Here is a 288,358-nt window from a genome sequence, read left to right as displayed (position 1 = left end):
TTTTGCAAATAGCTTTTGTATAATTAACTAAACTGTACCCAGGAAGAACATTATTCTTCCCTATTTGTCAGCACCACTAAGACTATAGAATCTTTAAAAACTGCAACCTTTAAGCTGTGATTACTATTTTAAAATTGTGCATTTTAAAAGGAAACATGGAAACAGTGGCACCGTTACTACCAAGTTGGAGGAGAAAATAATTTCTCTTATAGATTCCACGACTATTTAAACACCTCTTTCAAGTTATCCTTACCTCTAACTGCTTGATCAAACTAGCCTCTTGTGCTTTCAGTCTCTCCTTGTATCTCTTCTTCCGCTCCTTTTTCAGCTGGTAAACAACAGACTTTCTCTTCCGTAACTTTTCCTTCAGAGCCTGAATCCGGCTTTCAATATCGCTTTGATCAGATGCAGTTTCTGATAAGGAAAGTTTTCATACTTTCAGAGACTAATGCGTAGTACTACTTTTTTTTACTGCTTTACTAATTGATTGATCATATGATTTTTGAGTCAGGGCCTTCTCTTGTTTGCTTATGCTATAAAGTTCCACCTAGTTTGATGGTGATGCATGAGTAAGCTAATATTTAATGTAGCAATCTTCACAAACCTGTTCATCTATCAATGAATCTAAGTGCAGTTAGGCACCAAGGTACAGTGGTACATCTGGTTGCAAATGGGATCCATTCTGGAGCCCCGTTCGCAACATGAGGCGCTGCATCTGCGCATGTGCGAGGCGCGATTTGGCACTTCTGCACATGCGCAAAGCGCCGAACCCGGAAGTAACCCATTCCGGTACTTCCGGGTTCGGCACGTTTGTATCCCGTGACGAATGCAACCCACAGCGAACGTAACCAGAGGTATGACTGTCATGTTGATTTCATCAATGGAATTTGGGTAGAATTCCTAGCTTTTCCAAGCTTACGTACCTTCACACCTATTTTTTAAAGATTCAGTCCAAAAAGCCCAAAAGGGAGGTGGGGAGCGTGGAGAAGAAAGACATTGACACTTACTATAGTGAACAAGATTCCTAAATGGAAACAATCAATATGTACTTTTTCCAGCATTATTATATAACAGTTTTAGAAAGAAATATTAATGCCTAAATGTTGAGTGTTTAGAAAATCCAAAGAACCCCTGTGATGCAATCTTCAAGCAGAAACCAAAGACAAGCACCACGACGGCCAATAAAAATGGTGTATATTTTTTATATTGTATATAATAACAGTAAGACAACGGACAGTGATCCGGTATTAACACTGTTTTGTGTACGTCTTCTTCAGCATATGAGTGCAAAATAAATAGACAAACAAATAAACAAAAACCTGCATGGAAATGTATCCCAGTAATCCATGAGATCCATATATCTACTATAAATATGCATGATACAATATACAACATAACAATAATAATGTAACATAATAGCATACCTCAACATATATTGGAAGGAATTTTCTATGGAGCAGTGTTCATAAGAATATGTAACCACTGCTGGTAGTTCTCAGGATTTCAGGAGCTAATAAACCTACTCTTATCACCAGGTGCATTCCATTACAATCATGTATCAGCACAGTTAAAGCAACATGGCTACTTAACCAAAGCTAAATGAAGCAACATAGATCCAGGTCCGAATTCAAACCTTCCGGATAAAGCGTCCTAAACCTAAAAATGAATTGAGATTCTTTTTGTCTTAATCTTTTCACAAAATCACATCTATTATTAGTGGATCTCCTGTTGATCCATAAATCTGTGAAGAGTAAATCAGTGTCATAATAATAATAATAATAATAATAATAATAATAATAATAATAATAATAATTATTATTTATTATTTGTACCCCGCCCATCTGGCTGGGTCTCCCCAGCCACTCTGGGCGGCTTCCATCAAATATTAAAATACATTTAAAATATCACAGTTTAAAAACTTCCCTAAACAGGGCTGCCTTCAGGTATTTTCTAAATGACAGGTAGTTGTTTATCTCTCTGACCCCTGATGGGAGGGCCTTCCACAGGGCGGGCGCCACTACCGATAAGGCCCTCTGCCTGGTTCCCTGTAGTTTTACTTCTCGCAGTGAGGGAACCGCCAGAAGGCCCTCGGCGCTGGATCTCAGTGTCCGGCCTGAATGATGGGGGTGGAGACGCTGCTTCAGGTATACAGGACCGAGGCTGTTTAGGGCTTTAAAGGTCAGCACCAACACTTTGAATTGTGCTCGGAAACGTATCGGGAGCCAATGTAGGTCTTTCAGGACCGGTGTTATGTGGTCCCGGCGGCCACTCCCAGTCACCAGTCTAGCTGCCGCGTTCTGGATTAACTGCAGTTTCTGGGTCACCTTCAAAGGTAGCCCCACATAGAGCGCATTGCAGTAGTCCGTATGGTTTTGTGATAGAAAGTGTTCGACAAGAGGAGCTTCAACCACCGCATTCCGAATACGGGAGCGGCGTTCACTGATACGTGTACCTACTGCTCGTGTAGTCGATCCAATGTATAACAGATTACACGGGCATCTGATCAAATACATCACTTCTTTTGTTTGGCACGTGCTAAAGTGATTAATCGTAAATCTAAAGTTCGTTTTGTCATTGTAAATCACTTTAGTTTGCAATGCTAATGGGCAGGAGGAGCATCTACCACATTTGAATCAACTGATGAATTTCATACATTGCAATTAGGTCTGGGTTTTGTCCCCAGACCATCATACAATGCTTTCCGCATGAGAGTTGATTTGTTCAAATTTATTTGTAATATTAAATTAAGGGACATGTTTGGTAAGAGTGACCGAATGGAGGACCGATTTAAACCTAAATCTAGTTATATTCCAGTCAACACTCACCCTTCTATTGCTTTGTTTCATCAATTGATATTACGGGACCTAGATAAGTTAGAAAAGAAAGGCTTAAGGGTTAGAGACAATCTATCCCGAATGCAGCGAAATAGTCTGAACCCAATATATGTTGAGGTATGCTATTATGTTACATTATTATTGTTATGTTGTATTGTATCATGCATATTTATAGTAAATATATTGATCTCATGGATTACTGGGATACATTTCCATGAAGGTTTTTGTTTATTTGTTTGTCTATTTATTTTGCAGTCATATGCTGAAGAAGACGTACACGAAACAGTGTTAATACCGGATCACTGCCCGTTGTCTTACTGTTATTATATACAATATAAAAAATATACACCATTTTTATTGACCGTCGTGGTGCTTGTTTTTGGTTTCTGCTTCTAAATGTTGAGTGTGACATGCACTTGAAATACAAGATAGTAATCCTGAAGCTCTAATACATACCTGACTGAGTCATGGAAAACGATTCATCGGACCAAGAGACATCTTGGGATTTTGTAGATAAATGTTGCTGCCCCGCAGTTCTGTGGGTTCCTTTGCTCGATTCTTGCTTTGACAGGGATGTGCTACTTTTGGATGGAGACTATTCAAAGAGGGAAGAAAGTAATCTGCTTGTAAAATTCACATGGGAGGTGGGTAGGAAACATGCATCATGATAATCATTTTCAATAGACTAATTACAAGTATGGAAAGGATTCTCTGGTCACAGTTCTTTAGTTACAGCAAACTGCTAGGCATCTGTGAACTTTTAGGAGAAATCCATCTGCAGCCCTTTAACCAGCCCTTTAATTAGATATACTACAAGTTCCAAGAAGAAAATAAACTATATGCAATATTTAGTCGCGGGGCAACATGGTTTTAGTACAGTGATAGACAAGTCAACTAACGTGTTTATAAACCATTTCTTCAGTAGGTTCGTGATCCAGGCTTTCCAACTGCTCTTGGTCCTCAGAGATCTTCGATGGGCAATTCTCAACAGTGACACTGCCCAGTTCTTCAGGGACAGAACTTTCAATATTCTGGTGAGAACCTGGTGGCACTGAAGAGTCATCTTCGCTGGCTGTTTCTGGGAAAAGACAGTGGAGTAGAGTCAGTAGAGCAATAACTACCGCCACCTTCACATACAGAGATGATACAGTGGTACCTCGCAAGACGAATGCCTCACTAGACGAAAGGCATTCGCTAACGAAAGGGTGACTCGCAAGACGAATTTCCCTATGGCCGTGACTCGCAAAACGAAAACATTTTGCGTTTTTTTGTTTCCCCCCCCGCAAAGCCGCGCTTCCTCTGACCATGCTTCGCAAGACGAAATTTTCGCTATGCGACAGCACTCGCAGAACGAATTAATTTCGTCTTGCGAGGCACCACTGTACAAAAGTTCTGACTACATATTTAATTCCCCTTTATTGAGGTGAGGGACACACACAAAATTGATGAATCCTCACACAAAGATCACAGGGACAATTGAACAACAAGCAATTGTAATTAGTAATTTATCATCACCATCATCATCTCTACACCACCCTTCATCTGAGGTTTATGGGGCTTTTTATAATATAAAAGCACAAAATGCATACCATAGTAACAAACCAAAACAATACCCACCCCCCCAGTTTAAATGGCCATAGATTATTAAATTAGCCTAGGAGTCCTAGGAGGAAAGGAATGTTTTTGCCTGTTGTGTTATAAAGGCACCAGGTGAGCCTCCCTGGGGAGAGCATTCCACAAGCGAAGAGCCACCACAGAAATACCCTGTTCTCATGTTGCCGCCCTCCGAAACTTTTGTGGAGGAGGAACACAAAGAAGCACTTCAGATAATGATTGCAGGGTCTGGGTTGGTTCATATGGGGAGGGGTGATGCTTGAGGTACTGCAGTCCAACAAGATGTATCTGACCATGATTCAGTTCAATGTTACAAATATTTTATTCGAAACAAAATAGAAAATTCTTTTAAGTAGCACCTTAGAGACCAACTGTGTTTGTTCTTGGTATGAGCTTTCGTGTGCATGCACACTTCTTCAGATACACTGAAACAGAAGTATCTGAAGAAGTGTATCTGAAGAAGTGTGCATGCACACAAAAGCTCATACCAAGAACAAACACAGTTGGTCTCTAAGGTGCTACTTGAAAGAATTTTCTATTTTGTTTCGACTATGGCAGACCAACACGGCTACCCACCTGGTAACTGGAAATATTTTATTGTTGCTTTTGATAGCCCTAGGGCAGGGGTCCCCCCAAACTAAGGCCCGGGGGCCGGATGTGACCAAATCGCTTTCTAAATGCGGCTGTGGATGGTCTGGGAATCAGCATGTTTTTACATGAGTAGAATGTGTCCTTTTATATAAAATGCATCTCTGGGTTATTTGTGGGGCCTGCCTGGTGTTTTTACACGAGTAGAATGTGTGCTTTTATTTAAAATGCGTCTCTGGGTTATTTGTGGGGCATAGGAATTCGTTCATTATTTTTTTTTCAAAATATAGCCCGGCCCCCCACAAGCTCTGAGGGACAGTGGACTGGCCCCCTGCTAAAAAGTTTGCTGACCCCTGTATTTGATGACCCTAATGAATAGCCTTCCAACTCTGCTATGCCTATTATATGATTCTACGACAGTGGACCAGCCCCCTGCTGAAAAAGTTTGCCGACGCCTGCCCTAGGGTCATCACTATAAAATGATGTTATCTGAAGTATGTTAACAACCACAGTGACAAAAAGCAAAGGCTCCAGATATCCCACTCATGCATATTATTTTCCTGGAGCCAAAGAAGTAAAACTAAGGAACAGTTACGGCAGCCCGGATACTCTTAGTCCAGAGATGGAAGGAAGAGAAGATTCTAACAAGAGAGGAATCGATAACAAAATTGATGGGACTATGCCGAAATGGCTAAAACGACTGGGGGAAATCGGAAACCAGGATGAAAGAAACTTCAATAAAGACTGGGGAAAATTTGTAACTTATTTGAGAGAACATTGTAAACAATTAAAAATATCAGCAGGATTGCAATAACACTTGCAATGTGAAAAAGAACTTTGGATAAAGTTGAGTATTTATGGACAAATAGATGACAATATCATACACAGTGGAAAGTGATTATCTGCGGATTCCATGGAGGGAAGTAAGTCTGAGAATTCTACACTTTATGATTGTATTTTGTGTCTGAATGTTAAACTAAAATGTAAAACCTATATATATGTATATGTATATGTATACACACACACACACACACACACACAGTATAGTTATATAGCTCCTTACTTCAAACACCGAATAAACGAAGTTGCTATACTGCTAATCATGAATTTTCACTATATTTGGGGCCATTTAGACTGATACTAGGGGGTGAGGATGTCACTGTGGGTTAAACCACAGAGCCTAGGGCTTGCTGATCAGAAGGTCGGTGGTTCGAATCCCTGCGATGGGGTGAGCTCCTATTGCTCGGTCCCAGCTCCTGCCCACCTAGCAGTTCGAAAGCACGTCAAAGTGCAAGTAGATAAATAGGTACCACTCCGGCGGGAAGGTAAACGGCGTTTCCGTGTTGTGCTCTGGTTCGCCAGAAGCGGCTTTGTCATGCTGGACACATGACCCAGAAGCTATACGCCGGCTCCCTCGGCCAGTAACACGAGATGAGCGCTGCAACCCCAGAGTCGGACACGACTGGACCTAATGGTCAGGGGTCCCTTACCTAGACTGATACTGGAATTTTAATGTTTCATTTTTCACACAGAGTGCAATTTCTTAATTTCCCCCAATTTATTTTAAAGGAAAAGGTGGTTGAAGGAAAGTCATTGTTACCATCTTTAACCTGCCAGATCAAAGCACTGTCATTAGTTCTTCGCCAAATGCAACGAACTGGAAAAGTTCAAGACAAGATCAACCATTCAAGAAAAGGTAAAAAGGTAAATGGACCCCTGACCGTTAGGTCCAGTCGCAGACGACTCTGGGGTTGTGGTGCTCATCTCACTTTATTGGTAGAGGGAGCCGACGTACAGCTTCCGGGTCATGTCGCCAGCATGACTGAGCCGCTTCTGGCGAACCAGAGCAGCGCACGGAAACACCGTTTTCCTTCCCGCCGGAGCGGTACCTATTTATCTACTTGCACTGCGTGCTTTCAAACTGCTAGGTTGGCAGGAGCAGGGACCAAGCAATGGGAGCTCACCATAGCTGTCAACCCTCCCTGCTGTTTCCCAATGCTGTAAGAAGGGAATTTCCCACAAAAAAGGGAAAGGTTGACAGCTATGTAGCTCACGCTGTCGCGGGGATTCGAACCGCCGACCTTCTGATCGGCAAGCCCTAGGCTCTGTGGTTTAACCCACAGCGCCACCCGCGCAGAAGGCTATATCAAGTGCACCAAGTATTCTCCCCCCCCCCAGAAAAAAACCCACAACTACCAAGAACTGTCACGCAGCAGCTAAACCAATGCTTAACTGATGGTCTCCTCCCTTTGAGTGGTGGCTTCTATAATAATAATAATAATAATAATAATAATAATAATAAGCCTAATAATCATGTGAAATGGGCATAACCCTTTGATCAGACTATCACTGGAAGTTGTGAGAGCTGCTCCACTGTGGGGCAATCCCATGTTGCAGGAAAGGATTATCTTGCTCCTGTGACTTGAGCCAACTGCATGAGTCTTTCCTCCATGATCAGAACCCAACCAAGTTCTTTCTCAAAAGCACCCTCTCCTTTTTGTACCTTTTGCATCAGTTTTCTGGTCTCCTGCCCCCTTTCTGTTTACTTTTGCTTTAAGCAGCTCCATGTCCCAGGCAGCCAGGGCTTGCTTCTCTATTTGACGTATCTCTTCTTCCTCTGCATCTAAGCGGCGTTTCCATTGCAGCAGTTCTTCAGCGTGCTGGCGACGCTTCATCAGTTTTTGCTCTCGCTTTGTCAAGAACCTGGCAAACAAAACAGTGAGAAATTGGTTACAAGTGCCACGAAATGTAGGAGACAAGGTACCTGACCCACCCTTAACAAGTTTCGCTTAAGGTACATTATTTAATAACAATATTTCAATTAGTATCATGGTTGCTAATTCAGTACAAGAATACATGAAAAAGTAAGAGGAGGCAACAGAAGTTAATAAATGTCACTTCACATAATTCTGCACAACCTGCCCTAAAAAATAAGGGGGGGGGAGTTCCCATCCAGGCTGATCTTTCAACAGAACCAAGAGCGAGCAGCACAGAATTTAAGAATGTTACAAATAAATTCTAGATTATTTGAAGTAACAGATAATTGTAAGTCTAGGCTTACAATTTAATATAACTGGATTGCTAGCAATACAGCAATTCACCACCATATCTGGATGCTTTGAAAACAATTATAGAATTCAGGGTTTCTATCTCATCAACAAACTGTGTCAGGAACTGCAACAGACTCTATTGCAGAGAACATCACAATGTAATCCTCCGGAAAGAAGTTGTTGAGATGGAATGCACACATCTCCACCAAGCCATACATTTCCCCACTGCCCCAAGTTACAAGAGACTGAAGAAACAAATAGTTCTTCTGAAATATTATCAACCATGAGAACAGGGCTTTAAGAAGTACAAATAGTGAACACAAAAGTAGCCAAACCCTGGTGGTAGAAAAAAATTGAATAGTGCCTCCCTATGGTGTAATGTATGTATGTATGTATGTATGTATAAATAAATAAATAGTTGCTGTTTAATGGTAGCATAAATGGTGCCCCCTGGAGACAGACCACATCATCCTCTGATAAATGTGGCACAAAATGAAGATTGCAAAAACATTATCCAGAAAGCTTAGAAGTAGATATTTAAAAGCTAATTAGTACTGTGACTTTCCAATGAACCTAGTTGACACAAAGCTGTATCAATTACATTTCCAGAACTTCTTTCCTAGGAGCTCTTGAAATTTCTAAGCAACAAAACCAAAATATCCAACTTTCATATGCTACAAAAGGAAGCAGAAGACTGGGACAAGGGAGGATCTCCTCCTAAGGAGACTATTCAATAATTATCCTTAGCAGAATAAGGAAATTTGACAAAGGAGAACCAAATGCTCAGGTATATGCATGGATGCCAATGTGAATAAAATATTGGGGCATAATCAAGACGTGTCACATGCACACCATTTGAATGGCAATGCCCATCAACTTTGGGGGGGCTCAGCCCCCTCAAATATTTCATTGGGAGGGGGGCAAAGGGACCTCAGCCCCTAGGAATTGGGCTCCTATGGGTAGAAGTCAGATAACCTAAAACCACAGCAGTTTCAATTGCCAGTAACCAGCTTATGGAAGTCACACTTTCCATGGGAGTTAAAAACGCATACCTAAACAATTGCCCTACGCTGTTGTCTAGGTTTGGGTTCTCCTGCGGTTAAAATATAGATGTTCAGGCAAAGCTTTGATTGGAAGCTTATTGCTCCACGTGCCAAAGGCTTAGGTCCGTAAGTCAGAACCCAACAGACAGTGGGGTAATGATTGCTTCTGATCACTTGATTTTTTTCCATTCTGCTACACTGAAAATTTCATGATCCCACTGGTCTCTATTCTCCAAGTTAGAAGCACAAGAAGGATCTTGTGCCAAGGAGCATCCTTTCTCTGTTTTGATGTCTTTCAACCGAGAAAGAAATGAATTTAAAGACTTGTGCTAAGTAAAAACCTAAGACACCTTACTTTAATTTTTAAAAAATAGCAAGTCTGAACCTCATAATTAGAGAGAAAATATTGGAAACAGCAAGGATCCTGTGAAGGTTAAAAGCCCTCTAAGAACAGGAGCTAGGCAAAGCAGTCATCATGTGTCAAGTAAATAGAGTCCAGAACTATATTGTGTCTCTGTTTCCCACATGGCCTTTGCAATTCAACAACCTTTGCTTGCTGTATCTCCCTCTGCTAATCCTAGTATCCATGCCTTTTAAAAATCAGACCACCATGAAAATACCCCAAATTATTTGGAGGAAGATGCAATCACTGGAAACAGAAACACATTTTGTTAGATTGCATCATTATTCCTAACTATGATTTGGGCTCATTTATAAGCAATTTAGTTTGAGCAAGATAAATTTCAACCAATATGGCCATATACAAGGCACCAGAATTTATTTATTTTTCAAATCAGTCTAATCAGCTTAATGAAAGCAAATAATTGACACTCTGCAACTGAAAGATATTTTATTTATATACAGTTAAAAATCTCAAAACTGGTGATCTCAGCTGATAGGTAGGTGCTAAAAGACAAATTAAATATCAGAATCTCTGCCTAAACCAGTGTTCTATAACACTAAATTATGCACTGGGTAACCAAGAGAGGGAGGAGACTGCCAGTCACATCTACAGAATTACCAGGTAAGAGCTGTGAAAAATCCATCCAATTCACGAAGAGCCTCCTAGTCATGTAAAACTGAACAGAGCATGCTCGATCAAAGAGTCTACCACTAAAAAAGGTAGAACGTTACCTGACCAATTGGTTGTAGATATACAGCTGGAATTTGGGGTGGAGGTTGGGAAAACAGACACTGAGAGAAGCCCAGTGGTGAGACGTAAAGACAGAGAAGAAGTAGTGAACAGGAGAGCAGTGTCTACAAAATAAGGAGGAAGAGTTTTAAGCCAAGATAGCAAGAAACAGACAGAAAAAATGAGAGCAGGAGAGCATCTTGCACAAATGGGTCTTAAATGTCAAACATATCGTCTTTCCACAAGTAGAAGACTCCAAAGGCAGCAGAACGTCACCATGCATTACCTACAACCCTTCATTCCCTGTCAAAAGCCTGCCACTTTCTATACTACGAAATATATCTTACCCTTGCTGCATTTTAGGAGGATCCCCCCCCCCAGGGCCGGTGCTAGGGTTTTTTGTGCCCTAGGTGAGATCACCTTCTGGCGCCCCCCCCCCGGCCAATCCCTAGCACTGGCCCTGTGGAGAAGCCCAATTTAGGCCTGCTCCCCCCTTCCCTGCCACTCTGCCGCTGGCGGAGGGGGCGGAGAAGCCCGATTTCGGGCTGCTCCCCCCTCCCCCGCCACTCGGCCGCTGGCAGAGTGGCACTGGGCGGCGGCGGGGGGAGGGCAGGCTGGCCAGCGCCCCCTTCATTTTGGCACCCTAGGCAACTGCCTTGTTCGCCTAAATGGACGCGCCGGCCCTGCCCCCCATTGTTTATAAGAGGAAGGCATTCCACCTATCCATTTCAGTACTGAATTTTAAAAGGCTTGCTATTCCGATCATTTGAACAAAGGTTTCAAGCCATGTTCTTAGTAGACGCATTCCTACTAATGAGAACTCCAATTAACTGCCCTCAGCTAAGCAAATGAACGCCAAAGAAAAAGAAAAAAAGCTGCAACTTCAAGGCACAGAACCTCCTGGCTCAAAACTTCAAAATGATGTGGAAAACTAATGTCAGTTGAAGAGTTCGTATGCTGCCATTTTTCACAAGAAGTTGGTTTTATTCTTGGGATTTCACACTTCACACAAACACTTTCCTTTTCAAATACGGCTCTGCAACGGGACATCATCTCTACTAAATTGTCTACATGGCAAAAATGTTAACGCCAAACAGAGCACCTGGCTGAGAAAGTTGGTAAATGGTAAATGTCATGCTACTCATAGGCACTAATCAGTTATACATGCACAGTAAGAACTCACTAAGGTACAGCAAGATGAAGTATCACTTGTGTTTGGACGGCTCCATGTTAAGGGGCTGAATATGCCAGGGTCACCAGGGGTTAATTCTTTGACAGAGCATGCTCCTGTTCACATGCAAACCACAGACAAAGCCTTTTATTTCTCCTGGAACCAAACATTGATCCTGATAAAATAGAAAATACTTTCCAGTAGCACCTTAGAGACCAACTGAGTTTGTTCTTGGTATGAGCTTTCGTGTGCATGCACACTTCTTCAGATGGTATCTGAAGAAGTGTGCATGCACACGAAAGCTCATACCAAGAACAAACTCAGTTGGTCTCTAAGGTGTTACTGGAAAGAATTTTCTATTTTGTTTCGACTATGGCAGACCAACACGGCTGCCCACCTGTAATTGATCCTGATAGTTCCTTAGAGGAGGAATCCTACAAACTGTCGGATAAAACCTAGTTTTGCGGAAAGCCCAAGAGCACCACTCTCTGATTTGCCGGCATCTTTGGCAATTCCAGACATGAAGCAGGAGGCTAAGCTGCCTGTTGTTGTAAATAAGCTCTAAGCTTCCATGTAATTTAGCAGAATAATTTATTAAAGAACTCTCACATTGAGCACATGTAAAAAATGCAATAGTTTGAAATATGCCAGATATATGTTTCTTTTAAACATAAAAAGAAACACGCTGTGTCTCCATCATCATGGAATCCAGCATCTTTTTTTCATGGACAGCAGACCCTAATAAAGGGAGGCGGGTCCAAAAGGCTGTCAAGAGTGTGTGTCTTAGGCAGAGTTCCAAACTGCCACTTCTTATTGCAGGCTTTGGTGCCAGGCAACATTCTGACATTCAGGGGCATCTTTTTGAAGGGCAGCAATGGGGGCAAACCCTGGTGCATTTATGGAAACCCTGGCACCTGTGTCTCCCGGCCCCACCCACCCAAAGCCCCGCATGGGAATTTAAATCCTGCACAGAATAAAAACCAATTTTACTGTGACTGAAATTGCTGCGAAGGCAGTATTTCAGTTTAAAGTCCTCACCAGTGGGAAGATGCCTAATACTACATATGACAGAAATAAAATAATCCTCTTTTTTTTTAAAAAAATGCAAGTACTCAACCCAACACACAACCTTAAACTGCACCAACTTATGTTATGAATCGTTCTTCTGATGAATTTGAGCCTTTGAGGTTCAAAGATCACATTTGGTTTGGAGGTAGCAAAAGCTGAAGAGAAAGGCCACCTCTTTACAAGCTGCGTTGAGACAGGTATCGCATTATACAGCAAGCATTACGCATTAAAGTAATGTATCTATACAGCTGCAGCCCTGCAGATGATGTGTACGCTCAACAATAGAGGATGCTTTGTATAACTCAGTGGGAGAGCATGCACCTTTGCATGCAAGACGTCCCAAGTTCAATGCGCAACATGTCCAGTCAAAAAGGGATGTCAGAGAGATTTTCCTGCCCAAGACTTTAGACAGTCTCTTGTTACCTGTCAGAATAGACCAGCAATTGCGAACGTGGTGCCCTGCAGACGTTGTTGGACTCCAGATGTTGTCAGAGGAAGCAGATTATCTAGATCCATTCCAGTCTGGTTTCAGGCCGGCACCAAAACAGCCTTAAGTCACCCAGACTGAGAGAGACAGGGGGAATGCAACCTTAGCCTCTCAGTGGCTGGTGACACCATGTGTACTTCTGCAGCAACTCAGGGAGGTGGAAAAACAGTTATGGTGGTTCTGCTCCCACGTGCAGCAGGATGATCAGATAGTAGTACCAGGAGAATGTTGCTTAGCTCCATGGCTTTTGGACTATGGGGTCCCACAAGGCTCCATTTTGTCTCTTTTGCTATTGAACATCACATCAAGTTGCTGAGAGCTGCCATCCAAGGAAATGGAGCATGGTGCCATCAGTACACTGATAACACACATTTTTTTCTCTCTCTCTCCATTCCATCTAAATCAGGAGAGACTGTGAAGGTGTTGGTTGGACAGGTGTGTGGGAAGCAGTGAAGGGGCTGGATGCAGGCTAGTAAACTGGTGCTGAATCCTGATAACAAGATTGAAGTGCTGTGGGCACTTTTGTTTGGGGATTAGGTGTCTAAACTGTCCTGGAATGGGTTGCACTCCCCATGAAGGAACAGGCTCATAGACTGGGAGTACTCCTGGATTCCCATCTTGTCACTGGAATCTCAAGTGGCTAGGAGTGCCTAGGACTCAGTTGTCCACGCTCTGGCAAACTGCTGTCTGGGCAACTGTAATGTGGGGATGCCCCTGAAGATGGTCTAGAGGCTGCAGCTAGTGATGAATCTAGCAGCCAGGCTAGTTAAGTGGGGCAACCCAATGGAACAATGTGTCACCAGGCTGCCAGCGAGCTAACCAGCTCAAATTCATGGTGTCAGTACTAGTCTACAAAGCCATAAATAGCTTGGGGACCAAGTATCCAAAAGAGCCCCTTCCTCAGTATCAACCATCTCAGATCCTACAATTGTCAGGTGAGGACCTGTTGGTTGTGCTGAGACTGGGGAATGCTCAGCTGGTGGTGACCCATGACAGGCCTTCTTCTGTGACAGGTAGGTCTGTCTCTCTCATTACTGACTTTCAGGGGAAATGTAAAAATATTTGTGTTTACCCAGGCATTTAATTCCTGGAAACCCTGAGATCACTCATTGAGAATGTTTTAAACTGTTTTTTTTTTTTAGAATGTTTTAAAACTGTTTGTAGGTTTTTTGTGTGTTTTTTAGTGTCATATTAATGCTGTGTCTGCCACCCCAGGTTCCTGCGGGAAGAAGGGCAGGATATAAATTGAACAAACAAAGTAACAACAACTCCCATCTGCCCCAGCACTGCCAATAGTAAAGGATTATGGGAGCTGGAGTTCAGCAACGTCAGTAGAGCACCATGTTGGCCACCCCTGCAATAGGCGATACTTGACGAGATGGCAAGGCAACTTTGTATATTCACGTTCATTCATATGGTCAATGCACAATGCCAAGCCACCAGTGAGGCTAGCTAAACTGAAATGACACTACAGCTATAGGAAGCAAAAGTAAACCCCACCAAAGAAGTAGCCAACCTTATAACCAGTTACTGATCTCATCAATAAAAAAACAACCAATAGTTACTTTTCATCCATTTGGCTGCGCATTTTCTTTAGTTTCTGCATAATGCTACTGGTCTCAGAGCCGGAAACAGAGGATAGGCTCCATGTTTCTTCTGCATCTGATGGCAGCGGGGTTGAAGAACGTGTTTGTTTTACATCATCCTCACTGCATTGCTCCTATGACCAAAAACAAAAAAACCCAAACAGATAGTCAACATGTAAAAAACTATTTTCTATTATCTATACATATTTCTCTAACTATTATCCCTCTCTTTCTATATCCATGTAGCTTGCATTTTTTACAGAATATTTTCCTATATCAATTTTATATACGCTTTGATCAGCATCTTAATATAACTCCAATATCACTGGATGCAAATATTTTTAACTGTAAATGCTTTTAGATGCAATTGTTTTTAGAACGTTTTAACTGCTTCAGTATGTTTTTGCCTTTTTCATTTTTAAATTTTTAAACTACTATTTTTAAACTACTATTTTTAAACTACTATCATCCTTCTGGCATATTTACCTCTTCCAGATGTTGGTGCTAGAAAACAGCGTCCTTCCTCAATTTGGTGCCCCCAGCCAGACACTGCAGGACTCCAGGTCCCATCAGCGCCAGTTAAACTTGGTCAAGGGTTGAAGATCATGGGAGTTGTAGTCTAGCACCACCTGGAGGGCCAAAGGTGTACTTCCTCTCCTTTCAGGGCCGGCCGCAGCATTTGCCACCCCGAGCTCCTTAGGGAGGAAGGGTGGGACACAAATAATACAGACAAACTCTAGACCAGGGGTCCCCAAACTAAGGCCCAGGGGCCAGATGTGGCCCAATTGCCTTCTACATTCGGCCCGCGGACGGTCCGGGAATCAGCGTGTTTTTACATGAGTAGAAAGTGTGCTTTTATTGAAAATGCATCTCTGGGTTATTTGTGGGGCATAGGAATTCGTTCATATATTTTTTTTTCAAAATATAGTCCGGCCCCTGCCCCCCAAGGTCTGAGGGACAGTGGACCGGCCCCCTGCTGAAAAAGTTTGCTGACCCCTGCTCTGGACTTATGAGCACAATCTGCAGTTCCAGCAACAAAAACAGTTCTTTTTATTTTAGAAGTCCCTGTTGTGTGGTTGGTCTTTTTCAAGCATAAATGTTAGCAATAAAGTTTTCAGGATCAGCTTATTTATTTAAAAAACTTATACCCCTCTTTTTGGTCTCAGTTATTTTTCATTCAATTTGAGAACTGCAGTGCTACAAATAAAAGTAACAGGCTAACTCTCAGGTGCACGTTTCCAGCTCTTGCAGGGAAGCTTACCTGTTTATTTTCCCCTGCGGACTTCAGTTTTTCCTGCAGTTTCATAGTGGTTTGCCGTATTCGCTCTATCTCTTCCTGCTGCTTAAGGATTAGTTGCCTCTCCTTTCTGGCTGCCTTATTGGCTTCCTTAAGACGCTTGATTTCTGCCTTTACGAGTAAGAACAATAAAGCAAAACAAACTTTAATAAAAAAGACATTAAAAAATAAAGCAAAACAAAAAAAGAGTAGTAATGTTTTTGCAGGCTTCTCTCTTACTTATCTTCAGCCTTTCACTTCTGCTCTGCATTATGCTGCTTGGTATGTTTTTGCGTGGCAATGTCCCTCCCTCCCGAATGAATGACACATGAGACATTGTATAGATTTTAATGGGCGTAAAGGCCACAACTTTATTGGTTACGGATGTTGAGCGGTATTGGCTTAGGCATTGGACCCTATCCACTATATCTGACCCCAACCCGGGTGTTGGAGGTCCGTGAAGGGTTAACCACCAAGGGTAGCCCCACTAATGCTTATCAAGTGGAACTGCCCCTGTGATCACCGTTGGGGCATGCCTTAGGCCCTAACCTCCTTAGGCTTCGGACAGGGCCACGCCCCCGGAAACCTTTAATGGAATACCCTTCCAATGAGGGGCAGGTGATGGTGCTACCTCCCCTTTTATCCTTTATTGATGTTATCCAATGCCTAACTGCCAAACCAAAAGTTGTGACGAGTTGCTACGAGGTAGGCGAAAAAACCCGATTTGGCTAGCCCAAATGGGAAAAAGTCCTACCAGACCCCCAGCCAACTGGGGCGACCAACCGAAGTCCATAGCAAGGTCAAGAGCTAACCTAAATGGTGGGTGGGCGGGAGAACCGATGAGGCTGGGGGGCAGAGAAGGAGAGGGGGAAGGATTTCCGCCGCATCCTAGTTAAAGGGATGCCCGGCCACGCCCCTCAGCTGACCGGATTGGTCGGCCTTCGGGGGGGACATCGGGAATCCGGCCAATTGTGTCTCAGCCCCTGCGCGCGTGTTCAGGTCATGGCGCCAACAACGCCACCTCCTGCTCATGGGCAGAAGTGGCTTTATTCACCTGCAGCTTGGGCCACATCTCTCTCCCCTTCTCCCATCCCTATCACTACTTCTTGCTTTCTTCTTGCTTTCATTACAAGTATTACAATACTTCTTGCTTTCATTACAAGCTTTTTATTCTAATAATTAGCTCTCTCAACTTTTCTGCTATACACCAGATCAAAATTCAGTGATTAAGGAGAAACTCCGCACAGGCGGATTTAAAATTAATTTTTACCTTTTCCTGCTGCAACTTCAGAAGTAGACCACGCTGTTTCTTTCGGATAGGTGGCATTTTGTCATCCTCTCCTTTGTCTCGTAAACGTCTGTGAAAATCAAGGCAAGGAAAGTTTCTCTCACTTCTGCACTGCAATTCTGTTTTGGTAGCTATGGATTTTCATTTTCATTTAAATATTGGTAATACAATTTTATTTTGGATAGCAAATGCACAGGTAAAGGTAAGAGACACCTGGACGGTCAAGTCCAGTCAAAGGGGACTATGGGATGCACAAAGAATCTTTCACCCCACAACGATACCACCCCACAAGGATCTCACTGCCCACTGGGGAATTTTTCAACTACACACCTCCCCCAAATCTGCTAGACTTTGGACAGCTTCACCCCAAATGTTTTGGATTACAACACTCATTGTTCCTGAGCATGCTGGCTGGGGGTGATGGGAACTGGAGCACAAAACATCGCAGCCCCATATCCAATATAATCTTGTTCTAATAGACTAATTCAAATCTAGTTAATGTGTTGAAGTAATTTAGATGCTTCTACATCATGTCGGATGGCTTTAGGGTACTATACAGACATGTTCCTCCTGTGCCTAGACTAGCCAACACCTGAAAGGGTGGAACAAAGAGCAACCAAGGCACTCACACTCTCACTTACTAGGTGGGCAATAACCCTATGTAATGCTGGTATCTCATATTTGGCCATTGTGGTTGTTCTTGAAGAGACAGCAGCAGCACTCAAATTTTAGTACTAGCTCATTACTTCAAGTAGGACCATATACCCCAAAACATAGGGCCTATGGGATAAAGAACCTGGGCCTTTCTGGGGCAGAAATAGCTAAACTGTATTTTGGAGGCAATTCTAATCTCCAGATGCTAGGGCCAAGAAATGGAACTATCCAATCCCATCACAGATGATCAGGTTCTGTAATATTAGAACCAGCAAGCAATAAGTGCTTTACGGTTCTAATATTACAGTTATGGAGCACATGTGTGAAAAAGAGTAGGGTGATCAGCTGAAGAATGGATTGCACTGTCTGGAAGATCTCCCTCAAAAGAAAGATGGACAGTAATTCTTTGCTTTTCAAGAATCAACATGATAGAATATATTAAAGTTAATATGAAATATACAGAAAGACTCACTGTTTCCTTACAAGTGAAGCAGAGCTATGCTTAAAAAAAAATCACACTTCATTTAAACTCCATCTGGCTTCTGCAGCACAACTGTGCACCAACCTTGCCCCCAGGGCTTCTATTTGTGTAACTACAAACACCCTTCTTTGTTTAATCATTTCATGGCATTCAGAACATTTGCAAAAGGGGTTTGGAAGCAGAGTTTTGACAAAACTGACAGAAAACCAAAGAAGAAGAAGAAGAAGGAGGAGGAGGAGGAGGAGGAGGAGGAGGAGTTTGGATTTGATATCCCACTTTTCACTACCCGAAGGAGTCTCAAAGCGGCTAACATTCTCCTTTCCCTTCCTCTCCCACAACAAACACTCTGTGAAGTGAGTGGGGCTGAGAGACTTCAAATAAGTGTGACTAGCCCAAGGTCACCCAGCAGCTGCATGTGGAGGAGTGGAGACGCGAACCTGGTTCACCAGATTACGAGTCTACCGCTCATAACCACTACACCACACTGGAAGTCCTAGGATGGAGCACAAAATACTAAATTTGGGGTCATTATGTTTCCTGAACACTCTTACTTTTTCTGGTGTTCCAGCCAGGCTAGCTCAGCCCTTGCCTTCTCTTTCAGTGCTTTTTCACGTAGCCTAAGCAGTGATGACTGGTGAGCTGACCGCATTTCTTCCTCCTTCATGTACTGCCGCACCATTTCCATGGTAAATTTAGAAAAGCTATCTTGCCCTCCTGAGAATGGCAGGCTTAGCTCCTAATTACAAGAAAACAAATTTAAAACATACATTTGCCAAATGTAAATGTTTGTATAACAGGATAAGTACTCTTGCTAAAATAAGAAGCATGTGAGGTATGGAGCACACATACCGTTGCGCAAGAAGAAGAAGAGAAGTGTTTGGATTTGATATCCCGCTTTTCACTATCCGAAGGAGTCTCAAAGCGGCTAACATTCTCCTTTCCCTTCCTCCCCCACAACAAACACTCTGTGAGGTGAGTGGGGCTGAGAGACTTTAGAGAAGTGTGACTAGCCCAAGGTCACCCAGCAGCTGCATGTGGAGGAGCGGAGACGCGAACCCAGTTCCCCAGATTACGAGTCTACCGCTCTTAACCACTACACTACACTGGCAAGAAGAAGTTTGAAGTTTGAACAACTCTGCAAAAGCACTGGAGAAGCAGGAAAACGCAGCAGAAGTGTTGCTGGACACCACTCCAAGTGCTAAACTGGTTTTGAGGTTTTTCCAGTTAAAACAAAAACCCCAACAAAGCATTACTAGAGAGGATGCTACCTCTGTGATCAAGCATCCTTCCAAACAAGTATGGAATGAATAGCTGGTTTAAAAAACTAAGTTCAGGCCATGAATAAGCATGCAAGTGCTTTGAAAATGCACATGCACTGTATTGTGCAGTTTGTTTTCCTGGACCCTTTTTGCCCACAAAAGGAGGTTCCTGTACCCTGCAGAATTTCACACATTATATACCATGCCCACAGTTTTTTCAAGTCTGCAGATACTATACAATTATGGTGCTCATTTATGTACAGGACATCCCTGCTAAAATTTACTGAATGGTTCTGAAAGCAACTAGAGGAGCCTCAACAAACACGCTGCTGCAGAGTATTGAAAACTTACTTTAACAGGTGACATGGTAGTCTTTCCAGGGAAAGCCTCCTCATCAGAATAATCCTGGTGAACTCGTTTCTTCAAATTGATCCGGCGGTGGCTTTCAGAAGGTAGCAAGGACCGGAATGACTTTTCTTCAATCTCATCCTCCGTCATAGACTCATCAAATTTAAGAGAATATTCTGTTGCTACAGAGGCTGAGTCTGAAGAAAACACACACACACACACAAAAAAATTAGTTCAGGGAGTTTGCATTACAGAACGAGTAATGTATGAAGTAATTTCAGGTAGTAGGTGGAACGTATGGCTTAACGAAGTGAGCAATACAAGTAAATGAATACTGACTGAATAATCAGTATCATAGATGACTGCAAATTATACTGAATTATATCCCGTCAGATGGGTGGGGTATATATGTATGTATGTATAAATAAACTAACAAAACACCTGTCCATATGACGGAAAGGGTCCATATATTGCACATAAATAAATATATTTGCACATGCCCTTTCAATGGTATTCAGGACACCCAGGGTTGTGATGATGGAGCAGATATTATCTCCAACCTGCAGCACTTTCCCTGCTTACAATTGTCAAAAAGTATGGGGTCAAAGACTAAAAGGATATCAATAAGTAGCAATGTCAGCCTGGGAGCTAAATATGCTTCCTGGAGGCCCATGTTTCTTGGAACTAGGAAGCTGGCTTTATCCTCCCACAAAAGAACTTCAAATTGCAACAGATTTTTTGCTCCATAACACATGCTGTCAGCCAAGCCCCATCTGACGTTCCATTACTTAAATATATTTGTGTAATAGAAATCAAGCTCAGGAAATTGCTTCTTGCATAACACTCACTTGTAAACAAGTACACACACTGATGTAAAGACTCGTGACTTAAAAAAAAAAAAACCAACCTCAGTGATTCCCAGAACAAAGGAAGGAGGAACACTCAGTCATTGGCTCCCAGAACAATGGAGGCTGGAAGCAACAGCTAGCCAGGATTCAATGTGGCTATCATGGTGTCATTATCAGACTGCAGATTCCCCAGCAGCTCAAGGGGCTGGCTAACCAGAAAATGACACATAAAAGTAATTGTGGATTGCCTGTGATGGGGGAAAGAGTGCTGCATGCAACAGCCTGGTAAATATTTTCACCATTTTATATTTCTTCTATGTGACTCCACCAGCAGAACAATCAACAGAGCAAGGGAAATAACACAAGCAGCAAATAGATTGGAATAGAACTAGGAGTAAAAACTGAAGTGGTTTAAGTACTCATCCAAGGACCAACCTCTCTCATCTGCAATGGATGGAACACTATTATTCATTAAAGAATCATTCACAGCCGTAGGAACCTGCTCTTCAATGGAGCTGCCTGACTTTTCACGGCGGGAAATTTTCTTGGTCCCCTTGGAGGATGAAACAGATGGACTTCCCTGGAAACTGCTGCTGCTACTGTTTTATAAAAAAAGGTATAATAAAAGCACAGAAGTGAATCTTGAATTAGGGTTGTATAACAGGCCTCAGAATAAATAAATGCATCATAATAATACCAACAGTGTGCCGCTGCAGAATAAAAAAACAACAACTCTAGTTTAGTTTTAGATCGTTTCTGAACGAGGCTCTGCATAAGTGCAAAAACCACAGAAACCATGAAGAATTCAGTTCATATTCATGTCATGGGGTATCAGATCAGCATTAAACGCCACTCCAAAATATAGCAACTCAGCTAATGCAATGGTCCTTGGATAGGCCTGCATGACTTGTGATCCAACAGTTAGCTACATACTATGCTCTACCCTATGTTACTGAACCCACGTGAGTTTACAGGCTGAAAAGATGTGCAGGTCTGGACTAGAAGAAGAAACACTAGACGTCAAGTACAGCTCAAAGTCTTCCTCTGCTACCTTTATAATTGACAGTAACTGTATAAGTTCTGCTTCTTACCTCTGATCATGTGCCTTTGATCTTGACGATTCTGAATAACTTTCAAATGAGGAAGAAATAAGTTTCGAGTCATCTTGCTCCTCTTTACTTTGTGAAGGTGCAGATTCTGCTTTCCTATTAAAGAAAATAAGCAAGTTTGAGTTGTCCTGAAAATAAAAAAGGAAGTTCAAGCTGATTGTCATAAGTAGCTGGGGAAAAGCCTTACAAGACAAAATGATTATAGTGAAATAAATGAATGAGAAACATCCAATTAAGTATCTGAAATGACAAATGAGACAGAAAATGTATTTAGTTCTGCATAAAAAGAGCTTTGTGTGTTTCCAAACTAGGCCTAGTTTCTCTTGTGTGCAGAACAAATGGAGAGCAGGCGACGCTTCCTGACACTTGTCACTCTAGAGCACCCAATATAAGTTGGCATGGACTTCTTCCCGCTCAGGATGAGTCACTTGACAGGGAAGGAAGCATCTCCTGCCAAGTGGCATGTGAAATAGGCCTCTGATTTGGCAGGCAGAAAGTAGAAGTCTCAGTCTTCTAACTCCAGGAGTTTTGGGGGGAGTGTGGAGCAGCCAACATCAGAGGCTCTGATCATGGATTTCAATATGGAAGGCAGGAACGTACCATTCTTCCATTCCCCAAAGGGAAGAAATGGACAGGATGTGCAAACTGGTGTTACAGCCCTATGCACAAAGTCTTCCCTGATGCCTACAATAAGTCAATCAAGGGACTATCAAGTAAACCCAACAAGTACAAACGCACATACAGTCAAACCTCGGAAGTCGAACGTAATCCGTTCCGGAAGGATGTCCGACTTCCAAAACGTTCGACTTCCAAGGTGCCGCTTCTGATTGGCTCTTGCAATTGGAAGAGCCGGTTGGAAACCGCTTGTCTGCTGTGACGGACATTCGACCGCCGAAAATCGTTGGAAAGCTGGAAGACTCGCTTCTGGGTTTTCGACGTTAGGGAGTCGAAACATTTGACAACTAAGCCATCCAAGAACCAAGGTTTGACTGTATTCCCTTTCCTTAAGGATTCCCTTCTGCACTCTAATGCCGGAGCCAAATGACCTGCCTTGCTACAGTATTGGCTGCTAGTGTAGAAAATCAAACAATAAAAGGTCACAAGGGCTGAAAGGAAGGGGGGAACGGCTCTTTATTGATGAGACAGGGAAAAGAAAGTAAAGACATCATATTCCCCTCCCTCACCTACACATATCAGTGGTGGTGGGTGTTTTATGGAGTCTGCCTTCATGCCTCTGGTGAAACACCGCTCTTAATCTATTTTAAGAACTAAAATGTCATCTAAAATACCTGCTTGTATTGTGAGATTTTAGCTTCTTTATGAATGCTGAATGCTGCTTCCGCTCTTGGTCAAACAGTGTGGTAATCGGGGTTGCAGGAGCACCAATGGCATCAGAGATCTGGACTCTTGCAAGCTCTGTCATCTGAATAAAGAAGCACAGTCAGATGTACTTTTCGTAAGTTAATATTTGAGAAATTAAGCACATTTCATACACACACACACACCACACACACACACACATTCTCTCTCTCCCATCCTTCAAATAGGCAGTGTGCTTTCCTTTCCCAAAGTAGTCTGCTGAAGAGCTCTTAGTTACAATCAGCAAGCTAGCTTTAGCAACCATTCTGCACAAGGCCAAGCTTGCCAAGGATTTCAGAGCAGACTCTAACCTCACGTATCTGGCGAGCAGCATCTGTGGTGAGCAGAGCAGTCTCCACCTGCTGAGCTGCAATCTTGCAAGTGGTCTCCTGTAAAACACCTGCTGTCTCCTGTTGTGACTGTACCAGATGCTGGATAGATTCTGCATGGCCCTATGTATTAAAAAAAAGAAAAAAAGATCTACTTTAGTTCAGGTGCCAAAGGGGCCAAACTGGAATTTTAGTGTGCCAAACGTATTTCTGTTGGTTTCAATTCTTCTTTATGCACAGAAGCAAAAACTGGATGAGATACTTGGCTCTAACGTTTCTGTCAAAGCAGAAAATTCTGAGGCAGAAAAAAAAATCTGTTCAGGCAATAATAAATGCTTGAAACTCATGGTAAATGATTGGGACATAAAAGAAATAAACAATTTTATTTAAACTTGTGCACACAAAAGTGGCATAGGTAAACTATTTTGGCTTTTTCATTCTCTTCTTCCAACAAGACGTACGTTGTCGCAAAGGTGAGCTTGTTAGAGCAGATGTTATGTGGGGTTGTATCCACCAGAATCATACCAAAATCAGCTCCATTGAAATGGAGATATAAAAATGATGAAAATGTGATGACACACCATAATACAGCATCTGGAACCTGGACTATTTGCTTTCATAGAAAATGTAGACTTGCCTTGGCCAGACTAACCTGATATACCAATATACCTGAAGGAGCATCTCCATCCCCATCATTCAGCCCAGACACTGAGGTCTAGCTCCAAAGGCCTTCTGGCAGTTCCCTCATTGCGATACGTGAGGTTACAGGGAACCAGGCAGAGGGCCTTCTTGGTAGTGGTGCCTGCCTTGTCGAACGCCCTCCCATCAGATGTCAAGGAAATAAACAACTATAGTCATACCTCTGGCTACATCTGCTGCGGGTTGCGTTTTTGTGGGTTACGAACACGGCAAACCCAGAAGTGTTTACTTCCGGGTTTTGCGGTCTGCGCATGCACAGAAGCATTCTGCGCAGTTCACGCATGCGCAGAAGTGCGATATCGCGCTTTTGCGCATGCGCGATATCGCCGCTCGGGATGCAGACTTTTCGGGGTGCGAACGGCACCCTGGAACGGATCGTGTCCGCAACCCGAGGTACCACTGTATCTGACTTTTAGAAGACATCTGAAGGCAACCCTGTTTAGGGAAGTTTTTAATGTTTGATGTCTTATCATGTTTTTAATATTCTATTGTTAGCCACCCAGAGTGGCTGGGGATGGGTGGGGTATAAATTATAAATTATTATGACATGCCCAGCACCTTTGCTATTAGGGCACAATCATCTATTGAGACACACTTTGCAACAATACAGTTTAAATTTTGTTGAGCATAGGGAGAGTGTCAGACAGAAGTGGAGGTGCTGGGCATGAACTGATCAGCATGAACTGATGCTTCTGAGTTCTGAATACAATATGGTTTTATTCTGTACATTTTTTTAAAAAAATGAGACATTCTGTTTGTTGGAGATGTCGAACTAGGTCCAAAGACCTCACTTCCTCTCAATTCCCTGGTTTAGGAAGTGTCAGTATTTGGCATGGTATGCACTGGCCTTGGCTGGATCTCCAAATTAACACATGGCAGCCATTTTGTGATGTCATGGCCCACATGGTAGCTATTTTGTGACTGACGCACATAGGGCTCCCTGCTCCACTAATGTTGGCAACTTCTAAAATCTTGCACCTCTAGAACAAGATTTTATTTTTAAGTACATTGAGATGACCCAATTTCTTGTTGCCTACTATTTGTGAGATTGGGATTAGCATGCATTAGCACCAATTTCTCGACAGGAAAAGAATTCTACTTTTAAGTTTTGCATACTGTTTGAAAGACCTCATTACCTGAGCTGCTTTCTTCATCGCCTCTTCTAGTTGCCTCTGGCTTTCCAGAGCTTCTTGCTCTGCCTTAAGCTTCAGAAGAGCCAAATCGCGCTCGTGTCGTTCCTGCTGTGCCTACGGATTAAATTTAGTTTAGTTTTAGTTTATTAACTTATATCCTGCCTTTTTGCATACAATGCAATTCAAGGTACCTTACACTTAAAATGTATTTCCATAAGGATATTAATGCCCCGTCACTGAATCCTAAATATTGCATTAATGTTTAGCACTTATACTTCTCCATCTTTTAGTGTACCTCATGCCTTTATTGCCTATTTTACAAAGTTTACAACTTCCACCCTATACAATAATACTGCAATAAATAAAACTTGTGGTATGAAGTATTGAAATTGCACATAGCTACTTGTGACAAATGTGGCTATCATTTTCAGGAACCACAGATTTTGTTCCTTCTTTTGAACAAGAACCTACTAGTTTTGTAGCTTTAATGGAAATATGACAATATTCATCTGGTCGCAACCACTCTTATCTTTGACAGATACTTCAGAGGAGTGCATACAGCAAATAAGGCAGAGATAAGAACTCCTACAGTTACCTTTAGAATCTGAGCCAGTGAAACACTTTCCTGCTGGGCAAGTGATATACCCCGGACTCGTTCAACATCAGAGATCTGGCGAACAGACTCCTCAATTGCACTTAAATAATTAAGCTCTGCTGACATACGATGTTGGAGACCAGCAGGTGAGAAGCGCATGGTACCTGTAAGGTAAATATGAAATAATAAACACCTACGTAAATCACACTTTTTAGAAACATAGCAAGAGTAAGCAGCATCATGAGCCATATAGTTTTTGCCAGCTCACCATTCATGTTACCTGCTCCAGTCCTGTTGGTTCCAAGGTTCATATCAGAGAAGACATGGTTTGCCTTGGGTCCAGAAGTTATAGTCCCCGGAGAGTTTGAAAGGGGTCTATTTTTTTCTGCTGTATTTACTGCAGGATCCAATGGTTTCTGTAAGCTTGGAGAATGAGGAGAGCCTGGAGTCCTTGGGGACCTTATCTTATCTGGGAGACTAAAAGAAAAGTTAAACAAGAATTGAAGCAAGTCTTTATTCCTTCAAGAAAGAGTAGTCACACAGCAAAAACCAGTTTGAAAAGCATCATATACAGTATCTCCATCAGTACACAAAGAAAAGAGTAATAACCAGTGCTTTTTTTCTTAAAAAAAAGGTCCAAGTACTGCATACCCTAGAGTACCCAAGAAAAAAAAAGCTCTGGTAATAGTTGGAGATTTACACACACAAAATATAGTCTTCCAACTATCTGAAGAACTTATATGTTACTTCAATGAATGAATGAATGAATAGTCTTTATTACGGTCAGAGACCAGAAAATCAATAAAACAATTCATTTCATAAATAGCATCTATATACTAAAATCACATTTAAATTTTATAATCAGCACATTTAGACTTTAAAAATTGGTGAGATGTCACTTTAAAATCATTCCTAAGGGGATTAAGTGGACTCTTTATCTCTAATATTTGTTGACGTCACGGCATGTCTTAATCTTGACGCGATGTTACTTCAAAAACATTGGAATAGTTCGGATTATCATACCTCGGTTTTAAAACAGAGCTATTAAATTACTAAGGGACCCAGGTGGCGCTGTGGGTTAAACCACAGAGTCTAGGGCTTGCTGATCAGAAGGTCGGCAGTTCGAATCCCTGCCACGGGGTGAGCTCCTGTTGCTCAGTCCCAGCTCCTGTCCACCTAGCAGTTCGAAAGCACGTCAAAGTGCAAGTAGATAAATAGGGACCGCTCCAGCGGGAAGGTAAATGGCGTTTCCGTGCGCTGCTCTGGTTCACCAGAAGCGGCTTTGTCATGCTGGCCACATGACCCGGAAGCTGTCTGCGGACAAACGCCGACTCCCTCGGCCTATAGAGCGAGATGAGCGCCGCAACCCCAGAGTCGGACACGACTGGACCTGATGGTCAGGGGTCCCTTTACCTTTACCTTTATTAAATTACTGTTTTGCCCACACAAGCAGCCACCTTCGCTCTTCCTTTTGTGATATGATCAAATGAGGCAATCTCTAATCAATCATAAACCAGGACATTCTGGTTACCAGCTTCGGAACAGGTTAGGTTATTAGATCAATATCAAACTGTGGTTTAAAAACCTGGTTTGTTCCAAAGCTGCTAAATATTGCTCTTTTCTTCATTGCACAAGCAAAAAGTCTGAATGCATGGAGAAAAGACACATTGACACCACTCAGTTTATTAAGCCAATATAAGATTATCTGAATGTGGCTATGGTTTGGTAATATGCAACTAAATGAAGTGGTTCACTTTACCTCATCAAGGAGTGAGCAGAAAGTTCTTCTAAAGTGCTGTCAGAATCTGGGCTCTGCTCTTCTCTATGAGATAGTCCATTATTAGGTAATGCATTCTTCACCTGTTGTGATCCATACTCTGACCCTGGCAACATTTTGTTTTCCTCCCTCAGAGAAGCACTTGGAACTGTGCTGAAAGATTCTGACTCTGTAATACACATTTTGGCAAAAAGTGATTTAAATATAAAACAAATATACACTTTCCCCAACTTGACAAGTACACTTGGCATTTTCAGATTTTGAAACTTTGCCAAAGGTTTCAACCCAGATTTGGGAGCAACAATATCAGTACTTGATCACTGTCTAGGGGCCAAAGTTGGCCGAAACCACAAGGTTTGGCAAGGTTGTGGAAGGGTTCGTGGGAAACACAGTTGGGCAGACACTCCATTCTAATAATCATAATCATAACCATTTGTATGTTCAACCATAACAACAATGGCAAAAATACAAGCATAGTAAAGGGCACTTACTTTCCTTTTTCACTCTTTTTTTAGATGATGCAGACGAGTTGGAAGAACCTGCAGAAAGTGTTCCTGAGGAATGGTGGGTAAATTCTACAGCTTGCTGCTCATACGACGACTTTCTGCTGGCAAACTCTTCTTTGAGGCTGGGGCTGCTGCCACTGTCAATATAGACATGGAACTAAAATATTGCTGGACTTTCTCAGTTACATTTATACTACTTCTGTAATGAGCATTTTAAATTACTTAATAAAGCCTTACAAGGCACAAAAGCAGGACTTCTATTTACCTTTAAAAGCAGCTGAATTTTAGACAACTTTGCATATAGCTTAAGATAGGCACATGGGCTAGACCTGCAAGCTTTAATGTATAGTTGAAATATGGTTTAGTCCATTAATATTTGGGCTGAAACTTAAAAGCATATTTATTTTTTTAAGTGGATGTTATCGCAATAAGGAATTACACGCAGGACCAAGCCATCTGCCCACAATGCGTTCCTCCTCCCAACATTGTTTCTGCCTAAAATGGCTGTTGCCAGCCAGCAAAAGAGAGACAGAAAAACTGATTTGTCCTGCTCTCTTGATTGGTCTGATCTACCTCCCCCTCTTCCTCTCTCCATGGTTTCTGCCCCAGAATGAATGCCGCTGACAAGCAAAGCACAAAGTGGGCAAGCTCCAGCTGTTTAGATATATGACTCTGCGGAGTGTATAATTCTTTATCTTCGGATAAGTGAACTGCTGGGTATCCAGTGGGTGGATAGTGGGACCTGCATGTAAACTATTACAGACACCTTTCCTTTTAACAATGCAATAATTTTTGTGTTCAAAACTGAGTTCCTATTCTCCAACACCCTTAAGGATATTTAAATATCTATAGTGAAAAATCAACTGAATTAATAAATTAATCTCTTAAATAGATTAAATAGTTGTCAATCCTGATTCGAAACACCAGCAAAGGGAATTCTGTAGTACTTAATTAAGTTTCAGGTTGATAATTCAGGATTTTCAAAAACAGTTGAGCCGAGTGTCATTTGTGCCATAAAAAAGGTACCAGGTTGTGACTGGAAAGCTGTTTTAAATAGACGAAGTATTCATTTACTCTTCTCTATGCCACAACTCAGATTTGCCATACTCTATAACAAGGAAGCATTCCCTTCCCATTGAGGGATGAAAAATAACCCTGTAATAGTTCATTATTTAATGAACATGATTTTTCATTGATTTTCACTGCCATTTATGAATTCATTAAGTACCTGGGCTGAAGAGTAACTCTTTTATCTGCAATGGTTACACTTTCCTGTGAGGAAATGAAATCATCTTCATAGGAAACAATGCTAGCTGGGGGACTCATGACTGGAAGCAAATGTTCCCGAGTTGGTGGTCCTTGCTCTGACCACTGTTCAAATCCTGCAAGAGGTGAAAAAAGCAAAAACAAAGTAATCTGTATTTCAGAAGCACGCCAAATAAGCTTGCTGACAGAGATCCAAAGCCCATTAAGAGAAGCTTTGGGAAAATTTCCTTTATATGCAACAACATTCAATTATAATCTAAAGACAGTTACCGTATATCGCGGCGTATAAGACGACTTTTTAATCCCAAAAAATCTTCTCTGAAGTCGGGGGTCGTCTTGTACGCAGGCAACATCCGCCCTGCCACTGGCTGAGTGTGTGCGTGCACCGTCTCAGCCGCCATGGAGCCTCTCCCCACCGCTCCAGCCGCCGCTGCCTCAGCCGCCATGGAGGCAAGCGCGGAGGGCTCCTGTATGGCGAGGGGGAGGCTCTCCCCGCCGCTCCAGCCGCCTCAGCCGCCATGGAGGCAAGCGCGGAGCGCTCCTGTGCGGCGAGGGGGAGGCTCTCCCTGCCGCTCCAGCCGCCTCAGCCGCCATGGAGGCAAGCGCGGAGCGTTCCTGTGCGGCGAGGGGGAGGGTCTCCCCGCCGCTCCAGCCGCCATGGAGGCAAGCGCGGAGCGCTCCTGTGCGGCGAGGGGGAGGCTCTCCCCGCCGCTCCAGCCGCCATGGAGGCAAGCGCGGAGCGCTCCTGTGCGGCGAGGGGGAGGCTCTCCCCGCCGCTTCAGCTGCCGCCGCCGCCATGGATCCCGGGCTAGGCGTGGGCAGCGAGCGCGGCTCCTCTGCGGCTAGAGGGGAAGCTTTCCCCGCCGCTTCAGCTGCCGCCGCCGCCATGGATCCCGGGCTAGGCGTGGGCAGCGAGCGCGGCTCCTCTGCGGCTAGAGGGGAAGCTTTCCCCGCCGCTCCAGCTGCCGCCGCCACCTCAGCCACCATGGAGCCCGGGCTGGGTGAGTATACCCCAAACTCTGTTTTTCCACATAAAAAGTTGGGGGGTCGTCTTATACGCCGAGTCGCCTTATACGCCGCGATATACGGTAAGTGATTTCATAGTAAAGAAGCAGTTGCCAATTTTTTCAAAAAGGACTGGAAACTTCTTGCTTATCAGCAAATACTGGTATCGGCAAAAAAACAAAAAACAAAATCTGAGCTACAGGTTTATAACGTAACTTAAAAGAGCTCAGGATTTCAACTATCATGGAAGTGCAGTCATTTTGACAATTACACCAACAAAAGACCAGAGGCAGCAATAAGTCTCTCATTGCCTTACCTTTCCCACACAGCTGGTAATATTTTGTAAAGATGTTGATGGCACTATGGGGACTCCCCTTTATCAGGTCTTCCCAAGTACTCCTTATATGTCTAAACATGAGTAAACACTTCTCTGCCTCCTTCTGAACTTCTTTTATGGGCTCAAAGCCAGCTACATCTGCAGCACAGAATTCTTTTTCCTTTAACACTTCCAGAGTCTTCAAAGTTGGATGCTCATGCCTTTCTCCTTCCTCCTCAGATGCAAGACCATCACTGAGTGGCCCCTCACTTATGGACTCTATGCTACAATCACGCAGAGCTACAACTTCACTTTCAGCACCTGGGGAGCATGCTCGATTTTTGGATAGATCTCCTAGCATTCCTTCAGTTCTGTAGTTACCTGGAAGGCTGAGAGCTGAAGGCCGAGGGCTGAGGGTCTCTGGGAGCCTTTTGAACTCACCAAGGTTTCCGACTCCAGGAAGGTTATCATCAAAACTTGTATGTGGGGTGCAAGTACCCAGCATCTTCTGGAGCCTGGCTGAAAAGACATCCTCTTCTTCCACAGGGGGGCTGCTGGCCTTTGCCCAACTGCCATCGCCCTGATCTCCTTGCAACAAGTCACGCTCAGAATTCCACACCTCACCATAGTTAATGCTGGCCCCGGCTAACTTCTTGGCTTCGCTTTCAATTCTGCTCGACAAAGAGGCTGCTGTTGCCTTCAGGGCTTCAATGCGGTTCAATTTACTTTTATACTGGTTAATGGTAGGCTGTACAGCAGATGCCATAACTGGCTGAGATGCCAAAGGTATGGATCCCGCAGCTGCGTTGTGACTCCTTCTGCTTGACAATACAGAGTAAAAGTCATTTTGCAAGACACCTATGTGATCCAGGGCCAAAAGCTGGGAGACAAATCCTCCAGTCAAGACATGGGAAGGTTGTTGGGAAGAAAGCTGGGCTTCTGAAGTCAGCCTATCTGGCTGAATCCATAAAGGGTTCAATAAATTATTCCTAAAAAACAAAAAAGTTGAATTCTCATAAACTTGGAATAATGAAGACTGAACAATGTTTGACTATTAAATCTGCACATATGTTAACGTACTGAAAATCATTTTAAAAACTAGACTTCTTAGCCCAGATTAAATTTTCCCTGATCCCCCCATACACATTGTGGGAGCAACGTAGAGGTGTAAAATTTGAAGCTGTGGGGTAGGGGGCGTTTTTTCCCCCCAGGGCGTGAGATTTGGAAAGAAATGTTTTTTGGGGGAAAGCTGAACAAATGCAATACTTTTTTATATATATTGAAAGCCACTTTGTTACTTTAGGAACATAAAATGTATTGCGCATAAAATGGGTCATCATATATTTATATCTGCTATATTAAAAGTACAGATTATTCAGATAATAATAATTACAAACTGATTAAACTTTTGTTGCAAATGGAATACAAGCTGCTGAACTGTAAGGAACCTAGCGTTCAAGCTTCTCAAATCCTGCACCAAGAGGACTGAAATTTATTAACGTTTTTTTTAAAAAAACCAGAGGCTTTTTTTTTACTAGGAATAACAGAAGAAGTGGTGCCAAAGAATTTAGAGACTACATATGTATGCTACTACAGCGACCAGAATGCTACTTGCCCAGAAGTGGAAGGAAGAAAACATCCCAACGAAGGAAGAATAGATAACTAAGATGATGGACTATGTCGAAATGGCAAAATTGATCATGAAGATCAGGCACCAAGATGAGAAAAAAATTAACCAAGAACGGGAAAAAATTATAGATTACTTTAAAGAACACTGTAAATGCGTTAAAACATTAGCAGGGTTGATGTAACATTTATGAAGTAACAATAGAATTAGGATTGGAAAAAGAAGCTGAAAGTAATTGGAGAAATATGCAAGGAGAAGAAAAGGGGAAAAAAACTGGAAACCAGGGGTGGGTGGGTGGAAGTTAAACAATGCCAATTTGGATCAGATATGTATGTATAATGTTGTCATACTTAAAAACTGAAAAATAATTTTTTAAAAATGCAAGAGAACTGAAATCTACGACACCTTTCAACTCAGCAAATTTCCATAACTCAGTCATGCTCAACTTTGTGTTTTGCAAAATAATTTCTCTTGATTTTCTAGTCACAGAGGAGGAAAAAGATACTAATAGGAACCCCAGCCATTGGAAATCTGTCCAGTCAGGACTTGGGCTTCAGTAGGCATTGCCCATAAGCTTTCAAGAACAGTGAAATAAGGGCATTTTGTATTAAGGAAAGTTCTTTGTCCCAAAATATTTATGTATTTTTTTATGCAGTGTCATAGAATCCCATCACACACAGAGCACTGACTACGCATAAAGAAGTTGATTGCTTTTTCAACCTGTATTTCATGCAGGGACATGTCATTCTTATAATGCAGAATCTTACAGAAACTAAAGTGCTGAATTTTTAAATGTCACTTACGTTTGGAGAAAAAGTCCTCCAATCTTTCTGCTGCTTACACAGGGCATATTGCTAAGTCATCTTAAGACCATTTCCTACTGCACCAAGTTTCTAAGGTCGCAACAGTGACTTTTACAAAAAATAGTGTTAAAAGTTCTACTAAAATACGTACAAGTTGCCTTAAACATACTCCTGCTTTCTTACCTATTAAGAGGATGAGGAGCTTCAGAGAGAGACATATCGCTACTGGAAGATGCACTGGGTGGACGCTCCTGCACTTTGTTTTCTTTATCAGATTCTCCAGACGGTTGATATCCAGGTTTGGACTGGGAAGAAAAATTTAGATATTTTTGAAACATGAAATTGTGTTAGAATTAATCAAGATAAAAAAAAGTTAAACATGTGAGAAGTCTCAAGTGACCAAGCAAACGGCTGACATTTGTTTTCCGCGCTTATAAAAACCAGGCTGGACACAGGTAACAACATATTAGCCATATTAGCCAGTCCTTTGGCAATAACACCTTATATTTAAGTCAGTGTTTTTTCTACTTCTGCAAACGCTGCTAATAAATCCCTGGTGTGTGTGTGTGTGTGTGTGTGTGTGAATGTTGTAATTTTGGCTACATGTGACTGGCACTCAGTGATTCAAGATCATTATTAGAATATATTACGGCTTTAAAAAGGACGGTCTCACAAGGGGACACCAAAACACTCCTTTCCAAAAAGCCTTCCTGGGCAGTTAGGAGCCCCTCCTGAACAAAGTGGGATACAGCAGGACGGGGGGGCTGGTGTGGGAGGAAGGAAAATTGTGCCAAACCAGGCACAACTGGATGCCGAGGTGTCATTTAAAGGTCTACACCCTTCACAGGGGCTGTCACACACACAGGTAATGAATGGCATGATACAATTTGCCCCTTGGTGTGCCCAAGCTTCCTGCCTTCCCCTCATCAATGCTTCTTCAGAATACGAGCTGGGTGGTTATATTGATCAACATGGTTATATCGATCAACAGCCATGCTGCCCGAGGTCTGGATTCTTACTCTATGCCATGACAAATGCTGCGAGCTATAGCTGCAGCCATTTTTAAGTCACTTCCATCTGGCCATATTTCTTGCTCCCGCCAGCGCTCCACACTGCAGGCACAGACGAAACCTCAGTTTGAGAATTATTCGGCATGTGCAAACCTAATGCCTATCTTTTACTGCTGCTAATACTTTACAAATCTTTTCTTTAAAAACCAATATTAATACAAACTTTCAAACTGCAAGAAAAAACCCAAACAAATCTCGCAAAATAGCTATCCCTGTACCTCCTGTCCAGGGACCAGGGGCTCCTCCATTAAGGTTTGTTCCAGAAACAGTTTTGAGTATGTTTCTTGTAATTGTTTGGTGGCTAATTCAGGAGCCAATGTTCCCTTTGTCTTATTAGCAAGAGCTTCTTTCTGTTTCTTGTAAAGTTCTTGAAGTCTTTTGTTCTTTTGTTCTGTTGCCACTTTCTGCGCTTTCTTCTCTTCGTTTTGCCTCTTCTTCCTTTCCTCTTTTTGTCTAACTATATACTGGCGAACTTCATCTGTATCATAATAGCGTTTCTTAGAAGTGACTTGAGGCTCTTCATTGGCAGAAAGCTTATCTGGCTTTCTTTTGGTTGGACTATGGCTCCTAATAAGTGCAAAAGGCGGTGATTTTGGATCCTGTCTTTCTTCATCCCTCATTCGTTCTGCACCCTGAGATACATAGTCTAGCTGTAGGTCATCAAGCATTCCACGGATCTCCACTGGCAAGAAGTCCTTGTTTACATGGTCTTCTCTCCGTTTTGAATCGGGAAAAGTAGATTCTTTTTTCTTCGTGCTATTCTCCCCTCTTGCTTTACTTTGTGATCTTTCAGAATTTCTTGGTCGGGTTTCTATGGTCACATCCAACTTGAAATTAGTGTCTGTCTTTTCACTGTGGAAAGCTGGGGTGGGGATAGGGGGACAAAAGTAGTGTTAGACACACTCCACTTGTTAGGCAAGGTGGATCTATTTATTTGACCTCTCATATGGCAGCTTTTTGTTAAGTGTTAAAAGCCTGTCCACTTAAGCACTTTAGAAAGGCAAAACAAAAAAAAATGAGACATTCTAGCAAGTGCTACAAGAAACGAGCTGCAAAAACCTGAACACATCAAAAACAGAAATAGGCTGCATTTGGTTGATGCTGGACTTCAGCTCGTGCAAGTAGAATTACTCCTTCCTCTCTTTCATCCTGCACCTACCTGTCTGCTCAGTGTAGTGCCTAGAGATGTGAAGGCCCGGAAAAACCCAGAAAAATTCGGGAAAAACTGTGTTTTTTCCATTTTTTTCCCTGAAGCCTTATTTGTTTTTTCCAAAAAATTGGAAAAATAAAAAATAGATTATGGAATGTTTTATTTTAACATGATGAATAAAATATTTTAAGATAAGGGGTTCAAATATTTTATAAATCATTTCTAAAAAAAATATGTATGGTATCAGATTATTCTAATTTCTGTGAGGACAAGCAAGTCCTAGGTTACAAACTGAACTCTCCAATGAATAATTGTTATTTCTGGATTTTTAAAAATTGTTTTGTGGTTCTTTTTGTTCCACATAAACTAGTAAACAGTTCAGGAGATGGTTGCTCCATTTGTTACAAATACAAATAAATATTATTTTAAAAGTACATTATGTTTGTAATAATTGTTTGGATACACTATATTTTTAATATGCTAGTTTTGATAATTTTATGCCCATTAAAATTGTCCATAGTTCTATTTTATGTTTCTAAAGTAACAGAATGACTTTCAATCTGGAAAAGAAAAAAGAAGTGCTAATGTAGCATTTTTTTCAATTTTTCCGAAAAGTTCTGTATTTTTCCGGAAAAAAACCATGTTTTTTTCCAAGCTGCAAAATTTCCAGAAATTTTACATGTCTAGTAGTGCTCAAACCTTCTGGAGCAGTTTTGGAAAGTTCTGCAGCAGAAAAGGGGAATGCCTTGCCAGTGGCATCTGTTCCACTTGTGAATGGACACTGTCAAATTTCATCCTGTACTGAAGCCAAAATGCAATGCATATTTTGCCAAGTGGGCTACTGTCTTTGATGTTCTCACATTTTCATTAGAAATGGCCGTACTGATGGGACACTGTGTGAACATGGTTCCTTATAGAACACATACAAGTAAACACACACACACCAAGTAATAGCAGCTTCTACAAATTAATTCTAATCTGGAAGCTTGGCCCTGTATCTATGCTCGGCATCTCAAGATCCTTTGGGTAAACATGTTGGATCATAGTTCTGATAAGGTTATCAGTTTATTCAATGGTAAAGAATTAGAGTAACTTCTGCAGTGGGGGAAAAAACCCATTTAGGTAATTTAACCTGTCACCAAGCACCGGGGCCAAGATTATAAGAGTTTCCAATATTAGTTTACTTATTTAATAGGCATATATAGTCAACCTGCCAAAATGTAGTCCCAGGGCAGGTAATATGCAGCTCAATACAATTCAACCATGTAACATCTTCCACCCGCAGTGCAAAAAGATGCATCTTGACCCAATGTTGAAATGTGTATAGTGACAAGGCTAGAAACCATTCAAAGGGGAAGGCATTCCACAATCTGGGGTTCACCACAGAAAAGTCCCTCTTATACACCAGCACCCCATGGACCACCATGCATGTGCTGCTTAAAACCACTTCCACATAGATTCCCGGCATTTCTAGAGTAAAATTGGCTGAATCAAGCATTAAAGGGCATTTATGTTATAAAAAACTTCAGCTGTGGCAACTTTTAAAAGGCAAATCTGAAGACTTCTGATAAAGTGTACAGAAGCTGGATCAGCAGTCAGAAATCTCAACCGTTCTGTTGTAAGAATTTTAAGGTATTTTATTTATATATAATAATTGTTATTAATGTACCAAAACAAATAAGGCCACATGTCTGAAAAACAGCACAGGAAGACAGGCCTCACTCCATTTTGACTCCCAACTGACCAAGTATTTCTTTGTCTCAGGAACAAAGGGGGTTGCCCCTCCAGCTACTCAGCAGCCCTCTGCCTGAGTGATAATCTCTGGCATCCTGATACCTGAGTGTCAGACAAAAGGGTGTGATTAACTTGGCTGGGATATAGGGAAATGTAAATATCTTTTGTTTCACTTGATGGGTTTTTGGTGGAGGGCAAGAGGAGACATGGGGGCAGGGTCCAAGATGCTCAGATCACTGCTACCAGACCCTCCCAATTTGTAATGTAATTCTGATGTATGGAGGGGTGGTCTTGAGCTGGAGGGGGGCAATTTCAAAAGTCTATATATATAGCCTTTGTTCGGGGTCTTTTGCTTGCAAGACACCCTGCTGCAGCAGTTTCTAATAAAGGGCTATCGCCTTGCCTTGGGAGATTCTGTATCGTCTCTATTTATTCATAGGTGCTCTTGAGAGGAGGGGAGCCCTACTAAGGCTCTCCCCCGGGTTCGTGGACTCCCTTCTGGGGTTGAACCTAATTTTTATAACAGTTCTTGTGGGAAAAGACATTGACAGTGGAATGCCAAGACGGGATTAATGGCTGAGACTGTATACAACAGCAACTCAATAATAGTGAGGAGCTCAAGTCACAGCCAAGGAAGGTGAAAATAAAACTGATTGGATTTGAGCAATGCAATATCATTTAAGTCCCAAGATCTCATGTAAGAGAGTAGCTATTTTTATCTCTCTGATAGTCCCTTGGGTAGGAGGTAAACAAGGCTATTTAATTCTAGTGGCTCATGGCCATAGGCCATTTCACTTATTGAACATGAAATAAACAACTTGAAACCAGCTGGGTCTCAATTCCATTGTTCTGTTTCAATCACAGTCACACATGACTTGTTGCACCCCAGCTATCTCATCCGATACTGGATGGGGAAGTTACCAAACTGTCACTAGTCTAATGTTCAAGTTGTCAAAGATGCTGGGGTATTATCATCTGCCCTTCTTAATTTTCCTACAATTCTAGCAGAAGAGAACAGAAAAGAAAATAGACAGTGACAACCAAGGTGACAGCTAGGAGAGAAAACAAGATCCTTCAAGGTAGCCAAACCAGAACCAATTTGCAAGGTAATGGTTGAGTGAAGAGCTACACTGGTGTCACCAAAGCCTCAGGAGATCTCAGGTGGAAAGCTCCTCAGACCAGAGATGGGGAATCTGTGGTCCTCCACTTATGTTAGACTATAATCATCCTGACCATTGACCATGATGGTTGAGACTGATGGAGCTGTCATTCAACAACATCTGGAGAGCCACAAGTTCCCCGCCCCTAATGCAGACAACGCAAATGTGCACTATTGCTTCCTTTTCCAGTTGACAGTTCTTCGTCAAACGCATAATGTCCTTTCTACAGCACAGCAAGAGTAAGTCAGATAGGCAGCGGTCTTTGTTGCGCTCGATGACCCAGAACAGGACCCCTGTGCAAGCCTGTATCTGCAAAATGTCAACACCCCATTCCCAAACATGGACTCCTAAGTGCAGCCAATCCCAGCAGTTATTAAGCAGTGATTTGAACCCTGCTTTTGGCAGGGATTGGCTGCACTTGAGAGCTCAAGAGCGGAACCAATTCCAGTGGAGCTTGCGTTTGGCACTAAATTTGAAAGGCCACAAATGTCAAGGAACCACCGACAGCATGATTGCTGCTCCGCAGCCATATTATTATCTGCCCCATACCTGGTACACAAAGCTTAGCTTACCAGATTTAGTGGGCTTATCCTTGCCAGCTCTGTCAATGGATAATGGCTGTTGGTCCTGCTGCTCTACTTTAGCTGCTGGACCCAGAAGCTTCTTTGCAAGTCTCAGTCCCTCCCGCCAGGATGATGTACCTATTACACTGGTACTGCCTAAAACAAAGAACCAAGAAGGACATACAGAGTAATTTTCCAGCGCTTCATTAGCAATATAAACTTCAGGACACAGCAAAGATTGCAAAAAAGGAGGGGTAGCTAGCACCAGTGGTGGAGGGCGGTGTCTGGATCAAAAGAAGAAAAAACTGAACAATGTTCAAAGAGTTCAAGCCAAAGCTTGTGTTTAAAAGCTAACTGGAATTGACCTGGTTTGGAATCAGGACTTGGAAGTTGTGCCACTTTCTGGATTTTGCGCACTGGTCTGGTTGCTTTTTTCCCCTTGGTTTTTTCAGCAGGTGTCTCCTTCACAGTCAAATTGTCTTCTGAAAAACAGTGTGAGAGAATCATTGCCACAACTAAAAGAACACACAAAGACATGTATCAGAACTGTATCAGCTTGCCTTCTTAGCTAGTCTCTAGCCTATCAGAATTTAAATACACGAGATCAGGCTTTCAAGCTAGACGTCATAGTCTTTCATTTTTGTTTTTTCTTTAATCTAAGAAGTCTGGGAAGTAGGGCTATAAGGTTTTGTTAATTTACAGGTTAATTATGTAGGTTGTGTAGTAGTTCTTTGCTTTGCATGTGGCTATTTAGTGTTTTGTGCTTTTATACTGTAAACCACTCGTGTGATCCTTTGAAGGATGGCATAACTATGCAGCAACAACAACAACAACAACAACAACAACAACAACTGTCAGGAAACCGCCCTCGCTGCAGGGGGAAGCGATCCCGGGGCAGTTGCAGTACAGGGAACCCCCATCTCCATTGAGCAGTTCGTCATCCTCCTCCAATGGGGGAAGCGACCGCTCTTCCAGCGGGGAGGGGGAGATGGAGACAGGAAGTCGGAGCAGGGGCTGTGGCAGGGATGGAGAGCCTCTGCACCAAGCGGAAAGAGGGAGAGAAGAACCCTTTCTGTCACCCCATTTTCGCAGGGAGGGTGGACGTAGAGGGGGGAGGAGGGGGTTCAGGATCCCGAACCTTTTATGCTGGACAAAGAACCGGAAACGGACATTCCCGGACTCTGCAGAGGGATGAGCTGGACATCTTTATTTTTGCTCCACTGTATATACTTTTGCACATTAAAGAACTTAGTTTTTAGAAGTTCTGTGTCAGCCTGTTTACTCATGAGCAACCACTGAACTCCTTACAATAATAATAATAATAATGTTTTCAACTTACCTGCCAATTGCAGTTCTAAGTCAGGACAAAACTCTCTACTGAGATTAATAAATTCCTCTTCACGCCACACCTTTCCATCAGGTGTACGGATCTTGGCTTCTGATGGATTGAATCCTAACAAAAGTAGTACACCTATATTTAGCTGACTTTGCCTTAAAACAATTGGTTAACCTAAAGGTGACCAATGCATCATGCGGACAAAATTTTTCTGTTTTAAACATCCAATACATTTGTTACTAGAAATAAAGGAACTCAGATTCCAAATCTATGTGGCATAAAATAAGATTAAATGAGAAATTTCTGTACAGAATTATTACATAACAGAAAAATAAGATACATTCCTGCAAAAATAAAAAAGTTGCAATGAGGGTGCAAGCACACTTCAGAATAGTTTATACACATGACTGACTGATGCCTACAGAATCGCTAAAATGCACACACTATACTGTGTGACTGCTGTGCATGTACAGTCAGTGGTTTCCTATAAGCTGCATTAGAAAAACCTCTTGTGCTGCCGTGACAAGGCGGCAGCTGTGATAGTTAGCACCAATGATACGGAAACTAACTAAATAAAAGCAATTAATCCCTACAGTTAGTCACAATCCAATGTTTGTGAATTTAACTCTAAACATATACAGTGCATCTGAACAAAAACATGAAGGCCATGAAAGCCAGGGAAAGATTTCTGGATGACAAAGAAAAGACCCCTTCATCGTCTTCTTAACTCGTTCTTGTTGTACTTTTCTTTCTGTTTTGTGGGATGAGGGTTTTGCTGGGACAGTATGCAAGGAATTTTAATACTGTTGCGTAGATATTTGTAGATAAAAGCATTGTCCTCAAAATAAACTGATATGAATGAACAGAAACATCTTCATGGATGGAAATGCAGGTAAAGTTTGGGAGGTAATAAATAAGAAGAATTAGAACAATCCTTTGCCTTTAATGTGTTCCTATTTAAGGTAGGGTGCACCTATCCCAGAGTAGCAACAGAAACCACATTCTTGGTTTCACAAACCAAATAAATATATTTCTTCTCACACAGATTCAATTTGCAAGCTATGTACCTTTATATGAAGGAGCAGGAGGTGCAGCTGCAACTTTCCTGACTTTTGGAGTTACAGCTACAGCAGGTATAGGATGGTCATCGTATCCTAGATGATTTCCTCTGCTGCTCAGCTCTTCTGGGCGCTCCAATTGCTTCCTAATCCGTTCCTTCAGTTTTTCCAGTTTAGCCCCATGGTGATGCTGCTTTAAAATATCTAATCTGTGTGCACTGGATGTACTGGTAGAAGAAGCTGAGGATTCTGCCAGCTGCAATTCTTTTAAGTCAACATCCTGGGTTGTGGTACTCTGAGAAGTTTTACTATATTCATCTCTGGATTTCTCAGCCTTTTCCTCCTCTGATACAGATTTGAAGAAAACCTCAGAATTTTGTAAGGCATCAATTGCTGGTCGGTCATTTAAATATCTGACAACAGTTTCATCGGCAAAAGATGGGCTTTGGAAATCTCTGCTGTGCAAATTTGATTCACTTTTTTCATAGGTAAAATGTTTCATTCTTTCAGTCTTATTCCCCACTTCTTTACGCTTTAAACAACTAGCCTCCGGTTGGCAAGATGTTTTATAAGATGGGGACCATGGAGCGCCCCTAAAAGATGTAAACATAAAAAACGGTGAGAATCAGCTCTAAAAACATATAGTAAATACAAAACAAAAGATATAACAAGACTTTTTTGCAAGCAGAATCGCGATTACAGTGCAAGTATCCAATTACCAAATGATTCTTATTTTTGTTGAATTTCTTATAATGCAGTTCTGAAGGTAAAACAACAGAATGTGCAAGAAATTTAGGTTCCTCTTCATAATCTTTTTTACTGCAAGACTGAGCTATCTGGGCTCTAAGCCTCTCCATCAAGCAACAACTGAAACCAGAATGTTTCCCAATGCACAGCAGTACAAGATTGCTGCTCTCTAGGGCTAGAGAAATACTTTCATGCTTATGTAGTGCTGAGCCTCAGCAGTCTACAACTGCACACTGAACATTAACAGCACAGTGGGGGTATATATTTATCTTTTCCTGCCCATAATGCATGGAAGGCTTAGGCAGTGAGGGACTGGAAACAGATTTTTTATAAAATTTTGTCTCACGTTATGCATGTGAAAACCCAAACTTCAGTCCTTTTTCCAGGGTGGTTTAAGTTTTAGAGGTTCTGTTCCTTCATAGCTTAGAATTATTCAAAACTAGAGGCAGTGGTTTTCCTTCAATACTAATTAATCTCCCCTGCACCATGAATTTTCTCTATGAAGTGAGGAAGAGCCCTCAAAATCCTTGTTGCATCCTGGATACAGGGGAGGGAATACAAGCACTCCTAACAGTCTACTCTAACAAACAACGCAGTTAGTAAGCCAATTCCCTTCCCTCCACTCATTTAACTGACATCTTCAACAGTCTGTTCAATGTCCAGTTCACAAAATCCTGCTTTGATCAAAAAGGTGGGATAGGAAGTTAATAAATATTTGTTCATTAAAAACCGGCAGGTTCTGTGCTTATGGTTTGATTCCACGAGTTAGCAAACTTTCCTCTTATTTTATACTGACCTGAAAGAAGCCACAAGGGGTTCATGAAATTCAACATGCCCACTCTTTCCAACATTGCTATCCAAAGTGGTGGCACGAAGGGGGCAGCGAAGGGACCTCTCCTTCTGGCTGGAAGACCTGGAAGCTGAAGCAGAAACCAAGGAATCCTCTATGCATCTTACGGGGACGGGGTGTGTGTGATCAATTAGCACTCAGTAGTACATTAAATAATTCCTCAAGAGCCTCTAGAACATAGGATCAAGTGCTCGGAAATAAATGGTAAGGAACTGGAGTAAAGTAACAAACTTATTTTAAAATTTTGTAAAATATATGAAAAGCCTGTATTTTGGGGGTTGCCTGTATTTCAAAAGAACACTTAAAGGACAACTTGGTGAACTCACTTCCTAGTCAACAGATAAGATTCAACAATAATGTCCACATTTCCCCCCCTCGCTGGAAAGTTTATGAGCAAGAATTTTTACAGATTTTATGCTATTTGTCTAAATGGCAGCAGAACATCCATCATTCCCAGAGGGAATCATATTATATGGATTACATTGTATTAGTTTAAAATTAAGCTAAAATTGAGCTTCCAATCTCAAAGTATTTTCAATGAGGCCTTCCACTGAACATCCATCTTCCCTAGCCTCAATGCTGAGGCAAAGGGAACATTTAAAGCACTAAAAATGAGTTGTGTGGGGAAGCAGCCACAGCCCTGTGAGCCAGTAACTGAAAAGCCTTAACTATTGTGCCAATGAACTGCTTATGAGATCTGGTTGCAAGGAAAAGACCAGCACCTGCTGTTCTTTGTGCATACCTTCTGGCTCTGCCTTTCTCAAAGTCCTATGGTACACTCCCAAAGGCATGATGATGATAATGATAATGGTTTATTAAATTTATATACCACCATTCATCAAAAGCCTACTGGGTGGTTTACAGCATAAAACACAAAATATATAATGTAATAATAGTAAAAAAGAAAAAGAAAAAAGGGCAATACCCCCCCCCCACTTTAAAATGCCATAAATTGATTAACAGCTGAAGGCCAAGTTGAAGAGTAAAGTTTTCACCCGGCACCTAAAGATGCGCAACAATGTTGCCAGATGAGCCTCCCTGGGGACAGCATTCTATGAATGGGGAATCACTGCAGAAAAGGCCTGTTCTGATGTTTCCCCCCTTCAGAACCTGCCTGGAAGAGGCACACAAAGAAGAGCCACAGATGATGATCACAGGATCTAGATCCGTTCATCTGGGGAAAGCTGGTCCTTGAAGCATTGTGATCCTAGGCTACAAAAGGCTTTATAGGTTAAACTAGCACTTTGAATTGGGACTGGAAGTTAATTGGCAGCCAGTGCAGGAGGGCCAGGACTGTCATTGTATGCTCCAGCTGTCTTGCCCAAGTGAGCAACTGACCACTGAATTCTGCATCAGCTGAGGTTTCCAAACCATCCTCAGAGGCAGCCCCATGTGAGGGATCCTATTCCCCCCCCCCTTCAATACTTCCACAACAGAAACACTCCCTAGGTTTCACTGACGACTAGGATGAATCCTTCAGTGTTCATACGGGAGTTATCTTAGGGCTCTACGTTTGAAAACCTCTTGCCACCTGTGGGATCTCCCTACCAGGGTTCCCAACTACTGCAGTTTGCCTTCCCTTTAGGCAAATAAGTGGCACACTTGGCTTCACTGCCCAGCCCTCTGTATGACAGGAGCAGAAGCAAACAGTTTCCTCTTCCACGGGAAAGCTTTGTTCTCTCCTCTTAGTCACACCTCTTAAGGTACTGATACACTGCCAGAGTCAACGAACATTAAGCACATTTAACTTTATTAGGTAACTAGAAAACATGGATGTCTCGGGTTATTCCTGGTACAAATCTTCTTCTCATGTAATTCAGCTTCGTTATAATATTTCCTGCATCCCGTTAGTAACGGTGATGACCTTTCCTCGCATTCCCCAAAGGCTAACCTCTCCTTTTCTCTCTCTATAACCCTCCACCCCCCAACTGCCTTTCAACGGTTGTTCCCCCTCCTTTTAGAATGCCAACTAGCTCCACCTCCCAGGGAACACCTACCTAACATGGGAGTGATAGGTTAACCCATGATGAATCTGAATCATCAGCAGGCATTATTCCGCCACACCGCACATAAAACACATTGCATTCATCTAATCTAAAGATTACCAGAGTGTAGACAACAGAAGTTAAGCTATCCCTATAGGGGGACAGCTGAGCCACCAGCCAAAACTGTTGGAAGGCACGCTGTGCCACCAAGGTCACCTGAGCCTCAAGTGACAGGAATGGATCCAGAAGAACCCCCAAGCTAAGTACCCGCTCCTTCAGATGGAGTGTTAACCCCATCAAGAGCAGGCCACCTCCCATCCATCAGGTCTAGGGAACCACCCACTAACAGAGCTTCAGTCTTATCAGAATTGAGCTTCAGTTTATTGGCTCTCATCCAGTCCATTACCAAGGCAATACTCATCCAGCAGATGAGTAAAGATATGAGACAGACTCCAGCCAAACGACTCCAACCATCTAACACAAATGCACCTTAGTTTTACATAGACTCTGATGTCAGAATGGAAAAGCTGTGACCACCAATCTATTATGACAACGCAGACACTGTTGCCAAGATACTCTACCTTTACCATACTATCACCAAGGCTACATGTGCACTGATAATGTCATAACAGAGGCATATTTCAAGATTTTGGGCTAAAGAATAAGTTGTTATTTTATAGATGTAAGCCATCTTGGACGATTTAACTGGAAAGATGGGATTTTAAAAGCTGTTAGATAAATAAAAAGTCCAATGGACACAGAAACACAAAAAACTGAGTCAAGAGGTGCAGAAAACCATAGTAACATTGCACTACACTTCAATAACCAAGGGGTAGCTACATAGATCGGCAATTCCCAACCTGAGCAAAACAGAAGTTTGTTTAGTGTTAAAGCACGCCAAAATCGTGGCAGAAAATAAAATGCTGTGCTATTACAAGTTTTGAGAAAGAATGCACCTGGTTAATGAGTACTAAAAACTGCCCCAAATGGTATCTTTCTTTTTGTTCTTTATGGTGCTTCTAAGCATCAGTCAACAATGGTAGTGCCAAAACAAAAATTTAAGAGAAAGAACTTCCTAGAAGAGGTATCTTCTTATTGCAGAAGTTGAGAGCACCTACCATTTACCATTCTACATCACAGAAGGTTTGCCTCCTGTGCCAAATCTTTTAAGTCTTCCAATTTGCCAAAGGTCTGTGTTGTGTGAGATGGGCATCCCAATTTAGATTGTGAACCACCTACAAGCTTATTTGTGGAATGACTCTTCTAATCAAATACATACCTTTCCGACTTATTTTCCTGGTAGTACTTGCAGATGGCTTCTTGCTGTCCATGACAGACTCCAAGACAGCTGTGCTGTTAGGAGCTACTTCCAATTTATTCTCAATGTGTTGCAACTAAGATGCTGATATATAAGAAATATGTGTATTAGAAATTAAATATTTAGATCACTTCTCACATCCACAAAAAAGCAGAGAAGCCACAGCTGTACAGATTGGATAGATTTATAAAAGAAGGCTGAAATGCCTACCAGTCAAAGTAGAATGGAGTTCAGTTTGTAACTTTGTACAATCATTAGTCTCCTCTTATGTGGAGCCCATGTTAGATTATGAAGTTGAGTTCAAAGTAGCTTTCATTGAAAACATAAGTGGCATTTTCCAAAGATGAATAAGACAAATATATTTTAATATTTGCTCATGTTGAAATATATGCACTAGGAATGAAACTTGTACAGTAGTTTTAGACTAGTTCCTGTTCATCTGGCTGCTCAACTTGGAGGAGGGGGGAAAGGATAAAAATGATTTCAGGGACTGCAAGAGTGGTTTACACTGCTGCAGCTAATGCAAAGCCCTCTTTCTTTCTTTCTTTCTTTCAATTGTGTTTTTCTTTATTTGCAATATATATTGATGATAAACAGTGATTCATACACAGAACACAAACACACACAATACTTCCACCTCACAGATGAACCATATGTCTTTACTGTATAATTACTTTTAACTTTTAACCCATTTTTGTTTTTAAACAAAGCTGTCATTCCACAAATTGTTGTGTCTTCTTGGAGGCTTATAGCCATGTTCTACTGATGTTGCATAGGTAGTAAAACTATGCCAAGGTGGTGAGTTTCTTGTTTGTTTGACTCTCTCAGCCATGAGTTGTCAGTTTGTCCATTAAGTTGCAAAATTGTGAGATTCAGATCTCAAACAGATCTGCATTTAGAGTCTTTCATTGTAAGCCGTGCAGCAGTTGTCAGGTGAGTAATGAGATCTTTGTGGGAAATTTGTTGTGCAGTTTCTGAATAATGTGGTGAAAGTGCCATTTTAGGATCCAAAAGGATATCCTGTTTTGTGATAAGGCCTGCTTCATGATATACTTTTTTCCAAAAGAAAAAAAACTTTGGCGCATTCCCACCACATGCAGATGAATGAGCCAGTGAAAGAAGGACTAATCAATCAGATGTTTTCCTTGCCAAATAAATACATTTTCTTCACTTTCAAGAAATTCATGGGCTGGTCACACATTGGCTTTCCCCAAAGCTGTTGAGGTACTAGGATTGTATACACTGCCTTTGCCATGAATCTCAAACATGATTACTGTGGCACACTTGCATTGAGTCAGGTATCAATGCAACACCCATTTTCTGCTGCTAGGGTGGTCCCAACTTCAATGCATCCAATTCCAATATGGAAATCTATTTCTGATCCTATTGCATCTGGTGACAGTGTCAAGGCATAAAACTGAGTTGTTAGATAACAAATGGGACAGAAGAGGCTTTCCCCCCCCCTTGCAGGATTTATCAGAGAGTGCTTTATGTGTGTGTGAGTGTGTGCAGGCACAAACACACAATGCAATTTTTCTAGCAAACGAGGTGCTGGAACTCACTATGAATGCCTCCGTTCTCCTATTATAATGGCAATGGCACCCACCTGAGTGGTGCTGGAACTGAGTTCCAGTGAGTTCTGGCTGAAAAAAGTCCTGTGTGTGTGATATTATATTTGGCTTATCATTTCATGGTATATGTTACATGTAACTTACAAAAGTTGGGATTTGAGGCAAATTTTCTATAACACAGTGATCTGGCTCAGATAATCATTACTGCAGACCTTCTGCCTGCACATTTCAAAACGTGGTTTCATATCCTGGTCAACTATGGTTAACTAAAGACCTCGTTGTTTGATGGCTTGCACTGCAAATGGAAGAGAAATGGAACCATACGTGCAGGCAAAAGGCATGCTCACCTCTTTGGCTTCTAGGTATGCGATCATCCAAATGTGGCTTATATTGCTAAAATATTCACTGCTGAAATAATACTTACTGTTGCATTAGTTTGTGAAAAAGCATCCCGTGCTGTGGTTAAGACTGCACAAAGAAATGAAAGCAAGTTTGTTAGTTTCATGATAGTTTCAATGCACTGTTAGAAACTGAAATATGAAAGCTAGGAGCTAAATGGCACCTTAAGCCTAGGTTATGGGTGCAACAATGGAATGTCTAGGCATGCTTTTTTATAACAAGAATACAAAGCTGAAAATGAATGAATTGCAGCTAAAATATTATGTTCATTTTTCACATGGTCTAGTCCTTCCCCTGCCCAACCCCTAATATTCTCAAGAGGGTCTCTTCTCCTGTCTTCATAGAGTAGCTGGAAGTGCGGGGTGGAGGGGGGAATATTCCTTTCCTTCTACTCTGCAGTTTTTTAATCTGAAATCTTAGGTACAGTACTGCGTCCAGAGCTCAGAAACTGCTCACACTAATGAAATTCCCTGTTGCAAAATGCACCTAGAACAATGGGAGTTTTGAACACTGCTTCAATGGCAAATATTTTGCATGCTTCGATAATATTTTAAAATGAGTATAACTCAGTTATAGTAGGAATTTTTTGCTTGCATGCATAATTGCTTGACATTATCATTCTCTCTCTTTGGGAGAGAGAAACATTCAGAAGCTTGTGCTTTACCTTTTAATTTATGTGATTATATTTTTTGTAACTTATTGCAGTGATACCAAGTGCATAGGATAACTGCACAGAAATTAGATAACATGTAAAGAAGCAGTCAAAACTGCAGTAGCACTGGCTTATTAAGAGAGATGCTAAGGAAAAGGACTTAGTTGGGTAGTCAAAATAATTTGCTTCTGCTACCTTTTTATACCTATGATTCCTTTACTTTGAACAGCTTATTTTCAACTAGTTGTAGGACATATGCAAACAGCTTTAAGAGGATTTTTAGTCAGAGAAAATGCAGCTTCCCTTAAAAGCTGTGACAATTGTGGTTTCAACACTCTTTAAAGAAATTTTTATTGCAAAGTTTGAAAGTGGCAACCTGAATGCGTATTAACAGAAGCTGGGAGTAAAGAAAGAAAGCCAACATCATCTGACCACTTTCCCAGAAACAGTATTTCAAAGCAGATCTAGAAGCCATTATGCCTTGCATGGCAAACTGCACAACACAGGCACATGCTGCCAAAATTTAAGAGAGTCTGGCAAAACTGCTTTCAAACGTAGGCATCAAAATAAATCCGAACCTCTGACGGTGATTCTACTCTTGAATGACCTTGGATTTTGTAAAGGCACATCATTCAACTCGCTCTTCCACATCCTGTCAATTCACCTAAAACACAAACAAATATTCACTGAGAAATCAAATAAAACAAAATCACAAGTGCATACAAAGGGTAAAGTGAACACCATGCACAACTAATGGTTCTTCATCATCCTAGAAAAAGTGACAAGTGGGGTGCTGCCTCAGGGTTCTGCCCCAGGTTCAACATCTTTATAAACTTGGATGAAGGAATTGAGGGGATTCTCATCAAATTTGCAGGAGACACCAAACTGGGAGGGTAGTTAATGCTGCAGAAGACAGAACTGGGATTCAATGTGACATTAAGAGATTGTAGAACTGGGCGCAAACTAACTAAATGATTTTTAGTAGGGACAAATGCAAGGTTCTACATTTTGGGCAGAAATAACCAGCTGCACAAATGTAAGATGGGAGACACCTAGCTTGCCAGCAGTACATGCGAAAAGGATCTAGGTGTCCTGTTAGACCACAAGTTTAGCATCAGTCAACTGTGTGATGTAGCAGCAAAAAACAACTAATGCTATCCTAGGCTGTATCAACTGAAATATGATGTCCCAATGAAGGGAAGTAATAGTACCACTCTATTCTGCCTTGGTCAAAACACATCTCAACTACTGTGTCCAGTTCTGGGCACCACAATTTAAGAAGGATATTGGCAAGCTGGAATGTGTGCAGAGAAGGGCAACCAAGATTATCAAGGGCCTGGAAACCAAGCTTCATGAGGAATGGTTGAAGGAGTTGGGTATGTTTAGCCTGAATAAGAGGAGACTGAGAAGACATATGATAGTCATCTTCAAACATCTAAAGGGCTGTCACACGGTAGATGGAGCAAGTTTGTTTTCTCCTGCTCTGCATGGCTAAACATCATGAAGAACTTTCTGATGGTAAGAGTTGGGTTTTTTTCTTTTGTTCTTTTGTTGAAGTAAGATTTAACTGTGGGCTTCTCAGTTCCACTCTTAGAGTGGTATCTGACTCAGGGCCGTCTCGTCCATAGGGGCTGGTGGCGCGCCGCGCCCCCCAGGGACGCCCCCGCGAGCCCGCCGGCATACCGGGCACCCCCGCCCCAACCCGCCCCTACCCCCACAGGGGGTACTTTCAGGCCGAGGGAGCCGGTGTTTGTCCACAGACAGCTTTCCAGGTCATGTAGCCATCATGACTAAACCACTTCTGGCACAATGGAGCACCGTGACAAGTGCCAGAGTGCACGGAAACACCATTTACCTTCCTACTGCTGTGGTACCTATTTATCTACTTGCACTGGTGTGCTTTCGAACTGCTAGGTTGGCAGAAGCTGAGACAGAGCAACGGGAGCTCACTTCACCACGTGGATTCGAACAGCTGACCTTCCAATCAGCAAGCCCAAGAGGCTCAGTGGTTTAGACCACAGCGCTACCCATTCCCATAGTATTCATAAATACTATGAATATACCCACAATAATATTGGGATAGAAGGCAGAAGAGAACACACTGAATCAGGCATACGCTTCACTTCTGTGCCTTTAGGATGCCATTGCCATGCAGGGCATAGAATCAGAGCCCTATTTGGTGCCTTCTTTTAGTTTGGCACAGAGTAACTCTGTCAGCTGAAAAGCGTAGCTGTGAAGCTTTGTGTCCATTTGTAAGGCAAGAGGAAGCAAAATGAGATACAATTGAAGGCATACGGCTAAAGTTTTATACAGTAACAGGAATATTGTTTGAAAAAAATAGTTATGACTCCTTCCAAAATGGATAAGCCATCCTGCAATATTTGCTGATGAAAAGCAGCATATAAATACTTTAAAACCAACAGAGTCCAGATTAATATTTGTTATACCAGTTTAACTGTAGGGAAGACACTAAGCTATTTCCTAAAAAACAGAGCCATAGGTATTTGTTCATTTGCACTGCTGACAACCAGTATAGGGTTGTCACATGAATAAGAATGTGAGCTGCGAGCCAGGATCTCACCCCAGTTGAACTCTCACTTTGTCCATGGCAAGCAACTATTCTTTCAAACTCATGTCACCTGTCTATGAAACGTAAGGATAACTCCATGTTCACTTTCTGTAGTTCAGAATATGTGTTTTCTTCCTAAACTTAAAGTGAGATTTTTGTTGCATCTGTAGTATTTTACTGAATTTTTAAAAATAACTTAGTAGAAGTTATTTCTAAGTAAACAAGACTATGCTGCTCAACTGCAATTCTATGCAAGGGATAAGCTTCAAGACAGCAGGAATTATCTTGAATAAACATGAACAGGATAGCACTAAGTTCCACTGATTTCAATGAAGCCAATGAAGGAAGTTAAAGCAAAGACCAATTATGAAAGTGAAGCAGCAAAATCCATAGAAATTGTCAGGGGGGGCACCTTACTGAATGGGTTCCTAAGCCATCCTTCAATATTTTTTTTCCAATGCAGCTTAGAACAAAAATAGAAAATAAAATAACATAATAAAAACAATAAAGCCACAACAATGCCTAGAACAGCAGACAAGAATAACAGTATCAATTCCAATAACAATTCCTGGATAAAGGTATTCATGTGTCAGCAAAAGGACATCAATGTAGATTATTGGGCATGCCTCCTGGGAAACAATTTTTAATTGACGCTAACTTTTAACAAGTGACGGAGTTTGAGGGGAATACACCTTTAGAGATCATAAAGAATTCAGATAAGAAACTCCTGATCGACTGGGGAAAGGCAACTTGTTACTAAAATCCAAACCTCTCATAAGGGGGACAAAACAGCCAACATGACATCCATTTTATAGAGATGTGGGGAGATTCAAGAATTTACAGGTCAGCATCAGTTCCTGGTAGATTATGGAATCATAAATAAAGATAAAATGATTACGCATACATAATCATTAAACCAGGAGTTGCCTATGTGCAGCCCATGGGCACAGTGGTACTCTTGAGTATTGTCCCTTCTGCTTGTGAAGCCTCTGAAACACACACAAACACCCTGCCATTCATTGCCCCCTTTGTCATGAAGTGGTGAGGATGGTTATCTTCCCACTCTTCCTTTAAAATAAACATATATACTTGATGGAGGAAGTTTCAAGAGTGACACTCTGTTCCTCTTTTAGCATCATGCACTTCCCAGGGCTCAGATGGCACCTGAGCAGCTGAACAGAAAACAGAGCAATAGTGAGGGGCCAGAAGGAAAGCGGGGGGGGGGGGGGGGTTTCATCTGAAAGATTGGGAGGAAGAAATTGGAATGACCATAGGTGAGAAATTAGAGTTGTCATAGGAGTCAGTAAAATGGAGTTTAAAAGACAGACAAAGTCAATTCCAGTTAAACCTGCATAAATTACATATTTTTTCAAACTACCTCCCTGCAACCCCATCACACCACATATCACCTGTCTCCATTGATGGAACCAAAAATATCATGGTTCTGGTGCTTTCCAGTGTTGCTACACTACAGAAACATGTATCTGTTTTTTGATATAGTATTAACTAACTTTTTTTCATAAATGATCTGGGGTCAGGGATGAGAAGCGAGGAAGCCAGCTGTATAAATGACACCAAGTTATTCAGATGGTGAAATCCCAAGTATCAAAAGAATTTCTCCAAACTGGGTGAACAGACACTAAAAACCACTAAAAAGATCAACAATGAAAAAGTAATGCAAAATGGGTCAAAGAAATCCAAACTTCACATGCATCAGGGGTGCCAAACCTGCCTATGAGCTAGAGGAGATCCACAGGGCCTCCCCATCTGGTATATTCGCCCACTTTCTAGGCTGCCTTCTCTCCTCTTCAGCTTAGCTGTGGCTGCTGAGTAGCTGCTGTGGTTGTGGGAGATTTGGGGTTGGGGTGGAGGAGAGGTTTGGCAGCTGAGAAGCAGGGAAGGGGTGTGTGGCTGTAGAATCCTGCTGCTTATGGAAAAAGATGGCTCTCTTCCTCCACTGGCAGCTGACTCTGTTTCTGTGCTGCACGCTGAAAAAGCGAAGCCTGCTTCTCAGCACCCATCACAGAAATGCAGCGAACAGCCAATGGAGAAAGAGCACAATCTCTTTCCGCATCAGCAACTCAGTGTGTCCCTGTGCTGAGCACTGAGAAAGGGAATCTTCTTCTCTATATAAATTTGTCCAAATCAGGGTGTGTGTGTATGTGTACAGATGTGTGTGAATGGGATATGGGTGGATAGATGTGGCTTTGGTCTTGCCCACTTTGGGCTCTGGCCCTATCCACTGCCCTGAAGGTTACTCACCAGTCCTCAGGCTGAAAAAGCTTCCCCACCGCTGACATTCATGATGGGGTCAGAACCAAAAGTGACTAACTAGGAAAGCAATATTGAGGCAAAGCTCAAAAAGTCAGTGTGCAGCATAAAATAAAACCATGAATTCAATGCTAGCAGTCACATTCAATCAATTTCTTAAGTCTGGCAGTGCAATAGTGTGGATGAATTCAAGACACAGCCACATCTGGAATATTATGTGCAGTCCTGGATGCTCAACCTCGAAAAAGACGCTTAAGAGGCATGATAGAGGCTTATAAAATTATGAATGGAGACATAACTTTTTCTCCACTTCCTAGAATACCAAAACTCAAGTTACCTAATGAAACTGACAGCTGAGGACAGATAAGAGAAACCTTTACTTTGCACAATACATGATCTGGAATTCACTGCCACAGTATACAGTGATGGCCACTGGCCTACGCAGCTTTAAAAGATTAGACGGATGCATAAAGTATATAGGTCTTTTGGCATGCCAGCTAAATGGAACCTCCGCATTCAGAAAGCAGTATGCTACTGCTGACTACCATTTGCTAGACAGCAAGAAAAAGTTTGTTGCCTTCAAACTCTGTTGGGTTCTTGGGGCATCTGGTTGACAAGGTGAGAAACCGGGTGCTGGACTGGATGTATTTTTGATCTGATGCAGCAGAACACTTCTTATATGAGAGATGAACGGACACCCAAACGGATCCAAATCCATGATTACTCAGAAGTATTTTAGACTAATGGGCCTGATGTGTACATGCAAAGTGCAGCCTTAGAAGTGCATGGCTTATATCGAGCCCTTAGACTTTACATTTCTTGGCGGAAGAGACCTGACTTTTCTTTCTCTCTCATCTTACTTTTTAAAAGTGCACAGGCAAACATGCGTGCCCGGGGTACCTGCCAGTGCACAAACACAGCCTTATGCATCCTCCCTGTGGCTTAAATGGCAATTTGCAACCCGAATCCCAAAGTTAGAAATGGCATCGCTTCTGCACAAACTTCTGAGCCCACATGTATTTCTTCTCCTTCCCAGTCGCAACATTTCATGTTCGTCAGCTGGCACTTTGAATAATAAATAAATAATAATAATAATAATAATATAAACCCATCTGGCTGGGTTTCCCCACAACTGAATTCCACACAACGGCCGGGACGCGTAACTAACAAACAAAAAGCAACAACAACAGTAGTAGTAACAACAACAACAATCTATGACAGGGCGGGCTCCCTGAAATTAAAAGGCAGCGCTTTTGAAAACAGGGCCAGCATACGGCCAACAGGAAACCCGAAGGGAGAACTTGTCCCTTTAAACCAGGAAGCAGCAGTGACAGCCCGGGCCGAACCTCAGAGAGAGAGATAAGGGGCGGCGAGAGGGAAAGCGAGGGGGAAGCGGGGCACGAGAGGTTAACCCGCGGAACCCCCCGCTATTAGAAAACACCGACCGACACCACAGTCGGGCCGCCACACCCGGCCGAGGAAGGGAAGCGACCCGGCACCCCCGGCTCCGCTCGCCCTCCCTTCATAAAGCCCACCACCACCCCGCTTCGGGCTTCGGCCTCCGGGCCAGTCCCAGGGTCGAGGCCGGTGGGCCGGCCAGCCAGCCGGGAGGCCTCACCTCACCTGCTCTACCGCCGTCTCCGTTCTTCCCTCCCCCTTCCCGGCGGGGCGGGTGAGGTAGCCGGTTCATCTCGTAATCCTCCGGGAACAGGGCGCTGAGGGGACGCGGCGGCGGCGGGCCCAGAAGCGGCTTCAGCGGCAACGCCGCCGCCAGCCCGGCGCCATTACCGGCCAGCAACTGACACACAGGGACGCGCGGGGAGGGAGGGGGGAGGAGAGGCGGCGGCGGCGGTGGCGGCGGTGGCGCGCTGCAGGGCGGGAGCCACCTCGGCAAGCCTCGCGAGATGTCAGAAAGCCGGGGCGGGGGTGGGGGTGTGAAGCGGCAGAGACCTTCTAAACATGGCGGGGGTTCCGGCCCGTCACGCCCCGCCCTTCTCCGGACGTTGAGCGCCTGGCTCCGCCCCCTTCGCCGGCTTCGCGAGGCGGTTGGGAAGGGCTGCTGGTGTGGGAATGGTAGTCTATAGCAGGCATGTCCAACCGGTCGAAAGCTGAACAACTCTGGTCATTCCTCCCCCCCAAAAAACTCAACTCCTCCGTGCAATCTTCCCCTTCCTTCTTTCCACCCACCCTCGCTGCTCCTCCCTACAATGACAATGAGTAGATCACTGCCATTTTTTTATATATACTAGTAGATCGCAGTCTCTCCGGAGTTGGACGTGCCTGCTCTAAGGCACCTAGTCCATAGCTGTCAACTTTTCCCTTTTTAAAAGGGAAATTCCCTTATTCCGAATAGGATTCCTCGCAAGAAAAGGAAAAAGTTGACAGCTATGACCTAGTCCCAGTGCTGCTAAAAGGTATCTGGCTGAAATAACTAAAAATTTCTGCACTTCTCAGCAACACCTTGAGATTACTAAAGTTCCAGTGACATTTGTCAGACTTCCATACATGTAAGCATGGTTGTAACTGGTCTTATTCAGGGTAGGAACTTTTTTTAAAGAGTTCAAAGAGTCATTATTTTAGACCTAATTCAAACATTAGGGTATCAGTCAGTGGTGGCAGCTGCCTTCCTGTGGTAGTAAAATGTATGCATCAGAATCTCACGTTAAGAACACTGACTTGGTTCCTTGAGGGGAAGAAATTACTGTTTGTCTTCTCCATGTTAACTGACATACCGGTATTTATAAAGGTAGCAAATAACTAAACAGGGTAGGACATGCGGTGCTGTAAGCTGGCTTTTAAAAGCAGTAAATTTGCAAAAGACAACCTCTCACATAAACACATATAAAGGTGCGCAGTATACAAAGCCAAGTCATTTTTTCAGCCAAGGCAGAAATTGCGGAAGGCACTTCTCCCCTTCCTTGGTAGTAAAAATGCAACAAATTAGAAAATAGAAAGAAGAATTTGCTACGCTGCCTGAAATCAAATGCCTAAAGCTGCCGCTTCACTCTGCCTAGTAATGGCAGAGCCAGCCCATACTTGCTTTGATCGGACCATTCTTTGACTACCCCAACTATGCCTCTTCCCCTTGCATGTTCCAACTTCCTCACTTTGGAGCAAACCATAGTTTGCTATGAAAGAAAGTACACAGGCTACAGTAAGCATAAACCATACCTTCCCTCCCGGTTCAGGACTGGAAATGCACTTCAAACTGCAGTTAGAATTCTAAATGACCGTTAGCTGTATGCCGTTATATCCCTGATTCAAACATAATCACAAACTCATTTCCCAAACAAATAAATGGGGGAGACAATCCAACAAGACAGAGGCACGTTTAGTCATTATCTACTAGTAATTTTGTAGGGACGCGGGTGGCGCTGTGGGTTAAACCACAGAGCCTAGGGCTTGCTGATCAGTTCGGTGGTTCGAATCCCTGCAAAAGGGTGAGCTCCCGTTGCTTGGTCCCAGCTCCTGCCCACCTAGCAGTTCGAAAGCATGTCAAAGTGCAAGTAGATAAATAGGTACCACTCCAGCGGGAAGGTAAACGGTGTTTCTGTGCGCTGCTCTGGTTCGCCAGGAACGGCTTAGTCATGCTGGCCACATGACCCGGAAGCTGTACACCGGCTCCCTCGGCCAGTAACGCAAGATGAGCGCCGCAACCCCAGAGTCGGACACGACTGGACCTAATGGTCAGGGGTCCCTTTACCTTAACTAGTAATATTGATCTACACAAGCATAAATCTATCCCATTGATTTCCGCAGAAGTTGACAAAAACAGCCAAGGGTATAATTGCAGTCAAAGTAAATAAGATTTCCCCTGCAGGATCTACATCCTATATCCTAGTACAGAATGGATTCTTTTTTAAAATGAGAAAAAAAGTGGTGCACACATGCGAAAAGGGCACTTGTAAGCTTACACCCCAATACAAAATCACTGGCAAAGACTGATCGCTCCCATTCTAATTCCTGCAAAGGGCTATTTTAAATATGATTAATAGGGCACCATTACAGTTTTGAACATTTCATGGCTTGTTTAATTTATTAGTTATGCTGATAAACTAGAAGCCAGTTTCTAGAGGTAATTTTCAGAAATGTACCTTTTGGGGGGGGGGTCAGCATAATTCCCTACTCACAGTGACTTCCACTTCCTCCCTCTAAATAGTTTTAAAAACCCACTCAACATTTGCTTTAGTTTACTAGTAAAAACGAAAAGAAACAGGCACTCATTTTGCTTCGTTCAATGTTTCCCCGTTAAAACCTACAGGCCTGCAGCAGGGGAAGACACAAGACAACCCTGCTCATTTGTGGGAAAGTCATATTCCCTTTTTAAAATGACGCTTTTAAAGAAAATAATTAGCATTTTAAGAAACGCAACAAAGCTTTTACCTGCTGGAAACAAGCACAGATGGCAAGTAAGGGAAGAACTAAGTGAACTTGCATTTTAAAGTTGTTTCAGTGATCTCCTACCAAGTTCAAAAAGCAAGTAAATCATAGCTGGGCAATCTAAATGCTGGCAGGGAAAAAGAGGAGGGCTGTATGTAAAGAAGCCTGCTATTATTTTACATCAGTCAGATTATTGTGACTGCAAAATATAAGCAACACTTTGAGATTACTGTACTAAAGAATCAGTGACATTCGTCAGACTTGCATACATGTAAGCATGGTTGTAACTGGACCAAGTACAGTACTGCAAAGGGAACAGACTGACAGTCATTTTTGCAGCTTAGGCAGAAATTGCAAGAGGCGCTTCTCCCCTTCCTTGGTAGTAAAAATGCAACAAATTAGAAAATATGAAGAAGAATTTGCTACCCTTCCTTAAATCAAATGCCTAAAGCTGCTGCTTCACTCTGCCTAGTAATGGCAGAGCCAGCCCATACCTGCTTTGATCGGACCATTCTGACTACCCCAACTATGCCTCTCCCCCTTGCATGTTCCAACTTCCTCACTTTGGAGGTTAAGCAAACCATAGTTTGCTATGAAAGTCAAAGTACACAGGCTACAGTAAGCATAAACCATAACTTCCCTCCCGATTCAGGACTGGAAATGCACACTTCAAACTGTAGTTAGAATTCTAAATGACCGTTAGCAGTATGCCGTTATATCCCTGATTCAAACATAATCACAAACTCATTTCCCAAACAAATAAATGGAGGAGAGAATCCAACAAGAAGACAGATGCACTATCATGAAAACTAAACCATGGTTCAATCAGTATGCTATCTACTAGTAATATTGATCTACACAAGCATAAATGCATCCCATTGATTTCCATAGAAGTTGTCAAAAGCAGCCAAGGGTATAATTGCAGCCAAAGTACACAAGATTTCCCCTGCAGTCTACATCCTACATCCTTTGTACATAATGGATTCTTTTTTTAAAATGAGGAAAAAAGTGGTGCACACATGCAAAAAGTGCACTTGTAAGCATACACCCCAATACAAAATCACTGGCAAAGACTGATCACTCCCATTCTAATTCCTGCAAAAGGCTACTTAATCCTTCCAACTTTAAATAAGATTAATAGGGCATCATTACAGTTTTGAACATTTCATGGCTTGTTTAATTTATTAGTTATGCTGATAAACTAGAAGCCAGTTTCTAGAAGTAATTTTCAGAAATGTAACTTTTGGTGGGAAATCACCATAATTCCCTACTCACAGTGACTTCCACTTCCCCCTCTGAATTTTTTTTAATCCACTTAAAATTTGCTTTTGCTTTACTAGTGAAACCAAAAGAAACAGACACTCCCACTTCCCAGAGATTTTGCTTCATTCATTGTTTCCCCGTTAAAACCTACAGGCCTGCAGCAGGGGAAGACACAAGACAACCCTGCTCATTTGTGGGAAAGTCATATTCCATTTTTAAAGTGACCCTTTTTGAGAAAATAATTAGAATTTTAAGAAACACAACAAAGCTTTTACCTGCTGGAAACAAGCACAGATGGCAAGTAAGGGAAGAACCAAGAGAACTTGCATTTTAATGCTGTTTCGGGTGAACTCATACAAAGTTCACAAAGCAAGTAATTTGTAGCTGGGCAATCTAAATGCTGGCAGGGAAAGAGAGGAGGGCTGTATGTAAAGAAGCCTGCTATCATTTTACATCAGTCAGATTATTGTGACTGCAAAACAGGGGTGATGGAAAGTTTTCCACTCCACAGTGCTCTTGCACACTTCTCCTAAAAATAGAAAGTGGCAGCTGGGTGTTGCAACTGAAACCAAAGATGATCCCATGAACGGCGTTAAAGGAAGCCTGCTGGTATTTTGGGAAGGGCTGCCTCCACCTGTTGATGCCAGGATGAGAATTGGCCACTCTCAGAAAAATCCATATTCTACTATCGTGGTTTGAAATTGGATAGAACTGGGGGGAAGCTGCGAAATGAAAACTGGTGCCAAAAATAATGTGTGCACATTCTTCCTTTTACAAGGCAAACTTTCTATTCCTCTTAGCTGTCTCCAGCTCTATAGTTTTAACACTACTTCTTTGAGCTGTGGTGCTGTAAATGAATCTTAATAAAGCAGAGCATTAATATAACTCCATCCCAGATTTGGAATCACTACTTTTATTAAGATACTGCCCTTCTATAACACAGCCAAAAGCTATCAAATTAATGTCTGTTTCTATGTGTTAATCGTGTACAATTAATTCTTAAAGACACAACAGAGAAACAATCTTTTGTCAAAGGGATGTTGAAAATAAATACTATAGTATTGAAAAGCTGATCAGCAATATATGGCAATAAGTTTATACTATATTTATCTGTCCTTTTGGTTGATCTCCAGGAATTAAAAGCTATTGTATTTCAGAAGCATCCAATGCACATTGAGTTGATTTGCTGATTGTTAGGAAGCTCAGTTCATGAACAGTGCAAAGTAGCCTTGACGCTCCAGGAGCCACTACCAAAAAGTCCTACACAAAATGTTCAGCATACACTTAATAGAGAAAACAACTGTTATAGCCACTCCTCAAAGATTTTCTGTCCACTCATTCATTTAATAATTGTGCTGGCAGGATGTATGAAATCTCTTACATAATTATAGTAGCACTAAGAAACAGCCGAGTAGTCAACAAATAGGAATTTTCATGTTTTAAAATTATTTAAACATAACTATATACAGTGCAACTAGATTCCAGGTTAACAAGTAAATGGAAGGGAGATTTCCCCTTTGTGAAAGCTTTTCTGGAGCACTGGGCCTTCTGAGTAATATGGGATGGGGAGGGGGGTAAGACACTGTTGAGGGAATGGTACAAAGGTGAACCTCTACCGAATTTTGAGCAAATCCCTCTTCCTGTAGCAGCTTCCCAACACCATTGCTCAGAAGGGCGTACCTCCCACACCAAATAGCATTTTGGGAGGTGCAGGTGACCTGAGCTCTGAGAGTTACGAGTTCCTGGACTAGAAAATGTCAGGACACTAATGCCTACACTTTATAAACCACTTTTACAGGAATATATTTTCCTAAGACCTTCATGTATACATAAACATTTCCATGTGCTCTGGCTGCTGCTTAAGTTCCACACTCAAAAAAGGTGTATTCATTGTTAGGCCCCAGGAATCTTCACTTCCAAGGTATGACAGCCAGTTTTAATATACCGGTAAGCCACTAAAGCATTTCTGACCGTGAGTCAGGAAGGAATGTGTAGCTGCATCATGTGCAAAAGCTCCCAAATAAAGAATGTTCTACAGAACATGGCAAGGGGCTTTTCTAGCACTTTCAGAGGCGGCCATAGTTTCCGCGCTTAAAATCCACTTACTGTAGATACACTTGGGGACAAAGAATGGCACTCTAGTGAATCTTCAAAAAGCAAGGAGGACAATTGTGCTGAGAACGTATTTCGAAATGCAGGTTTTGCAAGCGTCTCAAAGTCCAAGTAAAATCCAAGTGGCTCAATTACATAAGAATCAGTAAGTATCAAAGTCCTGAGGTTTGCCCATTACCATTTACATTCAAGTACATACATTCATATACAATTAAGATGTATAGCCTGACATAAGCTGTAAGGCTGTCTGGAATGAAGCATTCAAAATATGTGGGCTGCCACACTTTACCAGTTGTCAGATTCAAATTTTACATGGAAAATTCCATCTTCCTGCGGGGCAGGAATCCAAACAAGAAGCGGGGGGGGGGCGCTTTAGTCTTCATTTCTGCAATAAATAAGTTCTGCCCAGCACAAAGGCACCATTAAAACCCGTGCTTATCTAAAATAATATTTCAAATTTAATATTCATAAGTTTCAGAACAGTGAATTATTTTGAGAAAGGACATTGAAGCACACCAGTACACTTCTAAAAATATTGATTGAACTATGCATTAATCTAAATCAGTGATTCCTTCACTCCTTTTTGGGCAAGTGCAAAAATGTGTGTTTACAAAGGCTGCATCTTGTCCACCTGGGACTCCCACATGCAAAACGAAATTCATATTGGTCAGTCTGGCAGTGGATCAACACTGATTGACAAGCCTTGTAGTTCTGGATTAAAAATACTGGCACAGTGAAATCAATCCCAAAGCTAGAATCTGGACAGAGCATTTGTGTTTGTGTGTGAAGGCCTGCCACTCCTGACTAGAAATTTGAATTGCATCATTATGTTAATCAAACCCAACAACAGGACATGGTTAAAGCAAACTCTAAGAGCCTGCAATTATAGGAGACTTAATCCATCTGAGATTTTGGTAAACGGATGACAGAGTTGTTACTGGATATACGAAGTCTTAGTGACAGCTATGAGTTTGCATTTTATTCTAATACATTTCAAGTACAAAGAACACAGAACCATGTGCTTATTACTATTCCTTAACTTGTTGCTCTTGTTTGCAGTATTCTCTGAAAGGACTTCAAATTGTTAAGTAATCAATATTCTTTTGAGATGCAAGGTTCTGAATTCTAAGAATTACAGGAGTGTCACATAAACAGAACTATGTTATGCTCTACAAGTTCTTAATATGTGAATTTCCAGCTTCTTTGGAAAGTAATAAATCAGATTTAAAATTTCGAAGCACACACCTAAGAGTCAGTTCTGATTACCAAGCTGGAAATACACACCCTATCCAGCCATTAATAGATGTACATGCTGTATTGTTTTCATTCTCTCTTACAAAAATATTATTTCACCTGCAAACAGTTTTCCTGAGGAAGGACATTTTCAGGCCATACAGGTAAGACCAGGTGGGATATGCGGCTCCACAGCCCACTCAGTTTGTCTGTGTCCATGTGCTTATAGGAACCTGGCATGTCTGAGTTGGTAAATTTATCCCAGAGGAAGTCCCTCACTTTCTCCTCAACTTGCAGTGGGCTAAGGTCCTTTCTTAGAGTTTCCTCATCCAGAAGAACAGTTAAAAGTAGAGCAACATCCTTAAATGCTGCGTTCTCATGGTCACAGTACTTGTAAAATATCAGGGTGGAACCAGCAGGCAGCGACTCAAATCGATGCACTACTGCCACCTTCCTGCCTCCCTTGAACCCAGAACTCAACTCTTCGTCCACAAGGAGTTTGACATAATCACTGTCTAGAGTGGCTTTGCTGGCCCCATCAATTTTTATTGTAGAAGCGTGCTGCGAGGATGAGAAAGCATCAGCAAGCTGGTTGCTTAAACATTTCAGGGCATCTTCAGCTTCTTTTGCAGCAGTGAACAATAAAATAGCTGGTTTCAAATACGGTCGAGAAGAGTTGAGGCGTTTCTCCAAGATGACTTGGATTCCCTTCCACAACTTTTCATCTTGACTTGGGTAGCTGCTCATGAGATCTCTCATTTCTTTCTGAAATGCTTTCAGGGCTTTAGTTCGCAGGACTTGGTTATTTTCCAAACTATAGTACGATGAATTCTGAAGCATATACCATCCACCACCAGCAAGGCAAACTACTACTACTACTATAAGTGGCAGAATCCATGCAAATGCGTGTCCCCGATTAGACTGTTTAGAACCTAGTGCACACATATACACAAAACAAAGGATGAGAAAAATACATACATCTGAGTTTCATTTTTGAAGTTGCTTTTATTATTCTGGCTGATTTCATCACCATTTCAGGCAGATTGGAAGGCACACTATTGACAAGTCAAAATAATTGGACTTCCCCAGAAAAACAGCAAAAAGCAAATGTCCCTAAAGTGTTAACTTTAACAAGTTCAAATTTAAGCTTGCTTTTTGAAAAATGTTCATAAATGAAATATTGGGACTGAAAATCTCACAAATGGCACAAGCGGGCTTTCTTAAATCAGGCAGTATTTATGGCTTCTCCATTATTGTTCATTGCAAGCTTGCTTCTGGTGGAAAAAATACATCTTTATGTCAAAATTCTCCAGTCTCAAGCAATAGTGAGTGAAATAAATATTCTCCCCAACCAACTTATGGATTGTGACCACCTGCAGATAACCTCCTGTTCATAGCCAAATGGGATCTGCCTCATAGTTGCAGGGGTGGGGGGAGATTTTCTCCTAAGTATGATTTAGGGAGGGGAAAGGGTAACATATCCTCTTAACAGGTGCAGCCCAATAACAATTGACCCCACCTGTAGTGAGTCCCCATGTCTGCATTTTTTTATTTTTTATTTTTATTTTTTAAAAATGTGCACAAATTCACATGCAATGTAATGTAATGTGTAGTTTATCCCCACCTACCAGAATCTCTCCAGTGTCTCACACAGGGATCTTTCCTAGTCCTATCTGGAATTGTTGTGGGCTGAACATGGGGCCTTTTGCATGTGTGCTCTACCACTGAGCTATAGCCCTTCCCTATTCCATCACAACAGAAATAGATCACCAGAAATAATGCTCAGCTGGTAGTGTTTTTACACCACAAGGAACAAGGTGGTATGTTTAAGATCTTTTAAGGCTATCCCTCCTCATTCAAAAGGAAAATGTCTATCGTACGTGTTTTCCTACTCGAACAACTCTGCAGGAAGCAGAGTTGAATTAACTGCTCTTCCTTTGATGGAAAGAATGTTCAAGCATGCTGGGTTGGTTGTGCAACCAAGTTCCCTATGAGAAATCCAATTGCCCAACCAATCCCTGCAGAAAGCAATTTTGCCAACCTTATGGCCAGCATAAGACTAGAAAAGCCCCTTGAGCTATAGTACCCAAGCGCTAAACAACAAAATTTTGACACATGGGCAGAACATCCCAACATGTCAATCATCTCCCACCCATCAAAGTTGACCTGTGGAGTAGAGAAAGATCTAGCCCACTGAGGCAAAATGGTTCCCCACCCCTGATTAAAAGCTTAGATTCTAGACAAGCAAGTCTGCATACATAATTACAGAGGTGCAAGGTTGTCAAACACATTTCAGTAAAAAAAACCTAGATTTTATTGGTGGTACAAACAGACACCACAACAACTACACATAGTCTGAAAGAGGAAAATACCTTACTTTTGGGAGCAACATGTGGTTCTTTCTTTGGCACATGGGCTAGAATACAAACCAAATATAAGAGATTTAAGTGCAAACAAATCCAATTATTTTCAAATAAAATTCAATAAATAAATTCCATAAACTTCACGATCCAAATTGTCTTCCTACAAAAAGAAGAATATTCTCATCATATTCATAAGGCAATGGGAGAACAGCATAACAGGAATTCATATTTGAATCCAAGTAGCTTAAATATTTATAATTTCTGGAAAACCCAAACATGCATTTTTCTCAGTTCTAAATTTGCTTTGCTGTTTTAAGGATATAAAACGTATTCTATATAACTTACTACATAATAAATGTAGCACTGTATAAATGCCTTAGTTTATACTGTATAGCACAATTTAAGTGTCTATATTTTGTTCAAATAATTACAAATGCAACAGCTTTCTCTGTTCCATCTTTAAGATACTATACTAAATGTATATATTTTTGCCAGTTGGAAAAACAGGAAACATTACAATAAATAAAAGCAAGTATTATTATTTGGGTAAAGAAAACAGACTCCATTCCAGTCAACATTATCCAAAAAAATGAACCAGAAGAAAACCTCTGCATCACTTTGAGGAAACAGTGGCAAGGTCGTACATACAACAAACAATTATCCCTCTTCAATCTGTCTGCAAGTCTTCGAAAGTATTTAGCCAAGCAGTATTAGTAATTACCCAATACAATAGCCATATTTGGACCTAACAGTATGTCATGGCTCTTTGTCAGGAATGCCTAAGGCTAGCTATAGATGCAGGTAGAGGAGGGTTTTAGGAACATTGTTTCCACTTTTTGTTAAGTTCAGTTCCCTGTGCTGTCCAAATCAGAAAGTTTAGTTAACACTAACTAAGACTAGTTTTAAGCAAGCCAGCTTTGTAAATCATAGTTAGAGTAGGTTGGTTTTAATTCAACGAATGCCTCCTCCTTGCTATGTGGGAAGAGAAGGAAGAACCCGAGCCAGAGACTCACTACAAACACAACTCATTTGTGACACTTAAACATAGCTTGTCATGATGGCTGAAGTCCAACACTATCTGAAAAAGTTACTGGGACCCATTTTGACAAAGTGAACTGTAGTCAACACATTATCTTAAAACCCTGCCTTAAAAAGCATTTCATTAATTATTCAAAAATAAAAAATAAAAGTTCAAGGTTTCTCTCCCCCAGTTTACCCATATATTACCATTTTCCCCCGCAGAAAAATTTCAAAAAAGATCTCAGGGTAAGACCTAATATTTCTGTTTCCCTGCCCAAGGCCTTCAACAGAGCTTAGAGTCTTCCTTACATAAACCTCATTACACTTGCTTATTTCAGTGAAAGTATCTGTGCAAGGGGGAATAGGTGAAGGGAATAGGTTTGGGACAACAGATATCAAGTTGGGCATATATTTCGAGAGAAATATATTGGGTTTAATGCCAATTTCATGCACTGCTTCGAAAACAAAGTATTGGGACATTTCACACTTATCACACCTACCTAGGACAATATGAACATTGCATACTTATGAATTCAGACCTCACATTTAGATACACCTTCAACAAAAATGCATCTGTTTAGAAGAATGCAGGGAAATCCTCTCTTATTCAACCAGAGGCTATGTCCAATAAAGTCATCCTGTTTGAGCACGGATTTCCATGTGCGCAACAGAACTTTCCCCTGACTCTCCTGTCCTCAGATCTGTTCTATGGGATTCCTCCACCTTCCAGAGCCACATGGGGGACACTTGGGGAGAGGGGAGCACAAGGAAGTTCCACTGTGCAAGTGGAAATCCTTGCACAAACAGGTTAACTTCATAGGATACAACCCAATGTTTCAGAATAATAAGGTCTGTCTGTCTTTATTTCACTATATACTATTGCCAAACCCATGTCTTCAATCTCTCCTCTTTTACTTTCCAACCCAGAACTAGATCTACCATATCATCCTGTTAGTGTTCTATAATCATGTAATGTGGAATGAACACACATTTAACCTACAGATATAAACATGAAAGTTTTAAAATAAAAGCAGGCAAAATACCCACACACAAAAATTGAAGTTCCATACAAACCTTGCGTTCTCGCTCTTAACTTTGTCTTCTGATTAAGCCCTTGTGGTTTCTGAACAAAATCATGTGCATCTAAAAAAAGAGGATGCAAGAAAAAAATACGGCATCCCATTAGTGATACAAGGAACTAACACAATCTTAAGACTGCAAAGGGAGCCCTAGATGGAGAAATCTAGCTAGGGATATAAGAGTAAGACAAGCTTGCAAGGAAGCCCAGCTCTAGCAGCACAGGGGGTCCCAGATGATACAGTAGTTCAATCAGAAGGTTAAGCAGACAGATGAGTTAAGAATCTCTGTGGGTTGTGTTAGAAGGTTACAAAGTTTTCCGATTTCACCGAATTGTTCAGTGGTAAGAGCAAAAAAATGATACCAAGGAGTTCCAAAAGGAAGTAAACTTGGGGAAATGGGAATTAAAATGGCAATGCAAAGCGTCAATGTAAGCACGTGTAAAGTGATGCACAGTGGGGCAAAAAAATCCCAAACCAGAGATTTGGTCTCTGCTTGCTGGGACTAACCAGGAAAGAGACCTTATGATCACTCAGTGAAAATGTTGATTTAGTGTGCTTGGAATACTGTGAACAGTTATGGTAATTGCATCTCAAAAAACTGTAGAGCTTGGGGGGGGGGGATCCAGAAAAGGGAATGGGCTAATCCTTTCTGAGAAAAGTTTATAATGTTTAGGGCTTTTTAGTTTAGAAAAAAAGCAAGAGGGGAATGTGATATGATATAAGCTAGGCATGATGTGGAAAAAAATGAATAGAGATAAGCTTTTCTCTCTCACGATACTAGACAGACAAAAGGAAGTATTTCACACAGCACGTAGTTAAACTGTGGAATTTGTAGTGATGGTTACCAACCTGTACAGCTTTACAAATATTAGGTACTGTAAATTCATGGAGGACTAGACTAAATAGCAACTGGTCATGATGGCTGTATACCACTTCCAGGATCAGAAGCAACATGCCTCCAAATGCCAATTGCTGGGGGATATGAGCTGGGAAGTGCTATTGTGCTCTGTTCTGCTTGCAGGTTTCTTGTTGGAGCCACTGTGAGAACAGAATGTGGACGATACTGGAGTTTGGCATCAAGACTCATATTATGTTTTATCACTATATTGCATGTATAACTGCTACCTGCATGAACAGGCTCTGATCCAACCAGAGTTTCAGGCAATGCACACAACTGCTTTTGGAGATGCACACTTCAATCTATAGGTGCCACAATGAATTCCTCACAGATTATAGCTCTATAATGAGCGCTGCTTAAATTTCTGGAAAACCGCAGTGGATAAAATACAAAAAGATCCTGCACCACATAACAAATTGACACCCTGCCAGGAATAGAAAAACAGGTGACTGCTACCTTCTATGAATCTGCTAGGTGACTGAAAATTATCATGCCAGATTTCAGATCTGTTTTCAATCTCCACTTCATTTGCTTCATGTTCTGAAAAGATAAAAATGCTGAATCAGAGCCTAAAGCAATTAATTAAATATTTAATCCCATATTTACTTACAGCCCCATCTTTAGATTTAGGTTTGGTCAGCCATGTGCTTCAACTAATTCATTAAGATGAGTAGTTACTTTGGACTAAATGCATATTTCAAGAAAGAGCTTAATTTTAAGAAATAGGCACATAAAAGCACCACACTGAATTGAGTTCAGACACTTCCAAGAAGTGAAAAGAGTTGCTTCAATATTGGTGGTCCATATTAGCAGTCTAGCTAGCTCAACAGCACAGGAGTGGATGCTCAGGAACAATTGTTTAATTGTCAATTGTTCTGGTCACTTCCACATTTCACAAAGTGACCAAAGTATTGAAAGGACCAACTGGAGCTCCAAGAACATGCAGAAATCCATTAGATTCCAGAAGAACATAGGAACAGGTTTACAGTGGTACCTTGGTTTTCAAACGTAATCCATTCTGGGAGTCTGTCCGACTCCCAAAATGGTTCAAAAACCAAGGTGTGGCTTCCGATTCACTACAGGAGCTTCCTGCACTCAACCAGAAGCCATGGAAGCCATGTCAGATGTTAGACTTCTGAAAAACGTTTACTTCTGGGTTTGCGGAATTCAGGAGCCAATTTGTTCAGGAGCCAAGCCGTTCGAATACCAAGGTATCACAGTCTTAAGCCTCAACAGGTAGCCATGTGAGTTTAGCTAAATATCCCATTTAGACCATCTTCCAGTTTAATTGATAACACTAGATCCAAAGTGTGACCTGCTGCATGTGTTCGGCTACAACACATTGGAACAGAATCACTAAGTCTACTCCAACAGTAATGACTAATAAACAATTAAATCCCCCCTGTAAGAAGCCCCTCCTCGAACATGAACATGCTGATAAAAATATTATCAATAGTGCTGTCACCATCTCAAATGAAACAGGTAACTCCTCAATTAAGAGAAGCTCTTATAGCTCCTAATTTATTATCATCATGGATCTAGGCAATGACCTTTTAATTTGCCTGCAATTTTAATCTTTGATAAAATGGTAGCATTAGAAATCTGTTGAATAATTGCTATTTTCTTTAGTTGCTACCTGCTTGCAATACACCTGGAAATGTTTTATAACAAAAGGGTGAGATATAAATTTGAGTTCTGTGTAGGCAACACCACAGACTACTGCATTTCACAAGCCTCTAGGTCCCACCAGTTAGATTATTCCTTCATACCCGTGTGTATGTGTAGACATGAATGTACCTCCCTGTAAGGATAGCACTTCATGCATCTATTAATTTGGGTTCTGGCGCACAAAAGCACATGCCACAATATGCTTGTGTGCCATAAATCACAGATTATAATGGCTGCCTTTCTGAAATTCAAAAGGAAAGTGATCCAACCTGATTTATTTCTTGTAGAGTCTCTGGCTTGGTCATAAGGAAGCCCTGTTAAGACAAGAAATTATTCATTAGTATTCAATCTAATAAGAGGTCAATTTCTGAAGTGAGATTTCAAATAATGCTACAAGGGAAAATGCATTTACTTCAGCTCTAGCTTCCACAATTCTTGGAAATGCAAAGTTATATTTTGTTCCTTTATATTATTGGTATAAATAAAAGAACAAAAATTAGGAGCTGGGTATCTGTTACAGAGGATGTGTTTGGATGATCAAATCCTGGTATAATAAACCAGGATATACATGAGCTTTGTTTACCTGCACACAGCCTCTGTGACCCCACATTATCCCACTCTTTGTGGAAACGGGGCAACAAGCTGCAGTTGACCATAGCTTCCCATTGCATATGAGTAAGGAACCAACAATTTCAAGACATGCAAAAATATGAAGCAATTTGTTTACAGATGACTTCCAAATTCTGGCTTGCTTGGAAGCATATCCTAACCAGTTTCTCAGTTCAGATGCAACAAGGAACCACGCTTGTTTCCAGACTCATGCAAACACAGCAGCAAACAGGCTGTATAAAACATGAATCTGAACTGGGCCAGAATCCGAAGCAGTTGAATCGAGTAAGATTTATGAATTTCCATGAATATGTACATGTAAGCACTGTACATACTACATCCGATTATAGAGCAACAGAGCTTTGCTCAAGATTGCTGTAGACATTTTACCTGTCCTTGGACTTCTTCTAAGAGCTGGTCGAGCAAGCTCAGAGTCATCTGCAATTCCCAAGATGTTTTTACTCCCTACCAAAGGAAGCAAAGTAGAAATGCAAAGAATTCAGTAATCAAATAGCGACTGCAGCAACTCATTTCCCTCAATTACAGAGAAAAGGCATCAATTTAAGAGCACAAGTAGAACATGCAAACCATGAGCCCCTAAGGACTCTGAAATAAAGACTGAATATTTGGCCTTCACAGGTTTTATACACCTGTCACTAAGACAGAGCATTAAATGTAGGTAGGCAAGGCAGATTTTTGAAGATGTAATCAAGAAATGGTCCAAATATCTAGTACTGGTTAGCCAAATTTCTCCCTGCCAAATGATCACAGAATCATTAAAACATTACTTGCTAAGCATATTTTTCAAAGGAGATATAATAATGACTATGTGACAAGTAAAGCCCCAGGTTTGGGGCATAGAGGAAGAATTGACAGAATCTGATTAAAAATAATTTCAATACAGTACTTATGTCAATTAAGCAACATATCTGACAACAGTTAACTCTTGTTTTACAATTATGTGCAACTGGGCCTATGAATTACTTTGAGAAGACCTGTAGACATTGTTAGAAACTCATGATATATAAGCTAATGGCCAAAAATAACCATTTACATACCATGACATCCCTCACGTACCATTTTCCTTAGTCACTTATTGTTTATGCAATTCTTTCCTTCTATGCATTCAAAATAGATGAAAATGAGGAAAGGAAACAGAAACCTAAGAATTGTTGCAGCTTGTGAAATTGACTGTGCCTTCCCAACAGTAAGCCCAACCAAGTTCAATGGGATTTACTCCTAAATAAGCATATATAGGGTTTGCAGCCCAATGATATAATTTGATTGGCAATTCTCTGAAAATAAGCTCGTGAACACAGTAGAGTTGTGTTTAGAGTAAACATACACAACAACAACTGCAAAAGTCAATCCCAATATACTGTACAGTCATATCTCATGTTACGAACACTGCGTGTTGCGTTCGTCACGGGTTATGAACCCGCCAAACCTGGAAGTACTGGAACGGGTTACTTCCAGATTTGGCAGTTTGCGCATGTGCAGATGCGTCAAATGACATCATGTGCATGCGCAGAAGGGCCAAATCGCACAGCGAGCATGCACAGATGCGGCGCTCAGGATGCGGGCTGCTCATGATGCGAATGGGGCTCCAGAACGGATCCCGTTCACATCCAGAGGTACCACTGTACTGGAAAGAGTGCTTCTGAGAGACAAAATACTGTAATTTAAAGAGGGGAAACGAAAGATTCCTCATTTTAAGAAAAAAGAATCTTAAATCTTAAAACCTATTTTGGTTCTAGCACCCTTTCTTCCAAGTTTTAATATTGTTAATAGTTAGACAGATCAACACACCCGTAAAAACATTAAAGGGATGCAATAGCTTAAAGGAGAGGTTTTCAATCTTTTTGAGTCCATGTGTCCCTTGACTAAGGACATTCTTTCCATGGCTCCGCTGTGGGGAAATGTGTTCTAAGCCTCAGAAGCCCAGTTACATCACCCCTTTGTCTGCAGAACTGGCAGCTCCTCACCCCTTTTCAAACACCCTCCCTCAGCCTCCTCTCTCCACTCCTTGGGAGTCCTCCAGGCAGCAGACCCCCACCCATGATCTCTGAGCTGCCCTAACTGCCCCAAAGAGAGCTGCCTCCTCATACTGCCCCACAGGAATGTGGGAAGAGGATGCCCCCAGCCTTAGCAACCCGACAGAGGCTAGCCAAAAATGAAAGTGAGGCCAGCACCTTGGGAGGCAGCAGTAGGCACTGCCGGACCTGCAAGGCGGAAAGGCTGCCCTTTTGCATCAGGCACTCAGCTCCCAGGCAGGCATTGCACACAGCAAGCACAAGAAAGGCCAGCATAGCGCTTGCCTGCCTGCCTGCCTTGTCCATACATTCCCAACAGCAATGGCTGATGGACTGACTGGCTGGGCTCCATCAGCCACTTGCTTGCTTACTCAGAGGCCGCTTCAGCTCCACGCTCCTCACTAGGCCTAACAGGACACTATTTTAGGTTGGGGTGGGGAACCTCCGGCCCTCCAGGTGCTAAGACTCCTAACACCCATCAGGAGGGCCAGCCCAAGCCATTTTGGAAAAGAACAAAATGGTGCCCCACCACCCCCAAAGAAGAAGAAGAGGGAAGAGCTCCTTCAGGAACAAGCGAGGTGGGGATAAAGATCTCCGTCATCGGGATCTGCTGCCCCAGGGGTTCCTGCTGCCTGAGACCGTGGCCTCATCTTGCAACATGGCTGGGTCAGCCCTGCCCATGAGCCCCAAGGCCAACACAGCTAGGGATTTTGAGAGTATCTGCAGAGCTGCAGGTCCTCCTCATCTCTTTAGTGAGAGGCACCGAAATACTTGCATCTTAAAGCAGCTGTCCCCCCAAAAGGGCAGTCACATAAGGGCCGCCTTGATCAAACGATCCCCACTGTCTCTCACCCCCCATCAGCGGCCGTCGTGTGATGCCGCCAACCACTGGACTTCCAATCCAGCAGAGGCAGGCTTCAGGTAACCTTTCATAATATGGCCCCCTGCGCATGGGCAAAGTCCCGTGTGAATCTTCCCAATGTTGTGCCCCCTTGGTTTTGCCCATGTGTGTGGGGAAACCACCTGCACCGCCCTGAATCCGGCCTTCCTCAACCTTGGGCGCCCCAGCCCCTGGAGAGGTTCCTGGACTACAAAACCCATCACCCCTAACCAACAGGTCCCGGATGATGGGAGCTGTAGTCCCACCAACGTCGGTTGGGGGAGGAAGGGTCGCTCACCTTCCGAGGAGGCGGCCGAGGCTTCTCGCGGGGCCTGCCGGTCCTCCGCCCTCTCGGGCCTCCTGAACGGCGTTGGCGGGTAGCGCCTCTGGGCCGAGCGCAGGCTGTAGGGCGCGGCGAGGGTCGCTTCCTCGCTCGGCTCCCCTTCGTCGTCCTCCTGCTCCTGCTCGTCGTCGTCGTCCTCCGCTCCCCTCATCCTCATCCTCCTCCGCTGCCTCCTCGCCGGCGTCGCCGGGTGCTCCAGCACCTCCTCGGAGAAAGTCACTCCCCGCCGCGGCGGCGGCTTCCTCCCGGACGGGCGGGAATAAGGAGTGGAGCTGCTGAGCGGAGTTGAGGCAATGATGCTGCCGCCGCCGCCGCCATCTTGAGAGGCGGTTCTCCTCAGGGGCGGCCTGGGCGTCACGTGACAGAAGGCCCCGCCGCCGCCCCCGGAGCCTGAGGAAACGGCCGGGCTCTCTCCCAGCATCGCCTCCCGCTTGCCCCGGGCGCTGCAGGCCTCCCTTCGCGGGCAGTACCTTTCTGGCTTCAAACCCCCGGCTAATACGCAGCCAGTCAATGGGGGATAAGCCGCTAAGGTGGCTCAGGTTGCCACCCGCCTCGTCCTCTCAGCAGTGCAAATACAGTAAATAAATAAAACTCCGCTTCCCTCACACTCGCCTCTTTGCCTCCGCGGACTGCTTCGCCACCTCAGTCCCTTGTCTCTCTCCTTCCCTCCCCGGAACTCGCGCATTCACACGAGCACAACTTTCCTCCTCCTCCTCCTCCTCCTCGACCTGAGGAAATTCTTCCTTGGCGGCTCTCCGCCTCCGCCTCTCCGGCCTCGGCTTCCCAAGAGAGGAGGAGGCCCCGCCGCCGCCGCCGCCGCCGGTCTCTCCCGGCTCCTTCGCAGCGGTTTATCTTGCCGAGATGAGGGTTGCCCTCTCGGGCGAGGCGAAGGGACGGGCTGCTCCTTCGCCAAGCGGCGCTTTAGTTTTGGGATTGGCGAATGAAGGGAGCGGGATGAAGGCCAGGCCCGACCCAGCCGCCGCCGCCGCCGCCGCCTGGGAGAGCAAATAGGTCGGGCAGGAGGGGAGCGGAGGTTTTTAAAGCACCCTTCTGCGGCGCGAGAACGGCAGGCCGTGTAAATATAAAACAACGGATAGATCAAGATCGGGTTGCAGGGCGACGCCGGGAGGCTCGTTACGTGTCGGTGTGAATATGCCGACATCCCCGCGCGGGTTCATTCCTTCCTTGGCAGCAACTCAGCCCGAGCAACAGGGTGCCTTTTCCCCCCACACCTGCCTTCGTACCTGTCGAGGGGAACCGCTGTCCCAATTTCTGCTGCCCTTCGCAGATGAAAAGCTTAATTCAAAAAGGGGTTAAAAGTCCGTTTTGTTTGACCTGCATTTCCTTTGGAAGGAAATTATTTTTTAAAAAAACCCGCAAACGCTATTTTTCAAGGCACAGTGACTTGGGCACAACATTCATACAAGATCCTCTCTACAGGCCAAAAATTGGGGAAAAAATTGTTTGTCAAAATGGACTTAAGCCCCTTTTGGAATTAAGTTCTTCAAATTCCAGCCAGCAGCTTTTTTGCTGATGATGGTTCAGCTCAAAAGCACCTGCCAAAGCGCAAAGCTCAGCCCTAATTGAGGGACGTTGTAATAACCTGAAGTTTTATATACATTTAAAGTAGATGAATAATTGATTAAGTTAATTTGGGATATGCAGAAAATTTAAAAAAATAAATTTAAGGAACCGCAGAAAGAGGGGGAAGAAAGTCGAGTTTCCCAATGATAAAATGATTTTAAATTTATTGAAATGTATAAAATTGAAAATCGTAAATAGAAATTTTAAAAAGACCATCATTATTATCATCAGTGGTATTTTTCTAGAAAAATAAGTACCAGAATTCAGCATTAACACCTGCGACGGCACTTTCCCCCCTGGCACCGTCGGGCCTGCCCTCCCTTAAATATAATGCACCCCCCTCACAGAACACCAATTCCAGGAATTCCTACAAACTACCCCAGATTATCTTGTGGGGGTCTTGTGTGAGTGAAAACTTAATAATTTGAAGTCTTAGGCAGGATTTGATGAAATAATAGATTTTATTAAACAAAGGAAGTTTTATGACACAAGTGGGTAAAACATAGGATACTTCAGATTATAATGTTATTTCACTTCAGTTCTTTCTCAGTTGTTGCTTGCCGCTTAATACTTTGGTTCTTAAACAAGGTGGTATTTCCTGTCAGTTACACACCCCTTTGACAACCCTACTCCTGAGGTACTCCAAGTATCAGACCCAAGGGGTCTCCACACCCCTTTTAACTGGTTTGGGAGTCTTCTCTTTTTGTAGCAGAATCTCTCCCCTCCTGACTGGAATGAGACCTAAGTAGACTCATATCCTCACAGCTTCTACTTCTCCTGGCTCAGCCTCGGCCTCCCAGTTAATTCCTGGCCTATTACTCTTACAGGACACCACACACTGTCCTTCACACTAAGCTCAGAGACTCCTTTCTCTAGTTTGTGATATATTCCTCAGAGGGGATGTTTCTACCCAGAACCAACTCTCTCTCCCCTCATTCCCTATCTCCCAACGGAAAAAAACTGTCTCTCCAAATCCTCTCCTTTTCAAACCCCTCTCCTGGAACCCCGGCCAATCAGAGGCTGCCATTCATTAACCCTTTGCTGGGAGGGAAAAAGAAAAAGAAAACATTTGTTGACCCAACCTGCCCAGCAAAAACAAACTTTTCCGTCACAATGCTCACCTGAGAGGTGCCAGAACTGAGTTCAGGTGAATTCAGCTGGGAAAAAAGCCCTGTTTATTCTTGTTGTCAAAAGTTATAGCCAGGCCCTCCTCCCAAAAGAGCCCAGGTTGTACGGACAAACAAACGCTGTAAACTCTCTTGGTGTGTTATTTTTTTGGTCAAAAGCCCTCAAAGCAGCGTGGCAACGCTAAAATGTTTAATAAAAATGTTGAAATGTTTAATAAAATTTGAAAGCAAGCGAATTACTTACATGTTTGCAGCAATTAAGAGCCAGTGAGGTATAGTGGCTGTCGTGCTGGACTTAGAATGGAGAAACCCGGGTTCAAGTCCCCACTCCGCAAAAAAAAAAGCTCATTACCAGGTGAGCTTGTAACACCTAGTAACATTAGCCTATCACAGGGGACTATTGCTAAGGTGAAATAGGGAGGAACACCCAGTATGTTGTCATGAGTTCATTGTCAGAACGACCATGGCTTGCCCCCCTAGTTTTGATCCTGGGTACGCCCCTGGACAGTTCTGTGAGTGCTTTTGTCCAAATGAGTTTGCCTAAAGGTAAAGGTGAAGGGACCCCAGACCATTAGCTCCAGTCGCGGATGACTCTGGAGGTTGCGGCGCTCAGATGGGCGGGGTACAAATAAATTATTATTATTATTATTAGCCGTGGGAGCCGGTGTACAGCTTCCGGGTCATGTGGTCAGCATGACTAAGCAGCTTCTGGCGAACCAGAGCAGCGCACAGAAACGCAGTTTACCTTCCCGCCAGAGTGGTAACTATTTATCTACTTGCACTTTGACGTGCTTTCGAACTGCTAGGTTGGAAGGAGCAGGGACCGAGCAACGGGAGCTCACCCTGTCGTGGGGATTTGAACTGTCAACCTTCTGATCGGCAAGCCCTAGGCTTATTATCTACACATTTATCAGTTAAACTTCACCAATACACTAATGGGTATGATCTTACATTGACTGACCAGGAAAGCGATCTTGGGACTGTGTTGGGTCACTTACGGTAATTAAAGCATCAGCTGAGTGTGGGGGAGTTGGGGACAGGGCGTCGTGACATTTTTGTTCGTAATCCCCCCCAAAATGGGTTGCAAACTTGGACACACACTTCCGGGTTTGACGTGTTTGTAATCCAAAACGTATGCAAACCAAGACGTACGGAAAACAAGGTACCACTGTATAGTGATGCATTTGTACAAATCTATAATGCAACTGTGCGTGGCTTGAAATACAATGTTTCCATTGCTGCTTCTTAAAAAGGATATTGTGGTTGAGGAAAAGGGTATCCAAAATGGTGAGGGGGCTGGAACAATTCCCTTATCAGATGGTTGCAATGTTTTTGGCTTTTTTGTTGGGGGGGAAGCAAGTAAGGGGGGCATGTGGTTTGCCACTGGAGGAAAGGGGCTGCTGGGCTAGAGAGACCTTTGGTTCTGATCCAGCAGGGATATTATTGTTATACGCCACCCCCAATCCTGCATGGCAGTGCAAGACTCCAGGAGCTTTACCCAGGAAAATGGGACACAGCAGGGACTGTGGTGTCTTTATGATGTATGGTTTACTGACACATATATACAACTGAGCTTGCCATGGAAGGGTTCAGAGCATCAGCATTGCAAGAGGGTCCTGCTTCCCCATAGGCACAGCAGCATCCTTGCTCTGTTGCCCTGCTTTCCAAGTCAAATCCCAACCTACTCTCCCCACTATTCTAAACTGGAACCTTACCTAAAACACTGGCATTGTCTTTTTCAACTAAACTCCCAGTTGAGGGAGGGAGGAAATCCACCCATTTGCAAATAAGATTTGTCCTATCATCCCTTGTCTTGCTAACAGCTCATTACCCCAGGCTCACACCTCACTGCAAGCAGGAGGCTAGTCCTGACTTAATTGGCTTTTGACACTTGCTTAATTAAAGGATTAGCAAAGTCTAGCACAAATACACAAATGGAGCTACCTACCGGTAGCACCTCACACTGGAGACTAGCCTGTCTCAATAAGCTTCTAACACCCCAAAACTTAACTAAATTGTAACACTAACTTGATCAGGAATTTAGAGTGTCTTACTCCCAGAGATTCCTAATATTATGTAATAATAATAATAATAATAATTTATACCTCATCCATCTGGCTGGGCGAATATTAAAAACACGATAAAACATCAAACATTAAAAACTTCCCTAAACAGGGCTGCCTTCAGATGTCTTATAAAAGTCAGATAGTTGTTTATTTCTTTGACATCTGATGGGAGGGCATTCCACAGGGCGGGTGCCACTACCGAGAAGGCCCTCTGCCTGGTTCTTAACAGCGATTTATCACCTTTCCTTCTGTCTGAAAGTTATCTTATGGACTTAGGACTTCTTGCTCAGCTATGCTCACTAGATTTAAACAGGAAAAATGACATCAGGATTGCACTTTCAGCAGTTTTAAGTAGCTTTAAGTAGTTTATCTGTCTTTAAAAACACCATGGTTTTATGCACTATTACAACCTGCTGACAATGAACTCATGACAACATACTGGGTGTTCCTCCCTATTTCACCTTAGCAATAGTCTCCTGTGATAGGCTAATGTTACTAGGTGTTACAAGCTCACCTACCGGTAGTAGTGAGCTTTTTTTTTTTTATTGCTGAGTGGGGACTTGAGCCCGGGTTTCTCCATTCTAAGTCCAGCTCGACAGCCACTATACCTCACTGGCTCTTAATTGCTGCAAACATGTAAGTAATTTGCTTGCTTTCGAATTTTATTAAACATTTCAACATTTTTATTAAACATCTTAACGTTGCCACGCTGCTTTGAGGGCTTTTGACCAAAAAAATAACACACCAATAGAGTTTACAGTGTTTGTTTGTCTGTACAACCTGGGCTCTTTTGGGAGGAGGGCCTGGCTGTAACATTTGACAACAAGAATAAACAGGGCTTTTTTTTACAGCTGAATTCGCCTGAACTCAGTTCCGGCACCTCTCAGGTGAGCACTGTGACGGAAAAGTTTGTGTATTAAGCAATAACACAGTCAAGATGTTTAATTTAGAGTATTGTGTTGTATTACAGACCTTATTTGAATGTACAAGTTACAGCGGGAACGGCAATCTTTTGCTGATTCAGGGAGCAGGATTTGGATCCTCCGCCGGGTTGGTTTCCATGGGAGGGAATCAGTGCCATTGGTTCCTGCCAAAATGTACCTTCTCCCTACTAGATGACTGTTATTATATAAACCCCAGTTTTCTCCATTCCTGTGGCTGGCTCTTCCCTGTTTCCGAAATAAAGAGATGTTGTACCTGATTCTCGCCTCCAGTTATTAAGGACACTACATTCTGGCGACGAAGGTGGGCTCCAGCTTGCCGTGAATGGATGACAGAGGTCGGCATCCAGAGTCAGAAGAAGAGGAGGAAGAAGTCGTAGACGCTCCTGATTACACCATGGCAGGAAGTAAAATCATTGAGCCATTTAAACCGGGAGCCGCAGAGGCTTGGGATTCATATCTCCAGCGTTTCGGTTTCGCTGTTGCCGCGCAAGGAATCACAAATGACGACAGGAAGAAGGCAGTTTTCCTGAGTTGCTGCGGGGCTGAAGTCTTCGAGTTGGCCCGAGGGTTGGTGGCTCCTCTCACGCTAGAAACAGCAACACTGGAGCAGATAACGGAGCAACTTACGAGGCACCTGGCCCCGGCAGCAACCAAGACAACACGCCGCATAGAGTTCCATAATAGGAGGCAGAAGGATGGTGAATCGGTCTCCATATTCCTTGCTGAGCTGAAGGTCCTGGCGAGGCACTGTCAATTCGTGGCTCCCGAGGAGGCGCTGCTTGACCAGTTCATTGGCGGCCTGAGCAGCAGTAAGGCCCGTCGTCGGATCGCCGCAAGGGAAGAGGTGGATCTAGCAACGGCTGTGCGCGAAGCCCTAGCCACTGAAACCACAGAGCGGAAAAAGCAAAAAACCCCACAACGAAGCGCCAGGCCGGCAACAGAGATAGCTTACGCTGTGTGCAGCCAGGAGGCCAGCCCGTCCCAGAGTCCATCCCACGCAGTTGGATTCCCGGGGGTTGTTTCATCGGGAACAAAAGGAAGAAAGCTAGAATGCCCGGGTTGTGGTGGTGCGCATAAACGTCGGAATTGCCGGTTCCGGAATGTCACGTGCCACATTTGTAACAAAATGGGCCACATTGCTCGGGTGTGCAGGTCGGCTACCGGGGGAACATTGGGATCCCCACGATCGTCCCGGCGGCAGGCAAGTTCATCGGTGCACATTGTGAAGGACTGCAACTACCTCACTGAGATAGAGGGCAAGACCATTCAGTTTCCTGCTCAGGGAAAGGCATCAGTCCGGGTCAGCATTGAGGGCCGCCCTTGCCAGATGGAGGTAGATTCCGGGTCAGGATTCACGATCGTCTCAGAGACAGCGAGGTCGTTTTTCTCAGGGGGTAAGTTTCCTCCATTGGAACCTTTTCCCACCACATTACAATCGTACTCAGCCGGCCGGATACACATCCTTGGAATGTGTTCCGTCAATGTAAACTTTAGAGACAAAAGGGCTGTACAGTGGTGCCCCGCTAGACGAATGCCTCGCTAGACGAAAAACTCGCTAGACGAAGGCATTCATCTAGCGGAAGGCTGCCCCGCAAGACAAATTTGTCTATGGGGCTGCCTCGCAAGACGAATTTTTTTTTTCGTCTAGCGAAAACCGCGGTTTGCTAGACGAAACTGCTAGACGAAAATATTCGCAGAACGAATTATTTTCGTCTAGCGGGGCACCACTGTACTTAAACTGGTGGTCGCCAAGGGAAAGCGCACTAGCCTCTTGGAAACAGACTGGTTTCCTGCTTTAGGGCTGGGCATATCTGGGCTGAACGCAATAACGATAGCCCCAAAACTGTCCATGCATTCATTAAAGTCTCATAGGTTTCGCTGGAAGAATTATGCCTGTGTCCAAATAGTTCCCATTGAAACCACTGGGTGCTTAATTAGAACTGCATTGCGTCCTTTTGTTTATTTCAAAATTTTATAGGCATTTTTGGGGGGCAACCTCAGAGCAGTAAACAACATACAGTAGTAACAAATAGTAAAAGTGAAAGACAGACGTTCTATTTTGCCATCCCAATCAAATACTGCCTGCCACCTCGTTGGGGGGGGGGGCCCTCACAAATTTATTCAGGCTCTCCCCTCCCCGTTTGTTATGCTCGGGTTGTTTTCCAGACTTGCTGTGCCACGCATCGCGCGAGTTTTTAACAGAAGAGAGGCAGCCTCGTTTCTTCTGTTCTTGTTATAAAGGAGTACTTTGCCCTTCCAACCAAAGCGGCCAGGGTTTTATGGCCTCCTCTTCCTTCTTTCTCAAAAGATAAAGCACAAAAGCACAGCAGGAGGAGAGCGCAAACAAAAGGGACTTTTCCAAGCTGGAAGGAACATTGCCCGGGTCCTCTTGCAGCTCCTCCTTCCTCGACCGGGAAACGTCAACCTAGTTTCTTTTTCTCATTAAATCGGACACGGAGGGTTGAGAAAACTACATATCCCAGAATCCCTCGGGAGGGGGGGAAACCTAGTCCCATTAGGGATGAATGGTTGTTGACGTTGGTAGAAATGGAAAGTCCTGGGCGTGTGAGTGCGCTGCGCTGCCGGGCTTCCAGTAGGAACTGCTAGGAAGTTTGGGGAGGCTCTGGGGGGGGCCATAATCTCTCTGCGCAAAAAAAAACCCCTTCTTGCAAGCAACAAGCCACACTCACACAACAAAAGGAAGGCCTGCCTGAAGTCACTTTCTACAGGGAAAGAGTCTGTTTTCATCTTTACTTCCTGGTCAGAGAGTGGAGGAGGAGGAGGAGCGCAAAAGGAGGTAAGAGAGAAGAAATAGCCAACGCTTGGAAAGCGCGTGAAAGGTGGGTTTTTCGGTCGCGCCATCCGCTGGGTTCAGGGAGACAGGGGCGCGCAAGGCGAGCGCCCCGCTTTTCTTCACCACCGCCTGGCTCTCCCAAATGCATGGTCGGGAGCGGCTCTTGCCGTTGCTGCTCTTGGAGTTCCTCTGCAGTTCTTGTCAAAACAAAATAAAATAAAAAATTCCTTCCAGTAGCACCTTACAGACCAACTAAGTTTGTTCTTGGTATGAGCTTTCGCGTGCATGCACGCGAAAGCTCATACCAAGAACAAACTTAGTTGGTCTCTAAGGTGCTACTGGAAGGAATTTTTTATTTTGTTTTGTTTTGACTATGGCAGACCAACACGGCTAGACCTACCTGTATCTGCAGTTCTTGGTTAGCCGAACAAGTCTGTCGTGCTGAAAATAACAAAACGCGAAGGAGGCAAGAAAACGGGGCTGGCGTGGGAACCCTCTCCACGGACTAGCAGAGCGAGCAGAAACGCCTGCCAGCGTTGGCTCCCAACGTGAGCACCTAGGTCTGGGTGTATGCGAGTGCCCTGAACGGGTGAGCAACTTGTGAACTTCTCGCCAATGTTATCGGATTACAGTTTCCATCATGTCTGACCAAGCTGGTAGGAGCTGATGGGGGCTGGAGTCCAGCATTTGGGCGGCCCCCGTTCCTCCACCCCTGGCCTTGGCTAGTAATGTGTTCGGTTGGACTGGAGAGTCACCTTCAGCCATCGTTTTCGAGACCACCGTGAGATATAGGAAATAGACGTGGGTGGAAACTGGGAAAGCTGGTTTCCCCGCTTTAAGGAAAATTCACGTTCCTTTGCCTTATATAACAATATATCTCATTATCAAGGGAAACTTCCTTCCATCTACATACACATCCATAAGGTCAGATGAGGCGATCACCTCAGGAAACAGGGTACACAGGGCAGGGGCAAATCTAAGCTTTACTTCACCCTGGTCAAAGACCCAGTTTGGCACCCCCCCCCCTCACGTGCGTCTGCATACACACATGCACAGTCTGGGAGCCTCAGTGACACTCTTCTGGAGGCGTCACCCGGGGCAAAAAACCTGGCTAGCCCCCCACCCCACCCCCATAGCTACAGCTCTCCCCGATGCATAAGTTCCTGATGCCAATCTTTCTTCCACCACCCCTCCCTCTGTTCCTGATGTCAATCTTCACTCACCTGTTTTTTTTCCTGGCAGGGAGGGGGGCACTCCATTTTGGGGTTTGCTTCAGGTGCCGAAATGTATTGGGCTGGCATTGATTGTAGAATACAATTTGCCATTTAGACAGGGCTGGGGTTCTGCGAGAGTGTTATTCATCAAATGCTGCCTTCTGAAATTTAACATTTTGCCTTCGGATTGTCCTGGTTCAAGAATTATCTTTGTGAAGGCAGGTTTTTCGTAATCCAGTAAATTAGGATAAACATTATGATACATACAGAGACATACACATGCTTCCTCTGGTGACTGACAAGTGCCACCTGCAAGAAAAATTTAGGAAGAGGAGAGGAATAATAGTTGGACACATACACATGTAGGACTTTCCATGCTGTTCTAAACTGTTAGAAGCTGTGAGCCCCAAATCTGAGCATTTTACTGTGATGCAGAAAAGAAGGGGTAGTAATTCTGGAGTAATTCTCCCTGAAATATAGTGTTTAGTGTATCCAGAGTGTACGTCTCCTGGATAGAACCCTACACCCTACCCCAAGGATGCCTACTGTAAACTGGCAGAAGTTGGCAGAGGCCAATTTGCTCTCTCTCCTTCCTTCCATTTTCTCCCCTCCCCGCAACTAACATCTAATATCCCATATCTCGTGTGTTGTCAGCCATTAACTGGTTAACTCACTCTGGGTGCTTCTGCACTAGGAGTTCCAATGGAATTCCAATGCCTTGTTCCCTCACTTTTTACATACCATCCACATAAAGCTGTCATTCAATCAAGGACATCCTGTATTTGCTTTGCGGTTCTTCCTTTTCTTCTCAGATCAAAGTCCAACTTCTCCTCCCTCCCCACCCTGAAGAATTGAATAGTAGGGTTTTGTTTTGAAAGGGACAATGTATTCTCAGGCTGAGTCCATCGCAGCTCAACCCAAATTCCCTACAACTTTTGCAGTGGTTGCCACTTTATAGTTTAAAGTATATATTGAAACATTAGCTTGTTGTTCAGTCGTTCAGTCATGTCCGACTCTTCGTGACCCCATAAAGTGGCACCCACTGCAAAAGTTGTAGGGAATTTGGGTTGAGCTGCAATGGACTCACTTGCCTGAGAATACATTGTAAAATTAGGTCCAGTCGTGTCCAACTCTGGGGTTGCGGCGCTCATCTCGCGTTACTGGCCGAGGGAGCCGGCGTACAGCTTCTGGGTCATGTGGCCAGCATGACAAAGCCGCTTCTGGCGAACCAGAGCAGCGCACGGAAACGCCATTTACCTTCCCGCTGGAGCGGTACCTATTTATCTACTTGCACTTTGACGTGCTTTCGAACTGCTAGGTGGGCAGGAGCTGGGACTGAGCAACGGGAGCTCACCCCATCGTGGGGATTCGAACCGCCAACCTTCTGATCAGCAAGCTCTAGGCTCTGTGGTTTAACCCACAGTGCCACTCACGTCCCTTCAAAAACATTAGCTACATACCACCTAAAATGTAGGAATGTTATAGTGCAATAATATTATAATTCTAATTGTAAAAATATTTTTTTTTAAAAAAAAAAACTCTTTGGTCACTGGCAAATTTGTATGCTGTTTTTCTTGTTTTATTATATTTTAATGTTCTATTGCAGGGTTTCCCAAACTTGGGTCTGCAGCTGTTTTTGGACTACAATTCCCATCATCCCTAGCTACCAGGACCAGTGGTCAGGGATGATGTGAGTTGTAGACCAAAAACAGCCAAAGACCCAAGTTTGGCAAACCCTGTTCTGTCGCTAGTAAGTTCCCCAGAGAGCATTGCTATTGGGTGGCCTATACAAATAAATAAATATAGGGGGAAAGTGATTTGAGCTCAGTTTATTTATTTATTTTGTAATTAATAAGAGTTGGACAATGGCTACTTAACAGGTCAAGGAAAGGAAAATGGCCTACCTTGGTTGGTCTTCCATATGGCAATGCTCTGAAAGACACAAGGGCTTTTCCTAGTTTGGGAAATAGCAAGCGCCCAAGTAGGAACCTAGGCTTCAGGCAAATACTTCATTCATGGTACTCTCTGCAGTGCCTTCTAACTCAGTTGTGGGTGTGGACAGACACATAATGTGGGGTGGGTACATCAGCAACTCCTTATAACCTGGGTCTTTGCCACCCCCAAGCTAGTCTTCCCCCTCAACCTGAAGGACCAAGCTGGCAGTGTGGGCCTTGGAAGACCATGCCCTCAGAGTGGAATATTCCACCCTGATACAGGCTTGGCTTCAGATGTCTTCTAAAAGTCAGATAGTTGTTTATTTCCTTGACATCTGATTGGAGGGTGTTCCACAGGGTGGGGACCACTACCGAGAAGGCCCTCCGCCTGGTTCCCTGTAACCTTGTTTCTGGGAAGTGAGTAATCCTGGGAAGTCAGAAAGTGAAACAAAATAAAGCTCCTTGAAGGAAGGACAGGATGAAACTGTGAACAATAGGGCTGGCTTTGCCACTGGCTACTATTTTATTGGGCTTATTTAAGATATTTTCAGGCCACCTTACAGCCAAAGGCTCCCCAACATACCATACAAAGAATAACAAAACAATAAAAATAAAACAACAACAAATATTAACCTGTTTGAAGCTGTGGCTTGTAGCAATCTACTGGATGTGCAGTGTGGTACCTCCTCTGCATGGAACTGTAAAAGCTTCTCTGATTTTATTTTATTTTATTTTATTATTATCTATCACATTTATGTCCCACCTTTCCTCTAAGGAACTCAAGGTGGTGTGTATGGTTCTCTTCTGCCCTGTTTTATCCTCACAACAACACTGTGAGTTGTAACTCGAAATCACCTGATAATTGCACAACAGCCAGTCATTTTTCTCTGTGTCCCATACAGGCTTCCCTGAAAAAGAGAAGCTGATAACATCCTGGAAGATGACTCTTCAGCCCCCAAATACGGACGATATCTCACCCAATACTCTACAAAATGAAACGGAAGAAACCATAGAGGATTCCTTGTTGGAAAAGCCCTTGGAGACTGACAGAGTTCTGCTGAAAATGGAACTCAGTGGCCCGTCGGGATGCAACACAAGGCTTTCCCCAGGTTCATTTCACATATCTGGCAGTTCTGAAGATAAAGATGTGGTAAACCCATTAGGTGAAAGGACTGGGTGTGTAACCCAAGTTACCCAGCAATATTCTCTCACAGACGAAAACAATTTGCTCAACACTACTCTAGAACAAAAAATGAGCTCAGAGGGCCAGCAGAGCCTGCACTCCTTGGAACACCCTGAGGGAAGAAAAGAGGACTTAGATTCTGACGGAAATCTCCTGAAAATGGAGACCGGTGGTCCTCCAGGATGTAATATATTGCCTTCCTCAGGCACAGATAGTTCATCAGACAGTTTTGCACCCGAAGATGTGGTAGGTTCCTCAGGTGAAAGGGCTGAATGTTCAACCCAAGTTGCCCTGCAAGATTCTCCAGTGGAAGAGAAGAACAGTTCACCCGAACCCATCCTTCAGCAAAAAGTGAGTTCACAGAGCCAGCAAAAGGAGCTCTCCTTGGAGGACCCTCGTGATGCAGAAGAGAATCTGTTGGACAAGGAAAGAGAAACAGTTGTTCAAAAGCCTGAAGGCCCTGGGGTGGAAAGATCTTTGACTGAAGGTAAGACTGTAGCCTCCTTGATGAGAAAATCCAACCATTTTTTAAAAAAACTGTTCCATAGTAACTATTCCATGGTAACTGACCTTGACTGCATACACATATGAAAGAGACCAGTCCAAAATTCTGCACTAAAGAAACAGATCAGGATCAGCGGATTTAAATTAAGCACCTGGAATAAAGTACACAAAAGTATAAAACTGATTCTTGTTGCATGATTATTTTTTAAAAGTTGCTCCAGCATGGAATGTGTGATGGTTGGTGTGTTGTTGTTTGTTATTAAAGTGGAAGAGGATAAACTTATATATTTTAAACAGGCAGTTAGCTGTTAGAATTGGAGGTCAGAGGAACAGACAAGAAGGAAATACATACCACCCCTGACCAGACTTTTGGTAATCTTGTTCTGTACTAAATCCCTTTAGTAAACTTTAGGCCAGGATGGATTTGATTTAAATCAAATCGATTTAAATCATGATTTAAATCAAATCAATTTAAATCATGATTTAAATCACTAGTCAATAAGACTTTATTTAGATCATTTTTTTTACAGAAAGACTCATTCTTGCTGGTATAATCTTAATATTTACAACCAGATGAAGGTTTCATTCTTGGAATAATAATTTTTTAGAGTAGTTTTTACAATTATATCAAAAATTACTGATTTGGTTATACTATTAGAAATACATTGACAGATAATTATGAAATTATTGTGAGGTTTAATAAGTTAACTGTTTATATTTGGACAACTTTTCTGCTGTAATTTATTGGAAGGAAAAAAATAATCATTTCCTTAATAACAATTTAAACAATTTAGTTAACTAAAACAATAACATTATAGCATATGTATCCATGTCTGTTAACTGATGTGGTTAAAATATTTTTTTTTAGTAGCACACATGAAAAACTTAAAACAAATCCTTATTTCCTGATGAATAGCATTTGGACTATAATGTAACTTAAATAGAAAACTATCTTTAGAAAGATTTTTTCTCCAAAAGCTTTTTATTCTAATCTAAATTTTTTTTTTAAATCCGATTTAAATAAAAAAAATGTGATTAAAAAAACAAATCATTGATTTTTATCCACGCTGCTTCAGGCTTTTGTCTGCAACCATGAGGCCAAAATCATGAGGCCATGAGTTATATCCAACATAGCCACCCCACTTGCAGAACAGATTTCTGCTTGCTCACTTATTTATAAAAATATTTATGTACAACTAGTATCACAAAAATGTATTCAAGGTGGTTTGTAGCAATTAAGGCAAAACCATAAAATAAAAGCACAAAGAGTTCAAAACAAACAGGTTAAAAACAGAGATCAGTAACCCATTGTGTGAGGATGCACTGTACACTTGATTGCCTGCATAAGCCGGGCAGAATAAAAAAAAATTTCAGCAAGCGTTTAAAAGCTGGCAAAGATTCTGCTGAAATTTTGTTGTGAGAGTGGAATACGGCTTGTGCCGTGTTGACTGTAACCCTTGCTCTTTTGAAATGTGAATGAAAGTTACGCATGCCCGGACCATAGGGTTGCCACCTTTGGTCGGGCAAAATAAAGGGCAGGTTGGGCAAAAATATGGAACAGGTCAGGACGGGATTGTTGGAGCTAAAAATTGCTTTACCTGGTGCAGAAATGACATTTAAATGGAAGATGGAAAGGGGTGGTGGTGCTTTCCGAGAGTGTAGTTTTGCCACATTGGAAACGAAACTTACACCCTACTTAAATCTCATTTTCCAAAATAAATACCATGAAACAACCAGAGAGCAATAGTTTATGCTGACTCACCACCACATTTACAAGAAGGGAGCTTTCAGGGCAAGTTTTAGCTGCAGCACTGCATGGTTTCTTTTCCTTCTGGTCTTGCTTTTGGGCTGGGTGGCCTTCCTCCTCGCTGCTGTTTCTGATAACACTGATGTGCTTCTCAGGGCACATGGGATGCGAACCAGAGGCTGAGCCCTGCGCAGAAGAGGCAAGCCAGCAGAGCGCGAGAGAACGGCCGATGGAGCAGCATGGCAATGGTAAGAACACCTTTGTCCTCTGTTGTTGTTGTTCAGTCGTGTCCGACTCTTCGTGACCCCATGGACCAGAGCACGCCAGGCACGCCTATCCTTCACTGCCTCCTGCAGTTTGGCCAAACTCATGTTAGTAGCTTCCAGAACAGTGTCCAACCATCTCATCCTCTGCCGTCCCCTTCTCCTTGTGCCCTCCATCTTTCCCAACATCAGGGTCTTTTCCAGGGAGTCTTCTCTTCTCATGAGGTGGCCAAAGTACTGGAATATTAATTAAGAAATGACAAAAAAAGGAAATTGCAAGAAAAGGGGTCGTTAAAAGTGCTTGTATTGGGAATGTTACTCCATTTCTTAATGTCCGAAACTGTCTATTCCTTTTTCAGCCAGGGTTTCTTGTGTGAGAAAGGGGTGAGGCATCTTTGTCCCACTGGCCGAATGTGATCTTCCAGACCCACCCCTTTTCTCTCTCTGGCCCTTGGGACCCCAGGCCACATGTTTAGGGAAGTTTTTAGTGACCGATGTTTTAATGTATTTTTAATCTTTTGTTGGAAGCCGCCCAGAGTGGCTGGGGAAACCAGGCGGCAGCAGTGGATGGCATGGTGGGTCTGCCATGATCACCTGACCTTTGGTCAATTGCGTTGCTACTTAGAATCATAGAGTTGGAAGAGACCACAAAGGCCATCCAGTCCAACCCCCTGCCAATCAGCAAACACCATCAAAGCATTCCTGACAGATGGCTGTCAAGCCTCTGCTTAAAGACCTCCAAAGAAGGAGACTCCACCACACTCCTTGGTAGCAAATTCCACTGCCGAATAGCTCTCACTGTCAGGAAGTTCTTCCTAATGTTTAGGTGGAATCTTCTTTCTTGTAGTTTGAATCCATTGCTCCGTGTCCGCTTCTCTGGAGCATCAGAAAACAACCTTTCACCCTCCTCTATATGACATCCTTTTATATATTTGAACATGCTATCATATCACCCCTTAACCTTCTCTTCTCCAGGCTAAACATACCCAGCTCCCTAAGCCGTTCCTCATAAGGCATTGTTTCCAGGCCTTTGACCATTTTAGTTGCCCTCTTCTGGACACGTTCCAGCTTGTCAGTATCCTTCTTGAACTGTGGTGCCCAGAACTGGACACAGTATTCCAGGTGAGGTCTGACCAGAGCAGAATATAGTGGTACTACTACTTACCAGGAGAGAGAGAGAAGAGGGTGGAAGAGAGGTTGGCAAGGTGCAAACTCGGCTGCAGAATCCCTGGATTGGCTTGGCCGTTTCGCTTGCAACATTCCTACCTCACCAACACCTCTCCTCTCTCCTTCCCTCTACCTCCTGGTAAGCAGCAGCAACACAACTGATCAGAGGTCAGGTGAGCTTTCATGCGGCTAGAAAAATTAGAGCCACAGACATCGCCCTGCTCATTTTATTGCTGCCCCCGCTCCCCAGTTTTCTCTCTGGCCCTGCCCACCACTTGCATGTGGCCCCTGGGAAGCTGGCCATGGGGGTAGAGCTGATGTTTGACGGCAACTTTGCTGCCAACGGAGCTTGGTGTGCGTGTGGCAGGAGGTGACTCCAGCCTTTGGAGTACGAAATATTTTCAGTACAAGGTGAAGCCAGTCTATGCCGTCAGCCGTGTGTTACCCTGAGTCTATTGCCATGTGGATTGATTGATTTTTATTGATTTTAAAATAAAGCTTTTTATTGATTTTCACAGTGCAACAGACAACAGTTTGATTGATAGCGTTTTTATCCTGCTCTTCAGCTGGGGCGTGGGGAGAGGGGAGAGAGACTTACAAATATCAGTGATGATAAGCCATTTTGTGGCTCCTTTCTGAATCACGTTTTTCTGTCTTTCCTGGTCCTCAGGTTTTGTGTCCTATGGGCTTGTTCTGGGAGTTGTGGTGCTTTTGGCTGCTGTTTTCATTGGCGCCTCTGGCTACCTCACTTCACACCCCCTGAATGTGCCCAAAAACCCAGTTGTGGAGGCCTTCGTGTCAAGATTTGATCCTCTGAAGGAGAGCTTCCCGGGTCAGAGACCTTACCTGTGGGGAAGGGTCCGGAAAGTCCTACAGAAACACCTCAATGCTTCCCACCACGCTGGGCCAGCTATCTTAATCCTTGCCTCTGCGCAGGAAGGCAAAGCAACCTTGAAGTGCCTGAGCTCCCAGATTGCCGATATCTACTCCTCATCCCTCGGCGGCAGCACAGTCCAGGTGGATGGAGCATCGAAATCCACTCTCAGCAGCGATAGGGCCAAGCTGGCTGTCGACAAGGAGCTCACCGCTGGCTTCCACGGAGGGGGGAGGGCAGCCGTGGTGCACCAGTTTGAGTCGCTGCCTGCAGGTTCCACCTTGATCTTTTACAAGTACTGCGACCACGAGAACGCAGCTTTCAGAGATGTGGCGCTGATTTTGACAGTGTTGCTGGAGGATGAGAACCTGGAGCCTAATGTTGGCCCGCAGATTGTGGAGGAAAACGTGCGGGACTTCCTCTCGGCCAAGTTCACGAACTCAGACACGCCCACATCCTACGACCACATGGACACGGACAAACTGAGTGGGTTGTGGAGCCGGATAGCCCACCTGGTCTTGCCAGTCTACCCAGTACAAGCCATAGACGATGCTGGTTGCCCTTTGCAAACCAGAGCCCAGGGCTGAAGAAGGCGGATTTCAGAGGAAAGGCAAAAAGCTCTGAAGGATTTGCGCCAATCAAGGAAACTCGTTTTCCCCCCTACAAGACTCTGTGAGCCAAGCAGGGGTCTAGAAGCATTAATGAGGAGCTGGCTGATTTTATATCAATCATGCATTTTGATGTTGGTATTGATTGACAAAATGAGAAGTATATTAACTGTGCTGCTTCTGTAGCCATTTCAGCATTGGTGATGCAATCAAAGGACACTTAAAAAAAAAAAAATCTAATGGACAGGTGGGTGGTATTTATCTCTTGCACATTGCACATCCAGAATGTTGTTTTTTTTTTGCCACTGGAGGAAAACAGAATGAATGCAGAGACCCAGGAAATTGCCCTTAGCAAACTCTAACCTTCTTAAAAGTTCGTTTTGATATAGCAGTGTGCCTAAGCTTTCCGTTATATGGATTAAATCCTCATGTGCAGGGGTGGGGAATATACCCTGTAATACGTACCTGAAATTTGGAAGGCCCTGGTTAGCAGCTTCTATTAACTCTTCACAAGCAAAGAAAAAGCAATGAATCCTACATCTGTGACCAGCCCTAAAACAGGGGAAGCTGTCTGCCCTGCAATATATATCGGCACAGGATCATCCTGTGTGTCTTATTTGGTGCTGACACTGAATCAAAAGTGTTGCTTGAGCCGGCCTCCATATGGTTCACATCTGTTGTGCTGATGGGGGGGGAGACCAGTACAGGGTAAACTCAGGGTACGGGAGTTCACACAGTTGAATGCAATAAATCGGAAAACCCCAGAAGAATGATGCAACCTTACTCTTGGGTGTGCCTTAGCCAGTTGCACAAATTTCTTTCTTAGATAGTGAGATGAGTGGAAAAGCAAGTCATGTTTGTAAGAGCTGGAGAGCATGGGTAGCTAGGGAGGGAAATGTTTTTTTTTTTTCAATTTGACTGTTGATAATCTAGCGGTGATCATGTCCCCAGACAGTATTGCAAGGCAGGTGTGCTACGCAGAAACCACAGGATGCAGATAAATGCAGCTGTCATTTACCCACGTGAAAATGCATAGCACTTCCATTGAATAATACGTTCTTTAGAAACAAAGCTATGGATGCAGGAGGTAAATGCTGGAAGCAGAAAAGGGCAAATGGTAGGCGGAGACACGAGCGGGAGAGGGAAATTATAGGAATATTATTATTATTATTTTTTAAAGAAAGGACTGTGTCTTTGTATAGGAGAATCTCTCAGGAAGGCAAATCTGTCTGTTCCAAAGTAACAGAGAACAAACTTCATGCCAAAAGAAGTGTCTTCTTCCTTTTTAAAAAAAATCCTAATGGATATTTGCTGGCGATTTGGTAGAATCCTGGGGCAGTATTTGATACGCTTGTTCCACGAGCACAAGAATCCTGTTTGCACAGCGGAACTCTCCCATTCTCTACCTGCTTGTGCCCTGCACCCTCCCAAAATCTGCTCTGGAGGGTGGGGGGACGGACCCCTGAACAGATTCAGGGGGTACACGAAGAGAGGGAGGAGGAGTTCTGTCAAACAGCCAAAAGTCCTTGTGCTAATGGAACTAGTTCATTATGGAGTACCACCTGCTATAGCTACATGGCAGGTGCCATCTGGTTCCATAGCTTGGGTTCCATCAGCACCCACCATTCAATCATATTTCATCCCTGTATTAACTGCTACATTAATTGTTTCACACCTGCGCCATTTGCACTTGCAGTGCCATCCTACGTATGTCTACTTAGAAGCAAGTCCCAGTATATTCAGTGGAGCTTATTTCCAGGAAAGGACGCATAAGATAGAAAACTTTCTTTCCTTCTGTTTGTTACCTGGCATTGTCTCCTGGGAAACAAAGGGCCGTATCCAACATTAGACTTACCCAGAGTAACCCATGTGAATTACTGAACACGACTAACTTAAGTTCATTAATTTCAGTGAGTGTAACTTGGTTGGATACAACCCGACTATTGTCTCCTCGCTTGCAGTAGAAAGGAAAACCATTACAGGTCATTACGACTGTGCATGCTGCTTTCTTTAAAGGTCCAAATAGCTTGAATCCAGCTGTTTTGTGTCTCCGATCAGAAGACAAGTTTTGTGTCTCTCAGTTCAGAAGGCAAGTTCAGGTTCTTGGCTGCCAAGCCGAGAACAACTTAGATTATTTTTGATTTGAAGGAGCCACACTTGTGAATAGCATTGCCAACCTAACAGGAGTTTGAACTGTAGCAATGAGCTCATCCATCCTGTAAAAACTTTGCCTTCTGATTTCTGCAAAACAAAATAAACAATTCTTTCCAGTAGCACCTTAGAGACCAACTAAGTTTGTTCTTGGTATGAGCTTTCGTGCACACGAAAGCTCATACCAAGAACAAACTTAGTTGGGCTCTAAGGTGCTACTGGAATTTTTTTTTAATTTTGTTTTGACTATGGCAGACTAACACGGCTACCCACCTGTAACTGATTTCTGCAAATCATGCTGCTGCTAAAGGCACAAAAAGCAGCTATGTTTTGATCAGCTAACAACACTACTGGAAAGCAAATAAAGAAGTACAATTAATTTGTCATTTTAAGTAACACTGAAAATCTAGTCAAATAAATATGAGCTAATAAAGGATAAGAATGAAGTGCATTAAAAATATTTTTGATTTTTGTGTGAAATAAAATTCAAAGTGGAAGTTATGACATATTACTAGTGGCACTTGGGTATTGTCCACAGTTTACTGTGTGTTTGCAGCCGTTTGTGTTTCCATTTCATTTGCATACAGGACGTTAGACAACACCATTCTCAATGCTTTCCCCCTGTAAATTTGGGTTTACTCAGTATGAGGATAATCCAAGAAGTTGGAGGAAATCAGGATCACTCCTGCCTATCAGCTGAGTCTACACAGTGACATCAGCTGATGAACAGGCGTGGGGTTTTTGGGGTGTGTGTGTGTGTGTGTGTGTGTGTGTGTGGTTTTGCAGGCTGGAAGCTCTACAATCCTGCCCTGTGTTCGCCAGAAGCAAAAGAGGACAGATTTCCTGATCTTTAAATAATTGTGCAGAAAAAGGCATTTATGTTTAGCTGTTCTCGCCTACTGAAAGTCCCTCTTCCCCAGAGCCATGAAAGATACAGGGAGAAACCTCTGTGCCCTTCTTTGCACTTTTGCTCCGTGCAAAAAGTCACTGCAGTTTTTAAAGTTTTATTTTAAAAAGTCTGCAGTGTCAAGCGCATGGTGTCCAAACTTCCTTCCTTCAGGGAACCACTCTTCCCATCTGAACTTTTCCGCTGAGGAGCTCTTGCACGTTTGCCACAGAATCCCTGAACATTGTGGAGGATCCTGGGACGTCACTAGGCTTGCGCTGTCCGATCCAGCAGACCGCTCATTTTGGCCCCAAACAAACCGAGTCTCTGCTTACACAGGCGTATCTTCAGAAATGGACAGGGCCAGAGGCAAAACTGGCAAGAAATATGCATTGTTTCCCTCTGTAGTTCTACATGCCTTCATGCCCAGTGCTTTTTTTTGGTGGTACTTGAGGGTATGCAAAAAAATGTCAAAAGTGTGGCACTTACTGTAATTATGGTGAATACTGGCACCTTTTTGTTAGTATTTCATGCATCCGATGCTGCAGATGTGATTGGTGTAATTCACATGCCTGTCTGGGAGAGTGGGGGAATGGAAGACAGTTTTATCTCTTCCGCTATGTGTACTGTTACACTGTACTTTTGCTTTCCTGTGCTTTTCAAATGAGTGAACATGCGTATTAAAAATGAGATCAAAACATGGCTTCTGCAGAGACCAGCTCCCTTCCACTCATCAAGCGAGCTGAAAAGCACTCTGCTGCAAAGCAGGGTTTGCAAGCTCACTGTACTCTGCTCCAGCCACTTGACTCCATTCCTATTTTTGTCGTTTGATTTGGACCTGTACCAAGCAGCTTCCACTGTTAAAGATATAAGAGAGCCAAGAGGCACAGGTGGCACAGCCATGCAACACAACGGAAATTCCTGTGGAGGTCAGGCCACCCTCCATCAACATGGGCTGTGCAGGCTGCCCACAAGAGGGCATCCTGCTCCTCTGCTTAAAAGCAAAGCAAAACTGCTTATTTCTCAATGAACAAATGAGAGCATCAGGAAGCAGAGAAACTCTGGTCTATTGCTATGGCACTTGCATGTTTGGATCTGAAAGGCTCCCATAGCTAATTAGGAAAATATTTTATTTTAACACAAAGATAAATCATGCTATTTCCCCCCCCCCCTTTTAAACCCTTGAACTCCTCCAACAGCATGCATGTCTACTCAACACCCCCACTGCATTCAGTGGAGCTTCCACCCCACACCCTGTAATTTATGAGTGGGATTGCAACTCCACATGTTTTGCAATACTGTATTTATTTATCTAAGTATGGCAGTAGCACCTTTCAGGCCAAAACCCTCCCAAGGTAGCCTACAAAAGACAATAAAGTTCACATACATTGCTTGGCACCTGTCTGTCTCTAAAAATAAAATAAAAAACAAAACATTTTTTTGCGGGGGAAATACAAAGATTAATATTGGATATCTTTTTATCAAAACTAAAAAGCTAAATAAAAACACAAAGCAGAAATGGAGAGAAGAAAGGGGAGAAAGAGGGAAAGAAAAAGAAATCAACAAGAAAGAGAAGAAAAAGAGTTTGGATTTGATATCCCGCTTTATCACTACCCGAAGGAGTCTCAAAGCGGCTAACACTCTCCTTTCCCTTCCTCCCCCACAACAAACACTCTGTGAGGTGAGTGGGGCTGAGAGACTTCAGAGAAGTGTGTCTAGCCCAAGGTCACCCAGCAGCTGCATGTGGAGGAGCGGAGATGCGAACCCGGTTCACCAGATTACGAGTCTACCACTCTTAACCACTACACCACACTGGCTCTCACTTCCGATTCTTCATCTGTCAGCTATCTATAGCAGTGTTTTTCAACCACTGTTCCGTGGCACACTAGTGTGCCGCGAGATGTTGCCTGGTGTGCCGTGGGAAAAATTGAAAAATTACTTTATACGTAGTCAATATAGGCACAGAGTTAAATTTTTTAACATTTTCTAATGGTGGTGTGCCTCGTGATTTTTTTCATGAAACAAGTGTGCCTTTGCCCAAAAAAGGTTGAAAAACACTGATCTATAGAGTATTATTCAACACATCCACTTCAAGATAACACCCAAGAAACCCAACTTCTATAAACCAACATTATCTTCAATCCTCAAAACCAGACATCATAAGTTCTGCAAGGAAGCCTTCAAGGCTAGTGAAGAGGTGGCTCTTCCTCCTCTTTGTGACCAGCAAAGGGACACCCATGTGTGCCCCCCCAGCTGGGAGGGAGGGAGGGGATGCCACCACTATTGCCCACCAAGGAGAGGCTCTGGCAACCGCCTCCTTTGCAAACAGAGCGCCACAGCCCTCAGGTCTGCCGTCCTTGTGGGACAGCTTTGAGCCTCTTTGTCCCTCACCTTGTTTCACCTCACTCCATGCACGCCGCCCGGTCTCCTTCATTTCCCACCAGACTACTGCGGCTTGGTTGGTGTTGAGGTTTTGGGCTGGTGCGGCCACCCTCCTTGTCCAACTGCGCACATTTACGCCCTGGGCACCAACAACCCATGCTATGCAGCTGCCTAAGACGGTTGGATGGCTCCTTGAGCGCCTCCTTCCGGCAACTCCTGCAGCCAAGCGGGTGCCAGACGTATTGCTCTGCTTTCCTTTGGACCACATCAGCCAGGCCAAGAAGTCTTCTGGGCAGCCCAGGATCTCCATACACACTGCCCAGGTTTGTGCCCAAGGCAGGTCACTTCAGTGCTGCTGGGCCAATGGTTTGACTTCACCACTGGAGGTGCACACCATTGTCTTTTGAGACAGACGGGTGCCAACAGCTGCCTCCAAGAATGAGTTCTCCATTGAACTACAACGGTCTCTGAGGTGTGGAGCCCCATACAAGATGCTTCAAAGGGCACAACCATTCCATATTTATTTAAATGTTTCTGTACTTTAGCGGGTGCAGAATGCTGCGGCGAGGCTCCTTACGGGGTCTTTGTCGCGGGACCACATTCATCCAGTGCTCTACCAGCTGCACTGGCTCCCGGTGGAGTACAGGGTCAGGTTTAAGGTGCTGGTTTTGACCTTTAAAGCCCTATGCGGCTTAGGACCCTCGTACCTAAGGGACCGCCTCTCCAGGTATGTCCCGTGTAGGACCTTAAGGTCCTCAAATAATAATCTTTTGGAGGTCCCGAGCAACAAGGATGCTAGGTTGGCCTCAACTAGGGCCAGGGCCTTCTCAGTATTGGCCCCGACTTGGTGGAACAGTCTATCACAAGAGACCAGGGCCCTGCGGGATTTGGCATCTTTCCGCAGGGCCTGCAAGACAGAGCTGTTCCACCTGGCCTTTGGGTTGGTTTCTGTTTGATACTCATGCTTCATTCTTTTATTGGTGGACTACTTGAAAATGAGACTGCAGTTTTAATTTTGAATTTGTATTTTAATCTGTATTTTTAAATTGATTGTTTTATGTTTTTGCTGTGATTTTAATTGCTGTTAGCCGCCCTGAGCCCGGTTTTTGGCTGGGAAGGGCGGGGTATAAATAAATTATTATTATTATTATTATTATTATTATTATTATTATTATTATTATTACTTCTTTCCGTTTATAGCGGCAGTGGGTACCACCTGTGTTCCTCCCAGATGTTGTCCTACATCTCCCACCACCCCTGACCATAGCCCATGCTGGCTGGACGTGATGGGGAGCTAACAAACTCACAGAAGTGTAGAGTTGGAAGGGACCAATGATGGCCATCAGGTCCAAGCCCCTACAATGCAGGGATCTTTTGCCCAACGTGGGGCTCGAACCCACGACCCTGAGATCAAGAGTCTCATGCTCTACTGACTTAGCTACTCCAGCTGATGGGAGTCCCAACAACACCAAAAGGGCCTCAGGTTCCCCACCCCTGATTTACACAAAGAGATGCCAAAGCAGTTCACGCAACATTAATAATAAAGAAATACCGTTTTTCGCTCCATAGGGCGCACCGGACCATAGGGCGCACCTCGTTTTTAGAGGAGGAAAGAAGAAAAAAATATATTTTTCTGGTTTTCCTCCTCTAAAAGCCCTGGTTTTTTTTGAGGATCAGCTCAAATTTGTGCAGCTTTTTTTGCAAATGGAAAAGCCCTGTTTTTTGAGGATCAGCTCAAATTTTAGCAGCTTTTTTGCAAAGGGAAAAGCCCTGTTTTTTGAGGATCAGCTCAAAGTTTTGCAGCTTTTTTGCAAAGGGGGAAAAGCAAAGCTTTTTTTTGCAAAGGGGGAAGAGCAAAGAGGGAAAACCCCGTTTTTATGGGGTTCAACTCACATTTCTGCAGCTTCTTAAGGAAAGGGAGCCATTTCTACACTTTCCAGACAGATAATCTAATCAGCCAGTCACATGTCGCTGGGGAAGCAAACAACCTCCCTCTGCAGCACATTCAACAATGGCGGCCTGAGCAAGGGAGTGGGGCTGAAAGGGAGCCAGGGACTCTTATTTCCCCCCAGATCTCTTGATGATCAGCTGCTGAGTGGGGTCCTTTCAACACCCCCTTCTCTCTTTGTAAAAAAAGAGCACAATCTGCTTTTGGCCTCTAGGCAATTCGGCTCCAGGGACCACGCATTCGCTCCATAAGACGCAGAGATATTTCCCCTTACTTTTTAGGAGGAAAAAGGTGTATCTTATGGAGCGAAAAATACGGTAACAATCTGAATCGGCAGCAACAAAATCAGTAACGCCATCGCGGTAATGACTAGTACCTGTATGAAGGACCAGGGGAAACCTGAGTGAACAGGTATGTCTTCAACTGGCAGCAAAAACATCCCACCGTGGGATCTTAACTAAACATTTAGGGAATACTAGGTTGAGGCAAAACCAACCAATGTCGTTCCCCCTCCTGTAGCTCCCTTTTTTTTTAGGATAATGTTCCTTAGCAGCTGCCAATAGTAAGCCAAAGAACAAAGGGACCCACGAAGGGCATTGCAGGAAAGTGCCATTAATCAAACTGATACAGATGCCCTTTAAAAGGCACAATGCTTTGCCATCCAAGTTTTGTTTTGCATTATGGATTATTTCCTGGACCACACATGCCGAACCCATCAACCTTTGCAGGTCAGCCATCTAATCCAATAATGATTTTCCCATATGCAGTTGGGGCTGTGGGTGACTTGATTAGATTTCCTCTTAAATGCACAGGAGGGGAAAAAGAGAAGGGGGGGAGAGAATTCTCCCTCTCTGCGGAAGGCCTACTGTTTGCAATTTCCAAGCGTTCTGGAAAATGCCTAGAACAGAGACGAAAAGAAGTTTGAGCTTGGTTAACAGATTATAGAGTCAAAATTATGCTAAAGGGTTTGAGTCGATCATTGTCATCGCATGTTAAATCCCTCTAGACACAAAATTCTCCCTTGGCTTCCCTTTTGTTTTAGCGCTATATTTAGAATCGGAAACTCTGAAAGTGTGGAGAATCTTGCATTTGTTTAGCTCTAAATAGGCAATAAATGGGTTTCAGGGGGGAAAGAGACACGGATTAGTCTTTGGAAGCTAATGTGGCTGTTCCCCCTGTTAGGAACAAGAAGAAGAAGAAGAAGAGTTTGGATTTGATATCCCGCTTTTCACTACCCGAAGGAGTCTCAAAGCGGCTAACATTCTCCTTTCCCTTCCTCCCCCATAACAAACACTCTTTGAGGTGAGTGGGGCTGAGAGACTTCAAAGAAGTGTGACTAGCCCAAGGTCACCCAGCAGCTGCATGTGGAGGAGCGGAGACGCGAACCTGGTTCCCCAGATTACGAGTCTACCGCTCTTAACCACTATACCACACTGGTCTTCAGCTCAGTCACTGCAGTGAAATGAACAACTGGAACTGCTAAGTTTCAAGTTACTATCGCTCAGCCTAACCTACCTCACAAGATTCTTACAAGGATAAAATGGAAATTAGCCTATGATTATTAGTCCTGACATCTATGGAGGAAGAGAGGGATACAAAAAACTCCATATTATATATATATATATACACACACACACATATATATGTACCATATATGTACACACACACACACACACACCCCAAGAAGGGCATGATGCCATGACCCAGGCATGTTCCTGCTTTTTTTTTTTTAAGGATTATTGCCATTAGCCCTAAGGTATTTCTTTTGGAGATTTTGCAAATAAAAAAACTCAACAACTATTCCAGGAAAAGCTCAACAACTTACAACTTTTGTGTCTATATCTTCACTTTTTGAAATACGCTAACCCTATCCTATTCCGCTCTGAGCAGGTCACAAAATCTCCAGCATCTTGTGCCATTTGCTGTACCCAGCGCTGCAGGTTTTTTTCCAACAGCAGAATACGGGATAGAGTTCAGGCTTCCCCGGACTGGTTCCCTCCCGATGTTTTGGAGTCCAGCTGCAAGTGATGGGAGCTGGAGCTGAAGAACATCTGGAGGCCAGCTAGAGGAGAAAGTCTGGGATAGATTCTCAGCCATTGGTGCTGGATGGAAGGACCCCTTGAAGCTTGGGGGAAGGGCCACGATTCAGCGATCGAGCATCTGCTTTGCAGGCAGAAGGAGTCAGGCTCCACCCACAGCATCTCTGGGGCACTGCCAGTCCACTGAGTCCACTGCCCATCAGGGTACTCAATACTGAGCTACATGCACCTGTGGCCTGATCCAGTAGAAGGCAGCTTCCTGTATACTTCCTATGAAACAGGGAAAGAACAGGAGCCCAATGAACCCCTTTTGCAAGAAATGTAGTGTGGATATCTGCACAGAAGCTAACATTCTGTGTCCGGGGCAGCTGTCTACCAGCTCCATCTGGTACGCAGGCTGAGACACTACCTGCCCGCGGACTGTCTTGCCAGAGTGGTGCATGCTCTAGTTATCTCCCGCTTGGACTACTGCAATGCGCTCTACGTGGGGCTACATTTGAAGCTGACCCGGAAACTGCAACTAATCTAGAATGCGGCAGCTAGACTAGTGACTGGCAATGGCCGCCGAGCCCACATAACACCGGTCTTGAAAGACCTATGGTACATTGGCTCCCAGTACATTTCTGAGCACAATTCAAAGTGTTGGTGCTGACCTTTAAAGCCCTAAACAGCCTCGGCCCAGTATACCTGAAGGAGTGCCTCCACCCTCATCATTCCGCCCAGACACTGAGGTCCAGCTCCGAGGGCCTTCTGGCGGTTCCCTCACTGCAAGAAGGAAAGTTACAGGGAACCAGGCAGAGGACCTTCTCGGTAGTGGCGCCCGCCCTGTGGAATGCCCTCCCATCAGATGTCAAAGAAATAAACAACTATCTGACGTTTAGAAGACATCTGAAGGCAGCCCTGTTTAGGGAAATTTTTAATGACTGGTGTTTTAATGTATTTTTAATCTCTTGTTGGAAGCCACCCAGAGTGGCTAGGGAAACCCAGCCAGAACGGCGGGGTCTGGGTATAAGTAATATATTATTATATTAGTGGTAAAAAATTGTGCCGATCAATTAGCAGGGCTCTTGACCATAGCTGTCAACCCTCCCTGCTGTTCCCCACTGCTATATACATAGCTGTCAACCCTCCCTGCTGTTCCCCAATGCTATAATAAGGGAATTTCCTGCAAAAAAAGGAAAAGGTTGACAGCTATGGTCTTGACGAGGATTTCTAACATCTCTCTGCAAACCACTTGTGTTCCATCATGTTTGAAAGCGGCCACCATTATCCCAGTCCCAAAGAAAACAGCAATTAACTGCCTAAATGACTATAGACCCATTGCATTAACATCTTTAGTGATGAAATGCTTTGAGAGATTGGTCCTTCAACACCTTAGAACATGTTTTCCACCAGACTTAGGTCAACAGATGATGCCATTGCTACAGCTTTTCACCTTGCAGCGAGTCATCTGGAGAGACCAGGGAATTATGTCAGAATGCTGTTTATTGATTATAGCTTGGCTTTCAATACCATCCTTCCAGACATTCTCATCGGAAAGTTAAGGGACCTGGACCTTTCTTCTAACATCTGTGATTGGATTAAAGACTTTCTGAGAGATCGGACACAAGCAGTGAGGATTGGGCCTTTTACAACTACCTCCCTGAAGGTCAGCACTGGCACTCCACAGGGATGCATGCTAAGTCCATACCTGTATTCGTTGTATGCACATGATTGCATTTCATCTGACCCATCTACTGCAATTATTAAGTTTGCTAATGACACCACCATAATGGGTTTAATTACAAGTGGAGACGAATCTGCGTACAGGGGGGGAGGTTCAAAAGGTATCCACATGGTGCTCAGAGAACAATCTGCACCTAAACATTGGCAAGACAAAGGAGATGTTGTTGGACTTTCAGAGGAAGAGGGGAGCTGGCCCCGTTGTATATGGGGGGGGGGCTGGGTGGAGAAACTCTCTTCCTTTAAATTTATGGGAGTCCATCTTAGTGAAGACCTTACTTGGAAGGTCAATACAGCCCAGGTGGTCAGGAAGGCCCAACAGAGACTTCATTTCCTTAGGGTCTTGCGAAAGAACAATGTTAGACAACAACTGATGATTTCCTTCTATAGGTCCACAATAGAAAGTGTTCTCTCATACTGTATTACGGTGTGGTACGCTGGTTTGACAGCCATGGACAGAAAGTCCCCACAGAGGGTGGTGAAGACAGCACACGACATCATGGGCTGTCCCCTGAGTCCGCTAGACATCATCGCAGGAGACCGTTGCCTCAGAAGAGCAAGGAACATTCTCAGCGATGACTCACACCCTGGCCAGCACCTTTTAAATCTCCTGCCCTTGGGCAGGAGATATAGAAGCATGATAAGCTGCACCAACAGGTTAAAGAACAGTTTCTACCTGTGGCCCATGAGGCTGCTGAATGGAAGACAGCAACATTGCAGCTGATGTTTGGGGTTGGTGGTCGTATGACAGCACATAGAGTGTAACAAGGACTGAGATGGGGGGGGGGCCCTCATTTAATCTCACTGTAAAGATGTGGTACAGTGACAATAAAGTATTTCTATCATCATCATCATCATATATGCCACAACAGATTTCATAATCATAGATCACAGAATCATAGAGGGCCATCTAGTTTAACCCCCTGCAATGCAGGAATCTTTTGCCCAACGTGGGGCTCCAACCCACAACCCTGAGATTAAGAGTCTCATGCTCTACCGACTGAGCTATCAACCCAGGTAACGTTCTACTCCTCTCAAGGCTAGACAAAACATTGTGTTTCTCCTTATTTCCCCAGCGCTGAGAGTCCTTGAGATGCTGCAGATGGAAACTCTTCACTCAAGAGGTGATGGACCTGAGGACTGGGATTAAAGAGTTTTCCCTTGAGAAGATTGGGGGGGGAATATTAATGTTCTTTGGGGGTGGGTGGGTAGAGCTGGATCATTGTCACTTTGAATTTATAATTAATTGTTCTTGGAGACTCAGTCTACATGCTGTATGTGCAGACAAAATTATATATCTTTGTTACTATTACGTTTTTCTTCCCCTGCCAAAGGAACTGTTGTTTTTTTGAAGCTACAGCTGTCCTTACAGTTTGTTGCCCTTAAGAACTTCTCAGTAAGGCTGCACTAAACAACATCCACTCTTACTAAACATAATAAGGATATTGTTATGGTGGCTGATTAACAATTCCTATTGAAATATACTCGGAGTCAAGTGTGAATTTCATGCTCTTTATTCAGCTCCTAGTAGCAAGGAATGAGTCTTTCCCCAAAACGTCTGCTATATATACATTATTTACACAATGGGCCCCACGTGATTGGCTAATTCCGGGCTACTCCTGTAGGCCAATCAGGTTGCGGATTCACTTCCTCTAGGAGCCTGACTGGCTGCTCTTGCAGGCCAATCAGGTCGCTGATTCACTTCCACCTGGAGCTGGATTGGGTGGCTCCTGCGGACCAATCAGACTGCTGCATTCTGGATCCTATTGTTCTAGGATTCAGCTCAGTACATTAACACCTATGTTAGGCAATTACTGGTTAGTTGCCTGGGATGGACAGTTGATTCTTTCATCAGTGGTTTAGAAGGAAAACTCTGGTCCTAAACCTCCACTACCTTGCAGCTGTACTCATCCACTAGAGTAAACCTGGGGGGGGGGGGGGAATCTATACCTGCTGCCTATGGGAGAATAAAAGGCTAAGGAGCAAACCTTATACAAATCCAGAGTGGAAATCCTAAGACGGTTGGATGGCACTTTGTAACCTCCTTCCAGCAACGCCTGCAGCCAAGCTGGCACCAAATCCTTTAAAAGCCGTTGAAGGTAGTTCAAGGGTGCTGTCTCCACAGTACAGTACAGTTGGGAGTAGTATTTGTCCAATGCGGGGAGGAACCCCATACAGGGATTGTAAGGCAGTAGTACTCAAAATCACAAAATGGTGGGTTCATTTTAAGTTCGTGCAAACTCTTCTTCAGGCTGGTTGTCTTGTTTTATTTTGTTTCCTTTGCTTAATATCCAGCCCACGTAAGAATTCTGGGAAACTCGAGTGTTTGTTTACCGCATTGTGATTTGGGGTTGGCCTAAATAGATTTTACTTTCCCTACGAAAGGGAGGACAGGCCTGTTTTCCACACAGATCTTATCAGGATTCTGCAACGGAAATGGCCAGCTGGCAGCCCACAGTCAAGTCTGGTAAAGTGCTGACAGTTCCACTCATAAAGAGACTATAAATATTCCCAGGTTGCCTGAAATAGAGAAAATCCACTTCTTAACGTTACATCATTTTGGATACAGCATGCAATAAGTTATACAATATGTAGGCGCACATGTCTGCATGCAGCACTGTGCCTGAAACGCATGCGTTCTTTTTTAAAGGCCTTACTGCAAAATGATACAAACCTTTATTGTGGAGCCTGACCACCTGTGAAGGAGTTGGTTTGTGAAACACACACACACACACACACACACACACACACACACACACACACCAGTCATTCTCTGGAGCATAGAATGGTCCCAGAAAATGCACACATTGGTCACTGCACATATTGGCTCTGTAGGATCCTTATGGTGTATGAAACTCCAGAACTCCTTGGGATATGAGTATACATGCATGGCTGGATCTACGTGGATCTGTAAAAACATTATTAAAAATAACGTTAAATAATGTTATATAATGCTCAATGCATTTTGACATTGCCGGCAGATCACCTCCTGGTGTCACATTTTTATAACACATTTCTTACATTGTAACTAACAAATGTATGTAGATTCGCCCCGTGGACTGAGGAGATGCATAACTGAGGAGACCCCCCCCCAAGCAAAGTTACCTAAAATCTACCAACAAACTGCAGGTACCTATAACAGTCTCAGCACTAATTAATGCTGATCTACATGAGAAAGGGTAAGAGGCCGTCACACTTCTAATGGAATTGAAATCCTAGGACTTGCTTTGAAGGGGAGGGGCAGTGAGAAACAGGGACTCCTCACAACTATTTGCATTCACCACCTTTACGTCTTCAGACATATGCCAGCCATCATGTGGACTAGCCACTTGCTTTGTTTTGAACGGAAACCAAGAGCCGTCATCTCAGTTGTGCCACAGAGACTAGCTTTTGCGGGGGATTTTGCCTAGTCAGATCACAGAACGTGAACAATCAATGCTAGCTCCTAATCTACGTTCAAAGTTGCATGCATCCTAGCTTTTACTTAAAAAAAAAAAAGATTTCTAAGACTGTATAGTTACCAATATATGTTTGAAAGGGTGTGGACAATGTCTGAACATGGGATCGTTTAGGGCCTAAGTCTGCTGAAACCATTTAAGCTGCCTGAACAAGACAGTAATTCTCAAAGGGTAATTAGGTAATTTTAGACGACCCTGGCTTTAATATTGTTACAATGACCCACCTCTTTCAAATCACTTTGAGGACCTTCCTGTTCCTCCTCCTGAGTCCAGTCCCGGACTTCTGCTCCAAAACCTGCCCTAGCAGCACTGCTGCTTTTTTTTTTTTTACAGCGTAGAAATTGGTCCCTCCTTGCTTTGCTCTGTATAAAAGACGGCTCTGGAAACTACATCTCCCCAAGAATGAGAAGAACAGAAAGCAGAAGTAGAGTCAAGGAAAGGGAGAGCGGAAAGTTAAACCCGCTAAGAAAGGAAGAACCGGCGTCTCCCAAGCGGCGTTTTAAAACCAGAGACATTGTGCTTTGAACGCCAAGAATGATGGACCCAAAGAGCTTTATAGGTAACATTTAAATTCTCTTGTGCAGCTCAAGGAGTTCCAGTGTTTATAATCCAGGGGCGCTGCTTTTTGAAGGCCTTTTACATCTGCGAATGCCCAGATGGGCCCTGGGGAAAGGAAATCCCATCAGGACTCATTAGAAAAATGCTCTCTTCCAATCCTTTGGGGTCGCATGGATTGGCAGCCATAAACTTTGATGCCGGCTGCTGTCAAATCCTAATGCGCCTTGCAGGCTTACGTATATGCTTGAGGCAGGCATTGAGAAGGCAGATATTTGACTCCCCGGCTTTCACCAGTTTAGTGAGAAGAGGGATTCAGAGACAGTATTTTTCGCTCCATAAGACGCACTTTTTCCCTCCTAAAAAGTAGGCGGAAATATCTGTACGTCTTATGGAGCGAATGGTGGTCCCTGGAGCTGAATTGCCCAGGGGCCAAAAGAGGATCGTGCTTTTTATTTTACAAAGAGAAAAGGGAGTTTTGAAAGGACCCCGCTCAGCAGCTGATCAGCAAGAGATCTGGAGAGAGATAAGAGTCCCGGCTCCCTTTCAGCCCCGCCCTCCTTTGTTGAATGTGCTGCAGAGGGAGGTTGTTTGTTTCCCCAGGGACATGTGACTGGCTGATTAGATTATCTGTCTGGCAACTATAGAAAAAGCTCCCTTTCCTTTAGAAGCTGCAGAAATGTGAGTTCAACACCATAAAAATAGGGCTTTTCCTCTTTGCTTTTCCCCATTTGGAAAAGGAGCTGCAAAACTTTTAGCTGATCCTCAAAAAACCAGGGCTTTTCCCTTTGCAAAAAACCTGCAAAACTTTTAGCTGATCCTCACAAAAACAGGGCTTTTAGAGGAGGAAAACCAGAAAAAAATATTTTTTCTTGTTTCCTCCTCTAAAAATGAGGTGCGCCCTATGGTCCAGTGCACCCTATGGAGCGAAAAATGCAGTAGTTTCTGTGATGGACTGGGACCTCATAAGGAGCCTCCCTGGATAAGACATGCACCCTGTTTAGCATTTTCAAGGTAAAATTAAGAAAAAACAACAACCATGGCTTGGTCAGTAGTATTAGATTCAACACCTTTTGTTTGTATAATACTGCTCCTATGGCCAAAGAAGGCTCTTGTGCTCTGAGCTCATACAGCTCACTAGCCTGAGCTCATGAGGTTCCTGGTTCAAGTCCTCACACTGAGGGAAGAACTGAGGTTTGGGATGAAAGGCCATCAGCGTAAATCAGATGATACAGTGTAGGTAGCTCATTCAGCAGGGCATGAGACTCTTAAGATCAAGGTTGTACGTTGGGCAAAAGATTCCTGCATTGCAGAGGGTTGGACCTATGTGGTCCCTTCCAACTTGTTGTTGTTGTTGTTCAGTCGTTCAGTCGTGTCTGACTCTTCGTGACCCCATGGACCAGAGCACGCCAGGCACGCCTATCCTTCACTGCCTCCCGCAGTTTGGCCAAACTCATGTTAGTAGCTTCGAGAACACTGTCCAACCATCTCATCCTCTGTCGTCCCCTTCTCCTTGTGCCCTCCATCTTTCCCAGCATCAGGGTCTTTTCTAGGGAGTCTTCTCTTCTCATGAGGTGGCCAAAGTACTGGAGCCTCAACTTCAGGATCTGTCCTTCTAGTGAGCACTCAGGGCTGATTTCCTTAAGAATGGATAGGTTTGATCTTCTTGCAGTCCATGGGACTCTCAAGAGTCTCCTCCAGCACCATAATTCAAAAGCATCAATTCTTCGGCGATCAGCCTTCTTTATGGTCCAGCTTTCACTTCCGTACATTACTACTGGGAAAACCATAGCTTTAACTACCATATACGGACCTTTGTCGGACCTTCCAACTACAATTCTGCAATTTTATGAATCTGGCAAGAAGGGTGTGGTGTAGCTTAGTGTGCCAGACGTTCTAGAGTCCTCCAGGTCTTGGTTCAAGGTCTTGAAGGACCCTTTCCGGAAATATTTTGTCCTTCTTGAGCTAAGCTCTTGAGACTCCTACGCTCTCTTGATCTTGTAACAGTGCATTCATGCAGTGCTACTTTCTTTGATTTCTGTTTTGAAAGGGGGGGAAGAGGAGGAGAGAACCACAGTCAATTTCATTTTCTTTGGAAAGATATTCCTAGCAGTTTACAACTTCAAACTTGCATGCAGACTATAATGCGCGCACACACACACACAGCCCTCTATAACTGTAATCGTGAGCTGGGTGGCAGGACAGGGTGTCGGGTCCAAACTGGTCCAAGATGATGCCTGCCATGAACTAAGGTTACATGCTTGCATGGGACGAGGAGCAAGTTTGAACTCAATGCAGACAGGTGAAGGGTTGTGCTGTAAGGAACTTTGTTTTTTCTTTGCGTGCACACTGTAGACATCGAAAGTAAAGAAATCTTAGTTTGGAATAAAGTTGCAGGGTTTAATTATCTCTGAAATAAGTCAGTAGTTTAGCCATGGGCGTACCCAGGGAGGGACAGGGGGGGCAACTGCCCCCCCAGAGGCAAAAAATAAAATAAAATAAAATGGTTATCGGCAGCCTAAAAGGGGAAAAAAGCTCAAGACTGGTCTTTCTCCCCTTCCCAAAATCTCAATAACAATTGAGCTCTTCCGCTCTTGCCGAAGCAGTTGGCCACTCTGTGTGTGTGTGTGTGTTGCGCCGGCTGTTTCCCCCTCCCTCGTGCCGACAAAGAGCTGGCGTGCCTATCAGAGACCGGATCCTAGCCTGCACCCTGCTTGGTCAAATGGGGATGCAGGCTGAGACTTGGGCAGTGTCCGGGGGTGAATTCATCGTTGCCAGGATTCATCGTTGCAAGGGAGCATGGCAAACTGAGTTCCCTTGCATGGTGAGTAGTTCCTTTGCGAGGACTGAGGATCCTGGGAAACTGAGTTTTTCAGTCATTTGGGGCTTTCTGTTTGGGGGGGGGGGGTTTGACGCTGTTTTTGAACCTGAACGACCATGGCTTGCCCCCCAGGATAGTTTTGATCCTGGGTACGCCAGTGAGTTTAGCAGTTTGGCCTGGACTAGAAGGCAAAGCTTCCCATTTCCCCCTCTATTCCCCTTTGCCTTGTGTGTCTATCTCTTTAGCCTGTAAGCCTCATCATGGCAGGGCCTGCCCCTTTCAATTGATGTGAACCATTTTGGGACACAAAGGATGCTTCCAGACGGCCACTATTTTCAGGTGGAATTCAATCACATGCCAGCAAATTTAGACTGGACACCAAACCTGCTTCCTCAAAATACTGGACTTTTTGGGATAAGGGAAAAATGATGGGGTAAATGCATTTGGAAGTTGCGGACAACACTCACTCTGATTGTAGTCTAGCCCAACTTTACTTAGTAATATAAAATAAAATAAAATAAAATAAAATAAAATAAAATAAAATAAAATAAAATAAAATAAAATAAAATAAAATAAAATAAAATAAAATAAAATAAACTATATCTCCACACCAGGTAGGGTGATGTTTTCCTTCCATTTTCAGGGATACCCAGATAAATGAACTCCATCCGACCATATATATTTGGAGCCTTTGGGAAAAGCCAGTGGGTTCAGGATCCACAGACACAATCTACCGAGAAGATCTCGGGAACAAGCCAAGCTCCGTTAAAATGCACTGCCCACTTCCATTCATTTTAATAGGGTTTTTGCATCGGACCAGGTGAAGAACAAAGAGAGGATTTGGAGCAGAAAATGGAGCAGGGAGAGGTTTAAAGAGCAAACGAGTTGCTTGGTATCAGACAGCATAGGGAAGATGAATTAATTTATCGGTTTAAGAACAGCTTTGGAGAAGCTGTTCTCAGACAGCCCTGGCTTCCAGGACATCCCCTTAGACGGATGGTTTCCAGTATCAACCTCCTTCCAACGTAGGATCCCCACAAACATCTTTCATCTTTCTCAGTCTGCTGTGTCTATGAGGCCAAGACCTTTTGGGGGAGGAAGGGGGAAGATGGTGAGGCTTAGACCGACTTCCTGCACCAGCCAACACTACATCTGGCAACCAGATCCTTCTTCCTTCCCAGCCTTTGCTATTATTAGTAATTGATGAAATTCTTTAACTGTGCAAAGTGCTTTGTGGCATAATCTCATTCATCCTCCCAATGACCCTTTGAGATATATAGGGAGCCTTTCTTGGTAAAATACAGGCATGCACGCACATATCCAGTGCCAAGTAAACTCAAAATAATAATAATAATAATAATAATAATAATAATAATAATTGCACTGTTACAGAAATTATGGGGGGGGGGTCACCTAAGCAAAGTCTCCTCCTGAGTAAACTCATTTGGGGTATGGAGTGATGCCCTTAAGGGGACCCATCTCTCTGCCATGATCCAGTAGGCAAGAGACCAGGTGCACAGGGAAATGCCTCAGCAGGTAATCTCTGGGTGCTTTAGGAAGCCACTGGGCTAATATCCCTCAGGTGGAATCCCATTGTTCTCTCCCAGATAAGTGCTCAAGGTATCCTTGCCAGTACTTAACACCAATTCACATTGGGCCAGGGCTATCTCCCTGATATTGCTCTGTTTCCCCCATATGCTAATCTTGTCTTTCCTATATGTCAATCATGTATAACCCTTCCCTTTCGTGATGTAGTAATGATGTTTCCAAACTGTATTCTGGGATATGATAGGAGTTTTTAAAAGTTCTTGTAACACTGTTCTGGGTGGGCAGTTTGACTGTAACCTATTGCGCAATAAACCCTGTCTTGTCCTTGCTCCAGTGGCTGGACTTCTTTTATTTAACTCCACAGAAACCAGTGGGCTTATCCCTAAGGGCCAGGTGGCTGGGCAGTTCCACATCTGGGATTTTTCCGTTACAGCACCCCACCCATCTGATGAGGTTGCTCCAGCTACAGAGATGGCTTGGCTGGCCATGTCACTATCTTTGAAGAAGATCAGGGGTCAGCAACCTTTTTCAGCAGGGGGCCGGTCCACCGTCCCTCAGACCTTGTGGAGGGCCGGACTATATTTTGAAGAAGAAAAAATGAACGAATTCCTATGCCCCCAAATCACCCAGAGATGCATTTTAAATAAAAGGATACATTCTACTCATGTAAAAACACCAGGCAGGCCCCACAAATAACCCAGAGATGCATTTTAAATAAAAGGACACACTACGCCAGTGCGGTGTAGTGGTTAAGAGCGGTAGTCTCGTAATCTGGGGAACCGGGTTCGTGTCTCCGCTCCTCCACATGCAGCTGCTGGGTGACCTTGGGCTAGTCACACTTCTCTGAAGCCTCTCAGCCCCACTCACCTCCCAGAGTGTTTGTTGTGGGGGAGGAAGGGAAAGGAGAATGTGAGCCGCTTTGAGACTCCTTTGGGTAGTGATAAAGCGGGATATCAAATCCAAACTCTTCTTCTTCTACTCATGTAAAAACACGCTGATTCCTGGACCGTCTGTGGGCCGGTTTGAGAAGGCGATTGGGCCTTAGGTTGCCTACCCCTGCATAAGACTGTCCCAGACACTTTTTATTGTTCCTGTATTAAGAACTTTTTCATGGAGTTAGTTCACACATTCAGCTGTGTCAACCATCAAGTATAATCAAGTGATTACATGCAGGGGGTGGGGACACTTATGCATTACTCAAAAAAGGGGGCATATATTTGCATATGCTAATTTATATGTCTATCTGTGCTTTTCAAAATAATTACTAATATTTACAAAGAAATCAGCCCTGAGTGCTTACTGGAAGGGCAGATCCTGAAGTTGAGGCTCCAATACTTTGGCCACCTCATGAGAAGAGAAGACTCCCTGGAAAAGACCCTGATGTTGGGAAAGATGGAGGGCACAAGGAGAAGGGGACGACAGAGGATGAGATGGTTGGACAGTGTTCTCGAAGCGACTGGCATGAGTTTGGCCAAACTGCGGGAGGCAGTGGAGGATAGGGGTGCCTGGCGTGCTCTGGTCCACGGGGTCCCGAAGAGTCGGACACGACTGAATGACTGAACAACAACAACAACAAAGAAATCCAATACATCTGACCCTAGGGCAGGAGAGTGTCATCAGGTGACGTGTGTGCCTCCTTAATATACTGTTCAGGTGCTAACTTTTGGAGGGAAGTTTTAAGGTCTCTGATCTCCCTTCTTATGGTTCTCTTATCTTTAAATCAAACTAGGACAAGACAGCCTTTCAGAGAGCTGCCTTCTGAAACATGGGACACATGCCATCCCCCAATCCGTGAACCAACTCAGAGAGTTCACAAACAGAAAAGGGTTAATGTATGACACTACACAAAGGACACTGCCTTGTGCAGAAGAAGACTTCTGGTCCAACCAACTCAAGATTGTCCACATTGACTGAGTTTCAGACAAATGGCATTCCCAGCCATCAGGGGTGGATCTCCTTTGAAACTAATGGAGCTTAAGTTTCAGGGCCCCAGAAGCAACTCTGCTTAAAATTTTGGGGTCTAAAAGACCCAATTCGAGTCGCATGACTCAAACCGATTCTTTTTGTTGTTGTTGCATATATCTCAACAATCCCAAAGGTTGAGAGTCAGTAGCACAGATGTTGTAGAGGTGGAATGTTGCAGCAAGTGGGCTGTTCTGCTGCGGCTAATCTCCCCACCCCTTTTTTAACAGAGGTCAAGACCCTAGAGGAGTAACAATGAGTTCACAGAAGTATTTAAATTAGGGTTCCATACGTCTGGAATTTCCCGGACATAGCCGGAAAAATGGCAGTGGGAAAGAGTGTCCAGGCAGAAAATGCTGAGATGTCCAGGAAAATCCCGACTATGGCAACCCATATTGGAAGTCTAGATTTTGGCAAATATCCTTAGAAATAGCTCAAAAACTTTTGTGTCTGGATTTTCACTTTTTGAAATATGGCAACCCTAATTTAAGTGGATACCAAAAATGCGTTGGGAGAGATTGTGGAGGGAAGGTACTATGTTTACTGCATGTAATGTATTAAGAGAAAATATTATGAAAATGATTTATAGATGGTATTTAACACCAGTTAAGTTAGCTAAGATTTATCATGATTTGTGTAATAAATGCTGGAAGTGTAAGCAAGTAGAAGGTACTTTCTTTCATATGTGGTGGACGTGCCCAAAGGTAAAGGACTTCTGGGAGAAGATTTATAATGAGCTTAAAAAGGTGTTGAAAAACACATTTACTAAGAAACCAGAGGCCTTTCTGCTGGGCATGACCAACTATGAAATTCCCAACAAAGATAAAACATTTTTTATGTATGCCACAACAGCTGCTAGGATTTTGATAGCTAAAAATTGGAAAACTGAAGATTTACCAACAGTGGAAGATTGGCAGATGAAGTTGATCGAATACATGGAACTCGCAGAACTGACCGCGAAACTCCGAGACCAGAGGGAAGAAACGGTGCAAGAGGATTGGAAGAAGTTTAAAGTTTATTTGAAACGTCGTGAAAAGATAGACATATGAAATTGAAACCAGATGGACATTTTAGGCTTCAGTATTTAGGAGATTTTAAAATAGGATATAAGAAGTAGTTAGAATTATGTTATGCGGAATTTATTAGGATTATAATAGAGTTAAATATGGATTAAGGTTTATAGTGGTAAGATTAGATGAGAAAGAAGATTTTACAACGTTACAAAGTTACTAAAGAGGATTAGAAATGAACGCGGAAGAGAGGATGTGAGGAAGTCCCAATACAATGTGATGAATATGGAAAGATAGTTAGATTTTTGTATTTTTGTAGTTTTGTAGTTTGTATTTTGTATTTTTTTGTAGTTTTTGTTGGTTGCTGTTTTGTTGTACTTTGTATTGTTTGTTTTATTGGAAAATCTAATAATTATTTTATAAAAATAAATAAATAAGTGGATACCAAAAATGCAAACTAGCGGAAAATTTGTGCTGATCTGTTGTGGAACAACCCTATTGAAGAAGATAACAGTGGTTTCCCAGACCTTGTTGCTGGTTGTGACGGGGGTGGCCCCCATAACATTTCAAGCTTCAGGGCCCAAAATTGTAGGTTCACCACTGCCACACATGCCTGCAGAGGGAACATGGGGCCTGCAAAGGAAGTTGCTTCACCTTTGAACTACAGCTCTTCACCACAGTGGTCCTCTGTACACATATGGCAAGATTTCTTTTACCCATATTGCTAATTTCAAGGATTGAAAAAACCCACTGGAGATTTGCCAAAATGTTTCCGCTTCCAGCTTCTTCCTTTTGGTTCCTGGCAACATCCAGTTAATGTTGGGAATGCTGGTTGGCACCCGTCTAACTCGAGAGACAATGGAGTGCATTTGTGGAGGTGAAGTCAAGCCACTGCAGAATCACAGCTCCCGCTGTAGCTGCAGAGACTGGTAATTCGTATACTGCTGCCAACCACATTGTTTTTGCTGTGTTAGCAGCACCAAAGTGACCCCTCTGGCGCGCAAGCCTGGGCAGTGCGAAGGGAGGTCCTGGGCTGCCCAGACAACAAGACTGATCTCTCCATGATGTACAAACGTCTATAAAAAGTTGAGAGTTCAGGTCCACATTTCCAGAAACTCTATTTTATGCAGTAGTCACCTGGCATATCCTACCTCACAGGGCTGTTTTGAGGGGAGGGAAGCAAAAGGATGTCATATATAGGAGGGAGAAAGGTTGTTTTCTGCTGCTCCAGAGAAGCGGACACGGAGCAATGGATTCAAACTACAAGAAAGAAGATTCCACCTAAACATTAGGAAGAACTTCCTGACAGTAAGAGCTGTTTGACAGTGGAATTTGCTGCCAAGGAGTGTGGTGGAGTCTCCTTCTTTGGAGGTCTTTAAGCGGAGGCAGTGAGAGATTTCACTTTCTTGGGTTCCATGATCACTGCAGATGGTGACAGCAGTCACGAAATTAGAAGACGCCTGCTTCTTGGGAGAAAAGCAATGACAAACCTAGACAGCATCTTAAAAAGCAAAGACATCACCTTGCCGACAAAGGTCCGTATAGTTAAAGCTATGGTTTTCCCAGTAGTAATGTACGGAAGTGAGAGCTGGACCATCAAGAAGGCTGATCGCCGAAGAATTGATGCTTTTGAATTATGGTGCTGGAGGAGACTCTTGAGAGTCCCATGGATTGCAAGAAGATCAAACCTATCCATTCTTAAAGAAATCAGCCCTGAGTGCTCACTAGAAGGACAGATCCTGAAGTTGAGGCTCCAGTACTTTGGCCACCTCATGAGAAGGGAAGACTCCCTGGAAAAGACCCTGATGTTGGGAAAGAGAAGGGGACGACAGAGGATGAGATGGTTGGACAGTGTTCTCGAAGCGACTGGCATGAGTTTGGCCAAACTGCAGGAGGCAGTGAAGGATAGGCATGCCTGGTGTGCTCTGGTCCATGGGGTCACGAAGAGTCGGACACGACTGAACAACAACAACAACAAGCGGAGGCTTGACAGCCACCTGTCAGAAATGCTTTGATGGTGTTTCCTGCTTGGCAGGGGGTTGGACTGGATGGCCCTTGTGGTCTCTTCCAACTATGATTCTAGGCTAGGAAGAGGGTGAACAAAGGGTATATATAGCATTTCTTCTAAGTGCTTCTTATGCATTATCTCAGTGAAGCTTACCCAGATATCAGCAACTGAAGACCCTGGCCAGGGCTAAATTTGGCTAAGGGAAATTCCAGATGTCCCTTTAACTGCCAATAGAGAGAAAAGAAGTGTCTTTGCGTGAGAGAGTGTTGAATGGTGGAAACAGCAATGCGACATCTTCACAGCCACTTTTGGAAGGGGTGCATCATGTATGTGTGTCATAGCTGTCAAGTCTCCCTTTTTTGCGGGAAACTCCCTTATTCCAAGCCGTTTCCCGCAGCTATCCCTTATTGTTGATATCCCTTGAATTTCCCTTATTTCCGGGAAGGAGAGTTGGAGTCTGGGGACTCCTTGGGTCCCTGCCTTTCTCAGCCCTGCCTGCCTGCCTGCCTACCTACCTCACAGGACTGTTGTGGGGATTAAATGAGGACTAGGACCAGGGAGCTCCTTGGAGAAAATGGTGGAATATAAATACCTAATAACAAACAGACAGACAGACAGACAGATATATAAAGAAGATAAAATAGACGAATGTTTCTTGGCAACAGGGGCTCAAATTAAGCATTGCTGCCCCTAACTGGAGGCAGAGCAGAGCCAACCTGGCCAGAAGCCATCAGTGGTCCTCTCCTCCTGCATGAATTTGCCTAATCCTTTTCTAAAGTTGGTGGCCATCGCTGCTCCCTGTGGCAGGGAGTCCCAGAGGTTAACCATGTGTTGCGTGAATAAGTGCTTTCTTTTCTCTGCCCTGATTTCTCTTTCCTGGGAGCTCTTTCCTGGTGTAAATTAATTTGTAGCCGGGGGGGGGGGATTACCGCGGCGTGGACTGTCCCTGAGAACTGTAGACTGTCCCCGGGACAGGTGACGGTGCTGATCCCTTATTTTCAAATCCGAAACTTGACAGCTATGATGTGTGTGCGCCAGGGGCAAATGGATGACTTTCTGCTCTTCGTCCTCTTCTCAGAACGGTCTTCTAGGAACTCTCTTGCTGAACAGGGTCCTACAATAATTGAATCCACAACAGACCCGCTGTTTCAGTGGTGGTTTATTGCAGAACAGTGTCACTCAAATGGGGCAGTAGCTGCCACACTGGTGTAGCATGAGAGGATGGCAACTGGGGTGGGAAGATTCAAGGACAAAACAAGCATTTCAATGCAGTAATCACAGCAGTGGGGAACAGCAGGGAGGGTTGACAGCTATGGTATTGTACAGTATCAAAACACTTTTTATTTTTTTTTCCAGAAAAGGGATTTTTTTTAAGGACAACAGGAACATTAAGTGACACTGCAGACAATCCTAGTTGTGATCCAGAATCGTCACAGTTCAAACAGAGTGCTGGAGAAGACTTGAGCACTGCTAGGAGTGGCTTCTTTTGGTTTCCCAGTGTATTTCATAGAATCATAGAATCTTAGAGTTGGATGGGACCCCGAGGGTCATCTAGTCTAACCCCCTGCAATGCAGGAATCTCAGCTAAAGCATCCATGACAGATGGCTATCCAACCACTGCTTAAAAGCTTAAAAACCTCTGCTCATTTCTTCCCGATAAAAGAAGTTGGCATGGCACAAGCATGAAGGCAGCCCTTTTCAGGGAAGTTTTTTATGTGTGATATTTTTGTATCTGATTTTTGTTGGAAGCCACCCAGAGTGGCTGGGGAAATTCAGCCAGATGAGCGGGGTACAAATAATAAATATTAATTATTATTATTATTATTATTATTATTATTATTATTATTATTATTATTATTATTATTATTATTATATCATCTATTCCGAAAGCGTGGCCCGCGGAGGAAAAGTTTGAGAGCCACTGTTTTAGAATTAGGGAAGGATGCGCTGGTGACAAAGAGCTCTGTTTAACTCGGAAGCCTGCACGCGCCGGATCCCAAGGAAAAGTCCAATATTACCACGCTTTTCTGGGGGGGGGGAATGGTTAAGGAACCCCACTCCGATGGAACGGATGAGACCCCCCACCGCGCTCTCTTCTTCCTCCCCCAGGAGAAGATCAGACGTCGCGGCAGGAAGGATGCTGCTAAGCCGGGCTCCTTTGTCTCCCTTTGCAGAGCGAGGACTCGCTCGGGGCTCACACAGCTCCCCCCGCCTCCGGCTGCCTCCTTCCGCCCCCCACCCCACCCCACCCCGGCTGCCGCGTCTTTGGGTGGCTCTCAGGTCGCCTTGTCAATCACGGCCGCCCAGGAGCCGCCGGGTTGCGCGCCGCGCTCTCGCCGCCGCCCGACAGGTTGGAAAGCCATTAATTACGCGCTCGGCCATGCAGGTTTGCGCGCAGGCGGCTCCTTTCGCCGCCGCTGCCGCCGGGGCTTTACTGCTGCTGCCGCCGCCGCCTCCTGGCTGCCCATGGAGCTCTAGCAGCGCGCACGATGGCCGCGCCTCCCGCCTGCTCTGCCCGCCGGCTCCTCGCCGCGCCGTCGCTGCTTCTGTTGCTGGCCGGCGCGCTGGGCGCTAAGGTAAGGGGGCTGGTGGCTACCGCCAGGGACACGGGGAGCCTGGGCCGCCGCCGGCTGCCGTGCGCCCGGGCGCACTCAGGGTTGGTGCGCCCTCCCCGGGGGATCCTCTGCTTTGGCCAGCTCAGCCTCCGGGACTGGGGAGGGCAAACGCAGTCGGCTCACAGCCGCTGGCCACCGCGCCCAGGGCCTGGGAACCCAATAAATGCGCCCCAGCGCGCGCCTTCCTTTTCCCAGCCGCTATATCACCAAAGTCTGACGTGCCCGGGTTTTGCTGTTGTTGTTTTGTTGTTCTTCTTCTTCTTGGTCTCCCTCTCTTCCTCGCCCCAGAAAACCACCCCCTCTCCAAGGCAGAGGTTATTTTATCACGAATTTAAGCAGGAAGAGGGGAACGGGTGGCAGTTTGCGCCACCAGCCACTCCCTTTGCTGCTTTGGATTCCCAAGGGATTAGGAGACCCGGAAGGCGAAATGCTTTGAAAAGTCCCCTGCTAGGATTTCGTTTGGCTCCGGAGACCCCCTTCTTACTTTCCCCCTTGGCCGTTTCAGCCACCAAGTCGTCTTCCCTTTGAAGTGGAGGCGTTTTTAACACATGGCACGAAGAACAGCCTCTGATCCTCTCCGGCTGTTTTTGCTCACGTGTGAATAACGTTAATGCCGGATGGGGGGGGGAAAAAACCACACGTACATTTGTATGGCATTTGAGTTAGTGACTTCGAGAAGAGCAAAGCCTGGTTTGGATAATAATGCGTGGAAACAGAATCCAAAGGAAGCTGTAGCCCTTAATGCGAGTTGGGAACGCTGACACCTGGACCGGCCAATATCCCCATCCTAAATACATTATGTGGCAATGAGGGCAATTCACAGGTGGGGAGGACCCAAGACTATAGTGCTATGCAAACTTCCCACTGTATCCATATTTTCATGTGATTCCCAGAAAAGTGGCTGTACCGAGAACCCCACTCACTGGATCCCCCTTGCAGACAGTCTTGTTGCAGCCTGCAGCACAACGGTTGGGTTGCATGGGATCCGGGGAGTGACTTACCGGTAGATGGTACAGCCACTTGTGGTAAGAAAACTCTATGGAAGGAAGCCCAGTTCACATGCACGGCCAATCCCATGCACTTTAATTGCTCCAACTTCCACATACCCTATATTTTAGCACCTGGCTATTCTTTATTCATTTATTATTTCAATTTTTTCCACCTTTTTTTGTTTGGCCCAGGACATCTCGCAACAATAATTTTATATGAAACAATTTCAAATCATTGTAGATAGCCGTTAAAAACCAGGAGTGGGAAAACTTAATATTTAACAGTACCGGCCAAAATCCTGGAAACATTTTTAAAAAAAATAAAAAGTATTTACATGCTTCGTGAATGCAGGTGAGGAGGGGGGGGAGTGCCCACATTTGCTTGGGAAGGGGCTCCACAGCGGGGGTGCTCCCGCCGAGAATGCCTTAGCAGTGGTCCAAAAATCACGCGCTCTAAATCGCATCAGTCGGGCATGTTCTGCTGGGCTGAGTCTAGTGCGGTAGACGTTTTGATATATTTGGATAAAGTGAAACCTCAGCTGCAAACCACTTGCCTTGGAAAGAGAATTGAGGTTGATTGTGGGTTTTTTTTAAGCAGCAGAAAACCCCCAACCCCATTTTTTTCTGGACCTTCTGTCTCTGGGGTAAACTGAACTGCTAGCCTTAATCATCCCTCCTTTCCCTCTGCCATTTTTCCATTAACAGCAGGTGTGGGCCATTCATTTGGGGAGGGAGGCAAAGACACGCCTTCGGACCTGACAAGAGAAGCTCTAATTAGAGCTCTGTGCTCTTTAATAACACTTGTCTCCCTGCAGCTGTAAAAACTCTGTCAAATCCTCCTCATTATTACAGAACACCCATTCAGAGGCCAGGCCGGCAAGCTCTACCTCTGCTATTCTAAACAGGGGAGGCAACCCTGCCCCCCACTAACTTCAATCAGCTTGCCTGAGCCTCCCAGATTTCATGGGTCACTGAAGCCATTGTGGCCCTGTTTCTCAGAGGCTTGTGAGGAAGCCCTTTGCCGTTTCCTCACTGTGAATAGCCAGAGGGAGACATCTCTCTCCGCGTCTAGGATGGGAGGGGCTGTCGTCCCCTCTCAAATGAGGCCTACGTCCTCTTTTGCCACCGTGCCGGCAGCCGAGACACACTCTTTGCCTGAAATAAATTGGATGCACACTTCCCTGTTGCTCCACAAAATATTTACTTTGCTACGGATCTTGCCTTCCTAAACGCACATGGGGAGGTATTATGTTGCATCTCTGTGCGAGTTGCTGCTGTAGACGTGCCTCCGGGAAGAGGCACGCTCAGAGCAGGGACTCACACAGAAGTGCCTCCTCTGTGAGTGGCAATCCTGATGGATAGGCGCAGCAGATTGTCTGTCCTTACAAAAAAGCTGATTAGACAGGCTCGTCCCGTGCTGCACAGGGATTCTTCAGTCTTTTAACTAAGTTGTTTCTCAATAATGGTTCCATATTGGCACACAGTTCACCGTAATTCTTGTGCTCTATATGTTCCCACTGTGGCAGTGTTAGAAACAGAGATATGAAAACTAGGAGCTAAATGGCACCTTAAACCGAGGTCATGGGCGCAGGAACGGAATGTCTAGGCACACTTTTTTATAACAAGAATACAAAGCCGAAAATGAATGAGCTGCAGCTAAAATATTACATGTTCATTTTTCACATGATCTAGTCCTTCTCCTGCCCACCCCCCTAATATTCTCAAGAGGGCCTCTTCTCCAGTCTTCAGAGACTATAGCTGGAAGTGGGGAGGCAGAAAAAGGTCCTCCTTTCCTTCCACTCTGCGGTTTTAATCTGAAATCTTAGGCGCAGTACTGTGGCCAGAGCTCAGAAATTGCTCGCACTAATGAAATTCCCTGTCACAAAATGCAGCTAGAACAATAGGAGTTTTAGACACTGCACTGTGGACATATTCTTCCATTCCTTTACAGTGGTACCTCAGGCAGGGGCGTAGCAAGGGGGGTGAGGAGGGTGGGCCGCCCCTCATTCCATAATGGAGGGGGTGACAGATTATCAAGGAACATTTTTTTTTGATTTTTTTTTTTTTGAAAATGCCTGCTCCGAAGGTCTTATCTTACTATACTAGGGATTATATAGCTATATATGAAATTTCATGCATATCGGTTAATATCTTGACCCTCCTCCACCAAAATAGCTGTTCACTTGGCTGTTTTCCTATGTCACGAAAACTGAAATTTCAGTTCAGAGAACACTTACTGTTCCCAACCCTAACCCTGTGGAAAGTCATCTAATTAGACTTTAATTTGATTTTGAGATGTTTTTAGGAGGTAATTTACCGTATATACCCGAGTATAAGTCGACCCAAATATAAGCCGAGGCACCTAATTTCCCTACAAAAACCTGGGAAAGCTTATTGACTCAAGTATAAGCCGGTTCACCTTTGCCGCTGTGGTAGAGGAGGAGGAACGAGCAGCCCGAAAGCAGCCCTTTAGGCTGCTCCTTCCTCTTCCTCCTTTGCTGCTGTGGAGCTCACCCCGTCGCAGGGTTTCGAACCGCCATTCTTCTGATCAGCAAGCCCTAGGACTCTGTGGTTTAACCCACAGCGCAATGTTCCCTTGTGTTATACAGAGGAGGCTGGGACCGCCTGCCTCACTCGAGTATAAGCCGAGGGCAGCTTTTTCAGCACAAAAAATGTGCTGAAAAACTAGGCTTATACTCAAGTATATATGGTAATTATTGTTTGATTTTATACCAATGTTATGTATCTGATGTTAGCCACCCTGAGCCCGACTTCGGCCGGGGAGGGTGGGATATGAATAAGTTTTTTTATTATTACTTGTTATTATTCCTTTGTAAGAAAATATGAAATAACGTAAAACCATTTTTGCGGGGGGGGGTCAATGGGGGGGTTGACAAGAAATTTTCCGCACCGGGTACCACCTGACCTTCCCATGTCTGGGGGGGACGGGACAAATTTTTTTTTGCCCCCGGGTACCAATTTACCTTGCTACGCCCCTGACCTCAGGTTACATACGCTTCAGGTTACATACTCCACTAACCCAGAAGTAACACTTCAGGTTAAGAACTTTGCTTCAGGATAAGAACAGAAATCGTGCTCTGGCGGTGCAGCGGCAGTGGGAGGTCCCATTAGCTAAAGCAGTGTTTTTCAACCACTGTTCCGCGGCACACTAGTGTGCCGCGAGATGTTGCCTGGTGTGCCGTGGGAAAAATTGAAAAATTCAAGAGAATTACTTTATATATAGTCAATATACTTTATATATAGTCAATATAGGCACAGAGTTAAATTTTTTAACATTTTCTAATGATGGTGTGCCTCGTGATTTTTTTCATGAAACAAGTGTGCCTTTGCCCAAAAAAGGTTGAAAAACACTGAGCTAAAGTGGTGCTTCAGGTTAAGAACAGTTTCAGGTTAAGAACGGACCTCAAGAACGAATTAAGTTCTTAACCCGAGGTACCACTGTATATGCAAGTGGCTTCTAGCCACACATCATTGTCTGACGCAATTGAGCTTTTCGGAAAGGAGACACGAGCCCGACCTCGAAAGACAGAAGGACCAAGATAAGCACATTTTGTCCACACAGAGGAATTTGGAGCTGTTTCAGGCTTTTTACCATGGCTAAGATGCATGTGTGAACTTCAAAATACTCAGGACTAGGGCTAGGAACAGTGGATGGTCGTGGCTCCTTGGGGGCGTGCCTACAATGTGTTTGGAGTCAAACAGTTCCACATCACATTTGCAGGTGTACTTTGACAAACGTGGATTGCAAACTGGTACATCCAGTTGCCATGTTTTCTTGGAGTGTTCAAGAAGTAGGAGCGAAGTCTCGGATTGCTGATAATCCCTTGCAGATCGCTAGCCAAATGTGACTCTTATCCACTGAGCCCTCGACAAGCTGAATGGATAACCAAACTGCCATGGTGTGAATCACTCTCATTTTAAAATAGCTTAGTTGTCTGTATTATCCTGCACACATCTGGTAATCTGTATGGGCCCAGTAGGATTGGTGAAACTAGGTGCCACGTTGGACCAGTTTTACCATTAGGCAGAGTGAGATGGGTGCCTCTGGTAGATTCTGGGTTTCAGGAAAGGGTAAAAGAAGAAGAAGAAGAAGAGTTTGGATTTGATATCCCGCTTTATCACTACCCGAAGGAGTCTCAAAGCGGCTCACATTCTCCTTTCCCTTCCTTCCCCACAACAAACACTCTGTGAGGTGAGTGGGGCTGAGAGACTTCAGAGAAGTGTGACTAGCCCAAGGTCACCCAGCAGCTGCATGTGGAGGAGCGGAGACGCGAACCCGGTTCCCCAGATTACAAGTCTGCCGCTCTTAACCACTACACCACACTGGCTCTTAAAACCTTTAAAATATATTTTGTTGCACTTTTCCTGCCAGGGAGTGGGAGAGGTGACTGGGATTTTTACTATGCAATGTGGCATGTATGTATTTCTCCACCGAAGGCAGCAGATCTTGGGCAAAGCTTGAAAGAGGACAGAGTGAGAATACCTGCACAAAGTTATGGAGTTCCGGACAAATAATTTAATCCACAGCTGAATCATTATGGGAATTTCAGAAAAAGACAATCTGTTTTTGTTTTTTTCCTGCCGTTGGACAATATGTCAATATAATCATACTTAGGGCTACCCACTCTCTGTTTACTGAAATCTTGAAATCATTGAAGGCTCCATCTGCACTGTAGTATCATACCACTTTAAACAGCCATGGCTTCCCCCCAAAGAGTCCTGGGAACTGTAGTTTGTTACAAGTGCTGAGAGCTGAGAGTTGTTAGTGACATGGGCGTACCCAAGGGGGGGCAGGAGGGGGCACCTGCCCCCCCCTAGAAGCAAATAATAATAATAATTAAATGGTTATCGGCAGCCTAAAAGGAAAAAAAGCTCTCCTAAAAAGCTCAACTACCGGTCTTTCTCCCCCTCCCAAAATCTAAATAACAATTGAGCTCTGCCGACCAGCAGCCTGCCACTGCGTGTGTGTGTGTGTGTGTGTGTGTGTTGCGCCGGCTGATCGTTGCAAAGGAGCTTTGGAAACAGTTCCCTTGCATGGTGAGTTGCGATGGCTGAGGATCCTAGGAAACTAAGTTTTTCAGCCATTTGGGGGCTTTCTGTTTGGGGGGGGGAAAGTTTTTCTGTTTTTTGAAGCTGTTTTTGTTCGCTGTTTACATAATATGGTCAGTAATCTAAAAATGAACCGAAACCCTAAAAACGGGGCATTCCTCATCCCCTAAAAAGGTCAACAACTTTGAGCTGAACCCCAGAAACGAACCCCAAAAAACTGCTGAAAGTAGATCACAGTCTCTTGGGAGTTGGCCACCCCTGGTATAAGACATGTAACTAGAATAAAATTTTTAAAAAATTCAAGCAAATAATTGTAATAACTACCGTAATAAAGCACTGCTATAATTATATATAATTTTCCTAAAATTTTGGTTTCATTCGCCTTTCCGTGCTGAAATGTCACAACCTGAACAACCATGGCTTGCCCCCCCCCCTAGTTTTGATCCTGGGTACGCCCCTGGTTAGTGATATGATACAGCTTTGAAAGCAGAGGGCAAATGGGACCCAAAGTTTAAAACCCAAAGTTCCGCAGCGGGGGAATGCAAGTCCTCGCACTCAAAATATATCATGACATGAAGCAAAACGCAGCAGGGCATGCAGCAAGCGTTCTCGAGTGGCGCGATTCAGCCTCGACTTGCTGCCCGCAAAACAAACAAACAAACAAACAAACAAAAAAACGGCTAGCTCAAAATGCAGGTTTATGAAAAGCAGCAGAGCCCCCATGCTAACCATTCCCTGTTTTTGTCAGGACAGTAGCGAGGCACCAGAAGGAGCTGGTACCTGGAATGAAGAGGTCACCAAGTGGTGGGGGGAATGGGGCTCCTGGTCTACCTGCTCACGCACCTGCGGAGGGGGGGTGATGTCCCGCGAGAGGCACTGCTTACGGCAGAGGTAAGTACCAGCTTGGCACGAGCGTTGAGGCTGTTGTCGCCGCCGCAGCAAAAAGGGCAGAGAAGGAAAAGGGGAAAGTCGCCGGCAGCAGAGGTTCCCGCCGAGTCCCCCTTCTCTGTGTTTGGCCCAGTTCCTCTCATTTCCTCTCCGTTCTCATTTTGCGCCCCTTCTCCTGTGAATATCATTGTATTCCCAGGGTCCCTGCGGGCTGCTCTATTCATCCCCCCCCCCCGAGGTACGACAACTAACATCCTGAGCTGGTCCCCCAGCTGAAAGGGAACGGGGGGAGAGGCGTCGCACAATGACGGCGACAGATTTCGTTCTCACGGATTCCAGCCGCGTCCTCGTTCCCCGGCCCGCCCACTCAAATCCCCGTCCGGAATTGGCTTGCGAGGGTTTTTGCAGGAGCCCCGATCTCCTCTCAAAAGAGCTGAATGAGACCCCTTGGAGAGGCACCCCTTTGAACCTGCTGCTCCAGGTCCCATGACGCTAATGAGGGCTGCCAACCAAGAACTCACTATGCTTTGCCCCTCCAAAAAAAATCCACTCTCCTTTTTATTCTGCATGAACGCACTTCTGAGCAGAGGAAGCCTGACCAAGGCCTCCCCCCCCATCCTTTCCCCTTTCCTTCCGTCAAAAGGAAAGGTTGGGAAAACATCTTTTATGTGGGCGGCCCGGCTGCATAATTAGGGTCCAGATATGCCGAGGTGTCTTCCGTCTGGAGGTGGCAGGGTTCTCAAACATGCTTTGAAATAAACTGCGCCGTTAACAAGGCGCCCCAGTGTCTCTCTTAAAAACAGCAAACCCAACTCTGTAGCTAACAGTTCCAGTCACCCCGCTTTTTTTTTTTTAAAAAAAAGATCTATTTATCTATGCACACTCTACGGAATGTAATGACAGTATTCGCTCAAGGAGGGAGGGGTAGGTTTGGGCATCAAAGCCGCGCCGAGTTCATGCAACAGAACCGTGAAAAGAAGCTACAAAGGCGCTTGAAGGAGGCTTCTGTCTTTCTTCCCATGGTCTTCTACCGCCCAGTCCTTCAGAGCTGAGCCTTACGGCCTCCGGACTTCTGCTGTAAAGGAGTCCATAGATCTAGGGCCAGTAATGATGGTTGTTTTGGAAAGCTGTGCTTTTTCAGGGGCCAGTGGGTTTGGAGTGTTGGGTTTTCTGTTTTGGTAGTTGCAGGCATTTCCCCAGAGAAGCTGTGCTACCTCTTGTGCCTGTCTAGATGACATTAAGATGATATGTGTAAAATGAGTGATTAAATTGGGAAAGAATTGTTGAATACCCCTGTGAGAGAGGGGGTTGTTTTGTATGCTCCTCTTGGTGAGAGAAAGGGGAGTTTGAAAAATTTAATCATGTATTGTAATTTGGATCTAATTGGAAAAAACTTTAATAAATATTATTTAAAAAAATAGATGACACACACAGTTACCTTTAATTGCAGCATTCATGAGTGCTGGCTGGGGTTACTTACTGCTGAGAAAACAGCACTCTGCACATGTTCCCCAGCTAACAGGACCAGTGGTCAGGGATGATGGGAATTGTAGTCCCAAAACACCTGGAGGGACGAGTTTGCCTATGCCTGGGCTATGGGGCCCCTGAGCTCGGGAAGCAAAAACTCCCACAAGAAACCTGCTATTTTCTTTTGCAGGCTGCACGTTTCTCAGGGGACAAATAGTACCATGTGCGTGGGTCAGTCCAAGCACTACCAACTGTGCCAGCAGCAGGTAAGATCAAGTCTCCTGGATACTTATTTAGACATGGATTCTTTGTGTAGGCTGCTGTGTAGAGGCGGAGCTAGCTGCTCTGGCACCCGGAGCAGCGCACATGCTATGCACCTGGGATTGGGGCCATGGGGGTGGGCAGGGGCGTTCTTAGCCCCTTGGCTGCCCGGGGCGGGAAGCCAAGGGGCACCCCTGGGGGCGGGCATTGTGGTGCGTGCGTGCGTCATGACGCACGCGATGCCCCGCCCCCCGGGGATGCCGGGCGGCGGCTTTGGGGAACTCCTGAAGCCGCCACCCGGCACCCCTTCGTGCCGTGGCTGCTCGTGCCTGCGTGAGCAGCTGCTGCATGAAGGAGTGCCGGGTGACAGATTCAGGAGTCTCTGCGGGCTGCAAAGACTCCCGAATCCACTGCCCGGTCTCCCTTGGCAGAGCGCAAGTCGGGGCAGGGAGAGGGACGGGCCAGCGAGGAGTGGTGTCACCCCTCCTCGCTGGCCCGCCCCTCTCCATGCCCCGGCTCCGCAAGCCAGCCAGCAGCGGAGCTCGGCATAGAGGCAAGGGGCGGGCCAGCGAGGAGGGGGTGGCACCCCACCTCGCTGGCCCGCCCCTTGCCTCCATGCCGAGCTCCGCCGCTGGAAGGGGGGGGCTATTTTCGCCGCTGCTGGTGCGGAGCTGCAGGGGCGGCCAGCGAGAGGGGTGACACCCCTCCTTGCTAGCCGCCCCTGCGGCTCCACCCCGGCAGTGCCGAAAATAGCCTAAAAAGAAAAAATATATATATATATATATTTAAAAAAAATAAAAATAAAAAAAGCCCAGGGGGCGGGGTCGCCCCCGATGTGTCACCCCCAGCAGGGGCGCTGCAGGGCCCCCCCACCCTCTCCGCCCCCCTTGCTACTCCCCTGGGGATGGGACGAGTGTTCTGGGGGCGAGATGCCCATGGGAGTGGAGCGAGGGGGGAGGGGGGAGCTACACCACTTTGCCAGCAGCTCCGCCCCTTCCCCCGACGGCTCGGGGTAGGCTTGGGAGTCGTGGGTGGGTGGCACGCCGAATGTCACCCCCCTCAGTGATGACACACGGGAGCGGACCGCCTCCACCTCACCCCCTTCCTCTGCCCCTGCTGCCGTGAGCATGAAATCAAATAGAATTCAACTAGCAATTGGTTGGTTACTGCTACAGGCATCAATATGTATGGAACTTGATAAGGTGTTATTGGGCTTGCCAGGCTGCAAATTGCAGCTCGGTCCTATATGCATCTACTCAAAAATGAGTGCCATTGAGTCTCCGTGAGTTTAGTGGGGCTTGTTCCCGGGATTGCCGCCTCAGAAGGGTACGGTGGTACCTCGGGTTACATACGCTTCAGGTTACAGACTCCGCTAACCCAGAAATAACACTTTAGGTTAAGAACTTTGCTTTATGATAAGAACAGAAATTGTGCTCTGGCGGCACAGCGGCAGCAGGAGGCCCCATTAGCTAAAGTAGTGCTTCAGGTTGAGAACAGTTTCAGGTTAAGAACGGAGCTCCGGAACGAATTAAGTACCATCAGTTCTTTATATGCTATTCCTTTATATGCCCCCCACAATGCTGGGGGGGGGGGAATATTTTTTTGGTTTTCCTCTTCTAAAAGCCCTGTTTTTTTGAGGATCAGCTAAAAGTTTTGCAGCTTTTTTGCGAAGGGAAAAGCCCTGTTTTTTTGAGGATCAGCTAAAATGTTTGCAGCTTTTTTTGCAAAGGGGGAAAAGCAAAGCTCCTTTTGCAAAGGGGGAAAAGCAAAGAGGAAAAGCGTTCAACTCACATTTCTGCTGCTTCTAAAGGAAAGGGAGCCTTTTCTACAGTTTCCAGACAGATAATCTAACCAGCCGGTCACATGTAGCTGGGGAAACAAACAACCTCCCTCTGCAGCACATTCAACAATGGAGGGCGGGGCTGAAAGGGAGCTGGGGACTCTTATCTCTCTCCCGATCTCTTGCTGATCAGCTGCTGAGCGGGGTCCTTTCAACACCCCCTTTTCTCTTTGTAAAATAAAAAGCATGATCCTCTTTTGGCGCCTGGGCAATTCAGCTCCAGGGACCACCATTCGCTCCACAAGACGCACAGCTATTTCCCCTTACTTTTTAGGAGGGAAAAAGTGCGTCTTATGGAGCGAAAAATACGGCAATTTAGCATAGCAGGGAGAGAAAACATCCGACCCACCCCTCCGGTACATATGGAAACAGCTTCTCAATGAGGGGCACCTCTGGATCAAGGCCACAGTGGGCCTCCTTGCCACGCCAGAATCCAGATCGACCTCCCCCCCCCCCCACAACAAAGACTTGCTTTTCAAAAGCTGATCGTGCGATTTCATTCCTGGCATCTTGACCTACTTTGGCCCTTATCTGGAGATCTTAAAACCCCCCACCTGCTTGAAATCTTGAAGGTTCAGAGGCTTTCCAAATACAGTGAGAACCACCCTGGACCTTGTGCCTGCCTTTTGTTGAGACGAGAAGGGGATTCGGTGATGAGCTGAGCTTCTCTCTCCCTCCAGCTTTGCCCTGCCAACACCGCAAGCTTCAAGCAGTACCAGTGCGCCAGTTTCGACGCCAAGGCCTTTGGGAAGCAGCACTATCAGTGGATGCCTCTCTACCCAGGTTTGCCTTTGCTAAGTTACTCGGGAGAAGCTTTCGGATGAAGTTGGTGCACTTACAAGGCTTGGTGGATGCTTAAATCCGTAAGACTCTTGGAGCAAAACACCAGAAGTCCCCTGACACTTTGAACGCAGAGGTTCATTGTGACCCACCTTTTTGTAGGCTAGAAACCGCAGCACGCAACAACACACGGGGTTAGATATATAGATTGGACCAGGCACCCCAAAACTCGGCCCTCCAGCTGTTTTAGGCAGGGGCGGAGCAAGGGGGCGGGGGGGGGGGCGGTCCGCCCCGGGTACCGCCCTGGGGAGGGTGACACTGTGGGGGCAGGTCCCACCCTCGCGAACGAGCGCGGCAACTTTTAAAAGGCTGCAATGCGCGAACAGCAGCACAGCGTCTGTGCTGCTGTTCACGCGCTGCAGCCTTAAAGGTTGCCGCACCGCACGGAAGGGGTGCTGGCCGATCGCGCCCGCCATCTTGGGACCCCTTTCGACCGGCGATCGCGCTACGCCGCGTTTTAAGGCTGCAGCAGGTGAACAGCAGCGCTGCTGTTCGCCCGCTGCAGCCTTAAAATGCAGCGCGGCGCGGCCGGTGCCGGTGATCGCGCCCGCCATCTTGGGTGGACTGCGCATGTCCACACATGCGCAGTCCACCCAGGAGGCTGCGCACGCGCCATGACATCACGACGCGCGGGCGGGGATGGGTGCCTTTCAAGTTTGTCGCCCCGGGCGGCAGATTGGCTCCCTCCGCCCCTGGTTTTAGGACTCCAATTCCCATCATCCCTGACCACTGGTCCTGTTCACTAGGGATGATGGGAGTTGTAGTCCCAAAACAGCTGGAGGGCCGAGTTTGGGGATGCCTGGATTAGACAGAAAGTGTTAATGGTAGGGCCAAAACGGTGCGAAATGCAAGAGAAACGGTGGTAGGCTGAAACTCAGATTTCTTGAACAAGATTGTGACCATTTCCAACATCAGGCACTGGTGATAACACAGTCTTCTTAGTTTGCTTAAAGGTAAAGGTAAAGGGAGCCCTGACCATTAGGTCCAGTTGTGTCCGGCTCTGGGGTTGCGACGCTCATCTCGCTTTATTGGCCGAGGGAGCTGGCATACAGCTTCTGGGTCATGTGGCCAGCATGAATAAGCCGCTTCTGGCGAACCAGAGAAGTGCACAGAAACGCCGTTTACCTTCCCGCCAGAGCGGTACCTATTTATCTACTTGCACTTTGATGTGCTTTCGAACTGCTAGGTGGGCAGGAGCTGGGACCGAGCAACGGGAACTCACCCCGTCGTGGGGATTCGAACCGCCGACCTTCTGATCAGCAAGCCCTAGGCTCTGTGGTTTAACCAACAGCACCACCCACATCCCTTAGCTTGCTTATGCTTCTTTAATTCACGTAATGGGAGAGGATTTCAAAAGCTTGGAAAATGTGTTACCATCAGCGAGTAATCACTGCTCTGAGTAAAGTGGGCTCTAGTCCGTGAAAAAGCCATTCCACAATAAAGCTTGCTACGCTTTTGAGGAGCTACAGCAAGCAGCCCACTGCGTGTAGTGCCCAGGGTGCCCTGGGTTGAGGCGGGAGCAATGGCGACATCCGTTTGCGTCGGTAGCGTAAATCTTCTGATAGGTTTCCTCACCCAGAATCGCCCAATGTCTCAGTTGGGTGGCAGTGGATGTTAAAATCATTTAACTGACCTTAGCACCCAGCTTGCACAAAGCTCCAGCAGAGTCAGAATGATACCCATTGGTCCTTGGACGAGAGCATCTTCTGCCTCTCTCCTCCTGGACCGCTGCATGTCACCCTGTGTTCCAGTTTTCTCCTGTGTTTTTGCTCTAGATGACTACACCAGCATCTCCAACAAGCCATGCGATCTCCAGTGCACCACCAGGAACGGAGAGAGGCAGCTGATGGCACGAGCCCAGGATGGCACATCGTGCAAGGACAGGGCCTACCAAGGGGTCTGCATCAGTGGGAAGTGCGAGGTAAAACACTGTGAGGAGGACCCACCTCCTGGACTCGGGAACGACCCACGATGGCTGTGTTCTTCCTCCACTGTTGGAGGTAGTATGCCTCTGAATATCAGTTGCATGGAATCGCAAGGGCTGAGAGGAGCGCTACTGTACCTGTGCCCTGCTTGCAAGCTTCCCACAGGCATTGTCAGGGACATTGTCAGTTTAGAATTACAACAGGGGTTTGAGGGAGGTCACAGCTTGGAGGCAGATGAGGGGAAAAGCTGGAAAATAACGGGAGAGGAGGAGGAGGAGGAAGCACCAGGGGGCGACAGCTGACGGACACAGTGTCTTTAGAAAGCATTCCAGACCCTCCGTCTCCCAGAACCTGGCGAGTCTTGAAAGTAGGAGAGCAAAGAGCTGAAAGACAGAGGGCACATAGCAGCACCCATAGGGGACATGAATGAGGAGGTGGGAGAGACAGGGTGGCGATTCACTCGGAACAACGCCATTATCCAATAGGCTGGGTTATAAAGCATCTCTCCGTAAATACTAAATAAAAAGTGGACGGTAAGAACATTCCTTGTCTTTGTACGTTCCTGGGCAACCGGCTGTGGCAGTCTTTGCATGTGATCCGTCACGGCTCTTCTTACAGTCTTTTGTACAAAGGATGGAACGTGAGCAAATGTACAGCGATCCATGCGTTTCGATTTGGAAAGTGATTAAAGGGGTTCGGAAGAGATGGCTTCCCGTCTGGGGTATGGATTAGGCTCACAGGGAAGGTTTTCACACTCTGCCTCCACTTTTCTCTCTCTCCAGCCAATAGGGTGTGACGGCAGCCTCTACTCTTCCCAGGTGATGGATCGGTGCCAAGTATGCGGAGGCGATGGAACTACTTGCTACCGCGTCTCGGGTAGCTTCCGAAAGGGGATCTCACATTTAGGTACACTTTGCTAACAGCACCGAGCTATTTCCGGTGCTGCTTCTTGGTAACCCTCTTGCTTCTCCTCAGGAAGTTGGCAGGAGAACCGCTTAGGCTAGAGTAGGAGCTCCCCCCCACCCCCGCAACCCCATACCGGAAGCCAAAGCAACAACCAAGAAGGTAGCTTGAAGAATTGACGTAAATATATATTTGGGTGCTAATGAGCCCATTTGCTGCCTTTGTGCTAGAAGTTGCGGGACCAAACTGAGAAATCACAGGTGGGTAGCCGTGTTGGTCTGCCATAGTCAAAAAAAAAAAAAAATTCTTTCCAGTAGCACCTTAGAGACCAACTAAGTTTGTTCTTGGTATGATCTTTCGTGTGCATGCACACTTCTTCAGATGTATGCACACGAAAGCTCATACCAAGAACAAACTTAGTTGGTCTCTAAGGTGCTACTGGAAAGAATTTTTTATTTTATTTTATTTTATTTTTATTTTGTTTTGAGAAATCACGTTAGCTTAAGAGCAGAACTACACGTTACATACAAAGGTGCACGACAAAACCCCAAAGGCAACTTCTGGTAAGGAAAAGCGGTTTCAGAGTGGGGCAACTTAAAGCAGTGGAATGGGATGCGGTGCTTAATCCTTCACCTGCCTGTTGTTTTTCTACGGAAAGTTAGGGGGTTGTCACCCTTTCCCACCCCAAGGGGTTCCAGTTGCATGCTTACCTAGCAAACACACATCTGTAGTCCTGTGAAGGGGGGAAGGCAGTTGCATGTCAATGTCCCGAACCCTCCCGTGGTAAAATAAAGACACAGGACACACAATAAGTGAGGTTAATGGGCATGAAAAGGCCACAACTTTATTGGTTACGGATGTTGAGCGGTATTGGCTTAGGCATTGGACCTAACCGACTACAGTGGTGCCTCGCAAGACGAAATTAATTCATTCCGCAAGACTTTTCATCTTGCGGAAATTTCGTCTTGCGAGGCACCGTTTCCCATAGGAACGCATTAAAATTTAATTAATACGTTCCTATGGGGGGAAAGTCTGGGGGCCCCTTCCGACCGGCACCGGAGTCGCGCCGCGCCGCGTTTTAAGGCTGCAGCGAGCAAACAGCAGCGCAGCTGTTTGCTCGCTGCAGCTTTAAAACGCGGCGCGGCGCGGCGCGGTCCAGTGCCGGCTTACAGTGGTACCTCGACAGACGAATTCGTCTTGCGAAAAACAGCCATAGACGAATTCATCTCGCGAGTCAACTAAAAACTCGCAAAACCCTTTCGTTTTGCGAGTTTTTCGTTGTGCGAGGCATTCGTCTTGCGGGGTACCACTGTATATCTGACTCCAGTCCGCCGTGCTGGCAGTACGGGAAGGGTTAACCACCAATGGGAGAGCCCAGCTGGGAGCAGGAAGGAAGAGGCTGAGCCCTGGTCGCAGGCCCCGCTTAAATGTAGCAGGCCACGCCCACCGACCGACCTGATTGGTCAGGCTGGGAAGGCACCGCACTAAATGTAGCAGGCCACGCCCACCAACTGACCTGATTGGTCAGACTGGGAAGGCACCGCGCTAAATGTAGCAGGCCACGCCCACCGACTGACCTGATTGGTCAGACTGGGAAGGCAACCATCCCCTGAGCACGTGAAGGGCCCTTGAATGCCTGCAACCCCCCCTCCTTACTATGGGCGGAAGGGGGTCTAGAGCGTGATAGACATTTTCAGCAGAAAGGTAGGAGGCAGGGGAAGGGTTATGCACCCCTTTCCTACATCTGCACTGCTCCAGATTGTTTCTTTCCAAAGCTGCTTTGGGGTGGGAAGCGTTTGTTAAATGTGTTTGTACGTGATGTGCAATTCTGCCTTAGGAGAGACCTCGACTCCAGGATATCTGATGCCCTGTGATGCCCAGCGTGGTGTAGTGGTTAAGAACGGTAGTCCCGTAATCTGGTGAACCGGGTTCGCGTCTCCCCTCCTCCACATGCAGCTGCTGGGTGACCTTGGGCTAGTCACACTTCTCTGAAGTCTCTCAGCCCCACTCACCTCACAGAGTGTTTGTTGTGGGGAAGGAAGGGAAAGGAGAATGCTAGCCGCTTTGAGACTCCTTCGGGTAGTGATAAAGCGGGATATCAAATCCAAACTCTTCTTCTTCTTCTCTATGGCTATAGGGTGGTATACTAATTTAATGAATGAATTATGATATCAACGAACCTTCAGATTCTGTTCTTAAAACAATTCGATGAGATCTTTTGCAAACACACGGACTTTACTCTGCACTTCGTGTTTGTGCTTTTGGCAAAAGAGAGATTTTTGTGTAAGTGTGAAAGGGTTTATGGGAATCGGCGGGAAAGGAAGGCAGAGGCATAGGATAGCCAGAAGGCTGGTTAGAAAGCGCTGCATGGAAGTGAAGCAGTGTTGCGTGAGAATGATATCCTACCTGTGTTTTTCTTTTCCTCTGAGTGGACTGGGAAGCATTAGAGACAGATGAAATGGAGGACTCCAGATTATGCAGGAGATAGTGACCTCTGCAGAATTGGAATCACAGAAACCAGGAAATCCCCCCCCCCCGTCCTATAAACACAGACAGCTGGGGCTGTTCGCTCAGTCAGGCTCACAAATTGGTGGCTCTTCCTTTTTTTTTAATAAGAATTTATTGATATTTCTAAAGAATACAGAAAAAGAAAAAAGAAAAATACATACAAAATACGAACTACAAAATACAAAACAAAAAAGACTTATACAAAACATAAAACACATCTAAAACAACAAAACACCTATTTAATTATTTCAGTCTTATTTAAAATCTTACTTAGGGGACTTCCTCACGTCATCTCTTCTGCGTTCATTTCAAATATACTGTAGTAACTTTATAACTACTTTATCGCTACTTTTACAATTAATCTTAATCCTTATCTATCCTCTTATATCTATCACCTTATTCTTTAATCATGATACAACAAATACAAAATATCACAGTCTTAACTTCTAATGTAAATTGGTGGCTCTTCCAATGATCATCACAACACTAGATGGGGGTAGAGCACTGTTCCTTGTGCACAGCCGACATCTGTGCTAAAATAAAGCAGCAGATCCAAATTGTTTTGCCTTTTATATTTAAATGAAGGCACACAAAACTGATACCAACACAGAAGCCATATAAACAAAACCACACCTCCCAGCAATCTATATTTAGGGTACATCACCCTATTTCCAGGTTGGAATCCCTCTTCCCACATCCTCAATCTGCTGGCACTGGTCCTGAAAGCTCAGGAAGGCACGGTGCCTCGAGACCCAAAGTGCTGTGTTGTTTTGGGATTCTTGGTAGGGTTTCTCCAGTTGCAGGCAGTGGTATCTTGTGCAGGCTGTTGAAGGACAAGTATTTACTTATTTTCAAATCCCTGCATCCCGGATCCTGCAATAAGCGAGGTCTCTGGGCTGCATGCTGGATGCCAGGAAAAAATACCACAGGAAAAAAGAGGAAGGGGCTACTTGGGAATCAGGATCCTAGGGAGATGTGCAATGAAGAATAGACATGTTGCCCTCTGTTATGTTGAGCCAGTCGCCCATCTGGCACAGTACATATTATCCACTCTGGCCGGCAGAGGCTCTCCATGAAGTCAAGCAAAGGTCTTTTGTTATGTATTTGAAGTATAGTTAAAGCTATGGTTTTCCCAGTAGTAATGTACGGAAGTGAGAGCTGGACCATAAAGAAGGCTGATCGCCGAAGAATGGATGCTTTTGAATTATGGTGCCGGGGGAGACTCTTGGGAGTCCCATGGACTGCAAGATGATCAAACCTATCCATTCTCAAAGAAATCAGCCCTGAGTGCTCACTAGAAGGACAGATCCTGAAGTTGAGGCTCCAGTACTTTGGCCACCTCATGAGAAGAGAAGACTCCCTGGAAAAGACCCTGATGTCGGGAAAGATGGAGGGCACAAGGAGAAGGGGACGACAGAGGATGAGATGGTTGGACAGTGTTCTCGAAGCTACTACCATGAGTTTGGCCAAACTGCGGGAGGCAGTGAAGGATAGGCGTGCCTGGCGTGCTCTGGTCCATGGGGTCACGAAGAGTCGGACACGACTGAACGACTGAACAACAACAACGTATTGAGGTTCTCACACTAGGGGTGTTGTGTATATAGTTTCACTCTGCCTACCGCGGCTGCAGTTCTCACTCAGGTCCGCACATGCAAATGAAGGATTGAGATTGCCGCTCACGGATTGGGTAGCTAGAGAGAGAGAGTTGCTACTGTTGCATGTTACTGAGTACTATATAAGCAGGCTGGCTCAGCCCTTCAGTTCAGTTCAGTTCCAGCCTGAGAATAAAGAGAGCTGCTTGGAGAATCACTGTGTCGTCTGCTATGCCCACCCACTATTTAATATCTTTCCCAGACTTGCAAATTTCAGGTGCCTGGGATCTTATGCATGCAAAAACACCTGCTCTGTCACTGAGAGCTGGCCCTTGCTTTTTTTGAAATTATCCACCTCAAGGTGCATAGTCCCCAAAGGTTTAGCTGGGACAGCCTGTGGCGATCACACAGGGTCCCCGGACCTTTCACAGTCTATTGATCCCTGTGCCACTACCGAAAAGACCCTCTGCCTGGTTCCCTGTAACATCACTTCTCACAATGAGGGAACCACCAGAAGGCCCTCGGAGCTGGACCTCAGTATCCGGGCTGAATGATGGGGGTGGAGAAGCTCCTTCAGGTATACTGGGCCGAGGCCGTTTAGGCAGACATACACCTCAGGTGGTCTAAATATACAGCTAAACTAAATATACAACTAAAAAAGGAATGCATGAAAAATGTATATCCTACAGGTGCCACTATTCCATCACTTGTTGCAGTGCCTTATTGAGCATCTAGTCTTTAGCAAACCTGGGTTTTCCTCTGTGCAATGTGTGAAATGGTCCAGACACACTCAACTAAATGAACACCTGTGACCTAGTGGAATCAGTGAAACTGCTTCATGGCACAATGCCAGTCCCCCTGATTTTGGTTTTCTGATTTGTCTTTGGTTCCTGTTTCCTAGGCTACGTCTTCATCACCAACATCCCTGCTGGTGCTACAGACATCCTCATTATAGAGCGAAGGAAAACAGAGAACATCCTAGGTAAGCGATGGACAGAAATTCTCCACTGGGGCACATTTGTCCCGCAGCACAGCAAAGAGAGTGCTTAACTGACTTAATTACTGCATGCAAGCCTTAAAGAGCATTCATGAGAGGGCTTTTTTTTGTTCTTGACCAGTCTATTCAGAGTAAATGCTATCCCTTGATTTCAGCTTCAGTGGCATCAAAGAAGAGGAGAGCCTTAAAATTACAGTGCCCTTTATCAAGAACTTTTAGACAAATGAATTGGTTCTAACCAAGCAAGTTTTTAGTTAGAGGGGCATCTTAATAAAACTCTCTCAATGCATGCATTTTTTTTGTTTTTTAAATCCCTTGCCTATTTAACCTAGATTATGTCTAGGGGAAGGAGGAGGGAAATACATCTAAAATACATTTGTGGATTATACCCAACCCCTCTACTCTGATGGTTCCCACTCCTGGACACATGGCAGATATAACAAATATTGGTACAATATTTTAACAAAAGTAGTAGGGCCAGGGGCATAGCAAGGCTGGGCGGGGGGGGCCCGCCCCAGGCACCGCCCTGCTAGGGGCTTTTTTTTTTTAAAAAAAGGCTATTTTTGGTGCTGCCGGGATGGAGCCGCAGGGGGCACCAGTGAGGCGGGGTGTCACCCCCCTCGCTGGCCACCCCTGCAGCTCCACCCTGGCAGCGCCGAAAATAGCCCCCACCCTCCAGCGGCGTTTTGTGCCGCTGGCTGGCTTGTGGAGCCAGGGCAAGGAGAGGGGTGGGCCAGCGAGGAGGGGTGACACCCCTCTTCGCTGACCCGCCCCTCTCCCTGCCCCGACTTGCGCTCCCCCAAGGGGGCCCGGGTGGCGGCTCCGGGAGTCTCTGCGGGCTGCAGAGACTCCCGAAGCCGCAGCCTGGCACCCCTTTGTGCTACAGCAGTGGCTTAGGGACTCTCTGCAGCCCGCAGAGGCTCCCGAAGCCCCCGCCCGGCATCCCCCCGGGGCGGGGCGCCGCCGCGTGTGCGTGCGTCATGACGTCATGACGGACACACGCGCCGCGGTGTCCCACCCCCAGGGGCGCCTCTTGGCTTCCCGCCCCGGCCAGCCAAGGGGCTAGGAATGCCCCTGAGTAAGGCATATATATGTCCCAAAATGCTACCATTGAGTTACACTTTTTGTAATCTCTAGCACATCCAGGGCTTGTCCTGAGATCTGAAAACTTGGGAGAGCCTCTTTCCAGCGGCGTAGCATGGAGGGAGGGGGACTGAGGGGGTCGTCGCCCTGGGCACAGGTTTTTTTTTTGGGGGGGGAGGCACATCACAGCACCCTGGTGTGCCCTTCTTGGCACCCTGCAGCTGGAGGGCAGCTGAGAAGGATGCAATAGGCTTGTGCCCTAGCCCCTACAAGCACCTGCAAAGAAGATGCACTTGTCTTTCATCCCCACTCTGTCGCCTTGCTAGCGCTAGCGGATGAAACTGGGCGCTTCTTCTTCAATGGGAATTCGGCTATTGACAACCCGCAGAACTTCCGAGTCGCTGGCACTGTGTTCAAATACCGCCGGCCTTCCAGCCTGCACTCCGACGGCCTCGAGTACATTATTGCACAGGGGCCTACCAACCAGTCTCTCAACGCCATGGTAAGTGATGGAGGCTACAAAACAAAATTGCTTTCTTGTTCCTTGTGTGAGCCCCAAGAATGGGAGCACAAAGTTAAAGGGAGCTGGGGGCCTGATCCGCAACAGTGGGTTGAGGCAAAGTTCTCAAATCGCGTTAGATGTCAGGAGCGAGGTGGCAGCTAATCACACTGTGGAAGTTGGAAGTAACTCTTTATTAGCAAGAACACGATGTGCATAGGCTTGGTGGAGTACCTTTGCCCCATAGATCAGTTGCTGAGACTGAAAGTCCTGGGCTCGTCTAAGCCCCCTCCTCTCCAGGGCTTTTTCCAAGCAATCGGAGACTGCACCTGCATGCAGCTTGTTGCTGCTCTGCTCGTTTCAGCCCCCTTCTGGTTCTGTGAGACAGGTGGGGCGTGGAGCTGGTTGCAGCAGGAAGGGGAGACACTTGTGACTCTTCACCAGGCTGACTCATCTCTGTCTCCTGACCTCCCTGCTCCCCTGCTTCTGCTTCTGGACTTCTCTCTGTCACAGACTCTCCATGCTCAATGAACCCTGTTACCCCTTCAGCTTCCAACACCTCCTCTTCCCAGTCTTCTCTGTCTTGACCACTCAATGTTGTCCCACCACCACTCCCTGGGCTCTGAGCCTTCTTCCCTTGGTGGTTTCCCAGCTAGTTCCTCTCACCATTCCTCTGCATCCAATCAGTCCATGACATTACCTTCACATGGACTGAATCTGTTAAAACCCAAGCTCAGTTGGCTTTTGGGTCGGATTGCAAACTATGGAAGATCAGTTTTATATCTGATGAGATTATCTTTGTTGTTTTCAGAGTGTGAATGGATGGTTTTATTTTTCTAGAATTTGTTGAGTTGCATTGTTCTTAGAGCTCGTGTTTCTGTGTTTCATTCTGTTTTGACCACGCTTTGATAGCTTTATGCTGTGAAGTGGGTTATTAATGACAATAACAGTAATAGTTTTAACAAAATAATAATAATAATAAATTCCTTCCAGTAGCACCTTTGTTGTTGTTCAGTCGTTCAGTCATGTCCGACTCTTCGTGACCCCATGGACCACAGCACGCCAGGCACCCCTATCCTCCACTGCCTCCCGCAGTTTGGCCAAACTCATGCCAGTCGCTTCGAGAACACTGTCCAACCATTTCATCCTCTGGCGTCCCCTTCTCTTTGTGCCCTCCATCTTTCCCAACATCAGGGTCTGTTCCAGGGAGTCTTCTCTTCTCATGAGGTGGCCAAAGTATTGGAGCCTCAACTTCAGGATCTGCCCTTCCAGTGAGCACTCAGGGCTGATTTCTTTAAGGATGGATAAGTTTGATCTTTTTGCAGTCCATGGGACTCTCAAGAGTCTCCTCCAGCACCATAATTCAAAAGCATCAATTCTTCGGCGATCAGCCTTCTTTATGGTCCAGCTCTCACTTCCATACATTACTCACCTTAGAGACCAACTAAGTTTGTTCTTGGTATGAGCTTTTGTGCATGCACACTTCTTCAGATATCTAAGGTGCTACTGGAGGGAAAATTTTAAAATTATTTTGTTTTGACTATGGCAGACCAACACGGCTACCTACCTGTAACTGGAGTAATAGTTTTAATTATAGATCAATTGACACTGTGTGTAACAATGAAAGGATGTGCAAGAGGATGTTGTTGCCATAAACTGGTAATATTTCAGACTGGAGATGGAGAAGCAGGCAGTGGGAATCACGTGTTTGAATGCTCCCCTACATCAGAATTGTAATTTCTTGGATAGACTATTAGATAGCATTTATGACATGCAATGAATCTTGCAACAAGCACCCAGCCACACAATAGCCTCTTTTCCTGGTCTGTATGCCTTGTATTGGATTGGAGAAGATCAGTCTACATCCCAATCCCAAAGAAGGGCAGTGCCAAAGAATGCTCCAACTACCGCACAATTGCACTCATTTCACACGCTAGCAAGGTTATGCTTAAAATTCTACAAGGCAGGCTTAAGCAGTATGTGGACCGAGAACTCCCAGAAGTGCAAGCTGGATTTCGAAGGGGCAGAGGAACCAGAGACCAAATTGCAAACATGCGCTGGATTATGGAGAAAGCTAGAGAGTTCCAGAAAAACATCTACTTCTGCTTCATTGACTACACAAAAGCATTTGACTGTGTCGACCACAACAAACTATGGCAAGTTCTTAAAGAAATGGGAGTGCCGGATCACCTCATTTGTCTCCTGAGAAATCTCTATGTGGGACAAGAAGCTACAGTTAGAACTGGATATGGAACAACTGATTGGTTCAAAATTGGGAAAGGAGTACGACAAGGCTGTATATTGTCTCCCTGCTTATTTAACTTATATGCAGAATTCATCATGCGAAAGGCTGGGCTGGATGAATCCCAAACCGGAATTAAGATTGCCGGAAAAAATATCAACAACCTCAGATATGCTGATGACACTACCTTGATGGCAGAAAGTGAGGAGGAATTAAAGAACCTTTTAATGAGGGTGAAAGAGGAGAGCGCAAAATATGGTCTGAAGCTCAACATCAAAAAAACTAAGATCATGACCACTGGTCCCATCACCTCCTGGCAAATAGAAGGGGAAGAAATGGAGGCAGTGAGAGATTTCACTTTTTTGGGTTCCACGATCACTGCAGATGGTGACAGCAGTCACCAAATTAGAAGACGCCTGCTTCTTGGGAGAAAAGCAATGACAAACCTAGACAGCATCTTAAAAAGCAAAGACATCACCTTGCCGACAAAGGTCCGTATAGTTAAAGCTATGGTTTTCCCAGTAGTAATGTACGGAAGTGAGAGCTGGACCATAAAGAAGGCTGATCGCCGAAGAATTGATGCCTTTGAATTATGGTGCTGGAGGAGACTCTTGAGAGTCCCATGGACTGCAAGAAGATCAAACCTATCCATTCTCAAAGAAATCAGCCCTGAGTGCTCACTAGAAGGACAGATCCTGAAGTTGAGGCTCCAGTACTTTGGCCACCTCATGAGAAGAGAAGACTCCCTGGAAAAGACCCTGATGTTGGGAAAGATGGAGGGCACAAGGAGAAGGGGACGACAGAGGATGAGATGGTTGGACAGTGTTCTCGAAGCTACTAACATGAGTTTGGCCAAACTGCGAGAGGCAGTGAAGGATAGGCGTGCCTGGCGTGCTCTGGTCCATGGGGTCACGAAGAGTCGGACACGACTGAACGACTGAACAACAAACAACATGCCTTGTATACCTGGAAAGAAAGACCCATTGTCAGGATGCTATCAGCAGCTCCCAGCTGGTTGCCCAGGAATGTACAAAGACAAGGAATGTTCTTACCGTCCGCTTTTTATTTAGTATTTACAGAGAGAGGCTATAGAACCCAGCCTCTTAGATAATGGCATTGTCCCGAGTGAATCTGCAGCCCACCGCCCATCTCTCCCACTTCCTCATTCATCATTCTCATCGTCTCTCCTATGGGCGCTGCTATGTGCCCTCTGTCTTTGAGCTCTTTGCTCTCCTATTTTTAAGGCTCGTCGAGTTCTAGGAGATGGAGGGCCTGGAAGACTTTCTAATGACAACGTGTCAGCCAGGTGTTGTTCTGGCTCTCCCATGATTTCCCAGCTTTCCCCCTCATCTGCCTCTGAGCTGCCACCTCCCTCAAACCCCTGTTGTACATCTATACTGTCTTCCTCTTCCCCCTCCCTGGAAGGGTCAGGATGGGGAGGCGGTCTCCACCATTCCCCCTCTGCCCAGTCCCTGACACCCGGAGAGGAATGACCCCCATTTATCCAGCAATGCAATTAGGCTGCAGGTACAGTTTCCAGGTATAAGAGGTCAGGGAGTTAACTGGCTTGGGAGAGGCTCTTAAGTAAGGCAGTTCCTGGTCTGCTAAGTCCCACATATGACCGAACCATCATATTCTAGTTACAGGTAGGTAGCCATGTTGGTCTGCCATAGTCAAAACAAAATAAAATAAGAAATTCCTTCCAGTAGCACCTTAGAGACCAACTAAGTTTGTTCTTGGTATGAGCTTTCGTGTGCATGCACACTTCTTCAGATACACTGGAACGGAAGTCACCAGACCCTTATATATAGTGGGAGAGTGAGGAGGGGTATTACTCAGAAGGGTGGTGGGAATGGGTGATCAGCTGATTGGTGTGGAAAACCTGTTGACGACTGTGAACGACTGCAATTATTACAGGGTCTTACAGGGAAAGGCAAGGGGTAAGATGGCTAAAGATAGCTTTGTCATGTATAATGAGATAAGAATCCAATGTCTTTGTTCAGACCAGGTTTCTCCATGGTTTTAAGTTTGGTGATTAGTTGCAATTCAGCCACTTCTCTTTCCAGTCTATTTCTGAAATTCCTTTGTATTAAGACAGCTACTTTTATAGAATGTCCTGGGAGATTGATGTGAAGTGTTCCATCATATTCTAGTGCAGTCTATTGACCACCAGAGCTTCACCAGTGAAGCGAAGTTGCAGGGTGCTATTCCTTCTCCAGCGAGCAAGAGAGCAAATGACTTGGGGTGGTGGGTAGAGTGTGGGCTTGAGACTCCTCATCCTCTAGAGAAAGTCTTTGGGGAGTTTCCCTCCAGACTTGAGACTGAGCAGGTTCTGGGGCTGTCAGATTTCCTGAGAAGATGACCCTGGCTCAAGGTTGTTATTGGGGCGGGGGTCTTTTTCAGCATAGCTGTCAAGTTTCGGATTTGAAAATAAGGGATCAGCAGTCTCACCTATCCCGGGGACAGTCAGATGTCAGTGGTGGGCGGAGCCAGAAGCAAAAGTGGGCGGAGCAGCAATGTAAACTCCAAGCGGGCTCGGGCTCGGAGTGGAGCAAAGAGTAGGGCAGCCATGTGCTCCGCGCGATGGATCCCCATCGTCTTCTTGTCTGATCCCATCAAAACAGGACAGGAAGCAGCAGCTGCTCAAAGGCAGCCAGGCTCCGCCCACCAGCTAACCCTATTGGCCGGCTGAGGGGCTCAGCGGCAACGGATAGGGGCTGATGCAGGGGGAGGAATACACCCCCCTGTAAGCACGGGAAACGGCTCCCACTTGCTTTGAGGGCTGAGGCTTTTCTCTCCAAGTAGGCGAGGTCTTCCCACCCAGTCCCTGGCCAGCAGGGGAGGAGCTGCTTCCATTAAAAACGGGAAATTTAAGGGAAATAAAAAATAAGGGAGAGCAGCGGGAAACTGCTTGAAATAAGGGAGAATCCTGGGGGAAACGGGTTACTTGACAGCACTGTTTTTCAGAGGGTTCCAGATCACAGTGGAATGATGTGCTTGCCTCATGACCGAGTCCTAGTGCCGATGGACTAACTTGGTTTCCCTTTTCTTTTTCCTTCCCCCTGTTGAACCCAGTACTATAACTTCAATGGGAAAGTGCCCCATGTGACATATGACTACACCGTGCCCAGGGCTCTGTCGCCGGCCCTTCAAACCGTTCCCCCCGCCATCAAGATGCCGACGCTGTACCTTCACTTGCCGGAGCCCGGCCACAATCGCCAGGACGCCGTCCCGCCCATTTCCCAAGATTTCAACGCCACTTGGTTATCTCTCGCGCCGGATGACGTAGGGGAACCTTTCCCACGGGGGGAGGAGCACGGAGGGGTGGCCTTCAAAAGCCAGGGCTTCTTCCCATTTAACTCAACTGCGCAAGGCAAGGACTGGGGCTGGAAACATGGGGCAGAGGGTGAAAAGTTTGGTTTCCAAGTCCAACGCGTCTACCACACCAATGGAGCAGGTGATGACGAAAAGATGGCAGCGGGCAGAGAAACGGATCTGGGTTGGTATATTTTCTTGCCACTTTGTTTTCTCAAGCATGTGCAGTGTTAGATTCCTTCTGCTCCCACATGAAGCTTGAGGTGGGGTGGGGTGAGGCAGGGTAGCCATTTCCTCCCAATGGTGCCTACTGAAAACCTGTGCTTTTTTGCATTGCTGTCCTTAGTTATGCAATGCCTTATTCCTGTCCCATATATCCTGAGCCTTCTGCACGGGGTTGGGAGGAAGTAAATAATTGTTGTGGGTTTGCTTGGTTTCCATATCAACCTACTTGGACCCTGAGATCATCTTCTGAGGCCCTCCTTTGTGTGCCTCCTCCTCAAGAGGTCTGGAGGGTGGCAACACGAGAGCAGGGCCTTCTCTGCAGTGGCTCCCAATCTGTGGAATACTCTCCCCAGGGAAGTTCGCCTGGCACCTTCATTATACAACTTTAGGGGACAGGCAAAAACATTCCTTTTTAACCAGGCATTTGGTTGATTCAATTGACATCCTATGCCCTTTTAAAATGTGGGTTGTTTTGGGGGGGGGTATTTGGGTGTTGTTTTTATTTTGATTATTTATTTTGTGGTTTTATATTTTAATTTTGTTCTGTGAACCGCCCCAAGACCTCTGGGTATATGGCGGCATATAAATTCAAATAATAATAATAATAATAATAAGAAGAAGAAGAAGAAGAAGAAGAAGCAGTGTTGTGGTTTGATGAAGGGCTGTTGTAATGGAAAATGTGCAAAGCCAGGATATCTAATAGCTGTTATGAGAATATTTATTTTTTTTGGAAATTCAAACATTGAGATTTAGGGTTGCCATATTTTGAAGAGCAAAAAAAGGGTGGGGACACATTTGCCGACTTTTAACTATGGATCGCTATGACGACTGTCATTTTATGTGTCCTGAAAAGGAGGACGCGTCCTGGATAAAGAGGACACATGGCAACCCTACGCACACACCTGCTTGTCAAAATCTGAACTCATCCCTAAACCCTGAACGTTAAAATTCTGTGATTGCGACAACTCTGAAATTATGAGGGCTGGAAACTCAAATTTTTTAAAGCACGGAGAGTGTGTCCTTTAAACTTTCTACCAGATGCTAGATTGCACTGCCCACATGCCAAATCACACCAGAAGATTTGTCTTGTGAGCATAAAAGGGGAAACGAGCTTTGTCCCGTGCCTCTTGAGGAACGAATGCCTTAAACTGGATCGGTTGCTATCCTGTGTTTTCTTTAAGCCCTCAGACTCAATCATCTCACAATCAGCACAGCGATTCCCCACGGCGCAGCGAGGCCTGAGCTCCAGGAGGCCAGCAGGATGGGGCCATCCAGGCTACGTTTCTTCAGGAAACTGTGTCTCCAGGACCCACAGAACGCTGCTTATTGCAGGGAATTGCATTACCTAGCGATCAAGCTGGGGAGGAAGAACTCGACGGTGGGCTTCTGGGGCGAACCTTTGGTCGAGTGGTCCGAAGGGCTGCACAAGCCACCGGCGAGAAAGAACTTTCTGGAGGATGTGAACGCTGAAGCGCTTGCGGTGGACGACGCGGCGAATGATACGGTCGTGGCGATGCCTTCCAAGCCTAGCTCCAGCACCAGCGTTCAGGCTGGTTTGGGGAGCAAACTCCTGTCAGAACCTCTTCAGGCTCCTGGCACTGAAAGGCAAGTAGAACAAACGTTTCCTGGAGCAAAGGACCAAATGTCGCCTTAGGGTGAAGATAGGTGTCGTATGAACTCCCAGCAGAGCACCTCTGCCATGGGGGGTGGGGAGCGGCTGGTTTCCTCTCAGCTTCGCCATCTGAATGGCTGACAAACACACCAGCATGTTGAATTCGGTTGTACCCCAAACCCCAAGATTCAGATGGACTACCCACCCAGCAACGATAGTTCTGTGGGTCACAGTGAAGGCCGATGGGAAGACCGCAAAGCCAGGACAGGGACCCATGTAGGGGCACAGTGGGCAGCCTCTTCTGTGAGGCCCCTGCCTTCCGCTGCTTAATTTATGCCTTCCTTGGGTCCGAGTTCATGCTTTGGGAATTACTAATGACATCCTTGACAGCCCCACCAGCTTTGGTAGGCACCGGACTCTGGGGCAGCAATGACTGCAATCACACCCGGGCTCCTTTCCTAGTCCCCTCAGAATCCCAGAAAAGGTGGCCTTTCCTTCCCAGAGTAGACAATCCACCTGTGAGTTCATGCAAGCTCGGTGTGGTGTAGTGGTTAAGAGCGGTAGACTCGTAATCCGGTGAACCGGGTTCGCGTCTCCGCTCCTCCACATGCAGCTGCTGGGTGACCTTGGGCTAGTCACACTTCTCTGAAGTCTCTCAGCCCCACTCACCTCACAGAGTGTTTGATGTTGGGGGAGGAAGGGTAAGGAGAATGTTAGCCGCTTTGAGACTCCTTTGGGTAGTGATAAAGCGGGATATCAAATCCAAACTCTTCTTCTTCTTTTTCCCCTACAGCAACGACTTTGAGCTGAATCCCCTCGGCCACGACGACATCAGCCTGGCTGACATGTATCGCTGGAAGGTCTCGGCCTACGCCCCTTGCAGCTCGACGTGCACGTCAGGTAGCTTTGCTGCGAAGGTGACGGTTTTCGAGAGCAATTCTCTCGAGGGACCGAACCTTTTCCTTGAATGCGCCTTGTTTTCTAGCACCCAGAGAGATCTTTTCTAGAAATAAGCATGAAAGTCTGGTATTGTAGGTTTGCTATTCATTCAGGTATCTGTTGACTGTTTGCTTCACTTCTGCATTCTTAACTCTTCAACCACAAATTCTGCGTGGAGCAGCCCCCCACAAGTTGGTGCCCCTCGAGCTGTCGGACTACGACTCCTGTCAGCCCTTCCTAGCACAGCCAATTGGTCCATTTAGTTGAACGTTGCTTGCATGGACAGGCTGCCTAATACGTTGTCCTCCCTGCTGCCCTGTCCCTGGGGTTGGTGGGGGCTGAACTTGGACCTTCCTACATGTGACCTGCAGTCCTCCCCCATTCTAAGCCACTCTGTGCATCCATATGGCACAATGACTGACTTTTTAGCACGTTTGTTATCTAGCTGCCCTGGAGCATTTAACCCGCTACAGTGCGCATAGGCAATAAACTATCATATTTTTTTAATTAATTGATACGTATTAAATTTAATCCCATAATTTTTCATTGAACAGCCTTGATTCTTCATTCTTTTTTTTAAATTAAAATTAAAATTAATCGTTTAAGTTTTAATCTGAGAGCCAGTGTGGTGTAGTGGTTAACAGCAGTGGACTCATAATCTGGTGAACTGGGTTAGATTCCCCACTCCTCCACATGCAGCTGCTGGGTGACCTTGGGCTAGTCACACTTCTCTGAAGTCTCTCAGCCCCACTCACCTCACAGAGTGTTTGTTGTGGGGGAGGAAGGGAAAGGAGAATGTTAGCCGCTTTGGGACTCCTTCGGGTAGTGATAAAGCGGGGTATCAAATCCAAACTCTTCTTCTTCTTCTTCTTCTTTATTTGGTTTCAATAATATACAAACACACATACCAGCACATAATCAAACAGTAAAAACAATGAAATTATTCCCTCCCCCCCATCCCACCCCTTTCACTCCCCCTCACTTGTACGTGATTTTATTTGTTCAATACCTTATATTACCTTTTATAATTGTGTTATTACTTCTTAGATCCTTTATCCTTATTCTATATTTTCCAATTCTCTCATATCCCCTGTACGATTTACTCCATATTATACAGAATATCAATTCCAGAATAAGATATGGTCATGTGTTCTTTTACTCTTTCCCATTCCTTTATTAACTCTTGATTAGAGCGACCTCTAATGTTTGCTGTTATCTTTGCCATCTCTACCATCTCACACATTTTAATTCTCCATTCAGAAATTGTCGGGATTTTATCCCCTTTCCAATTTTTTGCTAGCAACAATCCTGCCGCTGCTGTGGCATAAAGAAAGACATTAATATTATTTTTGTGTATATCAATCGAAATCAAACCCAATAGATATCCCTCTGGTTTCTTTGAAAATGTGGTTTGGAATAATTTCTTTAACTCTTCATGTATTTCACCCCAGAATTTTTTGACCACTTTACATCCCCACCATGCATGATAAAATGTACCCACTTCTTTTTTTACACATCCAGCACAGCTTAGACTGATTTTTGTACATTTTGGATAACTTTTTTGGCGTGATGTACCAACGGTACATCATTTTAAATATATTTTCTTTTATAATTACGCAGGCTGTGAAGTGTAAGCCTCTTTTCCATAATCTCTCCCATCTATCAAAATCGATTGCATGTCCTATATCTTCTTCATTCATATCCCAGCATTAACTGTGCAGCTTTAAGATGCTGTCCAGCTCTGCTGCTCAGAGCCCCCTTCAGGTCTTCCAAGGAAGATCTTCTCTGGAAGGCAGAGGTCTACAAAGTCCCTCTGGATAGATGGACCTTGTCACATTGTGGGGACAGGATGCGGGTCTCCCTGTGGAGGGAAGGCCATCTTCTCTCATCAGATGAGATCTGGAAAAGTGGTTGCAGCAGTGGGAAAATATGAGTCCCTTAGCCTGCTTAGCGGGGACGTGTGTGGCACTGTGGGTTAAACCACAGAGCCTAGGGCGGGGGTCAGCAACCTTTTTCAGCTGTGGGCTGGTCCACCATCCCTCAGACCATGTGGTGGGCCAGACTATATTTTTTTGGGGGGGTGTGTGTGAATGAATTCCTATGCCCCACAAATAACCCAGAGATGCATTTTAAATAAAAGGACACATTCTACTCATGTAAAAACACGTTGATTCCCAGACCGTCCGCGGGCCAGATTGAGAAGGCGATTGGGCCGCATCCGGCTCATGGGCCTTAGGTTGCCTACCCCTGGCCTAGGGCTTGCCGATCAGAAGGTCGGCGGTTCGAATCCCCGCGACCATTGCTCCGTCCCTGCTCCTGCCAACCTAGCAGTTCGAAAGCACGTCAAAGTGCAAATAGATAAATAGGTACCGCTCTGGTGGGAAGGGAAACGGCATTTCCGTGCGCTGCTCTGGTTCGCCAGAAGCAGCTTAGTCATGCTGGCCACATGACCTAGAAGCTGTATGCCGGCTCCCTCGGCCACTAAAACGAGATGAGTTCCGCAACCCCAGAGTTGTCCGCGACTGGACCTAATGGTCAGGGGTCCCTTTACCTTTACCTTTAGGCAAGCACCTCTGCTGCTAGGGGCCATTTAACGAACAGGTACTAAAAAGATGAAATCCCAAAAGAGGATAGGACAGTCTTTATGTATGCCACAACAGCTGCAAGGATTCTACTAGCTAAAAAACTGGAAAACTGAAGAGATACCTACGGTGGAAGAGTGGCAAATGAAAATGATTGACTATATGGAACTCGCAGAACTGACCGGGAAACTCCGAGACCAGAGGGACGAAGCGGTACAGAAAGACTGGAAGAAATTTAAAGATTATTTGAAAATTCGTGCTAAGATTAGTATTTAAGAATTGAACTGGAAGAATTGTTAGGCTACAGATATGGAAAATAGATAAGACCAAGTAAGTTAGAGGTTTGATAAGGAAAATAGACTCAGAATAAGATTAGATATTATTGATGATTGTATAATGTTAAGAATTTACTAAAGACGTTTTACAGTGAACGCAGGAGAGGATGTGAGGGAGTCAATTAACAATGTTAAGGAATAGAATGATTTTAGTTATTATAAAATAGAAAATTGTTTCCAGTAGCACCTTAGAGACCAACTGAGTTTGTTCTTGGTATGAGCTTTCGTGTGCATGCACACGAAAGCTCATACCAAGAACAAACTCAGTTGGTCTCTAAGGTGCTACTGGAAAGAATTTTCTATTTTGTTTCGACTATGGCAGACCAACACGGCTACCCACCTGTAACTTAGTTATTATAGGTCTTTTTTGTGTTTTTGTATTTTATTTTATTTTTAGTTTCTTTTTTCCTATTTTTTTGTATTTTTGTATCATTTTTGTTGTTGTCATATTTATGTGGATTGTCGGTGTTCTATGTCTTGAAAACTTAATAAAATTTATTTAAAACAAATAAATAAATAAAAGTAAAAAGAAACACTTCCGGTTGTTGTCCACCCAGGGATCAGCAGCTCCTACGCCATGTGCGTCCGCTATGATGGCGTGGAAGTGGAAGAAGCGTATTGTGACGCCCTGACGCGCCCGGAGCCCACTCATGAGTTTTGCACAGGCAGAGACTGCCAGCCTAGGTGAGTGAAAGGAGACAGTTCCCAGAAAGGGACTGGGCTGGGGTGTAGGTGTGCAATCTTAATCCTGAACCAGAATATGAAATCTGTAGTTTGAGGGTGGTGGAAGGTGGAAGGTGGTTAACTGTAATGATCTTCTGTCTTCCTTTACAAAATGCAAAAACTTTACAATTGCAAAATGCTTGGGAAATTATAAACAACTGCAGGACTTATTATAACGGGTCTGCTTTGCGGTTGCTTACTTAATTGGCAAACCAAAATCAGCCTGCGGAGTATATATATATATAAATTTTATTTATACTTTTCAAGTTTATACATTTCATTAGTTTTACAGTCAATTTAATGCTTCAAAGCTTGACTTCCTTCCCCCTCTTGCTGCAGTTCCTTAAATTTATTTTTTAACATCTTCTGCATATCCAAATTCATTTTATTTGCTCATTTAATTATCTACTTTAAATATGTACTCTTACGAAACTGCAGGTTATTACAGTAATCCTGCTAATGTTTTTATCTGTTTGCCATTTATCTGTAAATATTCAATAAACCATTTCCATTCTTTTATTAAAAAAAGTTTGTTATCTTGATTTCTTGTTCTTCCAGTAAGTTTTGCCATTTCTGCATATTCCATAAGTTTTTCTATCCATTCTTCCTTTGCTGGGACTTCTCCTTCTTTCCACTTTGGTGCGAGCAGCATTCTTGCTGCTGTAGCAGCATTCCTAAATAAATTTCTATACAATTTGAGTAGTTCTGTCCCTATAATTCCCAAAAGAAAAGCTTCTGGTTTTTTTTTTTAAATTGTTATTTTGAACATCCTTTTCAATTCATTATATAAAAAGAAGGTTCTTTTTTATCATATGTGGTGGTCTTGTGGTAAGGTTAAAGCTTACTGGGAATTGCAGAGTTGATATTTTTACTGGGAAGTGCATTTCACTCTTGGGTGGTTATTGGGGGTTGGCAATCTAAGGCCCATGGGCCGAAAACGGCCCATGGAGGCCATTTGACCGGCCCACGAGCCACCCCCAAACTGAGCCACCTGCTTGGCAAGTCCCCCTGCGCTGCGCTAAACCGGCGCAGCATGCCACGGGGACTCTCTTCTGCGGCTCCAGAAATCACTTCTGCACATGCCCAGATGACGGAAATCATGTCTATGCATGCCCATGGTGCCGGAAATCGCTTCTGCACATGCCCAGAAGCCGGAAATCATGTCTATGCATGCCCATGGCACCGAAAATCGCTTCTGCGCATGCCCAGAAGCCGGAAATCAGGTCTATGCATGCCCATGGCACCGGAAATCGCTTCTGCGCATGCCCAGATGCCAGAAATCAGGTCTATGCATGCCCATGGCGCCGGAAATCGCTTCTGCGCATGCCCAGATGCTGGAAATCATGTCTATGCATGCCCACGGCACCGGAAATCGCTTCTGCGCATGCCCAGATGCCGAAAATAGTGATTTCCGGCGCCGTGCAACATGTGCAGACGCGATTTACGGCGTTGCACTGCACCGGCCCCGGTCCATGGAGGATCATCGCGGGAGTGATCCGGCCCATGCCTGGTAAGCCTTGCCGACCCCTGTTCTAGAGCCTCCTGTAGTTTGGAAGCTTGGAAGGCTCTTCTGTTTTCTCTCTCTCGACTCGGTTAATTCTACTGCTCTGACCTTCCAAGTTCCCTCAGAGTAAGCCATGGTTTCTCTCTCTCCTCTCTCGCCATTGGCGCCTACGTGGAGGTGGGAGACCAGCCGGTGGAGCGAGTGTTCCCGGACCTGCAGCGAAGGCTACCAGTACCGAACGGTGCGCTGCTGGAAGATGCTGGCTCCGGGCTTTGACAGCTCTGTTTACGACGACATGTGCGAGTCGGCTGGGCTAGCCAGGCCCATGGAGCGGAAATCTTGCAAGAACAAAGCTTGTGGGCCACAGTGGGAGCTGTCAGAGTGGTCTGAGGTATGTGGTTCTTTGGCAAGTTCAGCAAAAGAAGGGTTTACAGCATGGGCCCGGGGAAACAGCTAAGTGAGCCTCTCTGCAAGCGCAAAGGCAAATGAAATCTGTTTTAAGGACGATAGCAGCCTTAGCATATTATTATCATTTGAAGCAGGGTGGGCTTTTACAGCCCCCTGTGGCACCTTTTCTATACTTCCCCACCCAGGGACTGCTCCTTGCACATCATTGCTGTAAGGACGTTCAGTGGTTGCTCGTGAGAAATCGGCCGAACGCCGAACTTCTAAAAACTAAGTTCTTTATTGTGCAGATATTTACAGTGGAGCAAAAGTTAAAACGTCCATCTCATCCCTCCGCAGAGTCTGGGAATGAACTCTTCCGGTTCTTGGTCCAGCAAAAGAGGCGCGGGATTCTAAACCCCCGCCTCTCCCTTCCACGTCTTTCCTGTCTGCGAACTCGGGGCGCGGGAAGCTGTCCCTGTTCCCCGCTTTCCCCTCGGTGCTCAGGCTCTGCCATCCCTTCACAGCCCCTGCGCCGACTTCCTGCCTCCAACTCCCCCTCCCCACTGGAGGAATGATCGCTTCCTCCTGAGGAGGGGGATGACGAACTGGTGAACAACGGGGGTGGTTCCTTGTACTGCAAACGATCCTGGGATGCTACCAGCTGTGGGGAGGGGGGTTTCCTGACAATTTCATAGCAAGCAATTAATAAATCAGTGATGGTAATAACCCAACGTCTCATTTCACTCAGAATGAGTGCTCAGTGGCTCCACAATTCAATGCTGCAAGTCGTTAGCACAAATATTCCAAGAGCCAAGGGAAAGCAAGTTTAGTCTCCTGGCGTGTCACCCACCTGTACTGCCTTCCCCCTCCCCATCTAAGGAATAAAAAAGACATGTTCAGCCCCTTTCTGCTTTTTTTGAGTAATTTGAAATCTAGGCCATAATTTCCAGTACATTCGTACCTCGTGTTACGAATGCTTCAGGATGCGTACAGCACGGGTTACGAATGCGCCGAACCCGGAAATAACGGAACGCGTTACTTCCGGGTTCGGCGGTTCACGCATGCGCAGACGCGTCAAATGGCATCATGCGCAGAAGCGCTGAATCGCGTCGCACACATGCGCAAACGCGGCACTTCAGGTTATGCACGTCGAGGGTTACGAACAGGGCTCCGGAACGGATCCCGTTCGTAACCAGAGGTACCACTGTACACTCCTGCCAGGGTGGCTAGAACTGTGAGATCTTAAGACTACACAGCGACTATTATTTACGTAGAGTATTGGGCTTTGGCCTAGCTCCAAGGTGGGCTATAGCTGGAGTCCAGTTGGGACCTGGACATGGTTGCTGGAGGTCGGGCATCATATCCTGAAGACACTGGAAAGCTGGCTGGATTCCTTTGGGCTGGAATTCTAGGATGGAGGACACTCTTTTCTGAAGGTCTCGTGTGAGGATCCAGAGTGCTAATGGGTGCAAATAATAATAAATAATAAAATAATAGACCTTTATTGTCACTACAGTACACCACCTGTGTGCAGTGAAATTAAACGACACACACATACACTCAGTCTTGTTCGCACTCTGTGTGCTTGTCGGAAGTTCACCACTGTTTTTTCCCCATTCAGCAGCCCAACAGCCCATGGATAAAAACCTGTTCTTTAACCTGTTGGTGTGGCTGATTATACTTCTATATCTCCTGCCCAAAGGTAGGAGATTAAAGAGGTGCTGGCCGGGGTGTGAGTCATCCCTGAGAATTTTCCTCGCTCTCCTGAGGCAGCGGTCTCCTGCGATGTCATCTAGTGAACTCCGGGGACAGCCCATGATATCATGTGCTGTATTCACCACCCTCTGTAGGGCAAAGGATCCAGTGTGCTAACAGGCGCAAAGTGCTGGAGACTGGCTGCAATGGTTGGGACACACACAAACCCCACCTCGGTGCCTTGCAATGAGTGACACCTCCCCCCCCCCCTTTATCTCTCCGGTAGCACCCTCACATTTCACACGCTGAGATTTTTGCATGGCGTAACCTCCTTGCGGAAATGGTGAAACTTTCCACAGCAGAGGGTGGCCACTTTCCAAGACGAGTTTCAGCCTCACCGCATGAAACGGAGGGAGCGTGGTACCAGTTCATGTAAGCAAGGCCAGACCTAAACGTTTCGGCCCTAAATGGCCTCGGTCCTTTATACCTGAAGGAGCGCCTTAGAGAAGATATCTTTATTCGGCTATAAGCCCACAACAGGAGTAAAATAAATAAAATAAAATACATTCATATTACAAAAGCAAACACATTATGAACATCGACACAGCAATTAAAAGACAAATACACACAGTCTTCTCAGTTTTACAGGTAAAATGATGACAATAATATTACAAGGCCATTTAAGCTGGAATTATTGAATAATATAATATCAATATTCTTGGAGTGTTCCATGGCGTCTTTTGTATGAGATAACTGAAATCAAGAATCTAGCAACCTGTGATGTTCTTTGGGGGAATCGTATCTCGCAACAAGCAAGCCGATTGTGTTTCAGAAGGATTATCAGCAATTTCCAAAATAACTGGGTTCAAAATTCTGGTGTATAATGGGCATTTAAATGATATGTGATGGAACGACTCTATTGATTTGTTATCGCTCGTACATATAAGGAGCGCCTTCACCCCCATCATTCAACCCGGACACTGAGGTCCAGCTCCGAGGGCCTTCTGGCAGTTCCCTCACTGTGAGAAGCGAAGTTACAGGGAACCAGGCAGAGGGCCTTCTCGGTAGTGGTGCCTGCCCTGTGGAACTCCCTCCCATCAGATGTCAAAGAAATAAACAACTAACTGACATTTAGAAGACATCTGAAGGCAACCCTGTTTAGGGAAGTTTTTAATAACTGATACTTTAATGTATTTTTAACCTTCTGTCGGAAGCCGCCCAGAGTGACTGGGGAAACGCAGCCAGATAGGCTGGGTATAAATAAACTATTATTATTATTATTATTATTATTATTATTATTATTATTATTATTATCTAAAAAAACCCCCAACTTCCCCTCCCCACAATAAACTGTGAATAAATTAGTTACCATTTGCTTTTTTAAACCGTGCTTAAATTCTGCTGCCCGAGGCAGATGGCTCTGTCAGGAAGCCACGCATGTCGACCTTGAGCTAACATAAATGGTTTGCGATATTAATCACTTTGGGAATATTAGGTCGCTTTCCTGAGTGGAAGGGGTGATCCCATACTGTTTATGAAGGAACAAACCTGCCCACAGAAGAATAATTGCCTCCTCGGGGCTTGCACCTTTCGCGGCGTTTTCCATTTCCCCTGTCCCATATCATCCTGTTCCCATCTTTATAGTGTTCTGCTCGGTGTGGTGGCCCGGGGACGATGAAGAGGGAGGTGCGCTGCTCTGTGGAGCCCAGTCTGTGCAGTGAGTCATTGAGGCCTGTCGGTGAGCGGGAATGCTCAGGCCCCCCCTGCGACTGGCACTGGACTGCCTCTGACTGGGGGCCGGTGAGTCACAGAACTTTCTGTTTTCTCCTCCTCTCCCGTCCCCATTTTAGAGGGTCGGATTAAGAGGGCATGGAGATGACAGGTTTGTCATCCGTGGGGAGCCTGCGGGTTTTGAGGTGGGCAGAGGGCGACTCATTCCAGTTCTTGTCTCTTTGCCGCATGCTTTCATAACCAAGAAATAGGCTGGCAAAGGATCCCTTTGCGATAAGAAAGGAGCAGAAGCCAGTTTCCCAGGATTGTGGGGTTTTGGAATTTGAAAGGGTGGGCGTGGGTTGAAAAATGAATGTCTTTATGGAAATTCTCTTTATGTTATGGTTTAGACATATGGTTTGGTAATGGATAACGGTTAACGAATAAGAAATATAATTGTAGGGAGTATAGGAGGAAAGGGGGGGAAGAGTTAAAATGAAATTAATTTCAAAATGGGTTGCTGTAATGAAATTTGGAATTAGGCAATGGAGGCTCAGGAATATAGTGAATGCAGAGGATAGGATAAAATGATAAATAAGACGCGTAAGATGAATAACTATTTAGTAAAAGTATTAATTAAGAAAAATGTGAGAAGGAGGAAAAGTAATATGGGGATTAATTGGCAATAACTGTGAATTAGGGTTAATTCGGAAATCAAAGTGGGGGGGGGAATCAGGGAAGTCGGAAAAGGCAAAGAGGATATGTGCAAAGTAAGTGGTTAAATTGGGAAAGAACTGTTGATTATCCCAGTGAGAGGGGGGTTTGTTTTGTATGCTCCCCTTGGTGAGAGAAAGGGGAGTTTGGAAAAATTTAATCATGTATTGTAATTTGGATTTAATTGGATTTAATAAATATTATTTAAAAAACAACAACAAAGGATCCCAGAGTGTCACAAACTCAGTTCCCGGTCAGACTTGCTGCCTCCCTGGAATGAGAGTACGCTTTCCTCTTTTTTTCTGTATACGTTTTGGGACAAGGTTGGCAGAAGCAGAACAACTGTCTTTCTGGGAAGCTTGCCATTCTAGATCTTCTTAGCCTGGGAGTCAGACCCTGCATGCATATTTCTAGACATTATTCTGCAGTCGTGAGGTCTAGGTATTTTAAAAAGGAAGGAGAACACGAAGGCAATTTCTGCATCCCGTCCATATTACTTGTGGCTGCATGGAACCATGGTACCATAAATGTTTCCAAAGTCTTACAGATGTCCCCCAGCGTCTTCCTGATTAGAGATTGGTGCTCAGCTGCTGTTGCCTTGAAAGGCCCTTTTGTTTCTCCAAGTGCTCAGGTTTGTGTGGCGAGGGACGGATGAGCCGCTTTGTCACGTGCCGCAATTTGGAGGGGAAGGTGATCTCGGACTCCCTGTGCAACCCCAACACCAAGCCTCTAGCAATCTATCCCTGTGGAGATAAGAACTGCCCTGCGCATTGGGTTAAGCAGGAATGGGACCAGGTGAGTCCGGATTGGTCACGCCCTTCATATAACATGCTCTTGCCAACACCACCCACAAAAGGTTTGCCGCCTACTGTTGGGTGTGTTTCTTGACTAGCCATTAACTCAGTTCTGTGCTTTGCCGTTAACCTTCTGCATCTGATCTCCCCAGAGTTTTCTCTTTGTAGGTGTTGTAAACAAAACCTGCCCTTATTCCCTTATGGGGTACACAAGAGCCCTTATAGAGTCCTTATGTAGGTTCTCCATCGGTAGGAGAAAATAACAGAGAATATTGAGAAGCAAAGCAGCTAGTAAGCCTGATCTTTATTAAAACTGTTGCAACAGGGTGCTCCCCTCACACACAGGAGGACCCAGAACAAAGGTGTGCCTGCCCTTGTATAGACATTTACCGTATTTTCCGGTATATAAGATGACTGGGCGTATAAGACGACCCCCAAATTTCCAGTTAAAATACAGAGTTTGAGATATACTCGACCGCAGATTCTCCACCCAGTGTATAAGACGACCCCTGACTTTTGAGAAGATTTCCCTGAATTAAAAAGTAGTCTTATACACCAGAATATACAGTAAATTGTCCACCCTGGAGTCCAAGACCACCCCTAGAAACATCATACCTACATCACAGAAGGGGTGTAGCCCAAGACCACCACCCCAGATACACCATACCTACATCACAGAAAAGGCGGTCCACAACAGAAATCTGAGTGCGTTGTTTATCTCCTGTCTGGCAAGTTATCTGATAATACCTTATCTGATTGCCTTTCCTGGTAGTCTGGCCGCTCCTTTGAGATGGTAATCACTTAATGTGCAATGAAAAGAACCCCTATATATATATGATTGGAGTTGTGTAATAACTTGGAAGATTTGATAAAAAATCATTATTGAAAAATATTTACTGAGTGGATTGGAAATTTTATAATGAAAATAAAATAACTTGCACCCTTGCAGTAAGGGTAAAGGTAAAGGGACGCCACAGTAAGGGTAGACATAATGAAAATGGGAATAGATCGAGTCTCAAATAAATAAAGGTTAACTTTTGCTCTGTGTTAGATTAAAAAGAGGCAACTGTACCTTTGGCTTCCTCCCAACACCTGCCTTGCCAGAGCACATCTTGAGCTGGTAACTGGCATCAGTCAGAAGCAACTGCCCAGCAAGGTTCTCATGCTGATGACTGAATGAAACCCCTCTTCCTCCCTTCCAGTGCAATGCGACATGTGGCCGAGGCGTCAAGATGCGGACCGTGCTGTGTGTGGGGCTGGAAAATGGACTGTACAGGGAGTACCCCGAGAAGCACTGCGATGCTCTCCCCAAGCCAGAAGTTCAGGCGTCCTGCTTCAAGAGACCCTGCTCAACGTGGTTCTCCACCTCTTGGTCCCAGGTAGAGGAAGGGGCGGGTTAGTTCTGTGGTGGGGCTTAAGATGGGGGTGAAAAGAGGGCATATGAGCCCCATCTGCCCATCACTTCCCTCTACAGGCCCTGTAGAAAATGCCTTCTTAACTGATGGACCCACTATCGGTCTCATCCACTCAGTCTCCCCATCAAATCTTCAGGACAGCCTCCGGGGATCCCTTTAGACATGCCGCCTCTGTCGCTATAAACCAGGGGTCAGCAACCTTTTTCAGCCCTGGGCCGGTCCACTGTTCCTCTGACCATGTGGTGGGCTGGACTATATTTTTTTTTGGGGGGGGGAATGAACGAATTCTTATGCCCCACAAATAACCCAGAGATGCATTTTAAATAAAAGCACAAACACCAGGCAGGCCCCACAAATAACCCAGAGATGCATTTTGAATAAAAAGACACATTCTACTCATGTAAAAACACCAGGCAGGCCCCACAAATAAACCAGAGATGCATTTTTTTTTTTAAAAAAAAGGACACATTCTACTCATGTAAAAACACGCTAATTCCCGGACCGCCCGCAGGCCGGATTGAGAAGGCGTTTGGGCCGCATCTGGCCCCCAGGCCTTAGGTTGCCGTTGTTGTTGTTGTTCAGTCGTTCAGTCGTGTCCGACTCTTCGTGACCCCATGGACCAGAGCACGCCAGGCACGCCTATCCTTCACTGCCTCTCGCAGTTTGGCCAAACTCATGTAGTAGCTTCGAGAACACTGTCCAACCATCTCATCCTCTGTCGCCCCCTTCTCCGTGTGCCCTCCATCTTTCCCAACATCAGGGTCTTTTCTAGGGAGTATTCTCTTCTCATGAGGTGGCCAAAGTACTGGAGCCTCAACTTCAAGATCTGTCCTTCTAGTGAGCACTCAGGGCTGATTTCTTTAAGAATGGATAGGTTTGATCTTCTTGCAGTCCATGGGACTCTCAAGAGTCTCCTCCAGCACCATAATTCAAAAGCATCAATTCTTCGGCGATCAGCCTTCTTGATGGTCCAGCTCTCACTTCCGTACATTACTACTGGGAAAACCATAGCTTTAACTATACGGACCTTTGTTGGCAAGGTGATGTCTCTGCTTTTTAAGATGCTGTCTAGGTTTGTCATTGCTTTTCTCCCAAGATACAGGCGTCTTCTAATTTCGTGATTGCTGTCACCATCTGCAGTGATCATGGAACCCAAGAAAGTGAAATCTCTTACTGCCTCCATTTCTTCCCCTTCTATTTGCCAGGAGGTGATGGGACCAGTGGCCATGATCTTAGTTTTTTTGATGTTGAGCTTCAGACCATATTTTGCATTCTCTTCTTTCACCCTCATTAAAAGGTTCTTTAATTCCTCCTCACTTTCTGCCATCAAGGTTGTATCATCAGCGTATCTGAGGTTGTTGATATTTTTTCCAGCAATCTTAATTCCGGTTTGGGATTCATCCAGCCCTGCCTTTCACATGATGAATTCTGCATATAAGTTAAATAAGCAGGGAGACAATATACAGCCTTGTCGTACTCCTTTCCCAATTTTGAACCAATCAGTTATTCCATATCCAGTTCTAACTGCGGCTTCTTGTCCCACATAGAGATTTCTCAGGAGACGGATGAGGTGATCAGGCACTCCCATTTCTTTAAGCACTTGCCATAGTTTGCTGTGGTCGACACAGTCAAATGCTTTTGCATAGTCAATGAAGCAGAAGTAAATGGAACTCTCTAGCTTTCTCCATAATCCAGCGCCAGGTTGCCTACCCCTGCTATAAACCCCCCATTTCCGCCACTGGGGAACATTTAGTTATCTTGGTGTTTTTTTTATCCACCCCCCCCCCCGGCCCCTCTGCCTCCCGTAGTGCAGCAAGACCTGTGGCACAGGCCTGCGTTTTCGTGAGGTGAAATGCTACCAAGGGGAAGTCCTGGGGCAAGGCTGTGAGTCAGCTTCCAAGCCTGAAGCCAAGCAGACATGCCAGCTCCAGTTGTGTCCCACGGATGCCCCAGGTAAAGGGGGGGATTTCCTCTGGGGGTGGGGTGCCATTGTGGGCTCAGTCTTGAGAGAGAGAGAAGGGTCACAGCTATTTTTGCTTTGTAATGCACGTGGGGATTGTGTGGCAGAGAAGCAGAACGGCAATGACGACTGGCTCTGCTAACGATTGGCTGACCAGCTGTGATGTCACAGAAGGGTGATGCAAGCAGGAGGGTCTGTGGTTGCCATTGGAGGATGAGTTTAGCTCCGAGAGAGAGAGAGAGAGAGAGAGAGAGAGAGAGAGAGAGAGGAGACAGGCAGGTGCGTGAAAAGAATGGGGCAGTGGTGAAACATTGGGTCCAGGATGGCAGGATTTGTGGAAGGGTGGTCTTGACAAATGAGCAGAAGGGAAGGCCAGAGGAAAGGATTGGAGGAGGAGGAGGAGGAGGAAAACTAGGGAAAAGAATGGAATAAAGGGTACATGTTGGTCAAGAACTGCAGAGATAAGGAAGACTACGGTCCCCATATACCCTATTTTTCGCTCCATAGGGCGCACCGGACCATAGGGCGCACCTCATATTTAGAGGAGGAAACAAGAAAAATAATATTTTTCTGGTTTTCCTCCTATAAAAGCCCTGTTTTTTTGAAGATCAGCTAAAAGTTTTGCAGCTTTTTTTGCAAAAGGAAAAGCCCTGTTTTATTGAGGATCAACTAAAAGTTTTGCAGCTTTTTTTGCAAAGGGAAAAGCCCTGTTTTTTTGAGGATCAGCTAAAAGTTTTGCAGCTTTTTTTGCAAAGGGGGAAAAGCAAAGCTCCTTTTGCGAAGGGGGAAAAGCAAAGAGGAAAAGCCCTGTTTTTATGGGGTTCAACTCACATTTCTGCAGCTTCTAAAGGAAAGGGAGCCTCTTCTACAGTTTCCAGACAGATAATCTAATCAGCCAGTCACATGTCGCTGGGGAAACAAACAACCTCCCTCTGTAGCACATTCAACATTGGAGGCCTGGGCAAGAGGGCGGGGCTGAAAGGGAGCTGGGGACTCTTATCTCTCTCCCGATCTCCTGCTGATCAGCTGCTCAGCGGGGTCCTTTCAACACCCCCTTTTCTCTTTGTAAAATTAAAGCATGATCCTCTTTTGGCCCCTGGGCAATTCAGCTCCAGGGACCACCATTCGCTCCATAAGATGCACAGATATTTCCCCTTACTTTTTATGGAGCGAAAAATACGGTAAATTCGAAGTCAGCCACATATTGGAAATAAATTAGCCCAGTCCCTGTGAGATGGCCAGGGAGGGATCAAGCAACTCTCTTACTGACGCCTGTTGTCCCATTTCCACTCTTTAGATGAAGACTGTGAAGACAAAACGACAGCTAACTGTGTGCTGGTCCTGAAAGTGAAGCTCTGTTCACACTGGTACTACAGGAAGGCTTGCTGTAGATCTTGTAGGAGCAAGTCACCCTGATCCCACACCTGGATCTTGTAACTTCCCTGCCCAGAACAAGGAGCAAAATGTCTTTAAGCACCAGAAGACTTGACTGAAATTTGCATTCTAGACCGGAAGTCATGGTTCCTGACTTGCAACAACTCCTAGAGAACATCAGTAGCCAGCTAGCAAGTATCTTTTTTATGTATCAGTCAAAAGGACCCGTTTACACAGCCTTTCAAAAGAAAACAAACCAAAACATCGGGTCTCTAGATACCACAGTACCAACATGTAACAATCAGACTTCGGAGTGCCCCTCGCAGGTGCTTTATCATGCTAAAATCCTTGACCTCCCCAATATTGTGGACCACCTGGGGCTTAATAACCTGCCACCCCTTCCCATCCTTTAGCCCTGCTGATACTGGCATCTAGGTGAATCCAGGCCTTTGCATTTAGATTCTTTGCATCAGATTGTAAGAAGCATTTTGCAATGTAAAGAATAGCCCTGCTGGATCGAACCAAAAACTCTTATCTAGTCCAGCATTCTACTTCTCACATTGGGCAACGGATGCCCCTTGGGAAGCTCCCCAACCGGACGTGACGGCTTCCTCTTGCTGTTGCTCCACACCGACTGGGTCTCCAGAGACGTTTCATTTAGCCGTTGTGTCTAGTACCACCCGACAGAACTTTACTTCATGGATTTGTTCTTTGCTGAAGGCCACCTGATGAGCTCATGAATCCAAAAGGAAAACGAGTGTGTGCTCTCTTGAGTTTTTCGGAGGGGCGCCAGCGCAACAATTCTGCACAACCCAGTCTTTTTGCAAGCTGCATGGTATCCATCTGTACCACCCATACGATGCCTCTGGCGTTGTGCATGGCGGTTGGGAATTCATGGGGGTGAGAGGCGCAACCCATACAGGGCAGGACAAGCAGCACATAGCTCAAAAACATTCTTTTGTTAGGGTGCATCAAGTTTTCTGCCAAACGTCAGTCTTGGAACTTGGTACACAGGAATCTCACGTGCGGACATACGCTTGGAGGAAAGTTATGTCATAGCATGAATAAACAAAAGGAGAGAGAGAAGGCGGATATTTTGAATGTTCCATCCTATATAGATATAGCAAGTTGTCTGTGATTAATCTACAAAATCTTTTTAAAAAATCACTTTACAATAAAGAAAGAGGGGGGGGAAACATTTGTGCTTTCACAATGTGAGGAGACTTGTGGTAGATGGAAAGGGCCCATGCAATGGAAGTTGCAGAAGCAGCAGGAGTGGAGGTGGCTGACTTGGGAATCTGAGGGGAGAAGCTCTCCAATGTTTCTGTGAAATTGCTGGGTGGGATTTTGGCCTGGAATGTTGGTGACATATCTAGCACCAAAGGGAGACTCAAGACATGTGCAGCTACGCTTCTCGATAAGTATGAGCCTTTTGAGATGGGCTCTTCCAAGGATGAAGCTGTGACCTTGGGAGAGGTCATCGGGAGAATGCAGGGGGTCTACAAGAGGAAGCAGCTTAATATCCCTCTTTGAGGCCTCTTGAAAAATATTACCGTATTTTCCGGCGTATAAGATGACTGGGCATATAAGACGACCCCAAACTTTTCCAGTTAAAATATAGAGTTTGAGATATACTCAACCGCAGATTCTCCACCCGGCGTATAAGACGACCCCCGACTTTTGAGAAGATTTCCCTGGATTAAAAAGTAGTCTTATACGCCAGAATATACAGTACTTGGAAGGATCCCCTACAGAAATGCCTCGCTATTTTGCAAGCATTGTTTCATCCCAACCCCACAGATCATAGGCTGTGCATTCTCCCTTTCGGATACCAGTATCCATCATTCCTGTGAAAGATTTGTGGGAATTTGTACAAAGGGAAGTAAGCCGATAAGGACATGGTTGACGAACATGTGGAAACCTCAGGTGAGAAGGCCATACTTGCTTTCTTCCAACACAGCTTGATGTGCCCATGTTTGCACCAACTGTTTAGATGCAAGTCTGTGACAGTGTTTGGCCTATTTCAAGTCTGCCAGGCCTATGCTGAACAAGAGAGATTACCCCAATCCAGAAGTGGTTTTCCCAAATCTGTGAGGGCAGTTGATGTAACTGGAATGAAAGCTTCAGTTGGCAATTGAAGTTGTTGTTGTTGTTGTTTAGTTGTGTCCCACTCTTCGTGACTCCATGGACCAGAGCACGCCAGGCACTCCTGTCTTCCACTGCCTCCCGCAGTTTGGTCAGACTCATGTTGGTAGCTTCAAGAACACTGTCCAACCATCTCGTCCTCTGTCGTCCCCTTCTCCTTGTGCCCTCCATCTTTCCCAACATCAGGGTCTTTTCCATGGAGTCTTCTCTTCTCATGAGGTGGCCAAAGTATTGGAGCCTCAGCTTCAGGATCTGTCCTTCCAGTGAGCACTCAAAAGTGGTCAAAAGTATGGTTCTGTTGACTCGGGCAAGAAGAGGCCAGGCCCTTAGTATTTACACCAAGTCTAGCCTATCCAAGGCTCATGAAGAGTCGGACACGACTGAACGACTGAACAACGAACAACTAGCCTATCCAAAGGCTTCACACTCAAAGGGGTTGATGCTCCATACTTAAGTTTCCCTTCTGTGGCTGAAGAGGGCTCTGATACCTGAGCTCCCACAGCCTCAGGTAGATGTCTGGGCCACAAATGGCGAGGATTCCAGTTCCAGGGGAAGTTGTCTGCCCGCCCCGAGGGCCAGAGTGGCACACTTCCAGTTAAGAAAAATAGGAAACAGAGACCTGAAGACACCAACAGGAGGCTGAATTCCTAAGGTGGGGCAGGACAGAATGGCGGGGGAGCTTAGACTGGTAGATTGGAATTGAAAATTTGTATACTTCCTTTCATTTTGAGAATACGGAGGTAGTGCCATATTCTCTCCTATGAGACAAGTTCCTTAAACTGAAGGACAGGCTCAGGGGCCAGGATTTTACAGTCCGGTGGAGCTGGTTTGGCCTTCAGATGAGCTGACAGGGCATCCTGGATGGTGACCTGAAGAAGACATCTGAGTCTGGCTCCATCTGCGCTGTGTTTAAAGCAGTGTCATACCACTTTAAGCAGTCATGGCTTCCCCCAGAGAATCCTGGGCGTTGCAGTTTGTTAAGGGTGCTGAGAGTTGTTAGGAGGCCCCCGTTCCCCTCACTGAGCTACAGTTCCCAGAGTTCCCTGATAAGAGGGAATGGTAGTTGAACCACTCTGGAAATTACAGGTAGGTAGTAGCCATGTTGGTCTGCCATAGTCAAAACAAAATAAAATTAAAAATTCCTTCCAGTAGCACCTTAGAGACCAACTAAGCTTGTTCTTGGTATGAGCTTTCACACTTCTTCAGATACACTGAAACAGAAGTCACCAGACCCTTAAATATAGGTGAGATACAACTCTCAGTACCCTTAATAAATTTCAGCTCCGAAGATTCCTTGAGAAAAGCCATGAACATTGAGTGGAGCTTGGCCACTGGAAGCCCAACCAGGGGTCCCAGCAACAAGCCTCAGGTTTTGATCCAGCAATGGACAAATGGATAAACGTAATGGAAGACATCAAACATCTACTTTAGTATTTCAAAGTCTCTATTATTGGTTTTTTTCCCCTCATTTTAACTTCTAACCTGGCTCCATTGCTGAGCAACAAAGGAAATACGTTGAAGACAAACAGCAGTTCTGAAGTACAAAGACAATGGATCGGGACCTTCTCCTTTCAGTCATACTTTCTTGTATCGACACTGTTTGCCTGTGCCTCTCCTCTATATGCTACAGAAGCCATGCAAAAGGTGACTGTTGGTTGTTGTTGTTTAGTCGTTTAGTTGTGTCCGACTCTTCATGACCCCATGGACCAGAGCACGCCAGGCACTCCTGTCTTCCACTGCCTCCCGCAGTTTGTTCAGACTCATGTTGGTTGTTGGTAGTTTTCTTCAATGAAGAAGGGAGGGGAGGAGATTGGGGGAGGAAGCAGCACCTTGAGCAAAAAAACCTCACCTGTGGCTTGGAAAAGAGGACACACCCATGTTTAACTGTGTGCCAAGGAGGGAACAGGTTTTGCGGGTCAGCACCCTTGATTAAACCACAGAGCCTAGGGCTTGCCTATCAGAAGGTCGGCGGTTCGAATCCCCACGGCGGGGTGAGCTCCTGTTGCTTGGTCCCAGCTCCTGCCCACCTAGCAGTTCGAAAGCACGTCAAAGAGTGCAAGTAGATAAATAGGTACCACTCCAGCGGGAAGGTAAACAGCGTTTCCGTGCACTGCTAAGGTTTGCCAGAAGCGGCTTAGTCATGCTGGCCACATGACCCGGAAGCTGTACGCCGGCTCCCTCGGCCATTAACGTGAGATGAGCGCCGCAACCCCAGAGTTGGACACGACTGGACCTGATGGTCAGGGGTCCCTTTACCTTTACCCTTGATGAACCCAGGAGAGATGTGCAGCGCAGAATGTCAACACTCCAGTTTGGATGCAGGAGCTTGGGTGGCAGCACAAGGCAAGGACCAGGGTATCTTGGGCTATCTGGCCTCCCCCCCCCCCCGCCAGCGTGCCCACTTCCATTGGGGAGGATGGCAAATACAGCGGAGATACTACTGGGATTTTGTTCTGCAAAGATTTTGAGGGAAAGTTTTTAATTGAAGATGGGCATGTGGCTGCAAAAGACCACTTAGCCCCGAAATAATAATTTCTCTCTACAAAAATTGTGACATGGTTTGGATGAGCACAATATCGGCTCATTTTAATTCTAGAAGTTGGGGGGTCACAATGGCCGAGTTGCAATTTGGCCTTGATTTGAACCTAACTTTAAATACCTGGCAGTAGTTTTAAGCCTCATTAAACCATGAAAAGAAAAATGTAGTTTGTTCTCAAAACCATATTTACTGCAGGGGCTGATGTTCCTGCATGAACAGTTGGCTGGAAAAACCTCCTCAGTCCAGTTTGCACTTTGCTGTGTGCAATGAGTGGCCTTAGACAAAAACCACTTAGAAGCTTGGGTGATCAAGCGGTTTATACGTAGGTGGAATAAATAAAGATAAAAATAAAATGTGCACCACCCCGCAATATCTCAGCTAATTGCGGTGGAGCAGCATGATGAATATTCCCATCAAGAACTGCACACAAATTTCCCTTCTGCATCAGGACAACTCTCTTAAACCTTGCAAATAGGATTTAAATTAAGGCGTGTGGGTCGAACAGGAGCAATATTACCACAGAAATAATCGCTTGAGTAGAAACCGGTAACCAGGGGACCAAAATAAATTCTGCATACATCTTCAGATAGTCCACTTGTTAAGAGTAGAGAACTCTAGGATGCAACCCAGATGAAATTAGTTGCCACTAAATACTGCTGAAAGCAATGAAATTTGAGTGGGAAATCTGTTATCAGAAACAGCCATTTCTCCCGTTAAGCTGGGTAGGCCATGTGAACCACGTGCTGCATCGGGGTAGCCAACACGGCGCCCTCCAGATGTTGTTGGACTTCAGCTCCCATGAGCCCCAGCTGCATGACCAGTGGTCAGGGATGATGGGAGTTGTAGTCCACAATACACAAAGCGCAACAGGCTGAATAATAACGACTGTGAACATTTTAGAATTGGAATACAAACAGACAACTGTCTCTCTGAAAATCAGGGGTCCAGATTTTTGTGGGAAGGGCTCAAAAACTCTATGGTGGCGGCCAAAGGACATGAGCAGTATTAGGGATGTGCCCCGAACATAAGATTTGGTTCAGGTTCTGCTTCAGCTCTCCAGAAAACAGCCTGAGTTACCTCTCACAAGTTGAGAGACCGCTTCAACAGCCGTCCTTGGGGAGCATAGCACTGTTCCCTTATTCGCACAATCATAGAATCATAGAATGATAGAGTTGGAAGAGACCACAAGGGCCATCCAGTCCAACCCCCTGCCAAGCAGGAAACACCATCAAAGCATTCCTGACAGATGGCTGTCAAGCCTCTGCTTAAAGACCTCCAAAGAAGGAGACTCCACCACACTCCTTGGTAGCAAATTCCACTGCCGAACAGCTCTCACTGTCAGGAAGTTCTTCCTAATGTTTAGGTGGAATCTTCTTTCTTGTAGTTTGAATCCATTGCCCCGTGTCCGCTTCTCTGGAGCAGCAGAAAACAACCTTTCTCCCTCCTCTATGACATCCTTTGATATATTTGAACATGGCTATCATATCACCCCTTAACCTTCTCTTCTCCAGGCTAAACATACCCAGCTCCCTAAGCTGTTCCTCATAAGGCATCATTTCCAGGCCTTTGACCATTTTGGTTGCCCTCTTCTGGACACGTTCCAGCTTGTCAGTATCCTTCTTGAACTGTGGTGCCCAGAACTATTGTCCTGATTTTAGTTTTTTTTTAAAAACCAAGAACTTCCCATCATGCGCTAATTTAGCACACCAGGGGAACGGGCAAGCTAAAAAAACAAAATTCTCCTTTATGTGCACCATGACAGGAGGATTCTTACTTAGATATTTAAAACATTTCTCAAGGCAGCTGACAAAATAAAATAAAATAAAAAACAATGCAACCATTGAGAAATGAAGTATTAGACAGTCAGAGTAGCAGCGGCAAAGGTGATTTAAGAAGTCGTCTTATTTGCCTTTTACTTGGCACTGGAAAAGGAGAGTGGACGCCAGGAGAACATTTCCAGGAGATGAGAAGGCCTTGTCCCTGCTTGCTACTCACCCAACCTCTGGTGGTGAATACATCCAAAGCAGGTCTCCAATAATGATGTAATTGGCAGGATCACACGGGAGAGCCCTCCCCTCAGACTGTTTAAGGCAGCCTTAGCAAACCTAATGCCCTCCAGATGTTTTGAATGGCAACTCCTATCAGCCATGCTGGCTAGAGCTAATGGGACTTGTAGTCCAGAGCATCTGGGCAGCACCAGGTTGACAAAGGCTGGCTTAGGGCAAATAGATCAGTTCGAAGACTTTGAATCACGCCCAGAAACCAATTGGAGGCCATTTTTATGTGTGGGTCGGTCTTCATTTTCATGTAGCGCAATGTATATTATGGATTTCCGTCGGTCCCATTGTGTTGCTTTCACTGGAATTTAGCAAAAGCTGCACATTCAGTATAAGTAAGGAGGAGGTGGTAGAAGCAGCTAGGATAAAACCTATCTCCTTGCCAGGTTAGTTTTCTCCTGGAATGCAGGTACAAAACAAAACAAAACAAAACAAAACAGAGCAAAACAAAACAAAACACAAAATAGGGACATTTTAAAATTGCATCCTTTCACTGCAGACTGGCGGAACGGCCCAGTTAACCATCTCATTTTTCTGGGTGTTAGTCATGACTAACATCTGGTGGATTGTGACTATTTTCCGAGCAAGGAAAGATGCAGTGTGGAAAATTGTGTGTGTGTTTGTGTGTGTGTAAAACCATCCACAGAGGAAGTTCAGTGAGTCCTCAGATGGTTTGCAGGTTCCAAGAACTGTTGGCAGCTCACAAAGCTGTACAAAACCCACTTGGGTGGATTTGCAAAATTAGCAGGTTGCTTTAGGACAGATCACCTGTCACTCTAAATGTACATTTGAGGCTCTTGTTTGAGCTTTTGCTACCCCCCGCCCGCCCCCACCAACTGCAACCCATTCTAGACCTCTGCAGGGATCTGATGAAACAGGCTCAAAGCTCAGGACCCCAATACATTTTATGTCTTGCAAGTGCCAAAAGATTTTGGCAGCATGTTTTGCTGAAACAGAATGAGGCTGCAATCCCATGCACATTTCCTGATAGTAAATCCCAGCTGAGGCAATGGGACTGACTTCCGGGTGAAATGGCTGCTCTCACTCCATGCCAGGCTCTCCAGACAAGCAACTCTGTGTAACCAGGTTGTGAATGTTATGTAATTCTTGTCTCTAGTGTCTCAAAAGTCTAAACACCCCCCCTGAGCTTGCTACAAGTACAGCAGGCATAGGCAAACTCCAGCCCTCCAGATGTTTGGGACTACAATTCCCATCACCTCTAGCTAACAGGACCAGTGGTCAGGGATGATAGGAACTGTAGTCCAAAACATCTGGAGGGTGAGGTCTTTGCTGGGTGCCTCTTCTTGCACCCCTGAGCTCCAGACAAGTCCAGAAAACTGCCTTGCTTTGACAAACGCATGCTCGATCCAGAGATTGTGGGAAGCCCCTAGGGCAGTGGTTCCCATTTTGTGATCCGCACATCTCAAGGGGTCCACATAACCCACCCATGTGGCACCATTCACATCATGAAAACCACCATAGAGAGAGAAAACTTTTCAAAAATAGGGGGTCTGTAGCTTGCCTTTTGTAAAACAGAGGGTCTGCAATACTTAGCTAACTGGGGACCACTATCCTAGAGGCTGATGTTTGGGAGGGAGGGATATGTGGCCAGCAGAACACACCCACTAAGACTGGGAATGCAACAGTGGTGAAGGAGGTGAACCCTTTCCCCAGTCCATGCATGCATGCATCCAGCCCAATCTCTCACTCTCACACTTGCTTCAGAATTTCTAGTTACCTACCATGCGCTGTGGGTTAAACCACAGAGTCTAGGGCTTGCTAATCAGAAGGTCGGCGGTTCGAATCCTTGCCACGGGGTGAGCTCCCGTTGCTCGGTCCCAGCTCCTGCCCACCTAGCAGTTCGAAAGCACGTCAAAGTGCAAGTAGATAAATAGGTACCGCTCCGGCAGGAAGGTAAACGGCGTTTCCGTGTGCTGCTCTGGTTCGCCAGAAGCGGCTTTGTCATGCTGGCCACATGACCCGGAAGCTGTCTGCGGACAAATGCTGGCTCCCTCGGCGAGATGAGTGCCGCAACCTCAGAGACGGACACGACTGGACCTGATGGTCAGGGGTCCCTTTACCTTTACCATGCTGCCAATGTTAGTGTTTCACCGACCAAGCCTTGGTTTTGGCACATTTGCATATAGAAGTCCAAGAGACTTCTCCCGCATATGGAGGCCACCAGTTTTATACATCAACACTCCCACTTGTGCAGAAACTCTAAAAAGAGCTCGTTGGGTGTTAGAATTGTTACCGCTTCTGTGTGCAAGTAGGCGGTGGTATGACTGTTCCAAAAATATTCTTACATTGCAGAACTGATTTTCCGTGGGCAGGGACTTCCTACACTGGAAAGGATTTTTTAGAAAACCTAGTCTTCTGGTTAGGAACTCGGAAAGCTATCTTATCCTAACTCAGCTCATTGGTCCATCTGTGTCAGATCCTGCAAAGTCCAGCATTGTCTCTACTGAACGGAAGCAGTTCTCCAGGGTTTTAGACAGGATACTTTTCCAGCCCTATCTGGAGATGCCAGGGATTGAATCTGGGACCTCCTGGTTGTAATGTGTGTGCTGTACTCCTCTCCCTTCCCTAACACTCCCGTTTTCTGTATGCAAGGAGTTTTTGCATGAGAAAGCGTTTGCTTAGAACGAAACCTTCCTGTTGACATGCTAGGTCTATATGCAACCTGAAATGACCATCTAGAAAACTATTTTATCACCAGTGGAGCCGTGGTTATCAGGGTGAAGTGCTTCCATCCAGATTCCAGATCATGCCCACCTCACTTAAAATGTTATCGGGCACACGATACACTGAAAGTGCATCATTTCTGCCCGAGAATCCTGGAAAATGTAGCTTGTTAAGGGTGCTGGGGGATGTGGCTCTGTGAGGGGTAAACTACAGTTCCCAGGATCCTTTAGGCGAAACCTTGTGCTTTCAATGTGCTATAAATGATGAGAGCCAACATTTAAGCGCTTCAAAGGGCAGTGGACCATTGTGCTTATTCAACTGGACAGGGTCCAAATAGCTGGAAAAACTGGCCAACTGAGACACCTTCCATGCAAAGCTGGTGACGGATGACCCTGAAAGACCCTCCTGGGCGGATGGAGCTATTAGTAATTCAAATACAGCAGGGGTGGCCAACTTCCAAGAGACTGCGATCTACTCACAGAGTTAAAAACTGGCAGTGATCGACCCCCCTTTTTGGGGGTTCAGGTCGAGATGGTTGAGGTTTTTTTTTTTTTTTTAGGAAGGAAAGCGATCCATGTTTTGGGGGGTTTGGGTCCAAGTTGAGCTTTTTTTTAGGAAGGAAAGCCCTGATTTAGGGGCTTCAGGGCAAAGACGTAGAGCTTTTTTAGGGGAGCCCAAGTTGCTGAGTTTCTTTGGGGGGGAGCCAGTGATCTACCAGAGATGTCCAGTGATCTACCAGTAGATCATGATCTACCTGTTGGACATGCCTGAAATACAGAAACAACACTTGACAAATAACAAAGGGTGAAGTTGCAAACATTGTGAGAGAAACAAATCGAAACGCAACCCAGTACAACAAATCCTTCCGCAGACCCAGAGTTCTTTTTAAAGAGGCGCATGATATTGTCTTGCACATTTCACGAAACTCTCAAGCTTGGCATTAGCTTTCAACACTCACTTCACCCGTGGCCCTTCTTAGCCTTGTGAAACATGGTTTGTAGTAATCCTCCACATTCCATAGCAGGACTTACTTATAAAAAAATATTATATTTTGCAGTTTCATCAAAGGTGTATCAGGAGGCTGCCCTAAACATGGGTTTTGAATACTAGGGAAAGGGGAGTGGGGAGAGGCCACTAACTCTTCAGTGGTGCAGTTTGTGGGTGTCAGAAGTCATCATTTCTATGAAAGCCTGTGAGAGTTAAGGAAATTGAGAGTACAGTCTCTCTTTTTTTGCAATAGGAAAGCCACCCAAATGCAGAATGCTAGTTACACCACTTCCCAATCTCCCAGTTCCTTTCCTTTATCTTTTGCATATTACGTGCTTGTGTGTTTGTGTGTGTGTGTGGTTGTGTAGTAAGCAGAGAATGGTTCACCTATTTTTACATTCTAGTACAGAGAATAGCATTCCGTTTGTAACTATTATATTACAAGGATTATTAATTCCATTTATTTGTTTTCCTCCTCTCCACTTCCAACGAACAGGAGCATTGGAAGTGAGTTTGGCAAGGATTTTGCCGTCCTTCTCGCTAATGCCACCATCATTACTGGATAGGACAGTGCCCAATAAATGGTGTGTTGGCTGACTTAGTATGCCCTCATATTACCTGTTACAGGTGGGTAGCCGTGTTGGTCTGCCATAGTCGAAACAAAATAGAAAATTCTTTCCAGTAGCACCTTAGAGACCAACTGAGTTTGTTCTTGGTATGAGCTTTCGTGTGCATGCACACTTCTTCAGATACCATCTGAAGAAGTGTGCATGCACACGAAAGCTCATACCAAGAACAAACTCAGTTGGTCTCTAAGGTGCTACTGGAAAGAATCTCATATTACCTGTCAAGGGAGACCAGTGGCTATTGCTTTGGAGAGAGAGAGAGAGACAAATAGGGTTTTCTACATGTAGACACCAAAGATGTATGTGGGGTCAGGGTGGACCTGCAAGAGTGTTTAAATACAAGTTAGTTAGTTTGTACTGTACATAGCCCTCCTAAGACAAGACCCTTCAGCGGACCCAACACTGCTTGCAGGTTCAAAAACCACCAAGTTCAATGTCTTGGGCGCAATGTCACTACTTTCCCTCTTAATAAGAAGAGCCTTGCTGCAACGATCAGGAACAACGTCGGGTCTTGGATGCATGTTCCGTTTTTGTTGAAAGGTTTCCGTAGCAATCCCCACTGCCCCAAGGGGATCACACCGAAGCACCCTACGGCCGTAACCGGTTGCGGTCAGACTTCTGTACTGAAAGCCCTCGAGTTGGGAAAGGTCTCGTGTACGATGCAGTGGTGGTGGGTCACCGGGAAACTCTGGAGGCCAGCCATTTTGAGGGGCAGCCCCATTTCTTTGCAGCACGTAGGCATGTAGGTGATCCTCTCGCCCCCGTTACGCACCAGGTCGGCGGTCCGTATGTAAAAGGGGGAGCCATAGGGGGAGCAGGCCGGGCAATGGTTCCGATTGCCTGGCTTGTTAATCTCGTGGGGCGGAAAGGAGTTGCTGCTCTGCCCGTCCATGATGCGAGAGTTGCAAGCGTTGCACATGGCATAGTGCGAGTGTGAAGGAAGGTCGGTCTCCTCCTGCTCCTCCTCCTCTTCCTCCTCTTCCTCTTCATCAGCGTCATCTTTCTTGCAGCAATAATACTAAAGCAGGAGGGAAAGAACTGTGGTGAGGTGTGGCACACGCAAAATCAAAAGTGCATTAAAATATAGAATAATGCTTAGCATGTCTTTAGTATAGTGGCGGCCACCATAGCCTCTCTGTTGAACCCATGAGGCTGTTTTGGCCAAACCCTCTCACCGGTCATCCTATGATGCCAGGTGTTATAAGGTCTAAGATATAAAATAAATGTTCATAAATGTACCAGGCAAACACATACATAAATATATAAACCACGTGTCTGAAACAGTAGAGGAAAGTAGTCCTGAAATCATTTTGACTCTCCCAAATTGACCTCAAATGAGACACATCATGACATCAACTAACAACAGCGATAATGCCGTCCACCAAGCCATAGCAGATAATACTTAAATGGAATTATCTCCCATTAAATTTTAGCTTAATTTTAATCTAACATGGGATCTGAAATAGTATTGTTAAAAGACGATATTTAAGAAATATTTATATCATGTACTATCGTTTTATTTTCTCTTTTGCTGGTCTATGACCGTAATAAAGTTTTATGACCTCAAATGTTTCTCCGAGGAAATGGGAAAACCTCCCCATAGCCTCTTTGCTCACAAATCCTGTCTTAAGGGCGTATCTGTGTATGAATAGGGTGAGCCTGTGAGCTGGATTCGGGAACTGAGTATTTACCATCACAAAAGAATGGCCAGACTGCTCAGGTAATGCAGTCAGTGACCATTATCAGGTACCCTGGCAAAACAGGATTTCTGCTGTAGACCGCCTCCTCTGCTGTTGACCGCCTCCTTCTGTGATGTATGTATGATGTTTCAGGGGGGTGGTCTTGGGCTCCAGGGTGGGCAATTTCAAAAGTCGATATAAGAGAATGCACACCAAGGTTCTGGATTCCTCCTTCCTCCTGCATGTGGGGAGTGGGGACCCTGTTGCAACAGTTTAATAAAGATCAGGCTTACTAGCTGCTTTGCTTCCCAATAGTCTCTGGTTGGCCTCTGTTATTTTCTCCTACCGAGAACCTACATAAGGACTCTATATGGGTTCTTGTTACCCCATAAGGAAAAGGAGCAGTTTTTTCTTACAACACCAGGCACGGGAAATTTAAACCCCTTCTTGGGTACAGAAGTTTGGCCAGTTGCCAGGCACCTTCCCTTTGTTCTCCCCCCACCCCCACCGCCAAGGAGCTGTGGGGAGGCCACATATTTGAGAAACGTCTGCTTCCTTTGGAGCATGCAGCTTTTCCTTGACGTAGTACCATATTTTTTGCTCCATAAGACGCACTTTTTTCCTCCTAAAGAGTAAGAGGAAATACCTGTGCGTCTTATGGAGAGAATGGAGGTCCCTGGAGCTGAATTGCCCAGGGGCCAAAAGAGGATCATGCTTTTTATTTTACAAAGAGAAAAGGGGGTGTTGAAAGGACCCCACTCAGCAGCTGATCAGCAAGAGATCAGGAGAGAGATAAGAGTCCCGGCTCCCTTTCAGCCCCGCCCTCCTTTGTTGAATGTGCTGCAGAGGGAGGTTGTTTGTTTCCCCAGGACATGTGACTGGTTGATTAGATTATCTGTCTGGAAACAGTAGAAAAGGCTCCCTTTCCTTAAGATTTCTCAGAAATGTGAGTTGAACCCCATAAAAATGGGGCTTTTCCTCTTTGCTTTTCCCCCTTTGCAAAAGGAGCTTTGCTTTTCCCCCTTTGCAAAAAAGCTGCAAAACTTTTAGCTGATCCTAAAAAACCAGGGCTTTTCCCTTTGCAAAAAAAAGCTGCAAAACTTTTAGCTGATCCTCAAAAAACCAGGGCTTTTCCCTTTGCAAAAAAAAGCTGCAAAACATTTAGCTGATCCTAAAAAAACCCCAGGGCTTTTCCCTTTGCAAAAAAAGTTGCAAAACTTTCAGCTGATCCTCAAAAAAACAGGGCTTTTCCCTTTGCAAAAAAGCTGCAAAACTTTTAGCTGATCCTCAAAAAAACAGGGCTTTTAGAGGAGGAAAACCAGAAAAATATTTTTTTCCTTGTTTCCTCCTCTAAAAATGAGGTGCGTCCTATGGTCCAGTGTGTCCTATGGAGCGAAAAATATGGTATATGCCATTGGTCTCCTGGCAGAAGAGCTGCAGCTCTAAGCGCTCGGCCCCCTTGCTCTTGGCCAAAGGGGAGGCAGTGGCAAAAGAAGGGAAGGTGCGCAGCGCCACTGAGATGCTGCTGGAGGCTCAGAGTGTGGTGGGGAGGGCAGTAGGAGAGATCAATGCGCAGAGGCTTAAGAGAGCTGCAGGCTGTGAGCTCTGTGGCTCTAGAATACTGCCGGAAGAGGTTTTGAGAGGGGGTCTGTGAACGTGAGTTTGCAGGAGGGAAGGAAGGTAGGAAGGAAGGAAGGAAGGAAGGAAGGAAGGAAGGAAGGAAGGAAGGAAGGAAGATATGTGTTGCACATGTGGCGTTTCTGCGTTTGAGGGCAAAGATTCACCATGCAGGGCGAAATGGCAGGCCGTAACTTGAGCATGCTCAGGTTCCTTCCATTCCGAATGGGAGAGGTGAACATCGCCTGCGTAGGTTTATGCATGAAAATGACTGGCAACTCCTTTATAGGTCTAAATGTACTATATGTTAATTATGCATGTATACAGAAGATGCCAATTCATATATAATGCCTTTTGACTTCTGCAAAGAGATCTGGAGAAACATTCTGAACTGAATGAAGCAGTAGTTTATAGTGTTGTATAGTTTGGTAGCATTGTGTATTATTATTAAGTTAACAGTCTTGCAAAGACCTACACTGTCAACAATGTTTTCTTGTAATAATAAAAAACACACAAAACTAAAATAGAGACAGACAGCTATCTACCAGAGATAAGTGCCATAAAATATTTGTTTTTATTCTAATTTATTTTGGTTTGCTTTAAGTTGTTCCACTGGGGGAATTTTTTTAATTTCTTATTCACTTCATATTATGTTATATTACTTAATTCTTTCGCCTGGTTTTTGCCCTTCCCACTTCTGCCTTTCACCCCACCCATAATTGGAATGAGGTTCTTTGGACTTAGCACAATTCTGTATCCGTGCAGAGAAATTGTCTGACCAGCCCTGATGGTGTCTGAGAGTGTAAATTGCGACCTGGGAAGGCCCTTATTCAACTGTCATCTCACTTTGAACCTCAGCCACCTGTAATATGGTGATAATACTGACCTACTTTACAGGACTCCTGCAAAAATTGCTAACAGAACAATCCTATGTGTGTTGACTCAGAAACAAATACAGTACTACTATTTTCAGTGGCGTTTACTCACAGGATTTCAACCTGAACTAATATATTTGAAATACTGGTGCGACTCCCATGTTTCCCACAGCAAACATAAAGTGTGGATGGCATTCAAACATGGACATGTGTCTTTAAACAGCCATGAATCCTGATTGGGCCATGCATGCATGTTCTCCACCCTTCCCATGTTTGCTGGGAGTCAGACTCAGATGCTGAACCTGAGGGATCCCAGCCTGCACAGGATTCCCCACCTGCAGAACCAGCAGAGCCAGGGCTAGGGCCTGAGTCTGAAGGGTCCTCACCTGTGCTGGATCCTCAGGTGCAGGCATCTGCTGAGTCTGCTCTGGCTCCTGAGGGGATGGAGGACCCATTGCCTGCAGGTGCTCCACTCCCAGCCCCGTCAGAGGAAGCTGAGGTTGCCTCTGGGTCAGATAACCCTCCAGCCTCTCCTGAGCTGCAGAGGCTCAGGACAGAGAGGCGAAGGGAACTGAGTTCCCGCAAGAGGAGTGCTCGCCTCCAAGCCAGGAGAGGCAAGTCTCCAGAGGATCGGGGCCACCCTATGCCTCGGGGCAGATAAAAGCCGGCCAGCCCCAGCCCCAGGTTGCAGGAGCAACATTGTTGGTGACCAGTACCTGCCGGTGTTCCTGCTTGAAACCTGTCCTGCTTCCCTGCCTGAGCTCCTGACCCGCCCTGGTTCCCTGCTTGCCTACCTGTTCCTGACTTTGCCTGCCTCCCTGCCCTGCACCCAGCTTCAGATACTACGGACTGCCTTCACGTTGTACCTCTGACCACGGATCGGACTTGGACCTTGCCTCTCAGGTGACCCACGGGACCAGCACACCATGTAACTCTGGTGCACTTGCAGTAGAGCTGTTTCTTGCCTAAAATGTGACACTTTCTTTGGATACAGAAGCAAAACAGCCCACAGAAGCATAGATTCTTACCTGTAGCCTACAATAGCACAGAACAGCAATGATACACAGTAAGATCACTGTCGCTAGTATTCCTCCAGTGATTACAACAGTTCCTGCTGTCATCCGACCGATTCTCCATCAAACTCTAGAAAAGCAACAAAGATAACTAGTAACAATTCAGAATCCCTATAGCAAGGATAGGCAGAAGTTAAGACTGAGGTGTACAACTAGTAGATCTCTGGGTGGTTTGCCATAGATTGAAAAGGATTGGCAACTGTTGCCAACAATAGAAGAATTGTATTAATATGGAACTAAACTGACAATATCATCATACAATAAGCATTCATAGATATTTCCTCAGAGGCAAAGGCTTTGCCTGTGAGGAAATATCTATGAATGCTTATTGTATGATGATATTGTCAGTTTAGTTCCATATTAATACAATTCTATCTAGTGATATACACGGTTTTGTATTTTATCTGTGGTACAGACACTGTGACTGTCTGTTGTTGTTTCTACTGTGTAACAATAGAAGAATGGCAAATAAAACTTATGGACTATGCAGAAATAGCAAAACTGACGGCAAAACTCAAGAGACTCTGACAATGAGAAGTTTAAAAAAGAACGGGGAAAAATTATTGTGCATGTGCAGAAATACTGTAAACAGGTTGGTACATTGGCAGGTTTAGATTAAGCACTTGTAAGTAGTAAAGAATTAGAGGTCTAACAAGTGGATAAAAATGATAACAAAATGCAGAGAATTGTGAAAGATGTAAAGAACCAGTAGAAGGGGGTGGAAGGAAGTCTTGAGGTTCAAACCTCAAAAGAAGGTTTGTAAAATAGTAGGATTTTTTTATTAGAAGTATAAATGTTAGGTGGTCGTTTGATTTTTGTATCCTTATTTTATTATTATTTTTGAAAAAATCAATAAAAATTATTTACAAAAAGAGAAAAGGATTAACGACTCCAAGTTTTCAGCAACAATAAAAAGCTATTTCCGGCACTCCGGAACCCAAAAGTGCGACAGAAATAGCACGTGTGAGCTCCCCCACCCTCCGGCCTGCCACGCGATTGGCGCTGGAGGAACCGGCCCAAGGCTGGGTACGTTTGTCAACCCCTGGTATAGAGCTCAGTCTGTGTTTAGTCAGTATGTAGTTCAGTATGTAATCTCATTCAAACTATTTGGAACAATGTGTGGCCATCTGTCAGGAATGCTTTGATGATGTTTCCTGCTTGGCAGGGGGTTGGACTGGATGGCCCTTGTGGTCTCTTCCAACTCTAGGATTCTAATGTTATGAAGAAGTTTATTTTAATTCAGTAAAGATTTTATTATTTCTATACTTTGTCCACAAGATTCAGCTTTGCAATCAATTCAACATGTTTACCTTTTGTAAATAAATCAGAATCAAGATTTAACCAGCAAGAGCCACATTTAATCTGTGGGATCAAGAGTTAAAAGATATTACTTGTTTGTTTGTCTGGTGTGGTAGCGGTTCTGGGGTGCTGCTGGAATTGGGAATTTAAAAGGAAACATTAAAGATGACTTTTAGCTCTGACGACGTTGAGGATCAGATTGAGTTTCGGGTTGTGTAATGCCTTTATTCCTAATTAAAAGAACAGCTGAGGCACATCACATCACCAGTCTCATTAAAAGCCAAAGCAAATGAAAGTTTGCATTGATTCCTCGATCAATCTGTTACAAAACACACTAAACATCTCATAGTATTTGATTTTCCTCTGCAATAGCCCTGGATCCGGGGCTTGCTTCCTGGAATGATCAGTTCTGTATCTAGATACTCCCAAGGACAAATCCAAAAAGTCTTGAAATGGCAAGATAAAGATTCTCCAAAACTAATACAGATCTTATACCGTACTACTGCCTTGGTAGCATGTAGCTTTCGACAGACTATGTCGGGGTTGTTCTCAATGTTGGTTTGCATCTAGAGATCTCAAATATTGCCCTTCCATTCGAAAACAGCAGGCATATGGCTTTTTCCAATAAAGAAGAATTTATTGTGAGGAAGACATCACAGAGCACACATTTTCGGACAAATTTTTATTTTTAAAGGAAGGTAATTGCCTCATCCCGTTTTGAACTATGAGCCTTCATGCCACACATCAGAAGCGGGGATAAAATGCTTATCGTTCATAAATAACTTGGAAGTTTTACGATTATTTTATAAAGCAATTTCCCGCCTTTGCGCCAAATTGGCAGCAGCCCAGGTGCTCTCCAGGTGACTTTGCCTTCAATGCCTCACTTTGAGGAAGAATTGTCAGAGGATCACTTCCTCAGAGAGAGGAAGGAGGCATCCATGCCTCTGTTACCTTTTCAGCTGCACAAGGAGGAAGAGGGCAGAGGCAACAGTGGCATTAGCAGGTGGGCTGGAGCAGTGCAGTGGGGCATGTTGAATATTTCAACTTTCAACTTCCAAAAATGAGGGGTTCCGGAAAGTTGTAACATGACTTAAGAATTCAAAATATATTTTGGTTAAATTAACACAATTTGGTTTTGCTTGGTAAGTAGTACCTGTGTAAAATGGCATATTAAATATCAAATGTGATTGCGGTTATAGATTAATATTCTTATTTATTCTTATTTAGCGTGACATTTCCAGGAGGTAAAATTAACATTCTTGGGTTTCCCAAATGTTTTTTGTGCGCTTCTTCATCAAACATAAACCTACTGAGCTAAATGTCCAGTCACATAAAAAAATCAATAGCAGATTGGCATTCTTCACGGCCCAAAGCATATTTTTAAAACTGAAGAAATTCGCAAAGATTAAGTTTCAGCCCCTCAAATGACACGCCCTAGACTGTGGCCATGATGGCTGGCTACGAGCCAGTCAGTCCATGGCAGGCAGGTGGCTGGCTGGTCCTGTGAAAGGTGGATGAGGGAGATAACTTTCCCCCTCCCTTCCTGATCTGCCACCTGAGGCATCCATGTGGCTCAGCATCATTCGCAGGGAGGGCTGGTTCTGCCAGCCTAAAACAGTAAGGTGAGATTGCATGATGACTGAACAACGTGGCCTCTTGGGGACAAAACGTGAAGTGTCTGTTATCTACGGTGGGATGGATTACCTCAGACAAGAGGTGATTAAACTGAAGCTGGATGAAAGGGATACTCTGAAACAACAGGAAAAATAGCAGAGTCGCTGTCACTACAACAACGAGTTTCCGGCTGCAGTCTGATTGGACAGTCTTGAAGGGCAAAGCCAATTGAGGCAAAGGGTCCCAAGACCATGCCATATTTGAACCTGAGTATCCAAGATGTGTCATGGGAGAAATGGCGGGGAATGTGTTTAATTTTAAGATATGCAAATGGGTATGGATTGCATTGCCAATGGGGCAGTGTCAGTCAGAAGGAGACGTTTGCTCTTGCCAGTGGGCTAATGGAGTCCCATCAGCCCCAATCAGAATGGTCAATGGTCAGGGATGATGGATGCTGTAGTCCAGGGGTCAGCAAGCTTTTTCAGCAGGAGGCCGGTCCACTGTCCCTCAGACCTTGTGGGGGGCTGGACTATATTTTGAAAAAAAATATATGAACGAATTCCTATGCCCCACAAATAACCCAGAGGTGCATTTTAAATAAAAGCACACATTCTACTCATGTAAAAACATGCTGATTCCCAGACCGTTTAGAAGGCGATTGGGCCGCATCCGGCCCCTGGGCCTTAGTTTGGGGACCCCTGCTGTAGTCCAAAACACCTGGATGGCACCCCATTGGCTACCCCTAAAACAATATTGGCAATTGGCAAAGAGATTGGGGTGTATAAAAGGGATTAGCAGACACCCAGAGTTCTTGTGCTTCTCATTCAGATGCTGAGGACACGAAATCCCCTTTCAGTGAGGTTAAGGGTTACTTCCTCTGCTTGAAAAGAGGACACACTCATTCTGCAGCTACCTGTAGAATGGAACTTAAAGAACATTGCAGTTTTGGGGTACACAGAGCACTGGGCTATTTGGCAAGAAGGTTCTATTTAGCAATCTCTTTTATATATATATAAAAGCAAATTTTATTATTTATATGCTGCCCGCCTGACTCGGTTGCCCCAGCCACTCTGGGGCTAGAAGTGGGACCTGCAACAAAATGTTGTGGTGTGGAGTGTTCCTGTTGAATGTTTCAGCCAGCCAGCTATGCCTTATGTCAGAATACTCCATTCCGATCCAAACTCACACACAACCAGCATGGCCACGGAGCACGTTCAGTCCCTTAAAGCATTATTATTATGATTATTATGATTATGATTATTGCCCTCTTGGTATTTTTCTCAAAGACTTCTGCAAACCTTTGAGTGAAGCCAATCTTCTATAATATATTTTTAAAATTATTTGTCTGCACATTTATTCCCCGCCTTTCTGCCCATCAACAGCTCACAGAGCAGCTCACGGTTGGAATCAACAACAAATGCACAACCCAACAGAAAGCAGGATTTGAAATGTTTTGGGGTACTCACGTTCAGTGAAGGGTGCGCTGGGCCTGCAAGACAGAACAGAGGCGACAGATAAATCAATCCCGTTCTTTCATTCTCTGATCTCTTATCAGCAGTGGGAAGCAGCTACCCCACCCTCCAGGACCTAGCTAGATGTTCACCAAATTGTTGTTTGTATTGTGGCATCAGTGCGTAGATGGTATCTCACAGAGTAACATGGGGGTAAAGAAGAACAAGCTCTGCCTGAAGGAACTGGTAGTCTAAAAACAGGCCATGGGAAAATGGAAGACAGAGGAAAGGATGGCTGGTTAAGGTAGCGTTTGAGAAGGAAGAGAGCAGTTGTGCTATCCTACTGATGTTGAGAGAGAGTTCAAAGCACAGCAGGCAGCAAGGCAGACTGGATGGAGTCACTGAATGGAACAAGAGGCCTGCTGTTCATAGGTATGGAGGAGGTCTGACTTCACTCATTGGCTAAAAACACTGGCAGGGTGACTCATTTCGCAGAAATTGCTTAGAAGGATACCTGCACATTTTGCTTGATAACTTTCTTATTAAAAGGACTGAATGCTTATTGTTATTGTTTTAAATGAAAGCTCAAAAATCTGAGGGCCCTGATCAGGGACAGCAGTGAAGGCCTTTGTGGGTGCCAATAATATATAATAATTTAATAATATTTTTTTATTTATACCCCGCCCATCTGGCTGGGTTTCCCCAGCCACTCTGGGCGGCTTCCAACAGAATGTTAAAATGCAATAATTTATTAAACATTAAAAGCTTCCCTAAAAAGGGCTGCTTTCAGATATCTTCTAAAAGTCTGGTAGTTGTTTTTCTCTTTGACATTTGGTGGGAGGGTGTTCCACAGGGAGGGTGCCACTACCGAGAAGGCCCTCTGCTTGGTTCCCTGTAACTTGGCTTCTCGCAGCGAGGGAACCGCCAGAAGGCCCCCGGCGCTGTACCTCAGTGTCCAGGCAGAACGATGGGGGTGGAGACACTCCTTCAGGGATACTGGACCGAGGCCGTTTAGGGCTTTAAAGGTCAGCACCCAAGTGGTTGACCCTGCCTTACAAGGAGGTGGCAGATGCAAGAGGCAATGAGGTGCAACACTCCTGCCGCCACAGTCCTCAGATGTCCCAACAACCGCTTTGCTGTTGAATCTTTGGGGCCCTGCAGATCTCAGAGGAAATAACTCTGGTCTGGAAATGAGTTTTGACTTGGCACTCTTTTACTGCTGGGGGCTCCCAAATGAAGACATGGCAGAAAGGACAGGCAAGCTAAATACTTACTCTGAAACTATCTCAAATGGCACCTGTCACATGGTCCTGAGAGGTGCAGACCGCTGTCAAAAGCTCCACATCGTCACATAGATCAGTCCATTTCTACAGAGGAGAAAGCAAAGCACAATTAGAAACTCATCATTTCATTTACCTCAGAATCCAGGAATTAGGTTTACCAAACGGCTGCTTTTCTCCAAGCCCAGCTTTGGACAAAAAATATTGCCTTGTGAACGTTTTAAGAATACTGGTATTTCCCCCGATTTTTTTTTTTTTTAGTGCACACAGTTAAAAAATATATGCATACTAAAACACTTCCGCTTAGCAGATTTCCTGTTCTATTGTTTGTTTGGTCAGGACTGAACATGCCTGGAGTTTTACACACATGTAGCCTGCTGCCTTTATATGCAGCAGATAAAGGTGGCCATTTTGCAACATACAATCCAGGGTGTACATTCTTTGCAGTGGGTGCAAATGTGAATCACTAAAGCCATCATCTTACACAGATTGACAGTTGGGCAACTGAGCAATCATTGTAATATATTTGTAGGTGGTTTTGTATTATATTTGATACAGCTATCAATATCTGTAATGCAATATAAACATAAATAAATTTTATTTTAAAAAAACAGATAAACTTGTAAAGTTGCACAAAGGAGGCTGCACGAGTGTAATAGCCACCTACTGTCTACTATCTGTAACATCGGTAGGCAAACTAAGGCCCGGGGGCTGGATCCGGCCCAATCGTCTTCTAAATCCGGCCCGTGGACAGTCCGGGAATCTGTGTGTTTTTACATGAGTAGAATGTGTCCTTTTATTTAAAACGCATCTTGGTTGTGTGCTTTATTAAAAATGCATCTCTGGGTTATTTGTGGGGCATAGGAATTCATTCACCCCCCCCCCCAAAATCTACTCTGGCCCCCCAGAAGGTCTGAGGGACAGTGGACCGGCCCCCTGCTGAAAAGGTTTGCTGACCCCGGATCTGTAACATCAACCTCCTCCACCCCAACCTAGGACTCAGCTATACAGCTGCAAATAAAACGTTGTAAGTGTGTATTATACAAATCTGACACTAGATGGTGATGGTGAGCTATGACAAATTCAATATATTTTTCAAAACATTTTTTTTAAAAACTATTTTCTCAGCGTTTTTAAAAAATATGTGTCTAGATTCCACCCTAGTTACGTTACATTGTGAGGGTTTAAAAAAAAAAACATTTCCAGTAATCTTGCACAGCTCATGTTCATTTCAATGAGGTTGTGCCCCAGATTCTCAGTTAGAATTAGAAGTACTTTAATGGAAAATCTAGATCACAACCTCCACTGGGAGGAGCTCCATTGAAATGAATGAGAGCCAAGCAGTTCACCCCAACCGTTCTCTCACAGTAAAACCTCGGCCCGCCCCCCTTTTATTCTTTTTCTGAAAGACTGCCACCATTCTCTTGGAATCTGTGCAGGAAAACATCAAGCGACAGTGACTTTAGGGACCTGTTTGGCATACATTTCAGCTACATTGGAATGGGTTGAAGCTAATGGAAGGGGTGAAGGAAGCATGGAAAGTGCTTACATTTCTAGCCTGACTGACACAGTCCCACACAGTGCGTGTCGGCTTCATTTATTTCCTAGTACTGCAAAAGTTGGCCCCGGATGATGTAGTCACATTTAATTAACAACCCTTGCCTCTTGTTGAGTCACACTCGCAAACTGAAGGGCCTGATTCCCTTCCCATCAGACACAATTAAAGTCTCCCTTGCAGTTTATTTATTAACTCGTGAAACGGATTGAGCGAAGTGGCAGCCCCGATGACAGAAACAGCAGTCTGGCCCCTCATCTTCCTACGAAGAACAGAATTCTTCATCACTCAAAAAGGGATTAAATGACCAAGCTGGGTGTTCCCATTTCAAAACAAAACAAAACAAAAACCACACCTGCACCACCCATCTTCAGAAGTGAAAGCTATAAACTATGCATGAACTGTGCCATGCATTAAAAATATGCTAACCTTGCTGGGCCATAACAAGTGTCCATCTAGCCCATCTAGCTGTCAACTTTTCCCTTTTCTTGCGAGGAATCCTATTCGGAATAAGGGAATTTCCCTTAAAAAGGGGGGGGGAGTTGACAGCTATGATCTAGCCTAGCACAGGAGTCAGAGAGATGCCTCCAGGAAGCTGACAAGATGGCTACCCCCTGACCCCCAATGCTCAGACCGTCTCTGAAAGTGCAGGTCCCATTTAGCTATGACAGGAATGACCAAAGCCCGCTTCGGGGGTCTAATCCGGCCCACCGATCGGTTTAATCCGGCCCCTGTGGTAGTTTATTTCCTGGGGTGAAATCCTTAAAAAAAAAACAACTCAACAACTTCAACCCTGAAAAAAGCTCAACAACTTTGGTTGGTCCTTTGGTCGGCCCTCATGGCCCTTCACTTCATCAAATCTGGCCCTCTTTGAAAACTGAGCTGTGAGGACCAATAGAAACCCCAGAACAGCACCCAGAAGGAGAGGAGGGGAGATCATTTCATCTCCATGGTGGAAATGCTTGAGCTGGCAGAACAATCTTAGTACAGTGGTACCTTGGTTCTCAAACTTAATCCGTTCCGGAAGTCCGTTCCAAAACCAAAGCGTTCCAAAACCAAGGCGCGCTTTCTCATAGAAAGTAATGCAAAACAGATTAATCCGTTCCAGACTTTTAAAAACAACCCCTAAAACAGCAATTTAACATGAAATGTACTATCCAACGACACCATCGATCCATAAAATGAAAGCAGTAATCAATGTTGTTGTTGTTGTTCAGTCGTTCAGTCGTGTCCGACTCTTCGTGACCCCATGGACCAGAGCACGCCAGGCACACCTATCCTTCACTGCCTCTCGCAGTTTGGCCAAACTCATGTTAGTAGCTTCGAGAACACTGTCCAACCATCTCATCCTTTGTCGTCCCCTTCTCCTTGTGCCCTCCATCTTTCCCAACATCAGGGTCTTTTCTAGGGATTCTTCTCTTCTCATGAGGTGGCCAAAGTACTGGAGCCTCAACTTCAGGATCTGTCCTTCTAGTGAGTACTCAGGGCTGATTTCTTTGAGAATGGATAGGTTTGATCTTCTTGCAGTCCATGGGACTCTCAAGAGTCTCCTCCAGCACCATAATTCAAAAGCATCAATTCTACGGCGATCAGCCTTCTTTATGGTCCAGCTCTCACTTCCGTACATTACTACTGGGAAAACCATAGCTTTAACTATACGGACCTTTGTCGGCAAGGTGATGTCTTTGCTTTTTAAGATGCTGTCTAGGTTTGTCATTGCTTTTCTCCCAAGAAGCAGGCGTCTTCTAATTTCGTGACTGCTGTCACCATCTGCAGTGATCATGGAACCCAAGAAAGTGAAATCTCTCACTGCCTCCATTTCTTCCCCTTCTATTTGCCAGGAGGTGATGGGACCAGTGGCCATGATCTTAGTTTTTTTGATGTTGAGCTTCAGACCATATTTTGCGCTCTCTTCTTTCACCCTCATTAAAAGGTTCTTTAATTCTTCCTCACTTTCTGCCATCAAGGTAGTATCATCAGCATATCTGAGGTTGTTGATATTTTTTCCGGCAATCTTAATTCCGGTTGGGGATTCATCCAGTCCAGCCTTTCGCATGATGAATTCTGCATATAAGTTAAATAAGCAGGGAGACAATATACAGCCTTGTCGTACTCCTTTCCCAATTTTGAACCAATCAGTTGTTCCATATCCAGTTCTAACTGTAGCTTCTTGTCCCACATAGAGATTTCTCAGGAGACAAATGAGGTGATCCGGCACTCCCATTTCTTTAAGAACTTGCCATAGTTTGCTGTGGTCGACACAGTCAAATGCTTTTGCATAGTCAATGAAGCAGAAGTAGATGTTTTTCTGGAACTCTCTGGCTTTCTCCATAATCCAGCGCATGTTTGCAATTTGGTCTCTGGTTCCTCTGCCCCTTCGAAATCCAGCTTGCACTTCTGGGAGTTCTCGGTCCACATACTGCTTAAGCCTGCCTTGTAGAATTTTAAGCATAACCTTACTAGCGTGTGAAATAGTAATCAATGTACTGTACTATAAAATCAATAAGATAGTATTGTAGATGATAAAAATTAAAATTATTGTTTTCTTACCTACTTTTATCCATTTCCGCAGTCACATAATCAATCCATCAGTAGCTGAACTGGGTTCCGCACAGTCACAAAAACAGATTAACCGAAAAAGCCTCAAAAACAAAAACGCAAAATAAATAGCAAAAACAAAAGCGCCAAACTTAATCCGTTCCGGAAGTCCGTTTGGCTTCCAAAATGTTCGAAAACCAAGGCAAAGCTTATGATTGGTGGAAGTGCCCCAGAAACAATAGCCGACAGCCGCATTGGACGTTCAGCTTCCAAAAACGTTTGAAAACTGGAACACATCTGGGTTTTCGGTGTTTGGGAACCAAGGCATTTGAGTACCAAGGTGTTTGAGAACCAAGCTACCACTGTACTCCCCTGTTTAGGGCATGCCATTTTTGGGGGTGTAACTTAATTTTGGCACATTTCTTCAGTGTGGGGTCTTAAAAACACATTTTTGAGTGTGAGGAATTCAGCCTGCTGTGACTGCACAACATTATTTTTGTGACTGCACAACATTTAGCTTCGTAAGTCTACGTTTGATGAAGAAGCACATAAACTGCTTTTGGAAAACCAACGCATTTTAATTTTACCTTCTGAAAGGTAAAATATTAATGTATTAATATTCATATATAACTGCAAGTACCTGTTAATCATTTTTAACGATTTCTACACCATTTTACACATATTTTACTTACCAAGCCAAACTAAATTGGTAATTTATCCAAAATATCTTTTGAATTCCTAAGTCATTTTCCAAGTTTTTAGCACCCTCATTTGGGGAAATTGAAAGTTGAGAAATTCACCATGCCCTAGCATTGATTTCTACTTTTTCTTCTGGACTGGACAGGAAGTTTCATTGGAATTTGTCTCATTGGATAACAGCCTTGTGTAGATAAAGGACTCAGCTATACAGCTGCAAATAAAATGTTTTAAGTGTGTTGTAAAGTGCAATATACAAATGTGACACTAGATGGAGATGTGAGCTAAGGCAAATTCAATATATTTTTCAAAACGTTTTTTAAAAAGCATTTTCACAGTGTTTTTTATGTTTTTTATGTGTGTAGATTCCACCAAAATCAGTGAAAAAATAATCAAGAGCAGTTTTGACATAATCTACCTCAGCTATTAAGTTCACATGCTTATATATTCAGATGTTGGATGAATATGAGCAAGAAAACCACCATTTCAGGTGTATTTTTTTTTAAAGTTGTCACGTTTCTACCTAATTCTGGTACCTTGCCTCAGAATGCCTCTGACCATGTGCAAAAGTTCCTTCCCTCCAGTGCACTAAAGTTTTTCTTTTTTTTAAAGGACATATCATGAAATATACTCCATATGTGTCTTATGTGTGTAAAGCCTTTTTATTCATGTTGGGAATGAAATCTGGAACTAAAATACTGATTGCACCCTGCAAATTGATACTAATAATTTTCTGTATGCCTCTCACTAAGAAGCAGATTCCCAATATGACAACACAGTGTGCATTTATTCATTCATAAAATGAGTAAGGTAAAGGTAAAGGGACCCCTGACCATCAGGTCCAGTCGTGTCCGACTCTGGGGTTGCGGCACTCATCTCGCTCTATAGGCTGAGGGAGCCGGCGTTTGTCCACAGACAGCTTCCGGGTCATGTGGCCAGCATGACAAAGCTGCTTCTGGTGAACCAGAGCAGTGCACGGAAACGCCGTTTACCTTCCTGCTGGAGCAGTACCTATTTATCTCCTTGCACTTTGACATGCTTTTAAACTGCTAGGTGGGCAGGAGCTGGGACCAAGCAACGGGAGCGGGATTCGAACCGCCGACCTTCTGATCAGCACGCCCTAGACTCTGTGGTTTAACCCACAGCGCCACCTGAGTCCTTGCACACAAATGCGTACCTGAATATAATCTGTATTAATGGCAAAAACACACTGGCTGAACTTTTTTTCTGGCACAGAACCCTCCAATTCAGCCTACACAACTGAACCTACAAGATTTTAGTCAGGCATCAATCCTATCTGGTTAGCAAGGAGACTGGATGTAGGCTGCTCAGAGATCCTGTATTATAATAGAGTCCCATGATTCTATACAGTATTAACACCTTACCGCGCTCACAGAATAGCACCTAGCAATAGCCTGATGGAATCTCACAGAAGGCTGACGACATCCCATCAATTCTGTGTAGGAAGCACTTTCAAGATGCCTCTTTGCAGAACAGATGTCTGACATCTGTTCCAATCTTGAGTGCCCAAGACCAGATGTTGTGGTGGCAGCTAAGTTGTCTCTCTCGCTCTGGGTGTTGTTCAGTCACCCTCGGTCAGCATCCTTTTAAACTGCATTTCCGCGAGGATTTACTCTGCAGGAAGCAATTTGCAGGAGCAAATGTTGTAGTAGCAGAATACATCAGTTCTCCGCATCCCAAAAAGGATATTCTAGAGCTGGGGAAGGTACAGAAAACGAGAGCCAAAAATGGCCAAAGGAATGGAGCAATTCTTCAGTTTAGGAAAAAAGAAATGGCAAGGGGAGGCACAGCAAAGGCATATAAAATTATGCATAGCGTGGGGGGAAATGGACAGAAAGAGGTTGTTCTCTGTCCCTTTGTTATAATAATAATAGAATCCAATGAAGCAGAATAAGATTCAGTACAGGAAGTGGCAGGGACAGGGAACAATGCATAATTAAACTATGGAATTTGCCACCCTCTTAAGAGATGGCTCTAACAGGGGGATAATTTGGCAGAGTTAGGGAAGATAAAAGCTATCAATAGCTACTCATCATGATGGCTGTATACTGCCTCCAGGATTCCTCGGTATGCAGGATGAGTGCAGCGGGGGGGGGGGGGAGAGGGCTATTGCCAAAATTCGCCCATGACGACTCAGTGGGGTGGAATGCAGGGAGCCCAAACTGTAGGTGGAACCAGAGCGAAAGGCAGGCAGAGCAACCAATTGTAGCTTTGCCTTTGCCCTCCTCCCTGCAGATTTTATTTATTTATTTATTTATTTATTTATTTATTCATTCATTCATTCATTCATTCATTCATTTTCCATTTTATAAAGGAAATCAAAACAACAACAACAACAACAACAACAACAACAACAACAACAACAACAACAACAACGACAGTGACATTGAACTGGCAAACCAACAAACTCACACCTTCATACATTATAAAGAAGGAAAGAAAGAAAAAAGAAAAGAAAAGAAAGAAACATAAAAAAATCTATACTTGCAAACAATTTATCATAAGGCCAAATAATTTTCCCAGCGCACAAAACTTTGTCTTCCCACTGAGGGGTAACAACAAATGTATATTTCGACTAATACTATTTTGTCCCCCTACTTCTTCTTTTTTTATACAAAGTCTTGTGCACATTTAGTGCTTATATTGACTTCCCTATTCCTATGCTCCACCACTTCGGAATATATCATATAAACAATCCAATTAAACACTGAAACGTCTATCAATATATCATTTACTTCATATCTACTTCACTTAAAGCATTACCTTTTCCATTTAATATTTATTACTTTACCCACAAGAACTATTACAAAGCGTATACCATGTTTGGGTCGCACCTCATTTTTAGGTACCTCAGAAACCCGTCCCATTCTTCCATCACTGTCCCTGCAGATTTTTGGGAGTGCAGCACTGAGACTAAGGAGGAGGAAACTGACAGGAGGGACTTTTGTAAGAAGGCAGGGCAGGAGGGGCAGTGAGACCAGCCTCCGCTGCCAAAATTCTCCTCCTATATGTCTTGCTTTTAGCCTACTCACAGGCACCGCTAGAAAGAGGATGCTGGACTCGATGGTCCACCTCTACGACTCTATGATTCGCCTTATTTTATGTTATTTCAGCTTGCTCCTGCGCTCTTCAGCACATTATAAAATACCCATCCACATATATGTTTTGCTTTCATTTCTAATTCTATCCCTACGATGATTTCAGGATAAGATGCATGCATCAAGCCAAGAGACCACCTGGCTAGGGCTATACCTGCTTCCTCCTCTGGCCATAAAGATGCCTCAGGCAAAACAGGGCATCATAAAGGATGAGGAACGATACGCCGTGTTGCAGGTCTCCAGCAGCTGCTACTCAGAGAGGCACACTAAGTCTGGAGAATATATTAAGCTATCATGGTTAATGATAACTCTGGTAGATTAGTTCTCCATGAATCTGTACTGTCTGATACTTACATCTTGTGGTAATGAGTTCCCTAAGTGAGTTGGATATTGTGGATGTAGCCTATCTTGATTTCAGCAAGGCCTTTGACAAGGTGCCCCATGATATTCTTGTAAAGAAGCTGGTAAAATGCAGGCTAGACAATGCTACCATTCAGTGGATTTGTAACTGGCTGACTGACCGAACCCAAAGGGTGCTCATCAATGGCTCCTCTTCATCCTGGAGAGACGTGACTAGTGGGGTGCCACAGGGTTCTGTCTTGGGCCCAGTCTTATTCAACATCTTTATCAATGACTTGGATGATGGGCTTGAGGGCATCCTGATCAAGTTTGCAGATGACACCAAATTGGGAGGTGTGGCTAATACCCCAGAGGACAGGATCACACTTCAAAATGACCTTAACAGATTAGAGAACTGGGCGAAAGCAAACAAGATGAATTTTAACAGGGAGAAATGTAAAGTACTACACTTGGGCAAAAAAAAAAAATGAAAGACACAAATACAGGATGGGTGAGACCTGGATTGAGAGCAGTACATGTGAAAAGGATCTAGGAGTCTTGGTAGACCATAAACTTGACATGAGTCAACAGTGTGAAGCAGCAGCTAAAAAAGCCAATGCAATTCTGGGCTGCATCAATAGGAGTATAGCATCTAGATCAAGGGAAGTAATAGTACCACTATATTCCGCTCTGGTCAGACCTCACCTGGAATACTGTGTCCAGTTCTGGGCACCACAGTTCAAGAAGGATACTGACAAGCTGGAACGTGTCCAGAGGAGGGCAACCAAAATGGTCAAAGGCCTGGAAACGATGCCTTATGAGGAACGGCTGAGGGAGCTGGGTATGTTTAGCCTAGAGAAGAGAAGGTTAAGGGGTGATATGATAGCCATGTTCAAATATATAAAAGGATGTCATGTAGAGGGTGAAAGGTTGTTTTCTGCTGCTCCAGAGAAGTGGACACGGGGCAATGGATTCAAACTACAAGAAAGAAGATCCCACCTAAACATTAGGAAGAACTTCCTGACAGTAAGAGCTGTTCGATGGTGGAATTTGCTACCAAGGAGTGTGGTGGAGTCTCCTTCTTTGGAGGTCTTTAAGCGGAGGCTTGACAGCCATCTGTCAGGAATGCTTTGATGGTGTTTCCTGCTTGGCAGGGGGTTGGACTGGATGGCCCTTGCGGTCTCTTCCAACTCTATGATTCTATCATGGTTAATGATCACTGGTAGATTAGTCCTCCATGAATCTGTCTGGTACTTACATCTTGTGGTAATGAGTTCCCTAAGTGAGTTGGATATTGTGCGAATAAGGGAGCAGTGCTATGGTCCCCAAGGACGGCAGTTGAAGCGGTCTCTCAACTTGTGAGAGGTAACTCAGGCTGTTTTCTGGAGAGCTGAAGCAGAACCTGAACCAAATCTTACATTCGGGGTGTATCCCTAATACTGCTCATGTCCTTTTGCTGCCACCATAGAGTTTTTGTGCCCTTTCCGCAAAAACCTGGACCCCTGATTTTCAGAGAGACAGTTGTCTGTTTGCATTCCGATTCTATTTCGTGAATTAGTTTGATGATATTTCCTTCTCCCCAAGCATCTCTAAAATTTGTGAAGGGGTTTTAAATATAAATCTCAGTTCCCAGGGTCCTTTGGGGCGGGGGGAGAAGACAAGACAGTTATTGATACCAGGTTTATGCCAGTTTTGTGGCATAGAGAGAACAGCAATTCCCTGGAGGTGTTCTCTGACCCCTGTCCCCAAATCTCTGAGAGTCATGCAATGGGACTCCCACAACTTGCGTCACTGTGAGATGCTGCTATTCACCAGCATCAGTGCATAATTTGCAACAACCTCAGAAGACTGTCCTTTCATTTTACCAATCCTCCTGTCCCAATCAGTAATACTGGAACTGGCAGAAAGAGGAGCAATTAGGGTGCCCCTCCTTTGGGTTGCCATGGGAACTCAAGTCCCCATCTCTCTTGCAAAGTTTAAGTCCCAAAATTAGCTCCCAGTGTACGAGAGGCCACTTCCTTCAAGAAACCAGAGCCCAGGTATCACAGTACAATTCTATTCTTATCCTCCCTTCTGAGCCAGGAGGTGACCTGCGTGTTTTGCTGCAGGAGAAGATTTATGCAGAGAGCAGAGTCATTGCCTTTTTCATTTCTCTTTTTCCATTTTCGCAGTCTTGGATTCTCTCGCAGAGCTGACCTCCAGAATGGAAAGTCCTGCCCCCGAGAGAATTCCCTTTCCTCATGACAGACCTTTCTAGCCAAGTGATGTCACGGAAGGAGATGTGAGAACGGGAACATATCCATCCAGCACTTCTGAACTGACAACATCACTTTTGAGCAGTTTATTGGTACAGATGTAGGAGATTATTCATATAGACAATTGAACAGTTACGGAATTAGCTGGGCCTCTATTCTGTACGCATGACATACAAAGAATGTTAAGTAGGTATCTAAGACAGGATGCAGAATCTATGAGAATCAAAGCATTCTTTCATCTTTTAATTAATTTTTCCAAAAGAAACCCCATATGCTCTTGCCACCATTCTTGCAAATAACCCCACAAAACATATTAAAACATTTTTTTTCTTAATCACTTTGCCTGTTTTCCATATACCTATGTTAGGTAACACGTCAATGGCCTGAAAAAACTACATAGAGAACCAGCTGTCTTCTTATCTACCAAAGCTTCTCTGCCTGCTCACCTGTATGCAACTCTCAACACGCCACAGGTAACTAGATGAATGCAAAGTTTGCCTTACCAATACAGGCATTCCATGAAGAACAAAAAGTAATGAACTCCAAGCACAATTTAAAACGTCTTGACTTAAACCTTCCAGCTTCCTAAATCGGTATGTGATTGGTTTAAACATGTATGAGTCAGCTTCACTCTTCTGATGAGTGTTTATTTTTTCCAGATCTTTGCCAGTAATACTCTAGCAAATGTTAAAAGATTCCCGGTGAAGTATTAATGCCATATATTGCATGTTTCTCCCCTCCCTTCCAACTCCTACATCTTCGGCAAATTTGGCATTAATACTTCACCGGGAATCTTAATGCCATATATTGCATAATTGTAAGACTAAGATTAGATGTAAGAAAGTAGATTTTACAATGTTACAAAGTTACTAAAGAAGATTAGAAATGAACGCAAAAGAGAGGATGTGAGGAAGTCCCAAGTTTAGGATTATACAGAAGATAAGGATGAGTAAGTAAGTGTTTTGTCTGTGTGTATTTGTGTAGTTTTTGTAGTGTATGTATTTGTATTTTGTGTATTTGTATTATTAAAATCCAATAAATTCTTATTAAAACAATTTGGGTACATCTTCGGCAAATTGCTGCGCCCTGCATGGTTGTGACAACTTGTATTTAATTGTGCCAGCCTAGTGAATGTTGGTGGCCATCAAAACTGGTGATGCTCAAAAACTCACTCCCAGCTCCATTTTCATGCTTCTTGCCAGGACACCTACTTGTTTCACTCCAGTTCCTATCATTGATGTTCCACCCAGCTCTCCCACCTCCCAAGTCCACCTGCAATTCTCTCCTACGTAAGGGCTCTTTATAGATGCTTTTTCAAAGGATGCGGAACCTGTGGCCCTCCAGACATTGTGGACATGGATAACGGTCAGGGATTACGGGCGCTGTGGTCTAATAATGTTTGACAGCGACAGGTTCCCAGCCCCTGCTGTAAATGATCACGTTTCTGCCAAATGCGTATGTAGGTAAAGCCTTCTCATTATACCGAGTCTGTCCATGCTGAGAAGTAATCTGTTCATCCTGTAGAACATCAGTGAGAGGTTGGCTTTTCTGCCACTTATAAACAGTCTGGGGAAAAGTGGATCCTGTGCAGATAGATTATGTTGGGGCGGGTTTTCTAATTGTGCGATAGCAATGCTTTCCAGACTATACAGCTTCAACCAGCGATTTTTTATAAAAAAAAAATTGAGCAGGAATATCCAACGGCACACAATGTTTTTGTATCGTTGTAAACCGCTGTGATGAATACGTTTATGAGTATTTTATACACAAAATAAAAACGAACCAGCCTTCTCAATGTAAACAGGCAGTTTTACAGAAGGCCGTTGCCAGAGCCTACAAGCAATAGAAGCAACATTATGCTACAAGTCCCTTTTATCTGGCGCAGAAGAAGGAATGAAGTTCTTAAGTGGAATAACCCACGGATAAGAACAGGTGGCGCTGTGGGTTAAACCACTGAGCCTAGGGCTTGCTGATCAGAAGGTCGGCGGTTTGAATCCCTGCCACGGGGTGAGCTCCCGTTGCTCAGTCCCTGCTCCTGCCAACCTAGCAGTTCGAAAGCACGTCAAACTGCAAGTAGATAAATAGGGACCGCTCCAGCGGGAAGGTAAATGGCGTTTCCGTGCACTGCTCTGGTTCACCAGAAGCGGCTTAGTCATGCTGGCCACAGGGCCGTCTCATCCATAGGGGCTAGTGGCGCGGCGTGCCAGGCCCCCCAGGGACGCCTCCGTGAGCCCGCTGGCATACCAGGCGCCCCCTCCCCAACCCGCCCCCGCCCCCACGGACGGGCTGGCGGCCAGGCACTCGCGCGCCGCCGGGCGGGCTGCGAGCCGGCCGCCCTCGCCTCCCGTCCCGGGAGCACTGGAAGGGCACGCAGAGCCCCGCGCTGCTCCAGCGCCACGCCCCTCATCCCCCGCTCGCCCACCCCCCCTCCCTAGGGGCGGCAAGCGCGGGAGGGAGGCAGAGGAGAGGCGGCACGCCAGGGGCGCCGGAGGGATCGCTGCGCCATGGCAGCCGATCTCCCTAAGACGGCCCTGGCTGGCCACATGACCCGGAAGCTGTCTGTGGACAAACGCCGGCTCCCTCGGCCTATAGAGCGAGATGAGCTCCGCAACCCCAGAGTCGGACACGACTGGACCTGATGGTCAGGGGTCCCTTTACCTTTACCTTTAAGAAAGTGCAGGGCTTGGTGGGGTTGTCTGCTCTCAATGGTCCTCCTCCTCTTACCTCAAGCCCTCCTTCAAAGATACACAAAATTCCTGAAGGGCCTTTGTGTTACTGCTGATATGGCTCCTGGGGGCTGAGCCCTTTTACCCATGGTAGGTGCTGGGGGCCTACCATGGTGTGCTGTGGCTCCTGTGGCCAGCTCCTTCTCCTCCTGCCAAGGAGGGTCGAAGCAGCCTCCTGCAGCCTCCCAACCACGTTTGGCTCCACCCCGGCTCCTCCCGACCTCACACACGTGCCGTGGTCCTCCCAATCCTTTGGTGCTTCCGGCCAGTGCCCTTCTGCGATGGTCTGAGCCCAAATTCACAGGTTGCTTCCAGCCTATGATTGTGCCACACTAGGCCTATGATTGTGCCAGTCTCCTGATGCCTAATTTAATTCAACCCACTAGGCAAATCTAAAAGGATATCTGCGGCAAGGGTGGCAAAAGCATCAGGTGAGACACCAGTGGGGCGAGAAGGTGCCAAATCACCCCTTTGGTTAAACACACTGAAACCTTGGCCCTGTGACATGTTCTGCAGAAGATGACACGGTTGCAGCTGGACCCATTCAGATCCAGTCTGAGCTGGATTGCATTAAGGCAAGAGTCCCTCATTGGCACTCACAGCTGCCCAGCCAAAAGGCTGAGGCCTTGGGCTTCATCCAGTGCTTTCATTACCTCTCTCCCTCCCTCTTTTTAAAAGCACTTATCCGAATGCCTTCCTCCTCTTCTCTGCAACCTAAGGGGAAGAGATTATTCTGGCTAGAATGAGTCAAGGACAGATTTGGAGTCATCGTGCCCAAGGCCTCCGCATTCAAGACACCTGCGACAAGTCCAGCTCTCAGCCCTTAGCAAAAGCATGACAGGGGGCCAGGATGGAGCAGCAAGTCATGTTCTGTTCTAAAACAAGCTTTGCAATGCTGGGGGGCGGGGAATGGCTCACATTAAAAACAACAACCTGCTGTTCAAATAGATGTACACTCAGGGCAATTGGCTGCATTTGCACCAATAATTAAGCACAGGATTACTGCTGGAAGTCATCCAACCAGAGCATGGTTTATAGTTCCCCCATGGTACCTTTCTGAAGTTGATCCTGAAGTTGAGGCTCCAGTACTTTGGCCCCCTCATGAGAAGAGAAGACTCCCTAGAAAAGAACCTGATGTTGGGAAAGATGGAGGGCACAAGGAGAAGGGGACGACAGAGGATGAGATGGTTGGACAGTGTTCTCGAAGCTACTAACAGGAGTTTGGCCAAACTGCAAGAGGCAGTGAAGGATAGGTGTGCCAGGCGTGCTCTGGTCCATGGGGTCACGAAGAGTCGGACACGACTGAACGACTGAACAACAACAACCTTTCTGAATGGTCAATATAAAGATGCTCCAATTGCAACAAAATATAGAGAAAGATGCTCCAGTTGCAACAAACCCATGCTGGCCACTTAGCAATCCAGATGGCAAGCCCAGTGCAAGAGGGAATGGAAAACACACAAATGAACATTTTATTCAGAATATCATTTTCCAAAAAGACATATGTGACCTTGGAAGCTGAAGTTCCTTTTTCAGAATGCGATTAGGATATAAAAATTTTGCAGGTGAATTAAAACACTTCAAATTCTCCACTAAACGCAGCCATGAAATGCTCGGCATTGCTTTTTCAAAGATTTCATGACTTAAAACAACAGTCGGAAAGCATTTACATCTGCCCCCAGAACTTTCCCTTTTGACAAGTAAAGGCGGAAGAGCTCACTCTGGCTCTCTCTCTTTCAGATGAAAGTGAACAAATGGATTTACTGCCAGTTCTGTAAGTAAATCCACTCTTGCCTCAAGACATTTTGTAATTCGTTGAATCCCCAAGTGAGTTCCCTCTTTTCCTTTCCCATTTCGTTAAAAAGAGGTCTCCGAGAAGCATTTGCGCAGAAGGATTTATGGCAGGACCAGCTGCCAGAGGAAGTCAAACTTCATCAGGTGTGCTTTGGTTCTGAGCTTTCCCTCTGTTAAGAGGAAGCTGATGAAATGGAAAGATGGAAAGCTACTATGGCAATGTATATTACACAGAGATCGATGGACCCACATAGAACAGTGTTAAGAGGAGGATATGGCTATGTAGACACCTGGAAAAAAAAGGTAAAAGCATCTTATCAGTGCTCTTTGGAAACTGGTCCATGGCCCTTTGCCTTTTCTGTCGTGTTGCGTTCCGTCAGAAGATTTTAAAGAGTTTTCTTGCGTCAACATCAGCAGTAAACGGGTAGGGTGAGTTCTTAAACACATTCCCCTGCATATCTCGCTCTATAGCAGTGGTGGCGAACCTTTTAGAGACCGAGTGCCCAAACTGTAAACCAAAACCCACTTATTTATCACAAAGTGCCCAAAGTTTTGGAGCTTTTTGGGGGGGATCGCACAAAAGTTGCTTTGCTTTTTGGAGGGGGGGCACCCCAAAGCTGCTGAGCTTTTTTGGGGGGGGGAGAGAACAGAAATAAATGGCAAATAATACCTTCGCTGGAATTAACATGCAGCGCCGACATCATCGTCTGCCAAAGCGCCAAAAACACACACACACACAGCACAATAAGGGTGAAAAAAACGAACGCTGTTATGCCCAATCAGAAACAACTACTGACGCAGCAAACTGAAAAACAGATCAATCGCCGAACACAATCTCCAGCGACTAGCAAAAAAAAAAAAAAAGTTCAAGGTTTCAACAGCAGACGCAAGCCTGGGGGAAAAACAACAACAACAGCACGGATGGGCCGATGGTGCGCGTGCCAGCAGTGAGGGCTCTGCGTGCCAAATCTGGCACGCGTGCCATAGGTTCGCCACCACTGCTCTATAGCATATATCCAAATCTATGCAGGTTATAACATAATTGCATCTCAAAGCTCATGTTACACTTTAAGGGCACTGGTGCAATTCCATGCATCGGACATGTGCTTGAAAATATTTGCTATGAATAAGTGCCCCACATATAGCAACCAGAAGTTACAACAGGTCTGACAAGGAGGAGCCGGGGGGAGGGAGGATGGGAGACAGTGACTCGTGCAACATGTGCACCTAGACAGGGCCCTGGCCTATTACTGAGTAGGTTGGAACTATGTGCCAAAATAGGGATGATGTCATGCTTGTGACTGGGTCTTTCACACGTGAGTTTTGTTTGCTAATTAGCAGCCTGGGATATGGACAGTGCTTCCCCCCCCAAAAAATGTTTAGGGGTACACTCATTTTCCTACTCATATTGAAATACTGCCCCCCCCAATGAGGCCAAACTTAAATTCACTAAATGTTCAGGGCAGGGTATGCGCCCCCCCCCTCCCCACCGAAAAAGCACTGGATATGGAAGTCACTTTCAACCAGGACCATGGCTTGTGGGGAGCAGGACTTTAACCCTTTTCTACCATGGTTTCGATCTGGATTCCCTCCCGCTTCACCCCACCCCACCGCTGTTATTTGCGCTCGGAGGAAAACTGCTTGGCACTCATGGCAGCTTTCCTCTGGGGCAAATAGCAGCTGAAGAGGGTGAGGTGATCTGAATCGGGACCACATTGCAGGCAAAGGGTTAAATCCCCTTTCCCCAAATACCATGGCCTTGATCCAGATCAGCCTCCTTTGGGCAGTGACTGCTATTTAGCACACTTCCAGGCAACCCGTTTATTGAGCATTCGTCCTGATACATGTTTTCAGGGAGATTAGATGATGCTGGCTGTGTAAGGAGCTTTCCTTCTGATTTCTTTGCATCAAAAGTTAGATTTACATTTGTGTCAAGGCCAGTGTCAAACCACACCTCCCACTGCATCTCCCTATCAGGTTCCTTATCTCAGGAAGTCAGATATTTTGGGGAAGTGGGTTTGTCGCGTAAGAGCTCCCAGTCAACTATAATTGTGTAACCTGAATTTTCTGGTGTGTGATTGAGTCCCATATGAAAATAGCAAGAGTCTGGAAGTGCCCTTAGCAAACCGGCATCAAACACACAAGGCTAAGTCAAATGCTTAATATCAAGTCTAGTTTGGCCCTCAGATGACCACTAGACTTGCACTTTGCCCAATAAGCAGTCAGTCAGCAATTTGAGAGGGAAATATAATGAACACTAGTTAGAGTGGATGCATGTGCAATAGCTGAGTACTTCTTGCTTTGAATGGAGGTCTGTGATGAGCATCACTTAGACCAAATGGATGCACAACAGCTGTTTTTATGCTGTTCAGTCAGGAACCATAAGCAAATAAAACGAGTCTCTGCACATTTGGATGAAGAACAATGCTAAATGAATCAGGCTGGCATGTGAACAAGCACTTAAGAATTGGGAAACCCCCTACCTTTTCAGAATGCGAGGGATGTGGGTGGCGCTGTGGGTTAAACCACATTGCCTAGGGCTTGCCGATCAGAAGGTCGGCGGTTTGAATCCCCACGACGGGGACTGACCTCCTTTGGATCCCTTGACCCCGGACTGGACTTGGACCTTGCTACACGGACACTCCCCTGGGGCCAGCACAGTTTGCTCACGCCACACCCGCACTCCCCCTTCGCTGGGGTGCGTTCGGGAGGAACCAGTAGCCATGGCTGACCAGGCAGCTGCACTGGTGGCATTGGCCCAGGAGAATCAGACTTTGTCCCACACGGTGCAGCAGCTAAGCAATGCGGTGACGGCGCTGCAGCAGCGTTTGGATGCCTTACCGGCTCCTGGGGCCGCCGCCCCAGCTCCTGGCAAGTACCCAGTGGCCTTGCCAGAGAAATTTGATGGGTCCCCAGCCAGCTTCCCCATGTTTCTCGCCCAGGCCAAGCTGTATATTCAGGGGCGAGCTCGGGATTTCCCTGACGACCGCACCAAGGTGCACTTCCTGATCAGCTTGCTGAAGGACCAGGCGGCCAAGTGGGCGCTGCCACTGCTCCGGCAAGACTCCCCTTTGCTGACAGACTATACGGGGTTTTGCAATCATCTGGAGACCACGTTTGCCAACCCTCAGAAGGGGAGTCAAGCCAATCGGGCAATTCGGCGGTTGAAACAGGGCAAGTCCACAGTGGCCACCTACGCCACAGAATTTCGGCTGCTGGCGCAGGACTTGACCTGGAATGACTCTGCACTTCGGGACCAGTATCTCGAGGGACTATCAGACGAGATACTGGATCAGCTGGCCACGTTGGATCGCCCTGCCACACTGGATGCCCTCATCCAACGGAGTCTGCAGATAGATGATCGGTTGGAGGATCGTCGCCAGGCCCGGGGCCGCCGGCACTCCGGGCCCCCGGCGCCGGTGCTTCCCAGCAGTTCCGTGGCCAGAGTTGAGTCACCGGAGGAGCCGATGCAGCTCGGGGCAGTGCGGCCACGCCTCTCTCCCTCGGAAAAGACTCGGCGTCGGGAGGGGAACCTGTGTCTCTACTGCGGTGGGAGTGGACATTATGCCCGAACCTGCCCTGAGAAATGCCAGCCGCAGGGAAACCGCCAACCCCGGTAGCTGATGGCCCTGGCTACCTGGGGTCCCAAGCATCGCATGATGGGCCCTCACCAGTGGAATTGCAACACCTCATGATACCAGTGCGTCTATACCCCCCCGGTGGGCCCTGGATTCTCACCCACGCTCTGGTGGATTCGGGGGCAACCCGCTCCTATATGGACTCTGCCTTTGCCACTCAGCATCAGGTCCCGCTTCAGAACAAGCCGGAACCGGTACAGGTGGAGGCAATTGATGGACGGCTCCTGCGCTCGGGCGCTGTTACTCGGGAGACCCAGCCCTTGGTCCTGTGCTGCCAGCAGCACCGGGAGGTGCGAACCCTGGACATTGCTACCATGCCCCGGTTTCCCCTGGTGCTTGGGATGGACTGGCTGGAGTCGCACAATGTTCAGATCGACTGGGTCAATCGGACTGTACGCTTCCCAGACCCGGGTTCCCATGCTCAGTTCGAGTTCGCAGCAGCTGCCCCCATGGGGCAGGCTGTGTCAACGCTCCCCACCGTGTACCAGGACTATCTAGACGTGTTCGAGGAACAGGGAGCAGACCAGCTGCCGCCTCATCGGTCCTTCGACTGCGGCATAGACCTACAGCCTGGGGCGCCCCTGCCGGTGAGTCGCCTATACTCCCTTTCGGAACCAGAGCGTGAAGCCTTGCAGGACTTCCTTCGCAAGAACCTGGAACGCGGGTTCATTAGGCCCTCTACCTCACCCACTGCCGCTCCTGTACTCTTCGTTAAGAAGAAGTGTGGGGAGCTTCGCCTTTGCCATGACTACCGGGCCCTGAATAAGATCACCATCCCAGACCGGTACCCCTTGCCCCTTATTGCAGAGTTGCTGGAGCGGGTGCAGGGGGCACAGATGTTCACCAAACTGGACCTCCGAGGGGCCTACAATTTGATCCGGATCCGTGCCGGGGACGAGTGGAAGACGGCATTCGGGACCCGGTATGGGCAGTTTGAATACCTGGTTATGCCGTTCGGATTATGCAACGCGCCCGCTGTGTTTCAACGGTACATCAACCACGTGTTCCAGGACTTGCTAGACAAATACGTGGTGGTGTACCTAGATGATATTCTGATTTATTCCCGTGACCCAACTCGCCATGAGAGTCATGTCCGGTCCGTGTTGCAGCGCTTGCGGGAGCACCGCCTGTACGCCAAGCTCAGCAAGTGCGAGTTCCACCAGCGGTCAGTAGACTTCCTTGGACACCGACTCTCCCCTGACGGGGTACAGATGGACCCGGGAAAGGTGGCTGCGGTTCGACAGTGGGCAGCGCCCCGGAACCGCAAGGACTTACAGCGGTTCCTAGGGTTCGCCAACTATTACCGAACCTTCATTGCAGATTATGCTCATCGCACCACCCAGTTAACCCGACTGCTGCGCCCCAAGACGCCCTTCTCCTGGGATGAGGAGGCTGAAGTGGCATTTCAGGGGTTGAAAGCCTGTTTCCAGAGGGCGCCGATTTTACAGCATCCTGATCCCTCTCGTCCCTTTGTGGTGGAGACGGATGCCTCCAGCACGGCTCTCGGTGCCATCCTGTCTCAGCAACACGGACCCGATGCGCCGCTGTTACCCTGCGCTTACTACTCCCGGCAGCTCCTTCCGGCGGAGCGTAACTATACCGTGTGGGAGCGGGAACTACTGGCCATTAAGGTGGCCTTTGAGGTCTGGCGCCATCATCTGGAGGGAGCACGACACCCGGTGGAAGTGAGGACAGACCACCGGAATCTGGAGTACCTCCAGACCACCCGCAAGTTGAACCAAAGGCAGATCCGGTGGGCGCTGTTTTTCTCCCGGTTCCAGTTCCGGATCCGCTACATCCCTAGCTCCCAAAACCGGAAGGCGGATGCCCTGTCCCGGAAACCCGAGGACGTTGCAGACACGGTACAGCAGGCAGTACCGACGACGATCTTACCACCGGCTGCATTCCTGGCCACTCAGGAGGCCAAGCCGCTGCGGGTTCGGGTGCAGGAACAGCAACGGGTGGACGCTTGGGCTCAGGAACGGCTCCAGGAACTGTCTGACGGGTCATGCCCTCGATATCCGGGGCTGGCCCTGCACCAGGGCCTACTGCTGCACCAGGGACGTCTATACATCCCGCCAGGACCATTGCGGGCCGAGGTTCTCCGGATGTCTCACGATGCCCCAGCCGCAGGGCACTTTGGGCGGTACCGGACCACCCATCTGGTAAGCCGGGAGTTCTGGTGGCCCCGCCTGAAGGCTGATGTGGCACGCTACGTTGCTGGTTGCGATGTCTGTCGGCGGGCCAAGGGCCCTACCGGCCGACCCCCCGGCCTGCTCCAGCCATTGCCAGTCCCACCGCGTCCCTGGCACACGGTCTCGCTGGACTTTGTGGTGGACTTGCCCCCATCTCGTCACTGTACCTGCCTCCTAGTTTTCACGGACCATTTCACTAAGATGGTGCACTGTGCCCCCTGCCCGTCCATACCCACAGCTAAGGAGACGGCTCAACTGTACCTTCAGCACATCTTCCGCCTGCATGGCCTGCCCGAGCGTGTGGTTTCTGACCGCGGCGTCCAGTTCACATCCCGCTTCTGGCGAGCCCTGCACCAGACCCTTGGGACGGAGGTCTGCCTATCTTCGGCCCACCACCCGCAGACCGATGGCCAGACGGAACGGGCAAACGCGGTGCTGGAGCAGTACCTCCGGTGTTACTGCAGCTTCCAGCAGGATGACTGGGTCGATCACTTGCCATTGGCGGAGTTCGCCTACAACAATGCAGTGAACGCCTCCACCCAGCAGACCCCGTTCCAGGCCTCCTACGGCTACCATCCACGTTTGTTCCCGGACGTGCTGCCAGCTTCCGCGGTCCCCGCAGTGACAGACTGGCTTCAGGAGCTTCAGTCCCAGCAACAATTATTGATGGAGCAACTGCGCCAGGCCAAGGACGCATACAAGGCCCAGGCGGACCGACATCGTCAGGAGGGGCCAGAACTCCGTGTTGGCAATCGGGTGTGGCTCTCTACCCGTCACCTGCATCCTTCTCGGCCCTCACGAAAGCTGGATGCACGGTTTGCCGGCCCATTCACCATCACTGCGCAGGTGTCGCCGGTGGCGTTTCGCCTCCAGTTACCTCCATCGCTCAAGGTTCACCCAGTATTCCACCGGTCCCTACTTAGTCCAGTCGCCCCGCCTGACGAGTTCCACCCAGACAATCCACGACCGCAGCCAGTTTTGGTTGAGGGGGAGCCTGAGTACGAGGTGGAGCGCATTCTGGACTCACGATACCGCAGGGGGAAGCTCCAATACCTCATCGACTGGAAGGGGTATGGGCCTGAGGATCGTTCATGGGAACCAGCGGAAAACGTCCACGCACCTGCCTGCCTCCGTGATTTCCATGCAGCTTACCCCAGCAAGCCTGGTCCGGCCCCTCGGTTGAGGGGGAGGCCTGGGAGGGGGGATGGTGTGATGGCCTGGGAGTCAGACTCTGATGCTGAACCTGAGGGATCCCAGCCTGCACAGGATTCCCCGCCTCCAGAACCAGCTGAGCCGGGGCCAGGGCTTGAGCCTGAAGGATCCCCACCTGTGCTGGATCCCCAGGTGCAGGCATCAGCAGAGTCTGCTCTGGCTCCTGATGGGAGGGAGGACCCATTGCCTGCAGGTGCTCCACTCCCAGCCTCTTCAGAGGAAGCTGAGGCACCCCCTGGGTCCAGTAACCCACCAGCCTCTCCTGAGCTACAGAGGCTCAGGGCAGAGAGGCGAAGGGAGTTAAGTGTCTGCAGGAGGAGTGCTCGCCTCCAGGCCCGGAGGAGAGGCGAGTCTCCAGAGGATCGGGGCGGCCCTAAGCATAGGGCCAGATAAAAGCCAGCCAGACCCAGCCCAAGTTGCGTGAGCAACTTAGTTGCAAGCGTGTGCTCAACCTGCAACCTCGTGCCTTGGACTTTGACCTGCTCCCTGCCTTGCTCCCCGCCGGACTGACCTCCTTTGGATCCCTTGACCCCGGACTGGACTTGGACCTTGCTACACGGACACTCCCCTGGGGCCAGCACAGCTGGAAGCTGCAGTAACACCGGAGGTACTGCTCCAGCACCGCATTTGCCCGTTCCGTCTGGCCATCGGTCTGCGGGTGGTGGGCCGAAGATAGACAGACCTCCGTCCCAAGGGTCTGGTGCAGGGCTCGCCAGAAGTGGGATGTGAACTGGACGCCGCGGTCAGAAACCACACGCTCGGGAAGGCCATGCAGGCGGAAGATGTGCTGCATGTACAGTTGAGCCGTCTCCTTAGCTGTGGGTATGGACGGGCAGGGGGCACAGTGCACCATCTTAGTGAAATGGTCCGTGAAAACCAGGAGGCAGGTACAGTGACGAGATGGGGGCAAGTCTACCACAAAGTCCAGTGAGACCGTGTGCCAGGGACGTGGTGGGACTGGTAATGGCTGGAGCAGACCGGGGGGTCGCCCAGTAGGACCCTTGGCCCGCCGGCAGACATCGCAACCAGCAACATAGCGTGCCACATCAGCCTTCAGGCGGGGCCACCAGAACTCCCGGCTTACCAGATGAGTGGTCCGGTACTGCCCAAAGTGCCCTGCTGCTGGGGCATCGTGGGACATCTGGAGAACCTCAGCCCGCAATGGTCCTGGTGGGATGTATAGACGACCCTGGTGCAGCAGTAGGCCCTGGTGCAGGGCCAGCCCTGGATATCGAGGGCATGACCCGTCAGACAGTTCCCGGAGCTGTTCCTGAGCCCAAGCGTCGACCCGTTGCTGTTCTCGCACCCGAGCCTGCAGTGGCTTGGCCTCCTGAGTGGCCAGGAATGTGGCTGGTGGTAAGATAGTCGTCGGTACTGCCTGCTGTACAGTGTCTGCGACGTCCTCGGGTTTCCGGGACAGGGCATCCGCTTTCCGGTTTTGGGAGCTAGGGATGTAGCGGATCCGGAACTGGAACCGGGAGAAAAACAGCGCCCACCGGATCTGCCTTTGGTTCAACTTGCGGGTGGTCTGGAGGTACTCCAGATTCCGGTGGTCCGTTCTCACTTCCACCGGGTGTCGTGCCCCCTCAAGATGATGGCGCCAGACCTCAAAGGCCACCTTGATGGCCAGTAGTTCCCGCTCCCACACGGTATAGTTACGCTCCGCCGGAAGGAGCTGCCGGGAGTAGTAGGCGCAGGGTAACAGCGGCGCATCGGGTCCGTGTTGCTGAGACAGGATGGCACCGAGAGCCGTACTGGAGGCATCAGTCTCCACCACGAAGGGACGAGAGGGATCAGGATGCTGTAAAATCGGCGCCCTCTGGAAACAGGCTTTCAACCCCTGAAATGCCACTTCAGCCTCCTCATCCCAGGAGAAGGGTGTCTTGGGGCGCAGCAGTCGGGTTAATGGGGTGGTGCGATGAGCATAATCTGCAATGAAGGTCCGGTAATAGTTGGCGAACCCTAGGAACCACTGTAAGTCTTTGCGGTTCCGGGGCGCTGCCCACTCTCGAACCGCAGCCACCTTCCCAGGGTCCATCTGCACCCCGTCAGGGGAGAGTCGGTGTCCAAGGAAGTCCACTGACCGCTGGTGGAACTCGCACTTGCTGAGCTTGGCATACAGGCGGTGCTCCCGCAAGCGCTGCAACACGGACCGAACATGACTCTCGTGACGGGCTGGGTCACGGGAATAAATCAGAATATCATCTAGGTACACCACCACGTATTTGTCTAGCAAGTCCTGGAACACGTGGTTGATGTACCGTTGAAACACGGCGGGTGCGTTGCATAATCCGAACGGCATAACCAGGTATTCAAACTGCCCATACCGGGTCCCGAATGCCGTCTTCCACTCGTCCCCGGCACGGATCCGAATCAAGTTGTAGGCCCCTCGGAGGTCCAGTTTGGTGAACATCTGCGCCCCCTGCACCCGCTCCAGCAATTCTGCAATAAGGGGCAAGGGGTACCGGTCTGGGATGGTGATCTTATTCAGGGCCCGGTAGTCATGGCAGAGGCGAAGCTCCCCACACTTCTTCTTAACGAAGAGTACAGGAGCGGCAGTGGGTGAGGTAGAGGGCCTAATGAACCCGCGTTCCAGGTTCTTGCGAAGGAAGTCCTGCAAGGCTTCACGCTCTGGCTCCGAAAGAGAATATAGGCGGCTTACAGGCAGGGGCGCCCCAGGCTGGAGGTCTATGCCGCAGTCGAAGGACCGATGAGGTGGCAGCTGGTCTGCTCCCTGTTCCTCGAACACGTCTAAATAGTCCTGGTACACGGCAGGGAGCGTTGACACAGCCTGCCCCATGGGGGCAGCTGCTACTAACTCGGACTGAGCATGGGAACCCGGGTCTGGGAAGCGTACAGTCCGATTGACCCAGTCGATCTGAACATTGTGCGACTCCAGCCAGTCCATCCCAAGCACCAGGGGAAACCGGGGCATGGTGGCAATGTCCAGGGTTCGCACCTCCCGGTGCTGCTGGTAGCACAGGACCAAGGGCTGGGTCTCCCGAGTAACCGCGCCCGAGCGTAGGAGCCGTCCGTCAATTGCCTCCACCTGTACTGGTTCCGGCTTGTTCTGAAGCGGCACCTGATGCTGAGTGGCGAAGGCAGAGTCCATATAGGAGCGGGTTGCCCCCGAATCCACCAGAGCGTGGGTGAGAATCCAGGGCCCACCGGGGGGGGGGTATAGACGCACCGGTATCATGAGGTGTTGCAATTCCACTGGTGAGGGCCCATCATGCGATGCTTGGGGGCCCAGGTAGCCTGGGCCATCGGCTACTGGGGTTGGCCGTTTCACCTGCGGCTGGCGTTTCTCAGGGCAGGTTCGGGCGTAGTGTCCACTCCCACCGCAGTAGAGACACAGGTTCCCCTCCCGACGCCTAGTCTTTTCCGAGGGGGAGAGGCGAGGCCGCGCTGCCCCGAGCTGCATCGGCTCCTCCAATGACTCAGCTCTGGCCATGGAACTGCAGGGAAGCACCGGCGCTGGGAGCCCGGAGTGCCGGCGGCCCCGGGCCTCCAACCGATCATCTATCTGCAGACTCCGTTGGATGAGGGCATCCAGTGTGGCAGGGCGATCCAACGTGGCCAGCTGATCCAGTACCTCGTCTGAAAGTCCCTCGAGATACTGGTCCCGCAGTGCAGAGTCGTTCCAGGTCAAGTCCTGCGCCAGCAGCCGAAATTCTGTGGCGTAGGTGGCCACTGTGGACTTGCCCTGTTTCAACCGCCGAATTGCCCGATTGGCTTGACTCCCCTTCTGAGGGTTGGCAAACGTGGTTTCCAGAAGATTGCAAAACCCCGTATAGTCTGTCAGCAAGGGGGAGTCTTGCCGGAGCAGCGGCAACGCCCACTTGGCCGCCTGGTCCTTCAGCAAGCTGATCAGGAAGTGCACCTTGGTGCGGTCGTCGGGGAAATCCCGAGCTCGCCCCTGAATATACAGCTTGGCCTGGGCGAGAAACATGGGAAAGCTGGCTGGGGACCCATCAAATTTCTCTGGCAGGGCCACGGGGTACTTGCCAGGAGCTGGGGCGGCGGCCCCAGGAGCCGGTAAGGCATCCAAACGCTGCTGAAGCGCCGTAACCACATTGCTTAGCTGCTGCACGGTGTGGGTCAAGGCCTGGTTCTCCTGGGCCAATGCCACCAGCGCAGCCGCCTGGTCAGCCATGGCTATTAGTTCCTCCCGAACGCACCCCAGCGAAGGGGGAGTGCGGGTGTGGCGTGAGCAAACTGTGCTGGCCCCAAGGGTTTGTCCATGAAGCGAGGTCCAAGTCCAGTCCTGGGTCTAGGGGTCCAAAGGAGGTCAGTCTGGCGGGGAGCGAGGCAGGGAGCAGGTCAAGGTCCAAGGCAGGTTCAGGCACAAGGTTGCAGGTTGAGCACACGCTTGCAACTATGTTGCTCACGCAACTTGGGCTGGGTCTGGCTGGCTTTTATCTGGCCCTGTGCTTAGGGCCGCCCCGATCCTCTGGAGACTCGCCTCTCCTCCGGGCCTGGAGGCGAGCACTCCTCCTGCAGACACTTAACTCCCTTCGCCTCTCTGCCCTGAGCCTCTGTAGCTCAGGAGAGGCTGGTGGGTTACTGGACCCAGGGGATGCCTCAGCTTCCTCTGAAGAGGCTGGGAGTGGAGCACCTGCAGGCAATGGGTCCTCCCTCCCATCAGGAGCCAGAGCAGACTCTGCTGATGCCTGCACCTGGGGATCCAGCACAGGTGGGGATCCTTCAGGCTCAAGCCCTGGCCCCGGCTCAGCTGGTTCTGGAGGCGGGGAATCCTGTGCAGGCTGGGATCCCTCAGGTTCAGCATCAGAGTCTGACTCCCAGGCCATCACAGTTACTATTTACAGACTTTACAAAATAAAAGAAACAAAACATAAAATCTTTTCCTCTCTCTGTCTCTCTCTCTCTCATCAACCTAACACCACACACTAACACCTACCACACCCTCTCAGATAAAGCTGAGTTCTTTAAGTACTCCACTGACCAATCACAGGTGCTTGCTAATGGTCAGAGAGAGAGCAATCTGGGCTTTCTGCCAACTACTAATTGCTTGAAGATAACAGCTGCATTTCCTTTCTGCACGTAGGTGACTCTGAAATCTCTAACACTTTGTGCGTCCGTACCTTGAGCAGTTGGCACTCTTAACCTTCAATTCACCCCTCCCCGCCCCCCGTCATCTGTAAAACGGGAGCCGCTGTCATTTGTCTGTGTGACAAGATGGCGGGGAGAAAACAGTAGTCAAGGACTGTAAGGAACATGTCTCCTAAAAACATTACATTAATATAGAAAAAGCAGGGTAGAACAAAGAATGACCTACGGTGGGGAGGCTGGGACAAACACATTTTGACGGCCAAGCTGTGCCCTTCTGTTTTTAAAAGAGCACAGAGGAGTAGAGATGCCCATTAGATTAGCAACATTCAAAAGATTTTATTATTTTCCATATATAAACAAAGAAACAATACAAGAATACACAATAAACAATAAACAATAAACAACAACAATAACAATAACAATAAACATAAGAAAAGGCACATATACATACCTAAACATACACCTGTCTCAATCATCTTCTATTTTCTATCTTCTTTACATACATTAGGACTTCCCCCGTTCCCTCCACTGCATTCAGAATTAATCTATAATTGGGTAGCTTTATATCTTTTTCTATATACCTTTACCATATCTCTCAATAAACTTTGAATTAATTAAACAAATATAATTTCTTGCTTAAACTCAATATCTTTAAATACTCTTAAACTTTTATAACATACATCTAGACTTCTTCTGCACTATTTTATCTAACATAAACAAGCTAAAGCCGATTCTACTAGCTAATTCTGCTCAAATATTCAATTTTACACATTTAAGTAAATAATCCTTGAATTTCTTCCAATCCTGCGACACCTTCTCCTCCCTCTGGTCTCGGATTCTCGCGGTCAGTTCGGCGAGCTCCATAAAGTCCATTAACTTCATCTGCCATTCTTCCACTGTCGGAATCTCTTCGCCTTTCCAATTTCTTGCCAATTAAATTCTAGCAGCTGTTGTGGCATACATAAAGAATACTCTATCCTGGCTGGGTATCTCTTCGTTGGTCATGCTCAAAAGAAATGCCTCTGGTTTCTTACTAAAGGTAATCTTCATTACCTTCTTAAGTTCATTGTAAATCTTGTCCCAAGATTAGCAGCATTCAAATGGCTTTGATAGTAAGGCAGGGTAATTGCAAGCCGTTGTGAGGCAGCAGCAGAGAGTGACCTTTGGTGACTTCCCTCGAGTGAGCAATGTCCAAGAACAGGCTATGATTTATGAAGCCAGGAGCTCTTTGCATCCAGAAAACTTCATTTCACAGGAGCCATGATTTGATTTAGAGTTCTGAGAACAGCATGCAATTATCCCAAGGTTCAGAGCAAGCAGGCAGGCAGGCAGGCAGGCGGGCAGCGGAGAAAGTACACAGGGAGGCTGGGCAGAGGGAAGCAGCGGAATGCCAGGCCACAGGAAATATCCTGGGCAGCAGCAACTGCAGCTGCAAACATCGCTTACAGCATTTAGGGCAGCTACTGAGCCAGTGTGGTGTAGTGGTTAAGAGCGGAAGACTCGTAATCTGGGGAACCGGGTTCGCGTCTCCGCTCCTCCACATGCAGCTGCTGGGTGACCTTGGGCTAGTCACACTTCTTTGAAGTCTCTCAGCCCCACTCACCTCACAGAGTGTTTGTTGTGGGGGAGGAAGGGAAAGGAGAATGTTAGCCGCTTTGAGACTCCTTCGGGTAGTGAAAAGCGGGATATCAAATCCAAATCCAAACTCTTCTGCATGGTGACTATCTGGCTGGGATGAATTGTTGTTTGAACTGCTTTGCCCTCTAAAGATAAGCGTGTGCACATAAAGAATCTTCTATCTTTCTTGGGCAATTCTTCACCAAGTATTCCAAGTAAAAAGGCTTCTGGTTTTTTTTAATAAATGTATATTTTTAAATACTTTTTTTCAATTCATTATATATCTTTTCCCAGAAGTCTTTTAGAATCATAGAATCCTAGAGTTGGAAGAGACCACAAGGGCCATCCAGTCCAACCCCCTGCCAAGCGGGAAACACCATCAAAGCATTCCTGACAGGTGGCTGTCAAGCCTCCGCTTAAAGACCTCCAAAGAAGGAGACTCCACCACACTCCTTGGCAGCAAAATTCCACTGTCAAACAGCTCTTACTGTCTTACTTTTGGACATGTCCACCACATATGAAATTCAACAAAGAGGGATTTGAGGAAGTCAGGTAAACATGTGAGGAAAGTTAGGAGTTTTAAACTTTTATTTGTGTTATAAGTTGTGATGATGTATATTAATTTTGTTAATGTAAGTATGTTGTAACCTTTTTTCTGATTTGTGGAAGATGAATAAAAATATTCTTAAAAAGAAAGAAAGAAAGAAAGAAAGAAAGAAAGAAAGAAAGAAAGAAAGAAAGAAAAGAAAAGAAAATGGTGTGTCATCACGCAATGTTGTTTGTTTCCCTACCGTCCCACTCAGTATTATTGGCTACTAGTGGTTTAAACCCGTTAAATTAACGGGCGCTAGAACAGGCTCCCCCCCACCCCGCTCCTCACCCCCATTTTCCCTGCCCTCGAAGCCCCCTCACAGGCCCTCAAGATGGGGAAAGAAAGTGGGCGGGGATCCCCGGAGGAGAGGTGTGGCCTCTCCGCGGCCACGCCCACCACCACCTCCCTCTCGCTCCAGGCCAGCGGACGACGTTACTCCCTCTCGCGTGGGGGGGGGAAGGGCTAAGCATTGCCGTTTTCGCCGGCGGCAACAGCCGGGCGGCGCGCGTGATCCGCGGGCGGGCGACGCCTCTGCTCTGGCGTCTCTCCCCCGGACCGTTTCCTTGGCAACGGGGGATGGAAGCTGCGTCTCCCCCAGGAGCGGGAGAAAGGGCGGCAAGGCGAGAGCCGACCGCAAGCCCCGGCGCCGCGATCTCCTCAGTGGCTGCGAGTCCCTGGCAGAGCGATGCCGCAGTGGCTGCTCAGTCTCCTGCTCTCCCCCGTGCCCAGCGCCGGCGCAGCCTCCGCAGCCGGCATGTCCCGAAGTGTCTCTGCGTTCCAAGTCCCAATGGCTGTCCATGGGGCACATGCGCAGTAGCGCAAACACATGGACACAGGGACTGGATGCAGGGACACTTGGACTTTATTATATAGGATGACTGATAGCTCTGGGAAAGTCACAATATCATGATGTCACAAGGAAGGTATCCCTGCCCATAAGGCAGAGCATGTGTTGGTCCCGTGAGAACACGGAATAAGTTCTTTGTTGGAGCTGAGAGAGCCAACGGAACATTGACAACCTAGGAGTTTTGTACTATTTTCAGTCAATGCTGGATGGGACATTAGGAAGGTCTCTGGCTGAAAATGCCAAGCAGAATTGGAATTTGGCAGCCCCCCTATTCCTGGGTAGACTGCAAGGCACTGGGAATCCTGCAGTCCTTCCTCTAGGTAGCAAATAAGTGGATTGCGGCAAGAAGTGAGGAACACAATGGTGTAGTGGTATACCCTACTATGTTTGCACAGGAACAGAGTGTTGCGGTCCATGGCATCTGGCCTCTAACAAAGCCAAGCAAACTAGGGTAGGGGAAATTGGCCCACTCCTGGAACGTTAGCTACAGAAGGAAAATGAATCAGGATATTGGTCTGTAGAATACAGATATAGATATCAACAGCCTGTGTTGCATTCACGTGTATCTAGAAATGGCTTGCAAGGCGAGGCAGAGGCACAACTCTAACTTCCCAGCAGGAGGGTCACTGTTGCTTACTGGGAGGGAAAGGGGAGGCAGTGCAGAGATCCAACACACTGGTGGAGCCAATCTGGAGGTCCTGGTGGTGCTTTTGCACCATACTGACCTCATTCCACTCCCTCCCAGTAGGAAAGAGTGACCCATCTGCCAGGACCCTATCCCAGGCAGATCCACCCCACCAGTGGTCTTTCAAGGCAGGCCAATGTCCACACAATTCAAATTTATACTTGGGTACATGTGAAAATAATATTTGTTATTGTTGTTCAGTTGTTCAGTCGTGTCCGACTCTTCGTGACCCCATGGACCAGAGCACGCCAGGCACACCTATCCTTCACTGCCTCCTGCGGTTTGGCTAAACTCATGTTAGTAGCTTCGAGAACACTGTCCAACCATCTCATCCTCTGTTGTCCCCTTCTTCTTGTGCCCTCCATCTTTCCCAACATCAGGGTCTTTCCCAGGGAGTCTTCTCTTCTCATGAGGTGGCCAAAGTACTGGAGCCTCAACTTCAGGATCTGTCCTTCTAGTGAGCACTCAGGGCCGATTTCCTTGAGAATGGATAGGTTTGATCTTCTTGCAGTCCATGGGACTCTTAAGAGCACCATAATTCAAAAGCATCAATTCTTCGGCGATCAGCCTTCTTGATGGTCCAGCTCTCACTTCCGTACATTACTACTGGGAAAACCAGTAATCTATGAAGTGTAAATGTCGGTGTGGGTGGCTTTTTTTTTCTTCACCGGAAAAACAAACAAAAACGAGGGCGAAATGTCAAATAATGTTTGCAATAAGAGGGAAGGGATAATGGCCCTTGCATAGCTCACTGAGCGGCACACAGCAGTAATGAGATGAGCACTTTAGAATTACATAACTTTCCCATAGGAAGGATACCAGGCTACATCAGTCAATATCCCATATAGATGCTTCAAAGATGCTGTCTTTGGACTGGAGATAATTAGCGCAACTCATTGGGAGCTGCTCCCACATGAGAGATCTACTGAAATTCATGGAGCTAGGCTTTCGTATGGTGCTCATTAATTTCAGTTTTGTATAGGAAACGTGCTCATTATTTATTGTCATGTTGTTTTAAATTACTATGTCCCCCATCTCCTAGCCTGTTTGCAGGTCTACAACAACTGAAATCATCATCATTGCAATCATCATCATCACATAAAAACATATTGCTCTTTATACAAAAGCCAGTTCCCAACATCCTGTTCCACTTATTCTGTTGCCTTCCAGTGCAATAGTGGGGAACCTCCGGCTATCCAGAGGTTACTGGACTACAAGTCCCATCTTCCATGTCCATAGGCCATGTGTTAGAGATTTCAAATTGCCTACGTGCAGAAATTCAGCTGTCTATCTTCAAGCAATTACCAGTTGGCAGAAAGCCCAGATCTGCTCTCTCTCTAGACCCTTAGCAATGACCTGTGATTGGTCAATGAGTTCCTAAAGAGTGAGCTCTGTGTGAGAGCTTGTGTGGTTAGTTATTAGTGTATGGTTGGTGTAGAGAAAGTGGTCAGTGTAGAGAGAGAGACAGAGAGGAAAGATTTTATGTTTTGTTTCTTTTATTTGTAAAGTCTGTACATAGTAACTTATGGATACTAGTTATTTCAATAAATTCTGTATATAGTTATCCAACTGAGTTGCTGAGTTCCTGCGTTGTGCTGTCCAGTTAATTACACAACAGCCAGAAGCTTCCAGAAAAGTCTGTGGTTAACTCTGCTGTGTCCAGGAATACGTTATACTCCTGACACTAAATCTTAAAATCATGTTGGCTGGGGCTAATGGGAACTGGAGTCTGGCATTATCTAGTTCCCCGTTACTGTTCTAACGTGACCAAGTAGTTCGCATCATCCCTGTCATTGGCCTTTCTAGCTTGGGCTGATGGCAGCTGGAATCCAACAGTACCTATAGAGCCATAGTTTAGCCACACCTGCTCTAAAAGGTCCTAGCAAGCAAGCTTGATGCTTGGTTGCGAACGGAGACATGATTTGGGAGAAAGCCTTTGGGACAGCTGATTCATAAAACCAATTTCTTATTGGATTTACCGATTTAGAATTTTTGATTTGAATAGTCTCTGTTGCATTGCATTATTTGGGTTCTGAATATTGAACGTTCTCTTGTTTTGCTCTCCTGGAACTGTAATTTGGAACACCCCACTGGAGCTACGTGGTTATTTCAACATTGTGGTCTGTTTGCTCTTTCCAGCATCCAACAACTTTACTTAACATTTAACCCACCTCTTACTCTGCAAATGTACATTGTCAGTTCATCCGCTTTCAAAGGAACTGATTATGTGTTTGCAAAGCAAATTTTCGAAAAGGGATAACAGCTGAATCCAATGCTTAGGTTCAATTCACCTTACTCCCATGGATAGGATTGCAGTCTTTGTAACTTAAAGGGCAAGCTGCTTTCTCATCTTCTACCAACATTGATGTTATTATTACCATCATTTACTTTTATTAAAGATTTTCTTGGTTTACAAAAGTGCATGCCTTGTCTCTTTTTCCAGGTTGTACAGTTTTCCTGACAAATTTGTTGTGAGACATCAGTGTTGAGTACAGTATAAGGTTGGGGAAGAAGCGGGGGGGGGGGAGAGGAGGGGTGGTGGTGAGGCTTATTTTCTTTTATATAGTGTACATGTGGGGGTTTGTGTCGGCGTCAACTGGGTAGGTTCTCTTTCTATTCGTTTATTACATTTCCTTGGTAGTGAGAGGTATTGGGGGGCAGGGTGTGGTTGGTTGTCTGTGGTTGGCTGCAGTGCGGTTTGTTTGCATCCGCGAGGCGGGGAGGGCAATGATGTTATTAACATTTGGACATTTTATTCCAAGACTAGAACTTTCAGTCTATTGACTTACATAGAAATAAACAAATGAGCCGCTCTGGGTCATTAGATAAAAGCTTTATTTGTGCAGTCAATATACTAGTGCATGGGTTAGTTGTGGATTAAAATGTGGATTCATGATTCGATTTTGGTAGGAGCAAAACATTTAGAAGTTATAGCGTTGTGGGAAACCATTGTGGTTAGTGTTTTGATTTAGGTGATGCATTAGAACGTGGGTTTTTTTTATTAAAAAAAACCTCTTTTGTCTGTTATCTTTAATATTTGTTGGCATTTGTCTGTTTCAAGGGTGCCCCTCGTTTCCCTCTACAGCATGTGCAGAAACTGCCTTCTTGACTGTTGGGTCAACTATTGGTCTTGTTTGTTCAATCCCCTGGAGCCTGTCTTGGCATGCAGGGGAAGTCACTGTGGGATGTGATACATAAGTAGCAGTCAAGTACAACATTCCTTGTTTTCCTAGAGTGGACATGCAGGGGACTGTTTGGTCCAGCCAGTCAAAAACTTCCTGTTTCCTCCTGGCTGGGACATACTTCCTTTGCATGTGACTAGAGGTGGGTGTGACCTTACCTGTCCAGGTAACACAAAAGGACATGACATGCAGCACACAGTCTCTCTTTTTCACTCCATCCATCATTGGACCAGCTTTTTAGCTAGGAGTGCTCTGCCAACTAGCAGAGGCACTGGGATCCAACTGTGAACTGATGCTGTGAGTAAACTTCTTTTATTGACTTTAAATAAGATTGTCGTGTGTTTATTCTTTTAAGAGAGATAAAAGGGAACTTACCAGGAATATACAATTCAATACTGAATTGTATGATAGCGAGAGGCTTACACAAGCCTGCAACCAGCTACCCGCTGTGCGCTTAAAGGGGAATGTAAAACTCTGCTAAGTAAAAGAACTTGCTAGCGCAAGTTAGGAAGGATATTAATAAACAATATATCATCTCCTGTCTCCCTGAACATTCCCACAGTCCCTACCAAGGGTTTGAGACCCATTGGCTACCCTCACTTAGTTTAGCCAGCCAGCTCAAGCCATTTCCTGGGCTGTGGCCGCTGTCACATGCTGACAGCTTCTGGGAGCCACAGGCGAGAGCTGAATGCAGGGTGGGGGACCAAAGGTGGACAACATACCCCAGAAGGAGCATGACGTGCCACATCACCAGAGCTCCTATGCCTCCCCTAATGCCCCAGGCACTCTGTCTTTAATAGATGCCATTAAAATATCACATATTGAGACTGGATTCCATCATATGCTTTGATCTAACACCGCTCTAATCCAAGTAAACAAAACGTCATGTCATCATTGGAAACCATTAAAGGAAACACAAATGTCTGCGGATAAAAAGGAGACTGAGCATTCGGCTGGCAGATCAGAAGGGCGCAATTTGTTCTGGCCCTCCAGAAGCAGTTTGTCATCCATGCTTCATGAGAGAATGAGTTTCCCAGCTACATTTTCACAGAGGTATTTAACACAGTGGAACTTCTAAGGCTACATACACATGAGCAGCTTAAAACACAGTACGGCAATGTCTACATAGCCTAAATATTGAACTGTGAATCTATCCAGCTTACTGTTTTCTTTCTCTCCCCGCGCCCCAATATTCTTAGTTGATTTTTCAATCGACAACATACAGCACAACTTTGCCATTGGCTATGTACTTCCACGTTAAAATAAACAACATGAAAAAACAAAAGCGCAAGAACAACCCGGATTTTCAGTTCTAAAATGTCATTTACTTACACAGCCTCTTACTTAGAGTTTCCACTGTGCTTCGGCCCTGAGCATCAGCTTTGCCTGTTATGTGGCACGAGACACTCAGTGACTAACTAGCAACTATCGGAGAGGCGTCCTTTCCCCCAAACTGGGTAGCATCTCTAGCAGCTGGAAAACAACTGTTTCATTCTCCTTTCTGCACCTGATGTAGCTAATCTGCTGGCTGGACTGCTGCTGTAATGCAGCAGGGATGATACAAAAACATAGGAAGGATGACAATCAGTTGATTTCGGAAGCTTGATCCACAATAAGTAGAAAATTCCACTTGTGTGATGCAATTCCCCTAGCATCTCCGCCCTGCGTGTGCCCCCCATAAGGATTCGAACCCTCCAGATCAGATTTGGGAAGAGCACAGAGGGAGATGAAAGATAGGGGAAGTTTTCCTGGGGCATGTTCTCCTAATTATTATTATTATTTTATTACATTTGTATACTGATCCTATCAAACCTATCCATTCTGAAGGAAATCAGCCCTGAGTGCTCACTGGAAGGACAGATCCTGAAGCTGAGGCTCCAATAATTTGGCCACCTCATGAGAAGAGAAGACTCCCTGGAAAAGACCCTGATGTTGGGAAAGATGGAGGGCACAAGGAGAAGGGGACAGCAGAGGATGAGATGGTTGGACGGTGTTCTCTAAGCTACCAACATGAGTCTGACCAAACTGCAGGAGGCAGTGGAAGACAGGAGTGCCTGGCATGCTCTGGTCCATGGGGTCACAAAGAGTTGGACACGACTAAACGACTAAACAACAACAATACCCTTGCCCTGATCCAGAAGGCAGTACTATTTTTCTACAAAAAGAGGTGCTGGAACTAACTTTGAATGCTTCCCTCTTTCTCTTAGAATGGCAATGGCACCCACTTGAGAGGTTCCAGAAACCACCAGAGAGGTGCTGGAACTGAGTTCTGGTGATTTCCCCCTGGGAAAAAAAAAGCCCTGCCAGAAGGGCAGCTCACATGTCTGTAAAACCATTTTTGCTGTTTGCAATTCACAAAGGTCACTGTGCGGAAGTCAATGTTCGTATTTGATTTAAAGATGGCTATTTACCTGCATTTTTACATTGGGGGTTTCAGAAATAATTAAACAGATAGCATGTAAGGAGTTAAAAGGAGGGAGGGAAGGGGTGAGGGAGGGAAGGAGGGAAGGAGAGCAGGGAACGGAAATGGTGTTAAAGTCCACTGGGGCCAGTTGACGCAGAGATACATTTGCTTTAATTGATGCTGCACTCTAATGTGAAGTTATGCTCCGAAAAGTGACTCTGTAAATTAATAACACAGTGATGTTCTATATTTATTCTCCTTCAGTGACGTCTATGCCAAAATGTGCACACTATGCAAGTCAATATGAGGTTTTGCCAACAGTCATGGCACTGACAGCATAACCCACAATAGTTTCAAGACATTAGGCCCAGCTCTGCTCTTTCATTACACTAAAAGTCCCAGCCAGACCCAGAAACAATCCATTTGGAATGCTGGTTACTTGATCGGTTAAATATTGGCAACTGAACAGTTATTACTGAAGTGTGGTCAAATATTGCTAATTACTCTGTATGTAGTCAAGAACGTCCTTGTGTAATTGGCAACTCGTCTTCTTAATTGCATTATGGGGGCGTTTAACAGCAGTGGCAAGAGGGAAGGCCCCTTGTTTCTCAGGATCTTCACGTGCACTTCACACCCTTCATTTAGGGCCAGACAAACCCAGGTCTCTCACGAGAGCTTGTTTTGCCTTCCCTCCTTTATGTTGAAGAGCCCTGCTGTTTTGCCCTGCTCTTTCCAAGCACAGGCCGGCATTTTTAGGGCCTTGTCTGAGCTCCCCCAGCTCCGAGGTTTCCCCCATGAAAACCTGCTCTTTAAAGCTGAACCGGACCAAATGGCAACTCAGGTTTTCTACATATTGCTGTTTATTTCAGGTGAGCTTTTAAGAGCAGGTTTTCACTGGGAAAGCCCTGGGGCAAAATAAAGGGAGATTGGACATGGAACTTTAAAGCGTGGACTGGGCCTGGAAAGCATGGAGGATAGGTAACTGTGGACAAGCCCTATGTCAATAGGCCTACCATCTTTTATTGGTCATGCAGTGCAGCTGCAGGCATCTCTGAACAGGAAGAGGGATATGGGAATCAAACACACACAGTCACAAATTAAATTACAAATTAAAACTCAGGGTGCCTCCAAGCTGCCAGTGTTTTATGGGAGGAACTGCAGCACGTGCCAGAACATTCGGTTTTCCCCCTGCCATGAAATACTGCAGCATTTGAGACTTGTTCAGTTTGGAGAAAAGGTAACAGGGGACGTGGTAGAAGTTCATAAAATTATAAAGTGGATAGGGAAAAGTCTCTCTCTCTCTCTCTCTCTCGAACTTGTGGACATCCATTGAAACTGAATGTTGGAAGATTCAGGACAGATAAAAGAAATGACTTCTTCCATGCACCACATGGATTAGACAAATTCAGGGAGGATAACTGTCAGGCTTTGGGGGATCGGATCCCTCCCCTGGTGGCAGTGAATAAGCAGATCAAACGAAAGGAGTGTTCTTACCAGTTAGTTTATTTAATAACCACAGCGAGAGAGAAAGGAATGCATATCTCTCTAGAAATGGCGTTGCTCCCAGTAAAGGTTCACCCCCATCGTCCCCATTTATGTACAGTGGTGCCCCGCTAGATGAAAATAATTCGTTCTACGAGTGTCTTTGTAGAGCGAATTTTTCGTCTAGCGAAGCGGCAATGCAGCGCGGAGGTTTTCGCGCCGAATTTTTTTTTTCCGTCTTGCGAAGCAGCCCCATTGACTTTTTCGTCTTGCGGGGCAGCCTTCCGCTAGCGAATGCTGTTTGTCTAGCGAGTTTTTCGTCTAGCGAGGCATTCGTCTAGCGGGGCACCACAGTACATCACTCCTATGTTGGGTAATCTGAGCTTGTTGCCGCTGTGCTTTCTGTTCTATGACTTTCCAAGCCCGTCTAGTCTTAGGCGAAGGGGGGGGGGTGGTGGTGGTCAGGAATGCTGTCCAAGGACACTGACTCTGCCAGCTGTCTCTCCTGGTGTTTCCTCTTCTAGCTGTTCCTCACCCAGTATTTCCCAGCTTTCCCCCTCTGGACTATGCCCTTCTGCAAACCACTGTTCTAAATCAATACTGTCAGGGCCGTCTTTAGCATATGCGCTGCCGGGGTGCAAAGATCCGCTCAGTGCCCACAAATTTAGTTTAGCCGCCTCCAGATTTTTTTTAGGGGGGACCCGAACTAAAGGTTGTTGAGCTTTTTTGGGGAGGGGGGAAGCCAAAGTTGTTGACCTGAAATTGCTCACCTGAAACAAAGATGCAGCAGAGGTAACTGCTTTTGTTTCCTGACTCGTTGGGAATATTTGATGCTACGGAGTAACAGAGCGATGGAGAAGAGGGGCGGGTACGTTCGCTCCATTGCTTTTCACTGCCGCCGATCGGGAGGGACCGGTATACAGTAGGTATACATTTGGCGCCCCCCAGAATTTGGCGCCCAGGTGCACCACACCCCTTGCACCCCCCGGGTAAAGGCGGCCCTGAATACTGTCCTCCTGCCCTTGGGAAGGTTCAGGAGAAGGCGGGGGGCCCTCCCACCATTCCTCCTCAGCCCAGCCCCTGACATCAACGCTATTAGCAGCTACTAGCAGAGATGGCTATGCTGTGCCTCCAAGGTCAGAGGCAGGAACGCTTCCCAACACCAGTTGCTGGAAGCCCCAGGAGGAGAGAGTGCTCCTGTGTTCAAATCCTGCTTGCTGGTTTCCTACAGGCATCTGGTTGGCCACTGTGAGTAAAGGATGCTGGACTAGATGGGCCAATGGCCTGATCCAGCCAGCTCTTCTTATGTTAAGTAATTAAGTGAACAAGGCCGTTTTGTAATATTTATAGGATACTACTTGAGTCCTATGTTTTAATGACTCCTATATTTCAATTATTCAGTGAGGACTAGCTGGAAATTAACCCATTAAATATTTCAGTTCAGATTCAGATTCAGATTCAGCTGTGTTTGAAGTTGTGGTGGGCTGGCTCCAGCCCAAGCCAATAAAAGTTTGGTAATCTCTTTAGTTCACCTCCAGGACCAGATCAGTTCCAATCCACATAGGAAGCCTTCAAACATCTGTACTGATAGTGCTGAATTGCAAAGAGGATTGGGGCAAGTTAATGGGTCTAATGGTGTAACTAAGACATAAACCATAAGTACAATGAAACATCAGATAAAAAAGGACTAGATCATTCAATATTCAATATGTAACATGTTTTCAATTTGTTCTGTTTATTTACAGTGGAGTGCAACCTTGGGCCCCTAACAGAAATCTTTTGTCCTAACTTTTACTTGTTGTTGTTGTTGTTTGTTGTTGTTGTTTTCCCCTGATGGGACTCAAGGTGGCTTTAAAGATAAAAACAAGAGCTGCTAAAAACAGCAAAAATCAATCATTAAAATGCAATTAAACATTGGCGGAATTAAAACTATGTACATATATAAATTATGTTCAAAACATACCAATAATGACGATAAACTGTTTTTGTTCTTGTTTCTTTAGATATGACTCTTAGTTAAGGTATAGAGTCACTAGAAGAAAGTCCGACTTAAATAACTTATATAATTATAAAAGCAAATTCATTTGATGGTGTAAGTGTTTTGGGGAATGGTTGGATAAGATGATTATATTTATTTGATATTCCTTAACGTATTCTTTTTGTCTGTGTAAATCAATATAAATACAATAAAAAATTTAAAAATAATAATAATGACGATAAAGAGTACACAGCATGGCATCAGCCTTTTCATTAAAAGCAGCTGACTCCCAAAAGCCTGTTGGAACAAGAAAGTCTGTTCCAACAGACTGGCAGAAAGAACAGCAAGGAGGGAGCCTGTCCGGCTTCTGTTGGGAGGGCGTTCCAGAGTCTGGGAGCAGCTGCAGAGAAGGACCTGTCCTGCATCTCCATGCCTGTGATGATGGCAGGACTGAGAGACAGGACCCCAGGCCTGAAGATTTCAAAGCCTGGGCAGGTTCATATGAAGGAATATGGTATTTCAGGTGGCTTGGACCTAAGGTGATAACCAGCACTCTGAAACAAACCAGTAGCTGTTGGAGTTGATTCTAGTAAGGGAGTCATCTGCTCTCTAGAACCAGCTCTGGTCAACAATCTGGCTACAGCTCTTTGAGCCAGTTGTCTCTGTAACACTGAATTGGCTTTGGACTGATTGTGTGTGTGTGTGTGTGTGTGTGTGTGTAAATTATTTTTAAAATAAAATAAAAGAGCTTTTTATTGTTTAAGTTTGGTGGTAGTAGTGGGAGGAAAGTTCTGTTCTGTTTTTAGTTCAGGGATATGAAAAGGATCACTAGTCTGCACAATATACTTAAGAAAAATTTGTTAGTTCCCCGGGCTCCATGTGCACCAGAAGGGTCAGTGTGGCAAAGGAACGGCGGACAGGTCTCCTAGGAGCAGTGGGATCTGCCACTACTCTCTTTGACTTGAGTGGAAGCTGCACACATATAAAAATGCTTTTTCAATGTAAAAATGCTTTAAAAAAAGTTTTGAAAAAAATATATTGAATTTGCCATAGCTCACCATCGCCATCTAGTGCCACATTTGCGTAATGCACTTTACAACAAACTTAAAACGTTTTATCTGCAGCTGTATACGTAGCTGAGTCCCTGGTCTGCAAAAGCTGGGGCAAACCACACTGGGGAAGGCAGAATGCAAAACATGCTTCCTCAGGAAGCCACTCAGCAGGTGTATTGAGTAACAGCCACACACTACTTCTGTCCCCTTTCATAAAGCCACTTGTTGCCTCTTCCCCTTCTCCATGGAGTGGCATACAGTGGCAGGTTCAAGCCATCTCTTACCAGCTTCCCCCTGTCCGTCTTGTCTTTGTTGCGACAGACAACAACAGTGGCATTTTAAAATTTATTTATTCGTACTCCTCTGTAACATTACATTCTGGTCGTTACTAGGAGAAATGATTGACCTCTGAACATCCTGATCCTTCCTGCAATAGCAGAGTAGCTTGGACTGCTTTTTTAAATTTTATTTTTAAACCCCTATAGAAAGCAGTATTCTGCTATCGCTTCCCACAAACTGGCTGTTTTTAGCCATGAAGGAGCGTTCCTTGATATCTAGCGCACGCACCTGTCCTGTTACAAGTTGAACCCATTGCTTCATGGTCTTGGCTTCCATAGTGCTGATAAACACCTGTTCTCTGCAGTTCTTTTTGGTTAAGAGGATGAGTATGGAATTAATTGCTCCTGTTTGCACAAAGATATGGGCAACAAAAGGCTCCCATCTAAACACACACCTACCTCTGTTTTACCATTATGTGTTAACATTGCATTTCCCGCCATTCAGAAAACCTTGCTCAACATGTGGCAGACCTGAAAATAGAGCCTCTTGTCTTTTTTTCTTTTCTTTTCAAGTGTTAAAGCGATAGGAGTGGGGTGGATTAGGTTCACAGTACTGGTGGGGAGGTGAAACAGAGAGATGCCTTAATATCTTTGTCTGTTTTGCCTTGCAGGCAGATACTGTATGTAGTTTCAAGGGAGATCGGGAGGGAGAAGCAATTTTAACCAGGAAATGTTGGGAAATGGTTATTCCTTTGCTGCCGTAGCATCATGGTCTCAGCCTGAATCGGCAGCCCCGCCCCAGTTGCTATTTATACTCCCCTATTTGAATCTCTGGGCTGGGCTGGATGAATCCCAAACCGGAATTAAGATTGCCGGAAAAAATGTCAGCAACCTCAGATATGCTGATGATACAACCTTGATGGCAGAAAGTGAGGAGGAATTAAAGAACCTTTTAATGAGGGTGAAAGAGGAGAGTGCAAAATATGGTCTGAAGCTCAACATCAAAAAAACTAAGATCATGGCCACTGGTCCCATCACCTCCTGGCAAATGGAAGGGGAAGAAATGGAGGCAGTGAGAGATTTCACTTTCTTGGGTTCCATGATCACTGCAGATGGTGACAGCAGTCAGGAAATTAGAAGACGCCTGCTTCTTGGGAGAAAAGCAATGACAAACCTAGACAGCATCTTAAAAAGCAAAGACATCACCTTGTCGACAAAGGTCCGTACAGTTAAAGCTATGGTTTTCCCAGTAGTAATGTACGGAAGTGAGAGCTGGACCATCAAGAAGGCTGATCGCCGAAGAACTGATGCTTTTGAATTATGGTGCTGGAGGAGACTCTTGAGAGTCCCATGGACTGCAAGAAGAAGCTCAGACCTATCCATTCTTAAGGAAATCAGCCCTGAGTGCTCACTAGAAGGACAGATCCTGAAGTTGAGGCTCCAGTACTTTGGCCACCTCATGAGAAGGGAAGACTCCCTAGAAAAGACCCTGATGTTAGGAAAGATGGAGGGCACAAGGAGAAGGGGACGACAGAGGATGAGATGGTTGGACAGTGTTCTCGAAGCTACTAACATGAGTTTGGCCAAACTGCGAGAGGCAGTGAAGGATAGGTGTGCCTGGCGTGCTCTGGTCCATGGGGTCACGAAGAGTCGGACACGACTGAACGACTGAACAACAACAACAACATTTGAATCTCTCCCATGCCCCATCTAGTTTTGCCTGCATGTATCCCAATCCTATTCCAGGCCATAACCAGAATGGTTATAGCAGGGGTCAGCGAACTTTTTCAGCAGGGGGCCGGTCCACTGTCCCTCGGACCTTATGGGGGCCAGACTATATTTTGAAGAGGGGGGAGAACGAATTCCTATGCCCCACAACTACCCCAGAGATGCATTTAATAATAGGACACATTCTACTCATGTAAAAACTTGGACTACTGCAATGCGCTCTACGTGGGGCTACCTTTGAAGGTGACCTGGAAACTGCAATTAATCCAGAATGCGGTAGCTAGACTGGTGACAGGGAGTGGCCGCCAGGACCACATAACACCGGTCCTGAGAGATCTACATTGGCTCCCAGTACATTTCCGAGCACAATTCAAAGTGTTGGTGCTGACCTTTAAAGCCCTAAACGGCCTCGGTCCTGTATACCTGAAGGAGCATCTCCACCCCCATCGTTCAGCCCAGACACTGATATCCAGTGCCGAGGGCCTTCTGGTGGTTCCCTCACTGCGAGAAGCAAAGCTACAGGGAACCAGGCAGAGGGCCTTCTCGGTAGTGGCACCCGCCCTGTGGAACGCCCTCCCATCAGAGGTCAAAGAGATAAACAACTACCTGACATTTAGAAAATACCTGAAGGCAGCCCTGTTTAGGGAAGTTTTTAAATCTGTGACATTTTAATGTATTTTAATATTTGTTGGAAGCCAGCCAGATGGGCGGGGTACAAATAATAAATTATTATTAAAAACACGCTGATTCCCAGACCGTCCGCGGGCCAGATTTACAAGGCGATTGGGCCAGATCTGGCCCCCAGGCCTTAGTTTGCCTACCCATGGGTTATAGGGTCCAGGTCACTTTAGAAGATATTTTCCTTCTCTCCAGAATACCCCCCCCCATAATAAACCATATAAATCTTTACATGGCTTGTGACCCCAGTAATTCACAGACTGCAGTGGCAGATCTTGGGGTCTTGAACTTCACTGCCGCCAAAATTCAGCCTTCCATTCTACATCATAGCTGCAGTGCCCCGAAGGCTTAGTGCCCAGTGAAACCAAACCAGTCACACTTCCCTTAAACCGCCTCTGCAGACTGCTTTCTCCCCTAGGAACCTACCCAGACCCTGAGATCACAGCCAGACGCCAGTGGCGTAGGAAGGGGGGGCAAAGGGGGCGGGACGCCCCGTGTTACACCCTGGAGGCGGTGACACTCTGGGCGGCCCCCCGACACCCAAGCCGAGCCCCACGGTCGCCTGGTAAAACAAACCTGCTCGTTGCGCTCTTATGTGACTGTAATTGCGGAGCACCAGAATCGTTGTATCACATAATCTTTGATTGTGCTCTTCACTCATCGTCCAGGAGTAAGTTTCTTGCTCCATATTTAAAGGGAATTGCCGATGACTCGAACGAAGCCAAACTGAGATACCTACTGAATGATGAAGACCCTCCAAGATCACTTACGGTTGCCAGATTTCTGATCACCGTCCTATCCCAAAAGAAGAAAAACGGACTTCTGGGCGGATTGGACATTCCTTTTAAATCATGACTCAGGATGTAATTATGTGTTACCTTAACTGATGTTTTTTATAATTTTATAAATAGGGGGTGATGTTTTATGTTGTAAATTTATAGCTTAGTCTGTTATTTTAAAGTCCTTTCGAAGTTCTAAGTAGAAAGGCTAAGTATATATATATGTTGTTTGAAAAATCGTGCGCGATGGGCCAATGGCCGTAATAATAAATATCTATCTATCTAAACCTGCTCGTTGCGTGCTTTGCTATTTCCGGCTCGGGCGGAGGCGAGGGGCGGGCCTGAGGCGGAAATAGCAGAGCGCGTGCCGGGCAGGTTAGCCATTGGTGTGTGCTTTGCTGCTTGGGCTGCGGGCGGAGGTGAGCTGCGGCCTTTGCTTCGTTCCTTCCTGCATGGGCTGTGGGCGGAGGGGAGGGGTGGGGTGAGCTCTGCTGCTTGGGCTGCGGGTGGAGGCGAGCCAGGGAGGGGCGAAGCACGCGTGCGCAGCATCGCTACGCATGCGTCGTACGTAGTGACGGTGCGCATGCGCACTACGGAGTGATTCCGCCCCCGGGTTTGCCGCCCCGGGTGGCGAAGCGGTTTCCTCCGCCAGTGGCCAGACCCTTTCCCACATGGCCCCTTCAAGAGAAGTTGGGTGGGTGGTAACAACAGAACAAGCTTTTTCAGTAGCAGCCCCCTCCTCTTTGTGGAATCCCCCGCCCCCCGTTTGCCTGATGCTGACCTTGACATCTTTTGGGCATGAGGTGAAGGAGTTCATTATTCTCCCAGGCACTTGAGTGAGAATGCTGCTGTGGTCTTTGCAGCTATTTTTACTTGCATTTTTTCACCGTCATCTTGTATTATGGGATGGAGAGAGCATTTTTGCTGTTTACTACTGATTGCTTTTAGTTTGCCATTATTGATTTTGATGTTATAGTTCCTTGAATTGGATTGTATGATCTTTTCTCTCTCTTTCTGTATTTTGCATGCGCTCCCCCCCCCCCGTATTCATCTCCCCACCATCAAAAAAATACGATTAGGCAGGCAAAGAGTTTTCACTCCAGCTATAGGTTTGTTCTGTTATGATATACAGTATTTGAAACAATATCCGCTATCTCGGTGGAATTGTTAAATTGACTCTCATAGATACAAAAGAAATTGTGCCTTAATATATTGCTGAGAAAGAAAATGCTTGCTAGCTAAGCGATTTTGTAAAAATAAAAAAACAACAACACCCTGCGCAGTGACCTTCATTGTGACAGCAGGCTTTGCAATGACCAACACATTGCGTACACCTGAAACTTTCATCTGAACAATATTGACACAATATGTATCAAAATGCCTATATAAAAAAAGACGTATCTTTGGTAAATGATTGGATGGGCTTTTGATATTGTTGTGTACTGAGCTGAATCCTAGAACAATAGGATCCAGAATGCAGCAGTCTGATTGGTCCGCAGGAGCCACCCAATCCAGCTCCAGGTGGAAGTGAATCCGCAACCTGATTGGCCTACAGAAGTATCCCGGAATTAGCCAATCATGTGGGGCCCATTGCGTAAATAATGTATATATAGCAGACGCTGTGGGAAAACATTCATTCATCGCTACTATGAGTTGAATAAAGAGCATGAAATTCACACTTGACTCCAAGTATATTTCACTGGCGACGAAGGTGGGATCCTGCTGAGCTGACCGCCACACACAGCACCGCCACCTGCCACAAAGCTGCCTCGCACCGTGTATCCAGGCTTCAGCTCCGGGACCCAAGGAACTCAGAATGGCAACCAACAGCAGTTTCTCGCCATTCAACCCAGCATCAGGAGACTGGGAAGGGTACGCCACCCGTTTCACCTTCCTCCTAGAAGCTAAAGGGGTCACCAACGACGCCAAGAAGAGGGCGATATTCTTCAGCGTCTGCGGAGAGGAGACGTTCGAAATCGCCTGGGCTCTCCTTGTGGCTGAAGACGTTGCAACCATTCCTTACAAAACAATAATGGAACTTCTGGCCGCAGCCCTTGGTGGTGGCTCGTCAAAATGCCTTCTATGCAAAGCGGCAAGCCCCCGGGGAAACCATAACTGAGTTTGTGACCTCCCTCCGCCCAGGGCTTTGTTGCTGTTGTGGATCGGTTGGCATCCCTCTGTCTCAGAAGACAATGGAGGACGGCGCCTTCAGGGGTGAAGTCAAACTATTAGAAGGTTACAATGCCTGCTGTGGCTGCAGAGACCGATAGGGGAAAGCCTAAAACTTGCTTCCTGTAGAGCACGACCTTGGTGATTTGTGAATCACCTTCCACATACATGTCCCAAGGTGATTTGCAGCTGCATCCCTTGTTTTGAACTCCCCACTATCATATAATCCTCGTGCTCCTCCTCATTGTCAGTCTCAGTCTGCCACTTCACTCCAGAGAGCATGGGTAGGCAAACTAAGGCCCGGAGGCCGGATACGGCCCAATCGCCTTCTCAATACGGCCCGCAGATGGTCCGGGAATCAGCGTGTTTTTACATGAGTAGAATGTGTCCTTTTATTTAAAATGCATCTCTGGGTTATTTGTGGGGCATAGGAATTCGTTCAGTCCGTCCCCCAAAAAAATATAGTCTGGCCCTCACAAGGTCTGAGGGACAGTGGACCAGCCCCCTGCTGAAAAAGTTTGTTGACCCCTGCCAGAGAGGGTGTTTGTGGGGAGGGAAGAAAAGGGAACCAGTGTGAGCAGCTGACACCCCCCTCTTTTTACATAATCCGCCCATTCCCAATCATAATCCATTGCCGATCAGAAGGTTGGTGGTTCGAAACCCCGCGACGGGGTGAGCTCCCATTGCTTGGTCCCTGCTCCTGCCAACCTTGCAGTTTGAAAGCACATCAAAGTGCAAGTAGATAAATAGGTACCGCTCTGGTGGGAAGGTAAACGCCGTTTCCGTGTGCTGCTCTGGTTGGCCAGAAGCGGCTTAGTCATGCTGGCCACATGACCCAGAAGCTGTACGCCGGCTCTTTTGGCCAGTAAAGCGAGATGAGCACTGCAACCCCAGAGTTGTCCGCGACTGGACCTAATGGTGAGGGGTCCCTTTACCTTTACCCATTCCCAGGCTGTACCTTCGCTGGCCCACAGTCACTGGGATAGAAAGGGTACCCCCAGTCTCGTCAAGACCAACACACCCCAGACACATTTAGAAATCACAAATACACTCTACACACAAACAGCTATATGATAACAACAACAAAAATAATGCCAATAGGTCTTGTGCCAATCAGTGTCAAAGGACATCAGACTGGGAGAAATTTACAGCATAAACATTTCAGACATGAGACCCACCCCAGCTCTCACCTGGGGTACATTTTTATGTTCTTATAGAGATGGCCGCCAACCAGAATGGGGTTATTCATGGAGAATAAGGCTACCAATAGTTAATAGCCATTATGGCTGTACTACCTCTAGTAGTGGGGTGACAGGAACGAGCCAGCAGTAAATCACGCCGAGCAAGTTGAAGCTAACTCTTTGTTAGCAAAAACAGGAGTGTCAGACCAAATGAACACAGCAACACATCTCCTGTTGGTCTTGTCTCCATGAAGCAGTTGCTAAGGCTGAGGGTCCCTTCTTTCCCCTAGCTGCTTGTCCCCTCCTCTTCAGGGTTTTCCCCCAAGCAATTGGAGACTGCGGGTGCATGCAGTTAACCTCTCCTCCACCCTTTTCATGCCTCTTCTGGTTATGGGAGACAAGTGGGGAGGGGAGCTTGTCACACAGGAAGGGGAGACGCCCGTGATTCTTCACAAGCTTGACCCATCTCTGCCTCTTGGTCTCCCTCATCCCACTCTCCTGCTCCAGCTTGTGCCTCTGATTCTGGACTTCTCTCTGCTGCAGACTCTCCCAGCTCACTAAGCCCTGTTGCCTCTCCAGCTTCCAATGGGTGTCTTCTCCCTCTTCATTGTCCCACCACCAGTCCATGGGCTCTGAGCCTTCATCCCCTGGGGTTTCCCAAGCAGGTTCCTCCCACCATTCCTCTGGGTCCAACCAGTCCCTGACAATGAGGCAGGATGGCACCCAAGACTGGTTGCCGGGAATCACAGATGGGGAAGATGCTGTTGTATTCAGTTCTGCCTGCAGGCTTCCCATGGGCAGCTGGCCGGCCACCGTGGGAAAAGGATGCCGGAGATGGGCTTCTGGCCTCATCCAGCAGGGCTCCTGATGGCTTGTCTGGCACTGTGACAGGCGCTGGGATTTTCAGCAAGTAAGGGCATATATTTGTACACTAGCTACATTTTCATTAAACTTTGTCACACTGCCATTTTCTACATTTCGGCAGCTTATGTTTTTTCTTAATGAATGCATTTATGTTAAGCTCATTTCCCTTTGTTATTCTCATGTCTGCAGTCGATCTTACTTCTTTTACAGTGCTTCTCCGTTCTACTTGTTCTATGAGTTTTCACAGACCAACTAGGTCCTTTGCTTTGTTCTTTATAATTCTGGTTTCCAGGTGAGCTCTTTTCAGGCATTACTCACATCATGAATGGAGCAACTTTGCCAAAAAGAAGTGTTGTGGGGCTGCAGATTGAGGCTCATTGCTACAGATGCTCAGCCCCTACAGGCCACACGACAGCCGCTCTGGGGCTATGTGCATCATAGAACTTCTGCCGCGTTCTGATTATATATTTACAATTTCGCAGCCTGTTTTAGAAACATTCATAACCTCCCCCCAACTTCATTGGTTTATTATTAGTATCTGGTAATTTAAAAGCATTGTTTCCCCTTCCTCAATGTCTTCGTTCTATGTGAGTCACTTTTCAGAGGAGAAATGTAAACACCCTTTAAGCTTTTCGTTACAGGTTTTTTTCTTTGCTTTCACTGAGTTTATTCTAAAGTCGTACCTCGGGTTACAGACGCTTCAGGTTGCACGTTTTCGGGTTGTGCACCACACTGAACCCGGAAGTACCAGAACGGGTTACTTCTGGGTTTCGGCGGTCACACATGCGCAGAAGCGCTAAATCGCGACCCGCGCATGCACAGACGCAGCGCTGCGGGTTGCGAACGTGCTTCCCGCACGGATCACGTTCGCAACCCAAGCGTCCACTGTATTAACTTCCTAAATTGCTAGTTGTTCCTTTTCTTCAACATAGTCATTCCTTTTATAATTTCACTCCCTCCTTGTTTTCCTCTGTACATTTCGTTCTTCCCTTTCTCAGACCGCTCATCTGTATTTCTCCCACCTCAGAAATTCATGTTGTTCAAACTGAAAAGCAACCACCATCCATGGATCTGCCATAGTCCTATCATTAGATGGCAACTCCTGCATTCTCCCTTCTTTTTTTGATGCCCAACCTTTCCATACATGGGACTCTCACATTAGTAATTGTGGCAGGAAACTTAAATTGGGAAACCTAACAAAAGACCTGAACTTCTGAAGGAAAACTACATGGCAGCCTTCATCACCCTGGAGCCCTCCATATGCTGTTGAACTATGGTACAATTCCCAACAGCCCCAGCCAACACAGTTATACTACTACTACTACTACTACTATTGTAGTCCAACAACAAACTGGAGAGCACCAGGTTTGTGAAGGCTGCTGCCTGGGGTCACTGATGCATCATGACCAAAAGGCATTTTGCTGCTCACACTGCCCATGATTCCAGTAATATTTTAGTCTTCCCAGTGCTTTCCCTCCATTTGGGGATGTTGGATTTGGCTGAGATGCTTCATTCTGGAATATGTAGCAGGATGGTTGATCCACCCTTGATTCCACATGAAGACCACTCAGGAAAGCAAACAGGTTTTATTTCCCCAGAGGCAGAAATCTCTCGTTTCAGAGGCAAAGCTGAAGGAGTGCAGCTGGCAAACAACGCCGAGTGTTGTTTGTTTTCCAACTCCACTAACCTCTTTTTATTGCAAATTGGCAGTAATAAAGAATATTAGATGAACAGCCGAGCCCACGTCATCCGAACCTCCCTCCCCTCCGTTCTTCCACCGGTCTGCATTCTGCCCGAGCTCCAGCTTTGCTCTCTTAATTCAATGAAGTGTCTGTCTGTCAAATTAAACCACTTTCAGCCTTACCAGAATCTTCTAGTAGGCCTAATTGGAAAAAATAGCAAGAGGGGCTACCTTTTCAAAACAGATTGGAACAAACGGTAGGGAACGGTCTAAGCCCTCCCGGATCTGGATGACTTAAATCAGACTGAGATTATTTTGGCATTTAGGCTGCTATGTGATATTAGCCAGGTGGCCACTGCCATAGTATTGCTAGGCCAAGATTCTCAGGGCTGGTGCACGTGCAAAATGCTCATCGCTCGATTTCATACCACATTCTATCTTATCACCCGATATTTGAATCTGTGAATGAATTGTAAGTACTGCATGTTGTTTTAAATCCTTCATGTGATGAGAGTCAGGACCAGCCCAAGACATTTTGCTGCTTGAGGCCAAGGATATAGAAGCCAAATGGACTGGCAGCAGAATCTGATTTCAGTACTGGCAATAAGGAAAACCGGGTGGCAGCGCAACTGAGGGCAGTGAGCTAGTTATTCGGGTGCAATGCAGGCTGTACGTCAGGGAACAGCAACCTTTTCCAGCCGTGGGCCGGTCCACCATCCCTCAGACCATGTGGTGGGCCGGACTATATTTTGAAGGGGGGGGGGAGAACAAATTCCTATGCCCCACAAATAACCCAGAGATGCATTTTAAATAAAAGCACACATTCTACTCATGTAAAAACACCAGGCAGGCCCCACAAATAACCCAGAGATGCATTTTAAATAAAAGCACACATTCTACTCATGTAAAAACACCAGGCAGGCCCCACAAATAACCCAGAGATGCATTTTAAATAAAAGCACACATTCTACTCATGTAAAAACACCAGGCAGGCCCCACAAATAACCCAGAGATGCATTTTAAATAAAAGCACACATTCTACTCATGTAAAAACACCAGGCAGGCCCCACAAATAACCCAGAGATGCATTTTAAATAAAAGCACACATTCTACTCATGTAAAAACACCAGGCAGGCCCCACAAATAACCCAGAGATGCATTTTAAATAAAAGCACACATTCTACTCATGTAAAAACACCAGGCAGGCCCCACAAATAACCCAGAGATGCATTTTAAATAAAACAACACATTCTACTCATGTAAAAACACACTGATTCCCGGACCGTTGACAGGTCGTATTGAGAAGGTGACTGGGCTGCATCCGGCCCACGGGCCTTAGGTTGCCTACCCCTGCTGTATGTAATGGCACAGAGAACTCCGTTCTTCAACCAAAGGGTACAGCAGGGGGCAACCAAAGCTGCAGGTGCTACAACATGCCCCCTGTAAACTTCTGCTACCTGAGATAGTTGCCTCACACTTTCTAATGTATACCCGAAGGAACATCTCCCCCTCCCCCTTTGTTCTGCCCGGACACTGAGGTCCAGCTCCGAGGGCCTTCTGGCGGTTCCCTCACTGTGAGAAGTGAGGTTACAGGGAACCAGGCAGAGGGCCTTCTCGGTGGTGGCGCCTGCCCTGTGGAACGCCCTCCCATCAGATTTCAAGGAAATAAGCAACTTTCTAACTTTTAGAAGACATATGAAGGCAGCCCTGTTTAGGGAAATTTTCAATGTTTGGTGCTGTATTGTGTTTTTAATATTCGGTTGGGAGCTGCCCAGAGTGGCTGGGGAAACCCAGCTAGATGGGCGGGGTATAAATAAATAAATAAAATATATTAATATTATTAACATTAATATTATGGTAGAGCTGGCCCTGTTGGGAGCAGGATGAGTACAGTGTTTCTCAAACTTGGGTCCCCAGCTTTTGTTGGACTACAAATCCCATCATCCTTCTTGACCACTGGCCCTGCTAGCTAGGGATGATGGGAGTTGTAGTCTAATAACGGCTGGGGACCCAAGGTTGAAAGCACAGCATTAGAGGGATAATTTCTGAATCAGGATTGCACATCACATGGGGGACCTATATAAGTACAAAATGCTTCATTGCTGCAGAAGGTATCCTCCAATTCATGGAGGCTGAGGGAGACAGGAGGCAGATCAGTGTCTGAGGGATTTAGACTGTCTGAATAGGTCATTTGTGGCTATATGAAAGTTGAATACGTGGTCTGCGAGGGTTCATAGCCATATTCAAAACACCATTGCTGCAGTTACAGGTAGGCAGCCGTGTTGGTCTGCCATAGTCAAAACAAAATAAAAAATAAAAAAATCCTTCCAGTAGCACCTTAGAGAACAACTAAGTTTGTTCTTGGTATGAGCTTTTGTGTGCATGCACACTTCTTCAGATACCTATCTGAAGAAGTGTGCATGCACACGAAAGCTCATACCTATCTGAAGAAGTCTGCATGCACACGAAAGCTCATACCAAGAACAAACTTAGTTGGTCTCTAAGGTGCTACTGGAAGGATTTTATTTATTTTTTATTTTGTCTTGACCATTGCTGCAGTTATCAAGTGCTGAACATGCATGTGCAAATCATCCCCTCAAAGCCCTAGACTGGGTCTGTAACCCACCCTCACACCATTTTTTACATGTATGATCCCTTTGGGTGAAGATTCCCCAGCTAAGCCCCACCCTGGGCTGCTATTTACTCCTCCCCCCCCTGCTATTTGTTGGAGGAAACACAGAAAAATATCTTTATGGCGCGGGAGCTAAACCTGAGGTATGACCACGTAAACCACTCACACAAACAAAAATTAATAGGGCACCTCCAAAAAGCTCTTCAAAATATCCAGTAGATGCAAAGATTTATAAGGAATAGGTACCAGAAATAGGGGGTTGTCTGTGCATCCCTAGTAAACGGGGACAGCTGAAACTCTATGCACAAGATTTCTCTGAAACGAATAATCAGATTTCCCTCAATAAAGCTTATTATTCTTCCTTACAGATGCTTCTCCTCTCCCACTTCCAAACTCTCAGTCTTTTCATGATGGACAGGAAATGCATTATGGTGTCCAGATGAGAATTCAATCTGTCAGGGAAAGTTTAACATGAGGGCAGCTGCGCATATAGTTATATATATATAAACTCAGAGGCATTTGTTTGATGGATCTCTCTCTCCCCCCCACCCCGTTTCTTCTGCTTGTAGCAAATGTCAGAACCGGAGGCCCAGTTCTCACTTGTAAAAGTCATCGGCTCACAAGACAGCACGAAAGAGAAGCTTGCCCAGCCACATGCTGCTGTCCCCGCTCCATTGCTCCAAGGCAACTTCTTCATGCTCCACACAGCAAGGAGAAGGAAATTCATCAAGTCTCCCATGCATGAACTTCCCATCTGACTTGCCCCCACTGTGACTCTTCATGGCCTTTGAATGCACCTGGAAGGCTGCTCTTTTTGCAGTTCCCAGGACTTGCCAGTTCTTATGATTGAAGTACAGTGGTACTTCGGGTTAAGAACTTAATTCGTTCCGGAGGTCCGTTCTTAACCTGAAACTGTTCTTAACCTGAAGCACCACTTTAGCTAATGGGACCTCCCGCTGCCGCTGCGCCGCCAGAGCACGATTTCTGTTCTTATCCTGAAGCGAAGTTCTTAACCTGAAGCGTTATTTCTGGGTTAGCGGAGTATGTAACCTGAAGCGTATGTAACCTGAGGTACCACTTTACAGGCTCTAGTGCGCTGTCTCACACACCGTGCCCTTTAATGGTCTTAATTTCACTCTCCAAGCTCTGGATGGGCTGACAAGCTGCGGGGATGGAGTTTGTATGGGGTTAATGTTTCAGCAAAGCCAGTATCTGAGAATTTGTTGTTGTTGTTCAGTCATTCAGTCGTGTCCGACTCTTCGTGACCCCATGGACCAGAGCACGTCAGGCACGCCTATCCTTCACTGCCTCTCGCAGTTTGGCCAAACTCATGCTAGTCGCTTCGAGAACACTGTCCAACCATCTCGTCCTCTGTCGTCCCCTTCTCCTTGTGCCCTCCATCTTTCCCAACATCAGGGTCTTTTCTAGGGAGTCTTCTCTTCTCATGAGGTGGCCAAAGTACTGGAGCCTCAACTTCAGGATCTGTCCTTCTAGGATTATACTACTTTATATGCAGAATTCTTCCTGCTCCCACCCTCAAACTTTGGTGAAGTTCTTATGCGGTTGCAGTTTTGAGGAACGATTTAAAAAAAGATCAAGGGGATGAATTTTGATCATTCATAAGGGAGAGCTGTCAGTAAGGAATAAATTTGGGATAGATGGGGAGGCAGGAAAGAGGCAGCTCATTAAATGAGGAAAATACATTGGTCTACACACATGGGTAAATTAAGTGCATTATTAGATTTAACTATTTGTGTCTAGCAGTTAACTCTGGAAAGCGGAGCTAGATACAGGAAGGGGGGGGAAGTGTGTGTTGTGGGAGATGGGAATTTCCCCACCCATTCAACTTGCTTATGTTTGTCTCAGTAACAAGTGCACAAGTTGGTCTTAACTGATCGCTCCTCCTTCCTTTGCTGGCTATGCTTCCAGGGCTGTGATCTGGTGAAAGTGACGCTGGTTTGTGACTTGGCAGGAAGCTGCTGCCCTAAAGCTGTGGAAAATAAAATTCATTGGAAAAGTTTTTTGGTTTGCTTTTTTTAAATACAGCAAATGTATGCTTTGTTTGACCAGCGTGAAAGTTAAGTCTATTAACTGAGGCCTGTAGAACCACACACAGTTTTCTTACATATGGTGGAACTGAATCCTGCCTTATAATTTTATAATAAAATGGAAATGCCTTATAAAGAAAACGAGCTGCTAAATTTGGAGAAGAGGGAGCTGAAGGTTGTGTGTGTGTGTGTGTGTGTGTGTGTGCTGATTCTCTTCCAACTCTCCCAGTCTTTCTGTCCGCCCCGCTCCCTAAACTTGCCGTATGGCACGCTCGAAGTCCTATTTCTTACAGCAGGCAAGGGGGGGGGGGGAGTGTCAGAAAGACTCTGTGAAAAACAGGTGGGGAAATCTGCTGCTGCTGCCTTGCTGCCTCCCAATCCAAGCCCTACATTTGAAAGGAAAAAAGGGGAAGTCTCCGGCTTGCGATTTGGTTGCTAAATTCGGAGACTGTCGATATAGCACAGGGTCTCGGAGACCACAGCTGAAATTTTGCCTCTGCTGTGAACTCACTTGGTGACCTGAGTCAAGTCATACTCTCCTAGCCTTGCCTCAGTACCTGGAGTACGGAAGATATTAATACTGATCTACAAGGCTGTGTTGGTACAATAGGATGATATGCAGTATGTGCAATAGTTTGAATGACTGTCATTAAGAAGCAGAGGGGCGTAGGAAGGTCAGGTGGTACCCAGTGCGGAAAATTTCTTGTCACCCCCCCCCTTTGCAAAAATAGTTATTTCATATTTTCTTGCAAAGGAATAATAGCAAGTAATAATAATAATAAACTTTTATTTATATCCCGCCCTCCCTGGCCCAAGTCAGGCTCAGGGTGGCCAACATCAGATACATAACATTGGTATAAAATCAAACAATAATTAAATTACCTCCTAAAAACATCTCAAAATCAAATTAAAGTCTAATTAGATGGCTTTCCACAGGGTTAGGGTTGGGAACAGTAAGTGCTCCGCTGAACTGAAATTTCAGCCTTTACGACATAGGAAAACAGCCAAGTGAACAGCTATTTTGGTGGAGGAGGGTCAAGATATTAACCGATATGCATGAAATTTTATATATAGCTATATAATCCCTAGTATAGTAAGATAAGACCTTCGGAGCAGACATTTTAAAAAAATAGTTTTTTATGAACTGCCCTAGTAGGGCAAAACAAAACAAAATAAAATATTCCTTCCAGTAGCACCTTAGAGACCAACTAAGTTTGTTCTTGGTATGAGCTTTCTGAATAAGTGTGCATGCACACGAAAGCTCATACCAAGAACAAACTTAGTTGGTCTCTAAGGTGCTACTGGAAGGAATTTTTTATTTTGTTTTGACTATGGCAGACCAACACGGCTACCTACCTGTACCTAGTAGGGCAGTAATTGTTCCTTGATAATTTGTCACCCCCTCCATTATGGAACATGAGGCGGTCCGCCCCCTATACCCCCCTTGCTACGCCCCTGTTAAGAAGGGTCTTTTAACTTCCATATTGCCAATAATCCTACAAACAAAGGCATATCAGGTTACGGCTGAACTCCATGTTTTACCATCTCCTACCCAAGACTGGTCGCTGTGAGGGTACTTACAGAATAGCCCCCCCTCTCTAAAATGTTTACATCTTCATCACCATTAGTGGAATGGTGCCATTCTTAACCTTATGCCCATCTGGGAGACCTCAAGGAACCATTTGGCATCCTTCTTTTAGCTTTGGCCGTAATCCAGCGCATGAATCTACTTCGTAAGGACAAACAGAGGTGATTTCTTCCAGAAAGCTTTAAAAGGATGCCCATGAAGTCCTAACATTGGGAGGGGGGGTCATTAATGCCTCTCTTGGATGCTAAACCTTCTGTTCTTGATGTCATGGTTGATGTATTATAATTCTCCCCTCAGCTTTCTCTCTGCTATTTATATTTCAGTTGGTGCTCAGACACATTTTTAAAGTCATGGTGGATTCCAAGAATGTGTTCTCCAGGAGAAGGTACTATGGACTTTTAGGTGCATAATCAATTCCAGTTTGCCTAGCACAGAAAAGACATCTGTTCATCCTGAAGAATTTTACAGATTAAACAAGGACCTTCAGTGTAGGAATTAAATGAGGGTTTACTATTTAACTATTGTCGACCACAGCAAACTATGGCAAGTTCTTAAAGAAATGGGAGTGCCTGATCACGTCATCTGTCTCCTGAGAAATCTCTATGTGGGACAAGAAGCTACAGTTAGAACTGGATATGGAATAACTGATTGGTTCAAAATTGGGAAAGGAGCACGACAAGGCTGTATATTGTCTCCCTGCTTATTTAACTTATATGCAGAATTTATCATGCGAAAGGCTGGGCTGGATGAATCCCAAACCGGAATTAAGATTGCTGGACAAAAAATATCAACAACCTCAGATATGCTGATGATACAACCTTGATGGCAGAAAGTGAGGAGGAATTAAAGAACCTTTTAATGAGGGTGAAAGAAGAGAGCGCAAAATATGGAATTAAAGAACCTTTTAATGAGGGTGAAAGAGGAGAGCTCAACATCAAAAAAATTAGATCATGGCCACTGGTCCCATCACCTCCTGGCAAGTAGAAGGGGAAGAAATGGAGGCAGTGAGAGATTTCACTTTCTTGGGTTCCATGATCACTGCAGATGGTGACAGCAGTCACGAAATTAGAAGACGCCTGCTTCTTGGGAGAAAAGCAATGACAAACCTAGACAGCATCTTAAAAAGCAAAGACATCACCTTGCCGACAAAGGTCCGTATAGTTAAAGCTATGGTTTTCCCAGTAGTAATGTACGGAAGTGAGAGCTGGACCATAAAGAAGACTCATCGCCGAAGAATTGATGCCTTTGAATTATGGTGCTGGAGGAGACTCTTGAGAGTCCCATGGACTGCAAGAAGATCAAACCTATCCATCCTTAAAAAATCAGCCCTGAGTGCTCACTGGAAGGGCAGATCCTGAAGTTGAGGCTCCAGTACTTTGGCCACCTCATGAGAAGAGAAGACTCCCTGGAAAAGACCCTGATGTTGGGAAAGATGGAGGGCACAAGGAGAAGGGGACGACAGAGGATGAGATGGTTGGACAGTGTTCTCGAAGCTACTAACATGAGTTTGGCCAAACTGCGAGAGGCAGTGAAGGATAGGCGTGCCTGGCGTGCTCTGGTCCATGGGGTCACGAAGAGTCGGACACGACTGAACGACTGAACAACAACAATTACTATTTAGCAAGCTTTGGGCTGATCCCCAAACGCCACCACAATAAACAATCTACAAATATTTTCCCCGTTCATTTGCACATTGGGTTGCCAGGCCTATACCTATTTTGATGCCTCAAAATAGTTTTCAAAAATGTAGTCTACTCATGACTTTATCCCAGAAAGATAGATGTATTGATTGTTTGCGTGTCCCCCCATTTTATAACACTTAAGCAAGGTAACACTTTTAAAAAAAAAAAGAAGAGAGAGAGAAAACAGAAGAATACAAAATGCTGTTGAAATATCACACAGTTGGCTTAATTCTCATAATCAAATACCAGCCAGAACTCCCCTCACCTCAAAAAAAGACCTCAGGTCTGCCTTGTAACACTGCTATGGCAGCAATCACATTTTTAGAAACACATGTCTTTGCTGAGGTAAAGAAGTTCTTCCCACGTAGAAAGCAACTGGTCTTCCTGTAAAAAGGCTCTCTTCTGAGAATTCCCAACAACTTAGAATTTTAGGTCTTTTAAATCTATTTATTCTGCACTTTTCAGCTTAACCAAAGCCCATCAAGACAATTCACAATTAAAACTATCAAACACTACGGCAGTTAAACAGTATAAACAAACAATATTGGAAAATGCATCAGTGAGGAAAAGCTGCTGGTCCTGAGACATTGCACTATGGCAGGACAAAAATAAATAGTAAACACACATCTGGGGATGTATAGCAGAGGGAGAATAAAATGAGTTATTGAGGAATCGCTGAGGTAATGACTTCTCCCAAGGGTGCTCTCTCTCTCTCCCCCCCCCCTTCCCGTGGTCGTTCTAAATTCCTAGGGACTGCTAATTTATTCCCATTTCCCAGATAATTGAAAATGAGAAACTGACAACAGAAAATGGAAACAGACTCTACTAAATCTTGTGTGTTTGCAGCTTCATTAGACATCCAATTCTGACAGGTTATACAGCGCCTTTCATCTGTAACCTCAAAGGGCTTGGAAAGAAGTTCCCAGTACCACAACCTTTATTTAGGTCTATAATTGAAGCCCTCAAAAGGGAAGCCATTTTTTTAAATTTATTTTTTAGTGAAGTCACCTCCAGGCCAGTGAGGAAGCCACACAAAACAATTCTTCAATCCAGGGGGTGAGGGGCGGTGTGCTGTTTTATTTTCCACTAGACTGCTCCATCCCGGTTTTCCTCTACTGCCACCAAAGGCTTTTTAAAGACATGTTTTCTGTGACAGGTACAAAGAGTTCCAAAGAGACAATATGGAGGGAATCTCCGAGGAGAGGCATTGCCAGACTCACAGATGTGCGGCCTGAGGGGAAACTAGCAGGAAACGGCTATTTAAATGCTGACAGGACCTAGGGTTCATTGTTGCGTGGGTGTTTTTGTTTGGTTTTGTAGCTTCCAGGCCACAATTCGTTTAACACATTGAGTGCTCCAGGCATCTTGACAACAGCAGGAAACAGCAAGTTCAGATCAAGTTCAAGCGCCCAAGCAAGCCCTACGGCCTGAACCCTAAACAGACCTCAAATAGTTGCTTTCATTCATCCGCAAATTGTCATCTCAACACACAAATCTACCAGAGGGAACGTTCATAAAAACGAATGAACGAGTGTTGGCTGCCGTAGCAGCAGCTTAGTGGTTAAGACAGCAACATGTGAGAGTGGAGAAGAATAAATCTTGGCCCATAAGCAATGGGTATATTTCGCATGTGCCCCTCTATTTTCTCTTCTTGTGGGGATATGGTTTTACTACATAGTTTGCTGTATATTCACCTCATTTGTCTCCTGAGAAATCTCTATGTGGGACAAGAAGCTACAGTTAGAACTGGATATGGAACAACTGATTGGTTCAAAATTGGGAAAGGAGTACGACAAGGCTGTATATTGTCTCCCTGCTTATTTAACTTATATGCAGAATACATCATGCGAAAGGCTGGGCTGGATGAATCCCAAACCGGAATAAAGATTGCCGGAAAAAATATCAACCACCTCAGATATGCTGATGATACAACCTTGATGGCAGAAAGTGAGGAGGAATTAAAGAACCTTTTAATGAGGGTGAAAGAGGAGAGTGCAAAATATGGTCTGAAGCTCAACATCAAAAAAACTAAGATCATGGCCACTGGTCCCATCACCTCCTGGCAAATAGAAGGGGAAGAAATGGAGGCAGTGAGAGATTTCACTTTCTTGGGTTCCATGATCACTGCAGATGGTGACAGCAGTCACGAAATTAAAAGACGCCTGCTTCTTGGGAGAAAAGCAATGACAAACCTAGACAGCATCTTAAAAAGCAAAGACATCACCTTGCCGACAAAGGTCTGTATAGTTAAAGCTATGGTTTTCCCAGTAGTAATGTACGGAAGTGAGAGCTGGACCATAAAGAAGGCTGATCGCCGAAGAATTGATGCTTTTGAATTATGGTGGTGGTGGAGACTTTTGAGAGTCCCATGGACTGCAAGAAGATCAAACCTATCCATTCTCAAAGAAATCAGCCCTGAGTGCTCACTAGAAGGACAGATCCTGAAGTTGAGGCTCCAGTACTTTGGCCACCTCATGAGAAGAGAAGACTCCCTAGAAAAGACCCTGATGTTGGGAAAGATGGAGGGCACAAGGAGAAGGGGACGACAGAGGATGAGATGGTTGGACAGTGTTCTCAAAGCTACTAACATGAGTTTGGCCAAACTGCAGGAGGCAGTGAAGGATAGGCGTGCCTGGCGTGCTCTGGTCCATGGGGTCACGAAGAGTCGGACACGACTGAACGACTGAACAAAACAAATATATGTTGGAATCATTTTTACAGAGATTTATTGTCTTTTTTGCCTGCCTTCTGTAATAAAAGTTAAACATAGATATAAGCCATTTCCCAAACTTTAACAGTAATCAAGAGGCGGTGCTGTGGGATATTTTCATTTTTTGACAGATTCCTGAGCAATCATAAGTAGACAAACTGTTATTCCCCAGTCTTCAGGTATAATGCCCTTAAAATATATGTTACCAGTAGGAGATCATGACCCAGAATACGTGTCATTTCTGTCAACACAGATTCCCAAGAAGTCCTGATCATTCTGCATGCTTATATCACAGAATCATAGAGTTGGGAGGGACACTGAGGGTCATCTAGTCCAACCCCCTGCAATGTAGGAACATGCAGCTGCCTCTTACTGCATGGTCAAACCTGCAACCTTGGCATTATGAGCACCACACTCTTAACAAAATGGGCAACCGATCCATCCAAGTCCTTGAGAAGTGAGAGTGAACAGTTAAGACCATTCTGGAAATTGGATGAAAGCAGCCAAAATCTGTTCAGCATGAATGCAGGCCAGGGGTTACAGGTTGTGGGTCCTGACTGGCTGCATACTTTCCTTGAAGTAAGCCGTGTGCAACACAGGAGGACTTAACTTCCTAATAAACATTCATAGGATTCGTCTGTATGGTGATTGCTTAATCCCACCTCCTCCTACCAGCTGGCTTCCATTTTTCCGTTTCCAGCATCATCCACTTCTCAGACTCAGAACAGGCTGCAGGTGGTTTTATCCCAGTGAGTCAGGATTACACCTCCCTCGAAATCAGCACAATTCTGTATGGTGATGGCTACAGCACCCCTATGATGAAGCAGAGTATTTGCATTGAAACGTGCCAGGTTCGTGAAACCTTTTCTTGAACAGCTAATTTAATTCATACCTCATTTAGCCGAAAGAGCCGCCAGATGGGATTCAGACATTCCAAGCCACAGCGCCTGGCAGGATCAGTTAATCACTTACACAGCTTAGCTAAATCCTTTTTTCCTGCACAGTTCTCTCGTTTCATAGCTACCTGTGTTTTCCTTAGGAATCGGATAGAATAAATAAAGGAAACTTGCTTCTGCCCTTGTTTTAAGGGCAGGCTACCAAATTTCCTCCTTTATTCTGCACTATCCCGGGAGGAACGGATTCTGAAAAGATATGTGTAAGTTTGTCAACCAGCAAGGCTTCTGTGTCTTGGACAGCAGCCTGCTTTCCCATGTCTTTAAATTTTTTACTATGTTGGGCCTATGTTTTATTTGGAGACTGTAGGCCTGCTTACTTTAGGCATATTTACCAACTGTGCAACGTCTCAAACATATGGACATACTTCAATAAGAGAAAGAGCTGGACCTATCCCACAAAGTTCTGAAACCCTCTTCCAAAGTTGGGTGCCTCTTATTTCCCTTTGAAAAGTGCAATTTCTGCCTCTGGCATTTGTACTGTTGTTAGAAGCTCTTAGAAAGACATTTAGACGAATTCACTCTGTTAAGTCACCTGTACTCCTTTGCCAGAACCCAACGGTATTTTTCAGATGCATCCTCCAGAAAGCAAGATTAGCCCAGGCCAGAAAATACGGGCAGTTTGAAGATTACAAGGGACTTATAATTCTGTGGAAGGGGAAGAAATGGAGGCAGTGAGAGATTTCACTTTCTTGGGTTCCATGATCACTGCAGATGGTGACAGCAGTCACGAAATTAGAAGACGCCTGCTTCTTGGGAGAAAAGCAATGACAAACCTAGACAGCATCTTAAAAAGCAAAGACATCACCTTGCCGACAAAGGTCCATATAGTTAAAGCTATGGTTTTCCCAGTAGTAATGTACGGAAGTGAGAGCTGGACCATCAAGAAGGCTGATCGCCGAAGAATTGATGCTTTTGAATTATGGTGCTGGAGGAGACTCTTGAGAGTCCCATGGACTGCAAGAAGATCAGACCTATCCATTCTCAAAGAAATCAGCCCTGAGTGCTCACTAGAAGGACAGATCCTGAAGTTGAGGCTCCAGTACTTTGGCCACCTCATGAGAAGAGAAGACTCCCTAGAAAAGACCCTGATATTGGGAAAGATGGAGGGCACAAGGAGAAGGGGACGACAGAGGATGAGATGGTTGGACAGTGTTCTCGAAGCTACTAACATGAGTTTGGCCAAACTGCGAGAGGCAGTGAAGGATAGGCGTGCCTGGCGTGCTCTGGTCCATGGGGTCACGAAGAGTCGGACACGACTGAACGACTGAACAACAACAAATAATTCTGTGTTGGCTCTGGATGCAAACTTGGCAGCTCATCCAGCACTATCAGACCTTTTAATTGGTTTGCCGGAGACAGAAAATTTGGACAGTACACGATAGGATAAAATGAGGGGTTGTTGTATTGATAATTGCTTCCATTATAAGTCCAGATTGGTATCTTCAGGTAGCGATAGAGTATGTCAGAAGCCTGCAATGACTGAGCTAAACAGCACATCTCCTTGAAGCTGGTGCAACTGCACCTTGCTGAGCCTTTTCAATATTTGATGCTTTCTTCTTTCTTCCTAAGCAGAGAAGTGCTGATGCTTTTATTCTAGGAGGCAGCACAGACAGGTAGAGGGCAAGAAACTTATTTAAAAGGCAGGGAGAAAGAAGGAAGGAGGGAAGAAAAGACAGAGAAAGAAATGAATTAGTGATGGGCCATCCCAAGAGAGGGTTCCGGTTGGGTAGGGAGGGAAAAGCCACGAGGAGAAGCCAGCCGTGCGTGAGGATAGGATGTGACAGATACAAATGTGTACTACACTCTCCAGACATGTGGGGGAATTAGGAGAGCATGGATTCTTGGAGGAGGTGTTGCCTTTTACATAGGGGGGGAGTTGTATTGTGTGTCTGTCCTGTTTTGAGCAATTAGGGGAAATGCTATATAAAAGTAGCAACCTGTAAACAGCCAGCGGGCTAAAGCTGGCATACGATTCAGTAAAAGTGTGGAAATTTTTTCCCAATCTGGGTGATAGCTGGGAATGTTTATCACCACCACAATCTTCCTTCCTTCCTTCCTTCCTTCTAAAGATAATTGTGATGGTTGAGTACATTTGCAAATGAAACGGGGCAACCAGAACATAAGGCAGTGGTTTCTGCACATCTGCGGGACCATAGAAACCAAGTCCTAGGGGAAGTGGGGGCTTCGCTTCCCACAATAAAAGATTTTGGGGGGGGGGCAGACCCCAAAAAGTTGATAAGCATTCCCACTCAAATGGTGTGTGTGTGTACGGCATCGATTATGCAGGACGGGGCTTACCTGTGCCCCCACAATATTTTATTCAAGTTGGCACCCCTGTGAGGGACTCTCCCGAGTACATGGAAATGTACACACTTGCAGATTATCAAGGAAAACTCCAAAACTGCTGAACAAGGACCTGTGATCTTCCAGGACTTGTAGAATGTTGGTGGCAGTTGAACCTAGATAGATTTAAAACAAAATAAAAAATTGGGCATGCACACTTCTTCAGATACACTGAAACAGAAGTCACCAGACCCTTATATATACTGAGAGAGTGAGGAGGGGTATTACTCAGAAGGGTGGTGGGAATGGGTGATTGGCTGATGGGTGTGGAAGACAGTCGTCAACAGGTTTCCCACACCTATCAGCCAAACACCCATTCCCACCAACCTTCTGAGTAATACCCCTCCTCACTCTCTCACTATATATAAGGGTCTGGTGACTTCTGTTTCAATTTTTAATGTCTGAAGAAGTGTGCATGCACACAAAAGCTCATACCAAGAACAAACTTAGTTGGTCTCTAAGGTGCTACTGGAAGGGATTTTTTAAATTTTTTATTTTGTTTTGACTATGGCAGACCAACACAGCTACTTACCTGTAACTAGATAGATTTAGAAATTCTAGAATAATTCACCCTACTGTTTGGAACGTAACTTCCAGGTTGACACTAAACTAAATATCAATGAAAGCGGGAACTCCCCTTTTCGCTGTCACCTTCTTTTTATGCAAATCATTTGTTTTCTCCTTTCCAAATCACAGCCAGGCAAAAATCCTGGATTCCTAACACTGTTTTCTTCAGGCAGCTCTCACTTTTCCTCCCCTGGGGCAGAAAGAGTCAAAGGATGCAGACACTTGGGTGAAACTGTGTAGGCACAGCCATTTAAGCCAATGGTTGAGAGCAGCTGAGACACAGAATCATGGAACCGTAGAGTTGAAAGGGACCGTGAGGGTCATCTTGGGAACCAACCCCTGCGAATACAGGAATCTTTGAACTCTTAGTTGAGAGGAAAGCAAAATGGAAGACAAGGGGAGAGAGGGCATCAAGAACAGAAGAAGAGGAGCCCTGCTGGATCAACTCAAAGGCCCATCTAGTTTGGCACTCTGCTCTCACGGGGGTCAACAATATGCCTCTGGGAAGCACGAAAGGAGGACCTGACCACAACAGCAACCTCCACGCTTGTGACTCCCAGGAACTGGTATTCAGAGCACACTGCTTCCACCAGTGGAGGCGGAACAGTCTGTTATTTTCCACGAATTTGCCTAATCCTCTTTTTAAAGCCATCTAAGCTGGTGGATTTTGCAGTAGCAGATCCCAGTTTATGTGCCCTTTACGTGCTTTGTGAAGAAGCGCTTTCTCTTGTCTGTCCTGAAGCTGTCCTGAATATTCAACCTTCTTGGATGGCCCCAAGCTCTTTCTCCCTTATCCACGTTCTCAATAATATGCATGATTTTAAATGCCCCTACACCTTACCTTTCTTCCTACACCAAAAACTCCCAAATATTGTAACCTTAATTATTTGGGTCACCATTTTGTGGACCATTTCCTCTCCGATATCCTGTTTGAGTTGAGGCGACTAGAACTGTACAGTGTGCCAAGTGTGTTTGCACCATAGACTTGCACAATGCCATTATGACACTGGCAGTTTTATTTTCAACTCCTTTCCTAATTATCCCTAGCATAATAATAATAATAATAATAATAATAATAAATTTTTATTTATACCCCGCCCTTCCCTGCCAAACCGGGCTCAGGGCGGCTAACACCAATAAAATCACAACAAAAACATAAAACAATTCATTAAAATACAGATTAAAATACAATTTAAAATTTAATCTAGACTGCAGCCTCATTTTTAAGTAGCCCACCAATCACACCAAAAGAATGAAACATCAGGGTTAAACTGAAACCAACCCAAAGGTCAGGTGGAACAGCTCCGTCTTGCAGGCCCTGTGGAAAGAAGCCAAATCCCACAGGGCCCTGGTCTTTTGTGACATACTGTTCCACCAAGTCGGGGCCAGTACTGAGAAGGCCCTGGCCCTAGTTGAAGCCAACCTAGCATCCTTGTGGCTCGGGACCTCCAAAAAGTTATTATTTGAGGACCTTAAGGTCCTACCCGGGACATACCAGGAGAGACGGTCCCTTAGGTATGAGGGTCCTAAGCCACATGGCATTCACCTTTTCTACAACTGCCACACACTGAGTTGACACCTTCATGGAGCTATCCACTTCGACCCCAAGCTTTTATTCCTAGTCAGTCATCGGTATAGACCCCATGAATGCATATGTGAAATTAGGAGAGAGAAAATGCATCTCTTTCCACTTCCTTACACTGAATAACTCTTGCCAATGGCTGCCCATTCACGTAGTCTTGAGAGGTTCGTTTATTGCTCCCTTTTTATTTTAACTGCCCTGAACAATGGTGGTATCATCAGCAAACTTGCCTACCTGACTGTTTGCCCCTAACTTTAGGTTGTTTGTTATGTGCATCTGCACTCTTAACTCAGCTGCCTAAAGTGTCCTAAATGCGCTGCTATTTTGAGCTGCACTTGTTTATTTTTTCTTCATTTGTTTTTTTTCTCTTTTAGCATGAACCACTTTTGAAAAAACATTTTTTTTAAAAAACCAAATAACGATGTGCAAACCGGGCCTCAGAAACTGCCGTTGAGAGAAGTGTACTAAAGCACAGGGTGTGGGGAACACTGTGAGAGAAGAACAGCCTCCAGCATATTAGGTATTCTGCTCTTTGGGAGTGTCACAAGTCTTCCAGCTCTAGTCTCAACCTCGTGAACCTTCTGTCTAAAGCTGTTCTTTCCCAGTTCTTTCTAAAAGACAGAGATTAGCGTTTCAGTCCCTGAAGAACAGTCATAGACATCATTGCATTTCTCATGAACTGGACAGGAAAAACTGAGTCTAGCATTGTCTGCACCCTCTCTCTCTCTCTCTCTTTCTCTCTCTCACCCTCCCTCCCTCCCTTCCTTCCTTCCCTCCCTCCCTCCCTCCCTCCTTCCCTCCCTCCCTCCCTCCTTCCCTCCCTCCCTCCTTCCTTCCCTCTCTCTCTCTCTCTCTCTCTCTCTCTCTCTCTGCCTCTCAACCCTTCCTTCCTTCCTTCCTTCCTTCCTTCCTTCCTTCCTTCCTTCCTTCCCTCTCTCTCGCCCTTCCTTCCTTCTCCCATGGTTCGCCTCAGGTGCCAAAATGTCTTGGGCCTGCCCTGCTCCTTCCTGCCCAGGGGGAGCCAATAGTCAGCCTAAAAGACTGCTCTGAGGGGCTGCAGTTAGTTATGTGACACACCTCATGCGACAGGGTTTAGCACAGGGGTCGGGCAAGGTTTACCTTGCCTGGGCCGGTTCACTCCCGCGGAGATTGCTCTGTGGGCCGGATCGTGTCTGTGCACGCACAGACGCGATTTCCGGCGCCACGGAAACGAGTCCCCGCTCCACCTGTTTAGCACAGTGCGCGGGGACTCGCCGAGCAGGCGGCTCGGTTCAGGGGTGGCTTGTGGGCCATTTAAACCAGTGTTTTTCAACCTTTTTTGTGCAAAGGCACACTTGTTTCATGAAAAAAATCACGAGGCACACCACCATTAGAAAATGTTTAAAAAAATTAACTCTGTGCCTATATTGACTATATATAAAGTAATTTTTCAATTTTTCCCACGGCACACCAGGCAACATCTCGCGGCACACTAGTGTGCCACGGAACAGTGGTTGAAAAACACTGATTTAAACAACCCCTGTGGGCTGCTTGTGGCCCATGGGCCGCACGTTGCCGACCCCCAGGTTAGCAACTTCTGACACCTAAGCATTGCTCTCTTCTTCAGGCTTTTGACTCACGGGGAAATGCAACATGCAAGCAGAGACAGTGTGGAGGGCTCATTTCTGAAGGGGCAATTCAGGTTCGAAACTGCATGGAGAATGGAAGAACAGTGGCTCTGCACGCAGAAGGTCCCCGGTTCAATCCCGGGCATCTCCAGGTAGGGCTAGGATGAGACCCTGTCTAAAATCCTGACGAGCCGCTGCCAGTCAGTGATCTGACTCCATATAAGTCAGTTTCAAATGAGTTGCTAACCAAAGAGGTCCTTTTAAGTCCAAAGGGGAAGAACAAAAGACACCGTAGAGCATAGACTGTGCCACTGGAGCTTGCTCCAAGCCAAAATCTACAGTCATCAAAGTAAAATTAGAATATTTTAAATTCATTTCAAAATGAATATGGCCAGTTCGTTTTCTCCTGCAGTTTGTAGATAGCAACTCCCATAAGATAGAGAAAATACCATTTGCCACTTGAGCGAAATAGTAGGTACACGTATCCAATATTTCATTCAGAGATCTTCAAACACTGAAACAAACTTTTTAATTAAGTTTCAGAGCTCCCTTGGGCAAGATGTATTATTAGCTGCTATTAACAGATGGAACAGAAACTTTTATAAAATGTGTGTGTGTGTGTGTGTGTTTAGGAAAATGTCTGAATGGAAACTTTGCAGCACGAGGGAAGAGCTGAAAGAGAGAGAGAGAAGATAACCGGACCCATGAGAACCATCTGCCTGCTGACCATCTGGAAAACTGAAGCAGGATAGCAAAAGGATTTGACACTGCATACCTCCAGCACGAAGCCCAACTGTTTAAAATGACCCTAGAACAAAATATCTATTTAAGGCGTTTTGAAGTCACATCCTATGTTTGGGCCTAAGTGACTGTGCTCTTTCCTAATTCTCTATCCGGAACAGTGTCTCTGCGGAGCTCAAACAGGTCAAGAGTACCGTAATTTCATTGTCCCCGCAATGGGACAATGACAATAAAGATTGTGCTGTGGGTTAAACCACAGAGCCTAGGGCTTGCTGATCAGAAGGTCGGCGGTTCGAATCCCTGTGACGGGGTGAGCTCCCGTTGCTCGGTCCCAGCTCCTGCCCACCTAGCAGTTCAAAAGCACGTCAAAGTGCAAGTAGATAAATAGGTACCACTCCAGCGGGAAGGTAAACAGCGTTTCCGTGCGCTGCTCTGGTTCACCAGAAGTGGCTTTGTCATGCTGGCCACATGACCCGGAAGCTGTCTGCGGACAAACGCCGGCTCCCTCGGCCTATAGAGCGAGATGAGCGCCGCAACCCCAGAGTCGGACACGACTGGACCTGATGGTCAGGGGCCCCTTTACCTTTACCTTTATCTAATTCAGGGTTCATCCACACTTACCTTTGTAATCCACAAAAAACCACCCTCGATTGCCGTTTGATCTGATTTAGCTGCAAAACGTGGGTTTCCTTGGGGAAAGTGCCAGGACCAAACAAACAAACAAACAAACAAACCACGACACCTGGACACAAACATGGAAAGCCCAGACCTGTGACTCGAAATGCAACACAAAAGGACGTGTGGATGAGCCCTCAGTTGCGTAGTCTAACAACAGAGATACGAAATACCAGCCTCTGAAGTATGCAAGTTCCTGAGTCACACAAAGCACTTGCAATTTTCTGTCTTAAATGCAATGGCACCAAGGCAAAATGTCTTAGGTATTTTAGGAAGACCTTGGTCTTGTTTAAACCCTTTTCTCCTTACATGGGATAGGGAAGTAAAATTCTGCTTTCTCACCCCACTCCACCAAGTATGACTATCCCATCCTCTAGCCTGCAAGGCATCCATATTTGGACATGATGTTTGCATAATACAGAGTACATGCGTAAAGTCCAACACATATTGGCTCAAATTATGCAGTTGATTGGACTAAAGGCCTTAAAACCTCCTGCCATCAGTCTACCTCTCTTAAGCTCCACCCCCTTGCTAGAAGAATGGGGATTCTTAACAGCCAAACCCCTGGCCTGAAGATGGGCACTTCTCCTTTCTTTGGCTTCCCTCTTGGCATTTTCCTGGTACCTCCTCAGGATCAGGAGACTGGGTCCTAGTCCCAGTTCTGTCCACAAACTCCTCACTTAGCTGGTTTCTGAGCACCACCTTCATGTTCAGTGTTAGGCGCCTGTTCCTCAGCCATCAGCATAGCAGCTTCTGACAGGACTCAGCTACATTAGCAAAGAAAAAGCGTTTTATATAATAATAATAATAATAATAATAATAATAATAATAATAATTTATTATTTATACCCCGCCCATCTGGCTTGTTGTTGTTGTTGTTGTTGTTGTTGTTCAGTCGTTCAGTCGTGTCCGACTCTTCGTGACCCCATAGACCAGAGCACGCCAGGCACGCCTATCCTTCACTTCCTCTCGCAGTTTGGCCAAACTCATGTTAGTAGTTTCGAGAACATTGTCCAACCATCTCATCCTCTGTCATCTCCTTCTCCTTGTGCCCTCCATCTTTCCCAACATCAGGGTCTTTTCCAGGGAGTCTTCTCTTCTCATGAGGTGGCCAAAGTACTGGATCTTCAGCTTCAGGATCTGTCCTTCTAGTGAGCACTCAGGGCCGATTTCCTTGAGAATGGATAGGTTTGATCTTCTTGCAGTCCATGGGACTCTCAAGAGTCTCCTCCAGCACCATAATTCAAAGGCATCAATTCTTCGGCGATCAGCCTTCTTTATGGTCCAGCTCTCACTTCCGTACATTACTACTGGGAAAACCATAGCTTTAACTATACGGACCTTTGTCGGCAAGCTGATGTCTTTGCTTTTTAAGATGCTGTCTAGGTTTTCTCCCAAGGTTTTCTCCCAAGAAGCAGGCGTCTTCTAATTTCGTGACTGCTGTCACCATCTGCAGTGATCATGGAACCCAGGAAAGTGAAATCTCTCACTGCTTCCATTTCTTCCCCTTCTATTTGCCAGGAGGTGATGGGACCAGTGGCCATGATCTTAGTTTTTTTGATGTTGAGCTTCAGACCATATTTTGCGCTTTCCTCTTTCACCCTCATTAAAAGGTTCTTCAATTCCTCCTCACTGCAACACCAGATGGCGCTGTGGAGTCCCGTCTTTCACCAACGTGATTTCCCTCTTTTTCAGGTTTACAACACATTTTCCTGAAACCCATTTCTGATGTGTCTAGATCCAGCCTTCCCCTCTTGCCCCAAGCTCAAGGCCTGGGCCGCAACAAGGGAGCTGTTTGCTCTGCAAGTTCAATCTGCCCACAAACGAAGATCTCTAATGCCGTTTCCTTATCTAACCTCATCACAGCTTGACCAACTCAGTTCTCTCAAACCACGGATAATTTCCTGTCCCTCCCAGATATGGTGATGTAGAGGAAAGCTGTGACGATTCACATTTCCAAGAGAATGCAATTAAGTAAAAGCTGATGGGAACACGACAAGAAGAACAAGGACAGGGACAAACGAAGAGTAATAGAAGATCTGAGTGTAAGATTAGACATCTGCAGTAAAGCCTAGCCTTTGCCCCTAAGAGGGAAATTGCTCTAAAGAAACATCTCTACCCAGGAAGCTTTGTTTTTACTGTGCAGTTGGAGAAATTAGCAGTTTAAAAAACTTTCCCATCCTTGATAAGGCAATATGATCCTTAAACCAGATGTTTGAAAACAGTGCTACTTCGTGCAGTTCTACACTTGCATGGCATCTGGGATAGAATCTGAGACCTGGATCAATGGACAGGTTTTGTTTTGTTTTTGGAAATATATATATTTTTTAGTCACTCCATCTTATTGAAGATGTACAGCATGGTCTTTTGTGCACACGTGGCATTTGAAATAGACAGGGGTCATTTTTGTAGAGTGCCCTTTTGTACACAGTCGTTTGCAATCGTACACAGCTTTGAGTGTTAACGTAATCTAAAGTGGCAGCTTTGTTGTCTGTACACAAACAGGTAGGCATGTTTTTGAACTAGTGTGCTATGTTGCTCTCTTTTTCCTTCTCCTCAGTGTTTCCACAGACATAATTTTAAAAAAAAATACTATTTGCAGACTTCTGTCTGGTCAGCCTCACCTGGAATACTGTGTCCAGTTCTGGGCACCACAGTTCAAGGAGGATACTGACAAGCTGGAACGTGTCCAGAAGAGGGCAACCAAAATGGTCAAAGGCCTGGAAACGATGCCTTATGAGGAACGGCTTAGGGAGCTGGGTATGTTTAGCCTGGAGAAGAGAAGGTTAAGGGGTGATATGATAGCCATGTTCAAATATATAAAAGGATGGCATATAGAGGAGGGAGAAAGGTTGTTTTCTGCTGCTCCAGAGAAGCGGACACGGGGCAATGGATTCAAACTACAAGAAAGAAGATCCCACCTAAACATTAGGAAGAACTTCCTGACAGTGAGAGCTGTTTGACAGTGGAATTTGCTGCCAAGGAGTGTGGTGGAGTCTCCTTCTTTGGAGGTCTTTAAGCGGAGGCTTGACAGCCATCTGTCAGGAATGCTTTGATGGTGTTTCCTGTTTGGCAGGGGGTTGGACTGGATGGCCCTTGTGGTCTCTTCCAACTCTATGATTCTATGAAAGAGAGGGGCTGGAAACTGGTGTGTTGGTATAGTAATAATAATAATAATAATAATAATAATAATAATAATAATAATAATAATTTATTTATACCCCATTCATCTGGCTGGGTTTCCCCAGCCACTCTGGGCGGCTTCCAGCAGAATATTAAAATACAATGATTCATCCAGTATTAAAAGCTTTCCTAAACAGGGCTGCCTTCAGATGTCTTCTAAAAGTTAGATAGTTGTTTATTTCTTTGACATCTGATGGGAGGGCATTCCACAGGACAGGCGCCACTACCGAGAAGGCCCTCTGCCCAGTTCCCTGTAACTTCGCTTCTCGCAGTGAGGGAACCGCCAGAAGGCCCTCGGTGCTGGATCTCAGTGTCTGGGCAGAATGATGGGGGTGGAGATGCTCCTTCAGGTATACTGGGCCGAGAGTATATTAGGACACAGAGGCAATTAAGTTACTATACTGCTTCCTACTTCACAAATTTCACTCACAGACAAGGTAAACATGGTGGGGGAGACTGGCAAAGCCCTGCACGGTTGGCAGCTGTACCCCAACAGGATGTGACCCGAGAAAGTGCCTTCTCTGCACAAAATGGATTATAACCAGTGGGGTTTTTTTCTGGGGGCACTCAAGGGAACACAGTACCGGCACCCCCCAAAAAAGTGTGGCACTTACTGGAACCAGTACCTTTTTTGCTTTTTTTTTTAAACCACTAATATAACCTTCCCTGAAAATAGGGGGTTACCGTATTAGTCAAGATTTGATTTGATTTCAAAGGGGTGAAACAAAGGGGGGAGGGGTGTGGTTCAAGGAGGAAAGCAAGAGGATAAGGTGCCCACGGATATCTTGTGCCCAAGGCCCCCCAGAAATATAGGCCCTTGCTTATTCTATCAACCAGCCTCTTGCTCTAAAACCATGAGCAGGACTTGTAAGCAGGGCTGTCTGGTGAGGGTGTTTCGAGGGGGAGGCCCAGAGTGCTGTCTTACACCTGCAGCAATTGTGCCATGTTTGGCAGCCCTGGAAAGGGAAGTTCTTAATGTTTGAAATGGGGTTGTGTTTTTATATTTTGCTGGAAGCGGCTCAGAGTAGTTGGGGCAACCCAGTCAGATGCGTGGCATATAAATAAAAATTATTATTATTATTATTATTATTATTATTATTATTATTATTATTATTCCACAAGACACCAATAAATTGCTAGAACCAGAGCTGCTGTACAATCAGGAATAGAACCTGTGGCCAAATACATTACCGTGCGGGTCTGCTTCTCTTTGCCATTTGTTTATTTCCTTGTATACTTTGCTGTCACAAGACCCAAGAGATGTTTTTTTTTATACTGGGTGGATGGTAAAGAGCTAGGTAGATAGACAGCCAGGCTTCAGGTGAATGGATTTTGGCTGCTTTCAGACTGGGGTTTAATTTGAACATTGGCCATTGAGATTACGGGTACCAAATGAGTCGTTGGCAACCGTTCGTTTTACTTACCGGATTTAACATCAGAAAGGGACAATCTGGAAGGGAGCATAGACACACTCACTTGGCAGTAAGCCCCTCTGAACTCAGCCGGACCTTTCCCTGCTTAAAGCTATGTGAGCCTACTCCCTCTGTTTGACCCAATAAAGGATACCCCGCCCCAAGCAGCAAAGCTCAGAGAAGATGGCATTGCCAAAGTGGTTCCAGAAGGCTTCCTGGCTGGGGATCCCACTGCACCCCTCTTTTCCAGACTCTGCTGCAGATGAGGATGGGATGAGAAACAGCTGCTGGTTGGCTTCTTTACCTCCAAAACAACAACAACAACAGTATTAAAGTTTCCCCTTGACTGGCAGAGGTTGTCTAGGGTTTCACACAAAAGTTCTCCAGGCCTAACTTGGAGATGCCAGAGAGAGATAGAACTAGGGACGTTTTGCATGTATTACAGGTGATCCACTACGGTACTGAGCTATGGATGTTCCTTTAATGAATTTTGGACTTGAATGAATCCAAAATACCAAACTAGACAGAGGGCAGCCAATCAGCCTCTGCTAGAGGCAGGTGATTTCCGCTGAGTGTGAACCAATCATACAGGTGAAACTCAAAAAATTAGAATATCGTGGAAAGGTTCGTTCCTATTCAGCAATTCAACTTAAAAGGTGAAACTAATATATGAGATAGACTCATGACATGCAAAGTGAGATATGTCAAGCCTTTGTTTGTTATAATTGTGATGATTATGGCACACAGCTGATGAGAACCCCAAATTAACAATTTCAACTTTGGGGTTTTCATCAGTTGTACACCATAATCATCACAATTATAACAAATAAAGGCTTGACATATCTTGCTTTGCATGTCATGAGTCTATCTCATATATTAAACTCCAGTAGCTAATGATGGTGCTGGAAGAGACTCTTGAGAGTCCCATGGACTGCAAGAAGATCAAACCTATCCTTTCTGAAGGAAATCAGCCCTGAGTGCTCACTGGAAGGACCGATCCTGAAGCTGAGGCTCCAGTACTTTGGCCACCTCATGAGAAGAGAAGACTCCCTGGAAAAGACCCTGATGTTGGGAAAGATGGAGGGCACAAGGAGAAGGGGACGACAGAGGATGAGATGGTTGGACAGTGTTCTCGAAGCGACTGGCATGAGTTTGGCCAAACTGCGAGAGGCAGTGAGGGATAGGCGTGCCTGGCGTGCTCTGGTCCATGGGGTCACGAAGAGTCGGACATGACTGAACGACTGAACAACAACAACAGCTAATGAAAACAATTGCTTACATAAATGGACTTTTCCACAATATTCTAATTTTTCGAGTTTCACCTGTACATGATGCTGCCCTTTGCACACCTGCCTAAATCACTGCTGTAGGCTTATTTCCTTCAGGTCAAGAAACACAGGTAAGTCACAGGCCCAGGGAGTAAGCATCTCCAAGTATCAGACATGTAAGAAATACTATTTTAAATATCAGTGACCTTTGCATGACACACAACCTTGCAAACTCGCACTGCAACGTAATCCCCGCTCAGAAGGGAGGTGTCACTTTATCTAATTTGTACCTCATTGCATGGCTTAGACTAATCCCAAAAACATTTTTCAAATTCCTAGGTGTCAATAACAAATTACGGCAACCCTGGCTCAGGGCCAGAGGACACACCAGTTGCACGCCAACATGCTCATTGAGACTCCAACAGCTGCTGCTTCTAGGGAAACACAGCTTTGGGAGGAGAGTTTCAGCTGACAGGTGTAGCTTGTGGGTTGCTTCACTTTCCCCCACTTGGTGCTTTGCCACTCAGGGCCCCCCACCCACCCAACTGCTTTCCCATCCAAGGGAATCCAGATGCGTGCTTGCAAGGGTAGATTCGCTTGGATCTCAGCAGAAGGGAAATGGCTCTGTTGCAGTTGCAGAGGGCAACAGGAATGCTGGCCTCCAATCTGCCACTTCTCAACTGAAAATAGCCCCCGCCTCACCCCTATCAAAAGGATGCTTCCCTAGAAGAAGCAGCCAAGGAGAGCTCCAGATTTGATCGTGCCTTGGCGAAAGGGCTCCTTGTGGGCTTCTCCCACCCAATGGTTGGACAGTGTTCTCGAAGCTACTAACATGAGTTTGGCCAAACTGCGAGAGGCAGTGAAGGATAGGCATGCCTGGCATGCTCTGGTCCATGGGGTCACGAAGAGTCGGACACGACTGAACGACTCAACAACAACAACAACAACCCACCCAATGAGACTTCCCTGCAGGCTTACCGGAAGTGGGAGCCATCCAGCGGCACTGACAGGAGCGCCACCGCTGCGTGGTTGGACCCTAGGGGTGCCCAGTGTCCTCTTTCACACCAGACAATCTGGTATTGCGAGTGCTGCCCAGGGTGGTATCCAGTTTCCCCAAATGTCCCATAAAATCAGATGCAGCATTTGGTTTTACTAGATATTATTACAAGCCGAGCTGCGAAAGCTGCAGCAGCGAGGCCAGCATGACTATGTGTCTGTTTTTATCCTGTGGGAAAGCCACCAGTTCTACCAGTTTTCTCACACACGCGATGTTTTTGTACTTTACTATTGTACTTTACTTTCGTTTCTGGCTCAGAGATGCCGGACACGCTAATGCACAGCTCTGACTTAATGAGCTGGCAAGCAGAGGCATACTCTGCATCTTATCTACAATAAAGAAGTTTTTAGCCTTAATGGCTTGTGTGTGTTGTTCTTCATGCTGGGGAACTATCACATATTATCAATGTGCCCCTGGATTCGAGTAGCCAGGAGGGCACGCAGGCTTCGTCCCTACCTGGCGGTCAGTCTCACAACTTGCCCCCGCGGGACGTTTGCTAACAGTACAGACAAGTGAGTTACAGGGAGGTAGCCGTGTTGTTCTGCCATAGTCAAAACAAAATAAAAAAATTCCTTCCAGCAGCACCTTAGAGACGAACTAAGTTTGTTAAGTGTGCATGCACACGAAAGCTCATACCAAGAACAAACTTAGTTGGTCTCTAAGGTGCTACTGGAAGGGATTTTTTGATTTTTTATTTTGTTTTGACAAGAGAGTTGTTACTGTAAGTTGAGGTGGCTGGGACAGTCCATCCTGTTATTTGCTTCGTCTTCTTCTTCTTGCTTATCCATAGCTGTCAAGTTTCGGATTTGAAAATAAGGGATCAGCAGTCTCAACTATCCCGGGGACAGTCACATGTCAGTGGTGGGCGGAGCCAGAAGCAAAAGTGGGCGGAGCAGCAATGTAAACTCCAAGCAGGCTTGGGCTCGGAGCGGAGCAAAGAGGAGGGCAGCCATGTGCTCCGCGGGATGGAGCCCCATCGTCTTCTTGTCTGATCCCATCAAAACAGGACAGGAAGCAGCAGCTACTCAAAGGCAGCCAGGCTCCGCCCTCCAGCTAACCCTATTGGCCGGCTGAGGGGCTCGGCGGCAACGGATAGGGGCTGATGCAGGGGGAGGAATACACCCCCTTGTAAGCACGGGAAACGGCTCCCACTTGCTTTGAGGGCTGAGGCTTTTCTCTCCAAGTAGGCGAGGTCTTCCCACCCAGTCCCTGGCCAGCAGGGGAGGAGCTGCTTCCATTAAAAACGGGAAATTTAAGGGAAATAAAAAATAAGGGAGAGCAGCGGGAAACTGCTTGAAATAAGGGAGAATCCCGGGGAAAACGGGATACTTGACAGCACTGTGCTTATCTAAGAAAGCTGCAGCTCAGCAGGGGAGCTGCTGTACCCCTTTGTGCCTTTCCCAGGGACGTCCAAGGCAGTTCCATTTTGAAGGCATGTCTGGCATTTCTCTAAGTATACCGTGCACTACACTGAGTCTGCCACTAGCCATTTATAACTCAATACACCTGCTTGTCTATACTGTAATATATAATGTGCACTTTGGCCTTAGCAGGAGGTTTTGGGGGCGCTTTTTACCACAGTTACTTTTCCATTAGTGAAGAAGTGGCATTACCCTAAAATTAGCAGGTGATCAAATTTAAGGGATGCAGCCGCTGGAGTCTAGACTGTCTAGCTCATGAATGAGGCTGTGAAATATTATTTTGATATGGCTCCATATTTAATTGTCACCTTTTGGAGGGGGGGGTAATATTTCTGTTTGAAGTTTTGTAATTACGGCTCTTCCAATGGCACCCAATGATAGTTTATATTAATTGTGCATTGCGCCAGAGGGGGAGATAAACCTTTGAAAAGAGCAAGACTAATTCCTGAAGAACTTGTAAATCAAAATAGGGCCTATGAGCTGGAGGAAATTGCAGTGAGTCTGTACAAGGTCGGAGATGGTTTCGAGTCCCTTAATTATGCGGTCCTTGGTTCATTATTCAAAGGTGCTGATCTCAGTTCCATATTCTGGCTGAAACGCCACTTCCATATTAAATGAGGGGGTAACCCAGGGGTCAGCAAACATTTTCAGCAGGCGGCCAGTCCACCGTCCCTCAGACCTTGTGGGGGGCCAGACTATATTTTGGAAACAAAAATGAACGAATTCATATGCCCCACAAATAACACAGAGATGCATTTTAAATAAAAGGACACATTCTACTCTTGTAAAAACATGCTGATTCCCGGACCATCCGTGGGCAGGATTTAGAAGGTGATTGGGCCTGTGGGAATTATAGTTTAGCCAGGTGCTGGCATGCCACGCCCTTCTATCAAGATAGAATTAATATACAGTGTTGGCATGCCACACTTAATTAATCAACCTACAGAGCCTCAATTGGCACACCATATGGCTCTGTGGGCATTGTGGGCACCAAGTTGGGAAACACATGTTTAGGCAGAGCAGGAGAACAAAGGAATAGCTGGAAAAGTACTGGGGGATCATGAGGTGTTCAGCATGAGGGGGTGAGTAAGTGAGAGGAGAGCACGTGCACAATGAAGATGTCATATGAGTGTAGCCAAAAGAGCAACTTCCATATTTGGTATTAGAAGGCACATCATTCCTTATTTGGTCTTTGGAGTTCTCTCTGTATGTTAATGTTTAACCTAGCTGTGAGTTTTCAATAAAAGGAGCCCCCGAGAATGCCTCGTGGTGGCCTTCCCTTCACATCATCCTGTTTATTGCGTTAGTTAATTTCCCACAATCAACAATATCTAATATTAGTTTTAATATCTAATATTTCATAACAACATGGGCCAGATCCGGCCCCCGGGCCTTAGTTTGCCTACCCATAGGGTAACCGAACAATCTTAGCATGTCTGCCCAGAGACACAAGCCCCAATATGACTTTCAGGAGTGTCTCAGGGGCCATATTACCCTCTACACTCCAGGTGTCAAAACTATCAGTCATCACCTCCAGTAGCACCATCCATCATACAACTATGGTACACTTCTGTTCTTTGAATTCTAAAACATTTAAGGCCTCTGATGATTCACGGTGCCAAAAATTTGACATTGACTACCAGTGCCTTTTGTAAAGAAAAAATAAAAATCAGCTGTCGTTCACCTCCATTTATCTACTGTCATATGTCACCCTGGGCTCCTTCAAGAGAAAGGGAAAGATACAAATTCAATAAATAAATAAATAAAAATATAATAGGTACCACTTTCCATGCGGAAAACATACAACTTTACAGTAATTTCAGGCAGTCCAGAAAGCTACGCAATCTCCCTTTCAAAGTGGCCTCATATATCCAATGAGTTTTCTCATGCTATCAACAAACCTTTTCTATTGGTTGATGACCCCTACAACATCTTCCAGGCTTCCATAAAACTTTAGGCTGCCTCTACTTCAGCATGTCTTTGCCCTTAAATATCCAGTCCCAATCCCCCTGCGTAAAGGCCATGTTTTACATATTAGTAGGCACACACATAAGATGTAGCACTTCTGCCCTTCCAACAATGAACAAGTTGGTTATATCCATATTGCATCACAGAAAGTTATGGTGGGAAACCTGAGCTATTTTGCTGTATCAGTGTACCTGCAAGCTGGTAGAAAAAATAAAAAGGTAAATGACCTCTGGACGGTTGAGCTCAGTCAAAGGCAGCTAATGGGGTGCAGCGCTCATCTCGCTTTCAGGCAGAGGGAGCCAGTGTTTGTCCACAGAAAGCTTTCCGGGTCATCTGGCCAGCATGACTAAACCGCTTCTGGCGCAACGGGACACTGACGAGTGCCAGAGTGCACGGAAACGCCATTTACCTTCCTACCATAGCGGTACCTATTTATCTACTCGCACTGGTGTGCTTTCGAACTGCTAGGCTGGCAGAAACCAGAACACAGCAACGGAAGCTCACCCCATCACATGGATTCGAACCGCCGACCTTCCGATCAGCAAGCCCAAGAGGCTTTTGCTGCAACAGTGTACCTGGGAGTTGGTACACTGTGGTTCTGCCTCTACACTGTGGCTGGTACAGATTACCAAATAGACAGAGTAGGCACCAGCCTATGGACCCCACGCCTTTTAGGGGCCCCACGACAATGGATCAAAATAATATTGATTTGATCTTGAAAGAAAATTACAAAAATGTATTAGGAGATAATTTGCAACGGAGATTTTGACTGCCATGGGGGCCTCCACACGATTTGATCCGGCACGGACTTAGCTACCAGAAGTTGGGAGATATGTCAATGGAGGAATTTGCCTTATCTCCTTCTAATTCTAGGTAAGTTCAGTAAGATAAGGTAAGATGCAAAGACATCACCTTGCCGACAAAGGTCCGTATAGTTAAAGCTATGGTTTTCCCAGTAGTAATGTACGGAAGTGAGAGCTGGAGCATCAAGAAGGCTGATCGCCGAAGAATTGATGCTTTTGAATTATGGTGCTGGAGGAGACTCTTGAGAGTCCCATGGACTGCAAGAAGAAGATGAAACCTATCCATTCTTAAAGAAATCAGCCCTGAGTGCTCACTAGAAGGACAGATCCTGAAGTTGAGGCTCCAGTACTTTGGCCACCTCATGAGAAGAGAAGACTCCCTAGAAAAGACCCTGATGTTGGGAAAGATGGAGGGCACAAGGAGAAGGGGACGACAGAGGATGAGATGGTTGGACAGTGTCTTCGAAGCAACTAGCATGAGTTTGGCCAAACTGCGGGAGGCAGCGGAGGATAGGGGTGCCTGGTGTGCTCTGGTCCATGGGGTCACGAAGAGTCGGACACGACTGAACGACTGAACAACAACAACAAAGTTCAGTTCTGGAAATCACTGCCAAATGACATAACACATTGGCCACAGCCATACGTAATGTAAAGCCTTGGTTTACTGTACCGTACAAGACCGCATCCAGACACGCCCTTCTGCTTCACTTTTCCCTTCATGAAAGTTAGATAAACAAACCACAAAGGGGAGCCACCATTTGTTGCAGGCCTAGCAACCATGGTTTGTTAAGGCAAAAAAAAGCCCACGATCCAGAGTTTGGATAGAATGCTAAGCTACCACCTCATGGTTTGTTTTTCCAAAACAAAATTTCCAAACAAGTGGCAGCTGGTGCGTTTTGTTGCTGGAGGTGCAGAATTGACAGCAGGATACTTAACGGTAGGCAGAGCCAGGAGCGACAACAGACAGAGCTGACGGTAGTCTGGGGCATTTCAAGGCACACCCACCTGAGAGTAAACCCAGTTAACACAGTGGAACTTACTTCTGAATAAAACACACAGGAATGTGTTAGCAATCACAGCTAAGTTGTATAGCATCAGTACGCATTACATATTATACATTACACAGAGTGACAAAACACCTCCAGGAACAGGAAAATCACCTCCGGGAACAGGAAAATCAAAAGTAAGCATGTTGGTCCATAAAGGGGGAACCCTCAAAAATCTATAGCTAGTCAATACTTTCATTTGAACAGACCATAATGTCACAAAATAGAGGAAAAGCTTTTTGCCTTCTCTAGAATTCTTCATCAGGCTGGATGTTACACAAAGCAAGGGATGGGAGGATGAAGAAAAACAAAACAATTAAGTTGGATATTGCAGCCGTTAGGTCATTTATTTAATTTTGTAGTCATGACATCATTTATTATGCCCTATGCACGCCCTGCTTTGTTAACATCCAGCCTGATGAGTTCGGGAGAACTCAAAGGGAAGGACAGGAGGAAAGAGAAACTGTGGGTGGAGGGGAGATAATCTATTTATGTATGTATCAGGGGCTGTGCCTCTGCTCACTCTGCTCATCCATCCCCTGCTATTTCCTTCACATTAACCCCCCAGAGCTTCCTATTCCTATCCCATGCAGCTACCTAAGCTCACTTTTCACCAGCCCAACCTCACTTCTTCCTTCTATTCTGAAGCCCCACTTTGCACTGGTTATCGCTTTCACTTTTCAGGTATTTTAATCTCTGTTGGAAGCCGCCCAGAGTGGCTGGGGAAACCCAGCCAGATGGGCGGGGTACAAATAATAAATTATAATTATTATAAATTATAATAATTATTATTATTCACTCCCATGCCTCCTCACCCTCCTTTTAGCAACCCGTCCTTGCACACAGACAGCCTGTATCCTCTTTCGCCCACACACTGCAGCTACTAAGACCTCTTTTTACCTTCTGCCCAGTTATAAATACACCATCCCTTCTATTCTGCAGACTTTTCCATGCGTCCGCTTTCATCTTTACCCCTGTCCTCATGCCTCCCACTCCCTCCTTTTTCGCAACTTCCTTTGCACCTCCATTTTACTTTCACTCCCTTTCACTGTCTCCCCTGCTCCTTGCTTTTCTCGACTCTCCCTTGAGAGTCCATGGCTGCTGATCCTCTCTCCTATTATGCAGCCCCCTTTGGGCACACACCCCATGATTATACAGGTGAAACTCGAAAAATTAGAATATCGTGGAAAATTCCATTTATGTAAGCAATTGTTTTCATTAGCTACTGGAGTTTAATATATGAGATAGACTCATGACATGCAAAGCGAGATATGTCAAGCCTTTGTTTGTTATAATTGTGATGGTTATGGCGTACAGCTGATGAAAACCCCAAAGTTGAAATTGTTAATTTGGGGTTCTCATCAGCTGTACGCCATAATCATCACAATTATAACAAATAAAGGCTTGACATATCTCACTTTGCATGTCATGAGTCTATCTCATATATTAGTTTCACCTTTTAAGTTGAATTACTGAAAGAAATGAACCTTTCAATGATATTCTAATTTTTCGAGTTTCACCTGTATATGTTATTGTATCTTAAGAGCCAAGCTTGTTCCGTTATGCATCTAGTTCAGTTATGAATGTTGTGCATATATGGGTGTTTGCTTGTTAATAAAATATATCTTCTAAATTACTACATTGAATCTGGAACTTCATGCTGAAGACAACGCACGTTGCCAGGAGGGAAATACATCGTGTGAAGGTACTGTGGAATATCTGAGGGCTCTTCATATTTTCTCTCACATGTATGAGGCAGCTGAGGAATGAAAGAGGGAGAAGTTTGAGTAGAGTGAGAAGGGGGAAACACTGAAAGTGAAAATGTGGCTGTTTTAAACAACAGCAGCAGTTTCAGTAAAGTAGCAGCGGAATATTACTGAGAGGAAAATGGCAGAGGTTTGAGTGAAGCTGGGATGGAGAGGCACTGACAGGTTGCTGTCGTTTTTTAAAACTGTCCTTAACAGTGATAAACAGCAGAGACGGGTGCAACACAGAAGCGAACACTAAACAACTGGCAGAACAGAGGCTTTCCAAAATCCCTTCTTCTTGTACTCAAGCCTTATTTTAAACTGCCACTCTTCCCAGTTTCACTCTCTGCTTGCTCTACTCAAGCCTCTGCCTGCCATTGTTTCAAATGGCACTTTCCCTTCTGTGTCTCTCCATTCCTGCTTTATTCAAACCTCTGTTGTTTGAAATGGCCACTCAGTATTATTCCATACAAGCTTTATTCAAACCTCAACCATCCACTCCCCCCCACACACTTTCAGTGTTCTCCCCGTCTTACTGTGCTCAAACTTCTCTCACTTCCATTCTTCAGCTGCCTCGTGTGAGAGAAAGGATGTGGAGTCATCAAGGATTCCACGGTACTTTACTCAAACCTCTACCATTGTTTAAAATCACTGCCTTCCTCTGAAATTTCTGCTGTTGTTTTAATCCACCACTTTCTTCCTCTCAGTGTATGCCACTGCTGTTCTGCAACAGAACACCGTCACGGAAGCCAGAGCACACGGAAACGCCGTTTATCTTCCCGCCCCAATAATAAGTACCTATTATTGAAATACCTGATCATAGTAAAAAAATAAGAAGTCAGTAAACTGACAGGTACATGCCAAATGACTGTATCCTCTGCCTCTGTTAAAATTAGACACTGATACTGCCCAGGAAATCCACATTTATACAGGGAGAGGGGAATTCTGCATTGAAATAGTATCGCACTGTAGCAGATTTAAACAGGTGAAAAAAGTACAGCAAGATTCAAGTACACACAGATGAATGCGCCATATGGTCACTGAACATATTTGTACATATGCTCACACACATCTCTGCACATCTCATGAGTGCGTGCACACACCCTTTGTAGATTTCCAGCTGAGAGGAAAGAAAAAAAAATATGGCATGAAATCTCTTAACATCACTGGCAAATGAAGCATGAAACATACTTTCAAGGAAGAGGCAGTAACGGAGCCATGTTAAATATTTCATTTCAGGAGCAAACCCATTAATGTCGAGGATTCTGACCTTCAATTTGTGAAATTGCTTGGGGAAGAAATCGTAGAATTGTAGAGTTGGAAGGGACCCTGAGGGTCATCTAGTCCACCCCCCCCTTAAATGTAGGGATCTCAGCTGGATCATACATGACAGGTGGCCGGATCCAAAGGGGGGTTGGACTAGATGATCCCCAGAGTGCCTTCCAATGATACAATTCTATGATTCAACATCTGCTTAAAAACCTCCAAGGAAATAAAACTAAGATAAGATGAATAGTATTTTAATATAAGATTAGAAAAAGGTAAGGAAATTACTTAAGATGAATTACAAAGAAAGCAGTCGGAGAGGACGTGAGGAAGTCAATCTGCAATGATATATAGAAGAATAGTCAGGTTTAGATAAGTATTTTGGGGGGGGTAGTGGGGTATGATGTTCTTTTTCTTTATTGTTTGTAGTTTTTGTGTTTGTGTTTTGATTATGTTTGTTTGTGTTATGACAAAATTAATAAAAAAAAATGGGGAGGGGAACTCCAAGGAAAGAGAATCCCCCACCTCTCCTTGGAGACTGTTTGACTGTCGAATTTGACACAAGCACACACAGAGAGAAAGAAGAAAATCAGACTGCAATGGAGAGAAGAGATTAAATGTGCCTATTGCTTCCCATTCTTCTAAATGAACGCTGGGCTGGTTGAAGTCCAACAGTTAGTCACATAAGAGTCAACAGCAAATTGAGAAGAGCAACATCCCGATATTAAATTATCTTGCCCAGTAACGGTTTTTTATTAAGGCCATAATTTACTCATGCTTGCTAAAGGAAGGTGACCGCGGATTGAATTATGCTGTCCCCCTACCTGGGAGGATTTTGACCCTGTAGGCAAAAATAAATAGGAAGGGGAAAGGGGGGGGGGGAGAAATAAAGAAATATGACCTTTCCTCTCCCTGACTTCCCCTTCTTATTCAGATTTTAAATGCAGCCAGTTAGAAATACAGTGAAATGATTCAACACCGGTCGCACAGAAACAGCCCGTGCTCCTCCTTGTTCAACACACCACAAATGGCTGCCCAGAAAAGTTTTAAAAGATAACTGTAGGGTTGCCATATGTCAAGAATTTCCCAGACATATCTGGAATAATTTTCTTTTTTTTATAAGAATTTTATTGGTTTTCACATAATAAACGACAATACAATACAACAATACAACAAACAGATAAAACAACACATACAGCAATCAAAACAAAATAAAAGACAAATAAAAATCACCACTGAAACACCAATATTTCTTTTTCTTACTTAGAAAAAAAAATTCTTGTTTGAATCTAACGGGGTGACTTCCCCCGTTTTCTCTCCTTTGTTTCCAATTCTAATTTACTTTAATAACTTCTCATCTCTAATATTTAAAATCATCCAAAATATCTAAACAAACTTCTTAATATTCATTTTTTACTTCATAATATAACTTATTACTTCTTAACTCCAATCTTACATCTTATTTTACTTAAACTGCTGCTAATAAACATTTCACATATCTCTTCACTAGTTCAAAATCTTAAACTCTTAACACACTGACTTCAGGGTACCATGGTGAGCCATCCTACTTATATTTTAAATATTCTCACCCTATCCCTCTTCTAACCATTTTCCTTCGCCATCTCGGGATCGCCCCCCAGACATTTCTCCATCTTTTTACCACAACATTGTCCAGAATGTCCTCTTTTTCTTTACCAAAGGTCCAGACGCAGTCCATAAACATCCTTGCAGGGAGCTCCATATCTGGAATAATTTTCTGTCCGGATTATCACTGTTTGAAATATGGCAACCCTAGATAATTGACTTTTGCACCTATAGGTGAAACTCGAAAAATTAGAATATCGTGGAGAGGTTCATTTCTTTCAGTAATTCAACTTAAACCCCAAATTAACAATTTCAACTTTGGTGTTTTCATCAGCTGTATGCCATAATCATCACAATTATAACAAACAAAGGCTTGACATATCTCGCTTTGCATGTCATGAGTCTATCTCATATATTAAACTCCAGTAGCTAATGAAAGGACAGATCCTGAAGTTGAGGCTCCAGTACTTTGGCCACCCTCATGAGAAGAGAAGACTCCCTAGAAAAGACCCTGGTGTTGGGAAAGATGGAGGGCACAAGGAGAAGGGGACGGAAGAGGATGAGATGGTTAGACAGTGTTCTCGAAGCGACTAGCATGAGTTTGGCCAAACTGCGAGAGGCAGTGAAGGATAGGCGTGCCTGGCGTGCTCTGGTCCATGGGGTCACGAAGAGTCGGACACGACTGAACGACTGAACAACAACAACAGCTAATGAAAACAATTGCTTACATAAATAGACTTTTCCAAAATATTCTAATTTTTCGAGTTTCACCTGCACAGAGAGCTAGTTGTGTAATGCTATATAGCCAGGGCCGGCCCACACATGAGGTGACCTGAGGCAGCTGCCTTGGGCGGCAGAATCCAAGGAGGGGGCATTGCTATGGGTGCTCCACCTGTGATCTGATCCGGGTGACAGAGAAGTAAGGAGAAGCAGCATGAAATCTCAGCAGAAGCCACTGCCGCCACTACTTTTATACGTCATGGAGGATACATTTTATGTTTTGATTTGAACCAACTAGTCAGCAGCTCTTTGGCCACTAGTCAAAGAAACACTATTTTGAAACTGATCTCTGGCTAAAGTGAAGACCCGTGTAACTACAGGTTATTACACACAGATAAAGGGCCAATTCCATGAAAAATGAGCCTGATAAGAAAGCTAGATGAGCGCTGGGCTTTGGTGAGGAAGATTCCAAACGTGCAGTCCAACCATTTTTTTTAAAGCTAAAGACAAAAGTAGTTTAGTTTATGGACCTTCTTTTCAAAAGTCCACCCACGTAGTCTTCACAGAAGTGTTCAAGTTAAAAGTTTTCTGATGATTGTCCCACCCGTGATAGGATCTTTTCCTTAATTTTGTATCGTTAAATTTCTTAAACTTAATTCCTGATTGCATAGTTGTAACCAATAAACATGGATTTAAACAGATATGCTGAGTTTATCATTGATTCACCTCCCAACTCACAGAGTTTTTCCATAAATCAAACTTATCTCAAGCGCCATGTCTGTGACAATACTTTAACATTTAATAAAATTGTCAAAAATATCCATAAAAATAATAAAAAATTAGTAAAATGTTCAGTATCTTAATAAGAACATAGTTTAAATTTTGGTTGTTAATTTTTATGTATATTTACATTGTTACACATGTGTGAATACCAAAAAACATGGTCCAAGTGTCCCACCCGTGACAATCCATTTCATCGTTAACCTTTAGCTTTATTGCAATGTGAAGCTCGTTCCTAATTACCTACAAAGTATATTACAATCCTTAAACTGCTAGTAAAGATGCTCAGTCAAAGAACCACAACCTAAGCTTTCTGTTGCTATATTAAATCACAGCAGCTGCCTGGCTGCAGAGCAACCCAAATGCTGTTCTGTAACAGAAGCACTACAACTGGCAGCACACTACAGTGAAGAAGAAAAAAACCCTCTCTCCAGATAAAGTTGTCTATCTCAGCAGAGAATATTCTAAAATATGCTTGAAAGTCCCCTCTGTCTGTCTGTCTGTCTGTCTGTCTGTCTCTCTCTCTCTCACACACACACACACACACACACACACACACACACAAACACAATCAGAATCATGGACAATGAATTCTGTGGAGAGAAGTAGCAGCCGGAATATATGGTGAATGTTTTCATAGGTCCAATGTCCCCACTGTGGAAGGACGTGTGGATCCAGAATTGGCCTCCACAGTCACTTACGGGCTCGCTGTTAAAACCGTGTTTATGGAAGACAATCTTACTCAGCTACGAGTGATCGCCAAAGAAAGAAGAAGAAAGAAGAGGTGCTCTTTTGCAAGAATCAGCATTTAGAATTCCAAGACAAGCCTAACACAGAGATTATTATATGGAGTTGTGCACTGGACGGATATAAATGACCAGGCTAAGCAGAGCACAATGCAGTACACAATGTGCTTTTCTGTTATGGATGCGGAGAAGGAAACAAATAAAAGATTTCCAGGGAAACCTTCCCCCCTGCCAACTTGAGCCCTCCCCGCTTTAAACACTATTAAGAGATATAATCATATAACTCTCACCCCTTCAAATTTTCAGGACTGAAGGGTACATTCGCCAGAACGAGTTACAGGCTGCTGAATGGCGACAGCGACCCAAGATTCAGCAAGATAATGAGTTTTAATTCACAGACATTCCTTTCAAAAGAAAGTTATTATATACATTGCCTTTAAGGATAGACTGAAACACGAAAACTGCTTATCCACAGGCAACATTTCACACAGAGCTGCTCTGTGAAAGAGGTTGACTTTTAAAAACTTTAATTAGCCAGTCATTTTAATGATTACTCTGTACTGTTTTTAATGGCTTTACGTGTTTTTGTATACATGTTGTTGTATAAAACCCTGAAATATAAATACATTTACAAAATCTGTTAACTGACTTAGAAATGTGTCTTCGATTCTTCAGGCAGCAGATTAAAAAAAAAAAAGATGTTCAGGATTTATTTATTTTTGCAAGCCTGTGGTTGGCCTGTGCCTTCCAGGAAGACGCATCTCTCCTTCCTCTCCTTTCAGATAGGAGGGTATGCCTCTCCTGAGATGCTCGTGCTTGCTGTGACTCATGCATCCCACCATTTAAACCCAAATAAGTCTTTCTTTCTTCAGAGCTACTATCTTGCTTGTGGGTGCATCCACATAGAGCAATACATTTGCACGATGTTGGCTTGAAAGAGTTGCCAGAAGGAGGCATACATCTTAGGGAGCCTGAAATTGTGTAGGGTTTACTCCTATTCTTCTAGAAAAAGAGGATCTGGAACTCACCATGAACACCTCCCTCATTTTCTTAGAACGGCAATGGCACCCACCAGGAGTGCCAACTTGGTCCCGCGTCCATGGGTGCCATGCAGCATGCATGGCCCTGGCACTGAAATTTGTGGGTGCCCAGTGCCTTCATGGGGAATTTTGTGGGTGCTTGGGCACCCAGGGCCCCAGGGAGTTGGCACCTATGGTGCCCACCTGAAAGGTGCTGGAACTGAATTACAGCTGGGGAGAAAAGCCCTGGTCCTTAGCCTTTTCTTCTCCTGAAGATATCCTGCAAGGCAGTGGAGGTTAGGATCAGAGTTTTCCTTCTCCTAGATGGGCTCCCTTCCCAGGTTGGCAAGCCCCATCTGCCCCTCACTTCCCTCTTCACACATGCAGAAACTGCTTTCTTGACCTTTGGACCCACTACTGGTCTTGTCCACTCAATCTGCTGGAGCCTGCCTTTGCATGCAGAGGAAGTCCCTAACTCACTGAGGGCCTGAGACACATCAGCTACCCTCACGTGGTTTAGCTGGCCTGTTGAAGCCGTTCTCAGAGTGTGGCTGCTGTCACGTGCTTCTAGGAGCCACAGGTGAGATGGGAACCAAAGGTGAGCAAACTACCCCAGAAGGAGTGTGGCATGTCCCCCACCAGAGGTCAGCAAAAGAGGTTTAAAGACTTTCTCAAGGCAAATCTTAAAAAAAATGTAGTACAGTGAGAGCCAGTGTGGTGTAGTGGTTAAGAGCGGTAGACTCGTAATCTGGGGAACCGGGTTTGTGTCTCCGCTCTTCCACCTGCAGCTGCTGGGTGACGTTGGGCTAGTCAAACTTCCTTGAAGTCTCTGAGCCCCACTCACCTCACAGAGTGTTTGTTGTGGGGGAGGAAGGGAAAGGAGAATGTTAGCCGCTTTGAGACTCCTTTGGGTAGTGAAAAGTGGGATATCAAATCCAAACTCTTCTTCTTCTTCTTCTTCTTCTTCTTCTTCTTCTTCTTCCTCGGGTTAAGTATGATTCAGGTTAAGTACGGTTCAGGTTAAGAACTCCGCTTAAGAACAGAAATCGTGCTCTGGCGGCGCAGCGGCAGCGGAAGGTCCCATTCGCTAAAGTGGTCTTCAGGTTAAGTACGCTTCAGGTTAAGAACGGACCTCCGGAATGAATTAAGTACTTAACCCGAGGTAAAGGGACCCCTGACCATCAGGTCCAGTCGTGTCCGACTCTGGGGTTGCGGCGCTCATCTCGCTCTATAGGCCGAGGGAGCCGGCGTTTGTCCACAGACAGCTTCCGGGTCGTGTGGCCAGCATGACAAAGCCGCTTCTGGCTAACCAGAGCAGTGCACGGAAATGCCGTTTACCTTCCCGCTGGAGCGGTCCCTATTTATCTACTTGCACTTTGACGTACTTTCGAACTGCTAGGTGGGCAGGAGCTAGGACCGAACAACAGGAGCTCACCCCGTCGCAGGGATTCGAACCGCCGACCTTCTGATCGGCAAGCCCTAGACTCTGTGGTTTAACCCACAGTGCCACCTGGGTCCCGAGGTACCACTGTATAAACACAGACAACTGGGAAACACTGGCCTGCGAGTGCTCCAATTGGAGAACAGCCTTTACCAAAGGTGTCATGGGTTTTGAAGATGCTCAAACTCAGGACAGAAAGGGAGAAACATGTTTGGCAAACCCTCACCATGATCAGCTCCCACCCTGGAAATCTATGTCCCCACTGTGGAAGGACGTGTGGATCCAGAACTGGCCTCCACAGTCACTTATGGACTCACTGTTAAGACCATGTTCATGGAAGACCATCTTACTTGGCTAAGAGGGATCGCAAAAGAAGACTGTGCCCCCCCCCCAGCATCCCGTAGTAATGACTACTAGGGTAGAATCAGGTGCAGTTTAGTTTGTGTGCTGAGCTGGTAAATGTGGTCTCTTCAGTGACTACAACACACCAACAATTTAACTGGTTTCAACATAAAAACAGACTCAGGGCCGACCTGAGATACTTTGGTGCCTGAGGAAGAAAATAAAAACACAGACAGTATGCTCTGCTCTTGCTCATCAACATCACGTACAATCCACCAAGAAGTAGATTGGACAAGCCCCATTGAAATGAATGTTCAATGAAAACTTCTTAATGAAGTGTGTCCCATGGGTGAAATCCCACTCTGCCTGCCCCCCCCTTCATGGCACCCCAAGTCTGTCACCTCCCTTCATGGCAAAGGAACCCCTGAGTGTAACTCAAAAAGGGAAATACAAAACAAAATACTGAATTGCTCCCCTCTGTAGTTATACAGGTGAAACTCGAAAAATTAGAATATCGTGGAAAAGTCCATTTATGTAAGCAATTGTTTTCATTAGCTGCTGGAGTTTAATATATGAGATAAGACTCATGACATGCAAAGCGAGATATGTCAAGTCTTTGCTTGTTATAATTGTGATGATTATGGCGTACAGCTGATGAAAACCCCAAAGTTGAAATTGTTGAGTTGGGGTTCTCATCTGCTGTACGCCATAATCATCACAATTATAACAAATAAAGGCTTGACATATCTCGCTTTGCATGTCATGAGTCTATCTCATATATAAGTTTCACCTTTTAAGTTGAATTACTTAAAGAAATGAACCTTTCCACGATATTCTAATTTTTTGAGTTTCACCTGTATGAGATGCCTGGATTTTCTTCCACCACCACCCATAAACTTACAAGCAAAAGGACCAGCTTCGTTTACAGAGACTACTACAAAGAGTTACCCTCTTTTCTCCCAATTTTATGATCCTTCTAATTTTTACACACAGAGAGAGAAACCCGAAATGTAACAGAGTGCAATTAGCCAAAACGCATTGGAGGTCTGTCAAAGAGAGGGGCTGGGAACCAGCCCCAGCATAACTCAGCAATCTTGTGTTTATTTGCATTGCATTGCATCCCACCCCACCCCACCAGAATTCCAACACAAAGACACCCTTCTCCAACAAAGGAAAGCCAGAGAGAAGGAAAGCAAAACACACAAATCCATGTATATATTTCAGAAACTGACTGGAAGGGAGCAAAGAGCAGAAGAAAGCTTCGGTCTGCGAAGACCCCTCTGAATGCTAAGCAGCCTCAAGGCGTCTCTCCACCGCGTCTCCGCGCCGCGCAGGTTTGTTTTTCAAGGCGCGATCGCGCCAGATCCGTGGTGGATCCCAGAACAAGCAAGCTGTCTTCGGAAGGGGCGGGATGTTAGGGGAAACCGAGTGACCGTTCTCCATAGGGAGGGGAGGGGGGGGTGCGGTGGAGTGTGTCACTCCAGCCGACAAAACGAAAGACCATGGCAGCTGGAGATAGGTGGGAACGCGCCGCGAGTCTCCACGCAAAGGGAGAGGGCGAGGACGGGCCGGTCCTCCAACCCTGTCACTACACAAACATACCACACACACACACACACACACACACACAGAGAGTACAAACCCTTCGCGCCGTTTTACAAGGAAATGCCCTTCGGACTTGCCTTCCCCTCGTGTTACGAAATCCGGAGTGCCGCCACTTTGCTGCAGATTCCCTCCAACAGATCCTTCAGAGAGGCAGGGGCGCAACAGAGGGAAAACACACACACACACAAGGCGAGCGTGGATTCCAGAGTAACTCACCTCGGAAGCGTCTCTGTTTCGGCTGGATGGGCCGATTGCCTATCCTGCGAGGGTCTGAGCACCCCTGGTCCCAGCACGCAAGGCAGTGGCGGATGGAAAGTGTGTAGACTGGCAGCAAAGGCGGCGGGAGCGCAGCGGCGCGGGCAGGAGGGAGGTGGCGCACAACGCGCCCTCAAGCTCTCGCCGGGGAGCGTCTGGCGTGTTTCCTGGCAAGGCTCTCCAAAAGCGTGTGTTGGATACCCCACTGCTGCAGGGGGCGCCGATGCCTCATGCCTTGCCGAGGGGAGTGGGACCCCCCCCCCTTCCTCCGCCAACGCGCACTGCGAGATGCCAGGCGGAGAGACGAGCATGCGAATGTGGGGGGGGGGGCGATCAGCGGGAGCCCGAAGCCACAATCTCAGTCTGCTGGGATGGCTCCCCGAGGCCGCAGTTTTCAGCCAGCTCCATACAGTCCCGTTTAGAGACTGTCATGCGCGGAGAGCAAAATCACTGAAGTTCGCAGAAACAATGCATTAAAAAAAAAAGGTTTGGAAAAGAAAGGAAGGAAAGAAAGCTAAGCGGTTTGAGTTTTCCCAGGTTGGGCTTCAGGGACCTCGCGAGCCCCTGCTAAGAACCGCCAGACGCTCTGTTTGAGCACAGCTCGCCACCTCCAAAAAAAGAGAAAGCATCTGCTTAAACGCACACACACACAACAGAGAGAGAAACTTGAGTTCTGCTCCGACTCGGTGACTGAGAAGCATCCAAAGGGTGGAGCCTCTGGAGGGAAGGAGGCCTCGTGAGATTTCGCTTGAGCTGCAGAGCAGAAGAGCAAAAGGAAAGAGAGCGGGAGCTACGAGCCCGTTTGGCCCAACAGGTTGCCAACTCCCCTCTGGAGTCCGTTTAAAAATCGACAAATGCTAACCCAGAAGTTCAGCGCCAGCTGAATACGATTAACCAGGCAGCAGGCAGCTCCGGCCCTCCCTTTGGCTTCTGTCCGTGGTGCTGAAAGCTCTCCAGTAGCTCGTTATTGGGGATAAAATCCTTTTCTAACCTCATTAGTCGGCGCTCATCAGCGGCGCGCATCCTGATCCTTCGCCTCAATCATCGCAAATGAAGCTTTACGTCTGCTTGGCCGGGTTTTAATTTTATTTATTTATTGACCTTTTACCTGGACCAAAATAAACGGATTTTCTTATTAACAGGATAAAGACAATGCGAGAAGGCGAAAGAAATGCTGGCTGATTTGAGTCTGTGCACCCGCTACGTGCCTATATAGGATCGTGCATGTTTCTTTGAAATCAAAATGTCCCATCTTTTTTTCTGGCTGCACACCCAACAGCAGGTCACTAGTGTGCGTCAAGTATCTTTTTTCAAGGGGCAGCGGAGGAAAAGCAGAGGGAAGCAGTGACCCAGTGTCTGGCGTTTGGCTCAGGTACCATGGAACGTTCCCAAATGGATGCAATAGGAAAGATTAAGTGAACAAATGAAAACTTGTCATAGTATTAAAAGAGAGAGATTAGTACATGCACTCGCAAACTCTATTATCCTCTTGCCAAATGTATCAGACTTTTTGAGCATATTAAATCTGCACACCAAAGCCTGCTATTTTCTGCATAAAATCTCTATCTATGGAATAGGCTACATCCCTGGTATCCTTCAAAAGTCTCTCGTGCTGTGAAAAGCCCCATCCAATCAGAATGCTTTGATTCCTCAATAAGGCAGGGTGAATGAGCACGGCTACAAACCTCCTTTGTTTATTCCTTCCTTTCTAGTGGTAGCTGACACTATCCAAAGAGTTTGGGGCTGGTGAAATTGGGCATTATCCCCACTGTGGCATCTAAAGCCTTCTAATACTGGCCTCTTCTCAGTTCCCCAGGCCAGGCCAGTAAAAGGACCCAGAGCACAGGTTCCATGTGCTGGTGATTTTCTAGGTGTTTGATAGCACCCTGTTTCTACAGTCCCTAACAGGGAGCAAAAGCAGTTATTTTGATTGAGCTTCTAGTAGGCTCAATTGCCCCTAGTGGGCTAAGTTTGGCTCGATGTGCCACAAAGTGCAAGCTTGGTCTATTTTGATTGGGAGTAGTTCTCCCAGGTCTCAAGCAATATACTTTTCTACCCCTACAGTGTGAGGTGCCAGCAATTTAATGTCCGCATGCCAATAATCTATAGTGTTTGTGACCCTTCTAAAATGGCCTTTCAGCCACTTTTAGGCCTATAATTCTGAAAGGCCATCATAAAGCATGAAGGCTCCTAAAACAGGCGCACAAAATGGAAAAGCAACGGCCATTCCTGATTGTAGCTCAAGATCACCAAAAGAGAGCTAGCAGCACAATCGCTTTTTTCCTTGATACAAAGGCAATGCTGTACATTAAGTGGGTAGCTGGGCAAGTCTTCTGGCCGAGGCTGAAATCATGCCAGAGGAATGATAAATAGTTGCTGGTTACTGGCTCATTAACTCTGCCCTTTTGCTAAGACAGAGTGGGAGACGAGCCTCTCCAGAGAAATTCCAGGAACGACCACCATCTATTTGACATCATAGCTAGAAGCCCAGCCTGCACATAACTGACAACCAGCTAACTAGGAAGGGTTATTTTAACCTGAATTATGTCTGATTCATTCACTAGCATCTTTTTAATTTGCTTGGAGGCAGTGGAAGCAGAGAGGCTAACACACACCATAGCTTAGAGTCCCCTCCTTCCAGCGACTGGTTCCACCGCACTGAGTGCCAAGCCTAGGGGGAGCCACAGAGCATTGCAACTTACGACATAGTGAATTGAGCAGAATGGAAGGCCAGAGGTGGGAGGGCACCAAATTTTGGCCTCACACAGAGTGTCACTGAAATGTGAAAGACCAAGGTCTGCCCCTGCCAGCTCTTTGGCAAGGCAGGAAAAAATGGGAAGCCATGATCCCCTAAATCAGTGGTTTTCAACCAGTGTACCAAGGCACCTTTAAGTGCCTTGAATGATGATCAGAGGTGCCCATGCAGGCAACACTAGCCTCTGCCCCTCTGAGGCGAACTTGGAGTAAGCATGCAACTGGGTGATGGAGCGTAGCCAGCCAGTCCTTGCTGTTGGGAATGGACAGACAAGTCCCAGGCCCCTCTGGGGCAGTGTAAGGAGGTACCTCTCTTTGGGGCAGGGGGAGGCAGCTCAGAGACCAGAGGTGGCAGCAGCAGCTGCCTGGAGGACTCTCAAGGAGAGGGGACAGGAGGCCGAGGGAACACTCTACAAGGGAGGGTGTTCGGAAAAGGGTGAGAGGCTGCCAGCTCTGCAGGCAAGGGGTGTCATAACTGGGCTCCTGAGCCCCACTGGGGTGCCGCAGAAAGAATGCCGTTGGTCAAGGGAGCCGCGAACTCAAAAAGGTTGGAAACCTCTGCCCCAAATAATTGTTTATGGGGAGAAGCAGCACATTTCCAGAAGGGCAGGAAAAAACACCTGAGCCACTATCTGGGAAACCCACATATAATCATAACCCCTGTTATCCTAATGGAACCACAATATCCCCCCAAACTCAAGCAAGTGTAACCTAAACCAGCAATAGGCAAACTTGGCCCTCCAGATGTTTTTGGACTACAGCTCCCATCATCCCTAGCTAGCAGGACCAGTGGTCAGGGATGATGGGAATTGTAGTCCCAAAACATCTGGAGGGCCGAGTTTGCCTATGCATGACCTAAACTCTCAGCATCACTAAATGAAATTGGTCCCACAACCAATCAACTATAGCCTTAGTTGATTGGTTTAGGGACCAGTTTCATTCAGTGAGGCTGAGAGTTTACGTTACATTTGTTGAATGATCTCATTTAAAGCCTACAGCCATATTTAAAACGCAACTTCATAAGGCTGAGTCATCTTGGGAGTAATGAATGGGCATCTGTTGGCAGCATAATCCATTCCTGATATTTTGCTAGCCTTTCATGCCATTTGGCACCGCTAGATATATTTAAAAATGCTGTCTAGGTGTAGTTCCTCACAGTTTAGCATCCTCTATCCTTCTCTCCTTCGCAGTTTTCAAATGGTTTAGCTAACACTTGTATCTTCTACTGCCAAGAAGGAAGTGTGCGGGGGGTGGGGGGTGGGAGGAAGCACATGATGATAACCAGGACATATTTCATCATGTTTACTCCTAAATGCCATAGGATCTCATTCTCAGCTGCTCAGGCACTTGCAGAGATATTTCCTACCCGTCAAAGCGAGTGCCATAAAAACACAGAGAACTACTAAATCAGGATGGCAGCAATTCGTAGCTGCTTTGTGCTGGCGTGAAGAACTACAGAAAATGCCGGGTAATAAAGAATAAGAAGAACTAAAGGTTTTGGGGGTTGCTGTCTTCTAAAAATTGGCTAGCATTCCGTGTACTTGTAGAGAGATTTCTTTAAAGAACAGGCAAGGAGGAGGGTGTTCATCTGAGATTTTACGCATGCACGCACAAACACACAGAAGACCAGAGAAATAATGAAGAAGAAAAAAAGCAACCTGCAGACAACACGCAATAAATAACAAAATCTGACTTACGTAGACACAAGAGCTGCCAATAGCCAGCCAGGTATATGGTCGCTTATGGTGGGCTGTTGGAACATTTCATATCCGTATAAATTTTTAAATGCTTTAGTTTTGCATTCAGATAAAGTCTGCAGTTCTGTGCATAGCTAATAATAATAATAATAATAATAATAATAATAATAATAATAATAATAATTTATTTGTACCCCGCCCATCTGGCTGGGTCTCCCCAGCCACTCTGGGCGGCTTCCACCAAACATTAAAATACATTTAAAATATCACAGTTTAAAAACTTCCCTAAACAGGGCTGCCTTCAGGTATTTTCTGAATGTCAGGTAGTTGTTTATTCCCTTGACTTCTGATGGGAGGGTGTTCCACAGGGCGGGTGCCACTCCCAAGAAGGCCCCCTGCCTGGTTCCCTGTAGTTTTGCTTCTCGCAGTGAGGGAACCAACAGAAGGCCCTCGGCGCTGGATCTCAGTGTCCGGGCTGAATGATGGGGATGGAGATGCTCCTTCAGGTATACTGGACCGAGGCCGTTTAGGGCTTTAAAGGTCAGCACCAACACTTTGAATTGTGCTTGGAAACGTACTGGGAGCCAATGATATGGAGAAAGTAGACCCCCCCACACTCACTTATTTCTGAGCAAACATGGTTAGGACTGAACTGCAGGGTGCTGGCTCAGGCCCCCCATCAGGGGTGTGGCATCTTCCCATCACCCCTGACCACTGGCCATGCTGGCTGGAGCTGGTGGAGGCTGGAGTCCAGGAACATCAGGCGGTTCACAGGTTGCCCACCAGCACCCTAAATAAATGCATGAGTCAATATGCTCATTAGCTAAAATGTTCATACTTGACCAGAATGGAATGTTTAAATTATTCTCCCAGAAGCTGCCTGTCTCTCTATGGATCTCTGAAGCTTTCTTTCTTTTTCTTTTTTTAATAAAGAATTTATTAAATTTTCCAACAAAACAAACAATACTAAATACAATAAAACAAACAACAACAACAAACAAACAAAAACTACAAAACTACAAAAAATACAAAAATGCAAAATTCTAACTATCTTTATCAAAATCATAACATTATGTTGGGACCTCCTCACATCCTCTCTTCTGCGTTCATTTCTAATCTTCTTTAGTAACTTTGTAACATTGTAAAATCTTCTTTCTCACCTAATCTTATCATTATAAACCTTAATCAACATTTAACTCTATTATAATCCTAATAAAATCCACATAACATAATTCTAACTACTTCTTATATCCTATTTTCAGCTAACTTCTAGCAATACTGTAGCCTAAAATGTCCTTCTGATTTCAATTTCAAATGTCTATCTTTTCAAATATTCTTTGAATTTCTTCCAATCCTCTTGCACCATTTCCTCCCTCTGGTAGATCTCTGAAGCTTTCAAGGTGGCTGGTTATATCATATGATTTCATTCTGCTAGCAATATCCTAAACAATAAATGAAGAATCTGGGCTTTTGTTTATTGACAGGCATTTTATTTCCATTAGTTGCTGATCTTCCTCATCTTAAGAATCTCGCTGCAGGACAGCAACCCGATTTAAGGTTTTCTGTAGCCAATAACAGCTGCAGGAGGGGGTGGGGTGGGGGAATTGAAGCTGCTGGGATCCACACACACCTACTAGGGAGAAAGTCTCACTGAAATGTCCTTCAATGTAATCTTATAAAGATGATGTTGGAAGGATGCAGTGCAGCCTTCCTCCTTGGCACGAGAGCTTCATGGCAATAAATGGAAGCTGCCTGGTAGCAGTGTGTGGTTGACAACAGTACCCTTGAAATGTTTTCTTTATCCTGTTGAATAACCATCCAAGACTGAACCCAGTGGGACTTACTTCTGCGTAAACATGCACAGGATCAGGCTGCAATGCAAATGAAGTATTTCCACCCTCAAACCATTTTGTTTGTTTGTTTGTTTGTTTGTTTGTTTGTTTTAAGGAATTGTTATCCTTCTTGCAACTCTTGCCTGTTGGTGAAAATTATCTCAGAGTGTAACTGCAGCTCATGTCAACCAACAGGTCTTGGGCAGACAAAGCTATGGTTTTCCCAGTAGTAATGTATGGAAACGGCATTTCCGTGTGCTGCTCTGGTTCGCCAGAAGCGGCTTAGTCATGCTGGCCACATGACCCGGAAGCTGTACGCCGGCTCCCTTGTCCAATAACGCGAGATGAGCGCCGCTACCCCAGAGTCATCCGCGACTGGACGTAATGGTCAGGGGTCCCTTTACCTTTTAGACCTGGCCACTTACAATGAAGCTGAGTTGGTGCTTTTTTCCTGGGGTGAGGTAGGGGGCCTCCGATCCCCTCTTGATTCTTATGCATCACGTATACCTTGAGAGAGAAACGTGTGTTTCTTTCCCCCGCTAACGAACACAGGCCTTAATATTTGATGAACGAAGAAGCTCTTTCCGGATCTTAGAAGGATGAGGTTAGGTTATAGAAGTGTCTTTGCCAGAGGGATGGCATAGCAGTCTCTCTTAATGGTGTGTAGCTGCCAACAGAACATAGGCATCCTCAAGCAGCATGGCTTGGAATTCAGGGATGCACCAAAGAAATGGGGACCCTAAATCAGGAAAGCATAATTATTCTCAAAACACCTCCCCAGCTCCCACAGTCAATGTTTTTTAAGAGAGGCTTCACTTCTCACTGTTTATAGTTCTACCTTTGTTCCAGGGTCACCAGTAGTCAAAAAAGGGGGGAAGGACATTTGCACTGTGCTCAACTCCATTTGTACATAATGTCATGAGTCCCTTGGAGGTGTCATGGAAGGGGTGGTCAGACCCTGAGGAACCATAGAAACATGGAATCGTGGAGTTGGACAGACCCTGAGGGTCATCTGGTCCAAACCCCTGCAATGCAGGAATCTCAACACACTGTCCATCGTCCAATCTGAAACCATAGTGGACCCTGCTTAGCTTTGCAAATATGCTAGCAGTTTTATTGCATGCAATCTGGGATGGTCCCAATGTGGTGGGGGTAGAGAGATGTCTGATCCCATGGAGGCTTCCAGCCACCCTCTGAAGGAGGCTCAGGCAAACTCTCAGAAATGTCACCCATTACCCTACTTCCAGACACTCTCCTCAGCTTTTCCAGCTATAGATCTGCCTCTTGCGCCTTCCCGTTACACAGGAGCCTCCACTTTCAAAAGAGGCAGCTGGGAGTATATCTGAGCTCAGGCTGGCACCCATTCCACCTCCATCACCTGGCACACAGAGATGACAGTGTACACAAGCCTCACCTGGTCAGCTCACTAGGAGGAGTGCCCATTTGCTTGCACAAGTTCAGGACTCCAGCCACTTGCCGCAATAAAAGCTGCGCCCACCTGACCCATCAAAGGGAAGGTGCATGGGGCTTGTCGCTTGTTGGGTCAGCATCTTAGCTCATGCTTAGCCATGTCTTTGATCTCTCATGTAACCAACCACCTGAACCAATGCACTGTTCTAATCTGAAAACAAAATCCATTGTCAAAACCTGAGCCATGAGCTTCAGTTCCTCATCAGGCAGAGACAGCATAAGAAGAGATCTACTAGATCGGGATCAGAGGCCTATCCAAACCAGTTCCCCACAATGGCCAGTCAAATGCCCCTAGTGAAGCCCACAAGTGGAACAGAAGTGCAGGAGCCCTCTCCCACTCTTGACCCCAACTATTGGTATTGAAATCAATATGTCAGGGACATGGCTGAATCGAACACCTGGGAAGAGTCTGACTCTAGAGATGAAGGAAGAGGGAGTCTTACTCGGGAGATGAGGGATTGCAGCCACAGACAGAGCAGAAGTAGGTTAGTTCGGGCCCCCTTCATCAAGAGTTCCCAGACTCGGAAAGCTCACAGGCAGAGGGAGGGGAGGAGATAGATGACATTGAGAGGGTTGCTATGCAACCAGGAGGGAGACAGCGTTTAGAGGACCTTTATTTGACAGCGGGGGTGGGGGGCATTCACTCACCAGAAGAGCTGAAAGAGTTAAAATGCAACGGAAGTACAAGAGAGGAAGGACTGGACTTTGGCGCCCTTCGTTCTGCGAAAGGGGCGGAGGCTCAGAGTGACCAACTTGTAGCTAAGAGCGGCAGGCTCGGAGCCTCGCTCTGGATGTTAATTGAAAATAAACATACCATAAAACTGCCAGAGACTTATTAATTCTTATCAAGGCTTGCTTGCCTGCCTGAGATCATTACACAATATGAGCAACATCCAAAAATGTATACATTCGGAAATTACAAGCTGGGTTCTGTGGGACTCCTACGTAGGTATGGACGGCTGAATATGTCCACTTCAGTTCCACTCTCCCCAACCTGTTCAGTATTAAGTTCTGCTCTCCACATTTCCACATTAGTTTGCCTTCAACAAAAAATAAAGTCCTCGTGAAAATCCATAAGAAATTAAGAAGATTTTGAAATATAATATTAAAAGAAATCCGGAAGCCTTTTTAATAGGTATATTAGATGATGGAGTAAAAAAGGAAGATGGAAATTTGTTTCTGTATGCAGTAGCGGCTGCAAGAACTTTGATTGCATCTTATTGGAAGACACAAGAAGTACCTAGTATACAGGAATGGCAAGAAAAATTATTTAGCTTCCTGGATTTGGCAAGATTAACAGAAGTGATAAGAGGTGGTAGTATTCAAAAATTTAATCAAAGATGGGAGAAATTTGGAATATATATGAAAAACCAGTGCCCGAATATAAAAACTTGGATCCATTTCTAGCATTCTGTATTGGTAAAAAAGGGAAGGAAAGACAAAAAGTCGATAAATTCACATGAACTTTGGTTAAATGATTGGAAACGCAGTAACAAGTAAATTAAGCAACCCGGGAGGAGGGCAGGCGGAAGCCTAAGTCAAGTTTACAACTAGGTATCATGATTTATGATTAACTTGGATCGGTTATGATTTATTTATTTAAGTAATGAATTTTGATATTTTATTAATAGACAACATGATTGAATGAATGAATATGTACGATTTGTTTTGTTTAAATTTTTTTTTGATGTATTATGGTTATGTGTGTGTGTGATTTTTGTTTTCTTGTGTATTGTTTTTAATGTATGAATGTTACAATTCTCAATAAAGATTTATTAAATATATATAAAAAAGCATTTTATTATTTGTTTATTATACTGTACTTATATAGCACCTTATCCTCAAAGGAGCTCGAGGAGGTGTGCATGTTAGTGTAATTTTCCTAATATTTTTGCAAAGCAATTTCCTGTAATATAATGCATTTTACAAGTTGGTTTCCTTACTACAGTATATGCATTCTCACGCACACTTTTATCCCAGGTATTTGCATTTTTGGACAGATTACTCGGCTGGAGAAATGCACTGCAAAATTCAGAAAAGTGCAAATTCGGCAGGATGGCCACGCTTTGATATGCTTATGCTTTTGGAAAATGCAAATGAGATAGATCTGCCTTTAAATGAGAACTGAATCAGATTTATCCCCCATTACTAACCCTAGATAATCCAATTCCTTCTCAGCCTTTCAGGCTGGAGACAGGTAAGGCTGAAGGGGGGCTTGAAGCAGGGACTCCTGCTCATGGACATCAAACGGCAGCCCCTGTTTCAAACTATCTTTAGTTCTCTTGAAAAATGCTTATCTGAGAATGAATGGAATTCCTTTTCTCTCTCTCTCTAAAAAAAGAAGACGCTCATTCATTAACTGGTCTGCATCTTGTCATCTTGTCAGGGTCTCTTCTCGACTCTTGGTTACTGGGGTGAAATCAAATATTGATTTCTAATCACCCACCTCGCTGCTAAGTCATCTTCCTTCTTCTCCCCG

At 45.4% G+C, this 288,358-nt stretch overlaps 5 protein-coding genes across 7 annotated transcripts in view; 2 read left to right on the top strand and 3 right to left on the bottom strand.

Annotated features, from left to right (window-relative positions):
- CEP350 (centrosomal protein 350) overlaps positions 1–55,527 on the bottom strand; it is a 66,531-nt gene extending 11,004 nt beyond the window's left edge. The window contains exons 1-32 of the mRNA XM_033151309.1: positions 55,308–55,527; positions 49,423–49,508; positions 48,218–48,261; positions 46,184–46,298; positions 42,866–42,989; positions 41,332–41,915; positions 40,268–40,381; positions 39,294–39,410; positions 38,938–39,084; positions 34,540–35,183; positions 33,435–33,556; positions 30,822–31,810; positions 29,463–29,616; positions 28,220–28,371; positions 27,711–27,897; positions 26,220–26,428; positions 25,952–26,115; positions 25,360–25,470; positions 23,507–23,647; positions 23,126–23,259; positions 21,819–21,932; positions 21,163–21,326; positions 19,883–20,076; positions 18,824–19,008; positions 17,120–17,207; positions 15,835–15,981; positions 14,553–14,707; positions 10,264–10,386; positions 7,540–7,739; positions 3,734–3,912; positions 3,291–3,429; positions 254–414 (exon numbers count right to left, since the gene is read on the bottom strand). Coding sequence (XP_033007200.1) covers positions 254–414; positions 3,291–3,429; positions 3,734–3,912; positions 7,540–7,739; positions 10,264–10,386; positions 14,553–14,707; positions 15,835–15,981; positions 17,120–17,207; positions 18,824–19,008; positions 19,883–20,076; positions 21,163–21,326; positions 21,819–21,932; positions 23,126–23,259; positions 23,507–23,647; positions 25,360–25,470; positions 25,952–26,115; positions 26,220–26,428; positions 27,711–27,897; positions 28,220–28,371; positions 29,463–29,616; positions 30,822–31,810; positions 33,435–33,556; positions 34,540–35,183; positions 38,938–39,084; positions 39,294–39,410; positions 40,268–40,381; positions 41,332–41,915; positions 42,866–42,989; positions 46,184–46,298; positions 48,218–48,261; positions 49,423–49,495 — 6,174 coding nt within the window. The 5' untranslated portion in view covers positions 49,496–49,508; positions 55,308–55,527. The remainder of the gene's footprint in view (positions 1–253; positions 415–3,290; positions 3,430–3,733; positions 3,913–7,539; positions 7,740–10,263; positions 10,387–14,552; positions 14,708–15,834; positions 15,982–17,119; positions 17,208–18,823; positions 19,009–19,882; positions 20,077–21,162; positions 21,327–21,818; positions 21,933–23,125; positions 23,260–23,506; positions 23,648–25,359; positions 25,471–25,951; positions 26,116–26,219; positions 26,429–27,710; positions 27,898–28,219; positions 28,372–29,462; positions 29,617–30,821; positions 31,811–33,434; positions 33,557–34,539; positions 35,184–38,937; positions 39,085–39,293; positions 39,411–40,267; positions 40,382–41,331; positions 41,916–42,865; positions 42,990–46,183; positions 46,299–48,217; positions 48,262–49,422; positions 49,509–55,307) is intronic.
- Positions 55,528–62,392: 6,865 nt separating this feature from the next.
- On the bottom strand, positions 62,393–74,311 carry LOC117048005 (torsin-1A-interacting protein 2-like). 3 transcript variants are annotated; one of them, XM_033151306.1, is made up of 7 exons: positions 73,521–74,290; positions 70,700–70,774; positions 69,970–70,014; positions 68,489–68,572; positions 67,130–67,198; positions 65,050–65,088; positions 62,393–63,604 (listed from the first exon to the last, which is right to left on the bottom strand). In XM_033151306.1, exons 1-7 carry the CDS (start codon positions 73,984–73,986, stop codon positions 62,784–62,786), a joined length of 1,599 nt encoding a protein of 532 aa, XP_033007197.1. In that variant the 5' UTR covers positions 73,987–74,290; the 3' UTR covers positions 62,393–62,783. The 3 variants fall into 3 exon arrangements, with proteins under 3 accessions (XP_033007197.1, XP_033007198.1, XP_033007199.1); XM_033151307.1 differs by having other exon boundaries at positions 63,467–63,604; positions 65,045–65,088; positions 73,521–74,311; XM_033151308.1 differs by lacking the exon at positions 62,393–63,604 and adding an exon at positions 63,658–63,949 and having other exon boundaries at positions 73,521–74,309.
- Positions 74,312–82,067: 7,756 nt separating this feature from the next.
- On the top strand, positions 82,068–91,748 carry TOR1AIP2 (torsin 1A interacting protein 2). The gene is made up of 4 exons (XM_033151304.1): positions 82,068–82,126; positions 86,131–86,898; positions 88,818–88,910; positions 90,763–91,748. Exons 2-4 carry the CDS (start codon positions 86,169–86,171, stop codon positions 91,551–91,553), a joined length of 1,614 nt encoding a protein of 537 aa, XP_033007195.1. The 5' UTR covers positions 82,068–82,126; positions 86,131–86,168; the 3' UTR covers positions 91,554–91,748.
- A 26,565-nt stretch (positions 91,749–118,313) lies between these two features.
- LOC117048003 (ADAMTS-like protein 2) lies at positions 118,314–163,263 on the top strand. Its single transcript, XM_033151303.1, has 18 exons — positions 118,314–118,640; positions 125,487–125,629; positions 127,284–127,359; positions 129,875–129,977; positions 131,810–131,955; positions 132,742–132,865; positions 137,864–137,944; positions 139,369–139,544; positions 144,859–145,282; positions 146,505–146,928; positions 147,729–147,835; positions 151,349–151,475; positions 153,196–153,409; positions 156,745–156,900; positions 158,149–158,319; positions 159,521–159,697; positions 161,542–161,686; positions 162,991–163,263. The coding sequence occupies exons 1-18, from the start codon at positions 118,554–118,556 to the stop codon at positions 163,107–163,109; spliced, it is 3,000 nt and encodes a 999-aa protein (XP_033007194.1). The 5' UTR covers positions 118,314–118,553; the 3' UTR covers positions 163,110–163,263.
- An 11,057-nt stretch (positions 163,264–174,320) lies between these two features.
- Positions 174,321–278,258, bottom strand: FAM163A (family with sequence similarity 163 member A). The gene is made up of 5 exons (XM_033151302.1): positions 278,088–278,258; positions 184,989–185,081; positions 183,730–183,752; positions 179,306–179,420; positions 174,321–175,124 (listed from the first exon to the last, which is right to left on the bottom strand). Exons 4-5 carry the CDS (start codon positions 179,396–179,398, stop codon positions 174,717–174,719), a joined length of 501 nt encoding a protein of 166 aa, XP_033007193.1. The 5' UTR covers positions 179,399–179,420; positions 183,730–183,752; positions 184,989–185,081; positions 278,088–278,258; the 3' UTR covers positions 174,321–174,716.
- Between the last annotated feature and the right edge of the window lie 10,100 nt (positions 278,259–288,358).

The sequence above is a fragment of the Lacerta agilis genome, chromosome 6 (genome assembly GCF_009819535.1).
Source record: "Lacerta agilis isolate rLacAgi1 chromosome 6, rLacAgi1.pri, whole genome shotgun sequence".
NCBI lineage: Eukaryota > Metazoa > Chordata > Lepidosauria > Squamata > Lacertidae > Lacerta > Lacerta agilis.
Note: the sequence above shows the minus strand (reverse complement) of the source record. Positions and strands in the feature narration are given on the sequence as shown.

Coding starts and splice junctions, on each gene's coding strand:
- LOC117048003 (XM_033151303.1), top strand. CDS start 118,554: ATGGCCGCGCCTCCCGCCTGCTCTGCCCGCCGGCTCCTCGCCGCGCCG. Junction 131,956..132,741: donor GCATCAGTGGGAAGTGCGAG/GTAAAACACTGT, acceptor CTCTCTCTCCAG/CCAATAGGGTGTGACGGCAG. Junction 151,476..153,195: donor GGCAGAGACTGCCAGCCTAG/GTGAGTGAAAGG, acceptor GCCTACGTGGAG/GTGGGAGACCAGCCGGTGGA.
- LOC117048005 (XM_033151306.1), bottom strand. CDS start 73,986: ATGCTGGGAGAGAGCCCGGCCGTTTCCTCAGGCTCCGGGGGCGGCGGC. Junction 70,775..73,520: donor CTCGGCCGCCTCCTCGGAAG/GTGAGCGACCCT, acceptor TTCCTTTGGTAG/GGAGTAAAAACATCTTGGGA. Junction 70,015..70,699: donor TAGAAGAAGTCCAAGGACAG/GTAAAATGTCTA, acceptor TTGTCTTAACAG/GGCTTCCTTATGACCAAGCC.
- TOR1AIP2 (XM_033151304.1), top strand. CDS start 86,169: ATGACTCTTCAGCCCCCAAATACGGACGATATCTCACCCAATACTCTA. Junction 86,899..88,817: donor GGAAAGATCTTTGACTGAAG/GTAAGACTGTAG, acceptor TGTGCTTCTCAG/GGCACATGGGATGCGAACCA. Junction 88,911..90,762: donor GATGGAGCAGCATGGCAATG/GTAAGAACACCT, acceptor CCTGGTCCTCAG/GTTTTGTGTCCTATGGGCTT.
- FAM163A (XM_033151302.1), bottom strand. CDS start 179,398: ATGACAGCAGGAACTGTTGTAATCACTGGAGGAATACTAGCGACAGTG. Junction 175,125..179,305: donor TGTGCTATTGTAGGCTACAG/GTAAGAATCTAT, acceptor CTCCTGCTTTAG/TATTATTGCTGCAAGAAAGA.